Source organism: Camelus bactrianus, chromosome 12 (genome assembly GCF_048773025.1).
Source record: "Camelus bactrianus isolate YW-2024 breed Bactrian camel chromosome 12, ASM4877302v1, whole genome shotgun sequence".
NCBI lineage: Eukaryota > Metazoa > Chordata > Mammalia > Artiodactyla > Camelidae > Camelus > Camelus bactrianus.
In genome coordinates, this window is record NC_133550.1 from 24,439,621 (window position 1) to 24,682,175 (window position 242,555).

The 242,555-nt window shown below is 35.6% G+C and overlaps 1 protein-coding gene and 2 non-coding genes across 8 annotated transcripts; 1 reads left to right on the forward strand and 2 right to left on the reverse strand.

Annotated features, from left to right (window-relative positions):
- The first annotated feature begins 10,903 nt into the window (after positions 1 to 10,903).
- On the forward strand, positions 10,904 to 206,557 carry CPNE8 (copine 8). 6 transcript variants are annotated; one of them, XM_045507043.2, is made up of 20 exons: positions 10,904 to 11,393; positions 49,938 to 49,978; positions 51,255 to 51,301; positions 66,496 to 66,599; positions 71,713 to 71,752; positions 81,775 to 81,851; positions 95,899 to 95,962; positions 98,998 to 99,101; positions 108,319 to 108,423; positions 109,753 to 109,794; positions 135,289 to 135,364; positions 139,332 to 139,385; positions 140,402 to 140,463; positions 141,964 to 142,010; positions 148,492 to 148,673; positions 154,961 to 155,088; positions 165,882 to 165,984; positions 167,407 to 167,464; positions 172,668 to 172,741; positions 191,308 to 198,153. In XM_045507043.2, exons 1-20 carry the CDS (start codon positions 11,296 to 11,298, stop codon positions 191,377 to 191,379), a joined length of 1,578 nt encoding a protein of 525 aa, XP_045362999.2. In that variant the 5' UTR covers positions 10,904 to 11,295; the 3' UTR covers positions 191,380 to 198,153. The 6 variants fall into 6 exon arrangements, with proteins under 6 accessions (XP_045362999.2, XP_074231147.1, XP_074231146.1 ...); XM_074375045.1 differs by lacking the exon at positions 191,308 to 198,153 and adding an exon at positions 205,261 to 206,557 and having other exon boundaries at positions 10,905 to 11,393; XM_010970530.3 differs by lacking the exon at positions 191,308 to 198,153 and adding an exon at positions 180,623 to 182,488 and having other exon boundaries at positions 10,908 to 11,393.
- TRNAD-AUC (transfer RNA aspartic acid (anticodon AUC)) lies at positions 127,566 to 127,639 on the reverse strand. Its single transcript has one exon. It is a non-coding gene; the product is annotated as a tRNA-Asp (tRNA).
- Positions 135,487 to 135,559, reverse strand: TRNAS-AGA (transfer RNA serine (anticodon AGA)). Its single transcript has one exon. It is a non-coding gene; the product is annotated as a tRNA-Ser (tRNA).
- Positions 206,558 to 242,555: the final 35,998 nt, after the last annotated feature.

Below are 242,555 nucleotides of genomic sequence, written 5' to 3' on the forward strand. Positions count from 1 at the left end.
GCAATAAATTGCCTTGGTGAAATATAATTTCACACACTTGCAAATATTTCTGAATAATAGATTTCTGAATTGGTACTGCCAGGTCAAATAGTATATGCATTTATAAAACAGCTTTATTGAGGTATTATTGACATACAATAAAGTATACATAGTTAAAATGTTCAATTTGACAAGTTTTGACATTTATATACAACCATGAAGCCAGGACCACAATCAAGATTATGAACATATCCATCTCCTCCCCAAATTTCTTTGTGTCCCTTTGTACTCTCTCCCTCTTGCCTCTTCTTACCCCCAGCCCACCTCCTGGTTCCTAGGCAACCAGTGATCTGCTGTACTTCACTGTGGGCTAGTTTACATTTTCTAAAAGTTTGTATTAATAGAATCATACAGTATGCAATCTTTCGTTTTGGCTTCCTTCACCAAGCATAATTATTTTGAGACTCATTCACATTGTTGCCTGTATCAATAATTCATTGTTTCTATTGCATGCAGCACAGGCTAACAAGCAAATAACTTCCTCAGCCACAATGTGTACTAGAGCAAAAGAAAACATTCGGCCATTGAATGAAACTGTAAACAGAACAAAGTTTTTAAAAAAGCTGAACTCCAAAGCAGTATTAAAGTAAAAACTACTTTGGAAGAAAGAATTTCCATCCTATAAGCAATTTGCAATAAAACTTCAGGATCATAATAGTGACTCTACCGTAATTTTTTGTAATAAAATTTCTATTAACAGATATGGCAATGCAATAAAATTTCTTTGTTCAGGAAACAGTATTATAACTGAAACAGGACAATTATAAAATACTTGTGTCAGAACTGTATGTTTAATGGAATCATTGAAAATTACCCTTCCCAGAGCGAAAGTAAAGTCTTACAGGTATAGAGGAACCCCTCCATGGGATCTAAAATGGAAGACAAGTTGGGTTTGCTTATATTTTTCTTGTTGGCTAGGAAGTATTCCATTGAATGGATATACCATAATGTGCTTATTCATTCTTGTTTTGTTTCTGATTTTTGGCTGTTACAAATAAAGCTCCTAGGAATATTCACACATAAATCTTTGTATGGACACATGCTTTATTTATGTATCTTGGGAACATACCTAGTAGTAGAATGGCTGAGTCATGTGGTCACTGTATGTTTAACGTTTTTTTAAATAACTGGTCAAATTAAATGTTTTTATTTATTTGATATCTTATTAATATTGTTAAATTGAAATATGATTGATTCACAGAATTATATTAGTTTCAGCTATACAGCATAGTGATTCAGAATTATATAGATTATGCTCCTCTTAAAAATTATTGCAAGATAATGCTATATTTCCCTGTGCTCTGCAATATACCTTTTATGCTTATCTTATATTTAATAGTTTGTATCTCTTAATCCTGTTCCCCTATATTGTTCCTCCCCAATCTCCATCCACACTGGTATCTAGTAGTTTGTTTTCTGTATCTGTGAGTCTCTTTGTCTTGTTATATGTAATCTTTTTTTTTTTTTTAATTCCACATACAAGTGATAACATACAATACTGTCTTTCTCTGTCTGACATTTCACTAAGCATAATGCTCTCTAGGTCCATCCAAACTGTTGCAAATGGCAGAATTTCATTCTTATGGCTGAGTAATATTCGATTGTGTGTGTGTGTGTGTATCACTTTTTCTTTATCTGTTGATGGTGCTAAGGTTGCTTCCATATCTTGGCTGTTGTAAACAGTGCTGCTATGAACATTGAAGTGCATGTCTCTTTTGGAAACAGTGTTTTTATTTTCTTCAGCTACATACCCAGCACTGGAAATGCTGGATCATATGGGAGTTCTATTTTTAGCTTTTTGAGGAAACTTCTTATGTTCTCCATTGTGGCTGCACTAATTTACAATCCCACAAACAGTGTCCTAGGTACAAGATCCATTTGATTGATTATTCTTTCAAGGGATTTCTCTTGTTCTTTTCATTGGGAGTAGTTCTTCTGCTTCTCCATTGTACTCATACTTCTCTGGCACTGTGCATTATGGAGTATCAGTCATCTACTGTAGTCTTGGAGGGCTGTTTTGTTTTTGTTTTTAAGAGGATGCATTCCTGTGTAGACTGTGTGCCTCTAATAATTTTGTCATGAGGGCTGTTTTCAGTATGGATGGTTGCCACATCTTCCATGTGTGTTTGGTCTGATCCCTTTGATTGGGGTGTAGCCAGTGTTGTGATCAGAATCTGCTCTGGTTGTTGAGCAGGGCCTTTGTTTTGTTCTGTGGTTGTCACAGCCCTGACAGGGGGCCCAGTCTGTTCCCCTTTTGTTGGAATGGAGCCTTCCAGACCCACTTCTGAGTTTGGTGTGTGGTGGGGGGCGGTTGGAGTGCTTTAAGTGCTCTTTGTTGACTCTGCCCTTGTCCCTGCTTTAGCCGTGGGAGTGTCAGTATGCTGCTCTGGTGTCCCCTAGGTTCTCTGCCCTTAGAGCTACCAGTGCTGTTCTGCCAACTTCTGGGTGTCATACCTGGATCACGGTGCACTGTTGGGTCAGTGCTGTCCACAACACCAAACGCTGCTCCTACACAGGCGTTGCTGTGGGAACACCACTCATTTGTCCTAGAAACCTGCACCGGCAAGGCCCCCAGCCCTGCAGTGACCATGCAGTCATGCCACCAGATCAGCACAGCCCCCCAGCGCCGTCTCCATGCATGGTAGGCAGGCTCGCAGAGCTGCACCAGCCCTCCCCTGCTGTGTGCCAGAGCTCTGCTCCTTGCTCGTTTGTCTTAGAGGCGCAGATCCACAAAGGCACCCGTGGAGCAAAACGGTCCCCTCTACCTGGGGCTGTAAACAAATCTCAGTCCCGCCTGTGAAGTTGCGGAGCCCCTGGGTAATGATTCAGGTTTCAGTGCCACCTCCACCTGGGAGCGACACACCAGTGAATACGGTGACTATGGCCAAGGCCCACCTGTCTTCTCCTGAGAAAGTGCCAGCGATCCTGCAGTGGGCCTGCAGAGGCAAAGCCGATGGCCCAGCAGCATTGTGTTCCCCCAGCCCCTCAATGTGTGTGTGTATGTGTGTGTGGGTATCACGTTGTTTTTTCTTTTTTTGGGGAGTGGGGAGCCCCAGGCTATTCTGTTCTGTATACACTCCCAGCCATGACACACAGCACACTCCAGTCCCCTGAGGCTGCCTCTGTCCAGTCGTCCTCAACTCTCCAGCAGGCTGGGGCAGCAAGTCCCGACCCACCCTGGCTGGCTTGTGTCTAGGGCTGGGATCGCAGGGACCCTTTGTTCCTGTTTCTGTTAGTTCTGTTGGCCAGTGGCTGCTGTGCACAGACCAAGCGTCAGAAGTTCCCCCTTGGTCCCCACTGACCTCTCCGTTGGATGGGGGAGTCCCAGCATAAGAGCACTATTTCTCCTTTTCTGCTCCCTCCCCGCTGGACAAGTCCTGCACTAATTTCTGTTTGCTTCTTCCTCTTCCCCTTTTCCTTCTCCTTCTTTTCTCCTACCAAATTTATGAGGAATTTTGTCTTTTGAAGAAGGCGATGTTCTGTCAGAGTTCAGCAGGTGTTCTGAGTGAATGGGTGGGTCCCTGGATGTCTCTCTCGGTGTATTCATGGGAGAGGGTGAGCTAAGAGCATCCTTCTTCTCTGCCATCTTGGCTGCTCCCCTTCTACTTGATTGCTTTCTAAAAGATAAAATAACTTTCAGAGTGTAACACTTACACACTGAGTTTGTAAAATGTATTTGAAACTTTCATACCGTAAAATAGTGTTTTAAAAGGAAGTTTCAAACTCTTCATTAGAAAACTATTGCTGAGTTAAATGTGGGACTTTAAGATTCAAATCTCCTAATTCACCTAGGTAATTTTTAATGACATGGACTGACCAGAACAGCATTTGAAAAGACACTGGGACGTGATGCAAATAAGCTGATTTGACTTAAGTGGCCTAATATTTTACTTTACTTTACAGTCTGTATTTGCAAAACAAGACCATCTAACACAAAAACTTGACTGCTGACAATTAAATGTGTAGGTCTCAGCAGAACTATTTCCTACTATGAATCTCTTTAACAGCATCAATGCTGTTTGGGAAATGTATCTCTGGGGGTTTGGTGCCTCAATATCAACAGGGAAAAACAGGAAGATGTTATGTTCAACTTAAAGATAATTGTTCCTTGGACAGCTCTTGGTAGATGAATTTTAACTAAGGAAAAACCTAATAAATGCCATAAATTATCTTTTATTAGAGCAGAAACTAAACTACAACACATTTTCATAGAATAAATAACTCAAGTCCTTTTTTTAAAATCAAAATTATCACTCTCAGTGCCTATGCAAACTTTTCCTGAACATATAAAAATTAAAACCCCAAATTTATTTCTATTAACCTTACAACATTCTAAGAGTCTCACTTGAGAAACACAATGATTTAATTATTTGAACTTGAATAGAAAATATTCCATCTACTGTGACAAATCATGGTAAATTTAACAGCAATTATCAAACTATGAAAAAGAATTTTGTGAATTACAAAATTCACTTAAATCTCTTGGGCAGTTAGGGAACGTTCCTACAAAAATTTTAGCATTTTCTCATTAAAATAACTATTTTAAAATATATCAAAAGGCTGGGTTTTCCCCAAAATGTTAATTTCACTATTATCAAATACTCAAGATTCTTAATTTTTCTCTGTGTCTCTCCAGTTTCCAACAAAACTTTAATTTTTTTTGCATGGTTACACATTCTAATTGTCCAAGCAGGAGAGAAACCAGAGTAGTCTCTGACCACATACTAATTACTGTTTATCTGCCCTCCTCTAGGGGAGATCTAAATCAGGTTTGAAAATTAGGCATTAGTTCTTTACACATTATGGCCATGAAATGCCAGAGGGGGTTCTTCCTGTGTGAGGTCCTCAGCAAAGCAACTGTTTACTTGATACCTATTTTTTGCACTGATGACTTCTGGAGTGGAGTGGACTTCAAGCTCAAGGCATTAAAGTGGGGACAGAGGAGCATTTCAGCAGAAGAATCTGAAAAATAGACCTGGAATCATAACTGAAAATCTTTAGGGGATCCTGTAATATTGGTTACTGCCCCAGAAAGGGAACGAGACAAGCCCACAGCCAGAACAAAACAAGCTGGTCTCTGGAGCATCTGTTGCAATGATCCTGTTGGCTTCTTTCTCCTTGAAAGCCTCTTCTGCCTTGTCCTTAGTGTCTTTATCTTGGTTTTTTTCTCTCCTGTTTGTTCAAGTGCTTCTTCCTGACCCATTTCCTTGGTGGGGCCCTTCTTTGTCTTGTTTTCTCCAGGGTGGATACTCATCCAACTTGATTTTTATTTTCATTCCTTTCTTCTTTTTCCCTGGAAGTGTTGACCCAAATGCTTGACCTCAACTGTAACTCTATACTATTGACTCCAACCTCAACAGTCCTGTTACCTCACCTAGCTCCAAATGTCTGAGTGCTCAGCTCTCACCTGAACTCAGAGTCTCAAAGCAAATTTCACCATTTTCGACAGATGCTAGCCACACAGCACCTGACTGACATCAGTCAGTATGCTGGGCACAGGGGGTAATTAGTGCAGAAGATAGATGGTCCTTATGTTCTTGAAACTCGAAGTCTAGTGGGGGCAATGGGCATTAAGAAATTTGTGACACAATAATTACTCTAATTATGATAGTCAGAGGTAAGAGGTACTATGACCTAGTCTCTCTCTCTTTTTTTTTTTTTTTTGCATTTAAGAAGTCTCCTGTGGAAGCAACATATTTTACACTTCATAATCTTTTAATAAGAAAAATGTTTTCTTTCCTATATTCTTTCAATATTTAGAGAATTCTTCAGGCCTGTCCTTTCTGATTCATTCATGAAAATGGATTTCTTCCAGCAGTCTTGAACAATCAAACTCTCTGAATGATCAGATTTAGTGAAAATCTACTTGAAGAAACTTTAGTTACATTTTGGGGCTGAAAACATTTATGAAAAGTAAGACCTACCCTGTGTTTAGTAACCATGAAAATATGTTCTTGTAAAATCTTAATTCAGATACCTTTAAAAGACATTTCAAAGATTTCAAGGAAAGTAGAGTTTATTCTCTGAAAGTTCTTAACGTTCACTAATTGTCACTGGATAATATATTCAGATGAACATCCATAACTCTGGAAGATATGTAAACTGCCATTTTTCCTTGTTAGGTAAAAGAATCTTAGAATTTCATCTTTGTCTCTTTTCTATGCATAAAGTAAGTTGTCCTGTCAGATTAGTTATTTAAAAGCAATGCAAACATATTTATTGGACACATCCATAAGGAAGTGACATTTTTGACAGGGCATGAGGGATGAACAGGAGTTTGGCTAGGTAAGGATGGAGTTAAGATGTGTGTGTGTGTGCATATAGATATGTTTCAAACTTTAAGGAGGACAGGTGCATAGTAGGTTAGAATGGATTAGGGACGGCCATGTGATTGAATTAATGTGAAGGTGGATACCCTTTAGTCCTATGACCTATATAAGTAATTTAAAATTATTACTCGGCAGACAGGTGGCTCTTCTTGGAATGCCACTTTGGGTAGCTTATATGAGAAAATAGAGCTAGAGAGCTTAAACCATCATCACCAAATAATTATCATCACCATAAGCATTATCGCTGCTCTCATTTTAAGGGCTAAGCGTTAAATAAGTTATATACATTATCTTTAACTTTTACCAACTGTGTATCATAGATGATTACTTTAAAAATAAGAATACTGAGGTTCAGAGATATTTCAGAAGGCTTTGTCAAGAAGTGACATCTAACTTGGGACCTGAAGAATAAGTGTTAGCTAGGGAAAGACACACAGAGGAATATTCCAGGCAAAGAGAATGGTGGGAGGGATTCTTCCAGGAATTTGACAAGACCAGATTAATGTTTTATAAAGTGCATTCTAGCTGCATAATGGGGAGCAGGTTGGAGAAGGGCATGACTGGAAACAGGGAGATAAGGTAGGAGAATGTTGCTTTATCCCAGGTGAAAGATGATAGTCAGTTGAACTAATGGTAGTGGTAGAAGGGAAGTGAAACTGGAATAGATTTCAGAGATATTTAGGAAGTAAAACAGACTGTCAGCATCGTCCAATAGAATGCTACCTAGGGGGAAGGAAACGTTCCATAGTATGTACCATCCAATAGGGTAGCCGTGAGTTTTCTATGTATTGTGCAGACATATTAGCAGAGAATTTAAATACCCTTGAAGAGTTTTGTCATTGAAAGCTAATACTTCAGTATGATGAACTTACAAGTATTGAACTTGAAAAAAAATCAGCAAAATGGAAAAACATGAGTGTTATCGTTATGCATTCATTTTCCTAGGGCTGCTGTAACAAATTGCTACAAACTGGGTGCCTTAAAAAAACAAAAGAAATGATTCTCTCTGAGTTTTCGAATTGAGGTAGTTGATAGGTCCATACTCTCCCCCAAGGGCTCTAGAGACGAATCCTCCTTTTTTCTCTAGCTTCTGGTGGCTGCCAGCAAACTCTGGTGTCCCTTGGTCTGTGGCAGTGTAATTCCAATCTCTGTCTCTGTCTTCACATGGCTTTCTTCCCTGCCTGCATGTGTCTCCAAATTTCATTTTCCTTTGAGGACATCAGTCCACTGCTGATAGACATTAAAGAAGACCTAAATACATGGAAAGATATATAATGTTCATGTAGCAGAAGACTAATTTTGGTAAGATGTCAACCCTTTTCTAATTGGTCTATAGAATCAATGCAATCACAATCCAAATCTCAGTAAGATTTTTTTTGTAGATATTGTCCAGCTGATGTCTAAAATTTTTATGGAAATGTGAAGAATTAAAAACGAGAAAACAATTTTTAAAATTTCAAAGTTGGAGAAGTTACATTATCTGATTTCAAGAGTTATTACAAAGCTGTAGGTATCAAGACTCTGTGGTATTGGTTTAAAGAAAAACAAAAAGGCCAGTGGAGTTGGATAGAATCCAAACATGAATATATATTCATTATATCCATAATGAATGGTGAATTCATTTTTAACAAAAGTGCAAAGATAAAGTCAATGGAGAACTTTTTTAACAAATGATGCTAGAAAAACTTGATATAATGTGCAAAAAGATAACTTTGATTAAAAAATAAAACTCAAAATCAATCCTAAATGTAAAACCTGAAACTATAAAACTTCTAGAAGAAAACATAGGAGATGATTTTTGTGACCTTGGATTAGGCAAGATTTCTTTGATTCAACACCAACATTGTGATCATTAAATAGATAAAGCTGAATAACTGGATTCATCAAAATTAGAAACTTTTGCTCCTCAATAGACAGTTAAAATGAAAACACAAGAAATTACTTTGTAAATTGTATATGATAAAGAACTTGTATACAGAATATATGAAGAACTCTCAAAACTCAGGAATAATAAAGTAACAACCCAATAAAAATGAGCAAAATATCTGAACAGATACTTCACCAAAGAAAGATATACAGATAACAAATAAGCACATGAAAATATTCTCAGTGTAATTGGTCATTAACCCATAATGATACCCACAATGACATTATTAGTCATTAACCCACCCCTATACTACACCTATTAGACTGGCTAAAATTTAAGAGGCGAACAATAACAAGCATTAGTAGAAGGTGAAGCAACTGGAAGTCATATCATGCTGTGGAAGTGGAAAAGAGTAAAACTATTTTGGAAAACAAATCTTATAGTTTCTTAAAAAGTTAAACATTCACATTTCATATGACCTAGCGATTTCGCTCCTAGGTACTTACCTAAAGGTAATGAAAGCATATGCCCACATAAAGACTTATATATGAATGTCCGTAGCAGATTTTTTTTTCTCATTTTATTCTCTTCTTTTAATTGTGTGTATATGTATATGTATGTGTATATATACACACACACGTATGTGTGTATGTGTGTGTATGTGTGTATATATATATATACATATATATATAAAACCTGCATGGTTAAACAAAGTTTTTAATGCAAACCAAAAAAGCATCACTTCTAGTTATAATAGAATTTTCAATAATGCATAAAAACATACAGAAGAAAATGAAAATCACCTGTTTTCCCACCACCCAGAGATAACATTAGAATTAGAATGTATTTCCTTCCAGTAATTTTTTTCTATGCACATAGCTGTGGTTTCTGGGTGTCTATCTTTCTAATGTTTTTTCTTTTATTCTTAAACATAGCAGCTTTATTTGTAATCGCCCAAACCTGGAAACAACTTAAATGTCCACCACTGTGTAAATGGATATATCATTTGTGGCATATCTATAAAAGGAATACTAATCAGGGATGAAAAGAATTGATTCACTCACCAACATGGATGAATCTCAAAAGAATTTTGCTCAGTGGAAAAAACACACAAAAATAGTACATGAATGATTCCATACAACATATACACACACACATGTATATTTATAGAAAATATAAACTTATCTACAGTTGGTATAAAGATCAGTGGTTGTCTGGAGGGTTGTTTCTGGTGGTGAAAGGAGGGGCTATAAAAGACATGAGAAAACGTTCAGGGTGATGGAATGGGTCATTACTTTGTGGGGATGGCTCCCCCCCACATATATGCATCAAAATTTATCAACTGATTAAATATGTGCAGTTACTTATATACCAATTATAGCTCAATAAAGTGAAAAAATTAAGACCACCTTTACTGGTGCTATGGGTGGAGTATTATTTTAAAGTTCTCAACTTTTATTTCTTCAGTAGTTTTCTGTAAGAACATGGTTGGCTTAAAAAATATACTTGGGTCTCTTCCTCCAAAACTAATTTTGGGCAGCATAATAGAAATGTCTGGACATTTCCAAATAATAATAAACTACAGTTTAATCTTTGATAGGAAAAGGAAAAGCGAAACAGAGAACCTCTGGACTTAAGGGGTGACAAGTGGTGGGCGGGGAGATAAGAAAGGAAACCAAGAATGGAACACAGGAAGGAAATCTGGCAGCGGGAAGCCTCAATCGTCGTCAGCTGTAACTGATTTTCTAGGCAGGTGGCTCCAAGTATATTGTTACTGTTACAACGTAGGGCAGGTTCTCAGTCACCAAAACGGTTTCTCCCTGAGTTAATCTTGCGATGTGGCAACTCAGTGCTTGGCGCGTTAAAGGAGGGTGAATACTCAACACTGCTCCCAGCACCCCAACTCCTGCTTTGCGATGCTCCGCAGCCGGTTCTCTGTCTCCCCCTGGCGGCGAGCGCCCGGGGACCCGCAGGCGCTCGGGTGAGGCAGGAGGGAAGGTGCTGGTAATAAAGCTGGCGCAGAGGAGAGTGGCGAGTTACCTCCCATGGCTTGCGCAGCTTCTGCATCCTGATACATGTCTAGCTGCCCCAGAATCCGGTTTCCCAAACGTGGCGCTCACTCCGGCTCCGTTCTGCCTTTGTCCGTCCAGGTTCATTCAGGTTTTTGCCCGGTGGGAGTCGAAGTGAGGAAGCTGCGTTATTCGGTTGTAACTTCCAGATTTTAAAGCGTACTTTCCATGCAATTGGAAACGAGGGGGCGCAGAAGAGCCCGGACGATAGGATTGTCACCACGAGACCCCCATGTTCCGAAGAACTGCGGGAAGAGGGAAACCAGATGGCTCCCTTAAATACCAAATAATATTTTCCCTTCACTCTAAGCCCACCCTGCTCTCGCCTTTACTTTACCACTGCTTACAAAAGATTGGAGATCGTCTTCAAGTCCGTCCCCAACCCTTAAGTGGCCGAGGGTGGACAGTCCAGAAGCGACGACCCGGCTCGTCTGCCTGAGGGCATAGTGGGAGGGAGCTCCGTGGACTCTGAGGGTGAGGTGAGGATCGGCGCGGGATGGGAAGGGCTGGACTTACGAGGCGGGACTTAGGAAAAGGTGTGGGTGTGTAGAGGCGGAGAGAAAACACAAACCTCTTGTAAAGCCGGCCAGGGCTTGCTCTCCTAGACGGCTGGGGTCTGGGTCTGATGCTGCCCGCCCCGCCAGCCTGCCCGCTGGCTCCGCGGAGCCTGACGCCCAGAGCCAGGAAAGGATCACGGAGTGTCCCCAGCTGGGGCCGCTGTCTTCAAGGAGGGGGCAGGGAAGCCGGGAGCCCCACGCACCACTTCCCCGGCAGCTTCTGCTTCAGCGCGCCTGGCTCGCCGTTCCCTCGCTGCTCTGCGGGGAGGGCCGCCTCTCCTCTCCCTCCCCCTTCCCGTTGGCTGCCTCCGCCTCCTTCGTCTGCCTCCACCCTCAAACCCTAACCCCGTCTTTCGGGGGCTGGGCTCGGAGCCCTCAGTCTGCCGGAGCTCTGGATTTGAGCGCCTAACAAGTCCAGGACGCCTACCCCCAGGATGGACAGCCGCTACACCAGCACTGCGGGCCTCGGGGATTTAAACCAGCTGAGTGCGGCCATCCCAGCCACCCGGGTGGAGGTGTCCGTGTCCTGCAGGTGAGGACGCAGCCCTTCCCCTCCCTCTTCCTGCCTCCCCATCTCCTCGGTTGGTGGCGCTTGGCAAGACGCTCGCTCGGGGGTACCCCTAGGCTTTGCGCGGGTGAGAAGTTGCACGATGAGTGGGAAACAGCCCAACTGTGTCTCGAGTCACCCCCAGGTCGAATAACAGAGCGGAGAGCGGGAACTGGAAGCGAGTGGTGGGTGGGCTACGGGACTGAGACTATTTTTTTCTGGGGAATACTGTAAAAGTTGGCTGGGCTGTGTGACTCAGCGGCGGGAACCCCGGCCGCCGCCCACTTTACAAGCCCTTTTTCACGTCCCAAACCCGAGCTGTATGGTTGGGTGATGACGGGAATCGAAGGGGACAGCGTTGCCAAAAGCGCTCGTGATCGCTGCGCGCAGTGGCCCAGGACTCGCTCTGCTAGGCGTGTGCAAACCTGCGGTCTGCACCTCTGGCTCCAAACAGGGCAGCTTCCTCCCCACCCACTTCCTGGAGCTGTCCGGCTTGCTTCCCCCACCCCCTCCTCCGGGCTTTTTGCCTTTGGCCTGGTAGGTGGAGTTTACGGCTGCAGCTTTACCTAAAATCTGGGAAGTCAGGAATTTCCGCCTGCAAGTGGATACACTGAGCGCCTATAACAGCCGACACTCTCTGCTCAGGGACTATGCATTTCAAACTCCTTTGCCTGCCGTTCTTTGGGTCAGTTACCCTTTAAATCGGCATAATTGCTATCGCACAAGATTTTTGAGAAGATGGGTGGACAAAATTGAAAAGGGCAACAGAAGAGAGAGTGAACTCGCGAATTTTAATATTAACTCGAGCCCATCCCGTTGTTTGCATACTTTGATCTTTCTCAGTGGAAATTTCTTACCTCTCCACATTTCACTTGTTTTTAATGGTCTTAGATACTCCGCTTCCTTTTCTTAGCAAAACTTGCCTTGAAGGAATCTAATAAACGTGGGTAGTCTTCGATGTAAATAAGCCCGAAGCTTAAAATGCTATCAACCCGAGGGTATTTAATTTTTCATTGTCACAAGACAAAGCCTAAAAGCCGAGGGAATGTTTTTTTTTGTTTGGTGGAAATTCAAGGATTTCACCCCCCTCCCCGCCCCGCAAAGAGGTCTTAGGGGATAGACTTTAACTCTGAAACTATATCCCATGATTGCTTCCTCTTAAGGTTGACCGCAGACTGTAAGATCATTCATGCTGATAGTGATAGCTAACATTAAGCTAACATTATTTTGGTTGCTGCTTTGCGTGTTGCCTGAGATTTCTTTCTGTCAATTGAACAAGTGAAGTTGTATGGAAAATTCCTTTTAGACATTCATTTCTAGGCCTTTTCCTTTTCTCTGAAGTTGGCTTTGGATGCTAGAGGGATATATATATATTCAGATAATGCATAGCTCGAAGCCCTACATTCACAGCATTTTCTAGAGTTCTTATCCTCTGCTAAACATCCTGCAAGTCTGAATGGCATGTGGCCTGTAGGTGGAATAAATATAAATGTAAATTAAATCTCAGTTTCTCATAAGCTGTTTAGGGATGATGGGGAAATTATACCTTAACTGGTCTTTCTGCCAGTAGGGTCCACATTTAACCACTCTTTTTTTCCCTCCTTGATTCTCTTTGCTGTGGGCCTGCTGAGAGTCCTGAAGTCAGTTGGCTTTGAGCCGGTTAGTTGGTTTCAGCTTGCTACCTCAGAACCTGGAGATCCGCTTTTTCTAGCCTTGTTAAATACCATTGATTTGGTATCTTGTTTTTAACGTTCAATTTTTCAAATTAAAAAAAAATTCTGAAAGAGAACCCAAGTACTTACAGTACTATATTGTTGATAATTGAATCTTGTAATGATAGATGTTGGTGCTTTTGGGCTTTGGCGTAAGAGACCTGGTTATAGATTCTGACTTTGTGACTTACTTATATTGTTACCTTGGAGCAAATCTTTACTTAATCTAAGTTTTCTGATATCTAAAATGAAGATAATTATGATATTTATCTTATATAGGGTGTTATCAGAGTTGAATAAGATCTGAAAAGTGCTAACACAATGTATGACACAAATGGTGTTAGAAGTGTTACCTATTATGATATTGGAAATGTATTTATTGATTAAATGTATTATGTATGATTCAGCTGTGGAATTCTGTAAATAGTCCTTCTCTTCTGAACTTCAGTAAATTGGTAATTGGTTAAAGAAGCCAGGGATAGAGGCAGCCTCGGAATACCTGTTCCCTTTTTCCTCCTTCTCTGGTTGTATAAAGAGCATATTTTCTAGGTTGTTTGTGGAGATTTCACTGAGCAACAAGGCACGGTTGTAGGCTCCTTGGTCTTACTATGGGCAAGCTGAGCAAGGAATTGCCTTGCTTTTGTGTGTGTGTGTGTGGGGGGTAGTTAGGTTTATTTATTTATTTTTAGAGGAGGTACTGGAAATTGAACCCAGGACCTTGTGTATGCTAAGCCTGTGCTCTACCACTTGAGCTACACCCTCCTCCCTACCTTGCTTCTTTATTTGGAAGACCCCTGATAATTTGCTGATAATCTCCTTTCCTTGTGCCCCATCGAAGACTTTTTAAAAGCCTTATGACATTTTCATCTTCATTTTGAGGGAGGTGAGAAAATCAGCAATTAAAGCTTGATGCTAAATGTAATTCATGGAAATTGTTCAGCTTATTCAAAGAAGGAAGTGTTTGAGCGTCTTTTATATGTTTAGCACCATGCTGTACTCCATGAGAAATGCAAGAGTTGTCTGAAGATGTAAAATCTGGTTAGGAGATAAATATAATATATAACATGTGATAATGTAGGACTTAATCCAAAGATGAGTTTCATGCATAAGAAGGGAAGAGATCAGTGTGAAACAGAATACTTGGAATATACTACAAAGAGGAGATGGAGCTTGAGGGGAGACAAGACAGATTACGATAGTTTGTATTAGAGAAAGGCCAGTATACATGGAGTTTTTGTAGGGCTACAAACTTGGTGTGTTAGAGTGACAAGTACACTTTTCTGGCTATATTTACGTAGAGACAGGCTCCTACTCTTTGATTTACTTTCTACTCATTATTTAGCTCTTGTGATGTTCTTATTATATTAATTAACAGATTTTGAAGTTATTGGGTTACCTAATTAAAACGTCTTCCATTGAAATGATACAGCTTAGAAGAAAAATGCATTTATAGCATTCCCATTTTATGTTGAAAACAGATTAATATAGAATGAGGTAAAACCAATGGGAAAAATAATATACAGTAATCATCCATTTTCCCCGGTTGGTTGCATTGTTTCTCACACACTGTTTTGAGGGTTTTTGTCATTTTCTCTGATTGAGAAATCAGCTTATCAAGTATAAAAGCAGGGAGAGCATTCTATATTCCTAGACTTTGTAGGTTAGCTATCACAGATGAGTCTTTTCAAAGCAATAATCTTATAATGGTTTTACAACTAATTTTAAAATCTAACCTAAATGTCCATCGACAGATGACTGGACAAAGAAGTTGTGGTATATTTATACAGGGGAATATTACTCGGCCATTTGCAGCAACATGGATGGCACTGGGGAATGTCATTCTTAGTGAAGTAAGCCAGAAAGAGAAAGACAAATACTATATGATATCACTCATATGTGGAATCTAAAAAATCTAAAAAAAAGACATATATAAAATAGATAAATAAGTTTATACTGTATAGCACAGGGAACTATATTCAGTATCTTGTAATAGCTTATGGTGAAAAAGAATATGAAAATGAATATATGTGTATTCATGTATGACTGAAGCATTGTGCTGTACACCAGAAACTGACACAACATTTCTACCTCAATAAAAAAAAAAAAACTATTGTGAAAGGAAGAATATGAAGTAGAGAAGTATTGAGTGCCTACTTTGTGCTAGGAATTCTTTTTTTTTTTTTTTTTTGTATTGTAAACCATTTATTAATTACTTTAGTATTATCACTGCTTCCCACATTAGAGAGAATTATTAGAAATCAGTACATTTATACAACACTTTATAGCGTCTAAACTACTTCCAGGTAGTATCTAATTTTTTTTTAATTGAAGTATAGTCAGTTACAGTGTGTAAGTCTCTGGTGTCCAGCACAACGTCCCAGTCATAGACTGTTGGTGGGAATGTAGTTTGGTGCAGCCATTATGGAAAACAGTATTGAGATGCCTCCAAAAACTAAAAATAGACTTACCTTATGATCCAACAATCCCACTCTTGTGCTGGGAATTCTAAAACACACTTCCTGGCCTGGCCATAACTCTCTGGCTTAATTCCCTACCGCTCCCTCACCTGAACTCTGTGACTGAACGTAGCAACACGTATATGCTTACTAGATGCCAACATTGGTGCCAGATAAATGCAGCTACAGAACGCTAATGAGAGGGGCAGCCCCAGAGCAGGTGCTGCAGTCCTCTTAGGCCAGACTCCCTTTGCCTGTGTGGCTGTGCACATGCTGCTCTCTCTGCCCTTTATGTCCCTTCCTCCTTCCCCTGCCCTTGATTAACCTGTGCTCCTTCTTCAAGCTCAAATCAAACATCATCTTCTCTCAAGTTGGATTTTGCTGTATTCTCAAAGCAGCTGGTAGAAACTAGTATCATAGTTATAATTCTTGTTCTATGTATTCTCCTTAAGGACAAGTTTTGTCCCTGTCATGTCCAGGCCTTTGAGCTTGGCATGGAATATGTAATCAATAAATGCTGGTTGCTGTCATTCTCTGAATGAATCATTGGGCACTGGGAGAGGGGTTTGCCCATTAAAATACAGATTCCTAGGCCCCACACCAGATCTATTGAATGAGAGTCTCTGAGACAGAGGCCCAGGAACCTGCACTTTGAACAAGTTTACCATGTGCTGTTTATATACACTAAAATTAAAAAAAAAAGTATGGGTGGAATGAACAAATCTATAAATAAATCCATTCTGAACCCATCATCATGGGTAGTAGACATAAGTTTCTCTCCGCTTTGGACAGTGCCTTTAGTAACCCTTTCTCAACTTGTACCATCCCCCCCTCCAGCATGCTGGCTCTGCTGACACCGGCTGGCTTCTGACACACCTCATATTACACAAGGCTTATGAATTGTCTTGGAAATTTTGTGCCAGGTTTTATTCATTTATTTATTTATTTATTTTACCATTTACCTATACACTAAATTTTTTTTTAATTTTAATTTAAAAAAATTTTTATTATGTTTTTATTGAGGTATAGTCAGTTTACAATGTTGTGTCAATTTCTGGTGTACAGAAAAAATTTTAATCTACTAATTTGACGAGTAAATGCCTCAGTAAGGTGTTATGAAGATACTTTTCAGTGGCACGCTGGAGCTGGCTTACATGGGATTGGGGTGGGAATTTGTGTGCCAGTGGTTAAATAAAGTGATTATTAAAAACTAAGTGATAGACACTAAGGTGACTGATTTCTCAAATATGTGTAAGCACATTTGACTGCCCTTTATAATTGGATTACTGCATTCTATTCATTCTTTGTAGTTGGCTTTATGCCTTTGATAACTATGTAAGTTTAAAAAACTAAAGCTCTAATCTATTCTTAGAAACAATAATCAGTACATATATGTAAATGAAAAAATGTGCAGTATACTGTATATATGTATTTACATGCAATATAATGTGTATGTGCAAAAAAAGTCTTTTTCATATATGTATCTGGCACATAGAAGTCACCTGGCAAATGTTAATTTCCTTCCTTACTTTGTATTATATGTTCAGCTCCTGGTAAAGGAAACGTAGTTGTGTCTCATTTTACACTATAGACATGACCCTTAAACATATAAGTTGAAATTTTATGAACTGAGTATCTCAACTGGGTTATTAGGATCTGATATTTAATGGTATTTGTTAACAAGTTATAACCTTATCATTTCTACATTGTGTAAATCTGACTTGTTTTAAGTAAGAAAAAAATAAGTTATATAAACTGAAAATCAAATAAATTATATTCAAAATGAAGTTAAGACATACTCAAAAGTTATTACTTCCTAATTATTTTAGGAACTGCATTTTACTATTATTTGGACTCTTTACTATCATCTGTACTTTATTTTTTTAATCTGTGTGGTGATAAAATATTGTGCAGTCATGTGCTCATCTCATCTCATCTCAGTACCTGTTCAGTGACATCACATTGGTAGCTTGAAATTGGCCTTGGTCAGAATATTTATACCACAGGAAGCGGCAAACACTGCAGATCAGGGTTTGATTTATTGTTTTGTTGTTGTCCACATTTAAGACAACTACAGAATTTACAATAAAAGTATTATATATTTATCATTTAGAAATTGTGTGCTCAGCACCACAAGTTTTCTATCAGTAAGATTTATAGTAAATTACGTACACATGACACACACATGCCTTCAACGTTTTAGGGGAAAACCGTTGTTAAACATACCTGCCCATTACTGTTTACAGGCCTTTTGTGAAAGATGAAGCATATGCAGAGGAATATTATTGCTGCTGTTAGATTGTCACTATTAGAAATGGCTGTATCTCTGATTTTACTTCCTTATTGTAATAAGTGGGGTTATGTAATCTTATAATCCATGACAGGTTTTAGCAGCCTGAAGTGTACTGTGAATGAAACAATAAGATGATTAAAACTTTGTGCACTTTTTACTTTCTTCTCTTTTCCACGTGGTCCTCTCCACATCTTTTTTTTCCTCTTACGTTGAAGACTTTTTTGTTTGTTTCTTCATCCATTAGTGGCATATACTTGGCAAGTTTACATGTTACAGTTCCAGCTCTTTTATTGATGAATTGACCACTGGGGAAAGCAGATTCAGATTCCAGTAGACAGACTCTGATTGGCTTAGTGGGGAGTGGCCCGGTTTGAAACAGATACCTAGGCTGTTCTGAATCTGTCTGTGGTGAAAGAGAATCAAAAGTGTTGAAGCAGTTGGCGGCTCCCCCCTAGTCCACATGGGTTTATTTCTTTGACACACTATCCTTCTTTAGTTGGTCGAAATGTTTGATGTTAGTCTGTAATTAGGTTTTCAAGTGATGCTGATAAACTACAAAGTTACTTTAAGCCAGGGAAATTAGAATGCCTGTTTAGAGGCCTGCTAATGTGGCCTATGACAAGTCAACCCAGGGGCAAGTTATGGCACGGACCTATCGGCCTGTATATACTTCTGGCTCTCCAGTTCCTGAGGTCCTGTGGTTCAAAACTGTCATCACCATACAGTGCTTTTCTGGATTTGTCTTAACCCCAGCGTTTCAGAGAAATGTGTTGCAGGGGCATTTTGGGACAATGATTTTGAAGTCTCAGCATGGAAGTTGCCCAGGTATATCTTAGCAGAGAAAAGCTTTACTTATGTTACTGGTTCTATCAATGGTTTTGTCTGTCCTGCGTATTTTATTTTATTTTATTTTATTTAGCATTTGGGGCGTTCAGAACAGCCCCGGGATGTGGAGAATGTGTGTCTGGAAGCAATTCACAAAGCAGGGCCCCATGGGAGAAGGTGCTAACAGCTGTGATCTTTTAGGTGTGATGTTTGTGGTGTAACAGTCAGAAGCCTGTATTCCTTATTTGAGTTTGCTCAAGGCAGAGAAGGAAAACAATTTCTCTCAAAGGAGTTCTATTCAGTTGTTAGCCTGTTTTATAATAGTAACACTTGCTTTTTAGAGCCAGTTTTGTTTAGCCTTGAAGAGCGTGGGTGTGGAACTAGACCAGCTTTACCACTCACTAGTTGTGAAACCTTGGAAAGTCACTTAATCTCTTTGTTCCTCAATTTCCTCATTTGTAGAGTGGGGATAATAATAACCCCTACCTCTATGTTTGTTTTGAAGGTTACATAAGGCAGTGCACTATGAGTTAAAACACTGCTTGTTGTATTAATTATGCACTCAGTAATTACAAATGGATATAAACACAAAATAGAAATCACCCACTATTTCATCAAACTATAAGCATCTGGTTCGTTTCTCTTTGTTGAGAAACAGAGATAGTGAATAATATTCTCTGAACTGAGAAGGAACTTCGAGATGGAAAAACGAGGCAGGCAACTCCATAAAGTGCAACTAATGAAGTTTATTGTGAGTAACGTACATATAGGCAGGAAGGATCGGACAGACGGAGGGTCCAGAGGGATTTGCACATTGCTGAAAGGGGTGCAGGAGGACTTAAAGGGGCCAATATTAAAAACAGAATCTGACTACCCAGCAGGTCCACACGGGCTGGAGCTGGGGTCACTCCCCAGCCCCCACCTTCGGGGACGTCTCATTACTATTAACCATCTGCTTCAGCAAAAGGCACTCTTACAGCTTTTCTATCAGGTGAGGGCAAGGGTGACAGTAACAGGGAACTCAGATGGCCTGGACTTTCCTTTGTGAGTTAGGCTGAGACTCAGTCACTTGGAAAGGTCTCCCAGCCTAAGATGGAGCTAGCGAAATGGAGCCAGAGCGGTTATGGACGTCAGCCAGGCAATGTCCCAGCAAAGGAGCACATTAGTGGAGGGAGGTGGCACTAATCCTCGAAGGAGAAGGCCAAGGGTGGTAAGTCTTTTAAAGGTACCAACAAAGGCAAATCTTCATCCAGAAACTACACCGTAGCAGCTTGGTCTCCATGTGCCAGGATGGAGCTTTGGCACTTTTGGGCCCTTTACATCAGAACTGAATAGGGAGATACATGTGCAGGCTTCAGCAGGGGCCCTTAACAGAAACTCTGCTTCAGTCCTCCGTCTAATTTCTATGGGGGAGATCACCTTGACTGTGGCTCGACCTTCACTTAGAAAGGTTGAAGAAGTAGTGTGCCAGGGCCTAGCCCTCCCCTCTACGGTGTAAGAATGCCAAGCCACCTGGGAGGGGGACATACCATTTAGACCTCTAGTTTAAGACAGCCCGCCCAGTGGGAGGTTCTGTGGCACTGCTGGGACAAGACCAACATCCCACTGGATGGGTTTCAGTCCTCCTTCTAAGACCTGTACCTTTCAGGCCCTAGTTGGCAGAGCGGGCCCAGTTGGTCTCTTATTAGCAGATGTGTGGCCTTGTTACCGAGTCCAAACTCATTCTGCTTGCCACACGGCAGGCCAATAAATCAGAAGATGAGGTGTCGGGCAAGGAATAGCAACTTTATTCAGAAAGCTGGCAGACCGAGAGGGTGGCAGACTAATGTCTTGGAGAACCATCTCACCCAAGTCAGAATTCAGGCTCCTTTTATACTAAAAAGGGGAAGGGGTGTGGTTGGTGGTTGCAAACTTCTTGGTGTAGGATTTCTTTGTTCTTGGAATCCTTTGTTCTTGCAGCTGCCCACCTGGGTCAGGTCATGGTGCCTCTGTAAAACCTCCCACAAAACAAACGTTATTTTCTATTCTGCAGCTTATCTTTATAGGAGTGTGAAAGTGTTAACATCCTTAAAGGCCAGAGCCTTGAGAATAGGCTCTCTTGTCTATTTCAGGCTAAAGGCAACATTCTTTTACAAAAGGTGCAGAACTAGCAAGACTAAGCCTAGAAAACAGGCACAGGGTTAAAGCCAAAGGAACAGATCCAATATGGGGTCAGATTTGTTCTTTTCTGTTATAGCCTGCTGTGCCTACAGAGTTTAATAGCTGGACGGCCCCTAATAGTCATAGAGAATATCCCCTTAAAGACGGGTCTGGAGAAAGCTTCTTCAATGTCTCTTTCAGTACCCTGTTTATTCTTTCTACTAACCCTGCAGTTGTTGGGTTATACAGCAGATGAAGGTCCATAAAATCTCATGGGCTCCAGCCCATTCTTGTAGGTCATGTCTGGTGGAATGGGTCCCTGGGTTGCCATCTGTGGGAATGGGGATCCAGTACATACTTTCCAACTTGATCAAACTCCTAATAGTGGCTGCTTGATTTGCACTTTTCCTGGGAAAGGCTTGTATCAGTCAGATCTCTCTGTCCACACAGGTCAGCGCACACTTGTGTCCTGCTGATAAGGGCAGGGGGCTGATAAAGTCCCCTTGCTATCTGGCCACTGGGCTAGTGGCTCATCCGATGTGACCGGGAGTATGTCTCAGGGGTCGTTGCCACAGGTTTCACTGGGGGCAGTCTCTTATCAACTGCCTGCCAGTCACTGTGTTTAATGGGGAGGTACGACATCTTGGCTGTCTCCCAGGTAGTTTTGGGGCCAGTGTCCTGATTTTCAGTGAAGCCACTCTGCCACATGTAGGGAGTCTGTACCCCTTCCAGGACAGCTTCTTCCTTGGCTAGGGCATCTGCTTTGTGGTTCCCCAGCAGCGTAGCTGGAGAACATACAGAGATGCTCCATACCTCGATGGCAGCATGGGGTTGTGTGTGCGCATCCCCAACGTCCCTCCGCAGCTCAGCTCCCCACAGTGGCTGTCCCAAGATACTCCAGCTTTCCTGATGCAGCTGTGGCATCCACATGGTCGGTCCTTTCCATGGTCAGCCCAGCTGTCTGTGGCTGTGGAGAGGGGCATAGATTCCCGAGTGAACACAATCTATTCCACCTTGAGTTCAGCCCATTGACTGCTGCGCTTCGTGCCTTCTTCAAACCAAATGACATTAGAATCCAGGCGAACCAAGCACACCAAGTCAGGGCATTGCCTTGACTCTGTGATTGGTGAACCATGTCTCGGGGAAGGGGGTGGGGTCCTGCTTCCCTCTTTGACTTGGCTGAGAAGGGGAGTGACAGGTGGTGTCTGAGGGGCCATGTCTGGATCCACATAAGACACTGGCCCAAGGAAAGCATGTCATTCCTCGGATGGGAGGCTTGAATTGCACACATTACCTTGTTGCAGCTGTGCGTGCCACTTTGCAGGGTGCTTATCACTTGGGCACAGGCGCTTTGAGGAGTGTGTCTTTTATCTGTCCACTTACTGGGAGGGAAGTTCGAACAGACACTTGTAAGTCCATGGTGAGGCTTTCTGTTCGCTGCTGGGCCAGCTAGACTACAAGGAGCTGTTCTTAACAGGATAATACCATACTTGGGGTCCCTTCCACAACTGAGACCAAAATCCTAGGGGAATGCATTTCCCTCCCTGCCTTTGCCACAAGCCCCCAGCCAAAAGCTTCCAGGTACGAGCTAACATCCAATTCACAGGCAGCTTCTGGTTTAAGTATCCCCAGGGCCTCAACCTGTCTTGCTACAATTTGGGGCTTCTTGGAGGCTTCCTGATGGGGGCTGTCCCAATCACATTTCTGTCCCTTTTTATCCAGAGAGTATAGGGGCCATGTTATTTGTGCCAAATGAGGTATGAAAGGGTGACAGCAGCTTAGTAACCCCAGAAAGGATTGTGATTCCTTGATCAAATCTGGAGTGGGCAAGGTTTGGATTTTTTCAGTAACCACGGCTGGCATAACTTTTGTCTTACCCGCCCAGATAACTCCCAGGAACGTCACTGACTGCTTAGGACCCTGGATCTTGTCAGTGTTCCCCCCCCCCCACCCTCAGTCATGTAAGTGTGTTTGTAAAGAGGCAGCAGCTTGGGAGAGCAGGGACAGGTCATCACAGGTTAACACAATGTCAGCCATCAGTCTAATGAATAATTGCAACTCAGGGTGGGACTTTTGCCAGATTTCTAGGTCCTGAGTGACCAAACTATGACAAACGGCTAGACTGTCAATAACCCTGAGACCAGATCTGAAAGGCCCATTGCCTCCCATCCCAGGTGAAGGCAAACTGATCTTGAGAATAACACCCAAAGGAATGCTTAAAAAAAAAAAAAAAAAAAGGGCATGAAACAAGTGGAGCACAGAGTGGAAAGGTTTCAGTGCAGAGGAGAGATATTCCAAAATAGTAGCAATATTGGGGGCCCTCCACATGGATGGGAGGAACCACCTTATTCAGTTCTCTTTAGTCAACAGTCCTGTGAGGCTCTTTACAGGCAGGTCTAGCGACTCTCACCTTGTCCAGTTCTTTAACGGTAGCAGTGATTTTTTCACAGCCTCCAGGCAGTTTGTGCTGTTTGAAATTAACAACCTGGCAGGATAAATGGACAGGAGTTCACGTTACATGGCCCACCTACAAGGGGTTTCATCACAACTTCCCAGTAGTGGTGGTCAAATCTAGGTCTCGTGAAACATAAACCCCTGGTATATACTCTGGTATGGGGTAAATAAATATATGAGGAACAGGTGGGGGCACACAGCCAGTTTAAAAGTATAAGCTGGTTTGTCTCACTCGAATAGTTCGGCCCCCATACCTGTACATAGCCCATGTTTGTTCCTCAGATTTAGAGGGGTTGTCAAGCAGAAAGGGACACTCAGCTCTGGTACCTACCAGTGCTAAGACTGTTTATTTATGTGGGATCTATGAATTGTCAGTTCCACAAGGGGCCTCTGGGCACCTCCCACATTACTCAGCAGAGGGCAATATTGGCCCAACCCCTAGTTGTTCTGTGGAAGGGGGGGGATCCACCCCTGGGATTCTACTTCTAGCAGTGGGACCCTGGGACATGTTGTCACAGGTTTACGGTCAGTGGACAGAGTGGACTGTTTGGCTTTCGTTAGCCCTTTCCACAAAGATAACAGCCCTGAGTTAGGCTGTTTAACAATGTCTTCCTTTGGGGTTCCTGCCAATGCTAAATGCTGCCAAAGCTGTTTGCATGACAGCTGGATAGGTCCTGTCCCTGATTTTTCTCCACCCTGTGTTTGATTTTCCTTTGTCTCTCTCTCTCTCTGTTTTTGTCTACCTATTTTCTCAGTGGCAGACCCTGTTTCACTGAGATCTGCTGTGATGGCAGCTACCAGAGCTATTGCGTTACTGACCACAGGTGCCAGGACAGATACTAAGGTGACACACTGTAAGATGCAGTCCTTCATAACCGGGGTAGGTAGTCCTTCATCTGGCCCCTAAAGATCTCTGCATGTATAGCATATCTCATTCCCAATTCTCTAATGAGGTCTTGCGATTCTTCACGGAGCAGCAGTGTACTGGAGGAGATGGGCATCTCCCATTAGGTCAGCTTCACCTGAGCCCTAATCCAAGTAACCAGTCCAGCCACCCGTCCTCTATTTTCTCCCGGTGTATGCCAGCGGCATGTGACCTTTGGCTCAGGGCTGGCTGTGCTCTCACTGAGGCTATTTGGACATCTCTAGGCCATCTTCCAAAATTTATTTCAAAGAGTTACTGTTCAGATGAGCATTCTTATTTCCAAACACTTGAGTGCATCTATGATTCTTTTTTCCTGGGAATAGTTTTATAGAGCTGAATTTATTGATAAGCTATCTTCTCAAGGGGATTTTCACAGCTTGTTTTGGTTATCCCCCCCCAATTCCTCTTTAAATAAACAGAATCAAGTTCTCAACTTCTGGCTGCACCTTTCTAAATACTTCCATTCCCACGAGAAAGATGCATTTAAAGATTAATGAGAATTTGGGGCAGTAGAGTATAGCAGCAAGAAAATGAAATTAGGAGTCAGACAGATGTCTTTAAATCCCCCCTTTTTACCCCTTTTTGCAATGTTATTTTGGGTAACTTATTTCAACTTTCGGAATCTCATTTTCTAATCAGTAAATGACTTAAAAAACAAATGTATAGGATTATTGGGGGAGTAAATGAAGTCAAGTCTATAGAGTGCCCAGCACCATGCTGGTCATAAGAAAAGCACTCAGTAAGTGTTGGTCATCACAGTTTCTCATCAGTATATTGCCGTGTGGGCAAACAAGCAGTGTAGTGGAAAGGACCTCTGTACTTTAATTACAGGCAATTTGGGAAGTCACAGAAATGTGAATTGGAAAGTGACGGTCACAAAGCGGCATGGTAAAGACCATACATTATAGTCCAGGTGCAGCACCTAAGTACCTAAAAATACCTATAGGAGAGAGGAAGTAAACAATGGTCAGAAGGGTGTAGATTGGGAAATGCACACTCAGTTTCTACAGATTTTTCGCCCCACAGCCCCCCACCTCAAAGTGCACAATCAGACATGTGGACCTAATAGATTTGTCAGATAGGAGGGGGCGTTTAACAACCAAGTTTTAGAATGGAAGCGCATTCTTGCATCTGACTAATAAAATCAATGAGCTGACATTTATTTAGATAGCTCTTTTGCGTCAGACGTGTGATAAAACAGACATCCAAGGAGATGACAACACAGGCTAAAGGTGGGTAAGCATTCATTGCCAATAATAAAATGAGATGTATTTAAAAGCTGCCTTGCCCCAAAGGCCATTGTTCACTGCCTGACATATAATGCCGTGATAGTTTCAAGCTAGCGACAACTATTAATGCCTCTTCAGCCAGGGACATTGGCTATCAGGCATTCTTTTTCAAATCATGATGCCTTTCATTGAGTGTTTTCTGTAAAGAGCAATACTCCAAATATTCTGAGGGAATTATCAGAAAATTTCCTGAAACTCTGAAGGAACAAAATATCATTGAATAGTCCCTGGGAAATACTTCTATTTACTAGACAGCAAAGCTATTCAGGTATAAGCTGTATTAATGAGGCCAAGAAACATGAAAGCTTTGGACATTTGCTATATATTATATTTATATTAATATCAAAATCTAAATCTGTGTGAGACAACGTGTAAAGCACTTAACATGTGCTAATTTACTCAGTCCTCACAATAATTACGTAAAACAGGGAATGTTATGTCTTGTTTTACGTGGGAGGAGGTTGAATTTTAGAGAGAGGTTAAGTAATTTGGCCTAAGTTGCACATCTGGTGGGGGAGGCTGAGATCCTGCTCCAGGTATGTTTAATTCTTAAGTGTATGTCTGACCACTAGCCATATTCTGTTACTCTTTTGTAAGTTATTTTAGACTCTAAGGGTGGAGCTCTTTCCTATCGGTATCTACGAGTTGGTGACTGAAGAGAAATTACAAAGCTAGGAGATACATACTATTAGAATAGGTGACTGTCAATGCTATCACAAAGGGCAATATGGACTCTTTTTTAAATCACCAATTGGTGAGACTGTGGGCAGAACAATTCAGATGAGTGGCATGAACTTTGACAATTGGATGTTTATTTGCCAAGTAATGATTCTTACTTTTTTTTTTTTCCACTGCTGAGATACCTAATTAAGCTATGGGAAGTAAGTCATGAGAGGACTGTTTAACCTAGAAATCAACGGGCAGGGTGAGATGAAAACTAAATGCTGGAGAAAGGTGATGGACTGGACAAATGAAAAAAATAGAGGAAAATTAATTGAATTGACTATGTGACATTTATATTTACCACTGGAGTTGAGAATATACCTCAGGCCCTATCATTTCAATCCACTGCTTTCTTAATAATGTGGAAGTCACTTTTTAACTTGCTAGTTTTTCAATAATAAATTCCAGGGTTTCCTTTCACAATAAGTATGTTCTTCAGAATTTCACGTAAATATAATGATTACTTAAACATTGAAAATGTTACCACAATATTGTGACTGAGTTATGTCATGAGTTTATAAAGTCAGTATTTTTTACTTTGCTAATTAGCTGTTCTCTGTGTGTGTGCATATATATATGTGTGTGTGTATGTATGTATATATAATAAATGTATACTATGTATAAGTAACAAGTAATGTATTCGTTTATTAAGAATGACCTTGAATGTTAGAGAGTGTAACGAACCAGATGTGATTCTGATTGCCATAACTGGTTGAAACCAACATATTTCTCAGCCTTAGTTAGCATAGTCTTGGAAGAATAGTGGAATAGTTTAGAATCATTTTGAGAAATGTGTTTCCTACTGCCTGCACAGCCTTATTATTGCCTCTTCTCAATGTGTATAACTCTGTGGGCATTCTTACAAACTTTTTTTTTTAAATCTAAACTGTAAAGGGAATATCATATTATTTGTGGTTTTCTAGGTAATTGAAAGCTCAATCATTCTTCTTTAATGTCTTCAGTAGGTTTTCATGTTTCCCAGCTATAAAGCAAATAATTTAAGAGAGAGAGAGAGCTAATAGAGAAAAAGTGAGTAAAACTGAGCAATACCTGAGGACTGTATCAGAATAATAACTTTATTTTCTAAGCTCATCTCAGTTACCTACTGTTTTGGACATAGCTTATTTTTCTCATTTATCTTGATATCTCAACTTTCAAATGAATTCTGGCAGCAGAAATATTAAGAAAGGTGACTGCAATTGATTTTTATGCCAGTGGTTTCATCCAAAGCCATTTTGTAGGCATTGGGAAAAGGAGGATTAATCAATAGTAAGTATTAGTGAATGCTTCTCTCAATTGGTAATTTAAGTTAGCGGATTTAAAAATATACTTGGAGTGAAGTTTGAAATATACAAGCTAAAAGATGATTGATTTCAACTCAAGATTTGTCTTATATAATTTAAGTTAAATGGTTTCAGTTTCTTTGTTTCGCTGAAGTCATATTGTCATTTGAATGTCATTCATATGACTTGTTTCCTCATGGAATATATCGGCAAGTGTAGTGGAAACCCCGAGCTTTCATTCTGCTTCTGACACTGGCTCTGTGACCTTTGACAATCCCATCACTACTGTGGGTATTAGTTCCTATGGAAGGTTGAATCCTTGGTCCGGCTGATCTGGGATGTCACTTGGAGCCTGATAACTCTATGACACTAGAAGCAGGACCTTGAAATAAAATGTAAACATGCTCTGATTTAAGGGAATCTTGTGGTCATCAATGCCCATTTGAAAACCTAGGCTCTAATTTTAGTGTTTGAGTTTTTAGAGGAATATTAAGGTAGACTTAGAATGATGCCACCGGCTTCCTACTTCAGAGTCCTCATTTAACTTAATATTCTCCCGAAGGGATTTCAAATTCTGCTGTTGCTGTTCCCGTTTTTCCTCTCAACAGGGGTCTCCATAGCTAGCTTTCCTCATCCTGAAAATGAACGTGTTTGATATTAACAGATGTCTCTACATTTCTTGCAATTTACTTTTGTAATACGTTACCCCCCCCCCCCCCATTTATATTTCTATGGCAAATATAGGGCTTAGAGTGCAGAGGGCAAATGGGTTAAATCTTGTGTTAACTGATGAGTTGTTGCTAAGTGCTGCCTGCGGGAAGTAGTACCTGGAAGTATATTTAGGGAACATCTGAGCTTTGTGAGTAAGGGTGCAATAGTTGACGTTTGAAATAAAGTAAACCAGTACTGTGTGGTTTGTAAACTGTTACTTTTTTATTGTAACCCTTGACTTAACTGACTGATCAGTCACTGAGACTTGTCTGTTCAGCTCTCCAGAGTATTTGTCCCTTCCCTTTCCATTCCTGCGGCCACCCTTCTTGTTCAGGAAGTTGTCACTTTCCCCTAGACTATTCAGGTATTTTCTGAATTATTCTCTGTGACTCAAGAATTCATATTTTTGGTCTATTCTTCTCATGTTGTGTAGTTAGCTTCCTAAACAAGGGTTGAATTGTGTGATTTTTTTTTTTTCATTTTGCAGAAACTTTCAGTGTTTCCCTTTTGCTTACAAAATGGAATTGAAGCCCCTTAACGTGGTGTTCAGGATCTTTCCTGATCCTGGGTACATGACCCCTTCCAGTCATGTCTCAGACGTGGACTGTCGCCAGTGTGGAGTACTTGCTAATCTCCAAATCTCCTGTGTGTGCTCTCACTTCCCACCATTGGTGGTACTACCCTTCAGGCTGAAACACATCAATTTCTGTGCCTAACTTTAGTTGTCAAGATATGACTGACAGCAACTCATGTTTTACTAAATTCCCACAAATGGAATTAATTGTTCCTTCCTTTGAGTTCCCACACCACATTTCTTTTTTTTTCTTTAAATTTTATCTTTATTTATTTTGGGGTGGGGTGGTAAATTAGGTTTATTTATTCACTTTTAGAGGAGGTACTGGGGATTGAACCCAGGACACTATGCATGTTAAGCATGTGCTCTACTTGAGCTATACCCTCCCCCCACACCACATTTCTTATACTTTTATTTCATTCTGACTTATAATTGTTTAGGTTATTGCTTGTCTGTCTCCCCTACCAACTTTAAGAGTGCGTATTTCTTTTATCGTTGATTTTCACGAAACCTGTGTGCTTTACATATAGCAGGTTTTCAATAAATGTTTGTTGCCTGATGGACAGATTGGAAGAGTGAGTTTGGATACCCAGGATTTTTGTATGTCTACACTCTTAAAAATACTCATTTATATATACACGAGAGCATTCAAATGACTCATTTTACCAGTACAATTTAGTAAAAATGTAATTAATCTTAGTTTATATGAAACATCCTATAAAGTTTTAAAGAAATGAAAAATAAATAATTTCAAATGAACTTACTTTGTCTCTAAGCAGAGCAAAGCTAGCTTTAGAAGGAGACAGTAATTTCTAAATAAGGATTTGCTTATTTAAATTGGGATAAGAACATGCAGTAAAGAGAAAAGTAGTAGAATTCATATGTATGATATTCTATATAACACATCTAAGTAGGAAAGTAAATGAGCATGTCTTTGACCAAGGAAGATTTTGTCCAGAGGAAAAATGTTTCGAATAAATGACTTGGTGAACTGATAAAATGCAACAAGCTGTGGTGATTTCATTTGGGTATACTGCAGGGTAAGAACAGCTGTTTGGTGGCCTGGCCTCTTCAAGACTCAATAGATTTCCGTCAATTTTAATTTTCTGCCACAAAGTGGCAAAACAATCTTTTGAAAAGTCTAAAATCAGCTTAAAAAAGTATTGAGAATGGGGAGACGGAAGAGGAAACAACATTTTCTATGGGAAAAGGAAACAAACAAACAAAAAAACTCCAAGAACTTGTTTTCATGTGCACAAGTCAAAAAATGAGCATGTTTACTTAAGTCAAGTCGCTATCCATCAGTCACATCATTTCTTACACTTAATCTGGTTATAAACTTTTGTTGGATTTCCCAAGTGCTTCTAACATAGCTGAAGTATCCAAGTGCTCAGTTGATTATATTTAACCTAAAATGTTAGATCCTGCCTGATTACATCAAATCTTTCCAGAGACACTGACCTCAATAGTGGCTCTGACTATAAATTAGAAAAAAACTCCAAATTATAAAGGCACTTTGTTTCAATGAGAGCAATAAGTGGATGAAATAGTTTAACACATGGTGCTGATGCTGGTGATAATGATGATTGATGAACATTTCGGCACACATATAAAATGCTGTGGTTTAAAAAAATTGAATTATTATGTGGTTGGATCAGTTTCTTTTTACAGTCATGGTTTAAACTCACTATTCGAATAGAGGGCTATAATCATTAGAATTACTTCAGAGATTTTTAAAATTATGTATGGCCACTCCTGAGAATTCCAGTTTCTTACCCTACAGGGGAATAAGCCCTCCCCACCATTTTCTCTTTGTCCCCACTGCCCTGGGCAATTACTGCCAGGTAAGCCTCAAGCCCTGACATCCTGCCTCTTCTGCGTCTGCATTGTCTCTTTCACACAGCTGACCCCCCTACTTCGGACCCTGCAGAAGCCATAGCACAACTTCCTTGACTCCTCCAACCTCACATCTTGCATTGGCCAACTCCTCCCTGCCATGAATCCTGTACACTGGGGCTGCTAGAAGCCTGTTCAACGTGAGCAAATACCATCATACTGTTCTCTCCTGCATCAAACCCGTTCACTGCTGGTGTAGTAAGTCCATCTAGATCTTCCAAACACTGACTTCGTTTCCCAGCCAAACTTCTTCCTCTCATGGCCTACCACCCTCTTGCTCCCCACTGGCCTCTCTAAAATCTCCCCTAAACTCGAAACCATTTCAGATCACTTGCATTTCCTAAGACAGCCGTGATGCTCACACCTTGGTTCTTTTGGGAGTAGTTCTGCCTCACTTTGCTAATTTCATTTTATAGACTCAACTGATAATTAACCATCGCTCTCACTGTGGAGACTTTTCCTGATCCTTCAGACAGATCTGACTGTCCCTCCTGTTCTGTGATCAATAATGAATGTATTATATACACTTCACATTTCACTGCACATGTTTGTTTACAAATCTGTCCCCTTAATGAAATAGAAATAACAAGAGCCAGGAGCCCATGTGTTCATATCGCAGTCTCCAACAAAAAAAAAAAAAAAAAATTCTTTTTCTGTCACTTAGGAACTTAGTCCTTGTTGAATAAACATTTGAAAGAGTATCAGATAATGATTAAATTATAAATTTCTATTGGACAGGAGCTGTGTCTTAGTCACCTTTTGCTTTGTATCTAGTACAATGTTTTGTATACAGAAAGTGCTGGATAATTAGTTATCTGATGTAAAGTAGGAAGGAAAGTAGAGAATCCCAGATGAATGGGGACCATGGACTAGAAGGTATAAATGCAGGAAAGAGTGTATCATTTGATTAAAAAACAAATCAATTGTATGAAGCCTGGACGAAGGTGGCATGGCTGAATAATCACCTGTGCCTAGTCCACTTAGTTAATTTTTAGGAATGGTAGAACCACATGTAGCATGGGTTCGTAGTTGCTAGTGAGCTTTTCTTTTCTTTTGTCTTTTTTTAGACCTACATAACTCTTTTTGAGTGGGGGTAAATTCCTTGTCTAATCATCTGTGACAGGGTAACAAGTGCATATTAGAGAAGAAATTTCAGTCTCCCTATCTTAGCTGGCCATTTATGCTTACAGATTTCCTTTCCAGATTAATTCCTTCTTCTGTTGAAATTCTGTTGTGGATTCTGGAAAGCTTGGATTGCTCTTAAGGACGTTTGATTTGTTCAGTGATCTGTGATCCCAAGGAATTACAAAAGACACTGTTTAAAACCTAGAGGACGAAACAAAACAAAATTCTGCCAACCTAGTCCTACCTTTATAAGCATATTATTTTTCATATTGGAATTAGCCAGTGTATTGATTGATAAATCTTAGAGCTGACTAAAGACAGATTTGCACATCGATAAAGATTTTCTTTTGACATGGTAAGCCTGAAGATACATTACTTTTTCCCCCACATAGAAACAATATATTGCTTAACAACTAATAGGCAAAGAAACAAAGAGCTAAAAAAAAAACCTAGTCATGTGACCAACATATTTTGGGAGTGGTGCTTGAAAGGCAGCAACATCTCAGCTGATGTTGGGCAGAGTACTGCTAGTCTTAAGCTTTCTGCTTGGCGGTGATTTGTGGACCTGTCACAGTCATCAGCTCTTAGGTTTTGGACAGCTGGTTATCACCTACAAACATTCTTCATGCATTGACTCCGGGAAAAGTAATAAACTCTGAAAGACTACTAATCTAGCTCATTGTTTAAAATATGTACAAGCTTATTGCCTAGCTAGCTGTTGGCAAGTGAACTAAAAGTGGCTACTGCTTTTACAGTAAGTAGGAGGAAGGACTGACAAAAATGACAATGCACGATCTCAAGTGTTGTCATGTAATTAGGGAAATGGTGTAATGTGTCAAGGGGCAGAGCACAAGTTTAGAGATGGAAAGATCTGTATTTAAACAGCAGCTCCATATGGTACCAACCATGAGAGTTCAGATAAATTAATCTCTCCATGTTTGGTTTATAAGTGAGGATGGACGTTCCCTGTCACTTAGCAAGAACTCTTATTTTTGTAGTGGCATTCAGCAGAAATAGTTGGAAAACAGTGGGGCTCATCATGAGGGCAGTCAATACTCTCAAAAAACAAATCTTTAATTTTTAGAAAAGTGCTCATGCTCATTATAAAAACCTAATAGCACTGAAAAAAACAAAGACCATCCTAATCACCCCAAATTCCTCCCAGTGATAGATCATACCAACTGATAACCCCTCTGTGCATTTGTGTGTGTATATATTTATGTGTGTATATATGACATGTATCCATTAATATCCATGCTATGATCATTTAGACAAGATGGAAGTCCAGGATTTTCTTGGGATTTTCCACTCAAAATATTAATTCTTGAACCTTACTTTCTCTCTGCAAGCCTTGTGCCCCCAGCTCGGAGAGCACGAACTCAGGCGCACCTCTCCAAGTGAATAAACTCAGCTGCCATCCCAGTAAACCTTTCTGACTTTCTCTGCTGCCTCCACAGAGCCCGCACTGCTGTTGTGAAAATGTTGATGTTGACATGCCCCTGGGAAGTTGCAGTAATACCCTTTAAAAAAAAAAATGAAGTACAGTTGATATACAATATTGTGTTAGTTTCAGGTGTAGAGCATGGTGATTCAGGTTTTTTTTTTTTTTGCAGGTTATATTCCAATTATAGGTTATTACAAGATACTAGATACAGTTCCTTGTGCTAAACAGTAAACTCTTGTTGCTTACCTGCTTTATATATAGTAGTTTATATTTCTTAATCCCATACTCCTAATTTGTACCCCCCATCCTGTTTGATAACCATATGTTTGTTTTCTATGTCTGTGAGTTTGTTTCTGTTTTGTATAGAGGTTTATTTGTATTATTTTTTAGATTCCACATATAAATGGTATCATATATTATTTGCCTTTCTCTGTCTGACTTTACTAAGCATAATATTCTCTAAGTCTATCTATGTTGCTGCAAATGGCAATATTTCATTCTTTTTTATGGCTGAGTAATATTTATATTTATATACATGTATGTGTGTGTGTGTGTGTATATGTATATGTATATATGCATATATGCATATATATAGTACATCTCCATAAGTCAATTGTCTGTTCGTGGGCACTTAGATTGCTTCCATGTCTTTGCTATTGTAAATAATAGTGCTATGAACATTGGGGTGCATGTATCCTTTTGATTTAGAGTTTTTAATTTTTCCAGCTATATATCCAGGAGTGGAATTGCTGGATCATATGGCAGTTCTATTTTTACTTTTTTAAGGAATCACCATACTGTTTTCCACAGTAGCTACACCAATTTACATTCCCACCAAGAGTACGGGAGGGTTCACTTTTCTCCACATCTTAGCCTCGTGAGAGATTTGTCAGTTTTTTTTTTTCTTAATCTTTTCAAAAAACCAGTTCTTGGTTTTATTGATCTTTTCTGTTGTTTTTTGATCTTTATTATATTTGTTTCTTCTCTGATCTTTATTATTTCCTTCTTCTGACTTTGTGCTTTGTTCTTCTCTTTCTAATTCTTTCAGGTGGTAGGTTAGGTTGCTCATTTGAGATTTTTCTTGTTTCTTGAAGAAGGCCTGCATTGCTGTGAACTTTCCTCTCAGAACTGCTTTTGCTACATTCCACAAATTTTTTTTATAAAGTAATGTTTTCATTTCATTTGTCTCAAGGTATTTTCTGATTTCATCATTGACCCATTGGTTTTTTAGTAGCAGGTTGTTTAGTCTCCATATGTTTTGTTTTTTTCTGGTTTTTCTTTCTGTAGTTAATTTTTAGTTTCGTATCATTGTGGTCAGGAAAGATGTTTGATATAATTTCTGTCCTTTTAAATATGATGAGGATTGTTTTGTGACCCAGTATGTGGTCTATCCTGGAGAATGTTTCATGCACACTTGGCAAGAATGTGTATTCTGCTTCTTTTCAATGTAGTGTCCTGTAGATGTCATTAAGTCTGACTGTTCTATTGTGTCATTAAGGACCTCTGTTACCTTACTGATTTTCTATCTGGATGATCTGTCCACCGATGTCAGTGGTGAGTTAAAGTCTCCTACTATTACTGTATTATTGTTGATTTCTCCCTTTATATATCTGTTAATATTTGCTTTTTATATGTAGGTGCTCCTGTACTGGGTGCATCTATGTGATTGAGTGTCATTTTCTTTTCTTATATTGATCTCTTTGTCATTATACAATGTCCTTCCTTGTCTTTCTTTAAAGATGGTCTTTATTTCAAAGTCTATTTTGTTTGATATGAATATTGCTACCTCTTCTTTCTTGCCATTTCCATTTCCATGAAATATCTTTATCCATTCCCCTCACTTTTATTTTGTGTGTTTTCTTTCACCCATCCCCTCACTTTTATTCTGTGTGTTCCTTTCACCCTGAAGTGAGTTTCTTTTAAGTAGCAGCATATTGTAGGTTCTTTTAAATTTCAATCCAGTAATCCACTCTGTTTTTTGATTGGAGCATTTAGTCCACTGACACTTAAAGTAATTACGGATAGGTATATACTTATTGCCATTTTTATTCCTTGTTTCCCAGTTATCTTTTAGTTCTTTGCTCATTTCCTCTTCTTTCTGTTTTCCCATTGTGGTTTCATGATTTTTTCTTTTATAATATGGTTAAGTTCCTTTCTTTTTGGTTTTTGTGAATCTATTACAGGTTTTGGATTTGTGGTTACCGTGAGGTTCATGTATCTTTTCTTACAATTATATGTACTTGCTTTAAACTAATAATCATTTAGGTTGAGACACATTTCAAAAGACCTATATTTTTCACTCCTCTTTTCTACATTTTATGTTTTTGATGTTGTATTTTACACCTCCATGCTTATTCCTTTACTGTTTATTGTAGGTATGGTTGCTTTTACAATTTTTATTTTGTTTTGTTTTTTCATCTATATACTGGCTCATATAAGTGTTGTTCAGTCCTTATTATATATTTGCCTTTCCTATTCAGATTTTCCCTTTCTTATAGATTCTAGATTTCTTCTAAGGTAGGTTTAGTATTGCTGAATTTTTTTAGTTTTTGCTTGTCTGAGAAATTCTTTATCTCTCCTTCTTTTCTAAAAGATAATCTTACTGGTAGAGTATCCTAGGTTGCAGAATTTTCCCTTTCAGAACTTTGGCTGTATAATGCCACTCCCTTCTGACCTGCAAATTTTCTGCAGAGAAATTAGCCTTATGGGGGTCTCTTGTATATGATTGCTTTTCTCTTGCTGCCTTCAGAATTCTCTGTCTTTAACTTTTTTCATTCTATTTATGATACGTCTTGGTGTGGGTCTGTTTGGGTTGATCTTGTTTGGGACCCTCTGTGGTTCCTGGACATGGATATCTGTTTCCTTCTTTGGGTTTGGGAAGTTTTCAGCCATAATTTCTTCAAATACATTTTTGATCCCCTTCTCTTTCTCTTCTCCTTCTGGAACCCCTATTATGCATAGTTTGGCACATTTTATTATTATCTCATAGATCACATATGTTGCTTTTGATTTTCTTCATTTGTCTTTCTACTTGCTTTTCTGATTGGGTGATTCCCAGTATTCTGTGTTCCAGATTACTTATACATTTCTTCTGTGCCAATTGGCTATTCATTGCTTCTAGGTTACCTTTTATCTCAGAAATTAAAGTATCTATTTTTGGTTGGGTCATCTTTATAGTTTCTAGTTCCTTGTTACTATGATCTTTATTTATATTGATAATCTTTTTTTTTTTAAGTTCAGTTAGTAGCATTTTTATTGCCAACTTTTTGACTTCATTTTCTGGTAGATGGGTTATCTGTGTTTCATTATTTATTTTTTCAAGGGTTTTATTTTGCTGTTTCAATTGACAGTAGTTCCTCTCCTTTTCATTTTATTTAACTTTCTCTGTCTCTGAATTTAGGAGAAGCAGTTATCTATTGTGATCTTGAAAGGGTGTTTTTATGTGGGAGCATCCCTGTGTAGACTGCGTGTGTCCAGTGTCTTTGGTGTGTTGGTTGGTTTTGATATGGATGCTAGCCACATCTTTCCTGGCCACTGGCACCTCTACAGGGGCTATGGTTCGTTTTGGAGGAGCTAGAGTCAGTGTAAAAGGTATGAGGTGGGATTTCCTTTCTGCTTCCTGGCTGTTGCTGCCCTGTCAGGGGTGGGGTCTGCTCTGCAGTTGTTGCAGTAGAAGCCCTGAGGGTCAGGCTGATCAGGCTTCTTGAGTGGCATTGGAGTAGGTGGGTCTAGAGCATTCGCTAGTCTGGGCTTGGGGGTCAGGACATTGTGGCTGCAGGAATTGAGGTGGCTGCACTGCTACCAGAGGTCTGGGCTGCCTTTGTGGCAGTCTTCCCCTAGGACTTACCTGCCACATATCCAGTGTGAAGCTGTGGCATGGAATGGGTGGGACTAGAGTGCTCTCTTGGCTAGAAGAAGAATCATGGTGTGAGGGTCATGGTATCTCAATAAATGCTGACAATGGCCACTGCTGCTGCACCTGGACCACATCTTAGCCCCCCTGGGCTGTCTCTGTACAGCTAGACTGAGTCTTTTCCTAGGGCACGGCTGGCCCAGATCTCATGCCAACCTGTAGTGAGGAGTGAGAAAGGCTGGGGTGTTCACCCCACTCTGACTGGGGAGTGTGGGTAAGTCAGCAGCCACCAGTGTTTACTCTCTGCCCTGATTGTTGTCCAGCTGCATAGGTACAGTCCTTGTGGGTAGAGTCTAGGCTTTTCCAGCTCTTATGTCTCTCTAAATGGTTCTCCCGGCAACCAAGGGGGCTTGTCTCCTCCCCGTAGGACCCCAGGACTGGGACAAGCAATTTGTGGCTTGACCCAATCACTCCCCAGGGTGAGGGTCCACTGCGTGGACCTTTTCTTCCTTTCAGATTCCTCTCAGGGCCAGAGGTCCTGACTTTATGCTTCTTTCCCCTCCTACCTGGTTACATGGAAATCTTCCTTGCCACTTTGGTTGCATAGGAGTTCGTGTGTCAGTTACCAGTTAGATTTCCATGTAAATTGTTCCGCATGTGGATGTATTTTTGATGTACTCATTGAGGGGAGTGAGCTTCACTTCTTATTCCTCCATCTTGATCTGACCAGTAATGTCCTTTTGCTGCAGGGACTGGCATGTGGTTTTGCTGTCTGTTGTCCCTGTAGCCTTGCTTATTGCTGTGTGGTTCTGGTCTCTGCTGATTTACCAGGTCTTCATGGTTCTGCCTTTGTTTTCATTCTTCCGCAAGGGTCAGTTATGTTCCTGACTCAGGGTTCCATAAACATCCCTGTATTTTCATTATAAATTTCCTTCTTTTGTGTCACTTAAAACTAAATGGACCCTAATTAATTCAGCTAGTATTTATCTATGTCACAGGAGAACAGTTTTTTAAAATTTTATTTGTATGTCATTGCTTACCATTGGGGATGAACTTCTTTAATATGTTCAATGACTATTTCTTCTCTTGTAAAATGCCTACTCATTTATGTAGCTTATTTTTCCTTTGGAGTGTTCATATTTTTTCTCATTAATTTAGAGAATGCTTTGTATATTTATAGCTTTAATGTTTTAGCTATCATTTATTGTATATGTAACGAATGTGTTTTAACTTTTATTATTGTATCATTCTTATATAGAAGTTTAAAGCAAATTCATTATCAAATAAGTTAATTTTTTTTCCTCTGGGCTTTGTGTAAAACTTAGAAAGTAGCTTTTATGCCAAGATTTTAAAAGTAGTATCTTACATTTTCTTCTTTTTTTAAAAATTGATTCTGATTGATGTTATATTTTCTATCATTTACTTTAAGATATTTCAGCAGAGACAGTGTCATTTAGATGTGTGTGTTAGATCATAGAATAAAATCTGATGTATCTTAATCAGGACCACATATTTAGGATGTGATGTATTAGTATTTGAAATCTAACCAGGAGCCCATACTTCAGAAGTGCCTACTCTGAACTGTTCTATGATTTTTATCCTTGATCAGCATCCTTGATCAGAGGATTTTGTAATTACTGTGGATGTCAGAAATGACTTTATTTTTTAAATCTAGTGATGCATATGGTTATCAGATAGGTGGATTGACCTCTTCAAACCATTACATGATTATAATAAAATAGATAGACCATTATAAGTACTTGAGAGGATATGGAGAAGTTGGAATCCTCATACATTCTTCACGGGAATGTAAAATGGTGCATGAGCTTTGAAAAACAGTTTGAAAGTTTCTGCAAATGTTAACAGTAGAGTTGCTCTATGGGCCAGAAATTTCACTCCTAGGTATTTGACTCCTCATTCAAGAGAACTGAAATCATGTGTTTACACTAAAACCTGTGTGGAAATGCGTAAGGCAGCATTATTGATAATAACCAAAGAAATGGAAAGAACTCAAATATATGTCATTCAATGAACAAAATGGGGTATATCCATTTTTTTTGGATATTATTTGGCCATAAAAATGAATAAAGTACTGATACTTGCTATGACACAGATGAACCTTAAAGACATTATGCTAAGTGAAAGATATTAGTCACAAAAGGCCATAGTTGTATAATTCCATTTATATGAAATATCCAGAATAGGCAGATGCATAAAGACAGGAAGTACATTAGTCTTTACCAAAGGCTGGAGGAGGTACAATATGGAGTGACTACTATTAATGAGTGGAGTTTTTTTTCCCCAGGGTGTGGTGGTAGTGAAACTTCTAAAACTGGATAGTGGTGATAGTTGCATAACTCTTCAAATATACTATAAAACACTGAATTGGGCACTTTAAAAGGGTGAATTTTCTGGTATGGGAATTATATCTGAGTAAAGCTGTTATAAAAATATGTGCAGATTGGCTAGAAATAGAAACATTGTTTAAGTGAACAGAGCATTCACCTGTCCCTAGAGAATCTTGTGATCATACCACTTGGACTAGTGCTCTAGGCTTAAGGGTCCCTTGGATCATGAGCACAGAATGTTTCAGAGGATTCTCTACCATTGGCCAGAAGGTTAGATGAATCTTACCAACACAATATTGTCACATCTGCCTTAAGGTGCTGTTCTGAATGCCTGAAAGCACAGAGAGCTGGAACTTGATTAAACTTGTAGAGTGTATTGCATGGCTGTTTTGAGTCTCACTTGCTAATGAATGCGTCTTTGGCAGAATTTGGTCTGAGACTTGCTTTCATGGTCACAGCACTTGACCATGAAAGGGTAAAGTGATGTTGAGAGTTGCATAGCTCTCACATACTTGACCAAACAGATTAACTATGATAACGTCCTAATTGGATAGGACAATTATTAGCAATTGATACCCAGGAAAATTTCTGCCCTTTAGTATTCATTATATGTAATACATGGTGATTATAGTATTCATCATGCCACTAATCACTTTACTGAATTATCTTGTTAATTTTGAAAGATTTCATTAATTAATTCTCTTATTTTTTTCCTAGGTACAAAATTAAATCTTCTGCACATAATGATAATTAAATTTTTCTCTTTCTAATACTATGTCTCATTTTCATTTTATAACATTCCCTGGAGCTTTCAGTGATGATGAGTGATACCATTATTTGCCATTCATTTCATTTTATTCTCAGTAACCGATACAAAAACCGGAAGTCAAAAATCAAAATAATAATTCAATCAAAAGTTCACAAAAATGCATCTCAAGCATTTAGCATTTCTATGACTTTGTCCATTTTATTCAACCTCTCTGAATTTTACTCTCTCATTTGGAAAATGAATTCTGATAATAATTGCTACTTCATAGGATAATGATGAGGGTTAAATGAAAAGATTTAAAGTGCTCAGTACAGTGTCTGGCACCTGAATCAGGAAATTAATAGTAAGCAAGGCATTTATGATATAGGTTTGGTTTGGGTATAATGGAGCAGAGGGAAAGAATAATCACTTCTACCTTCCTAGGGGACAGCGATGAAGAAAGGCTGAAAGAGGAGGTCGTATTTCCCAGCAGGAATGAGGTTTGTGAGGAAATTTCAGGGAAAAACAGTAGTACTGAAACGAGGCAATATTAGTGCAAGGGACTGCAAAAAATTTGAAATGTCTAGAGCAGAGTCTTTGAAATGGAATATGGATAGAGGTGCAGCTGGAGATAAAGCCGGGGTCTGAATGTGGCAGGTATTTAGTGCTCTGTAAAGGACTTTGGAGTTTCTGTAGGTAATGGGTTTTATGCAAGAGAGCTACTTGGCCAGGTTTTATTGTAGAGAACTGCCTCTCGAAGGCATCTTGGTGGATGAACTAGGAGGCAGGAAGACCAGTTAAGAGCTCTAAGATCCAGGAAGAAGTTGGGACTTGGAAGCAGAAGCCAAGGTAGGGGGAGCATCAGCAGAGATGAGGGAGAGGAAGGATGATTGAAGCCTTGCTTGGAAGAGTGGGGGTTTGAACCTTGTTGCTGCATTAGTTTCCTGTGGCTGTTGTAACAAATTAGCACAATCTTGTTGGCTTAAAAGGACAGACATTTATTCTCACAGTCCTGGCGGCTAGATGGGTAAAAGCAGTGTCACTTGGCCGAAACCAAGATGTTGGCAGGGCTGCTTTTACTCTAGGGGCTCTAGTGGAGAAGCCATTCCTCGCCCTTTTCCAGCTTCTCATGGCTCCTGGCATGCCCTGGCTTGTGGCTGCATCACTTGGGTCTTCCATGCCAGAATCTATAAATCTCCCTCTGCTCTATTCACATGCTCTCTCCTGTTTATGTCAAATGTCCCTTTGCTACCTTCTTACAAGGATATAAGCTTGCGTTTGGAGCCCACTCAGATAATGCAGGATAAACTCATCTCAAGACCCATCATTCAGTCACATCTACACAGAGCTGTTTTCCCCCAGATAAAGTCATGTTATAGGATCCAGAGATTAGGACCTAATATGTTTGGGGCAGGGGGCGGTCATTTTTTGGCCTTCCATGGTTGCCACTTAACTGAAATAGGAGATCAAGCTTGGGGAGAATACAATGAGATTAGTTTTGTACCTGAGTTTTAGGTTTTTAAGAAGACTCATACTCTGTTTTCAGTCTATTTTATCCTTCCCATTTTTAACATAAACATTATGTTTCTCTTCTTTAGCTGAAATCAGGAATTGGGTTTTGTAAAACCTACTCTTTTCCCTAAAAGCTTGTTAACACCCTGAGTTAACCTTATGTTACTTTCAGTGGATTCTTCTAATTTACCTTGGCTCAGGCAAACAGAGCTCTGATATGTTAAGATTGGGAAAAGGCCCTGGTTTCCTTTTAAATAACTTTCAAGAATGCCAATAGTAGGTGAATGTAAGAGAAACAAAAGCTTTAATTATTAATCATCTTCCCCTCAAATTTCTTCTAGTATCTAAACCAAATTCATATCATGCAAAGGTTGAAATTGTATTTTTATCACTGACCTTTTCAGCTCAACAGTACTAGTAAATAAATACTTTAAAATAACTAATTACAGGAAAAACTGAAAAATAACTTAAAGTTCATTTTATTTCTAGCTTTCGTGGAATAATGTGTATCACACACGACAAAATTTTACTTGTATACTCAGACTATGAAAGGTTGCTGTTGAGCTGAAATTTTAGTCTATTTGTACAACTTCAAATCTGAAAGTCTCTTCTTACTGTCTTGAAAGCTGATAATCTTGTTAAGTACTTTCCAGTGATCCTATCCTTCAAAATTACTTGGTGTCTTAGATTCTAGCTAACTTTGGCTTTTTAGTAGGTTTCAGTTTCAAAATAACGTGATTTCTTTCATTTCTAAAGTTTTACTTTTTCTGTGCACAGTGTTTCCCCTTTGCCATAGAAATTGTAGGTTTGGGAAAAACATTTTTTCTTAAATTTGCATGCTAGATTTCCAGCTATAATATTTGCTCAATGAATGAAAATAATGATACATGAGTCAGAGATAATTAAATATTGCATTCAAGTCACTTCCAAAGATTGGATACATTTCCTTTCAGAGGCACAAAAAAAGTTTTGATTTCCTTGTCTTAAAAAAAAATCTCTGAAAACCATTTTGTGTGTTATAGGCATTTAAATATACTTATATTATGGCTTTGTAGGACAATGTCCTTTACGCAATAGTTATTAGGTAATTCAATTCCTTAAGACAATATAATTCCCAAGATAAGGGCCCAGTGGCAAGGGGCATGTTTACAATTCCAGTAAAGCAGTCTCTCTCAGGTTTTTTCAACTAATGGGTTACTTATTAGGGCAAAAGGTCCAACATGCCACCTTCCTCTTCTGCTCTTTTTTTTCTATAATAAAACACGTCATCATACATAAAGTGAAAAACCTAATGCTTTTGTTGGATGCAAAAACCGTTCATTTAGTCAGCTGAACGTTGAATCTTTTCCTATGTGCATCCTATGTTCTGTGGCTGCCGAAGCCATATTTAGTAAAGACCTTGCAGGTGGTCAGTGATCCTGAGACCATAATGGATAACAGGTAAATAAAAGGCCTCTAATGATCTCCTAAATTTTAATTAAACCCAGAGTCATTCTGTTTATAGATACAGAACAATTTTCAGAGGAAGGTTGTATTTATGCCGAAATGTGGTTCTCTGTCCACACGTGGAAAATTTATGCTAGATTGTGTTTGTCAAATGATAAAGCCTTGTTTGGCTCTATTTATAGGCTGTATTTTTGTTCCTATGGAAAATTAAACAGAACAATTTTTGTTTGGCTCTACTTATAAGCTATGTTTTTGTTCTTACTAAAAATTAAATAGAATAATTCCACTCAGGCACAGAAGCAGAGCGTCTTTCCATCTAAGAGTGTATCTGAGTTCTGCTGGCCACAAGTAGCAGTGCTTTTTGGAACTCACTTCATACCTTCAATTTGAAGACTTACTCCCTCTAACAAGTATATTGTCTTTTTTTTTTAGTCTAAAAAGTCACAAATAGTAAAATTGGCTTTGTTCTGAAACTATTAACTTTAAAATTCATAATATGTATCAAGTTATTTTCTTTTTCGATTTGCATTTGTGTTAGGATAATGATATTTGCTTCCCCTTTAAAGGATTTTAAAAATTCAGTATTTACTATAGTATCAGTGAATATTATTCGGTGATTTCGTTTACTGAGTAGGAAAGCGTTAGCAGCAGGCCTGTAACTTGTAGGTTAACTCCCTTGCAAACCACTTTTACCTTAATAGATCATTAGCTCATGTTATTATGCTCATTCGTGCATGTGAAGAATTAGAAGTTTTAATTTTCCACTAATAAAATTTCGTTATATAAATTAGCAGAAAAGGATACTTAAGCTTTTTGAAAATAAGATATTTATTTCAAGATATACATTTGTTTAGACTATTTTAATTATATAGACATATCTATAAATTATTTTTTTCTAGTATATTTAAAAAATAATTCAGTTAGCTAACTATTATATCTGATTCCTTGGTTTTGGTTTTTTTTTTGTTTTGTTTTGTTTTGTTTTAAGTTGTAGCTGAATTAATTTGACTATTTTTAGGTGACTGTTCCTTCTCCTAATAAACAGTTATTTTATATATCATCCAATATTACTATTTAGTTGTTTCTGTGAGCTTGTCTCTTAGGAAAATTCAGGCTTCTTGAAATTAGGGAACATGTCTAATTAGTTAGTGTTTAGTGCTTAGTCAGGGCTTGGGCATGGAGTATTTGCATGAAAAATACCTGCAGAATTGCACTGAAGTTCCAAGGGAATTGCCATTTCCCAGTTAGAGAAAGACAAGCCTGAGATGTCATGTTAAGAAGCTATCTGGCTGTTTCATGTGGGCCTTGGAATGCCAATTGAGAATAAAAACTGTAATGGTCAATAAAACTGTTATATTCATCTTGGCCACTCAGCACAGTTCTGTGCTAATAGCTATATGAGAAGCTACCTTAAAATTGGAAAGTAACTTGTTGAGCATAAAATCAGAGTCAGCAGGGTTGTCAGGTGAGCTAACTGACTATTGTCATCAACAGAAGGTAGCTTGACTCATTTGTCTCTGTTTTAAGGGACTAATATCAATGAAGATTATTATTCAATTGATTGATTGGTTATTATTATTATTGAATAATAATCCTCATTGATAAATGAAGGGGGAGTCAGGGAAGCTTTTCTCTTGGATGAACTTGGAAAGCTGCTACTAAATTCTTGCTTATCTACTCCCATTTAGGCTTCATGCAGAATATGCCTCTTTCGTTAACCTAGTATTTCTTCTTCATACAGATAAGAGCTTAACTTATTGGGTCTCAGCTTCAGTTATGTTATTTTAATTATACTTTTAAGTCCAGACATTTTAACTGGAATTTGAGATGAGTTACTAGAACAACTCATGCAAGTCATAGATTAATTTTTTTTTATTTAGGTATAGTGAGTTTACAATGTTATGTCAATTTATGGTGTACAGTGCAATTCTTCAGTCATACATGAATATACATATATTCATTTTCATATTCTTTTTCACCATAAGCTACTACGAGATATTGAATATATTTCCCTGTGCTATAGTGTAAACTTGTTTAACTATTTTATATATACCAGTTGGTATCTGCAAATCTTGAACTCCCAGTTTATCCATTCCCATCCTCCTCCCCTGGCAACCAGAGTCTGGTCTGTATTCTATGTCTGTGAGTCTGTTTCTGTTTTATATATAAGTTCATTTGTCTTTTTTTTTTTTTTTTTTTAAGATTCCACATATGAGTAATATCACATGGTATTTTTCTTTCTCTTTCTGGCTTACTTCACTTAGAATGACATTCTCCAGGGCCATCCACGTTGCTGTAAATGGCATTATTTTATCATTTTTAATGACTGAGTAGTATTCCATTGTATAAATATACCACAACTTCTTTATCCTGTCAACACAGATTAAATTTTTGATTAGGTTATTTCTTCAGGTTAGTTTTCTAACTCATACACTATTTTTCTATCATTTCTTTTCAGGTATTTGCTCTCTTCCTTGTTTTAGTTATATCAAGATATACAGAATAGAAAGGCATGGTCAGGATTTTTAACTTAGCATTCAAGCTCAACATCACATTGTAAAATTGTAGGCATAATGATAGGCATCCTAACTCAATGTAGGCATCCTAACTCAAGCAAATGACAACCCCATGGAGGGAAGAGTAGCTGTCCTATATAAAAACCAATGAGGCGTGGTGTGTGTGTGTTAATTTTTTTTAAGTGCCTCATATAGATAACAAAGATTTTTCTATGACTGTTACCCAACTCAAGTTTGGCTGCTCACCACTCAGAGATCAATATTTGAGAGAGACAAATGTTGGTAGAAAGGAAAGTTGCTTTTAATCAGAATGCCAGTAATCTGATGGAGATGGTGGACTTGGTGTCTGCAAAAACCAACTCTGAAGATTCAGTTCAGCCATGAATGTTTTCAAGGGAAAAGGAGAAGTCATTTCAGTTAATTGTGAGCTAGGAGTCAGAGTCATCACCCTCTCCCCTTGTGTGGAGGCATGTCGTGTAGGCTTGTTAACTTACTGTGACTTTTTAGATGCTATCTTATTCACAAAGTTTGTTCATGAGATTACTGAAGGGGAGGCTAGGGAAGAGATCTGGTTATCTGTTAATTACTTATTCCTAATTTCTACTTCTTTGATCTAGGGAAGAACCAACATGTTGAGCAAGATATTGTGGGATCAACAGACTCACAGACAAAGAAAACAAACTTATGGTTACCAATGAGGGGAAGGGGGTGGGAAGGGATAAATTGGGAGTTCGATATTTGCAGACACTAACTAATATATAAAAAATAAACAACAAATTTATACTGTATAGCACAGGGAACTATATTAAATATCTTGTAGTAATTTATGGTGAAAGAGAATATGAAAATGAATATATGTGTGTTCTTATATGACTGAAGTATTGTGCTGTACACCAGAAATTGACAAAACATTACAAACTGACCATACTTCAATAAAATATATATATATTCAAGGGAAAAGGAGAAGTCATTTCAGTTAATTGTGAGCTAGGAGTCAGAGTCATCACCCTCTCCCCTTGTGTGGAGGCATGTTGTGTAGGCTTGTTAACTTACTGTGACAACTTATATATATTTAAAAAAAGATTTGAAAGTTGTGCTAGGGCCTGAGATGAGTGTAACCTAGGGGTGCCTGGTTTAAGGTTAGTGACAAGACAAAAAGGATCTCCTACAGAGATCTCTTTCCTGCAAAAAGCTGCTTATGTGACTAAGTACAGTTATGTTTGGCCTCCCATCCTGGTTCTCTTGGTACATTGCATACACAGCATCTCTCTTCATAGTCTCTGAACAGGAATTTATTCTATGTTATCCTCTAGTGGCTCAACCAGTAAGTATAATAGGATGCCTTCCCCATTTCCCACAGCGATAGGAAAACAAGTTGTTTCTCCTGGGCGTCTCAGACAATGTAGCATTTTAAGGAACTCAGATTCAGAAGGCTGACTGCATTGAATTATTCTGTCCTGGGCTATATGCTCTTATTCATTTACTCAATTTCTCTGAGCCTCAGCTTAGTTTCTTTCTTTTTCTTTCTTTTTTTTTTTGTAAAACAGCCTTTGCAGTAATATCTTTCATTTAACTTAATGAGAAAGTGCTTTGTTTCTAATGGGATGTTAAGAAAGTAAACATCTTGCATTCCTATCATCTTCCAAACTTTATGATGCATTTTGATAATCACTGGTTTTTTGCAGTGTATCACTTAAGAATATTGCCTTTTCAAAACTTTTAAAATCATATATCTTTGAGTAAAGTAGTCTTTTGGGAATTAAATCTAGTCTGAGAGAGTCTATTCTATTTTATTCATATGATCAAAGAATAGCTGAAATTCATTGTGAAGCAGTAATGAGAAAGTGAAATTGCAAATTTCAGGGACTGAATTATGAAGAGTTTATGGAGTTTTTTCTCATCATATAAAGGATCTAAGCTCTTCTGTTTGTTTTTGACCTTAACACTGTATTATGGACCATAATGGCTAGCAGAAATGATGTGGCCAGTAAAGTTTATGATTAAGAATATTCATCTTTGTTGTTGATAGAAATCTGTTATTTTATATTTGTGGTTAAAGATTGGAGGGTTTTTTAAGATACAGAAGGCACCAAAATCACATTATATTCTTTTAAATGTGTATAACATAGTTTTTGAGTCTCAAGCACTGTATAATTTCTTCCACTGTCATCTCTCCTTGATTTTTATGAACTCTGAAAGAAAGAGCTGAATTACATTTTTTTAAAGATACTTTATAAGCAAAACTAGACACATAGAAAGGATTGGAGAATTTCCATTTAAGTGGAGAGCTACCTTTATAAATATATATTACAGTAATTTCTCAAATGGAAATGTTTTAAATTACTGTTTGCCAATCATTGCTGGAGTTGCAGTGTCTGGTTAGGGGACAGAAGGATTATTTTAATTTGATTTCTGACTAGTGATCTTTGAAGCCAGCTCAATGCCAAATATATTAACATGTGTGATATTTCCTTTTCTTTCTAGAAATATTTGGAGACATAGTCTCTCTTTTTTTTTTTTTTTTTTTTTTTTACCTGTGTTGTTCGGTTGACTGTGTGTTTTTTTTCTTTGCTGAAATCCCCTCCCAGGGTCAGGTAGCCACAGGCTCTTCCCATTGTTTTTTTTTTTTCTCTTCATTGTTTCTCCTTTTCTTGGGCTGGAGCCCTCCTCCTTGCCTGCCTGCCTGCCCCGGCTTCCCAACCCCATGACCTCACAGTTGACTATGCTTTTATTTTCTCAGTGTTTAGTGATTCCATGGAAGCAGTCATTTTTTGAGAATCTGAAATACAAAAGGCTATCAGGTTGATATAAAAAAAGGCCTTTCAGATACCAAGCATGGAACAGATAAAAGCACATGACTGGTTGTACTGGTAGGAGAATAGGACTGGTTAAACATGAGATTTTATTTTAAGTATTAAACATAAAAATGTAATTTAACTATTATAAATTATTACCAGTTAATGGAGGATGGAAATGAAGCACACATTTAACTTTTGGAACTTTCAGGCTGTCATTCCAGATAGCCAAAGTTTTCAAACAAGGAAATAACTTCAAATTGTCACTTTTTAGAAAAAGAAAGTTTTAGATAGAAATTTTTCTAATTAATTGACTGCCTTATTAATCAGAACATACTGAACTTAACTTTTCTTTGATTACTCAGGGTTCCTGTTATGAGCATAAAGTACAGGACTGTGTTAGTATCTTTGAAAGTAACAGGACACCCCAACATTAGGGGAATCCAGACTTTCACACTTTCTGATTTTCCATTTTTATTATCTTGTAGATGTGGAAATACCTGTAAACAAGAAAAAAATAATGCTAACAATGGTCTTTTTAATCTTTTCCACTTTTGAAAAAAAAAAAAACTTTCAAAAAGGATCTGTACTTTCATCTTAGATTCCCAAACCACAATAACAACATAAAACTCTTTTCAGGGTTGATGTCACACACGTGCCAAGAGATGGTACTTTGCTGTTGCCTTCTAATTGTATGGATTGATTTGATCATGTGCTCTGAATCCCAAACAATTTTGGATTAGTAACAATTGACAGTTCAATTCAGGAAACATTTCTGAGCGTCTATATACTAATTAATGAAGGGATGAAAAGAAACTTAAAACAGTTAATTCTCTCAAAGAGATTTTAATCTTGTAATGTGGAAAGTCTTGTTATCTGTCCATTCTTTATCCCTCTGCTTCTGGACCTCCAGTGATGTTCAGTTTGAATAAGTACAAGCAGATCTTTAGCAAAATTTTATTTAGTCGTGTACATATATAATACATGAACATGTTACATATATGTAATACAGCAGACCCTTGAACAAAATGGGTTTGAACTGCACACGTCCACTTACACTGTCTTTTCTCAAGTTAGGAAAGTTTTCAGCTATTATGTCTTCAAATATGTTCTCAGCCTCTTTCTCCTTCTGGGACCCATTTAATGTGAATTATTAGTGTCTTTGATGTTGTCCCAGAGGTCTTTTAAACTGTCCTCATTTCTTTTTAAAACCGTAAATACTACAGCACTACAAGATCTGTGTCTAGTTGGATCCACTGGATGTAGAACTGAGGATATGAAGGACACGAGTATGTAAAGAGCCAACTATAAAGTTATACGTGGATTTTCAACTGAGGAGGATCAGTGTCCAACTCCACATTGTTCAAGGGTCAACTGTATATATGCACATTTATATACTTTATATATTTATATAAATATTCTACTGTTACATTCGTCTAACATTTTCTCTTTTATTCGACAGAAATCTCCTTGACAGAGACACGTTTTCTAAATCGGATCCAAGTAAGTATCTATTACTTGCTTTTTGAAACAGTTTCCCTATTTTACTCACTTGATTCTGCAAAAAAAAATTGTATGAATATCAGAGTTCCTAATTTAAGAGTTTGTTTTAAAGCCTAGAAAGCAAGAAGGGGTATGGTCTCAGGCCCTGCGTTCTCATTCATCTACCTGGGCAGTACTCTGGCTAATGGGAGAGAATTGCTCAGCATTTTGAGAATGAGATGAAAAGGCAGATGACTGCAATGTAGGACAGTTCACTTTGAAATTAAAACCTCACTGTATAGCCATATGGTAAAAATTTTATTTGAGAGATACCTGTAATGAGCCATAGTTTTAAGTGATCCTGTCACAGAGTAATAATGTTCCTTCGTTATGAATAAATGCAGGATATAAAGGCATGCACAACTAAGTGAAATATACAACATCTCGAATGACCTGAATTTTTTGATTCCTAATTACATATTGAAAATTGGAGATGACTTGTAAAATGAAAGGCAGTTTAAATTAGAAAATGGCAGAATTAATGTATAAATCAAGTAATGAGTCCAAATCTTGTAATATTTAGAAATTGATATCTGGAGGCTCTTCGTATCTACAAATGTGTGAACCTTTGTAGTTTAATTACAGGAGAAAGTTTTCGTAAGATGACAGAAAAATTCTTGAGGTAGTCAGTGGAGAAAAGGCATTACAATTTGTGGATATTAAAAATTCCTATGGCTCATTTGACAAATGGCTGGGGTATTTTTCATCCCTTAATCTTTACCCCAAATTCTTAATCTCTCTTTTTGCAACTTACTTTCGTGGTTGACAGGAATTCTTACTTATTTACAAATATTGAGGGTAGGAGTTACAGTTAGTAAGTGTACAGTATGATTTGCTCCAGATTGTCCTTTCTGTGATGGCTTTGTGTTGTAGGTGTCCTAGGAAGAGCTTGACTTACGGCTAGTAGCATACTGAAATATTTCAAACTGTTTAAATATAGTTAAAAATTATCTATATCTGTAGTGTAATGTAGATAAAGGCATTAGCAAATAATCATATTTTTTTGTGCCAAACTGTATATATGTTAAATTCTAAAGACCTGATACAGTTTTTTGCTTCTTTAAAAGAATTTTTAATCATGTCATGATTTATTAACAATGTTCTTGCCAGAGTAAGGTTAGGAATTAGGAATTAATTTTAATGTAGCTTTTGGACACCTGAAAAAATAAATTCTATACATTTATATCTGATGTTTGTAAAAAATGTTCAGATATATTTTTTGTTTCATCTTTTGTAGTTTGTGTCTTATATGTACAAGGAGTTGGAAATAAAGAATGGAGAGAGGTAAGTATTGAAATTTTTAAAAATACCACTGTGCTGGAAGACATGGTATAAGTTACAATGTGCTCAAGATGATACTTCCCTGTTTTCAGTTACTTTAAGTCTTCTTCAATCTGAAGATTGAATTTCTTTTTCATTTTATTTCATTTCAATTTGATGAAAGCAATCTTTGTGTTTTGTTTTTAATAATCCTCAGTGTTTGGCTCATTTATGATCTTTCTATGGAATTATCTAGCCTTGAAATTTGCATTTTCCTAAGTCTTACATAAATTTAATGTGTTCCAATTCTGACATAATTGAAGTCTGGATTTAGTCTCACTTTTTGAGGTCAACCGATGATTCTATAAAATACTGCTTTAAAGGGTTTTAAGAAGTGTGATGCTTGATATCAGTTATCACCTGCTTTTGACAGTAATGTTACTTGAGAATAAAGTAGAAACCCAGTTTCCTAATACAAATAATATGGTTGAATGGAGTAAAATCATGGAGGCAGAATTATAATTTTTCATGGTAAATTATTTTATTTATTTATATTGCAATATAGTTGATGTACAATATTATATGTTACAAGTGTGCAGTATACTGAGTCATGAGTTTTAAAGGTGATTCTCCTTTTATAGTTATTATAAGGTAGAGGCTGTATTACCTGTGTTGTATAATACATCCTTGAAGCTTATTTTATACATAATAGTTTGTACCTCTTACCTCCGTACCCCTATGTTGCCCCTCCCCCCACTCCCCTCTGATAACCACTAGTTTGTTCTCTGTATCTGCGAGTCTATTTCTTTTATGTTATATTCTCTAGTTTGTTGTATTTTTTAGACTCTACATATAAATGATATCATACAGTATTTTTCTTCTCTGTCTGACTTATTTCACTTAGCATAACCCCCTCCAAGTCCATCCACGGTGTTAACTCTCTTCTAACTGTTTGGTAGAATTCACCTGTGGAAGTATCTAGTCCTGGACTTTTGTTTATTGGGAGTATTTTAATTACTGATTCAATTTTATTACTGGTAAATTGTTTGTTCATATTTTCTCTTTCTATCTGGTTCAGTTTGGGGAGATTGTATGTTTCTAAGAATGTGTCCATTTCCTCTAGGTTTCCATTTTATTGGCATATAGTTATTTGTAATAGTCTCTTCCGATCCTTTTATTTCTGTGGTGTCAGTTGTAACATCTCCTATTTCATTTCTGATTTTACTGATTTGGGCCCTCTCCCTTTTTTCTTGATGAGTCTGGCTAAATGTTTAATGATTTTGGTTCTCTTTTCAAAGAACCAGTTTCATTGATTTTTTTTTCTTTTTCTTTTTCTTTCTTTCTTTCTTTCTTTTTTTTTTTTAGTCTCTATTTCATTTCTTCTTTTCTGCTCTTTATGATTTCTTTCCTTCTACTAATTTTGGGTTTTGTTTGTTCTTTATCCAGTTGCTTTAGGCGTTAGGTTAAGTTGTTTTTTTGAATTTTTTCTTGAATCCTGAGTTATGCTTGTATTACTATAAACTTCCCTCTTGAAATTGTTTTTGCTGCATCCCATGTGTTTTAGATCATCATGTTTTCATTTTCATTTATCTCTAGGTATTTTTTGATTTCCTCTTTGATTGCTTAAGTGATCCATTAATTGTTTAGTAGCATATTGTTTAGGCACCTTGTATTTGTGTTTTTTGCAGTTTTTTTTCTTCTGGTTTATTTCTAGTCTCATAGTGTGGACTAGATGTGGATGGCATGCCCTTTATATGTCAGTTTAGTCCATCTGGTCTAATGTGTCATTTAAGGCCAATGTTTCTTTATTAATTTTCCATCTGGATGATCTGTCCCTTGATGTAAGTGGGGTGTTAAAATCCCCCTACTATTATTGTGTTACTGTTGATTTTTCCTTTTATGTCTGTTAATATTTGCTTAATGTATTTAAGTGTGCCTATGTTGAGTGCATATATATTTACAATTATATCTTGGATTGATCCCTTGATCATTATGTGGTGTCCTTGTGACCGTCATTGCTTTACAGTCTGTTTTATCTGATATAAATGTTGCTAATTCCACACTTTCTTTTGATTTCCATTTGAATGGCTTTCTTTTTGCATCCCCTCACTTTAGTCTGTGTGTGTCTTTAGATCTGAAATGAGTCTCTTATAGGTGGTGTATATACAGGTCTTGTTTTTGTATCCATTTGGCCACTATATGTCTTTTGTTTGGAGCATTTAGTCCATTTACATTTAAGGTAGTTATTGATATGTATATTCTTATTGCTATTTTGTTGATTGGTTTATTTTTGTAGGTCTTTTTTTTCTTTTCTTCTTCTTTTGTTCTGTTTTCTTGTGATTTAATGACTATGTTTGGCATCATATTTGGGTTCCTTTTTATTTTGTGTGTATTAGTATGTTTTTGGTTTGTGATTACCATGAGGTTTTTATACAGATATGTATACATATATATATGTGTATATATATATGTAAATGCTTGTTTTAAGTTGCTGATGTCTTAATTTCAAATGCATTTTAAATGCCTTGCATTTATACTCTCTTCCCTTCATGATTACTGTTTTTGATACCACATTTTACATCTAATTGTTTTCTGTATCACTTCACTGCTTATTGTAACTATGGATGATTTTACTACTTTCATCTGTTAACCTTTCTACTAGCTTTGTGTGTGGATGATTTCCCACCTTTGCTGTGTGTTTGCCTTTATCCATGAGATTTTTCATTTCATAATTTTTATGTTTCTTGTTTTGGCTCTTTTTTTGCCTAGAGAAGTTCCTTTACTATTTCTCATAAAGCTGGTTTGGTGATGCTGAATCTGTAAAGCTTTCAATGTCTCCATCAAGTCAAAACAAGAGCCTTTCTGGGTAGGGTAATCTTGGTTATAGGTTTTTCCCTTTCATCACTTTAAATGTATCAAGCCACTCCCTTCTGGCCTCAGTTTCTACTGAAAAATCAGCTGATAGCGTTATGGGAGTTCTCTTGTATGTTATTTGTTGCTTTTCCATCCTTCTTTTAATATTTATCTCTAATTTTTGTCATACTAGTTACAATGTGTTTTGATGTGTTCCTCTTTGGGTTAATCTTGAATGACATTCTCTGTGCTTCCTGTACTTAGATGACTGTGTCTTTTCTCAGGTTAGGGAAGTTTTCAGCTATTATGTCTTGAAATATGTTCTCAGCCTCCTTATCCTTCTGGGACCCATTTAATGTGAATATTAGTGTCTGATGTTGTCCCAGAGGTCTTTTAAACTGTCCTCATTTTTAAAATTCTTTTGATTGTTCTTTATATTTTCTAACTCTTTGTTTAAAAGTTCTAACTTTTTGCTCTGTGCATCCATTTTTCTCCTAAATTCTTTGATCATCTTTAACATCACTAGCCTGAAATATTTTTTGAATAGATTGCCTATCTGTATTTCGCTTAGTCCTTTTTCTGGGGTTTTATCTTGTTCCATCATCTGGAGCATGTTCTTCTGTCTCCTCATTTTGCCTAAGGTGTATTTTTATGTGTCTTGTAGGTTAGTTATGTTTTAGGACCTTGGAGAAGTGGCCTTCTGTAACAGATGTCCTGTGTGTCCAGCAGCACATTCCCCCCTTGTCACCCAAGCTGTACGCTCTAGGGGTTCCCCCAAAGAGGGCTGAGTGGGTCCTTTTGTTGTGATCCACTTATGTGGGCAGTCCGGTAGTCTAGGTTGGCTTTTGGTTCAGTTGGTTGCAATGCCTTGCCTTGTGTGGAGTCTACTGGCTGTTGGTTGGTGGGACTGAAAAACCCCAGGGGCCCTGGCTTAGTGGTGGCTCACAGGTGGGTGGAGTCAGGGTTCAGAAGACTCCAGCTGTTGCTGGTGTTTGTGATGCCAGGGCCTGGAGTTAGTTGCCAGACTCCTGGCTGGTAGAGGCAGGTCTGGTTGCAGGGCCCAGGGCTCCCATAGGTTGGGAGTCCTGGTTCCTGACACGTTTGAGTACAGGGTCTATGTTGTCTTGAAGCTTCGTGGGCCTGCAGTTTGGGCAAAGGCCAGGCCCACCTGCTCTCATGGTGGCGTCTAGCCTGCTTGGGGCAAGCTGGGTTCGCAGGCTGTGAGATTGTGGTTTACCTGCATCTGGTGTCTGCCCCCTGGTGGGTGAGGCTGGTCTAGCGGCTAGGGCAGGCTTCCTGAAGGGCAGAGCCCAGGCCCAGGGGGTGCTGGGACTGTTGCATGCCCACTGGTGGGTGGAGGGTATCCTGGGCCCTGTGGTGGGCAGGGCCATGTCTCAAGCCCAGTGTGTGCTCCGGAGTTCCTTAAGTAGCCTGTCTGTGGATGGGTGGTGCTGTGTCCCCGCCCAGTTAATTGCTTGGCCTGAGGCTTCCCAGCAGTGGTGCCTGTAGGCGTTGGGGTATGCCCAGCTATTAGTGCTAATGAGCTAGATGGAGGCTTTCATGACGGTGCCCACCGGCAGCAGTTTCCTTGTGGTAGAAGGGCCCATATAAGAATGGCTGCCATCAGAGTCTTTGTCCCCAGAGTGATCTGCAGTTGGCTCATGCCTCTCTGAGTTACTCTCCAAGACCGGTAAGTAGTTCTTGCCCACACTTCTGTCAAATTACTGCTTTTGCCCTGTCTTCCAGACCATGTTAGATTTTTTTGTGCACCCTTTAAGAGTGGAGTCTCTATTTCCCCCAGTGCTTTGAGACTTCCCCCAAATTAAGCCCTGCTGGTCTTCAAAGCCAAATGCTCTGAGGGCCCATCTTCCTGGTGCAGGACCCCCAGGCTTGGGAGCCTGATGTGGGGTTCAGAACTCTCATTCATGTGGGACAACCTGTGCAATGTAATTATTCTCCAGTTTGTGGGTCACCCATCCTGGGGTATGGGATGTGACTGTATCGTGAGTCCAACCCCTTCTACCCAACTTATTGTGGTTCCTTCTTCATGTATTTCGTTGTAGAAGATCTTTTCTGGTAGGTTCTGGTCTTTTTCATCGATAGCTGCTCTGTAAATAGTTGTGATTTTAGTGTGCTCCTGAGAGGAGGTGAGCTCAGGGCCTTTCCACTCTGCCACCTTGCTGATCTTCTCCAGAATTATTATTTTATTTAACTTATTTTCTAGAATATTTCCACATTCAGATGGAAGGGTGATCACTGGAGGGGACGGGAACATATGAAAATAAAAGGCATTTCTCTCTGCTTGTAGTTGCTGGCTATTCCAGGAAGTTAGTGCATTGTTTTAATGAGGTTACAGATTCTGGCAAGATTTCCCTGGTGAGATGTGTGCTATTTGTTGCCACAGATTAGTCTGCAGCCACCCTTTGTACCAAGGTGTCTAAACTGTGAAAGGGAAGGTGAGAATAATAAGATCATTATAATTTATTCTCAAACCTGGGAGAATAAACCAATTCAAAAATTGTACTGATAATGGGTCGGTGGGCTACTGAGCACCAGTTTCTCATAGCTAATTGCTTCTTTACATTTCCATATGGTTATTCAATATTTATCTCAAATTCTAGATTTCCAAATGTAAATCCATCATCTTTACTCTGTGCCTGCTTCTTCTTTGCTCCACATTTAGCTAATAACATCAACAGCCAAAACATCAAACTGCAATCTTTTCAGTGATCCTGGATTTTTTTCTCCCAAAGCTTTCTTACTGAATTTGTTGTTCAGTGCTATGACTTTTTGTTCATAAAATAAACTTAGATGAGCCACTCTTTTATTCAGACCTATTATATCCTTTGTCTTTCTTGTTACAACATTCTCCAATCTCAGTCCTTGCCCCACTCTCACATGTTACTCTAATTATTCCTTTGATTATTTTCCTAAGAGACGTGCTGACTCCTGTTACTCACTTTAGGTGACCTTTCTCGAAGGCCTGGGACAGTCCAGTGGAACTGTTGATGGACGACAGGCATCAGGCCAGATGGAGATGAGCCTTTACCAGGAGTGCTCAGAAAATAATATTACTTGAGGGACTAAGAAAGGAACTGAGATAAATATACATAAGGTACAGGACCTGGCATCTCAGCCAATACAGATCCCTAACGATGAGGCTTTCCTACTGCCTAACCAATGAGATATGCATTTCTTTTTTTAATTTACAAAGTCTTTCCTAATAATCATGACTACTGTTTGAAGCTCTTTGGAATATTGACTAATTTAGTTTGCACAACAGCCTTCAGAGGTAGATGCCATTATAATCCTTATTTTATATATGAGGAAACTAAAGCACAGAAAACCTAAGTGACTTGAACAAAATTACCCAGTTGTAAATAACAGAATGGGGATTTTCACCCAGGACATGTGGCTCCACGGTCCCTGATTTGCAGAATCCTTATCTGATCCTAACCATCACATTCTGGTTTTATTAATGGAAAGGAATTCTATAAGTTGATCTTTGGGGCTTTATTCATATTTTCTTAAGCTTGGCTTTGAATGAAAAACAAATAGGAGGTGTACTATTTAGAGAAAATGGCATAATAACATAAATCAGGAAACAGTATTTTACTTATTTATTTTTTTCTCTTTGAAGGGGTAGAATGTATAAGTAAGAGGGAATAATACATCAGATGGGTATAAAAGCAAAGTAGAAATTGAGAAATAGGACAGAGAATTATATGGAGTGGTCAGGGAAAAGATTGATGAAGATGCGGAGATACCAGTTAAGAAGCAGTTTCAATATATAGTATTTCAAAAGAGTTTAAAGTGTTAAGAACTAGAGAATGGTCTGGAAGAATAGAAAGGAAGTGCCAGATGCAAGAGACAGCATTTTGCTGGTAATTTCCACTGTATTTAGCATTTAATTGAACTAGGTGGATAAGGAAAGGGGTGAAAAAAATGAAATGCACTATACGTATATTATTAAATCCCCACAAAACCATTTGAGAAAAGTCAGTTTTTAAATTTTGAGAGCCAGTTTGATACAGTGGTTAAGGGAGTTCGCTTGACCTCTTAGTGACTGTTTCCTCATCTGAAATGTTGGGAATTAGGCCGATGATTCTAGCTCACACAGCTGTTGTGAGGATTACATTTTAACCATGACTACATGTGACTGGTGCATAGAAAGCACTATCTGATGAAGGCTACATTGGTAGTCTAAGGAATCAAAATGCTTTGTAAGGATAATGGAACTAGTAAGTGGCAGGTAAGTAAATCCCTGCATTATAATATTCTGTAAAATTCATTGCACAAGCCCAGCAGTTGATGAGAAAATGACCTATGAGATTTACTTGGCCTCAGACCTAATATGCGGTGTTACATACCTGCTAAAAAGCTAGTGCAATCTGTGGATGCATTGATGGATGTGCAGTGCTTAACCTCAAGGAAGATAATGCTATTATGTTGGGCTACATGAAGTTGTCATTTTTTGTAGGTCAAAAATGGTTGAGTTTGGCAATTCATGTGATACAATCAAATACTCCTCTATTTTGCTCTGGTGGGAGCAAATCTAGATTATTACTTTTCAGTTCTACATTTGAGACCATTGAAATGCCAAGTATATACTTGACAGCTACCATCTTGAAGAAAGAGATGGACACCATGCCATAGGAATGAAGGGATGTTTAACTTGAAAAATGCAAAGACTCTGAATAGTCATAATAATTGTCTTCAAATTCTTAAAAGTATTTTGATTTAGAAATAGGGGTATAGTTACTTGATGTTGAAACAAAAAAGGAGGAAGCAAAAAGTTTGGCTCAAACGTTGAAGAGACAAACAGGCATTATTTAGTTCACAGTGAGGGAGACTTTTGTAACATTTTAACATTTCAAGTATCCTGCAGTAGAATGGAATGGGTTTCCTAGAACAGTATCCTGGAATTAGAACTGTAGCGGATGTCCTGTATTCAAACAGGGGCTGGACTGAGTCATCAGGAAAAAAAAGTTAGACTTGGTTAGCATTAATTACTTGCAAGTCTGTGATTTTATGATGCTATGGAGTTCATAAAAGTGTTTCGCACATTTTATCAGTTTGTCCCATTATCTTTTAAGTATTGAACATTATTTTACAAAATAATAGTAAGGACCTCTCTGATAATTACTCTTAGGGTATTTGGAATTAGATAAGTAAAACAACTTTATAGATACTTTATTAATAATTTTAGATATATTCATCCATTTATCATTTTGACCTAAGTTCATTGGGTGCCTATCATGCAGCTACAGTGGTGGAAAAAGTTTAAAATAGACAGTATTTTTACCTCAAGAGGATATAATTTAATTGAAGAGTTTTACCAGCAACTTCAGTGTGTCTATACAATTCATTTACTGATTTAGGTATCAATACTATGTCAATAATATTGTGTTTGTATTTGAATTTAAATGTATTCTGGAAACGTATATATTAACTAACCACATGATTTTATGTTCTGGGATGAATTACTTTTAGATAGTAAGGTGGAATAAAAAAGAAAAATGAGCTTAAAATATATTGAAACAAACACTCCAAATAAAGTGATAGAAAAATTATTTAAAATTAATCTGTAGTTGAAGTCTGCAAGTTTACAATTATATCTGACACTATTAGAATTACTTGCATATCTTCAATAAAATCTGTCTAAAGATTGTGAATTATCAAAGTAATTTTAAAACTAAAATGATGTTTCAGTGCATAATAATTTTGGAGCTAGAAATGATACTTGGGTGCCAGGAACTATGAAAATATGGAAAGCCTCTTAGTGGCAAATGGAAATAGCAAAGTCATATCCCTAAGGATGCACACTCACTTGACTTTGAGAGGTACTGAAAATGTTGCAGTTAACTCCTTTGAGTTAAATTTTAGTTATCTATATAGATCATCTATTTTGTGAGTTACTTTTAAACGTTCAAATTATTGAATTGGTTCTGGATTCCATCTGTCAGTATGTAATGAAAGGAAGCTGAAGTTGTTTATACCCCATAGTGATTGCGCTTTGGAGGCAAATCTACTGCCAAATGCTGATTAATACAGTTTGACATTGTCTCTGTCCTGCACCATTCCATTGACATGGAGCTGTTTTAATATTTATTCATATCTATACTGAATAATATATGTATAATATATAAACACACACACATTCAGAAAGGATGAGAAAATCTTTCATAGCTCAGTTTAAATGTTAGTTTTACCTACTGGTAAAAGGTCTTTTCTTTTCTTTTCTTTATTAATATTATTTTTTAATTTTGCTAAAGGCCAGTTTTTGGGGGGGAGTATTTAGGTTTATTCATTGATTTATTCTGAGAGGAGGTACTGGGGATTGAACCCAGGACCTCATGAAGGCTAAGCATGTGCTCTACCACTTGAGCTATACCCTCCCCCCCAAAAGGTCTTTTCTAGCCCTCCCAACTAGAATTTCCTCTTTGCACCTTTGAAACCCCATAACTTGTGTATCTTTCTTATGGTCCTTGTCACTTTCTACTTTATATCATTAAACAATCAAAGACTTTTATTGTGAACTTATTTTCTTTTATTTGTTAACTTCACTTCTTAATTCAGGGCTCCTTAAAGTTCCAGATCCTAGGCTACAGCATTTAGCATAGGGCTTTTGTTCTTAGAAGGTGCTCAAGTACTTGTTGTTAAGAGGATAAATTTGAGGATACCTTCAAATAGGGTACACACTTAATGACTGTTGTTTCAGAATTTATGAATTGCAAGAATCCTTTTAAATAGTTTAGTACAAAGACCATTTTTCTTATGAGAACATTTATGGGGCATGCTAACTAGTTGTGAGAGTCCAATCCTTATTCTGCTGCTTTTTATTGTAACTTTTACTACATATTTTGGAATTTGAATTATAGCATCCATTGACAACATGCTATTTGCCTCTTAAAACTTAGGGTATACACATTTCATTCTCTCTTTTTGTTCTATAGAAATTTTGGAGTGAAACATCTAATGTTATTGATACAGGAGAAAGGAAACTCCCCACGGTCTTTAGGCAATCATTGTTGCTAAACCACTGACAGCTCTGTATGGCTGTTGACACTGTCTTCAATATTGGATACATGCTGCAGAGCAACTAGACGTTTTTTTGGGTTTTTTTTCTCTTTTTATTTTTTAGGGGGGTTTGGTTTTATTTTCTCTTTTATAAAAGAGATTTTAATTACAGTATACTGTGGAACATTCAGTCTATAGAGATTACATTCCTCTAGGAGACATTTGAAGAGTTTTAACTATATGTATCATGACTTTCCCACTATGATAGATTGAGGGGAGTGTAACAGAAGACAGTTAATGAGAAATTATATAGCATGTGGTTGAAAGAACTTCGTAAAACCAGTATTCTCTATGGAAGGAATAGTCAGTCTTAGGGCATTATTGTTTTGGCAACAATATATTATGCATCTTTAAGGAAAATATTCTGTTACATTCATTTGGATTCCCAGCATCAGCCATACCAGTTTTAGAAACAGAACTGTAGATTGGCCTTGAAATTTTTCTTTTTAGTAAAGGGCGTAAAATAGTTTTACAAATATTTCTGACCATAGATACTTACAAGCTTTGACTTAATGTAATTTGCCTATGTTTATAAGGCTAAGTTGAAGTCTGTTAGCTCTATCGAGATTTTATGACCAATGGAACAAGAAGCATACTTTCAACACAACTTTTCTGATTGTTAGCTGAAAAAAAAAAGAATAATTTTGATCTCTTCAACTATTTTTTCCTGTTCTGCTCTTATTTTATTCATTTTTAAAAATTTTCCAGCTTTATTGAGATGTAAGTGATGTTTAACAGTGTATAAGTTTAAAGTGTAAAACATAATGATTTGATATATGTGTGTGTTTCTAAAATGTGGCATCCTTACCCTGCTTACTGAATTAAGACTCAAGGACAGAGTTTTGGATCAGGTAGAAAAGGCAGCTTTATTTCTTTGCCAGGCAAAGGAGGTCGCAGTGGGCTAATGCCTCTAAGATGGTGAGCCTGCTGGGGAGAGAAGACAGGGGCTTTTATAGTAAAAGTTCAAGGGGGTGGAGCTAGTTTCCATACAGATTGCATACAGGGGAGCACTTTGTTGCAAAGTTGTTCTTGTTTTTGCAAGTGGAGTGGTCCCCTTCCCTCTGCTGGGTATGAAGTTCACCTCTGGCTTGGGACTCTCAACATTCTTGTACCTAGAACAAAGGATGCCTAGGGAGGGACTTCATGGAAAAGAGCTCCAGAGAAAAACTTGTGCAGTTTAAAGTCAGGTTGATAAATGCTTTTGACCTTTTAAGCAGGCTAAGGCCTGGGACCTCCTGCTGCAGGCTGAAGCCTGCAGCTTGAACAACAGGATACAAGGAAATTGCAAGGGGCCCAAAACAATAGCGGATATGTGAGGTTGGGGTGAGTTATGAACAACAAGATGCATGGAACACCCAACTGCTATTTTTGAGGTGTTGGGGTCCAGAGGAGGGCACTGGGGTCAAAAGCAGGGCACTAGGGGCAAAAACAGGGCACTGAGCATGGTCCCCTCATGCAGCACCAGGAGGGGGTTGGGTGGACAACCCAAGCCTCCCTCCTCTCCTGCTCAACCCTGGTCAGCCAGAGCATGAGAAAAACCCTTTAAACCATTATATAATTAAGCAGTTACAGTGTCCTGTGCCTTCTTGGATCTTATTGTATAGTAAGGGAGATACAAAACAGACAAAAGTGTAATTCCAAAATATAAGTTTTATGAAGGGGAAAAAACAGGTGCTATGAAGGAGTGTAGTTGTAGGGTTGGGAGGACCTACTTTAGATTAGATATTTAGAGCCAGGGGCTTAAAGAATAAAAAAGTCAGCCATGCAAGAGCGGTATTAAGAGCATTCCAGGAAGAAGAAATGGCAGGTAAAAGGGCCATAGAATGGGAAGGGTTTGATGTGTAAAGTGATCTAAAAGAAGACCAGCTGGCTGGGGCAAAGAGAAAGGGGGGATATTGGCCCATGATGAAGTTTAAGAGGTAGACAGGGGCCAGGTCTTGTAGACCAAAGAAAAGAGGTTTTATTCAAAGTACTATGGGGAGCCATTAATGATTTTTAGGGTGTTAACATTGCAGGACTGTGTTTACATTTTTCAAAAGATGACTCTGGATGTTACATGGAGGATGACTTGGAGGAGGAGCAAGAGTAAGCAGAGATGAGAGGTAGAAGGCTCTCGAGGTCGTCCATGAGAAAGATGAAAGGCTTGAATTAAGCTGGTGACAAGAGACAGGGAGAGAAGTGCACAGCTGTGAGATGTGTGTTGAAGTTGAAACTGACAGTTTATGAGCTGGTGATGAATAGGGCTGGTGGGTTAAAAAGGAGTTGCAAAGGATGACTCTCATTTATGGCCTAAGGAATGAAGTAGATGGTGGTATCATTTATTGACCAAGGGTAGACTTGGTAAGGACCAGGGTTGGAGTGGTGTTCGTGTTGTAAAATAAACATTTAAACTTTAGATGATAATTCTGATGTTCCTGTAAGATAACCATATACATATAAGTCAAAAAGATGGTTGTTTGCATGAGTCTCAGAGGATATCTGGGCTGACATAGCATTTGGAAGTTATCATCATGTAGATGGGGTTTAAAGCCAAATAATAGATTAAGTAACCTAATAGAAGAGTGAAGATGGACAGATGATGAGGGCCTGGAATTGTGTTGTGATGATGAGAGATGGTATGTCTGAGAATCTAGGAAGAAGAGAGAAACAGGGGAGTATGGTGTCAAAAAGCCAAAAACAACAGCGTCAGAAAGGAAGGCATAGACAGCTGTCAAATGCTGCTGAGCAGTGTGGTGTGATGAGGGCCAACAAGTGACTACCTGATTTAGCAATATGAAGGTTACCGGTGACATCATCAAAATCAATTTCAGCGCTGTGTGTCTGAAGGCATGTTATAATAGATGTTCATGATTTATAGATGAATCGCTAAAAGTTTTAGTGGCCACTTGTTAATCTTCACTTGAGATAACGGAGTATACTCAGCCACACGCACATACTGCTGACAAACCATTGTTCCCTAAGAAACATCTTGTGGCTATTTTAATGGCTCACAGGCCCTGGGGAATTTCTGGCTTGCAACTCAGTGGACCTTACCCTGGAGAATTTCACACCATCTTCTTCCCTCTGAGTGGCGTTTGGGTTAAAATCCACAAGAGTGATTGAGGTGCTGGGGAATCTGGGTACTGGCTGAGTTTCTCTTTGAGAGTGTTGTACATTTGCTAGTTTGATGCTCTCTGCTTTGGTCTAGAAACTATTTTCCCTCCAGGCTGTAGAAAGGCTGGGAGAGCTCAGGCTCTCCCTGGTTCAGATTTGTACTCCTTGACCGCTACACAGCTTTTTAGGGGGAGTGGGGTGTGGGTACTGCTAGACTGTGTTATTTGCTGCATGCTCTTATTCTCAGTTCCTTAAAATTAGGAATCATGGAAAGATCCATTGTTGAATCTTCTCAGAGCCTAATATGTTCTAGGCTGAAATACTGGAGAGTCCTATGTCGACTGAAAAAAATGCACAGCCTGAAAGCTGAGGATTATGTTTTATTCGTCAGTCTTTCTGAGGACTTCGAGTCCAGAAGGCAGCCTTTCAGATGGCTCTGAGGTACTGCTAGAAAGAGGTAAGGGAGGAGCCAGGGTATATAGAGATTTTTGCAACAAAGACCAAGTAAGTCAGAACATCAAAAGATTAGTTAATTTAAAAACCCCCAAATATCTCAAATTAATGAACTTAGCACTTTTCTATATATGGGAAGATACAAGAGTCTGGGCTTATTGAAATCATTCCTTTGATATGCACCTTAGCTGTCTAGGGCCAGTGTCCTATTCTTTCCCATCCTGAGTCCCCTCAGGGTGCACCTTTGGGGGTGACTGCAGTGGCCATGGGCAGCCCCTTTGTCTCCATGCTGAGTTCTCTCAGGGACAGCTATAGTGGCTTGAAGGCTGCAACATCCTTTGTTTACTGAGATGGCAGGCAGCATTTTTCATCCACACCTAGAAAGAATGAATGTAGATTTTGTAGCCAAAGTGACATAGTCTGGGACCCTCTACCTCAATTTCCTCACCTCCAAGTAGGACTAACATAATAGTACCTACCCTGTGGGATTATGGTGAGGATTTAAAGTAATGTGTGAAAAGCGCTTAGAACAAAGTAAAGTGCTCAGTAAATGGTGCCTGTAATTATCACTATTGTTTAAAGTAAATATTCAATATTTTTGAAATCTTGAATTAATTACCTGGCTTATGATCTGTCTGTGTGATACTGGTCCAAGATATAAAACGTTGTCCAATGCATAAGCTTCTGCAAACTAGTTCTTTTTGGGATAAATAGTAATAGCCATAGTAAATCTCTTGTCATCAATATTTTGTATCCTAGTTTTATTACAATTTATATAAGCTCATGACCTTCATTTTTTGGTGGATCAGTAGTTCACTTATTCCTGGTAAGAAGATAGTTTTCCCTTGAACTTTTAATAAAAGTTGGTTCTCTGATAAGACAGCAGGCATAATGCTCTTTCAGAACGAAAGGTTAAAATTCCCTCTTTAGAATTCTGTGTCAGTAGGAAGAATGTAAGCCAACTCCAAAAAGAGATACCAAGTTTATATTTCTGCTCTGTCTTTGGAAGCAGTGCCTTCTCATTGAAATGACTTCCTTCTCATTGAAAGGAAGGAATTTCTAGATGGGGAGTTTTGGTTTTTGGTTTCCACTTCCCCTCAAAATGGAGAAACATTTTTTCCTAAGCACAAGTGTAATATAGTAGCTAAGGAAACAGGCGAGAATCGTAGGTCTCGTTTTGGCTACCTAGATACTATTAGAATTAGAACAAAACAAAAACCAATGATTAAAGTGTATAATAGAGGATGAGAACGCTCTCCCCAGGGCATGGCTAATAAACTGTTCTGTGTAGAGGTCTGCTGGGTTCTGAACTGAATACGAACACACAATGCTAATAACCGAGTCCTCTGGTTGTAAGAGTATGTGTTGCTCGATCTAGTTGTAACACTAGGTTAGAAAGAATATTCGTGATAAATTTAAATTTAAGGTAGAAATAACGTCTTTTGATTGGAAAGGGATTTGGCTTTCCAGCGGGGAGAAGAGTGGAGGAAGTACTATGGTGGTTATATGAATTTTCAGAAGCTGCTTTTCTGGTAAATTTGAATGAACTCAGGGCTCATTTTCTGAATTCCCTGAGTGACAAAGAGGGATGATGTGCTCTCTGAAATTTTTTCTGAAGGGCTTTATTTTATCAAGTCATTTGGATATTTATTGCGTAGGTTTTCAAGGAACCGTGTTAATATACTAAGTATTACACTATGCAAGGCTTGATTCTAACCTCTCTCTCTTTTTCTCAACAGTTTGGAAGGACTGAAGTAATTGATAATACTTTAAATCCTGATTTTGTAAGAAAATTTATTCTGGACTACTTTTTTGAAGAAAGAGAGAATCTTCGTTTTGACTTGTAAGTTCCAGACAAATTTACATTTTAAAAAATGATTTTTGAAAGGCAATATTCATAACATAAGGCTGGGTCCTGAGATTGCAGTAGATACTAGATTTTATCAGCAGGAAACCAGATTAATTCTATTTAGAGTGTGGCCTGAGCACTGTCCCCAGCACTGCTTTCTTTGCATTTTGTAGGTTTTCTGATACCTGTTTATTGAAAATAGAAGCAAATAGTTTAACCATGTAGAAGTGCTGGGCAGTACATATGGACATTCTTTCCAACCATCCCCTGCCTCAGTGGGTTTCTTACAATTCTCGTGTATTCCAAGGTGATTCGCATATGTTCCCGTGGCTGACACTTCTCAGATCTTTAAGTTTCTCTCAGCTGCTTCTCTGTGTAGTACATGGATCTCTGTCTCACTGGCTCCCTTGATCTCTTCACATACTCATATTTCTAAGACTCAGAATGCTAAAGCTAGAATTTTTAAGATTCTTGTTATTTTGAGTTAGGCATATTAAAATATTATCATTAAATTCAGCTCCCTGTCCACAAAAAACTCTACAGAGGCAGTCTGCATATATTATTATTAATTGTTTAGTTTTTGTTCCGCAGAGGTAAACTGTGGTGATTGTTGAATTATCAAGACGCTAAATATATATATATGAATATATATGTATTTTCATGTATGACTGAAGAATTGTGCTGTCCACCAGAAATTGACACAGCATTGTAAACTGACTATAAGTCAATTAAAAAAAAATGAAACTTAATTTGAGAAAAGGAAAAAAAAAGTCTTATTTTAAATGGCTGAAAGCAATGAAGTGCGCCATGCTATAACAGTTTATAAATGTTTTTGAGAATAAAGGCTATTGGTATCTTATTTGAAAAAGCTATAATTTGCCTCCTAATATAAAAGCAAAAGTTCGCTACTGTTAATAGTCTTTCTCATTTTCCTCTAAAATGTGTGGAATAAAATAACCTGCAGTGTTTCTGTTTAAAAAAGGGGAATCTTATACCAGCCTTTTTCCTTCAAGAACTATAGGAGTTTTAAGTATTTATTATATTTATCAAACAAAATTTATTATGCTCCATTTGGTTTTTATTTCCTTGAAACCTCTTTCCAAATAATAAAAATGAGAAAGGGATACCTGGAGAAGATGATCAAGAAAAGTAATAAGTATATGCTCTTAGTTTATGTAGTATTTTTGATATCACTTGAAATAATTCCTTCTGACTTCCTGTTTATGTGAATATCTCATAAAACCTGTGAGAGCAGGCTTGTTTTCTTATTTTAACATTATGGTTTTTCTACCATATTAATCAAAATAAGTGTGGAAAATAGTGTAATTGGTCTCTAGTTATGAGTATCTATTTATCCATTATACCTAACTATGATTAGTTTTTAAATTTTGCCTTAGCAATGTGTTATTCCTAGGAAAAACGTTCGTTGTAGAAAATCTGGAAAATGAGGAAAGGATAAAGTAGAGCAATAAAATCACCTGTAACCCCAACCCACATCACTCAGAGAACTACTACTAATATTCGAACAGACTTACAATAACATGTCTCTGAGGGAACAGCAATGCTGAAGAATACAGTAGCCTAAATTGGCCAACAGATAGATGTAAATGGTGTTCAGGATTTTTTTTTTAATTTCATCTGTGTATTGATTTTTACGAAATTCTAAAAAAACAATGAAAAAAAGAAGCTTTGAAAATACAGTATCTAAATAATTGTAGAGAATGGAAAGTTTGAGAAATGGCTTTCAGGAGGTTTTTTTAATTTAACTTTCAATGCTGATGGAGAATTGTAATCAGAGAGAGAATGAATGTGTATTCCTGATTACTGGTAGCACTGGCCCCAGTTCCTGTACGTTCTGATTAATCCACAATTGCCGATATGGTGATATGCCTCAGATAGTTTTAAGATGACATTATCAGCTATGAGTCTTTAAATTCTCCTGCCTTTTGATTTGAGACAGGGTTTCTGTCATCATGCTATGTGTATATCATAGATAAGGTCATAAACTCTTGCATTTATTTATTTTGTTATAATTATCACACCTCTAATAATATTGGTATCTTATAAATCACTTTGTGGTCACAGTTGAGAAATTTATTAGAGACAAAACAGTTGTACAAAAACGTGCTTGGGCAAGAAGTGTAGGTGGCTGTATCACTATGTAGTATGTGCTGGAAAATAGGAGAAATCAGATGTAACTCTCTTTGCTCTTGTTTTTCCATTTAGACTAGGACTCCACGAAGGGAGTTACAATTCTAGATTTGACTTACCTAGCAAATTAATTTTCCTCCTTGATAAGTCAAATGGTGATAATTATCGAATGTAAAATGTCATTACAATCTATTTTTGAAGACTCTCAACACCTTGGGAGAAAATAACTTGTTTTATTTCTTCCAATAATTGTCCCAACGCTGTCAGTTCCAGTTTTTCCCATTGGCGAAGGGCTCCCTTAACAATACCACGTCTAACCCCATGGCTTCTCAGTCACTTGTATTTATTAGAACCATCTCACTTTTGTTGACAGTTATATACTATTCACTTTGAAACTTTAATCTCAAACTTAATCCTGACTCTTGACTTTCTCTCCCCTTAGCTGGAACTACTGACCCAGCTCCTTGCAGGAGAGAAGGGAGGTGCAAGAGCAGAAAGGAAAGGGGGGTTGGGAGGCAGATACTCGAGTCTCTTATCTTTTGGAAAACCTAGACCTTAGAGGCTACTGGCCTCAGGGGACACATGTCCCGCACACTGCCTGTCTTCCTCATTGTGCAGGAGGGACTAAATAGGACATTGTTCCTGGTTCCTCTGCTCTCGGAAGGCACTTCCTAGCACTGTCAGCTGACATTGTCTTCCACTGGCAGCCCTGGGGTGGACCTACAGGCAGGTTCTATAGCTGAGGGGGAACCAGATTCTGACCCCTCCTTCTCACAAGCACCCCAGATCTTGGAGCTCCCCTTCACCTGCCTTTGGGGAGTAGAAAGAACCTCGTCCTGCTCCTACAATAGGTAGGGAACAGCCTGTCACTTTGTGAGTAAGCTTTGTGGAGAAGGGTCTGACCCCAATGGGAGTGACTCGTTGGCAACTCTGAGCTAAGCTCGAGGAGAAACTTAGCATATTTTGTTTTCAGCTTTGGGCCTTAGTGGGAATTCCAGAAATAAAGGAAAAATTCCAGTCAACCTCTGTTACCTTCTATTAGAAAACATAATCCTTAGGAGCCACCCAGATCAGTTACTGCTAATTTAGTATTCTGTTAATAAGATTTCAGCCGCAGGATGGAGTGGCTTACAAAATTGCTGTTAGTAAATAGAGGCACAAATGCACCGTCCCAGGGGTAAATCACTGAACTTCTGCTTTGCCAATACACTATCTCTTACTTACGTGATGGTGCTCGTAAACACACACACACCCACACTCACACACACACCTCCCCCCCAGCAAATATATTTTAAATGCAGATGTAGTGTTTATGTTCTGGACCTGTGAGGGTGAGAACAAGAGTAGTCTTGATACTTCTAGAAAAGTTGGAATGAAAATTCCATTAAAAGAAAAATCATGGTGATTTTGAATGCATTATAATCCAGCATATTATCTAAAGCCTTCAGGAAGCTGTAAATTACCTGTTTTTAAGATAATAGCATAAAAAAAGTTTTGTTAAAAAAAAAGAAGTATCCAGGATGCCAGAATATGGATTGTTTTTTCCTGGGGGGAAAAAAAAGCTTTGTTAAAGACAATGAAATGGGACTGTATTTGATGATACTTAAACTCTTTGTGATGAAAACATAAACTCTTTTCTTTTTGCTTTTTTAACTGGACTATGATTATGCCATGTTATTTCTCCCCAGTCCACACCAAGCCCATTTCAGAAAACATTTGCCAGGACTGACACCTGTGAAGGAGCCAGCAGAGTTAATGTTTCACCTTTGATATTTCTACAGTTGCTAATTTTAATCTCTTGAAAAATTGTCTTGGATGAGAAAAAATTTCTTGAATAAGAAATATTTTTTGTATTAATATTTGTGGGCCTTCAGTAGATGTTGGCAATTTGCTGATTCAAAATTCTAGTTTGCAGCTATTGAGAGTGATCAGAATGCCCTGATGTGAAAGAGAGCACTTTGTAATTCTCTGAGGCAGGTTTTGCATCACACAGTTTCAAAGCCAGTTTGTGGTAAACATTCTTTGCTAGGGATTAAGTGCACCTCTCTGCCCAGCATCAGTGTACTCAGTGAACTCTGTTTCTTTGCTTTTTTTTTTTGGATTGAGGTGCTTTGTTTCTCTGTGAAAACATTCTTGTTATGTGAAAAGGAAGACTTTAATCAACCTTTAAAAAAAGGCAGTTAATTTTTGGGGGGAAGCTTTGCACAAGAAATGGGAAAAGAATGTGATTTGGTAGAAAGACTGAAACCAAGACAGATATCTTCCTATTCCAAGAATTCAGCAAATTGAGATTGTTTTGACTTAGCAATATTTCTGTTTCTAAAATTCTTTACAAGGGGCTAAAGTGATGGTGAGTGATGTTTTTGCAGGATTTCTCCAAGAAATTATTTATTTCTGGTACCAACTGGTCAAAAATAGGACATAAAATAGTCCTATATAAATTTCTCTTTCCGTAAAATACATGGTTTCCCCAAGTCCTATGATTGGGGAAAATAATGTGTCATTACTTTAGCCAAATTTCAAAGTGAGTAAGAGCATTTATGATATTAAATAAGAATTATAAAGCACACAAATGACAGCCTGTTATCAGCACTTTTTTTTTTTTAATGTTATTCAAAGGAGAGGAATTTTCAGTTTTTAGGAAATAGTATTAGGAATCTACTGATTCACAGAAAAGGGAAATTTAAATTTGTCTTATCAAGCAGAAGAACTGATGACTATGAAAATATTAGGACTAGAAGGTTGTAGGAAAAAAAAAAAAACCCAGGGATTGTGAATTTTGCCATTGGCATATAGGCAACAGATTATGAGAAATTTCTAAATTTGCTAAATTTTTCTCCTTATTCATATGATTTTGATTCATTTTTTATATTATGTGTATTTTAGAGGAAATGCTGACACTTTTTCTAGCTTTATTTTATGGAAATAATTTGAATTATATATTTTATTCTTCTAGATATGATGTTGATTCAAAGAGTTCCAACTTATCCAAACATGTAAGTTCATATTTTTACGTTTCTTTATGATGATTGCATAACATACATTATAATATCATGATCTGATTGATACTTATATTGATTTGTTATTATTAAAGTTATATGTCTACAAGTTATGTAATTGTTATAGAAAATAAATAACTTGTTTTAAAGAACTCTAGAATAACATTTGGAGGAGCTTATTCAAAGAAAGATACCTTCAGTATGTGAAATGGCTTAATCTTACTCATTTGTTATTTTGGGGTGTTTTGTTTTGTTTGAAGAAATGGTGTCAGTTCCCTATAATGTTTGAAGTTGGATCAGATTAAGCAAGATAAGATGGTGAGCCCATGTCTTTTTGGAAGTCTTTACTTCTGAGAGGATGAGAAGCAGGAGGGTATAGGCAGAGTGGTTTGCTGTTCTGCTGTCATTGTAGCTCATTTGTTCAACAATGTATTCTAAGTACCTTCTCATTCCAGGCAATGTGCCAGTTTCTGAGTGTACAGGATGAGCAACAGAGACACAGAGACCATCCATAAGTCACTTACTATTTCTTTATTGCCTTTTGGGTCTTGATCCTCCCATCTGCCTTTCCTTAAGAGCTTTACTCACCAGGCAACAACCATGACCTGGGGAAAGTTTCCAGTTCAGGAACAGCAGGGGTGTCAGAGCTAGGCAGATAAAGAGGCAGTGGAAGGAAGGGAGGGATGAGAGTGAGAGTTTCTTGGCTGAGCACTGGTGGTTCCATCAACTGTTTATTGTCCTGTGGGTTTGCGGTTATGCCAGATCTAATAGAAAGAGCTGGAAAAGAGCATTCTGAAAGGGGTTTAACTAGATTTCAAGTGAAACCTGAGTATGCAAATGTAGAGTTGGTAGCTGTGCCAGGGTTGAGGGGTCAGCTGGACTAATGTTCATGCCCAGAGGCTCAGGAGGATGAGACGTTCCACTTCTCCATTTTTGTCAGCTGTTAACTGGAATAGATGGGTATCTATCTATCTGTCTGTCTGTCTGTCTATCTATCTATCTATCTTCCTGTGTTGTTTGCCAACAAGGAATGACACAGTTCAGAGAAGAGAGAGAGAAGATGTAAAAGGTGATCCCAAGCTAAGAGACTGACTTGGGGAAACCAGATATTTATTTTTGTTATGAAGCATAGTGCAAAATCATTTAAAGAAAGATTCAAAGGACTGTCTGTCTGATTGACTTTTGCACAATCTGAAAACATTGCTGTAATAAGCTCATTCCTTCCCATAAGTAAAGTTCATTGCAGTTGCCATGCAACCTTTCTGCTCCTCGTGATAAAATTTATAGCACGTGGCTGGACGTTTAAAACTTATTTGCACATAGCTTTGGAAGTTTTCCAAGTTTCACTGGAAGACTCAGAAAAGGAACCACATTTTCTAGTCAAAATTAGCTAGATGCAAGGAAAGAAAATGCATTCACTGTTCTCACATGTAGGTGGTTTATTGAAGGAGTTTAGGAGCATCTCATAAATGTGACATGTAACTTATGGAAACTGCAGCTACAAAGACGCATGGTGGGTTGGACTGAGACATCCATTTTTTCTGTTTCTTTCCCCACCCTCACCCCCATAAGGCTACATATTCTTTGCACTATGGCTTTTTTTCTGAGCTTCTGTTCTCTCTGAAGACCAAGTTTCTCTGTTGATCTACCCTCATGTACTAGGGAAAATGACTGCCCTAACCCTGAATGGACGTAGACTTTCAGGTGCCCCACACTCTCTGAATATAATTTCTGTTTTTTTCAGTTTAAACTAGTCTTCAGAGGGCATAATAACTGGGAATTTAAGGACATTTTCATGGGATTGAATGCACTGAGGGTGAGTGTGAAGATGGTAACATGGTCCTTACCATCGTAGTTGCCTTGCGTTCAAGGCAGAGAATAGTATATGGGAAAGGAAGGTCCCTCAAACATGACTATATCTTCCTTCAATAATCAGTAATGACTAAATATTTTTATATAAGAGATTTGTCTTATAGAAGACATGATTGTACATATCTGTTCAAATATTTTTCTTCTGTAGAATAGCTTTTTTTCTATAAGTAAAGTTTCATGTCTCCCTCATGGTACAAATTCTTATCTTGACTCTGCTTTACCCTCATTATATCTCTTTTACTATCTTCTCATCACCATAATTCTTTACAGACCAGCCTGAGTCCTATCATAAATTTCCTTTTATTCCCCCTTGAATTTCTTTACTGTATTTTGGTTTTCATTTCTGTTTAACTCCGTTTCATTAAACTATTCTGACATAGGTTAGATCAAAATGTAGTAGCCTCTCTTTATTCTTTACCTTACTTGACCTCCCCATTATTTTGGACAAGATTGACGACTCTGTTCTTAACATACTTAACCTCCCCCTGACTTCTTCCCTGCTTCTTTGGTTACTTCTTGGTTTACTCATTACCTATTATTTTTTAGAGTGTCTTTCTCCTGCTGTTCCTTAACATCAGTGTTTCCTTATGGCTTTATTTTCAATTTCATCTCATCTCATTGTATAAGCTTTCTTTGGGGGAGAGAATCATTTTCATGTCTTACTCTGATGATTCCCGTGAGTCTCTCTCTCTATACACCTCAGCAAATACGTATTTCTAACTGCTTGTTAGAGGTTGCCTGTAGGTATTCTGCAGAAGCCTAAAATTCAAATACATTGAAAATGTGAAAATGTACTATCTTTTCCATCCCAATTCTGTCCCTCCCGCCTGTATTATCTTCTTGAGAATTATCGTCAACACAGCACACTTACTTAGAAAAATTTCATGCAATTTTCCTGGTCCTTGTTATGACAAAAACATTTCAAATTTCTGAAATGATTCCTTTAAAAAAGGTTAACGCTTAGTTCTTGAACAACTGAATAAAAATCAGTACTCAACAACACACATAATATTGGCTCATTTAACAGCATAACACAGGGGGTCTAGAGACCTTTAAAAAGGAACTGACAATCAAATTGTTTTTAATTTTAAACACATTAAATCCACTTCCATCAAAAACAGGGACTCAAGAGATTGTGTTTCACCTGGCATATTCCGCTCAAGGCCAGAGTGATGCCCTTGGAGAACAGTGATCGCCCCTACCCGGAGGAGGTCTTGGAAAGGTCCAACAGCCCTGCGTCAGTCACAGACAGTCACCCCTTTGGAACTCATGTTTCTTGTTCAGTTGTTACTTCTTTATGAATCTTACTCCATTTCCTTGCCTGAATGGAAACTGAGCACTAAGTCTCTCAAGTGAAATTGCTTAATATCTCCTTTCCTTTGTATTTCAGGGTCAGTCTTTGCTACCTTCTTTCTGTCTCACATACTACATCTAGTGAGTCACCAGATCCTGTTCATTTGAACAAAGAATTGTTTCTCTTCTGTCTTCTTCTTTGCTTTCTTACTGTTACTGCCTTAGTTCTCGTCACTTTTCTCCTGAAGAATTGCATAGCTTCCTGTAGTTTCTGTAGTTTTATCTCATCACCCATTTTATTGTATTCTCACCTTACTCTCTGTGTTATATTTCTGAAATAAGCAGCACAAATTAGTTCGTAAGTGCCCGAGCTTATAAGTCGTTGAAGCGTGTCAAAAGAAGGAGGAAATGTGTTTTTGAATGGTTACAAGAGTTACTAGAGAGAACTGCCTTGAATTTCTGTTAGAAATTAGCAACAAACAACAAAAGCCCTTTCTTATTTGAAAGCATCCTTAGTGCAGCTGTTAGGTAAAGGAGTATATAACTCATTCAACCCAAAAGGAATTCAGGAGGCATTTGAAAGATGAGAGAAACCGATAAACAAATTAGGTCTATTCCCTGAGGAGGCAATTCTTTAAAAGTGTGGCAGTCAGCCTGCCAATTCTATGAAGTGAAATGCACACTGGAACCTTTTAGGAAGTGCTGCCAAGTGCCTGGGCCTGCCCGTGGGATACAGGTGCCTACCTTTCGCAGAAGGGATTTGGTAGCAAGAGAGACTCCTTGAGTTAACAATAATCAAATCTTTTTTTTTCATTCTCATTTGTGACAATTTTGAAAGAACCCCTTTTCAGGGTTATTTTATTTAGTTTCTAGTAGTTAAGGATCTTGGGTCAAATTCTTAAATTTTGATACTATCAAGGAAAATGGAGATATAATATAGAACTGTACCTTGGATTTGGGGGTTGGTTGGTTTGTTTGTGTTGGTAGAGGGAGGTAATCAGGTTTTTTTGTTTTTTGTTTTTTTAATGATGGTACTGGGGATTGAACCTGTATATTCCAGGCACTGTTCTAGTGCTGAGAAATAGAGCAATGAAAAGACAAACGAGCCGTAACCTAAAACAGCTTATAATTTGGAGCTGGGGAGATGGAGTGTACAGATTTCTTCAATAAAATCAAAAGCAATAAATGATGAAGGTAACTTACTTCTTTGTAGCATTTATGTTAATAAGATTTTGATACTGAGAGAGGGTGACGGATGAAGAGAAGGTCATTAGCTAAAAGCTTGGGTGTCCCTCAACCAGGCAACAGGATACGTATGCTCCAGTCCTTATCCTGGGTGTACTTAGCAAAAAAAAGGAGGGCGCTATTAAAAAATCTAAGGGAAGAGCATTCCAGGCAAAAGGAGCAGTAATATACAGACCTCGAGTCAGGAGAGAATTCAGAATCTTAGTGTGACTGAAAGATAGCTACCGTATGTAGTGTTGTGAATGATGCGGAGAGAGGAAGGGAATCGTTTGGAAAGGTAGACAGGATTCAGATGATGTGGAGACTTGTAGGCCATGGTTAAAAAAAACTTGAATTTTTTGTGTGTGTGTGTATTTCACTGGAAGATGATGCAGTCTGACTTAAACTTTTAAATAACTGGCAGTGAAATGGATTATGGGGTTGGGAAGCAAGTCTGGAGTTCTGGAGACTGTTGGAGGCAGACACTGGGAGGACGTGACCACTGGGTGACCCCACGAGCTGGGTGGATCTGGGCCATCAGGGTCTCCTTATACCCCCACGCCTCCCGTCACTGAAATGTGTGTTCTGCCCACTGTTCCTGTGAGTGGAGCTGCTTCAAGGGCACAGGCTTAAGAGAGTAAGGAGACATTGAGACCATCTGGACTGATCACATGACTCAACCCTGCGAAGGCCTCTCTATATACTTTGAAGATTCTGGTGTGGGCTCTGAGATCTACTGATCTTAAGGCCACCCAAGACAAGCCTTGTATGTAGGTTCCCTTGTCTATTAAACCTGTCACCTACCAGTCTAGTGTGGTCTGTCTGCCTCTTTCTTCAGTCTTTCTTTGCCCTCTTTGTACAGGGAGCCAGTTTCAGGTTTCACCCAGGGAATTCCTGCAGTTGTGAACCAACAGAGACAAGTTATAAGTTTGTGGTAATTTAGCTGGGTAAACAATATTTGGTGGGTATGTGGCCCTTGAAGTGGTAGGAAGTGGTCAGATTTGGAATGTATTTTGGTGATCTAACCCCATTAGCTGATGAAGTGGATGACAGGTGTGAAGATACAGGCTGGAGCTGGGATGAGGCCTCAGTTATTGGTGAGTAACTGGATAAATGATGATACAGTTGACTGCCATGGAGTGTATTGGGGGGAGGGGATTGAGGTGGTGGGACTGAGGATAGAGAACTCAGTGGTCCAGGCAAGTTTATGCTGTTTCAGACCCTAGTACGCGTTCAACTAGAGATGTTGACTAGGCCATGTCTAGAGACTTGGGACTAGTCAGCCTATAAAGTTGGAACCCAATAAACAAATATAAATGGAGGAAAGAATAGGATAGGGCCTTGAGGGAGCAGCGTTTATAAATTTGATGGGAAAAGATTTAGGCAGAATTATCATTTTAAAAGGCTGATCAGGACATATCACTTTCCAGTTCAAATTAATTCTCCACACATAAGTGTGGCTTCCCTCCACACTTAAGATAGAATTCACAATCCATCATGGGCCCTTGGCTCCCTCCTCTCCTTCCATTCTCTCCCTTGCTCTTTCTACGCTAGCCCCACTGGCCCTCCTGCTTTTTCTTAAACACCCCAAGTATCTTCTTTCCTCAGGGACTTCATTCTCACTATTTCTCATACCTGGAATGCTTTCGTCCCAAGTACTCACGTGGGTCTCTCTCTCGTATTACTGAGATTTCTTCTTGATTGTCATCTACTTAGAGGCCTTGCCTGACTGCCCTGTGTATGAGAAGATCTCTCCAGGTGATCCTCTGATGCCTTTTCAATAATAACTTCCTTTTTCTATGTAGCCTGCTTATCTTTTAATGTAAGTTATCTATTAATCAGAAACATTATAGTTTTGATGCTCATTAGTCATTTTATAAAACAGAAAAGCCATTTAAAAACTATCTTTGTAGACCTTTTAGGATAAGGAAGACACCCTATTGAAGGCTTACAAAATTGTTTATGATGATACTAATGATAATCTACATGCACTGGTTGGCTGTGTAATAGGATAGAAATTACTTCATTCAGATAATTAGAGCATCTCTGGTACTGGAATCTAGTGGCAAGGGGGAAGTTTTGAGGATATAGTCATATTCTTTTAAGCCCAGGAAGGTAGGGAGGAGAAAGGAGGCACAGATTTATTAGACACTGTGTTCCAAGCATTTGTTCTAAGTGTTTTGCATACATTATAATACTTAGTCCTCCCTTAAGAGATTAAGACAGTCCTCTGAATATAACAATGAAGAGAAGAGAAATATGAATGTGTTTGCGTAGTAATCAGCTGGAAGCTGATAGCACAGCAGCGCTGCCTTGGATTTTGAGCTGAGTTATGCTAGTAATAAAACTAGGTTTAGATTGTTATGCGAATAATCCAAAACTCCTTCTAGATTGCTGATAAATTCTTTTTTTTTAATTGCCTGTGTGAAACATATTGTTATTAAAATGCTTTGTATTGCTATGCTCACCGTTTTTTCTTGTCTGCTCCACTGCTCAGTGCAAAGCCTTCCAGTTTTATTACCAGCGTAGTGGATTTAGAGTAATATTTGGACACTTAAAGAGTGGTGGGGGGGGAGGGTATAGCTGAAGCAGTAGAGTGCATGCTTAGCACGCACGAGGACCTGGGTTCAGTCCCCAGTACCTCCCTAAAAATAAACAAACCTAATTACCTCCTCCCACCCACCCCCCACCAAAATAAAACAATAAATAAAAATTTAAAAATAAATAAAATAGTGGTAAATGCATATTATTTACTAACAATATGATTTATAAAGATTGAAACATTTCAAAACTAAGTTCTATCTGTGTATTATTTAGATTATAAAATACTAATGAACATATTTAACAAATGTTTATTGAGCTCCTGGTCAGCTTTTGGAAAGCCCAATAGGTAATATGATTGAATAAATTGAAGCATTTCTCAAATGCCAGCCGCTCTAAACTGGATTTGGTCTATGTGTGTGTTAAGAGCTGTAGAAAGGTGCCTGGATTTATTACCGGAACGTCTTTTGTGACCTAATTATAATGACTCACTAACTGGAATACAGCAGTCGTACTGAAACAATACAACTATAATAAGAAACAATGCAACTATAATACAACTATAATAAGAAACAATGCAACTGTAATACAGCTATAATAAGAAACAATAAAGCAGTTTCTATTGTAGTTAGCTTTCGTTTCTATCTTTATCTAACTAGAGAATAATTATCTCAAAATATCCTCTAGAAGACACTAATTACATTACTAGTATTATGTAAAATGCATAGGAAATGTGGACTATTGACCCCAAAAATGGATTCAGTAGAGCTTTCCCACACAAGGAGCAGTTGAGATAATGTGTGTAGATGCACACCATGTCTTTTTGGTGCACATTTTATTGATTTTATTATTTTAATTTCCTTTTTGTTCAGCAGTAATTATATGTGTGTGTTCTCTGTTCATAAGTTTCTACTCTAATGTGGAATGCTCAGTATATATGTTTTGTTTCTTTGAGTCATTATGACAGTGAACAGCTTTTACTGAGACTTGTTACTCCATTGGCCAAATCCATTTAATATGCAGTCTGAGCATATACTTAGAAAAGAGTTCTAGAATTCCCATGTTTTACTGACTCAGAAGAGCAATGATATATTCCAAATATTTATTAAGCTCTGTGTGCTATGAAACTTAGAAAAACATGTTTTGTTTAAAAAAAAAAAATCCGTAAACATCTCTGTGAAGTCTGTTAGGACATTGGGAAAGACATGTTATTTTTAAGGATATTTGATTTAAAGATGTCAAGGCTTTACCTTAAGGACTTTTTACCTAGTTGAAAGCAAAATTTTAGATGATTTGCAGTTTTATGAGGATATTGCCATTCTGCCAGCCATCAAGTTCCAAATCTAGATTTATTTTCTGTGTCTCCATCTCTCAATTCCCCCTGCTGTCCCCACATGTGCAATACAGCTTGCACCAAATCCTGTCACTTTTCTGTCACTGTTCCCAACCATTTGCTACAACTTTAGCTTGGCTCTTAACACTTACCTTCTTATTAACTATTATAGCCTTCTGATGAATCTGGCATCCAGATTTTTCTCCACTCAGTCCAACCTGCGAATTGGTACCTGAGTAATCTTCTGAATTCACTGTTCTAATGGTATCTCTGAGTTGCCGAAAGGCTGCCAGTTGCTTCTGATTATCCTAAGGCAATTTTTTTTTTTTTTCCGGCTTGGCCAAGAGGTCCCTTCAGTCTTGGTTCTTCATCTCTGTTTCTGCCTTTTGTTTGAGTTCTGCTCCTTTCTCATTGCATTCTTGCCTGTAACTCTGATCTGTTCTCTAGCACTGAAATGTTCCAAATGCCTGGCTTTCCATCATCTGATTCCTACCTGGCTCTCAACGCTTACTTCCTTTGGAAAAAATACTCCTTTCACAGTCCTCGTCTACAGCAGTCTTTGTCCTCTCATGAGGCTTAGAGCAGCCTCCCCTGAATAACGTAGTTTTTACTTTTCTGGTTTGTTAGGCATTTACGAATGTTATTTAGTAACACTTAAAATAACATTTTGTTTGCTGTCATTCCTCTGCCTACCCTTTTTAGTGCTTCTCCTGGGCCAGTTCACGGTACAATTTAGGGAGATCGCCCACTTTCTTCTTTAGGACAGCTTGGAATATGATTCCACACAGGCTATTACTGGAGAATGTGCCTCTCCCCGAACCACCTCTATGTTTTCTTGACCCACATATCCAGATGGCGTCGGAACCCTTATTTTATTGACATGTGAAGTTGCACTGTGTTTATGATATTTAAATTCATAGGCAGTATTTCAACCTTGAATCCAAATATCTGGGTTAGTCCTGACTGCTCAAAACATGAAAGAAAGAACCTTCCAGATGATTAGTTTGTCTGTGTGTGAAGTTTGGTAGTCGTAGCAGACTTCTCATTTTGCAAGGTTATCCTGAGTCTTGAAAATGAGAATCACCTAGTGATGTGTTAATAACTTTATAATGTGTTATACTTAACCCATTTTTGGTCACTTAATATATGCTAATATTAGCTTATGTAATAATTCATTGAACCCTCAAAATAACTTTACAAGGGGGTTACTACATGTTAGAGATGAGGAAACTGGAGAGCTTAATAATGACCTCAGTCACAAGTGGTCAGTGGTGTTACTGTTACAGATGCCTGGCAGTGTGACTCTGGGACCGAATTGTAGCCATGATATTGCACTGCCTGTCTGGGAGTAGAATTGGTCGCGTTAGCCACCACGGCTCTGTGCTTTCATGATTTGCCTTCTCAACCAGAAGTGTAGTAGTTCAGAGACATCTCAAGTCAAGCCAATTGGGGATTCAAATCCTGGAACTTTTTTTTTTTCCATTTTCATTTCCATTTTTAAAAAGCTAAAGAAAATAAACGCAATGTCTATGAATACTCACAATAACAAGCCAGCTTAGTCATTAGAAGGATAAAAGGCTGTGTAAACTTAGGGGTCAATCACATGCTGAAATTAGTGCATTTTGAGCTTATTTTTTATTGGAAGTTAGAGAATTCAGTATTTCAGCAATGGAAACAATTCAAATATGGTGTCCAAAACACATAGTGTTAAGACAGTTTGGGAATGTATGAGCTTTATTCCTTTTATCTGTTTTAGGACTTCCTGGGACAAGTGCTTTGTACACTGGGGGAGATTGTTGGTTCACAGGGAAGTCGCCTGGAAAAGCCAATAGTGTAAGTACTTTTAAATTTAGACAATGAAATATTAACTCTTCATTTTCTATATTGGCAGTTTTGAATTGATGAATATGTAGTTGTAGACCAAAAGAATGTTGTAAAATCTTGAGTCTTTTCTTCCCCAAAATAATTTTGACATATTTGTAAAGGATAATTTATATTTCAGCCATCATATGCCATGCTGCAGAATGTTCACAAAATAAAGTGAGCAGATTTACACAAGGAAGTACACTGTTTTCCTTTTGGTTGTACTATTATTTCTTAGCTTTAGTACTTTTTACAGTAGAGATTTTACTCCTTTCGGCCAGGGACTATATATAGTACCACCTTTTATACCATATGTTTAATAAATGTATTTTTGGTGATTGAGATTTTAATAAATTTTACTACAAAATTGGTCTGGTAGAAGGCAAGAAGTATGTTACTGCTAAGAGAAGGTGCTCACTAAGAATTACATTTTCCATATTCACCTTCAATTATGGGGATCGTGTTTAATTTTCAGATCAATTGCGTGGGATGATCCTGCCTTCTCTAGTTCCATATAAGGCAGAAAACAAACTCAAGACATTTTCCCTAATTCTTTCCTCTCCTCGCCCCTCTTCTTTCCCACTCCCTAATTTTGATTTTTTGGATTCAAAAACTGTTTTTTTTTTAACTGTTTTTAAAAATTAAAAGATCTGGAAGAATATGAGCGAACCACACTGTCTAAGGGTTTGGAATGTTGTAAAGTCTCTGTCTTCACCAAGCTTTTAAGAATCTCAAATTCACAAAATAAGTAAGTCAAAACTCTGCAAATCTATTCACCTTTAACGTCAAACACTTGAAATGGCTAAAGCATCATTCTCCCATTCCCTGTACAAAATGAAACTTTATGCTTAGTCTATTCTTAAGCTAATAGGTCTATGAATTCTAACTTTTTTCATTTAAATTGGTTTTCTTACAAAATTCTGACTGTCATTTTGAAAACTTTTGCATACCAACTACCTTTTTAACATTCTCTTCATGTGATTTTTTTTTTTATGTTATTGTAGGGTTTGGAAGTTTATGGTTGAAATATATTTGTGTTCACTTTGATAAATCAGTGATAAGTAATCTATAGAGCAAATACAAATGTTTTAGTAAGTATACATAATTCTTACTGCATTGTCTTAGTCTAGTGACTCAGGCCCATAATCATTCTTAGAAGGTTACTCAAGCCCTCCCTTTTTTTATGCTGAAAAAAGAATCAATATTATGTATGCAATGCCACTTTTAAAGATGCCTTTATTATTCTTGGAGAGGAAACAAAGGCCTTTAAAATACAGCCTTTTTTAATTTCAGAGCCACAGGATAGAGATTTTTATGGAACTTTCATAACACTCATATTTTTAAATTGATAATTTTATTAAAAAATTTTTATCTGATGTTATTTTCTCCACAAAAGGAAATCATAACTGTTATTTCAGGAAAGTCTTAAATTACATAGACTTTCCCAGTGGAAAATCAGCATTACATTAGTCTTGAAACATGTTAAAGACTTGGTATTATATTGCCTGGAATATGTGGTAAAAGGAATGTAGTGTAAGATGTGGTCCTTATTCAGCTAATTCAACAAATCTTACTAGACAAGACCAACAGAAACAAATTCATGCTACAAGGTGAAGATTCCTGGAGTCATGATTGGCAGAATATGCTAATGTGGGGTGTCTCTGCTAGCAGTTGAGTCATAATCATTTTACATAATCAGAAAGGATGGAATGCTCTTTAGATTTTTATTTTTCTAAGCTCTTGCTGAGGCTAGGGTGGCACAAACGAGGCAAAGCCTTGGGAACTTTTTCAGATAACATGGAGCTATTGCAACTACATGCTTGGCTTCATCTATAGGATATTTTGTAATTCAGGCAAGTTTATTAAAAGTGTTGATATTACATCTATCTTCTTGAAAATGATATAATTCATTCAGTTTTTTAATGCATATGTAACTAAACTTTTTTCAGCCTTTGACTTCACTGGGCAATCTTACCAGGCAAATAAACATTAAGAAAAGGGTTTGAAGATGGGCTTATTATTTGAGCAGTGGGAGATTTTTTGATTTTTCTCAGTAAGTTTAGCTAGGCACAGGTTAGTACTAAATGGGTAATGAAATGTAGGGCTTGGGTATAGCAGAGATTGGCTCCAGAAGAAAGAAGCAAAGAACAAACTCAGAATTGCAAAATGTTGGTCTATTACATGAGTAAATTAAATTAGATTATTTGAGGTAAAGAGAGCAGAGGAAAGAGATGAGAGAGTTCTCAGGAGATTAATCAAAAATAGGACAGTAAAATTGAATGCATCTAGCTTGCTCGTAGAAGAGTATTTTGGATTTATTATCAAAGGATCAGGTAATATAATCATGTGCTCTCACCTGGGCAGTTACTCCAACCCAGGTGGACACTGGATTGGAAAGCAGTAACAACAACAAACATTTTATAGTCACTCACCCTCTTGCTTGAGAAAAAGACTGGCTTTTATTAAGATCTTTAGCCATGAGAGAGGCACATCTCTAGAGAAAGGGAAACATGGGCATTGAACTGGGTCCGCTGGGCCATGCTTTGAGAGAAGATGCAGCTTCTGTCCACATGGCATTTTACCTCTGTATCTCAACTTCAAGTGAAAAGCAATCTAAACCATTCATACTTTTTGCTTGAAAAAGCAAGGTTGGATTGACAAAGACAGTGAAATGTTGCTTGTGTGGATGCTGTATCTGCTCATAACATCGAAGTGGCCCTTCATAGCAGCTGGTCCCCTCCATGGATGCATTCAGATTCCACACTTATTCATAATGCTAGCCCCTGCTCAGTGGCATCTTTTTCCATGTACCTGATTTTTTTGAACCAATCTAATAGGCAGATGGTAGGGAGAGATGGGAAGGTTGGAAGATACAGTATTTCAGTGGAGGAGGGAATGGCTTTGGAAGAAAGGGTGGAGACAGGTTGGGTACTGGAGATGATGCAAGGTCAGGGAAGTGTTTTCTTCTCTGACGGGAAGTTTCATGACAAACACACATTCTAAAGGTTTCTTACTTATCACATAAAATAGAAAAATAGTGGAATATATGAAAGCCTGGCAGAAATGATAAGTACATACTGGGCAAATAGTATGTATTTAACATGCAGCTCTTACGTCTATTTTTCAGTCCCTTTTGCTTTCTCCCACCCCTCTCCTCCCTTGTGACTCTATCCTGGCCAGGATTTAGTTGTTTAGGGCAAAGATAATAGTGTGGGATGATCACTAAACATGATCATTTCGCAATGTCTGTTCTTCATGGGTGGAGATAGAAATAGAATCCGTACACTCTCCTGCAGCCATTACCTTTGGCAATCTTGTTAAACAGTTAGGCAGTTTTTTCTATCTAAATAGGTATAGGCTTTCAAATTGTAGCACAGGACAGAGACAGATAATCCAACCGCAATTAACAGAATTGACTCAAAGTGACTGTAAAAGTCTTTCTGTGTCCCAAATGTTGTATATCTTAAATAGCATTATCCAAGTGATCTAGTGCTTATTTATTAAATTTGTATTGGATACTTATTTTCCTGTTAGTGTCCCATTTATATTCTAAGTGATTCAAAATAGTCCCTTGGTTTTTTCTCTTTAAATGGCCCTAGTTTAAATGAATTTCAGTTAAGGTACTCAGTAGAATGTCTGCTAGCCTCTTCATTGCAGTTGTGTTATATATCCTCAGAGGTGGTCTTTTAAAAATAATGTTAACTGTAAAATTTGGAGATTTAAAGCAAATATCATTTCTTACTTCTTTTTAATTAGGCCTTTGAAAACTAAGTTATGTTTATTACAAAGGAAAAATGGTTTCTTGTACATAGCCTCATTCCCTGTTAAATAATCAGAATTTGAATTGAAACTCATCTTTAATTTTTTGTACTTGCAGTTACTGCTGTCAGTTTAAAAAAATAGATTTTCTCATTTTTATGAGAATACACGTATTTTATAATATTTTGTAGAAACTTGTGTGAAATTTTTGAAACTGATGTTCAAGAATTTTTAATTTACTTTTTAATAGCAGCTCGAGGGTTTCACAATTTCCAACAATCTTTTCTGTTGGATTCAAGTTTTGAGCAAACACATTTGCCATATTTTAATTCCATCCTACACTTTGGTCTTTTCCCTGAACCTTTCTAAAATAAGTCTTTTGCTACTTAATTTGCCTGCAACATTTACTGTGTCTTCCTATGACTCATCAGCTCCTCTCTTTAGGTCGTCCCGTTATTATTTAGCATTATACTCACTCAGCAGTGTGTTTTCTCATGCTGTGAGATTGTATCCAATTTTCTTCGTGATGTTCTGAGAGAGCATCGTCTATCTTTAGAGATCTCAGTGATGGGTTCAGCTAAGCCTTCCAAAATGCTAGAGTCAGCACCACTTTAAGAAAGATTGCGATCTCTCCTCTGGGAGGAAAGCATTTATTATGTTCATCATGTAATACACCTGTTTGTTCCTGTTACTCTCTTCTAGACTGGACAGGTTCCAAATAAAAAGATGGAGCAAGGAGGTAGGGACTGGTTGTGATTAGAAAGATCCTTACTCTGGGGAGGAGTGGAACCCTGGGATAATTGAACCAGCAGCTGTTTTGGCTGTGGGAAAAGGTTATGTTCTTTGTAGGCTGACTGTAGCAACTTGTGATCTAGGCACTAAGTAATGAGTAGAGGATAAAGGGAGGGATCCAAGAGGGACTAGTGAGTGTCCTGACAGGTGTGACGAGTACAGGGACAGGAACTCTGAAACGGGTGATAATTGGAAGACAGGTTTGTAGTTGTCTGATGGATACAGGAATCCCAACTCTGACATAAGGTTCATGGGTAAAGCCCAGTGGGTGGTAAAGTTCAACAAAAGAAGTGTTAGGAGAGGAATAAAGCATAAAGGAAGCTTGGGAATAATGCAGAAGATCCAAATAGAAGAATCGGGCTTAAAGCAGAACCTTAAAAGGTTGGCTTAAAGCAGAACCTTAAAAGGTTGGCTTAAAGATTTGACTCAAATGTGGCTTTATCCTGAAAGCTCTGCTAAGATGTGAGTGCATGTAAAGATAAAGAATCAGCATGGAAGGAAGAGAAGGAGAAAGGATAGGAGAATGGTTAGTCTTAACAGTGAGAAACATACAGATTTTACACTAAAGCAGTGCATGTCTTTAGTGTGCAACTTTTGCATGTAAAAATATAATCAAATTTGGCGGAAATTATGACCTTCAAAATCTTCTTGACTTTATTAAATTCCCTGAAAATTAGACTGACACTGTTATACTCTCAGGTTTATTTTATTAGAAAGAATATTGAGCTGGGAATCAGAATTTGATGTTTTAAGTCCCAACTCTGTTACTAATTTTCTATGTAATATTATAAAATTTGTACATCTATATACTATAACTGTGGATCCCATTTTTAATATGAAGAATTTAGCCTACAGATAAACAGATAGCCACTGTAATAGAGTTGATAATACATAGCCTTTGGGGGTAGTCAGACCTGATTTTCATAATTGATTAGGTATATAATTTGAGCAAATTACTTTAAGTTCCTGAGATCCAGTTTCCTCATCTGAAAGATGTAAATAATATACTTTAAGATTGTTGCAAGAAATAGCAATGCTTAATATAATACATTTGTCATGGAGAACACTGGAATTTAATAAACATTCGGTTATAATTATTAATATTTCCATTTTTCTTAAATATTCAGTATCTTTTAGGAAAGATTTCCTAAATCAAATCCCCTAATAATCTCCTCCCTCCCTCATGAAGTTTACCATCTATTCATTAAATGAAAAATCATATTCTATGAAAATTATAGTACAGATTTAGACCAGAAAATAGGCCATTTTTAGTATTTATGAATTTTATCACATTGCAGTGGGAAAATTCATGATTTTTATTCATAGAGGTTCATTCACTTTTCTGTGGAAAATAGTTGTGGGTAGTTAACAGAATTATCAGTAATTTAATTATTGATGAAATAATCTACTTTGGAGAAGACAAGTAGTTGGACTAAGATAATGAGAAATGGGCAGATTAAAAATACATTTTGAAAGCTGATTTTATAAAGATTGGTGATAAATCAATAGTCTTGGTTGAAGCAGAAGATTTCAAGAATGACTTTCAGATTTCTTGCACAGGTAACTAGGCAGATGGATGTACCATATTTTGAAAAGGAGATGATAATCCATTTTTGGGCTATGACTGATAAGTAAGCTCTAGGAGTAGATGGGTCATTTTGTCCTTGTGTTGTAGATGTTGGTGTTCACCTAGAGTGTAAACATCTGTTCTCAACAGAATATTAGCAAACTGAATCCAACAGCAATTTAAAAAGGATGGTTCAACATATGCAGATCAATCAATGTGATACACCACATCAACAAAAGAAAGGACAAAAATCACATGATCATCTCAATAGGTGTAGAAAAAGCATTTGATAAAATTCAACATCCATTCATGATAAAAATTCTAACCAAAGTGGGTATAGAGGGAATATATCTCAATATAGTAAAAGCTATTTATGACAAACCCACAACCAACATAATACTCAACCACGAAAAGTTGAAAGCCTTCTTGCTAAAATATGGAACAAAACAAGGATGCTTTATCTCACCAATTCTATGCAACATAGTATTGGAAGTCCTAGCCATAGAATTCAGACAAGAAAAAAAGAAAAGGAACCCGAATTGGAAGAGAAAAGGTAAAATGGTCACTATAGCAGATGACATGATACTGTATATAGAAAACCCTAAAGACTCCACACAAAAAACTACTAGACTTGATGAATGAATTCAGCAAGGTAGCTCAATACAAGATTAACATATAGAAATTTGTTGCATTTCTTTACACTAACAACGAAATATCAGAAAAGGAAAGTAAAAAAGTAAAGTCTCCTTTAAAATCTCAAAAAATACTTAGGAATGAACTTGACCAAGGAGGTGAAAAATATATACTCTGAGGACTATAAAACACTGATATAGAAAATTGAAGATGATTCAAAGAAATGGAAGGATATCCTGTGCTCTTGGATTGGAAGAATAAATATTCTTAGAACTGCCATACTACCAAAAGCAATCTACAGGTTTAATACAATCCCTATCAAATTATCCAGGGCATTTTTCAAAGAACTGTAACAAATAATCCTAAAATCTATACAGAATCGCAAAAGACCCAGAATTGCCAAAGCAATATTGAAGAAAAAGAATGAAGCTGGAGGAATAACCCTCCCAGACTTCAGGTGATTCTGCAGAGGTACAGTCATCAACACAGCATGGTGTTGGTGCAAACAAAACCATGGATCAATGGAACAGGATAGAAATCCCAGAAATAAACCCACAGATCTATGGTCAATTAATCTGTGACAAAGGAGGCAAGAATATACAATGGAGAAAAGACAGTCTCTTCAGCAAGTGCTGTTGGGAAAACTGGACAGCTGCATATAAATCAGTGAAGTTAAAACTCTCCCTCACATCATACACAAAAATAAAGTTAAAATGGCTTAAAGACTTAAATATAAGACAAGATACTATAAACCTCCTAGAAAAAAACAGACAAACATTCTCTGACATAAATCTTAGCAATGTTCTCCTAGTGCAGTCTACCAAGACAGTAGAAATAGAAGCAAAAATAAATGGGACCTACATAAACAAAATAACTGGGAGAAAATATTTGTAAATGATATAACTGATAAGGGCGTAATTTCCAGAATATACAAACAGCTCATTCAACTCATTAACTGAAAAACAAACAACCCAATCAAAAAATAAGCAGAAGACCTAAATAGACATTTCTTCTAAAAAGACATACACATGGTTAATAGGCCCATGAAAAGATGCTCAGTACTGCTAATTATCAGAGAAATGAAAATCAAAACTACAGTGAGGTATCACCTCACACCAGTCAGGCTGGACATTATTAAAGTCTACAAACAATAAATGATAGAGATGGTGTGGGGAAAAGGGAACCCTCCGACACTGCTGGTAGGAATGTAATTTGGTGCAACCATTATGGAAAACAGTATAGAGGTCCCTTTCAAAACTAAAAATAGAGTCATCATATGATTCAGCATTCTCACTCCAGTGGGAACTCTAATTCAGAACGATACTTGCATCTCAGTGTCCATAGCAGCACTATTTACAATAGGCAAGACATGGAAGCAACCTAAATGTCCGTTGACAGATGATTGGATAAAGATGTGGTGATGTGTGTGTGTGTGTGTGTGTGTGTGTGTGTGTGTATGTGTATACACACACACAATGGAATATTACTCAGACATAAAAGTAATGATATAATGCCATTTGCGGCAACATGGATGGACCTAGAGATGATCATACTAAGTGAAGTGAGTCAGACAGGGAAAGATAAATATCATATGATATCACTTATATGTGGAATCTAAAAAATAATTCAAATGGATGTAAGTAAAAAACAGAAACAGACTCACAGCATAGAAAACAAAGTTTACCAAAGTGGAAACGGGGGGAAGGATAAATTAGGAGTTTGGGATTAGCAGAAACAAACTACTATACATAAAACAGATCAACACCTGGGTCCTACTGTATAGCACAGGAACTATATTCAATATTTTGTAGTAACCCATAGTGAAAAAGAATATATAGATGCATGTATAACTGAATCACTAAGCTGTACACCAGAAACTAACACAACATTATGAATCAACAGTACTTAAGTTTTAAAAAATCATGAGTAGGTGCTGGGTTACTCAGCAGAACTGGTCCACCAAGTTAGCACTTCCACCACAATGAGGAAGATGGGGAATGGAATGAAGGAGCCACTGCCCTGACTGCAGGTTTGAGGACAACCACCTCAGCCAGGGGAAAGCAAACAGTGAGTGCCCTGCCTCTCAGCACTACAGCCCGTGCCAGAAGCGGGGGCCCTGCCACTGCTGCCACTGGAAAAACTAAGGCCTTTCCAGCTTTCCCGCAGAGGCACTGACTCCCCCTCACTCCACCTTGTTTAGGTGGGAGCCAGTTTAAATGTAGACCCCAAGCTGGAAGAAAGTCTGAGAACTGTGGTCTTCCATTTTCTTAAATCTAACATAGACAGAAACAAATTAGAGGGGGTTTGGAATCATGTCATCTGCCCTATTATCTGCTGTATGATGTAGTGGGCACTTGTCATTATTTTTGTGTCTCTGGCAGAATCCCCCAGAATACTGTCTACTCATCAGTTCTAAGATGTGTTTCACCAATCCTGGATCTCACCAATTCTAGGGATGCACACTGTCTTCTCACAGTTAAACATCACTGATATATGGTGCTTCTGACTCTGAAAGGCCTCTTAGATTCTCCCCCATTTAAGGGATGCCCAAGCAAAGGGAAAAGTAAGTGCTCAGTAAATTTTGGTTATAACAATTATAAACTTCGTCTAAAAAGGGGGGAAATTATTGGCAGCTGTAACATGTTTAAATTGGCTGAGCATTTCATTATAGTTAGAAACTAGACAAATAGATAACTCTTACTTCTGTACCATGATGCTCATATAGAGATATCTGTACGTGTTACTTCTGTAGTTTGCAAATACAAAATCCCAACTATCAGTATCTGCATGGTAGTTGGCAAATCAGATCCCCAACAACAAACGACAACCAATTCTGAGGCTGAAAACAGGATTTGAAATAAGGTATAGGCAATGCTTATGAAAAAATTACAAACAGCACCATGGTACAGTTGTTACCTGTTAATGATTTTAATTTAAATTTTTATAAAAGATGTCAGCTGGGAATTAAATAAATGTGGACATAATTAATATACAAAACTTTGTTATTACTGTTTAGCTAGCTATAAGGTTAGATGCATACATTTTTGAGATTATTAACTCTTCCTAATTAATTGTACCTTTTGTTATTACACAGTAATGATTTCTAGCAATCTTTTTAAATTTAAACTCCACGTGTGTGCTATTAATGGAGGTACACTGGTTTTCATTAAGGTTAGGTTTTTTTTTTTTCCTTACCCGTTAGTACATCTTTCCATTCTTTTCTTTTGAATTTTCTAAATTCTTAAATTTTAATCTCTAGTGTAAATAGCTATGTATGAATTCTTTTATATAAAATGACAATCTTTGCTTTTAATCAGTAGAATTTAGTTCATGAACATGTGCTTTTGTAACTATTCCTCTGGATTTATTTCCATCACTTATGAAGTGTTTCTCATCTACGGCACTCTTTTGTCCTTTAATTCCTTTTGAATTGGTCATGTTTTTAAAGCACCATGCCACAATCTTCCTTTTCTAACCTGTAAAGTCCTCAAAAATTGTAGTTTCCTAGGAATTTTAATATATATTTATTTAGCTTATTAAATTCTATTCATATTAAAGCATTGCTTATTTTCTTCCTGGATAATAAAAGAACATCAAAAGACCTTAAATTCTCACCCACCTAATCAGTGCTGTCATTATCATTTCTATTTGTTATTTTAGTTTTTAATATTACTATTATTGATTTATTATCAGTAATATTTATTATGATTTTAAGTCAATGTTTATTAAGATTTTTTTCATATTCACCACTTCCCTGATTGTTTCTTCTTTCGCCTCAGACTTAACATGTTTGATCATTCTCCTTTAGTTTGAAGTCCATCCTTTAGAAATTCCTTAAGCAAGGGTGCTTGGCTACAGATTCACTCAATTCTTTTCTTATTTCTATTTAAAAATAACTATCTCATACTTGTTCTTAAAAGAGATATACTGTACACAATCCTAGAGAGACAGTTATTTTCTTTCAAATCAATTGAAGATATTTTTTCCATTGTCTTTCAGCTTCCAGTGATTCTTCTGAATAGTCAGCTCTTAATTTAACATTCTTATCTTCATAGGTCATCTGTCTTTTCTGTCTGGTTCCTTTCAAGATACGCCCTTTCCTCTCAGGTGTTTTGACATGTCTCTAACACGTGTATAGGTATACATTTATCTTTATTTGTGCTGCTTGAAATTTATTGGACTTTTTGAATCTGGAAATTGATGTTTTTCAATAGTTCTAGAGGTTTCCCAGCCAGTTTCTCTTCAAATAGTGTGTCTCCTCTATTGATTCTTCTCATTCTGAACCTTCAATAAGATGTATATTAAAACTTTTACCCTTGCCTTCGTGTCTCTAAACCTCTTTATGATAGTTCCTGCATCTGCCTCTCTCTGCTGCATTATGGATAATTTCTTTACATCCTTCTTTTAGTTCATTAATTATTCTGCTGTGTCTAATCTGCTGTTAAATCCATCTACTGAGTTTTCTATTTCTCTGTTATTTCTAGAAGTTCTATATTTTTTTTTCCAAATACTCTTGATTATTTTTATTGTTCTTTGCTAGTTACTCGTATTTCCATTCTTCTCTTTACATTTTAGGTATATTATACATACTTACATTTTGTATGTTATGCATAATATTTTCAGTGTTCTAAGTCTGTGTTAAATTCTTCTGCCTCCTTCTTTCTGGAGACACTAAAACATAGTACTTTTTTTTTGTTTAGGGTTTTGTGATATTTCAAAATGAGCTTATATATATTTTTAACTTTTAATGTGAGGATATTTGAGATGTAGCTTGAAATTCTTCCAGAAAGGTTTTGCATTTACCTAGTAAATGTGATCACTTGAATTAAATTGAATTCTTGGTTTGAATTTTATAACTACCCAGGTAGTGAAAATTAAGGCAGGGAGTTTGGTTAAGGTCTGAATTATTAGAAGACACTTTATCTTTCATAAATCACCACATTCTAAGGCATGGATTTATTTTGTAGGCCTTTCCAAAGTGAATGTTTGTATCTAATTCATGCTACACTCAGAGACTATAGTCATTGTGATCCAAGCTTTATGCTGTGAATTGTTTATTTGTTGAATTCTTCACTTTGTGAGTCCCCCCTTACCTTTTTTTGTCTCTCATCTTTATGCCCTGAGGAGCCATAAAAACAATTCTACAATTAAACTCTCCAGAGTTTACCTCTGCTTGTCTTTCTGGCTTTCCAGCTTCAGTTTCTGATTGGTCTTTATTTTCTTGCCGGGTTATCAAAGTATTTATAAAGACTTTTCTGCAAATTTTATTCTGCGTTTTAAAGTATTTTCAGGTAGGTGTTCAGTCAGGGTGTTTTAATTTGCCATAATGCTGAAAGTATAACTTTGTGATTCACAAATAGAAAAAAGAAAAACAAGAACTGGATTAGGAAAACTAACTCATTAATGATGATGGGGGGATGCTAAAAACAAAGCATGTAATATTCTGAGAAAAAATGTTCAGGGATACATATATTCATTGTTATGAAGACTTAGAGAAAATGGTGCATATAAGCTTGCATGGATTATTGGAGATGAATCATATTCTTGAGGATAGCAATACTTGTTTGGCTCTAATTCCACAACTTTTAGTTCCCAGGAGAAACAGAAGAGTCTGAACTATAATTCGTGATAGGACAAAAGAAAGATGAAGTATACCTTTACAGTGTTAGGATTACTCTTTGGAGGATTCTTTTTTTTTTTTTTTTTTTTTTTTGACTCTTCCTGACTTCATTTTTATTGGTGATGTATGTATTTTGAAATACACAGTTCCATTTTTTTTTCTTGTATGTGTGTGTGTATATATATATATATTTATTGAAGTACAGTCAGTTCACAGTGTTCTGTCAGTTTCTGGTGTACAGCATAATGCTTCAGTCATACATGAATATACATATATTAGTTTTTGTATTTTATTTCACCATAAGTTACTACAAAATACTGAATATAGCTCCCTGTGCTATACAGTATGAACTTGTTGTTTATCTATTTTATGTATGTTAGTATCTGCAAATCTCGATCTCCCAAATTATCCATCCCCCTTCCCTCCCTAGTAACCATAAATTTGTTTTCTGTGTCTGTAAGTCTATTTCTGTTTTGTAAATAAGTTCATCTTTTTTTTCTTTTTTTTTTTTCTTTTTGGATTCCACATATAAGTGATATCATATGGTATTTTTCTTTCTCTTTCTGGCTTACTTTATTTAGAATGACATTCTCAGGCATTATTTTATTATTTTTATGGCTGAGTAGTATTCTGTTGTGTAAATAGACCACAACTTCTTTATCCAGTCATCTGTCAGTGGGCATTTAGATAGATTCTTATTGACTTATCTCTGTATCCTCTCATGTAAAATAGGGAACCATGGGCATATCTTGCATTTTCCTTAGTGCATTTTGTTCTTGGTGTCAGCTAGAAGATACATGAGCATATTATTTCATAGATGTGTAGAAAGAAAATTGGGTGGGAGTTTGCTTTGCTTAATTTTGCTTATGTATTATGTATCTTCCTTATATATTGAGTGCCTGTTATGTATAGATATTTAAATCTGTTGGTTTACAAGAGGTTTATATCATGAATTTTGCTGTTACAGAGTTTATAATCAGCTTGGAAAAAGAAGGTAAAAATATGTGATTGTAACCATTTGGGAATAATTAAATGCTAAGTCTATGGCACTGACTTTAAATTCAATAGAATTATAGAGAAGGCTAAATTTCATGTGAGGTTGACTGGGATGAGGTTTCCTGGAACAAGCAAAACTTCATCTGGGGATAGAGAAAGTTTGAGGCACAATAGGGAACAGTTTAACACACTATGTCAGGGTGTAGAAATAGGCACAAAGAAAAAATAAGCACAAATAAGTAACCATGTTGATGAAAGAAGAAAGAAATATTGAAAACCAAGATCAGGAATACGTTTTAATCACATAATAGAAATTTTAGAAGTCATGGGAGAAAGTTATATTAGTTATATTATACATATTACATTATATTATGTTAATTACATATGATAGACAATATAAAGCCATTGAAAATTCTTGGACAAAGGATTGACATGTTGAAAGTGATCAAAGTTTAATTTTATCAGTAAATATGGATCTATAGAATAAACTCAAGTTTGAAACTGGGAATATATTTTGTTAGAAAGAGCCCACCTATTAGTAGTATGCTTTTTGTTTGGTTATATACAAATAAAATATATAATATTAGCTTATATTATATAATATTAATATAGACTGTTATTGTATATAAGTATGTTTTTTGTTGTTTTAGAGGAATTCCAGGGAAGAAATGTGGTACAATCATACTTACAGCAGAGGAATTAAACTGTTGCAGGGTAAGTAAATATTTCTTTGGATTAAAAAGTATTTCCAATACTTCTTTGAAATGATATTTCTCAAAGTATACTTAAATTATTAATTCTTGAGTAATTTTAGCAAAAATAATTAAAACTGTATTATATAATTTTATAATCCATAAAATATCATATTAGAAACTTAGTATTTTAACCAGAGAGACTACATTCCATAGTCCAAACAGAATAATCAGTTATTTTAACAGTTTTTTAAATGAATGGAAACTATTAACTCAAAACCTAATGGTAATATCATTTTGGGGATATTAATGTCAGTAATTGTCAATTGTACCAATCAATTCAGTTCTTGCAAAAATTCTGAGGATTTTGTGCGTGATTCTGGAGGAATATTTCTAGTCACTTGACTGTAACCATTTTGTATAACATACTTCTGTATTTCTGATTGAATTAATTAAGAATTTATGTACGGTCTCATGTTGGTTTGAGAAGCCCACATTTGTAGAAGGAAGCAGCTACCACTCCAACCAAGAGCATAATAAGAGTACATATTCATTAATTTTAGAACATTGCTATTTATAGATGTGATTTGGTGATCTAATCGTCTTTCATACTTCTTGTCTCTGAATATGTATATGTATGTGATAATCTGTGATTTGTATAATGAAGGAGGAAAAACAGAAAGAAGTTTAAGGTCAATACCATATGTGTTCTTTGTGGTGACATTAATATGCTATTTTGCCAAAATCTTGACATTAAGATGATTTTGTATACATATGCTAATGAATACATTATTATTAGTTCTATTTTGAAATAGAACCAAAATATCAAGGGCATAGACTGAGTATTGGCAGGCAGCATCTTAAACATCGTCTGCTTTCAATTCTGTTGCTTTGTTTGGAAGAACAGGAAGATTCTAAAGCTGCCATGAGAATTAAGTGGAATTGTTACTTAGTGATATAGAGGCATTTTTGCCACTCTTCATGGTAATGAAGCTTTTAAAACATCTGGAATTATATTTTAATGTTACTTATTAATAATAATTATTATTTACATACTTCCCACACTTAGACATTATATATCTAATATTTTTAAATTGTTTGAACTTTGATCTAACTTCACTTATGTATCCTACATTCTGATTCGTAGCTACAGACATAGATAATCAGTGTGATTATTAAGATGTATACACCTTCAAATAATATAACTGTGCTAGTGTAATAGAAGAAACATGTATTCAAAGCAATGATCATGGTTACTTAAGAAGAGACAATGCATTTTAAATGTGCATTTTATCGCATTTTAAAAATAACAGGCATATTATCACTTAGAATTTGTAATGAAATAATTTTATTTCACATTTGACAATATACAAATTGACACTTATTTTCTTGAAAACACCTTGCCAATTGTCAACTTGAGCAGAAACTTTAGAATCAGGACACCTAAATTTCAGTATTATCTCTCTCACTATTCAGCTGAGTCAGGTTATGTTTTTAGAGCTTTGAATTCTGTGTTTGTAAACTGCTCAAAGTCTTTGTACAGGCATACCTCGTTTTACTGTGCTTCACATTATTGCACAATGCATATGATGCAGTTTTTACAAATTGAAGGTTTGTGGCAACTCTGTGGCAAGCAGGTCTATCAGCACCACTTTCCAACAACATTGCTCACTTCTGTTCACTGTGTCACATTTTGGTAATTTTTGCAAAATATCAAACGTTTTCATTATTATTACATTTCATTTCTTGAAATTTCCGGATTTCATTTCTGTATTTCCTGCCCTATTGTGAGTGTTCAACTGGTGGAAGTGATCATATCTATATGTTAAATAACAAAGTAGAATAACACTATACCAACGCTTTTGAAAACCAGAAATCTGGGGCTATGAACTTCTCTGAAGGCATCTCTCTATTCCCAGATTCTAGCCTAAGTATTGCTTGAAAAATATTTGCTAAGTAAGTATAGTAATGAATGTGAAAAAAAGATAGCATTATCTTTTGAATGGTGTTCTAGAATTACTAAAAGGAAATAAGGAGAATTTTATGGGGATGCTTAATAAGTATTGCTGAACTCTGCAAACTGAAGTGGTGAAAAAGAGTGCCTTTTTAGTCACTATTAACATTTTCTCCAAGTAATATTTAAAACTGTAACCTCTTGATTTAATCTGTATTACTTTGACCTCCCTCCTCTTTGCAAAATTGCTAGCATCTTCTTTCAGTTAAAAAACCAAACAAACCCAAAATCTTGATTTTCATTTTTAAATTATTCTATAGTTTTTACCCTTTAAAATGCTTATCATCATTGAATAGGGTTTAACTTCCTTGTTTTATGACACCTCCTCTTGTTTACCTTCAATCTAAACCATGTAGATTATGAGTAGTTGAGTATATAAATTGATAAAAAGGATTGGCTTGCCATAATAATTAACATCCAAATGAATGGTTTAAATTGCAGGTGAAAATGAACATCCTTTACGTTTTTTGAAGCCCAATATATTATAAATTATTTTATAATGTAGCTATTGAGAAATTGCAGTGCATTTGTGTTTAATTAAGAAGGAACATTTTTCCCTTTAGATAGTAAACTATTGTCAGTCCAGATATGTCTTTATTTAATCATCTAATACATCTCAACATCTAACACATGGTAGATTAGTAGTAGATGCCCAATAAATATTTCCTGAGGAAATTAAAAAAAAAAAAACACTTATCTTCTAGAAATGTGTACCTAAGTTACTAAAGATATGAATGGAGATCTTGTTTTATAATATTGGGTACCTAGATTTATCTAGCTTAATAGCACTTTTCTGGGGTGGAAAATGTTAAAGAATTTTAGTAAGTAATATTTCTGTGACTAGAACAAAAACTTCCAGGAGTCAATTTTTTAGTCTTAACAGTCCTTAAAAAAAGCAATTTTATGTTTTCTGGGATTCTCACACATTTGGTCATTTGCATTAAAATGGCAAATTTGTTTTCTTGTCAAATCTTGCTTGTGATCTGCAGTTTCTAGTTATTTATAACCCAGATTTTGAGCTGTTTTATTAATTTTGTTTGTAGGATGCTGTTCTGATGCAGTTTTGTGCAAACAAATTGGACAAGAAGGACTTCTTTGGAAAATCAGATCCTTTTCTTGTATTTTATCGAAGTAATGAAGATGGCAGGTAGATTTATCTCTTATGCATTTTAAGTCTATGATAAGTATGATATCACTTTTTTCTCAGAGAAGCTTAATTAAATTGATAAACAGTAGAATATAAAGATACTCAAAAATTGATTTCATTTTTTCATCTCAATAAGAATGTGTAACTTTATAAGCATTTTATATGTTTTGTTTGATACTTAAAATACTGATTTTCAGCTTCATAGAAACATTTGGATATTTGGATATTTTATCAGTTTTGATTAGGCTGGTTTCTATATGGTTTGCAAATGTATTATAGAGTAGAATTTTTAATTTTATTTTTTTATTGAAGTACAGTTGATGTACAATATTATATAAATTACAGGTGTACAAGATAGTGATTCACAGTTTTTAAAGGTTATACCCTATTTATAGTTATTATAAAATATTGGCTAAATTCCTTGCTTTGTACAGTATATCCTTGTAGCTTGTTTTATACATAACAGTTTGTACCTCTTAATCCCCTACCCCAATATTGCTCCTCCCCCTTCCCTCTCCCCACTGGTAACCACTAGTTTGTTCCTTACATCCATGAGTCTGTTTCTTTTTTGTTATATTCACTAGTTTGTTGTATTTTTTAGGTTCCACATATAAGTAATATCATACAATATTTGTCTTTCTCTATCTGATTTATTTCATGTAGCATAATACCCTCCAAGTCCATCCATGTTGTTGCAAATGGGAAAAATTCACTCTTTTTTATGGCTAAGTAGTATTCCCTTGTGTATAGTATAATTTAATACATATGACTCTACCACTAGATACATTTTATTATTGTTTTCTGTGATTCTTATTGGACTTTCAATATTCATGGAAAAGTTTAGTGGTTAAAAATATAAGCTAAAGGTCTGCTACCTAGATTTAAACCGTTACCCTGATACTTAATAACTATGGGACCATAGCCAAGTTTTTAAACTCATGAGACTAAGTTTCCTGATCTACAAAATGAGCTAATAATCATAGTTACCTCACAGGGCTGGTGAGAGTATTAAAGGAGTTACCAACAAAAAAACATTTAGAAGCTTGCCTAACACATAAGAAGAATTATGTTAGCTGATATTATTATTATTGTTGTTATATCTTATAGTATGTTTCCTTTTTAGTTTTCCTTAGGTATGCAAAATAAAATATTAGCTAAAGAGAAAATGTCACTTGGAGACTGAAAATTAGGGCAATAGAATAGATTGAAACTTAAGGGAATGGAATGTAAAAAAAAATAACCTGTCACTACTGCTACACTCATAAATGAAATTATACATGTTAATGTTATGTAGTAAGTATAAAATGGTGCATAAAGTAGAAAGTTTGCTATTTAAAGTGAATACACTGAGCAATATAAATTGATGCTTTACATATTGTATGATTTTTGTTGATGCAGCTACTAGTCAATTGTTGGTTATTTTTGTTATGGCATCGTGTTACTGGATTTTGCATACTTACTTTCTATTTCAGTGGTAAAACTGTTAGAGTAGCATTTGCATCTGAAGAGTAAATTTTTATCCATGTGAAAAATATTGGGCCGTGAAGAAAATAATTGTATTTGCCAGTCATTTCAAAGATCGAAAAAAAAAAAAACTAAAGAATAGTTCCAAAAAAATTTTTTCATTGAAGTATAGTTGCTTTACAATGTTTTGTTAGTTTCAGGTGTAGCAAGTGATTCAGTTTTTATATATATATAAAATATATATATAAAAAGTATATATATATATATATATATACTTTTTCAGATATTTTACATTATTGGTTATTATTACAATATATTGAATATAGTTCCTTGTGCAATATACAATAGGTCCTTGTTGTTTATCTATTTTATATAGATAGTAATGTGTATGGGTTAAGCCCAAACTCCTAATTTATTACTACCCCCTTTTCCCCTTTGGTAACCATAGTTTGTTTTCTATATCTGTGAGTCTATTACTGGTTTGTAAATAAGTTCATTTATACCATTTTTTTAGATTCTACATATAAGTGATATCATGATATTTGTTTTTCTCAGCGTGATTTACCTCACTTTATATTATAATCTCTGGGTTCATCCATGTTGCTGCAAATGGAATTATTTCATTCTGTTTTATGGCTAAGTAGTATTCTGTCGTATATATACACATACCACCACTTCTTTATCCAGTCATCTGTTGATGGACATTTAAGTTGCTGCCATGTCTTGGCTATTGTAAATAGTGTTCTGTGAACATTGGGGTGCACATTTCTTTTTGAATTGGAGTTTTCTCAGGGTATATGTGCAAGAGTGGGATTGCTAGATCATATGGTAACTCTATTTTTAGCTTTTTAAGGAACCTCCATATTGTTCTTCATGGTGGCTGCATCAATTTACATTCTCACCAACAGTGTATAAGGGCATGTGGGTTGATTTCTGGCCTTTCTATCCTGTGCCATTGACCTATGTGTCTGTTTTGTGTTAATTCCATACTGTTTTTATTACTGTAGCTCTGGACTATAGTCTGAAGTCAGGGAGCTTGATTCCTCCAGCTCTGTTCTTCTTTCTCAAGAGTGCTTTGGCTATTCCAGGTCTTTTGTGTTTCCATAAAAATATTAAAATTATTTGTCCAGTTCTGTGAAAAATGCCTTTGGTAATTTGATAGAAATTACATTGAATCTGTATATTGCCTTGTGTAGTGTGGCCATTTTAACAATAATGATTCTTCCAGTTCATGAATGTGGTGTATCTTTCCATCTGTTTGTGTTGAGTTCAGTTCCTTTATTAATGTCTTACAGTTTTCAGAGTACAAATCTTTTGCCTTCTTAGGTAGGTTTATTCTTAGGTATTTTTTTCTTTTTATGCAATAGTAAATGGGATTCTTCACTTCTCCTTTGATATTTCATTATTAGTGTATAGAAATGCAACAGATTTTTGTATATTAATCTTGTATCCTGCAATTTTACTGAATTCAGTGATTTGCTCTGTTAGCTTTCTGGTAGTGTCGTTGGGATTTTCTGTGTGTGGTATTATGTCATTTGCAAACAATGACTGCTTTACTTCTTTTCCAATTTGGATTCCTTTTATTTCTTTTCTTTTCTGATTGCTTTGGCTGGTACTTCCAAAACTATGTTGAATAAAAGAGGTAAGAGTGTGCATCCTTATCTTGTTCCTGATCTTTGAGGAAATGCTTTCTGCTTTATGCCATTGAGTATGATGTTAGCTGTAGGTTTGTCATACATGGCCTTTATTATGTTGAGGTACATTCCCTCTATGCCCAGTTTCTGGGATGTTTTTCTCATAAATGGATATTGAATTTTATGAAAAGCTTTTTCTGCATCTATTGAGATAATAATATGGTTTTTATTCTTTAATTTGTTAATGTAATGTTTCACATTGATTGATTTCCAGATATTGAAAAATCCTTGCATCCTGGGGATAAATCCCACTTGATGGTGGTATGTGATCCTTTTAATGTACCATTGGAGCTAGCATTTGTTGACGATTTTTTAATCTATATTTATCAGAGATAATGGCCTTTAATTTTCCTTTTTTTGTGACATCTTTGTTTGACTTTGGTGATATCTTTGTCTGGTTTTGGGTGATGGTGGTCCCATAGAATGACTCTGGAAGTGTTCCCACCTCTACTGTGTTTTGGAATAGTTTCAGAAGGATAGATATTAACTCTTCTTTAAATGTTTGGTAGAATTCGCCTATGAAGCCATCTGATCCTGGACTTCTGTTTGTTGTGAGGTGTTTTTTTTAATGATTTTTTAAATATCAGTACTGGTAATTGGTTTCTTCTGATTGTTCCTTCCTGGTTCAGTCTTGGGAGATTGTTTAAGAAGTTGTCAATTGGTGTATGATTGCTCATAGTAACCTCTTATGACTTTTTGTATTTCTGTGGTGTGGGTTGTAACTTCTCCTTTTTTGTTTCTAATTTTATTGATTTGGGCCCTCTCTTTTTTTTTTTTTTTTTTTTTTGATGAATCTGGCTAAATGTTTATCAATTTTGTTTATCTTTTCAAAGAACCAGATTTTAGTTTCATTGACCTTTTCTATTTCTTTTTATTCTCTATTTCATTTATCTCTACTCTTATCTTTATGATTTCTTTCCTCCTACTAACAAAAGCTTTGGGTTTTGTTCATTCTTCTTTCTATAATTGCTTATTTGAGATTTTCTTCTTGTTCCCTGAGGTAAGCCTGTATCACTGTAAATTTTATTGTTAGAACTGCTTTTACTGCATCCTGTATGTTTGGATTGTTGTATTTTCATTTTGATTTATCTCTACGTATTTTTGGATTACTCCTTTGAAATATTTTGTGATCCATTGGTTGTTTAGTAGCATATTGTTCAGCCTCCATGTGTTTGTGTTTTTTTCCATTTTTTTCTCATAGTTAATTTCTAATTTCATAGTGTTGTGGTTATAAAAGATGCTTGATATGACTTCAGATTTCTTAAATTTACCAAGGCTTTCTTTGTGACCTAGCATATAATTTATCCTAGAGAATATTCCATATGCAGTTGAAAAGAATGTGTGTGTTCTGCTGTTTTCAGATGGAATGCCCTATAAATAGCAATTAAGTTCATCTGATCTAATGTGTCATATAAGGCCAATGCTTCCTTACTGATTTTCTGTCTGGATGATCTTTCCATTGATGTCAGTGGGGTATTAAAGTCCCCTGCTATTAGTGTGTTACTGTCAATTTCTTCCTTTATGTCTGTTAACATTTCCCTTATATATTGAGGTGCTCCTATGTTGGATGCATATATATTTACAATTTCTATACCTTCTTCTTGGATTGATCTCTTGATCATTATGTAGTGTCCTTTGTCTCTTGTAACAGTCTTTATTTTAATGTCCATTTTGTCTGATACAAGTATTGCTACTCCAATTTTCTTTTGGTTTCCATTTTTGTGGAAACCTGTCCTATCCCCTCACTTTCAGTCTGTATGTGTCTCTAGATCTGAAGTGAGTCTCTTCTAGGCAGCAAATACATGTTTTGTTTTTGTATCCATTTGTTCAGTCTGTGCCTTTTGGTTGGAGCATTTAGTCCATTTACACTTAAAGTAATTATCAATATGTACTTATTGCTATTTTGTTAATGTTTCACATTTGTTTTCCTAGGGCAATTTTTCCCCCTTTCTTCTGTTCTCTTCTGTTGTGATTTGGTGACTATTGTTAAGGTTGGGTTCCTTTTTCTTTATATATCTATTATAGGTTTTTATTTTGCAATTACTGTGATGCTTTGGTATTGCAGCCTGTTGCTTTAAGTTGACAATCTATTCATTTCACATGCGTTCTGAATACCCTGCACTTATACTCTCTTCCTTCACAATTACTGTTTTTCATGTCGTATTTTATATTTAATTGTTTTATGTATCCCTTAACAGCTTATTGTTGATGCAGATGATTCTACTGCTTTTGTCTTTTAACTTTCCTACTACTTTGTGTGTGGATGATGTCCTACCTTTACTGTATGTTTACCTTTTCTGGTGAGCTTTTCCATTTTGTAATTTTCCTGTTTCTAGTTGTGGCCTTTTCTTTTCCCACTAGAGAAGTTCCTTTAGCATTTGTTGTAAAGCTTGTTTGATGGTGCTGAATTCTTTTAGCTTTTCCTTGTCTGTAAAACTTTAGATTTCTCCATGAAATCTGAATAAGAACCTTGCTGGGTAGAGTATTCTTGGTTGTAGCTTTTTCCCTTTCATCACTTTAAATATATCATGCCCCTCCCTTCTGGCTTGAAAAGGTTCTGCTGAAAAATCAGCTGATAGTCTTGAAGGAGTTCCAAAGAAACTTGCTATTTGTTATATGCTACTTGTTGCTTTTCCCTTGATTCTTTTAATATTTTCTCTTTATATTTAATTTTGTCATTTTAATTACAATGTGTCTAAGTGTGTTCCTCTTAGGGAGAGTTAATCTGGTATGGGACTCTGCTCTTCCTGGACTTGGGGGACTATTTCTTTTTCCAGCTTAGGGAAGTTTTCAGCTGTTACCTCTTCAAATATTTTCTCAGGCCCTTTCTCCTCAAAATTTAGTTAATTGTAAAGTTCTTACATCTCCTCTTGTCTGAATGACTTGTTTCCTGGATTTTCTATTCTTATTCTTACTAGTTTTCTTTACTTATAAAGATTAGTTGTACAATTAATAGAATTTCAGTCTCTTACATATTTAATGCTACTGGTGACAGATATATTAAAATTTTACTATGCTTATAAAAATAGTATTAACTTATTAATTAAATGAAATATAAATATTAAGTAACTAATCCAACAATCTCAAATCATTTAAAAACAACTATTGCTAAAATTTGGTGAATCTCATTTCAGAAAATTTTCCACTTGTACTTACACAGAGGAAATGGTTTATCAGCTAGATCCAAATATACATTTTAGGGCATATGTGTCAATGTGTTAATATACATACTTTTAATGAGTTTTGAATTAGTAAACGTTCTTTTACTCCTCACTTTTTATGTGTAAGTCTCTACTTTTAACTGCCAAGACTTTAGCTTTATTTTTAACGTGTATTTCACAATGGAGCTACTTAAAAATTTACTTATTGCCTGATGTGTTTGAGGCTTATATTATCAGAAAGAATACAACTTAATTTCTACTAGATGTGTTAATGAAAATCCATAATATATGATTATAAATTCATATTTTACTGCTTTCACATTTATTTAGTTACTTGACCTATATGCATAATTAGGTATTAATTTTCCTTTGGAACAGCTGTGTTTTAGTAATTAGCTTCATTTAAAGTATTTTATTATAGGTTATTTAGTAAATATTTTTCTTACAATACTATTTGTAATACATGTATACATGTACCCTTATATTTAATATTTATATAGCAATACTCCAAAATATTCAAAAGAGGTACATCAGACTCCTGTCAGAATTTTCAATAGTTACACTAGTGCTGGAATTACTAGTGAGATCTTACATTACAAATGAGAATGATCAGTAGAAGACAGATGACTACCTAACATAAGTAACTCACTAAGATGAGTCATCAGTTTCTTAAGAGAAGTTTCAGAGTGTTTAATTACTATGACTGATGATACTAGGAATATAACTGAAATTTGATTTAATTATAAGCAAAATGTCTTAAAAGTCAGTAAGTTGTTGGGCATGTTGGTTTGAAGATGGTTGTTTCATTGGTTGCTCTCTCTCTGTCTATGTGTCTATCCATCTAATCTATCCTCTAGCTACCTATCTGGATATCTGTCTATCTATTATTTACCATCTATCATCCATCTAGCTATCTGTATCTATCACCCTGCCAGAGATTGGTATATATTAGAATATGATACAAGAGAAGAAGAGAAAGCCCCCTTTTAAATCTTTAAGAATGTGTTGTATTATGAAGAGAGGCAGGTGCCTGTTTCTAATAACAATACACATACTTCTATCCCTCTGAATTTTTCTTATCCATTTTTGTGTGCTTCTGCTTTTTCTCATTTGATTCCCCCTGTTATTCTCCTGTCTACTTCTCTCTTATCTCCTTTACTTATCTTTCCTTTGTGTTAGATATTTTGATTAACCTTTTAGAGTCTTCTCTGTCCTCTATCTTTGCTTTAATGTCTTTGCCCCCAGTGGTTGCTAAATTGCTTCAGGTGAGTTAGCTTTGAGAGCATTTGATCACAGATATATGTATATACACACACATATCTCTTGAGCTTTGTCAATTTAGTAACATGAGTTTTTTTTTAATAGAGGCAAGGGTACTATCAGGAAAGTTATGGCACTAATGCCATAAATCTTAAAATGAATACTTCATCCCTTTATCTTATGTTTCTACCTGATCTTTTAATGGAGAGAGGCCCTTCTTGCCTGAGAAAAGGAAAATGGACTCAAAGTCCTTTCAAAATGAGAATATTTTCTTGTGAGGTTTTAGTTACAGTGTATTCACTATGGTTGCTATGTAATTTTCTCATGTTCATGACCGTTGGAAGGATCCCTGTATTTAGAACACTTCATGACTAAGGTTTTAGTGAAGGCTGAGTTTCAGTAATATTCTAACTAAGATCATTTAAGACATTGTATAGCTTATGAACTGCTGCGTAAATTTGCATTAGGCAAGAATGTTTCCAGGACCTGATTGATGCCTGGAGACTGAATGGTTTAGTGGAAACAATACCAGAATTTGAGTCAGAAAACAGACTTTCAGGCTTCATGGATTCTACCTCTCATTAGAGTTGCTACCTTCCTTCCCTCTAGGAATCCTTTAGACGTATAGAGTCAACAGTTTAGATAGAAGAAGAACCACATATTGAGTACCCTCACTATAAATTTATTATGTCTTAAATCTTAAATAGGTTCCTGGGGCTCCCCAGGAATCCTACTCCTTTTCCTTAATCCATCAACTTTCTCTCTCAGACATTTCAGCACATCTGCCCTTTTCCTTCTTTGCTGGTTATCTTATTTCTTATTTAATAGGAAAATGGAAGCAATTGAACTTTCTCAAGATTCCATCAGAGCATCTACCCCTGCGCTCTGCCTTCCCCAGTGTTCTGCAAAATGGCCATCTGTGCCCCCAAGGCCAACCCGTCCACTGCTTCCCTCCATCCCTTCCTTGTCCATCTACTTCAGAATATCCCTCTAGCCTTTATCCCCTTTCTCCCATGCATCACAAATTGTTTCCTGTCTACTGAATTTTATCCTTTAGCATACAACCTTGCTGTTCCTTCTTTCATCTTGAAAAAAAATTTAGAAGTAACAAAGAAACAAAACTTTCTCTTGACTGATCTTTTCCCTTTAAGCTATCCCCTATTTCTCTTTTTCCCTTATAGCTAAACTCCTCAAATATGTTGTTTATACATACTGCTTCAGTTTCTCTTTTCTGGCTTAAACCTGTTCCAACCAGATTTTTGCTCCTAGTGCTCCAAAAAAACTCTCCTCCTCAGGGCTCATGATGACTTCATCTTCTTAGTGACCCATGGATGCTTTTCACTGTAGCAGTACGTCACCCCAGTTGTTACAGGGCTTATTTACAAAGCCGCTTTAGGATTTACTGGATTCACAGAAGATCATTTTTAGTAAACACTACAAAATCTCATTGCTGTATGTTATGATGAGCTAATTTTTCAAGTTTCAAACTACAAATCTCTTTTTATTGATTGATGGAGCAGCAATGGAAGGACTGGCAACATTTATTCTGCACAAAAAAAAAAAACAGAGAAAAGTGACTACTAAAACAATATATTATAATTGAAGCATGAAAATAACTGAAAACTTTTTTTTAAACAGTTTCACAATTTGCCACAAAACAGAAGTTGTCAAAAACACTCTAAATCCTGTGTGGCAAGCATTCAAGATCTCAGTCAGAGCTTTATGTAATGGCGATTGTGACAGGTAAGATAATTGACAACTTTTTGGAGAGTTTTGAATATTCACTGTATATTTGGTATCCAGTAAATCTAAGTAGCATCTATTTTAAATAAGTTGGCTTATTTACCAATGTAAATGTGCATTTACAAAAGCATGGATGGTTTATTCAGAAATTTTTTGATAACTTTTTTTTAATCCACAATGATTTAGGAAGAGGGAAAATTTGACTAATTAATGTTTGGTTTAACTGATTTGATTTGTCAAGAATCAAAATGTGCAAAATGCTACAGGTCTATTGAATATTAGTTTGTTTTAACATATTATCCGAAAGTCATTCCAGGATTTTCAGTGCCTCAAGGTTTTTATTTGGTATTATCTTTATAGAGAGGAATAAGTAAATATACAAGAGATAATAAGATTATAACTACATGTATTAGCAATCCTGATATATTCCTGAGAATCCCATTTGACATTAATGTTATCATTGTTGCTGAATTATAAAAGTTCTGTAGATGCAGAACAGGGAGATTCTGGTGTTCTACAAGTAGGTAGGTGACGTGGTCCTGAAGATCTTCCCAAAATATACCTGAAGATTTCTTAATATCAAAGTTGTTTTCGTTCTTATGAAAGTTTATTGTAAGATTATAATATAATTTTACATAATAACCCCAAAGATATTTTATTTATTGTATTACTTGTATACTAGAAAAATGAGAGTTTATTCTATTAACTAATAAATAGAAAGAACTATTGATTATCAATATGTCATTAAATTTACTTTAAGATTTATTATGCTACTTGAGTGTCACTTTTTTATTTAATAATATAACTTTGTTTAGTTGGACTCATTCTTCAGAGAAAGTGGTTCTTATGATATAGTTCCTGGTTAGCGGCATCAGCATTACCTGGTGAGCCTGGTAGAAATTCAAGTTCTTGGGCCCCAACTGAGGCCTATTGAACCAGGAACTCTGGGCATGAAGGCCAACAACTCGTGTTTTGACAAGCCCTCCAAGTGATTCTGATCTATACTGAGTTTGAGAAATACTTCTCTATGACAATGGTTTTCAAGAGTGGAGGAGTAGCTCTGTACCTCCCCATTTAGGAGCTTTTCCCACATATTTTCCTACTCTGTTTAAAGAATTAAAACTCTGAATGATTTTATTAATCTATTTTAAGATATAAATAGAATTATGGTAATAAAATTAGCAAAATCGACTTTAAACTGTTTTGTAAAACCTGAAAGCATATGGTATTTTATCTAAGGAAATCTACAACTTATTTAAAAATTTTCAATCATATGTTGTTTTGATCTTGTAAGTAACTACTCTGTGTGTATGTTTTCCTCATGGACAGAACAATCAAAGTAGAGGTGTATGACTGGGATCGAGATGGGAGGTAAGACATTGTCTTTTCTTTTATTTTGGCTTTTCAAACTTAATACAGTTTAAGAAGCAAGCATACTGAAAGGACCACATTTTCAAATTTGTATTTTCAGATTTCATGTTTTTTGTCTTGATTTTCTGTGTTATTGAGGTGTTCACATAAGATTTTAAGAATGAGTAATTTTTTTCAACTTGCGGAATAAAATAGAGATCTTCCTTCTTTTGGATAACATAAGTAAAAGTTTTCAGCTTACACTTGATTTCTCTTTGTGTGCAACTTACAGATGTCTAGTTTATAGCTATAGAGTAGTGATTCTGAAATTTCTTTATCTCATAATTTCTCTGAAGATTCCTATAACCTTTCAACCCCAAATCATTCATGGGAACACACCTGAGCTCCCCTTCTCCAAAAACAGACAACATACCCCACAAACAAACCCAAAACCAAACTCTAGAATTATGTCTGGTGACTGCCAATACAAATAGTTGTTCAGAGCTCCAAAATCATGGGCCCCTCTGCACACCATAACATTTGTTAAAGAATAAAAGAGGGAGCCCACACTACTTTTTCTCTTTCTTCTTTAAGTATTTTCCCACTGTTTCTACTGTTTTAAATAGGATTGATATCAAAGTGTTTTTAAGTGATGTTAAGTCAGGGGACTCAGAAATGCTCAAATCTCACTCTTCTCTAGATAAACTGTTTCTTCAGGTGGTTCCTGAAGGGACTGAATCTACAGATGCCAAAAGAGAATGACAAGCAGGGAAGCAAAGGGCACTTGATTTGACCTGGCTAGTGTTCCACACTTCAGCCTAGAGCTCGCTGGAAAGTGGAGCTAAAGCTTGAAGTTGAAGCTCAAGATGTAAGCAAGGGCATTCCCGCTGCATTTTATATAAGCCAGCAGCCAAACCCGAAAAGATTCTAGAGAGTGTTTAGATAACTGAGCACTACTGTTAACACAAGAACAAATCTGACTAAGTCAGGAGACACCTCCTCTTATTTCTTCTGCTTACCTGGGTAGAAAAATGCCTAACTCGAGAGCCACACCAAAGCATGCATGTGACATTTGCCCGTACACTTACTTGCACACATGGTCTAATTGATGTCCTGGAATTTGGCCCTATCAGTATTATCTCCTTTTCAAAGATTGATAAGGACGATGAAGAGAGGGGTGGAGATACTAGCCTGCAGTTCTGCAATCACAAAGTAATTGACTTCGGTCTTCAAATTATATTCCAAACATGACTGTGCTAAAGCGTCTTAACACTGTTTGCTGTTTACTTTTTGAGACAATCCATGCTATAACACTGTTCTTTACATTTCTGCCACGTTAATTAATTAAGTGTCTTTTACAAGAATTCTGCATGCATTCTGTAGAAATGTCAGTAGAAAACCTATGCTTTCCCATAGGGCCTTATGCTCCATTGGTTCATTAAAGCTTCAACCACTGAGAAAATGAATTATGCCTGTCAGGATAAATAGAAAAAGAAAAAAAGCAAATCTAAGTTAAGTAAGGCTTTACGCCCTATAGCATATACATACTACTTTAAATTTTTATTGAGAATGGGCAAAAGTGGTAGCCTTTCCCTAGTAATTGAAGGAAACTGGGAAAATGGTTTTAATTTGACAATTTTGAAATGAGGGGCTTAAATTCATGTTTTATCTAATTCCATGCTAATTCAGTACTAAATTTGCAAAAGTTGTAGATGTTTTTCTTTGAAAGTGAGTCTTTATGACTCTCCTCTTGTCTCCAGTCTACTTCTAAGCCACAAAATTTTTGAATAGATCTGAGGATCATAATTACATTGGAATTTAATTAGCCTTTCTTTTGATGCTGGAGTTTTGAGTATTCCTATCCAGGTTATGATATATTTTAAAAATTAAAAATTTTCTTTGTTGTCATTGACATTTTTAAAATTGATTTTTAAGGTAACATTAGTTTATAACATACTAGTTTCATGTATATAATAATACACAAAATTAAGAAAACATTTATTTTGTTGTTTGCTTTTTATATTCAACATATAAGTGAAATAATTCAGATAGAAGACAGGATATGATTTATTGAATGTCAGGTATTCTCTAAGCATTTTTCATGTTGTTCCTCATTTAATTTTCACAATAAGAGATAGATACAATATTAATACCATCTTACAGATGAAGAAGCATAGGCAAAGAGGTAATATGCCTAAGGTCACACAATGAATAAATGGTGGAGCCGGGACCTGAACACTAGCATTATGCTTCCAACAGTAAACTCATAACTAGTGCACTATACTTCTGTAGAATTATAGTTGTAAATTCTGGCATGCAAATAAAAACCTTCAACCTGGACACAGAGTTTACTCATCTAAGATGAGTAATCACATCTTACTCTGTGATTCTTTGGTGATTGATAATGTGGTAGTTACGAATAATGCAAGAGCTATTTGAGAAACCTTTTAACGTAAGTATGTTAACACAGGCATAGCTCGTTTTATTGTGCTTTGCATGACTGCATTTCACAGATACTGTGTCTTTTATAAATGTCTCTGGCAACCCTATGGCGAGCAAGTCTGTAGGCACCATTTTTCCAACAGCATTGCTCACTTCTAGTTTCTGTGTCTCATTTTGGTAATTTTTGCAAAACATCAAACTTTTTCATTATTATTACATTTGTCATACAAATCTGTGATGTTGCTGTTGTTTTGCGGTGCCACAAAATTAATAAATGCATGTGTGCTAACTGTTGCAACCAGCTGTTCGTTCCCCCATCTCTCTCCCTCTCCTCAGGCCTCTTTAATCCCTGAGGCACAACAATATAGAAATTAGGTCAATTAATATCCCTACAGTGGCCTCTAAGTGTTTATGTGAGAGGAAGAGTCATACATCTCTCACTTTAAATCAAAAGCTAGAAATGATTAAGCTTAGTCGAAAGCCAAGACAAGATAGGCTGTGAAAGCTAGGCTTCTTGTGCCAAACAGTTGGCCAAGTTGTGAAGGCAAAGTTCTTGAAGGAAATGACAAGTGCTACTCCGGGGAATGCAACAAATGATGAAGCAAAACAGCCTTATTGCTGATACGGAGAAAATGGGAGTGGCCTGGTTAGAAGACCAAACCAGCCACGACATTCCCTTAAGCCAAAGGCTAATCCAGAGCAAGGCCCCAGCTATGTTAAATCTGTGGAGGCTGAGAGAGGTCAAGAAACTGCAGAAGCAAAAATTTGAAGCTAGCGGTTTGGTTCATGAGGTTTAAGGAGAGAAACTCTTGTCCATAACATAGAAGTACAGGTGAAGCAGCAAGTGCTGATAGAGAAGCTACAGCAAGTTATCCAGATGTTCTTGCAAGATAATTAATGAAGGTCCTCTAGAGGAAAAGCTTTCTTCATTGAGAATGATGTTGGCTGTGGTCTTGTCATATATGACCTTTATTATGTTGAAGTGTGTTTCCTATATACCAACTTTGGTGAGAGTTTTTATCATAAATGGATGTTGAATTTGTTACTAGCTTTTACTGACTCTAATTGAGATGATCACATAGTTTTCATTCTTCAGTTTCTTATTGTGGTGCGCCACATTGGTTGATTTGCAGATTATGAATCATCCTTGCATCCTTGGGATAAATCCTACTTGATTAAGATATATGATCCTTTTAATATATTTTGAATTCAGTTTGTTGATTTTTTTTGAAGATTTTTGCATCTCTGTTCATCACTGATACTGGCCTGTAATTTTCTTTTTTGTGGTATCTTGCTTGGTTTTGGTATCATGGCGATTCTGGCCACACGGAAGCATACCTTCCTCTTAAAGTTTTTGGAATAAATTGAGGAGGAATAAGGATTAATGCTTCTTTAAATGGTGGTAGAATTGATTTGTGAATCCATCTGGTCCTGGACTTTTGTTTGTTGGGAGTTTTTTAAATTACATATTCATTTTCACTACTGGTAATTAATCTGTTCTTTTTAAAAATTTCTTCTTGATTTAGTCTTAGGAGAGTGTACATTTCTAGGAATTTCTCTATTTCTTCTTGGTTGTCTATTTTATGTTAGGTTGTTCATTTTATTGGTGTGTAATTGTTTTTAGTATTCTCTTGTGATCTTTTGTATTTCTGTCAGTTAACTTTTCCTTTTTCATTTCTGATTTTATTTATTTAGGCCCTCTTTCTTTTCTTCTTGATGAGGCTGGCAAAACATTTTTTAATATGTTTATTGTTTCAAAGAACTAGCTTTTAATTTTTTGATCTATTCTCTTTTTTTAGTCTCTATTTCATATATTTCTGCTCTAATATTAATTATTTTCTCCTTCTACCCCCTTTAGGTTTTCTTTGTTCTTTTTTATAAGTTTCTTATGTGTAGGTTTTGATTCTTTATTTGAGATTTTCTTGTTTCCTGAGGTAGGCTTGTATCATTATGAACTTCCCACTTAGAATTGCTTTTGCTGCATCCCATAAATTTTGGATTGTTGTGCTTCCATTTTTATTTGTCTCTCGGCTTTTTTTATTTCCTTTCTGATTTTTTTCAGCGACCCATTGATTGCTTAGTAGCATATTGTTTAGCCTTCACATGTTTGTGTTTTTTGCAGTGTTTTTCTTGTCAATTTATAGTCTGATACTGTTGTGGTTATAGAATATGCTTGATATGATTTCACTCTTCTTAAATTTATAGAGCCTTGTTTTGTGGCCCAGCATGTGATCTCTAACTTTTGCATGCACTGCAAAACCAAAAAAAAATTGTGTGACTGACTTTATTGCTTTATTCACTTTACTGTGTTGGTCCGGCACCAAACTAACAACACTTTCAAGGTCTGCCTGTACCTTATCTTACATATCATCTGAAAAATGGATGAATCATTCCTAGATAAAAGTTTCGTGTAACCAGAAGTTTGGTAGTTCGGTAGAGATGAATGAGTATAGATTTTCAAAGAATGCTAACACGTCAAAAAGGCCAGTGAAATGTATAAAAGCACTGTCCCATATTTATGAATGAGAACTAGAGTGAGAGCAAAAGCAAGTGAAAGCGAGTGCCCATTTATGAAATGCAGTTCAAAGAATGATGCATTGGGGGCATTAACTTTGGGAACTTTTTTTCAATTAAAAATAATGCTTTACTCTTGGAGACGTGAATTTAGCAGCAAAGGAAATATTTAGATATGGGATTCTATAAGCTCATGTTGTCATTGGATCATTAATTGTTTGAGGGAAAAGTTAGCAGTGGTCGATATACCATCATTAACAGCATGTTCAAAAAAGCCTGAGGAGTTCAAACTCTGACAATAAAGGGGTGTAGTTGGGAGGGAAAAGATTGTGAGACAGAACTTTAAATATTCCTTGGAAATGAATTTATGATTAGTAGAATAACGAGAGGAGTGCATTGTAATTTTATAAGTGGTCAAATAACTTTTTAATGTTGGGGTAAAATGCACTTTCATTAATATAAAATGTATCTCTATATTTTAATATAAAATATTTAATGTAGCATTCTATATACTCCATATACACTAAAACAGCCTTTTTAATGTAAGCAAAATTATCGTTTTTATGAGTGACATATAAAAAGGAAGATTAAAATCATCATTAAATAATGTTGATAACCCTTTTGACTAAATATATGAAATTTGAAAGGCAATATAGTTTCCTATAAAAATGATGCTTAAAAGGTATAAAATAATCCAGAGTGTTACACAAGTTGATATTCTACCTTGTGGTTGTGGGTGGTATGTTAACATAATTGTTACTGTATTTTTACATTCATTTTTTTTTTATTTGGCATAATTTTCCAGTGTAGATGTTTACTTGAACTGGAATGGACATAACGTGATATTCACTGTATTATATGATCCACTGTAATTATCAGCAGAGATTGTTCTGTCCTTTGCTTGTCTTTCTGTCACCTTTAATATTTGTCATAAATCCTACACGTGTATCCTTATTTAATTGTATATCTAAATTGAGTGCTTTTGATTCCTATTTTTAGAGAAGAGTGTTTCCTTGGTGGATTTTATCCTTTTTGACACTTAGACTAGCTTCGTTCAGTAGAAATATGAGTCATATGTGTAATTTAAAATTTTCTAGTGGCAACATTAAAAAGTAAAAATAAACCAGTGAAATTGATGTAATAAAATAGTTTATTTACTCATATATGCAAAATGTTATCATTTTATTATGGAAGCAATATAAAAATTATTAAGGAGAAATTTTAAATTTTTTATACTATGTCTTTGAAATCTGGAATGTACTTTATGCTTATGACACATCTCTATCGAGACTGGCTACATTTCAAGGGCCCTGTAGCAACATCTGTTTGGCAGCTATCATATTGGAAAACACCATGTAGAGTTTAATGAAATTGTTGACCTGGAACAAACTGCCAGATATTTCTCCAGCAAAGATGCATTTTTTGGGGAATCAATGGAGAATTGCAATTTGGGATCTGTAACCAGGGCAAACAAACCACGTGCAAGTCCCTGCAGGGCAAGGGAAGGAGCTGCTTTTTATAGAGAGGGGGAAAAAAAGGAAGTTGGGAGGGCTGTAGTAAACAAAGAGTCTGTGGCTTTTCATTGTCTGAGTCCTTGCCAGGAAGGAAGAGGAGTCCTTCTTCTTCCTTTGGGTTCACCTATTGTTGCAGAGTGAGAGAGCGCCCTCTGATGGTCTCCTGACTCAATTTGATTGAGGTTTCTGTTAGTATACTATACAAAGACTATATAATATGCATATAAATAACTTTGTATCAGTGGGTTTTTTTAAAATCACTTTTATTTGTCTGCATTTAGTACAGGTTTAGAGTTGTCCCATTATAAAGTGAGGAAAAACCGATCAGACATCAGGATTATTTTGTCTATAAACTTAACCATAGGAAACCAATGACATAATCTGATGTTTCAGTCTAAAGAATATTTCAGTCAAAAATTCAAGTGAAAAATGCTTGACAGTGTTACATGCTTATACTTTGTTTTACTTGCTAAGGTACCTCAGACAATTGAGGTGACAATGATATTCACAGATTAAAAACTTCAAGAATTGGTGTGATCTTAGGTTAGAAATACTTTGAGACAAATGAAAACAAAAACGCAACAATCTAAAACCTCTGGGATGCAGCAAAGGCGGTTCTCAGAGGGAAGTTTATAGTGATACAAGCCTACTTCAGAAAACAAGAAAAATCTCAGGTAAACAACCTAACCTTACACCTAAGGTAGCTGGAGAAAGAAGAACAAACAAACCCCTAATTAGTAGAAGAAAAGAAATCATAAAGATTAGAGCAAAAATAAATGAAATAAAGACTGAAAAAAAATAGAAAAGATCAATGAACTAAAAGCTGGTTCTTTGAAAAGATAAACAAAATTGATAAGCCTTTAGTTAGACTCAGCAAAAAAAAAAAGGGAGAGGGCCCAAATTAACAAAATCAGAAATGAAAAAGAAGTTACAAGTGACACCACAGAAATACAAGGGATCATAAGAGGATGCTATGAGCAACTATATGCCAACAAAAACAACAACGCAGGAGAAATGGACAATTTCTTAGAAAGGTACAGTTTGCCAAGACTAAACCAAGAAGAAATAGACAATATGAATAGACCAATTACCAGTAATGAAATTGAATCAGCAATTAAAAACCTCCCAACAAACAAAAGTCCAGGACTAGATGGCTTCACAGCTGAATTCCACCAAACATTTAGAGAAAAGTCAACACCCATCCTACTCAAACTATTTCAAATATTTTCAGAGGAAAGAACACTTCCAAACTCATCTACAAGGCACTTCACCCTGATACCAAAACCAAAGATACCACAACAAAAGAAAATTACAGGCTAATATCACTGATGAACATAGATGAAAAAACCCTCAACAAATATTAGCAAAACAAATCCAACAATACAATAAAAGGATCATAGACCACAATCATGTGGGACTTATTCCAAGGATGCAAGGATTTTTCAATATTTGCAAGACAATCCATGTGATACATCACATGAACAAATTGAAAAATAAATACAATGTGATCATCTCAATAAATGCAGAAAAGATTTTGACATAATTCAGCCTTGATTTTTGATTAAAAACTCTCCCCAAAGTGGGCACAGAGTTAACAGACTCTGTATCCTTTGATTGGAGCGTTTAGTTCACTTACATTTAAAGTAATTATTGGTTGGTATGTACTTATTTCCATTTTGTTCATTGTTTTCTGGATGTTTTTGTTGTTCTTTTTTGCTTCTTCCTTTTTCTTTTGCTCTCTTTTGTTGTGATTTCATGACTATCTTTAATTTTATATTTGAATTTTTTTCTTTTGTATATATGCATTTATTACGTTTTTTGTTTGTGATCATATATTTATTTATGATTATTTTAAATTGATAATTTCTTAAGTTCAGATGCTTTCTAACAACTTCATTTTATTCCTCCCTGCCATGTTTAATATTTTTGAAGTCATACTTTACATCTTTTTATCTCTTCACTGCTTATTTTGGGTATAGCTGATTTCACTACTTTTATCCTTTAATCTTCCTACTAACTTTATAAATGCCTGATTTACTACCTTGACCATATGTGTGCCTTTACCAATGAGATTTTTTTCCCTTCCTAATTTTCATATTTCTAGTTGTGGTCTTTTCTTTTGAACTTAGGTAAGTTCCTTCAACATTCCTCATAAAACCAATTTAGTTCTACTGCACTCTTTTTTAGCTTTGCTTGCCTGTGGAACTCTTCATCTCTCCTTCAAATTTGAATGATATCCTTGCAAGGTGTATACTTGGTTGTAATTTTCTTCCTTTTATCACTTTAAATATACCATTCCACTCCCTTCCTGCCAAGTTTCTTCTAAAAAGTCGGTTGATAGTTTTTATGGAGTTCCCCTGTATGCTACTAGTCGCTTTTCTTTTGCTGCTTTTAAGAGTCTCTCCTTATCATCAGTTTTTGCCATTTTAATTACAATGTGTCTTGGTGTGGACCTCTTTGGGTTCATCTTGTTTGGGACTCTCTGTGCCTCTAGGTTCTGGATATCTGTTTACTTCTTTAAGTTAGGGAAGTTTTTGGCTATTGTTTCTTCAGTTCAGTTCTCTGCCTTTATCTCTCTCTTGTTCTCCTGGACCCTGTATATAATGTGAATGTTAGTGTACTTGATGGTGTTCCAATAATCCCTTAAATTGTTCTCATTTTTTTTTTTAAATCTTTTGTTTTCTTTTTTTCTGTTCAGCTTGGGTGATTTTCACTATTTATTCTTCCAGTTTGCTAATTTGTCCCTCTTTATCATCTAATCTACCACTGAATCCTTCTAGTGATTTTTTTTTTAATTTTAATTATTGAATTCTCCAACTCTGTTTGGTTCTTCATTATATTTTCCGATTCTTTATTAATCTTCTCACTGTGTTCATACTTTCTTCTCCCAAATTTTTGAGGGTCTTTATGATCATTACCTTGAACATTTTGGGGATACATTTCTTATTTCCAGTTCATTTATTTCTTTTTCTGAGGCTTTATCTTGTTCCTTCATTTGGAATATATTCTTCTATCTCTTCATTTTGCCTAATTCTCTTTGTTAATTTCTATGTTTAGGTAGGTTGGTTATGTTTCTCAATCTTGGAGAAGTGGCTTTTGTTGAAGTATGCCCAGTGGCATACTTAGCTCTGGTCACCAGGGATATATGCTCTAGGGGTGCCCCCTATGTGAGCAGTGTGGGCCCTTCTATTGTATCAGTGCCAGCTACTGTGGGAATTCTGGTAGGCAGGGCTGACTGCTGTCCTGGTTGGCTATCAGGCCCTGCCTTATGTCATGACTAGTAAATAACCTGTTGCTGGGTGGGGCTGGGTTCCAATATTGGTGGCTCTGTGGCCTGTGAGTTCCCAGGGCTTGTTCTAGCTGCTGGTGATGGGGGCTGGGTCCTGGTCCACTGGATGAGGGACCTCAGAAGGCCCATGGCTAGTTTGGGCCCACTAATTGGCGAGGCCCAGTCTCAGGGCATCTAGCTGCAAGGCCTTTGGAGGGGCTGGAGCTTGTGCCTGCCCACACTAATATGCAGGGCTGGGTTTGAGGCAGCTGCCTGCAAGGCCTAAAGGGCCCAAGGCTGATGCCAGTCCACTGGTAGGCTACTCCAGCTTCTGGTAGCCATATTTTCAAATAATCAATGCCTGCATTTCATTAATGTCTCCCTTATTGGCCAGTGCAGCTTTATATACTGTATCTGGAAAATGTACTTAAAATATGTAAGTAGAAAATATACACTAACCATCAGCAAGGTTATCTATGGATAGTGTGATTAAATACCTTTTTAATTTTTTTATGCATTTCTGTATTTTCAAAAAATTTACCATGAACTCTTAAGAAAAGATATCAACTGAAGGTCTAGAAATATCAACATTATAAAAAGTAAATTTGACATACCAACTCTACTTCTACAATGTTTCTAGATAGCTCAATTCCTAATCCAATCCATACCTGTTTATCTGTGGGGTTGAGAGGTGATTAAGTCAACAAGCAGAGAATTTACCTCTGAGACAGATGCACAATGGAGGATACATAACAAAGGAGTCTATCTAGAAAATCTTTGGCAGTAGCTACAAATATTAGTAATAGTAATTTGATTAGCTGTCAATAGAAAATGTGTCTTTTTTAATATATATTTTATTTTTATTCATTTTGTTTTGTTTTTTGTTATTTTGGTGGGGGGGAGGTAATATGGTTTGTTTATTTTTTTTTACAGGTGGTCCTGGGGATTGAACCCAGGACCTTGTGTATGCTAAGCATGTGCTCTACCACTTGAGCTATACCCTCCTCCCAATGTGATGTCTTTTTACTGAGTTAGAATCTAGTATTTTCTAAATTAAATCCAGGAAATCTGGTTGCTTCAGAGAATCTTGGGAAGATCAGATAAGTGGAATGCTTACATTCCAAGGGTGGATGCTTAGAGTTAAACGTAAATGAGCTGACAAAAGTTAGACTGGCTCCCAGATTACCCATTTGTTCCAAGTTTCCAATTCATCTTTATAGTAACTATATATTAAATTTTTTCTCACTGATTTAATGAATACATTTTGTCCTTTTATCTTACTAGTTCATGAGACAAAAATATCTAAAGCGTATTTAAAGTCAATCTGTAGGACTTCCCCTATGTAGGAGTCTAGATCTTGTTTTAAAGTTGAGCGATAACAAAGAGGAAACTTTTAATAGTACTTTATTCCTCATAAAACATGAAATAGTACCTGTTTTATTGCTGATCATTTTGACTCAAGTTCCTATGTATCTTAGGATCTCCAAGTATCCTTAGTGTTTGTCCTTAAAATAAAAAACTTCCTGTTTCTGTTATATTCAAAACATTGAAGAATGGCTTCTTTAAGGATTCTTTTGGCCAAAGAATGAGGAAAGAAAGCAGAGTTTTTAGTAGCATTTTGAGAGATTGACAGTTGTGTACAGAAGAGATTCAGTTATTCAACTCCGAAGCAACTCAGCAGTGTTTTTATCATTTTTGTTATTTTATGGTATACTGTGACCTATCTTACAGTTTATAATTTTGTAAAAATAAAATAATGTGAAAAAATACAGCTTATTTATATTATAGTATGTATCAGAAATATGTTGAGGTTTCCAAGGAAGAAAAGACAAAAAAAAGCCTCACCTCTTCTCTTCATTCATGGTAATCTTTTTTGACCATCAATTTACTGGATAAAATATTACATTGATTTATATATTTGTGACTTCAGGTAGTTTTAACAATCTATATCTTCAAAGATTTTTAATCCATATTTAAAAGGTCTTTCTTTTTGCTCATATTTAAGAATATTTTCCATATCTCTGTGATGACCTTAAATTACATATCCATTCTGTGAAACAGAAAAAACCTTGATCATTTTCTGTATTCAAGATCAAAACATATTGAAATTTTCTTATTGCCAGACACATTGTGGACCATTTATGACAGTGGTCTCAACTGAAAGCTTACATGAGAATCCCCTGGAGATCTTTTCTTAAAATATCACTTCCCCAGATTCTGTTTCAAGAAGCTTGGGGTGCAGCCTAAATGTTTGTTGTTTGAAAAAACTCTCCAGGTCATGCTGATGCAGATTTGGGTGGAAAAATCATTTTAGAAACTCACTCTGGAATAGGAAAATTAAAAAACCAAAACCAAAACCAAAAAAAACCCCTCAGGTTGTAAAACTGTTTCTTTTTTTTTTTTTCTGAAGTCAGAACAGAAGATCAATACTGTTAAACCAAACAAAAATTTCTGAGCATCTGTTAAGTGCCAGTCACTATACTAGTTACTGCAGGGGTATTAAAAAATCCATTAGCCCGTGAATTAAAGAAGAATGTGGTCCTTCAGAATGAATGGTACAATCCTGGGAGAAAAATACTAGACAGAGCGTGGCCATTCTGTTTCAGAGAAGGGTAAGTTTAGAGCTGGGTGAAAGTAGCCTAGATGTGTTCATGACCCAGTATAATACATGATTCATCTGAAAGGAGGGTAGGAATTTTAAAAGAAGGGATATTGTGAACCCAGTAAATGCAGTGTTCTATTTAGAACAACATTTCCATGAGAAACAACTAAATTACGTTTTGAATATGATTAGAGCATTGTAGTGTGTGCTTTTTCACATAGTTTTCCATTTGATCCTTGCAAGAATCCTCATAGTATCCATGACTACTAACCCAATTTTGTTGATAAATGTATTGAGGTTAAGTTTCTAGCCCAAGATTATGTACATGGTTTGTGAGCGTTTCAGTTCTCCACGTCAAGTGAGGCTAGAGATACTAGGGCCAGTCTTAAATAAGTGGAATCTTATGAGTTTGTAGCAGCTGAATAGTTTTAGTTGAAGACTGAAGTAAAACACAGTTCTTAAATTCTGAATGTAGTGACAAAGAATGCGTATTGTTGATGGAAATAGGGAGTTGCTAACTTGTCAGTTTGTGGAGGTAGAGGTGGATATGATGGACTTGGTTTTGGAACCAAGTGGTGAATTTAAAATTCTAATATTAGCTTTTGCTTAGTTTTGATGAAGAGACACCAAATGTAAGCCTATTTTGGTATTATCTGATTAGTTTCAGGATTATCTGATGGTCTCAATCAGATAATACTAAAACTCCTTTTGACCTCATGCCAGAGGAATGAAAGTATTTCAGATGACATCAGCGTAATTCTGCTGTGTTTCTTACACATGGCTCAGCTCTCTCTCCCTAACAGATTCAGATAGGTTTCACCCCGCCTAGGTTTCACCCCGCTTCTCTTTATCTCTCCCAGGAATGTGTTGCTAAAGATTTTGCCATTCATTATATTTCCTTTCTTCTTTCCCACCCTCAATTCCTCTCTTTAAAATTATGTATCACTCTGGAGATGCGTATCAGGCTATTGGAAATATGAGACTGGAGAATTAGATACTGGAATATAAATTAAAGGAGTAAGTTGGAGACTCTTCTACTTAAAAAAATTTATTTAAGACAAAACAAGTATATGTGATTGCTTCATGAGAGTTTTGGGAGAAATTACTGTGGAGCTGGACCATAAAGTTATTCCAGTTAAATGACACTTCTGGTTGTGAGTGATGTTAGTAATAATGCTTGTCCTTTATACAGTAGGTTGATTAGTGGTATGTGATGGTCACCCACTGTTTTCTCTGTGATTCTAAACACCAAGACACTTTGAGATTTTATGTTAACACATGTGCTGTGTAGCTCTGTAATATTTGTCAATCAACTGTGAGTGTTCCAAATACACATAAAACTAAGCTTAGCAATAAATAAGTCCTGGGAAAATGGTTTATTAAAATTTAGCAAGTGAGAAGTTCACAACAGACATGAATTTGCCAAATATATTTACTTTGTAATAATTTTAATATTCCATTGAAACTGGCTAGTCAGAAAGAGAGATAGGAGAGAGAGAGAGAGAGACAGAATTTGAATGGGAAAGAGTACTGTGGTGTGTTTTTTTGTTATATAAATTGCTGTTATAGAATAGTTTGATAATCCAATTTCATAATTATTCATTATAAAAGTGTTAAATTTAATTTAATATTCCAAGCAATTCTACACATTCCCTCTCAATTCTAAAAACAAGCAAACAAACAAAAAAACCCATGAGGAATACTATGATTGTTCTTTGCCCTTTGTAGAATGTGAAAATTAAGGCTCAGATTGTGGAAATGAATTGCCCATTTTATATGACTGTTAAGTAGTCATAGCTTTCAAAACAAACTACTCTTTATTCCTCTGACAACTGCCTTTCTAAGCGCCACTTTGATTTCCCATCATCTTAATAGAGGAAAAATGGAACATGGTATTCAGAAGTCCAGAATCTCTCCTTTGAAATACACGTTCTTTTAGCATTTGATGGTAACTATAGCAGACATAACCAGAGAGAGTTAAAACAAGACAAAAATAGTATTTTAGCCATTTACTCCTGTTATAGTCAAATCACATTTAAAAGGAAAATTTTATAGTCACTGATATGAAGGGAAATGAAGACACAATGTTGCCACTGCCGGTGAAAATTTAGCTTTGGTAAATATTCAAGTATATTTGAGAGCTTTGTATTATACATTTATTTTTAAAATGTTTTAACCAGACGATGGTGCTGAGCTCCCTAAATGATATTTTATATCCTAAAGTTTGCTTTGCTGCTCTCCTCTATCAAGCATTTGTACTCTGTTTTTGAATTTAAACACATGTTCAGTTATGATATTCTTATTTTCAACCTGCTTGGGTGCGTAGTTTTTGGTCTCATAATCTCTAATTTGCATCCTACATGCAAGTTGAAGATGCAAAATAAAAATTTCAAAATAGTTTTTATTTAAAATATACAGGTAATTATATATTTGTATTATCTAAGTAATTGCTTCAATTAATCGATTTCATTAGAAATGGACTGCACAACTTTCTTTTGTATGTACAGTATTTCATAATATTTAAAGTTATTTCTGCATTATAGTTTAAACCAGATATTTTAGTCCACATTAAGATTTATTGTTAATAAAAATTAGCAACATTTTAATATTATGCTAACACCACATAAAATTTACATCTTTGGCATTCCACTGAATTTGACACAATCAAAGAATATCTGTGAATAAGCTATTCTTTTGGATTTTTCTTATTTATTCTGTGTGTATATTTAAACTGATTATAAACGTAATTGTTTGGCATTAAGTTTCAGTTAGAGGGAGTACTCAGTAACCTATAATCTGACTAGCAAATAAGGTCCTTAAAAAGAACTAGACTGGTTTTGTATTACAATTTCTCCTATAATTAATATGTATTATATAATGTTTCTAAGGAAGTCAAAATAATCCAGATCGTGAATTTAAAGCTTTCAAGTTAACTATACATATATTTATAATACAAATGGCATGCACTAATTGCAATTGTATATGCTGTGTTAAGTGGTATTGTAGAATTATTAGCAACCTTTTCCATAAACCAAATCTTGAGATTGATAAACACTTGAAATAAAACTTTATAAACATATGAAAGTACATGAATATTTATGTTTTATGCTACTTAGGTTGCTTGGCTTACTAGTATTATTCTGTGATTATGACTCAGGAGCAGAGATACAATACTTGTTAATTTATATTTTTTTGGCCGCAACTTGTAATTTTATACATAGAACAGAATAAACATACAAACAAGAGAAGAATTTTCTAATGTGCTGTTTTCCCCGATGACTTACGTTTAAAGTGAATTCAAAAAATAAATAAATAAAAATAAAGTGAATTCACAATGGGAATGTTTATTTAGATCTACAGAAAGATAATTCTTATATTTAAATCTTCACACGTTAACAATGCCCATTTGAAGTTATTGCTCTCTAAACAGTACTTTGTTATTTTTCCTCAATGTATGGAATAAGATACTTAATATATAGAGTCGACCATATATGTACTTTAGATTAAATGCTAATATATTTGTATATATTAGAGCATAGTTTATAAACAAACAAGCCAATGGAACCTGTATATTATAAATTTATATTTTAACCTCACAAATTAATTTTAACATATATTGAAACTAGAACTGCATTTATGGGCATTTTCTAAGATAGTACCTTTCTTCCAAGAACCCAGAACAAATTCTGGTATTCTGTTCAGAACAACTGAAGTTAATCAACTCAACTTTTTTTTGAAGTGAACAAGAAAATGTATTCTGTGATTTTTGAGGGGTGAAAAAATTTTGCCAGGAAACCTAATGACTCACCCAGAGAGAACCCAAAGGTTTGAATCAGTAGACAAATATTATTTTTATTGGGTTGTATGGACGGATAGATATTTCTTTTACTTCCACTAGGAAATTCACAGATACTTAGGATGGGTTTTAAGGACAAACTTTCTACTATGCTTATTATTAAAGAAGAAGAACTTTTACAAATAGGTGCTCCCCATCTAAGCAGCCTCAATCCTAACTCACTCACTACTTTTAGTGTTGATTAATATCTTAGATATATGTATCTCTTGGAAACTTGGGTATTCTAAATTTTGCTTCATAGTCTCCTGGAGCCTCAATAGGTAAAATATATATTAATTTACTCAAGCTTCTAACAAAACAACTATTATGAAGTGTGTTATTTCCATATTTTAATACTTTGAAGATTTTTTCATTATTAAAACCATTATTATCAAAGTTATACCGATCAAAAACATGTAATTACTAAAGCCTCTCAAAATACCTAAAAAGTTTGTTTCTCCATAAGTAATGTAAGAATATAATATTCATTGAGAGGAGTGGAAAGAGTAATGACAGGTTTTCAAAAATGTCCTATAAATCATGAATGGTAGTAATTATTTTCTATTAATTCAAAATATTTTAATATAAAAATAAGCACACAACTCTCTATGGCTGAAATTCTTTCAAATCTGCACGTTATGAGCTACCACATAAAATCTATGTCAAGGATTATAGTAAACTCTTGTCAGCTTTAAATGTGAAATTTTGCCAAAGTGGGATGATTATCTTTTAAATTCATAACATGTACATTTTTTACTAACAATGCCTGATTTACATAGCACAAAGTAAAAATAAATTTTGTGAATTACTTGGTTTTATTTGAGATGAATAATCTAGGCAGTTTGTAAGACTTGACAGTTTGTATGACTTGATTTTCTTAATTGTTTATACATGTTAACTAAAAGCTACAAGATCAATAATTCATAGTTTTGTACTAAGTAAACACACTTTTTTTTTTTTAAGCTGGTAAGTCTATTAAATCTAAAACCTTGGCACTGATCAAAGCAAACTCTCCAAAATGCATTTTCCCCCATAGGTTTGAAAGAATTTCAATAGCGAATTTACTTGAATCTTTTCCTCTTTGTGACTTACCATTTGCAGTTGGTCCCTGTTGCCTTTTTTGGAGTCCCTCAGTCTGTCAGGAAGATAATGGACAGTATGGAGACTGGTGGCCAGAGAGAGCATGGAAATTGGTAGCCGGCTCCACAAGTAAGGATGGCAAGGGAACTAGAACACTTACGATGTCTGTGGGCAACTCTGGCAGGACTATAGGAAAAGGTGTCCCTGCACATAGAATGGAGAAGATATGCCAGAGGCAAAGAAGGGAATGTTCACCTTTGAGAAGATCCTAACCCTCTAACCCTATTAGTGGATTGTAGTGTGCATTTCAGGCTGGGAGTTGTATGTGTGTGTGTGTGTGTGCGTGTGTGTGTGTGTGTGCGTGCGCATGTGTGTGCATGAGATAGACAGAATTACTCCTGTCACACTTTTTCCCTTCTGTTTTCCTATTAAAATGTGCACCTTGGTTAGAGAGGTGTTAGGGTCCCCTGTGTTCCAGTCTTTTTTTTTGGTGGGGGAGGGGGGTGTAATTAGGCTTATTTACTTATTTATTTTTAGAGGAGGTACTGGGAATTGAACCCAGGACCTCATGCGTGATAAGCATGCACTCTACCGCTTGAGCTATACCCTCCCCTTCCCTATGTTCCTGTCTTAATCACTGTGAGAAAGCAAGACAAGTTAAGATGATGTTATTGTCTCTTAAAGACATACAATGTTAGTTAACGGTTACAGAGAATAAACAAAGCTAGCAATATAATAGCAAATCTAGCTAGATGAGCAGATAGAACTCAGGCAAATATGAGTGAATAAGCAATCTATAAATAAGTACTAATTTATGAGCACTATCCCAAAACTATACCAGTATATAAACAAACAATTTATAAAAGCATATGATGCATAGCTAAAATAAAAATTTTTTAAACTGTGAATTGAACGTTCTGGTGACTAGTGTATATGTGCTTTTTTTTAAAGTTTTGAATGAAAGTATCTGTTATTAATATGTTTGAAAGGAAGAGATTATTTTGAATTGCAATTATTTGGCTGTAAACCAATGACAAAGAAAGAACAAGAGACAAGAATAGAGATTTAATATCCTATTCCTTTTTAATTTTGATCCTTTGGCCAATATTAAATTTATTATTATCTTATGTTGATTCTATTTCTTCTTTTGTTTTGCTTTTTTTATTATAGTAGTACTGATTATTCTTATTAATTCTCATTAGTCTGAAAATAATAACACTCATTGATAATTTAAATTTTAGAAACAGGATACTGAATCACACAGACTTTCATTTCTAGAGATCAGTGTTCAGGCTAAAAATCAGAATTCAATCACTTTGAAATTATAGAGGAAAAGTATGTGGTATGAATAAACATAAATGTTTAAAAATCCAGAAGTTGGAGAAGATTTTAACTTTAGACACTACTTCATTAACTTTCTAATTCATGTAATCCTAGAAAAATATCCAAAGACTCTGTATAGCTAAGGAAACTCCATCCTACCTTATAATGGATTAAATTACATTTGTGAAACTATTGCTAGATCAAAGTTATTTTATATAAAGAATTTTTGGCCTTAGATATGATAGACTTTTTATTTGATTAGGCAAATTTTAATTTGAATGAGGAGATTTTGCTTGATAGTATTTTGGTGCATTAAGCTTATTAGAGGCAATAGAAAAGAAATTAATTGTTAATTATATTTAAAAAGCTAGACTTTATAGCTAAAATTTACGTTATGTCTAATAGATACACATGCAATTTAAATAATCTGACATCATAAATACACTTTTAAAATAAGTGTATGCCATGTATTTTTTTAATTGGAATAGCTGTTTAGGCATTCAGTTTTGGCTTAAATATGATAAATCATCATCTAGAATATTTCCTTTATTATAGTATGTATCATTTGCTATTTCTAAACCACGTTAAAAAGGTTGTCTTTATCTTAGAAAATGTAGTTTGTCAATCTTTGTGTAGATTAAAATATAAGTGAAAAGTTAAAGTATTAAGTAATAATAGGTGAAATATAGACTTACTGAAATGTATGATTATGTAGGTATAATATTCTATATTATATAGAATTTTATATATATTTATATTCAAAAAGAAAATAAGACTTAATATATATGGTATTTATATCTTTTAAAAATTCTGTCTGTATTAGAAATAGATCAAGGAACAGATACGAGTAGGACTGATCAAATTAGCCTATTTTGCCTGCTGAATTGTTCATATTTAAGAGTGATTGTATCTGTTTGCTTCTTGGAGGATCAGAAGTGTTGTAATCTACAGACGGAGCAAAGAAAGCACGACCCTTCTGAAATTACTTAAAATTTCAACAAAACTGGAGATAAATGATCACTTCTAATCGTATACATTTATATATATATGTATGTATAATAATTTCTACCAGTAAAAACATAAATTAAGACTTTATGAAGAAAAACTACTTCTGTGAGGATGTGCTTATAATCTGTGTTTACTGGGGCATTTATTTAAGAGTCATGATAGCTCTGTAGATTTAAATACAGACCAACTCATAATCTAGGAATATTTAGAAGCCATATTTCTGGACTTTTTAAAGGAAACTATGTTCTCCATCAGGATTTGAGGAAGTTAGAAGGAGAAAAAGACTTGATTTGTTGAAATTTAAAAATACAACTGCTTTCTTTAAGAATCAGTGAAGGCTGGCATAAATTAGTAAAAACATTCCTAGATGCTGAAAAGTTGTGTCCAAGTCAAAAACTTTGACTAGAAGAAAAATGGGGTGGGGGGGGAAGCAAAATCAGGACAGCTGGTATGTTGTTTTCTGTACTTATAAAGACTTTTTGTGGGGATCATGGGAGATCACAAGTACCTCGGTGTATTTTACTTGAATTATGAAATTAGTGCCTTGGTCTCAGTCACCTCTAGAAAAACACTGCTGCTCTTCTACAGATACAGGTTTAAACAGTAAAAATGTTTGCAACCTATCCATTGAATTAAGGTCACCATAACAACATTTCAATTACAAGCATTTATCATTTCTGCGACTGCTCATTTTCTTGCTGTTTTCAAAATCTTGCTCTGCTTGCTAGGACTGGAATGCATTAGACAAGATAGAGGAATGTGGAAATCATTAGGTTGAAATAAAGATGGAGGAGACAATATCTGGGGCTGTTGTTCCTATCGGAAAAATCATGCCAATTTTTGTGCTGATGTCTTTTCAGCATCCCAGTTACAGACATTATCTTTAATGTACAGTTTTGTTCACAGATCATCATTTGATACATCATTTAATGCACACCTGAAACATCACACTCTGGTATACTCCAAAGGAGTGGTATGCCTAATGAATTAAGCATTCTTACACCAGACTGGAACAAGCCACGGATGTATGTGTAACTCCAAAATATCAATTCATAAGCCTATCACATCTTCACAGGCCTTATTTTGCTTAAAGCTTCTTTAAAACTACATGGATGTCTAAAGTCATATTCCTAATAATCGGGGAAAAAATGTATTTTAGTAATGCCTTTTATAAGGAATTAAACACCTTTCACAGGAAGAATTCAAATGAATTATCTGGGTTTATTTTCGAAACAGTAAATAGGCACTGCCTCCAATTTTTAGGTGAAGACATAAGGACCTCAAAGTGACTGACTGACTTAAAACAGCGTGATGATAGAAAAAGTGGTGAGATAGACTCAGTACGTATTTGCCATTTGTACACAGGTGCAAAATTAGTGTCATGACTACAAGGAAAAGAAGCATCATCCATTGTGCCCAAGGCAGGGTGGCCTTTAGGAAGGTCATTGGAAGTGCCAAGAAAAGGCAATCGTCTCTCTCTCTTTTCTCTATGTCTTTGCTGTAATTAGGTGGGTGCATTTCTGTGGGAAAATAACAGCTGTCGGCACAACCCTCAGAGTTGTTTCAAGGAAATAGAGTAGCAACGGCTAATATATTTGGCACTTGTTCCATGCTTTTGGATTAAGTATAATTCGTATGAGGCAAAATTGTGAATATGACTGGCAAGGTAAAATTACAGCATGACTAGGATATTAATCTTTCGGTAATGCCCACTGGTTACCAGGCACTGAAGTAGGTGCTGAGAATACTGAGATGAATTGATCATTTTCCTTACCTTCAAGTATATTATAAAAGCTAAGATGGGAGATATATAAACAATAAATATTATACAGTGTAGGAAGTGTGATGATACAGTTGGGTTTTTTTGAAAGCAGAGGGGAAGGGCATACAGCAGGAAAGATTTCTTAGAGGAGAAAATAGCTGAACAGTAGATTAAAAGATCAGAGATACAGGAAAAGATGTCAAAAGTAGGGGAGGATGGACATGATTGTCAAGTAAGTAATATCCTACAGGTTTCAGATGTAAGTGTGAATATACATAATACCCATTTTCCACTATTAATAGAGGATAGAAATTATCATAATATTCAGATTTTATTCAAAAAGTTAGTCACTTTACTCAAGGTATTTTTGACCCAAATTACTACCTATAATATTAATAAACTTACTCTCAATATGTTTATTTCCTCTGATTTTAAATAGCATGTATCAATTATAAAAATTTGGGGGAAAAAATTAGAGCTGTAAACAGACACAGATCAGATCAACCATCCTGGAATAAATAAACTTTACTTTGTAAATGCAGTCAGAATGCTTGAAACTTATAACATAGAATAATTATTTTAATTACAATTAAACTTAAAGGAAATACCAAAACAGTATTATTGATTTACAAGGAAATTGTTGGTTGTGATTTATTATCAAGGTACTTTCCATCATATTTCTCTGTATAGTGAGAATTGTTTTAATATTATAGTACTGACAATCATGAACAGATAAAAATGTTAAAGTGAATTAATTTTCTTTTAATCTTAGTAGAATCTAGCAGTAGTTAATGATAGGGGAAAAAGATAATTATAAGGGTAAATCAGTGAAAACCACCTTCAATAATTTCTTTGAAGTCCTTGTCTGTAATTTAATATATAGTATTTGAAGAACAACAGGTTACAAAAGAAAACCACAAAAATTTCCATGCATTTCAAGGGATCGTAACAAAACTGATGTGAGGATTTATTCACTTGTCCACCCAGATTCTTCAGATGTATTCTTGAGACAAAGCACTTTTTATCTAGACTTGGCTATTTTATCGCTGTTACCACTCACTGCCTTATGTTTATGATCTTTTGACAAATCCTCACTTCTTTTTTTTGTTTGTTTTCTAGTAAACTTTCTTTCGTTTTTCAGTTTTATTAGGTAGAATTTTTACAGTTTCACTGCACAGACACATTATATTGCATGTAAGTACATATATACAGTACACTGCATTTTTTTAGTTTACATGTATGTACTGATTATTGTTTCTAAGAACAGATTAGAGCTTTAGCTTTTTAAACTTAGATAGTTATCAAAGGAATAAAGCCAACCACAAAATAAGAATCAACAGAATGCGGTAATCCAGTCATATGGGACAGTCAAATGTGCTTACACGTATTCAAGAAACCAGTCATCTTAGTTATAAATAATAAGTAGTTCATTTATGTCATTATTATTATTATTATTTTTAGACAAATCCTCACTTCTTGATGATTCATTTCTCTGGATTGGAATAGCTACAATGATGTGTTTTCTTTATCTCACAAAAATGTTATCTTGGAGCCTAAAATGTAATTTGTGACTCACTTAATACATTTTCTTCCCTGCCACCCAAGGATAACATTGCATTTGTATGACATGCAAACTGTTTTATTCAAAATAATCATCTTGAACAAGATTCAGAAGGAGGGATAAGTATTTATTCATTCTTTTACTTACGTATGTTTTGTCCTGTTCTGAAAAGGATCCAAGAAAGCTTATAGGAAAGCATATAATAAGACATAGCGAACTAAACTGTGTGAGGAAATTGAAGCACAGGGGAAATAAGAGTGAAATATCCTAAAAGTTTGCAGAGGACAACACATCGTGAAGACATACCCTGCTAGAGATGGGTCACAGATTTGGCTTAAGCTCCCAAATAACCAGCCTCAGAGGGCAATATCTCCATTTCATGATAAACAGGGTCTTTTCAGAATAGGAAATACAAATGAGCAGCACAGATTCCTAGCATGGAGACCAAAGAAATTGTACGCCGTTGTTAATCACTCAACTCTGTAGAGCAACAAATTCAACAAGAACAAAACAGAACTAAACTAACTGTCCAAGAATGGCTTCTTAGAAAGTTCCGCCATGACTTCAACACGGGCACGTTATTGTGCAGTTCAGTAAACCTGACCATTGCACTTCAGTCCAGATTTGTCACTCTGCTGGGCAGGCTTTATCCAGATGGATGTATCACATGTTCTTGAGATGTAATTGAGTAGTTACTCAGTTAAGTAATTGAAACCAGTAAATATTACTTTTCTAGACCACATTTTTGCTTAGTATCAAGTGGCAGGAATTTAGTGTTAAAAATAAGAGCTAAACATTGAATTAAAAAACTTTTTTTTTTTTAATTAACCAAACGGGTAGGATTTACACAGTCAGAAAACTGCCATGAGGGCTTAAATGATTGAGTCACTCCTAAGGCTTCCATATTAGGTCCCCGTCACTAGTTTGGTGCGCGCTCGTTACACACAAGGCTTGTCCACACTCACCAATATCAAAATTGTGTTTGATGGGCTTTCATAGAACGTTTTCTCGGTGACTTAATGATATCTGAAACATAAATAGCAATGCAGGATAGATTCTAGACAGAATCTTCATAACTCAAGAGTTTTTTAAATTTCTGTGAAAGATACTGTGGTTGTAAGCTTTTACTTCTCAAGATCAAAGAGAATTGTTTTACTTATTTAAAAAATAGGTAGCACAAAGTATTGTTTAGTCATTTTCCCTGTGTAACTTGAAAGAGTGAGTGCTGGGGTTTGGATTCACAAATACAACTGTATTTATCACAGTCTTCAGTTCTCTTTCCTTTTCCCATTTTCATGTGTGCGGATCTGCTTCTGAAAGTTAAATTTAGTAGAGGTCAAGGTGACCCTGGGGTAAATAGAGGAATGCTCTGTAAAGATTACTGTCATATGTGCACAAGGTCTTTAAGATAAGAGAGAACTGGGAGGCTGAATACCTAAAATGAGTTGTATCTTAATTTAAAAAAAATTATATTGCAAAAAACTCTACTAAAATTGATGGCAGCTAGTTTTTTCTTTGAAATCCCAGCTTTAGAAATCAGTAGTTTGGTTGGCTAGCCACCATTTGTTGCTTGTAACTGGTCATCAGGTCTGTGGAAGATGTATGGATTTTAGGGACTCACAGTTAAGCATAAACCCACCTGGAGCCTGGGGAAGATACCCATTTTTATTGTAATGAACACCTTGTACTTGCAAAGCAAATGGGCCAAACTGAAACTCTATGATACAAATAGCGATGACATTCTGTATGACTGTTATAGTACTTCAGCTCTTACAAGCTTTATCTTCCTCCCCTGATGTATCACATTTCACCATGGCACCAAATACCAGCATTTCATTTTTATTTCTCAGCAGTGTATGTGTACATCCTAGCGTTGGCCATTGAATTAGTGCAGAGTAGTGGAACACAAGTCCCCTCTAAACTGCTGAATGCATAACATGTGTTTTACAGTTGCATAAGTCAGCCTCAGTAATCAGTGATAAGAATTTCATAATGAAAATTATTTCTCAGTCCTTACCCTTCCCCACCTAAATTGAGAAGTTCTGCCTTCTGAGAAGACAGTGATGATTGCTTTAAGATGAAGAAATTCAGAATAACCATGTTTGGTATTAGCAATGTACTTTTAAATTATTATTATAAGGCTTGGTGACTATCATCCATAGGAATGTCTGGTACCCTTTTAAAAATAGTGTCCTATTACATTCTGGTCATAGGAAAACTTGAAGACTTTGATTTGTGATTATTGATATGGATAATAATAAGTTTTTGAGTGCCTTAAACTTTTATCCTAATTAATAATAATTTGGAAAGCATAGAAGATAAAATACTTTTGAGATATGAGTTATTAAAACTAATACATCTATTTGAAATATTAACATTTGTGGGATAACAATATTATTTGAATACTAACAAAATGTGGTTTTGAGTATACATAATTTTGGATTAAAGAACAATGAAATTATGTGTCATCTTAAATTATGTTATTATGTTCATAATAATATCAGGCATTTTTTTTCATGATTAAACTATACATTTCTGAAAAGTTTTAAAATATAATTAACAAATGTATGAAAGCTAATACTCTCTATTTTTCCCCTTAATTTTAGTCATGATTTCATTGGAGAATTTACAACAAGCTATAGGGAACTTTCTAGAGGGCAGTCACAATTCAACGTGTATGAGGTAAGAGGAATTTTATTATTTTCCTCTGAAATAAGTAAATTTATGTTTTTAATTTTTATTTGTTTATTGTTTTTGTTTGTTTCTTTTGGGGGAAGGTAATTAAGTTTATTTATTTATTTTAATGGAGGAACTGGGGATTGAACCCAGGACCTTGTGCATTCTAGGCACACACTCTACCCCTGAGCTATACCCTCCCCAATTTATGCTTTTAAAGTATAGATTTTTGCAAAGGATAATTGCCAAAAGTTAACTAAGTGCTAGTATATGTTAGAATCTTAAATTTATTGAGCAGATTGTTTTCTGAGATTAAATGATAGTATTTCTCTTCAAGTCACATGGTCTTTTGAATCTATTTTGAGTGATTTAAAAATTCTTGCTTATGAAATATTTTCTTACTTTAAAAATATTCAATGTGGATGCAAGTTTATTTTTTCTTGAGCTTCAGCGTTTATGTTTTGCCTCCCTACCAACCTCCTGCTCAATCCCTTTTTAATAAAAAGAGAAAAATATGCATTTTAGTTGTGTCAGCATGATGTTACATAACAAGCTGTTTTTTGCTTGGTGTGTTAGAGCATCTTAACTGTTGTTTAGATGAAGACTGAAGGGAATGAGAAAGTATAATTCAGTCACTAGAGAAATCCAAGTTACTAAAGCAAACACAGTAGTTATTTCTGCCTTAAAACTACCTTTGCCAGTTAACTACCAGGGATGTGTTAAGCATATGGTATGTTTTAGCACTGTTAATGCTTGAGCTATATCATCTGTACATTCTCTGTCATTTTTAAATTTGATGTACATTGATAGTCAAGGAGGATATCTCAGCATTTAGTCAATAATGACACTAACACTAAAATTGACCTCTTTTAAGAGTGGACGAATCTCCTTCTGTCAGTCACCTTCTTACTAGGCTAAAGCAGCTGTATTCTGTGCATTCATTTATTAATTTATAAATAAAATATTTATTCCATACATTGTATTAGTCTCTGGGGATATAGAGCTGAATGAAAAATTCACTGTCTAATGGGAGAGACAAACACATGAAATATATTTAAAGTATCTTGATAGGTGCTATATATAATAGTATACTTAGCAGACTACGAAATATTATTGGGAGGGTAGGGGCCAGCAAACTCATCCCAAGAAAGCTTCCCAGGGAAAGACAAAGTTAAGCATAATGGATCACTTTTTCTATCTGAGTCTTTTGAGGACAGAATATTAAAGCTCAGAACAGACAATGAAAGGAAGACAGGTTGCACTTATATAGATGCCTGTTTTCTCTCCACACTCTCAAGGCTGAGGAGGAATGAGACATGCATACTAGTCCTCCTTGTGCTTAGAACTAATTCACTGCCAAGTCACCACATAATCCTCCAGAGATCAATTATTTTGAGTTTCCTTAGCTCTTACAGTGTCTTCTCTATGGAGCTCTCTTATCCAACAATGCTTGCTTAATGAGATAATCAGTATTCCATTTGATGAGATGACAAAGAAACTTAGTAACAATTATTCCTTATTAAATACTCAGCCTGGATATTTGTGCCATAACTTCAAATATAAATGTGTTCTTATTATTCATATTCTCAATACAAGAGATCAGTCTGAAGAAAATCTGGGAGACCATTATGTATTATGTATAAGTAGTTTTAGAATTTCTGTGGACAGCAAGCTTTTGGTCCAATTCATTGGAAACGTCATTTTCCGCACACATGTAAGGGGTTCAGTTTTGTTGAGGCAGCCTTGGAAATTTTCAGCCATTATTCCTTCACATATTCTTTCTGCCCTTTTCTCTCTCCCATTTATTTTTGGTACTCTCAGTATTTATATGTTGTAATGCGGGATTATATACCACAGGTCTCTTAGGCTCTGTTCATTTTTTTTTCTTTATTTTTCTTTTTTGTTTCTTAAACTAGAAAATCTCAGTTGACCAATCTTCAAGATCACTGATTATTTCTTCTGCCAGCCCAAATGTTCTATTAAACCCCTCTAGCAAATTTTTCATTTGTTACTGTTCTTTTTAAGTTGGTAATTTCTATTTGGTTCTTTTTTTTTTAAATTTTGATCTGCTTATTGATTTTTCTATTTGGTAAGACATTGTTTCATACCTTATTTCTTTATACCTAGCCTCCTTAGTTCTTTAAACATAATTATAATAGATGATTTAAAGAATTTATTAAATAAATCCCATATCTACAAGTTCCCAAAGACAGTTACTATTGATTGCTTTTTTTCCCCCTATGTATTGGCCATGCTTTTGTCTTTTTATGCATGCTTTGTATTTTTGGTGGTTGTTGAATGCTGGAAATTTTTTAAAGTATAGTAACATGGGATAACAGATCCCCTGCTTTCCCGGGGTTTGTTGTTGCTGTGGGTAGTGACTTTCTTGGAGTAATTCTGGAAAGTCTGTTTTCTTTGCTGTGTGGGTCTGTGCTTGGTTAACTAGTGGTCAACACAAGATTTGATAAGAGATTTATGTACATTGGTACGCTTCTTATATGCTCCAGGTGTAAAATTCTACCCTGGCTTTTCCTTGCTGTTTAAATAAAGACTCAAAGTCAGCCACAGATGAAAGATATGAGGGCTTCCTCAAGGTCTTTCCTGGCCATGCACACAGTCCTGCACTTGGCCTTCTGGCTCTCCAGCAATATGCCTGATCTTTTCAAAGCCTCCTCCTGCTTTACAGACGGGTTTGGCAGGTAAAGCCCTTCTCCTGGCAATTCTGGGCTGATAGGACTTCCTCCAGAATTTTAGTTGTGCTGATTTGGGGCTAGTTTTGAGGCTGTTACTAGGTCTACAGTGGGGTCTGCAGTAGGTGGGCTTGTTACCAGAGGCTCAGGTGAGTGTGGATTACGTGGGTGGATGAGACTGGCTTCAGTAGAGTGGTCCTGGGCCAAGTTTCCTTTTCAGAGTGCACAACTGGGTCCTCAGTCAGTCAGCATATTACTAGGTTTGTGGTCGGGTGTGGCTCCCACTAGGTCCCTGTCTAATGGAAATTACTGCCATTATTAAGCAGTAAGTGGAGCCCTTAAGTATTCCCATATTTGGGTGATTTGCTCTGTTAGTGTATTTAATCTAATAAAAACTTATGTCTCTTGGGTATATTTTATTTATTAGAAAAACTCTAGTTTTTATACAAAGCAATCACTATTATTTGGGACCTTGACTATTAAAAGTCTCTCTCACATCAAGAAGATGCATATGATAGGGTAGTCAATGCATAAAGTGATTGAGAAGAATGTTACTGAAAAGAGACTTTTTTTTAAAGAAGATTATCACTAGTAACTTCTTTTTTTTTTTTCTAATTGAAGTATAATCAGTTTATAATGTATCCATTTCTGATGTACAGTACAATGCTTGTCATACATATACATACAATATATTTTTATATTTTTTCATTATAAGTTACTATAAGATATTAAATACAGTTCTCTGTGCTATACAGTATAAATTTACTATTTACCTATTTTATTTATAGTACCTGCAAATCTTGAACTCCCAATTTACCCCTTCCTACCCTCTTTGCCCCCTGGTAACCATAAGTTTGCTTTCAATGTCTGAGAGTCTGTTTCTGTTCTGTAAATAAGTTCATTTGTCTATTTTTTTTTTAGATTCCATATATGAGTGATATCATATGGTATTTTTCTTTCTCTTTCTGGCTTTACATAAAATGACAATCTCCAGGTCCATCCATTTTGCAGCAAATGGCATTATTTTACTATTTTTATGGCTGAGTGGTATTCCATTATATAAATATGCCACAGTTTATTTATCCAGTCATCTGTCGATGGACATTCAGGTTGTTTCCAGTTTTTGCAGAGAAGTTTTGGCTGGTTGACTACTTAGGAGTCATATTAAAGATATTTGTAAGTGAATGAATACATAAGAATTGAAGGCACCAGGTTGGACTACACATTTTTTAAATATTTGAGTATAAAACCTGATACTATAATTGTTTTATCTGCTTTTTAAGGTGATAAATCCCAAAAAGAAAGGGAAAAAGAAGAAGTACATTAATTCAGGAACAGTAAGTCAAATTTTATGTTATTCATTAAAGATTCAAATAAGTGAATAAAAATATATATTTTCTATCAATTAGAAGCAACTAAAAACTGAACTGTTTCACTTAGGATTTTTAATATGAAGGTATATATTTAAAAAAAAAATAACTTGCTGTGGGAATGGTTGAAATGGAGAATATCTTATAGGAGGTGGCGACCTAGCAGCCTACATACTGTCCTAGGGGTTGAATGGCCTTTGAGGGAAGATGAAGTTGTTACGAATTCTTCATTCAGTGAACAACCTAGAGAGAATCAAGCAGACCTGAAAAAGTTTAAGTTGTATTAAGAAATACTACATTCTTTATACATGTAACTAAGACTTGTTTTATGAGATGTGAAAGTATTTGTTTACAGTGCTTTAAAATTTACAAGTCTGTGGAAATGTTGGACTAAATCAGTACAGGAAAGTGCAAAGATGAAAGTTTATTTTAAAATTGTTAAAAATCGAAACCATCCCATTTCGATAAAAAATATACTGAGAATTTTAATCCTAAAATGTACGTCTCCTTGGTAGAAGCAAATACAAGTTCCGCCCAAGTTTTCCTTTAAAGGTTTTTACAAAGCAAGACATTACAATACTGGATGGCCTCATTACAATACCAGGACAAAACCACACATTTCTTTCTATGCAGTTTAGCTCACTGATTTTGATTTTTTAGTTGTAACCGTTTTCCAACTTTCTTTCAATTTCCTTTGTATCTAAAATTGGAAGTAACATAATGCCCTTGTAGATAATTTTTATGTTGTTCTTCAAAGGAAGTAAACTGGTCATGTAAGTCACTTTATTTTTTGATCCCTTTTCTTCTGATAATTTTAAATGTAAGAACAATGAGTCCTAGGAAATTTTAATAAGGAGGAATATTTTAATTGATTTTCAAAATGCTAGGCAATATGCTTTTTCTTCTGTTAGAAAAAAGTCTGTTTGGGATTGCCATTAGCACTAGCAGGTAATTCTGCCTTGTTATTCTTTTCTTTCTTTCAGGTCACCTTACTTTCTTTCTTAGTAGAAACAGAAGTTTCATTCCTTGACTATATTAAGGGAGGGTAAGTCATTCCCTGAAATTGTTTCATTACCTAAGTAATGGTTGAGAGGCAAGTTTGAATGTGTTTAGGCTTAAAATGACAAAGCAATGTGCTGATGGTGACTGTTCTTTTCAATCCCTCAGAGGGGTTTATTATCTCAAAATATTCTCCCAAATGTTTCACTGATTTCTTTTTCTAAAAGTTTTATGTGTTAAATGTGTTATGCTCCAAATTAGCCTATATTCTTAGCCTATAAACCTAATTTCTGCTCTAAGGAAGAAAATTACCATATAGCTATAAAGAGAATCTTTATTAGTTTTTATTAATGTAAAGCACAAAAGGTTGTTTATTCTTTAGGGGGAAAAAAGTGAACGTGTTTCAACACCTGGATAATATTAAGGATTTTTCAGGCTGAATTTTTAGAGAAAGAAGGAAATATTACTATAGTTTATAGTAAGAGAACTACAAGGAACCCAGTACTATAGTACCCATCACCACCATCACCATTATCATCATCACCACCATCATCATTATCACCACCACCACCATTTAAACAACAGCTCAAACTTTGAAGTGTTAAGTCAGTTGTACAGTGGGTCAAAAGTAATTTGTTATTAAAAATAGTCTAAAGTACATATGTTTTCAAATGATTTACTTTTTCAGTTAAAATTATTTTGTAAATTAGTCATGATAGCAGGTTATCCCAGTAATCACATCCTTGTCACTTATTTGTTTTTAATGCCTTCTTTGGTGAGAAAGAAGTGGAATTACATACAGAAAGAGTCAAAGGTGTATCCAAAAGAGTGAATTTTTAATGTGAATGCCACTTCTTTGGTTTCTATCAGGAAGAAAAGAAAAACAAATGCTAACCCAGTAAAACAATTTGAGGCAACTACCATGTGCTGAAAATTTTAAGTTTCTATAACCAATTTCATCTATATAAATATTTATCTATGTCTATAAATACACACATATACACAGTAATGCTCTGAGCACTAAGGGATAGATCAGTATCTAAAATACTTCTAAAATAGTTCTGAAGAAAGCAAAAGAAAATCCCGTGTTTTCAGGATTGTTGGAAAGAATTAGTTTAAAGAATGATATTATTAGACATGATTTTAGCTATGCCTTACTTTTGAGGGCATAAAAATTTCACATTGACTACAGAATAGTTCTGAAAGCAAATGAATACTAAATGTTCTCATTGGACACTGGCAAATAATTATTTGCAGTTTGATTTCTTTATTATGAGCCCCTCACTTAGCTATTTTGCTCTCAACTAGGAGCTGTTTTTATACCTGACACTTTATTTTGTATTTTACAGTGATATGATTGTAAATGTATTTTGCCAAGTTCTTAGCTTATAAAAATGCCTATTGATTTTACAGTGTGTGCTATAACATAGTTGCTAGTAATAACATTAAAAAGTTTACTGATGTAAAAAATAGAACACAAATGGAAATCAAACTCCTTTTTATGACATTATTCAATTATTAATGATTCTTATTTACTTAATTTTAGAACGCAAATCAATTTCACAGTGGCTATTGATTTTACAGCATCAAATGGTGAGTATTATGACTATCCCATAATAAAAATTATCAGCAGTTACATGAGAAAGTAAATATTTATTTTCGTGAGTTTAGGTATTTTTTTCTATATATACATTACATACATACTTTAGAAGTGTTTCATATAAAATTTACATAATTTTTTTTAATACTATGAAATAGTTCAGATACACAAGAGACTATAAGAAATACAACATTAAGTGCATAAATAGTGCCATTCAAATTTATTCAATATTGAAATATTAACACTTTTGTTTTATATATTTTAAAAAAGAAAATTTTAGATATATTAAGTTCATGGTCTACCTGCCCTATTGCTTCTACCTTCCCTTCTCCATACAGAACTATAATTCTGAAGTGTATGTAATTATAATCCTCATTTTATAGTACTTCTCTGTGTATTAATTTATATAAATGTATTTCAAGTACATGTACCTTTTGCAACTTGCTTTACTTTTATTTGTGTATTTTTAAGAATGACTCATGTTAACAAATTATTTAATTAACTCAGAGGGACTATCATATAACACCCCATGAATGGATATTCATAATTTGTATATCAAACATTTTAAGAAAAGACAGACAGTGGACTTTTAATTTTATTTTGAAGTGATTTGGTTTCAAACAGAACAATTATCAGTTATCAGTGAAATCACTTATTTATTATGTATCATAAGAACATGAATCTCATTATTTAATTTTATCATAAGTTTATATTTGTATCTAGGTTTTTTCAAATTGTTTATTGTGCTATGACTCTCAAATTATATTCCTTTCACTTCACATTTCTTTCTCATTCACTCATGTTTCACAAAATAATAGAATTTTTAGGTAAGAAGTCACCATAGAGATCACTTACCCCAACCATCATCCTCATACAAATAAGAAAACTCAGATCCAGAAAATTGTTTTACTAACTGATACATTTTGACTTGTTAGTACTAGAGTTAGAAATAGAGATGAGGAGACCAAACTACTTCAGCTTACCTTTGATTACACAATAAGTTTATTCTCCAACATTGTGGCTTCAAGTTGATGATTTTTACACGTGTATTTTATTCATTAAAATATGAAACATAGACACCTAAAATCCAACTGCATTAAAATACTAGCTTGTATTTACTGATGAGCATTGACATAACTAGAAGAGCTAGAATCTATTCAATAGAAAGACACAAACTACTGAGAAGAAAATGACTTAAGAAAATAGACAATCTGAATAGGCCTGTAATAACAAATTGAATTAGTAATTTAAAAACTATCCACAAACTTTATGTGTACCCAGACCCAGATAGCTTCACCGGTGAATTCTACTTAAAGAGGGATTAATACCAAGTCTTACAGAATCTTCCAAAAAAAAAAAAAAAAAAAAAATAGAAGTGGAAGGAATACTTCCCAACTCATTCTGAGAGGTATTACCCTGATCCAAAACCAGACAAAGACATCATAAGAAAAACTGAAAATCAATATACTTTCTTGGTATAACAATTCTTAACAAAATACTAGCAAACTGAATCCAGCAACATATAAAGAGAAATATACTCTGACCAATTAAAGTTTATCCCAGGAATGCAAGGTTGGCTTAATATTCAAAAATCAAGTAATGTAATACACCAATATCAATAGAAGAAAATGTAAAAACCACATGGCCATATCAACTGATATAGAAAAAAAATTGATAAAGTCCAACATACTTTTATAATAAAAACTCTTAAACTAGGAATAGAAATTGACTTACTAACCTTATGAAGAGAAAATATGAAAAACCTATAGCCAACATCATACTTAAGGATGAAAAGCTGGATGTGTTCCCTTTAAGGTGAGAACTAGAACAAGGATGTCTGTTCTTGCCACTTCTAGTTTACATTGTACTGGAGGCCAAGGCAATTAGGCAAGAAAAAAATGAATAAAAGACATTTAGATTGGAAAGGAAGTGGTAAAGCTATTTTTATTTACAGATGGCATACTCTTTTATGTAGAAAATCCTAAGGAATCCACTAAAAATCTATTAGAACTAATAAATGAGTTCAGCAAGATTGAAGGATGGAAGATAAAAATATAAAAACCAATTCTTTTTCTATACATTTCCAATGAACAATCTGGAAATGAAATTAGGAAAACAATTCCACACAATAGTATCAAAAGGAATATAGTACTTAGGAATAAATTTTAAAAAGTGAATGCAAAACTTATACCCTAAATTATATTCTGAAAAAAATTTTGAAAGAAATTAAAGATTTAAATAAGTGGGAAACATGTTGAGAAAATTCAACATTGTTAAGATGGCAATATTTTCCAAAGAGAATGACATACTCACTTTAATCTCTATCAAATCTGAAAAGCCTTTTTTTGAAGAAATGAATACCTGACCCAAAAATTTGTCTGGAATTTTAAAGGACACAGAAGAACCAAAGCAGATTTGAAAAAATGAACAAAGTAGGAAGATTCATACTCCTCATTTTCTGAACTTACTACAAAGCAACAGTAATCTAGACAGTGTGGGGCTGACATAGATAGATCAATGAAACAGAAGTGAGATTACAGAAATAAACCCATACATCTAAGGTTAACTGATTTTGAGAAGAGTAACAAGACAATTCAGGAGAGTCTATTCAAAAATGGTACTGGGACAACTGGATAGCCACATGCAAAAAAATGAGGTTAGATCCTTAGCTAACATCATATACAAAATTAATATAAAATACATCAAAAATTAAATGTAGAGGTTAAAATTATAGAAATATTAGAAGAAAACATAGGGATATGCCTTCATGACCATGGATTTGACTGTTGATTCTTAGATATGACACTAAACTAACACAAGCAACAAGAGCAAATAATAAGTAAATTGAACCACATCAAAATTCAATTTTTTTAGGCTACACAGAACACAGTTAACAAAGTGGAAAGACAAACCCCAGAATGGGGATAAAGTATTAGCAAACCAAATATCTCATAGGGGGCTTATATCTAGAATGTATAAAGAAATCTTATAATTCAAAAAATAAAAATAATCCAATTAAAATGATACTCCATTTATTCAAAAAAGATATACAAATGACCAATAAGCACAGGAAAAGGTACTTGACATACTTATATATCAGGAAACACAAATCCAAACCATAGTAAGATACTATTTCACCTACTAGGATGACTATAATCCAAAAGTCAGGTCACAAGTGTTGCCAAGCATATGGAGAAATTGGAACCCCCATATACTGCTGCTGAGAATGTAAAATGGTGCATCCACTTTGGAATACTCTTTGGCAGTCCTTAAAGTTGTTATAAACATAGTTACCATATGCCCAGCAATTCTGCTAGATACATATGCAAAAGAGATAAAAACATATGTCCACACAAAAATTTGTACATGAATGTTTATAGCAGCATAATAGCCAAATTTGGAAACACCCAAAATGTCCATCAACTGATAAGTGGATTTTTAAATGTGGTATATTCATACAATGGAGTACTATACAGCAGTAAACAGGAATGAAATATGAAGTTCAACATGTTACAACACAGATGAACCTTGAAATCACTGTGCTAAGTGAATGATAGTCACAGCACGTCACATATTATGTGATTCTATGTACATGAAATGTCCAAAATAGGCAAATTAATAGAAACAAAAAGTAGATTAGCCATTGTTTAGTGCTGGGCTGGATGGAGTAATAGGGAATGATAGTAAATAGGTACACTTTGTGAGGTGATGAAAATCTTCTAAAATTGACTACATTGATCATTGTACATATCTGTAAATATACTTAAAATCATTGAATTGTACATTTTAAATGGGTTAATTGTAAGTTGTATGAGTTATATCTCAATAAAACATATAAAAATGAGCCTAGTCACGTGTGTTTTTTTTTTTTTAATAAAGGCATAGCATACCTCTAAAACAAAATCAGGTATGTCTGATAGTATTCAGGGTTTAAAATACTACAAAATCCTTAAGCAAAGAATTCTAGCTAAGAGTAAGGCCTATAAAATCTAACAAGATTCATATTCTAGTTTGACCCATTATTACTGTGTGATTCGGGCAAGTTATTTAATCTGAAAAATGGGTGTAATAAAAGTACCTATGTTGTAGGTTTATTAAAAAGAGATTAAGTGAGATATGAAGTAAGTTCATGTTAGATTTCATGCTCTTATAATTATTGTTACTAGCTGACAACCCAATGTTATCAACCTACTACAAGTTCATTTTTCGTATGCATTGCTACTGATACAGATGTGGTACAAACATGGTCCCAGATTCAAAGAATTGCTGAATTTTGTGGTGCAGAACACAAGTGCATAAGAGTAGGAGAGAAAAGACAGTTAATAAGGGCTGGAATAAATAAAGAAGATTGTCTGCATGTGAGACCCAAGCTCGAGGAGGAGAAAGTGAATTTCAGGATAGAATCGCAAACTGAGAGGTAGGGATGGAAAGGAAGATATCAGTGGAATAGTGAAGAGGTTGGGCTGGATGAAGATGCTGGAAAGAGAACATCTCTGAACGGGTAGGATGAGGTCTGTTACGCATGATAGGCTAACATGTTTAGATATGCTGGGATATTAGTGGAATTTTTTTTAACTTTGTAAATTGTGGTTTTCTCAGAGAAATAGAATTAGTTGCATATTGCCACCATTGGGTAACAGATCTTCTTATATTTGAGAGTTGTGTCAAATAACCACTTGGCCAAGTAGTAGTATTGTTTAGCTCTGTCTCCAATGGGCTTTTGACCAAGAAGCCAAATCCTGACTTCAGAAAGAAGTGTCAAAAGAAAATTGCACCAGATAAGTTAAACAGCTAAGGAAAACTTCACTCAGGACTTTTGCAATAGAGATTAAAGCTATTGAGATAGAAAAGAGAAACTGAATTCAGTTCTTCCAAAACAAAAGGTGAAAGGGTTTTTAAGTGCTGTGGTGAACTAGTGGGAAAGGACTGAGGGATGCTGCAGGGGGAGCTGGCCTGTGTGAATTAGGCCGGCTATGTTAACTAATTCCCACTCAGGCTCCTACTGGCCCACAGAGACTAGGTTCTGTCTTTCTTGATGATTACATTTCAAAGGGATAGCTCCCAGGTCCCTGAGACAGACATGGCAGGCAGGATTATAGTAAAATTTGCATCTCAAAGGAGCAGAGAAGGAATTTGCAATTTCTCCTGACTATTGGGCCGATAGTCAGGAGAAACCTTTCTCAAAGTTAGTCCAGCTGAGGGGAACATTAAGGCCCATCTTGGTCAGAAGACACTTATTTTAGAAATTTTGTCATGTGGAAACAGCCCTTGAATGCTGGTAACCCTTTGGAAATACAAATGCATTTACACAATGAATTATTTTTAAACCAAAAATGTTCTGTGTACTATTATATGCATTATAAAACAAAGGGAGATCTTTCCTTCATTTTGTTACTCTTTGGATCTCAAGGCATTATTATTTTTTTCCCCCTATCAAAAAAAACCTATGCCTTGAGGCTTTCCTTCTTCAGGCAATATTTTAATGTAGATTGAGCTTTATGAGCTATTACAAGTCCCATTTAATTTCCATTTTCATTTAAAAAACTAAATGGACTTTCAGGCTGCCTTTGTGCTGATAATTAGGGCAAGTGAATGTGAATCTCAGTGTGTTTAAGTGGTAGCACATACATTAGTTTATCTCTCAAATTCATCTTTATTCAAATACAATATCCCACAACATAGCATATTGAAAATTCAGAACCTTGTGGATGACCCAGATAATAATAGTAGTAGTTAAACTTTATATTTCTATGGTGCTTTATAATTTTTAATCACTTCCTCATACATAATCTTATTTCGTCTTCCCAGTAAACACTGTGGTAGGATTTATTACAGGCTTTTATAGTTGTTGTCCTGGAAATGGCAAGACTTTGAGGCTTTGGGCTCCTAGCTTAATGTCTAGTTAGAAGCTGAATAATTTTTTTCAGATCTAGATATTTAATTAGCATGAATTTCAAAATCATTATGCTCTTACTTTTTTTAAAGTGATTAAATTAGGATATGGCTCAAATAATCAATTTATGTTTGTGAGACAACTTTAAGAAGGCTTCAGAATTATTGAAGCCCATTAAATCAGTTGGGGTCTCTGACTATAGGCATAAAGATTCAAGCTAAAGGCACCCAACTTTTTAAAAATAAAAGATTACAATAAAATAAGATTAACAAAAATACTCTTATGCTTCTTTTGAGGCTGAAACTCAAAAATAGCCTGTGGCATTGACAATGAAAAATCATTTCTGAAAAAATCTGCATATAGTTAGCATATATTTGAGAAACTTTCTACATGTCTGGTCTAATGTAATAAATATCACTATGTCAATCTCTATCCAAAAGAAACTATTTAACATACTATGAATGTAGGCAGAAAAACATAATTTTTAGTATTTCAATCTGAAATAGGTATCAAGAAAATTGTCCAAAAGTTTTATCTTTAGCCTGATCACTTATGTTTGAAATATTTTTTTCTGTCATCAGGCAACCCTGCCCAGCCAACTTCTCTCCACTACATGAATCCTTATCAGCTGAATGCCTATGGTATGGCACTGAAAGCAGTGGGAGAAATCGTTCAAGACTATGACAGTGATAAAATGTTCCCAGCTTTAGGTTTTGGTGCAAAACTGCCTCCAGATGGAAGGATATCTCATGAGTTTGCTTTGGTAAGAATACATGGCAAGGATTGATACTTTGGGGGAAAAAAAAAGTTGGATCTTTTTATTAGTTCACTGCTTGTGTTGTGATCACTCATGTAGCAAGTTCTTGGGACTATACATTCAGCTCAGTTTTGGTAAATGATTGGTTTAGGAGTGTGTGATTAATGGGAAAAAAAAGACAGTTAAACAGATTAGTAGTAAATATACCTGAAGTGCCTCTGATTTATAAATAGGGGCTCTATTCTGGTTATCTGTTTCTGCATACCAAACCTCCCTAAAACTTAGAGACATAAACCAATATATTCCACTGTATTCATGATTTGTGGGTCAAGAACTGGGCAGAATACAATGGTGGATGGTACGTTTCTTTAAGATGTATGGCGCCTCACCTTGGATGGCTTGATTGGCTGGAGATAGCTGGAGTTCTTCTACTGGAGCCATATATCTGGATTTCATTCTGGCTGTTGGTTAGACTCTTAAGTTCCTCTCCATGTCATATCTCCTGGAGCTAATATGTCTATTAAGGTGGCTCATTTGCTATATTTGATACCAAAGGATGGCTGAATCCTTAGGGTTGCCCAGCTGAATCCTAGCTGGATTGCCTAGACATCTTCCCTTCTTTCTACATGCAGCCTGTCCACATGGTTACCACGAGTTTCATCATGGTGCAGTGGTCCCAAGGTAGTCAGATTTCTTACACAGCAGCCACCTTCCCCAAAGCAAGTATTCTAAAAGGCTGGCGCAGAAACTACAGGGCTCTTTATGCCATAGCCTTGGAAGTCCCAGAAAGTTTTTTCTCCTACATTCTTTTGGTCAAGCAAGTTACTAAATTTAGCACAGTTTCAAGGTAGGGGAAATAACCTTCACCTCTCAGTGGGAGGGGTATCAAAGAATGCATAGCTCTCCTTAATTTACCATCTTCTAAAATGTCATTTCTTTTCAAATACAAAGGCTGGAATTAGTTTTTTCAAATGTGATGCAATAATTATGACTATAATTAATTATGGTTTCAGTATAACAGAGGAGATATGACTGGAATAAATATTTCTCAATTTAATGTTCAGTTACATAGATCTACTCCATACTATATGATTACAAATAAGCAATGTACTGCATTTTACCTTCAAAATAAACCTCATACAGATAGTGCTTATAGGCCCAATCAACCTTACTTTCACTTGCATTTTCTGATGAAAAATCAGGGTAGAAAAAAATGTTTGGGAAAATTTTAGCTTTTCCTAATAGAAATGTTTCCCTGCCCTACCCTATGTATTATAAAAGTAAACTCTTCCATGCCCAATATTTTTGCAGATCTATTTTGTTCTTATTCTTACTATAAATGTATGAGATTTTTTATAAGTTCTGCAAGAAAAATAGGTAAAAATAAACAATAATACAATCATTTATGAGTAATTACTGAGCATCAAGTGTGGTACTTCATACTCATTTCTTACATAATCCTCATAACATTCTCATGTGTTAGGTACATCATGACTTATATCATGACTGTCACATCACACTATTCTATCAAGAGCCACTCATATTAAATACAGCGAAAAGAGAACCCCCAAGAGTTGTATAACTTAGGTCAGAGTCATAGAAGCTAACCAGGTTTCCAGAGGACAGGACTTGGACCCAGATTAGTTTTATTTTAGAATCCATGCTCTTAACCACTACTAAACCACATTTTATAAAAGTACCTGTAATCCTACCTCTCAGATATGTGCTTTCTTAACACCATTATATATTTTATACACACACATACTTCCACAAGCTTTTATATGATTAAACTTCATCTTCCGTAAATATATTTTAAGAGCTTGTATTTTACCTTTTTTTTCCTACACTTATTCTTGTTTTTTATATTCCATCACCCACACAATTTCAGGAAAGGTTGCTGGAGGGTTTCTTTCTTCTATGAAATCGTCCACATGCTACAACCCCAAATGTCATATAAAATGAATATCTGTTGGGATTTTGTTGTGTCTTAGAGAATTAAATTCTCCCAGAAACTTATAAAACCATGAATATGACTCATGGCTTAAGTGCCTCAGGAAAAGGGTCATGAACTATTTTAATGCCTAAGAAAAGGAATCATTATGTTGAAATAAATGAGCTTTATTAATTTTCCTTCCATAGTTTCTTCTCACCTTTGTGTATGATTTTTTTTTCCTTTTTCTCTCCCTCTAATTCTCTCCTTTTCTGCTTTTCCTACCTCGACATTCACTCCCTGTAACTAAACCTGTATAAAGGAGACACTTTTTTATTATTTGCATCTTAAATGGTTCTTTGAACCCAACTCAAGTATTTACAGGATAGAGATCATACCCCTTTAAATTTGTGAAAAATCATTTCTAAAATTGTTGAAAACAACGATGATGTTGATGATGATGACAATGATGGTGATGCGTCAGCCTTACTGTTACCTACTAAATATATGACTATCATTTTTTTCAAAGCACTTCCGTTTTCTTGGATAAGTAAGGCAGGCAAAGGTTAAATAATAGGTCTTCAGGGAGATAGTATTCCATATGGTTTCTATGTTAACTTCACCCTAATTTACTGCAACACACACCTGGAGGTGCCAAAAATAGCAAGTAGACAAACTTCAGTCCCTGTCAATCTGCCAATTAGTGTACTATCCAATGTTAACAAACCCTCATCTTTCTAGGGTAAGAATCTGTGATACAGAGTCGCAGTCGTTAATCTGTTAATCACACCAAGTTCAAATAATCATCCATCTAGCAGGGGAGGGGAGGCCCTTTGTAAAGTTAACAATCTCTAGTTGGTGATTTTGGGGCTAGCACAAATCTTGAAACTGAGCTTTACTCAATCAAAAATGTGTAAGGTAAACCCCAGCTTTTAGTATGAAATACGTGTAAGAATAGATGTAGTGGAAAAAGAAAAGGGAATGGAAAAAGAAAGGAAAAATACCAGTATCACCACTTGAGCACTTCCTGTTGTGGAATGAATGTCATGTCTTACTGTGGTTCTTGATGACGCCTTCCAGTGTTATAACTAAAAATACAAAAGTGCAGGGCTTTAGAGAAAGTATTTCTAATGGGCTTGGGGCCAGTGACCCTTAAAAGGTCTTATGCATTGATCAATAGAGACAAATGCTACATATGTCCATGTGATTTCTCCTACCAAATATCTGTTTTTTTTTTTATCGAGGTATAGTCAGTTTACAATGTTGTGTCAATTTCTGGTGTACAGCACAATTCTTCAGTCATACATGAATATACATATATTCATTTTCATATTCTTTTTCACCATAAGCTACTACAAGATATTGAATATATTTCCTGGTGCTATACAATATATACTTGTTTATTTACCAAATATCTAAAAACACTTGCATACTCTTCACTTATTTTGGCATTTATAGAAATCTATACTTACATTTGTGTGTACACCTTTTCTTCCAACTAAATGCTAACAGTAGAATAACCAAAGGTCTTTAACACTGCATCCATAAAATAGAAGCTCAATAGATACTTGTTTATTGAATAAAAATAGAGAATTCTCTCAGCTTTTCCCTATGGTAAGGAATCTCTGGGCAGCAACAGATACATTTCAGAGAGTAAAGCTCCTTATAGCTCTCTTCATGTTGCCAGCATGTTGGCCCCACTGTAAAGTGTTATGGGCTATGGGGAGCAACAGAGACCATAAGCCTCTCTTCCAGAAGTGAATCTGAATCCCCAGTACAATCCCTTGGGGAGCCAAATGGAGGGGAAAATGGGTGAGAGCTGGACACTCCTCACTTAAGTCTGCGTGTGGGGTTATTTCTCATTTGGAATTCTGTTCTTTATACTTTCTGTGTGCTCTACAAATCAATTCATCACGAGTGGAAAAGGCTGTTAATTAAAAGGGAAATGTAAAGTAGGGTGTTGATTGCCCTCTTCATTAATAAACAAGATTGGATGCACTTACTTTCGAGAACATTGTGTTTTTACTTTTGTGTTAGATCCACGCATAAACTTATTTTAATTTGTCTTAACAAGCAAAAACTAATTCTCCACATAATTATTTTATGAAATGAGTTTTTAAAAAGATTTTTTTAATCTTTCTATCAAGATAACATGAAATGGTAGGGACAGTAGTGACCTTGTTATCATTTCAATTCCAGAGGGATAAAGGAAATACATAGTTTTAGAGAAGTATAAATCCCCCTCAGTCAGAATGTTAAAATGCTGATCAAAAAGTAACTCTAAACTATCGTGGTTTGTAATTGTTCCCTTAAGACAGATATGGAATACATTTTTATATGCCTAAAATCAATAATGAGTTTTAATTTTAATTAGCTTCATGCCTTGGTAAGAGAAAAGAACACTGTAAAATTTTATTTAAAAGGAAGGTTAAATAGGTCAGCTCAGATTAACATCAAAACCAACCATTTACTGCTTTCTGTTAAATATTAAACCTTTAGTTTTAATTTCAATCAATTCATGTGACCAATTTTATAAAGAATTATTTATGCTTTTAAAAATTTACATAAGGGTTCATTAATAAAAAAAAAGTTTGAAGAAAAAGACAAAATTAAAAGGGCAAAGGGGGCATCAATTCTTCTCTCACAAGTGACAAAACTGAAGTGGTTGGTAATACCAGAGTTAGTTTCCTAAGATCCTCAGTCTTTCAAAATGCTTAGGATGTCGCACAGTGGTGGTTGAGGTGGGGCTCTGGGGTTAGACTAGACTATGGTGGGTTCAAATACTGGCTCTGTTACTGGTGTTGCATGACTTTGGGCACAGTATTTAAGCTCTCAGTGCCTCAGTTTCTTCATCTGTCTAGTGAAGATAATGATAGCATTTGATCTACTTTTTTACAGTTGGTATAAAAATTATATAATGCATGTAAATATTTTAATATAAAGCTTAGTATATAGAATTCAACAAATTTAAGTCATAAATTATCAGTCACTTTTGATTATTCAGGTAAAAGCATACATGCTAAAATTACATCTAACTATGTTTAAGCATGTACTGACCCTAGTGTTTATATATCTCTACATATCTATAAATTTTTTATGTTTCCCCCTTCCAGAGGGGGAGCCTAATTCTGCTTCCCTTGAGTGTGGGCTACAGTGGGTGACTCATTTCTAACAAATATAGATTAAAGTAGAAGTCATACTGTGCAATATAAGCAGGTAGGGGCTTGCTCTTTCCCGGATCACTTATTCCAGGAAAGTTAGCAGCCATGTTGCAAGAACACTCAAGCAGCCCTGTGCAGAGGTCATGTTGGCCTGCTGCCAGCAGGCCATGTGAGTGAGCCTTCTTGGAAACAGGCTCTCTAGCTCTGGGTAGGTTTTCAGATGACTGCAGCCCAGGTCAGCTTCTTGATCTTAAGGTCTTGAGAGACCCTGAGCAAAAGCCACCTGGCTAAGCTGCTCCTGGATTCCTGACACCTAAAAACATTGTATGAAACAATAAATGCCTACTGTGTTAAGCCATAAATTGGGGGGGGGGGCCGTAATTTGCTACAGAGGAATAGATAACACTGCCTTATTTGTAGAATCTGGACGTGGAGCATTCAACCTAATAATAACAAGAGCATTCAAGGTATGAGAAGCCGGACTAGGTCTCCAGGTTTAAAGTTGCCCTTGTGGGTACTTGCCTGCGGAGTGGCAAGCTCCAATTCCCTTGAACAATATGTGTATGTTTCTTTGATTCTTTTCCTTCTACCTTGTCTGGATGCTTCTCACATCAAATTACATTTCCTCTAACTCCTTTAGGTGAGGTTATCAATTGTGGCCAAAAAATGTGCATGTGGTGATAATTTTACATTTTCATTTCTATAAAACAAAACTGAATTGATAAAATTTTTTTCTGATTTTAATACATCACTGCAGAAAATTTGGAAAGTATAGAATAGTTTAAACAATGAAATGAAAGTCAACAATTACATAACCACCCAGAGGTAGCCACTATTAATATTTTGTTTCCTTCTTTTTAGATTTTTATATGTTCATCTCTATATGTACAAAGACCCTGTGTAAAAATAAGACACTATTCATTGTAAAATGTTGTGATATTCAGGTTCTCAAGATTTTTAGAATTTTCTCCTGCCATTTTTTGCATAAGATTTATTTTTAATGATTGCACATGGCATCATATCACAACCAGTGTAATATTTTATTGTCTATTGCTGACTACTTAATTTATTATTATTTTTTGCTATTTGTTTTCTTCCAGGAAGATCTTTATGAGTCTCAACGTGTATCATTCTCTTTTTCAGTTCATCTTTATAGACACTCACTATTAATTTTTTACTTTCTTTTGCCTGTAACTTTGCAGAATGGGAACCCTCAAAACCCCTACTGTGATGGCATTGAGGGTGTGATGGAGGCTTATTATAGGAGTCTGAAATCTGTACAACTGTATGGGCCAACCAACTTTGCTCCTGTAATTAATCATGTAGCAAGGTAAGTGGAAGTAGATAAGTTATATATCCTGGTATACAGGACTACAGTGAAATCATAACATTATTGTTGGCATGACTCCACAAATGAAAGTTGTTTTCTTCTAATTTACCTCCAGTAAAGTGAGGGAGAAGATACACAGTAGAAAGTCTCCACTGAGCTACCCTGATACTTCAGTAAGAGCTTTATATGAAAATCTCAAGTGATGGAACACACTGGGTTATGTTAGGATCTGCATTTGTTCGACCAAGAAATACGTTTTTTTCATTGAAAAGGCATCCTTAAGAGCAATATTCTTCATGATCTCAACTGCATGTAAATCATTCATATCTAATCTCATACTCCATAGTAGCACAGAAATAATGAGACTGAATTCTATGAAGACAGCTGAAGCCTTTCAGTGATATATAGGGCACATTATTTTAACCTCTTTGAAATTAATATAGCAGCTAATTTTATAAATTCCCAGAGCTCTACCTATAAATAGTACATAGTATTGAGATCAGAACATAATTGCTTATGATTCAAGTACATGTTCTAGAAAAAAAAATTAATGTAAAAGTCTATATACACTTGCTTATCATTTTTTTCATGAATGCATAAGTAAATTAGACACCAGTTTTAAAATCCCTAAACAGTTTGTGTTAACCCAGTTGCAAATCGTATGAAATCCTGCTTTATTTTTAGATAGTCAAAAAAGTATAAGGCTCATTTTTTCTGAATATGTAGCCAAAACTTGAAAAAAAAAATACTGCATTTGGATCAGTTTATCAGTATTCAAAGGCAACATGAAACCTCAGTTCTTTACTTGAAGGTTCTGGTACTTCACCATCTCCCTGTTGGACATCATAAGTGTTCTACTTTTCATTATCTGGGACATAGACAAGATGCTAAAATACCCCTGCACCCAGAGCTGACCCCAGTGGACTCTCCCATGGAACTCCACCTCAGGTAGACAGTGATACATTGATGAAATCCTCTGAGTGTGACCCTTTAGCTCAGGTTTTTTCAAATATTTTCATCCACAATCTGTACTGAATTACGAATTTTATATCTCCACTCTGGACACACACAACTAAAAGATTATAAAATAATACTTATCCTTTTCTCATATTTTCTCTTATTTCTATCCTATTATTTTTCTATTACTTTTTTAAATGAAGATCTTGACCCACAAAATCGATTTCAAAATTCACTAGTGGGTCATTATCTGTCATTTGAAAAATCCATCCTAGCTCATTGTATTCGCCCATATAAGTAGTGTTAACCTGTGCTTTCTGTTCCTGGTTTTTTGGATGGCTGTCAAATAAAGGAGAATCAAAAATAATACTAATGCAAGATAAATTATACTTGACTCTTACTATCTCTTACACACTATTATACTCATCACTGTTTTTTAATAAAAAGATAAAAAAAAAGATAGAATTTATTTTTTGTAAACTGATGCTAGTTATTAAGTGTTCTCATCAGTGCTTACCAATTAATTTGATAGATTTTGTCCTGCTGTATCTCTCCGCTAAAAGTTAAACTTTTAGATATAAAATTTCTAGGTGCATTTCTGTATCACTTAAAACTACAGGCTCCACACTGTTATATGACCATTTTTTATGTTTTGTCCAGCATTTTAAAAATTCTTAAACGTAAGGTTAGTTGCCAACTAACACTTTCAGACTCTTGAAAATAATATGTGATCTAATAATCCTTTATTGTTATTTGTGATAAAAGAAAATAAGAAATACAGTAAGATATGACTTTGGGAGAATCATCTTTTCCTTCTAATACAATGTGAAGTTCCATGCATCTGTCTCTTACTATGAATCTATCTGAAAAGACCTTTCTCCTTTTTTCTAATTTTTGAGAGTTACATTTAATTTTACATTTAAGTTTTTATTAAGACAATTTCTGTCTGACCCAAAATTATCATCTAAAAAATTTGTCAACTGCAAGAGAAGCTACTTTTTTCAAGAACAAAAAGTTTTTGAACAAATAGTTTAAGACAACTGTTTGTTTCTAAATCAAGTGAGGTACCATTCCAGTGTGTATGGCTTTTATATAAAACACTTGCATTTTATCACTCTTCAACAGTGCTTCACCATGCCCATCATTAAGAGTTAAGTATTCAACAAATGTCTAATAAGCGAGTTCTGTATATGTTACATTTGTCATTAAAATAATTTTTTATAAAGTCAAAAGCAAATACACATCCATATTTTTATTCACTTGGTTTTTTCCTCTTAAAAAGGTGTGTTTGCTATATTGGTAAAAAGCATGGTTATTTGTAATAGTTTTCTCTGAGCATTTTGAAGACTGCTAATTCTTACTCTTTTTAAGAATAATCATTTTAAGCTCTTGCTCATTTTTAGAACTAAAATCCATTTAAGACTTTTGAAATAATATTAATGAGGTAACAGTATTGTGAAATAGTCCAGACCCAAGGCATCAAATTTGCAAATCTTGAAGTCTTTATGTGCTGATCTGAGGCTTTCCAACCCTCCACCTCTAATTTCCTGCCTTCCCAGGTCTCGTTTTCCTAGAGCTGTCCAAGGAACAGCAATTCAGATGATGTAAAAATTCTACTCAACAGCCATTGTAATGCTTTGTCACAAGTTTAAGTTCTAACACTCTAGCTTGGTATTCAAAAATTTCCATTACCACCCACCCATACAACCTCATTTCCCTCCAAATTCTCTAAAATGTACTGCACTTCAAGTCAGAGAAAACTGCTACTTCTGGGCTATGATGTCATTCTATGTATTCATTTATCAGGGCACTTAATAATTTGATCCTACTTTCTTGTTACATATAGATCTTTTCCACATTGAAGAAAATAAAATTTCACTATTTTTTTTCACTTGACTAAAATAATATTTATTATTTCCTAATATTATTCATTTGTTCTTTATGCCTAACCAGTTACTTGTTTTGAGGCTGGGCACATTTCAGTCTTTAAGAAGAATCTATCAATTTCTAACTTAGCTAAACTGTTATATTTTTTTTTCCATGACATTAAGAAATTTCCAAGATCCAGATAACCAGCTAAAATTAATTTTCATTTTTCAGGAAATAACATTTAATGTTTAGGAATTTCCATTAACTAATTTCCAAGTTAACCTAAAGAATGTGTTATGTTTTATCTCCTTCATCTGTATGATCAATAATAATAAAATCAAAACAATAAACATCACTGAACACTTCACCTTAGGCACTATGCTCAATGCAATTGTCATGGTGAATACTGTTTGCCACATCAGTACACTACCAAAAGTAGTTTGGATAACAGCTTAGTAATAAAAATTGCTATGTTTCTTTGTATTAAAATATTTAAATATATCCCATTTTGAGAAGATTCAATTCACTGTGTATATCAAAATTAAGCCACTTAAATAAAACATCTGTGAGTCAGTTTCTTATCTTTTCTTGTTGCCCTCTTTTCCTGTGAACCAATAATGAGCTGAAAGAATAGTCCACAACCATTTATGAACTTTATAAAAACCCCAGAAACTTACTTGAGAAAGACTCCAAAGAAATGTATTTAAACTCCAAAACCCTGACAAAGTTAACCTCTCCCTAAGATCTGTCACAATAACATTAAAATATAAATTATAGATTGCCTATATTTGAAGAAAAACAGAAGAAGCAAGCTTCTTTAATAGCTTTAAACAATAATTTGATTCTGCAAGTCTATATATTAGTGTTACTTCCTTGAAGAAAACTGGGATATGAGCAGCCTCTACTTTCTCCTTCATACATTTCTGTAGCATTTTAATTACTTTATCATAAATATATAATACTTTCAAAAATAAGCTAAATTAGAAGAAATGGTACTACAAAAGATTGTTTTGTTTAAAATTTAGATTTCCTTGCAAAGTGCAACAGTATGACAATATGCAGAGCAAATATCATAAAAATAATTATTTAAAAAGATTGATTTATGCTGCTAATGAGGACAAAGACTAAAATAGATTGAGTAGTTTTTGTGTAAAAAGTGGTTTATTTTCAAATTAGTGTGTCTAGTAGTAGTGAGAGCCACACAATAAACTCAAGATTTTTTCTAAAGCCTTAATTTTCTTCAAAGTCAAGACATAAAGCATTAATACAAGTACATATTTAACATAAATAAAAATGCAAAATTTCTATGAATTTTTAAGATAAAACAACAAACCTCAGAGTTTCTCTCTATATCTGCTTCAGACTCTACCTTTAACTTTCCCAACAGTATGAATATATTCTCCTCTTCTCTTAGGTATACTTTATGGTGAATCAAAAGAAAACCAAAATGTAAGTGGATTAAATTCACCAATCAAAAGACATAAAGTGGCTGAAGTGATAGAAAAAAAAAGAAAAACCCAATTATATGCTGTCTATGAGAGACTCAACTTAGATTTAAGGACATACATTGGATGAAAATGAAGCAATGGGGAAAAAAAGATATTCCATGAAAATGGTAACCAAAAGAGAGAAGCCAAGAGTGGCTATACTTACATCAGACAAAATAAACTTTAAGTTATAAATTGTCACAAGAGACAAAGAAGGTCATTATATAATAAAAGGGGCAATTTATGTGATATATATATATCACTATATAAAATAATATATACAATTCAGGCTGCCATTTGCAACAACATGGCTAAACCTGGAGATTTTTCTAGGTGAGATAAGCCAGACACAGAAGTTTAAAAACTACATGATCTCATGTATATGTAATTTTCTTAAAGCCAAAGCAGTAAGTTAGAACGGGTTAACAGGCGTGGAGAGGTAAGGGAAGTAGGGTGACACTGGTCACAGGGTACAAAGTTGCATTACATAGGATGAATCAGTTCAGAGATCTCATGTTATTTCATGATGACTATAGTAAATAATGTCCTGAATGCTGGAAATTTGCTAAAATAGAGTATATTTCAGGTCCACTGAGTATGCCCCCAAAATATGGTAACTATGTGAGGACATGATATGTTAATTAGCTTAACTGTAGTAATCATTTCACTGTGTGTGTGTGTGTGTATAAAATTATGTTGTACACCTTAAATAAATGCAATTTTATTAAAAAGAACAAATTTTTTAAAGGTTCAATCCAACAGGATGATATAATAATTATAAATACGTATAAACTCAGCATCAAAGCACCTAAATATATATATTTTTTAAATTGACATATTTGAAGGTAGAAATGGCAACACAACAGTATTAGAAGACTTCACTACTCCACTTTCAATAATGCATAGATCACCCAGGGAGAAAATGAAAAAGGAAACCACAACCTTGAACAGTGCTGTAGACGAAATGGAACCTAACTGACATATACAGAACATTACATTCAACAGCAGCAGAATACACATTCTTTTCAACCACACGTGGAACATTCTCTAGGACAGATCACACACGAAGTCCTAAAACAAGTCTCAACAAATGTAAGAATAAAGTCATTCCAAGTATCTTTTCTGACCACAATGGAAATAAACAAGTCAGAAATCAGTAGCAAAAGGAAATCACAAAACTCACAAATAAATGGAAATTAACTGACTCTTGAATGACATTGAGTCAAAAAGAAATCAAACAGGAAATTAGAAAATATCATGAGAAAAATGAAAATGAAAACACAATATACCAAAACTGATGGGATACAGTAAAAGCAGTGTTAAGAGGGAAATTTATAATTATAACACCACATTTTTAAAAAGAAGAAAAATCTCAAATGACTTAAGCTTACACCTCAAAAGAACAATACACTAAGGACAAGTTAGCAGAAGAAAGGAAATAATAATTAAAATTAAATGATAATTAGAGCAGAATAAATATAATAGAGACTAGAAACACAACAAAAATACTGGCAAAACTAAGAGTTGTGTTTTTTTGAAAAGATAAAATCTATTAATCTTTAGCTAGAATAAGGGGGAAAATGACTCAAAATTGGAAATGAAAGAAGAGACATTACAACTGATGTCACAAAAATAAAAAAAAATTATATCATAAGGGATTGTTATAAAAATTAGACTCCAACAAATCAGACAACTTAAGAGAAATGAATAAACTCCTAAAAACTTACAACCTACCAAGAATAAATCCAAGAAAAAGAAAGCTTGCACAGACCAGTAACTTATGAGATTGAATCAGTGATCAAAAAACTCCCAACAAAGAAAAACCCAGGACCAGATGGCTACATAGGTGAATTTTACCTATCATTTAAATAAGAATCAATACAACTCTTATTCAAACTCCTCCCAAAAAATAGAAGAGGGAACACTTCCAAACTCATTTCATGAGGCCAGTATCACCCTGTTACCAAACATAGACAGAGACACCACAAGAAGAGAAAACTACAGACCAATATCCCTAATGAACATGTACGTAAAAATCCTCAATAAATTATTAGCAGACAATTCAAGAACACATTAAAGAATCATAAACCATGACCAAGTAGGATTTATCCCTGGAATGTTGGGATAGTTCAATATATGCAAATCAATAAAACTGATACAGCACATTAACAGAGTGAAAGACAAAAATCACATAGTCATCTCCAGAGATACAGAAAAAGCACTTGACAGAATTCAACACCCTTTCTTGATAAAAACTATCAACAAATTAGGTACAGAAGGAACTTGCATCAACATAATAAAGGCTTTCTATGGAAGGCCCACAGCTAATATCATACTTAATGATAAAAAACAGAGCTTTAAGATCTAGAACAAGGATTCTCCAACTTCAATTCGACATACTACTGGAAGTCCTAGCCAGAGCAATTAGGCAAGAAATAGAAATGAAAGTCACCCAAATCATAAAGGAAGAAGTGATGACATGATCTTTAATGTAGAAAACTCCCAAGGCAAAAAAAAAAAAAAAAAAAAAAACCCACCCCAAAACAAAAATAAAAAGACCTTTTAGAGCTAATGAATTCAGTATGCAGGATATACAATCAACATAACAAAAATTTTTTGATTCTATACACTAACAACTAACTATAAGAAAGAGAAATTAAGAAAACAACTCTATTTTCAATAGCACCAAAAAGAATAAAATACTTAGGAATAAAGTTAAACAAGGAAGTGAAATGCTTTTACACTGAAATTATAAAATGTTGATGAAAGCAGAAACAACTGGAAAGGCAGTCTATGTTCATGGATTGTCATATTATTATAATAATATTATCATCAATATTGTTAAAGTGTCCATACTACCCAAAATGTTCTACAGATAGAGTAAAATCCGTATCAAAATCCCAAAAAGCACTTTTTGCAGAAATAGAGAAAATAATTCTAAAATTTATATGGAACCACGAAAGACTTCAAATAAAGCAGATCTTGAGCAGGAAGAAAGAACAAAGATGGAGGCATAACACTGCCTGATTTTAAAATATAATACAAAGCTACAATAATCAAAACAGCAAGCTACTGTCATTAAAATAGGCATATATATCAATGGCACAAAATAGAGAGTACAGAATAAAAAAAACACACATCTACGGTTACCTGATCTTTGAAAATGATACCAAGCATACACAATGGGGAAAGGATAATTTCTTCAGAAATTATATTGGGAAAACTGGATTATCTACATACAAAAGAATGAAATTGGACTCTTAACCTTACACTACTTATAAAAATTAACTTAGAAAGAATTAAAGACTTAAACCTAAATCTGAAACTGTAAAACTTCTAGAAGAAAACTTAGGAGAAAAGATTTTCTACATTGGTCTTGGCCATGATTTCTTGGGTATGGCACCAAAAACAACGAAAGCAAAAAAAAAAAAAAAATAGGCAACTGGGACTACATCAAGCTTAAAAGTTACTATACAGCAAAAACCGTCAACCAATGAAAAGGCAACCTATGGAACTTGAGAAAATATTTGTGAACTATATACCTGATAATGGGTTAATTTCCAGAATATATAAGGAACTCCTGCAACTCAATGGCAAAAAGCAAATAACCCAATTTTTAAAATGAGCAGACCACTTGCACAGACATTTCTTCAAAGAAAACACACAAATGGCCAGTGAGTATATGCAACGTTGCTCAGCACCGCTAATCATCAGGGAAATGCAAATTTATAACCACAATGAGCTGTCACTTCACACCTGTCAGGGTGGCTATAGTAAAAATTCAGAAGATAGCAAGTGTCGGTGAGGATGTGGAAGGATTGGAAACCTTGTGCACTGTTGGTGGGAATGTAACTTGGTATAGCTGTTATGAAAAGCAGTAAAGTGGTTCCTCAAAAATAAGCACTGAGTTACCAGCAGTCCCACTTCTGAGTATATACAGAAAAGAACTGAAATCAGAACTGGGAAGAGATGTCTGGAGCATTATTCACAACACCCAAGATAAGAAAACAAACAAGTATACACTGACAAATGTAATCTATAAAAATAAATATGATGTAGCATATACATACAATGAGATATTATTCAGCCTTAAAAAAAAAAGAAATTCTACCATTTGCAACAACATGGATGGACCTCGAGGATATTATGGAATTAAGTCAGTCATGGAAAGACATAATTCCTCTTAGATGAGGCATCTAAAGTACATAGTCAAACACAGAAGTTAGACAGTAGAATGGTGGTTACCAGGGAGTCGGGGAAAAGGGTATGTGGAGTAGTTGTTCAGTGCGTATAAAGTTACAGATACACAAGATGAGTCAATTCTGGACCTCTGCTGTACAACTTTGTGCCTCTAGTTAACAATGAGATAGTGTGCACTTAAAAATTGCTTGAGGGTAGATTTCATGATAAATGTTCTTTACAAGCACACACAGAAAAAGGGACACAAGGAAACTTTTGGAGATAACAGATATGTTTATTAACCTTGGTGGTTTTGATGATAACATGAGTGTATACATATGTCCAAACTCAGCAACTTGTATATATTAATTATGTGCAATGCATTTTTATATACCAATTATACCTCAGTAAAGCTTCAGGGAAAAAAAGGCATAGTAATAACAACTGAGCCTTTCTTCATAGGTAACAAGAACTGTTGAAAGAGAAATAAAAAGTAAACACCAAAAAATAAAAGGATCAGTTAAGCCACTTAAAGTGGTATTTTATAGGACTGCATAATTCTCAACTTTTCATATCACTTCTCACCATTAAGGGCATCATTTGGTAAGAAAAGTCATACTGTTGTACTCAAAGAAGCTTTTCTCACTATTATTTATAGCCTCCCTTTAATCACATGAAAGATAAAACCTCAATTTTGACGCAGTCAGTAAGAAATGCTTTTGTAAAATAATGGCATTTAAATTTTTTTTAAATGAATTCCTAAGGGAGGTTATCCTACTTCTTTTCTTAAGAAAAAAATTAAGTGCAAAATAGGAAAATAGGCTCATACCTGGTTTGGATTTTCCATTGCTTGTGTGACCATCAAATTAATATAAATTCCTTAATGTCCAAGATCACTTGTTCAATGTTGTGGGGGCATTTTTGACTGTATGTGGTGGAATGAGTTCCATGCTATTTTGAACTGGCTCTACAGTGTATGAACATGCCACTTACTGTATTCTCTTCATCAACCTACAAAATTTCCAGTCAGTTTTATTGACAGCATGAGCAATGATTAGTTTCTCTTGTGTATGGCAAAGTTGTAAATAGTTCTCTTCTTCATATAGTTATCAATTCTGTTCTACAAGAAATAAGTTTTGCCCTGACATACTATGCTACTGGTTTGTCCCCAAGCTGTTCAGACTTGGTTACTTAGAGCCCATCAGGTACGGGAGGGAACTTCATTGGTCATCAATCGAAATTTTCTTGAACCCAAGTTTTCTATGATTTACTCGATTTTTACAGAAAGCAGACCAAAGTCTTCTTGTTAACTATCTGTCTCCTAAGAGCACCATAATGCTTGCTCATTACTAGATATGACTGGCATGCCAGTTATGTACTAGAAGTCATAAAAAGTGATCCTATTGAGAATATAATCTAGGTAGCCAGCATGTAGAATGCGATAGAAAAACAGATAAATATAACATAGTTATAAAATTCCCCTCTAAATTTCTGAGTATTCTTTGGTGATAATTTTGCAATAGAGGATAGAAAACAAGTACTGGAACATGTTCTTATTACATCCCTAGTTTTTGTTTTTGTTTGCTATAATTTTTCTTCTCATCTTTCATCAGTTTAACATGTAGGAACTTGAACTATAGATAGGCCAGAATGTTTCTTCTGTTGTGTTTTTTTTTTTCAGGTGAAATTCACATGACATAAACCTAAACGTATTAAAATGTACGGTTCAGCGATATTCAGCGTGTTCACAATATTGTGCAACCATCACAGTATCTAGTTCCAAAACAAAAATCAATCCTTTATATGCTCTACTATACATATAATCTACCAGTTAGGTATATATATATTTAGTACCATACATGCAATTTTTTTAACAGTACAAAGCTGGCTTACCTTGATTTTAAACGTGAGAAAATACAGTTCAGATAGCTTACATAATTTATACTGAAGTATGTAATTTATCATACACATAATGTGTTGCTTAGTCAAGATGTTTATTCCAAAGCTCTGTCCATTCCTGTGTGCTAACATACCATCCAGCTCACCTCTTAGCAGTGAATGAATTTCTAAGGCAGCCAGGTGTTTCTGTGTGCCAGCGTGCAGTAACGTTGCTGTTACTCTAATCCGCTGTTTCAGAAAAATGTGTAGTTGAGAATTTGTATAATACAGTCTCCCAACATATGTTTAAATATTTTCTTATGATTAAAAAGTTTGTTGACCAAAGTTATGTTTTGCAACTATCATGTAGAGAGGAACTGTTTTGTTTTCTGTGGTATTTTTTACCTTTTTGCTGCCTTTCAGATATGCTGCTTCCGTAAAGGATGGCTCCCAGTATTTTGTGCTCCTGATTGTGACTGATGGGGTTATCTCGGACATGGCTCAAACTAAGGAGTCTATAGTTAATGTGAGTAGGAATCATTCCGTCTTCAGCTGGCTAAATGTATGCGTGGTGCTACTTAAGGGACCAGAGTCTACTTCAGTTGACTTAACAGTGAACTACAACACTCATGTCTTTGAAGCCGACTGTATTATTAGCCATATCCAGGAACTCACACACGTTTATGCCACTCCTCCATAAGGGCCAAGCTGAGGAGTGTAAATAAGTAGGTTGTAACAAAATTATTTCAAAAAATAAAAATAAATAAGATAATAGCATCACTTTCATGTGCATGAGTCTGTTTACCTCTATTAGTTTGATGTACTTAGATACAATCTTACAATTTGTACATAATATTTAATATTTACATTTCAGTTGCAGAACTGTGCTAATTTCTATTTTTATAGAACTAGATAGGGACTAGCATTCATTCAAAAAACATTCTTTTCATTATAATTCCTAATTATGTGTTATTTCTATGATTAATTGATTGTCTTTATTAGACTATACCCTATAAAAATCTATATTTACTAAACTATAATCCATAAAAATTAATCTATAATCTGTTTCCATTCACCTTTCTATATTTGGGTTTAGCAATGTTTGGTACAAGATAGATATTAGTAAAAATGGGTTACATGAATGAATTATCATACCTCATAATTATTAATAGCACAGGGAAAATATAATTAGCTGTTTGGTGTGAGAAAAAATAGCTAAATGTGGGGAAAAAATCAAGTGTTTATAGACATATACTTAAAACCAAACACAAAAAGGAAGAGAGGTAAAGGCTTACACATTTATTTCTTCATTGGTTTTTAACTAGACACACTTGGATTGAATTTGTCTTGATTTCCTTTATGTTCTGATCAGTGGAACTAGTGTGTTCTTTAAAATAGAAACTTAGTGATTTAGGTTTAAACTAACAGGACATATGCTGAGGAACAGTTATGCATAATTCAGTGACCTTCACAGCTGAAGATGTGGTTGCTATCCTGTCCCATCTGTCTGCTGGTGGGGCTCACATTCTTACTATAAAATTATTCAATCATACTAATGATAACTTTCTGTAATTATCATTGCATTCACTCATTTACTATGAGTGAGATAGAGTAGGGTACTACTTTTTCACAAATAATAGTACCTTTTCCCCCTTTTAGCAACTGAAAGATTTTTGAGAGGAGGGAGAACGTGAAAAAAAGAGACCAAAGGTACCCAGAGTCAGCTTAGGAAGATTTTGTCTGGGAAAAGAAAGTGAAAGCAGGTGCTCAGTACTTTTTTAAAACATTATCCAAAGCCATGTTATATTTTAAATATGTTCAAAACCATTTTAATGGGTATCTGCAGAAAAATATCAATAAAACAGGGTATATTATTTTCTTCTTAATTCTTAGTTCTTTTCTTAATTCAGTTTCTTAATTATGAACTAATTATGTATTCTCTTTGAAGGCTTCAAAACTTCCAATGTCAATAATTATAGTAGGTGTTGGACCAGCAGAATTTGATGGTGAGTAACAAAATTTCAATGGTATTTCTTGGAGTTTCTTTTAAAGCTGACTTATCCTATACTTAGGTTTCTGTCACTCTTTTTCGCATAGAAGAATGTGAGTGTGCATATATATGGATTTGTATACAATGCCCATGTACATATAGATATAAATGCAGATGTCTCATGTTGGAGTCTATTAAGGTGAGCAAATTAAAAGAATGTCTTCTGAGTAGGACATTATCTCTCTGGCATAGATTAATTCAACATGTACCTTTCCATTTCATTAGAGATGGTTTGTACCTCAAAATATTTCTTAACATTGAGTGATACATGGAGTTTTTGTTTCCAAGGCAAAACATACTCTGGGTTCACTAAAAACTTTTAAGGTTGAGCACTAAATTAATAAACCAGTAGGTTGCAAAATAGAAAAATTAACACAAGCATAATTTGTTACTTTAATAGATTTTCAAACCCTGGCTAGTTGATAGACATTGTCTTTATAAATATTTAAGTTCTGTCGTATGAAAGACCAAAGTAAAATGAAACTGCAACTGACCACATGAAATTTAATGAAACTTTATATAATTATGTTAAATTCATTTTGGGGGTCATTTTCTATTTGGACTCAAGCCTTCTTCAAATGGCAGAGTGACGGGTGTTTAGGTAACTAGTGAGCTGGGTAAACTTCTCTAAGGATAGTCTGTTCCTCATCACTTGATGAATTCCTTTGAAAAAAAAAGACCCTCTATGCTAGACAGCAGCTGCATGACCACGTAACAGTCACCTGGCTCAGGTGTTTTTACATTGATAATGACATATTTAGCTTGGCACTTTAGAAATGAGAATCATTTTAGAATACTTGAAACACCTTTTGGTATGTGAACGAAAAATACTGCAAACCATATCAGTAAACAAAGAATGCTGAAGCCATCAAGTCATCAGTGGCTGCCGCCACCCAAGTGAAGACAAGCCTGCAGCCCGGCCTCTGCAGCCACTCACAATGGTGCCCTCTGAGGGGACTCAAAATAAGAAAGGACAGGATACTGGCCCTAGATAGCGAGGTGCTTGTCAAAGGAATGAATTCAGTGGGCCCAAATGTTTGCTTCCTCCCGTACATAGAAAAGCACTGAATTCTTTAACTTGAGATGTCTGATTTTCTTTAGTTAACAAGTAATCTTTTATTGTTCCAACTACCAGGTCTTTGTTGTAAAGCTCCTATAGATCCTGGCTCCTCCCCTACCTTTTCGGAGCAGTCCCTCAAAGCCATCTGAGAGCCTGTCATCCCGGGTTGGAGTCCTCAGAATTGTTCACCAAATAAAATTTAACTCTCAACTTTTATGTTGTGCATTAATTTCAGTCAACAGGTATGCTACAGGTTAATTTAGGCACATAGGTGGCTAATTGTAGTATGATCATCACTAGGGTGATTCTTTTTCAAGCACCAGTGCCTTCTCCATCAGGACAGTACAGATCTCTGAGCCTCAGGTAAAACAACATAGTTAAGTTGCTGATCCTGGGGAGACTTTCCTTTGATTCAGTGCTTGGCTGGTCACCCTTTGCATCATTATAGTCTTTCAGTTTCTACAGCAAGAGTCATTTAGCCGTGACTGCTGCCGCTTCTGCTAATATTTGCTGTGTCTCTGGAAATACACATCTGTCTGCACTGTCCATCGGGCATGAGTCTGAGATACCTCTCTGGAGTCAGGAAAGCTAAGACGCATCTTTCTTGTTAACATTTTGTTTACTTGATCATCTGCATCGAGCAGGGATAGACTGTGATTCACAAACTTTACTGATCGCTAGGTTAGAATAACTCACGATTTCTTCTTGAGTTACTAATTTGCTTTTGCCTCTCAATTATGCACTTCTCATTAGGTTCATCCCAGGTCCCCCAGATGTCTGTGGCAGTTCACTGTCAGTCACTTGTTCCTCAAGAGCCCTTACACATAATGTGTGAATACGCAGCCACTGACCCTTCCTGGTGTGTATTTCTGGTCATATATTTCTATTCAGAGCAGTAGGCGCAGCTGTTTGGGTTCTACCTTCATACAACTGCTACACCTATTTATTTTCTTCAATTCTTTTATTCCCAGTGAATTGTTTATCAGTGTTTTGAGACATGATAATTCAATTCATCATTTCTCTCTCACTTCTTGAATTAACTTTAAAAAAATGCAGCAATCACTCAGAGATCAGAATGTGAGCTTTATTACTAGTAATGTGGAATTGGAGAATCTGAGTTAACCTGTGCACAGAATCAGACTTCTCACTGCTTTCCTCCCCCCACCCCTTGCAAGGATTAAATGACTTCACCTTTATTTCCAGGCCTCCTCTGTACAGGGGAGGAGCCTTGCCTATTAACTGTGCCACAGGGAGAAATTGCCTTCAAGGTCAGCTCCATCTCCCAATCTTAGGTATCCTGTGAATCACTCCTCTTTTCAAGTGGAAAAGTGAACGAAGACCATAGACAAAGAGGGAAATTACCTTCCCACAGAATTCTCTCCTAGGAATTAAAATGAAACTTTCCCTTGGAAAACCTGTGAAAGGGGAATGAGGGTCCTACAATACCTGCTTTCTGATTTCACCTTGATGGAAGAAAATTTCTGACTTACATTCCAGTACTGCTCTCCTAACAGAAAAGCCTTTTTCTCATCACTTCCAGATCTACCATAAATAAGTTTACATAGCACACATGTAAATTACTGAAATAAAACTTTCAGATTTTAATCAGTTAACCACATGAATCCAACTTCTATGTATTTTTAACCAGAAAGTCCGTGTGGGTAGAAATGCAATATTTTCCCATCCATTCTTTGAAGGGAGAGGAAATATGAATAAACTATTAGATTAGTGAGTATTTAAATGTCTTAGTTCTGTATTTTGATAAGAACAGTTTAGAACTTTCTGTATAATTTTCACTCATTGATTTTTTTCATTCCTCTTCATTAAGAAACAAGATTTCTCAAAGCAGGATTTCTTTATCCTTAAAAGACAAAAAGTCAAATTAAAGCAGCATCTGGTTACCTACTTTGATCCAAGTCAGGAAAAGGGGAGAAATAGGGAGGGGTTCTAACATTCTTTTGTCTCTCAAAGCTGGAAAAGTATGCAGGTCTGTCTCTTATGCATCTTTTTTTCCAGCTGTGGGTACTGGTGGGGACCTGGGGCTTACAATTTCAGGCTCCTTGAGGACCAGATGATCTGAAAACCTCAAGGGTGAACATTTCCCTTCCACCATTTACATGCCATTTCTTTTCTCCTTGCTCTCAAAAGTGTAGCCTCCAGTCTTGCTCCCTGCAGCTTTTTAACCCAAAGGACATGCTGGAAAATGCAAGACGTTTTGTAGGATCTCATTCTAATACATTATTACCTGAATAACTGTCATTTTCTTTATTTGGACTGAAACACTCACAAAGACCAGTGGAGATTGTAGAGGATTGTGGAAGCTGAGGGCCAGATTGTCATCTAATTTTTGTTTCCCATTTTAGAGAAAGTATAGGGTAATCATGATGAGTTATTAGCAGATTAGATACTAAAGGAGTTTCTGTGATTGCTGGCAAGTCACCATCAATGTACATTTATGTCTCAAAGTAATATGAAAATTTTGAAAGCAAAACTTGACCCCCAAAAAGGAATTACCTATTGAAAATATTTGAGCATTACAAATTCTCTTATTTAGATCCTTAATAAGTAGGAGAGAAAAAAATAGGTTTTTTGTGTTTTGAGTAAGTTAATTACCTTATTATTGATAACATGCACATTTAATAAGTAATGACATATATTGTATATCTAAGAAAAATATTGGATGGTGGCTCACTATAAATTATGTGTACTGACAGTGTTTCAGTCCAGACATTGATTCCTGAACATGTGTAGAAAACTAGAATTTAAAACATGGTCTTAAAAAAAAAAAAAAAGCTTATAGATACAGAGAACAGATTGGTGGTTGCCAAAGGCTTGCCAGGGTTGGAGGTGAAATGGGTGCAGGAAATCAAAAGGTATATGGGTTATAAAATAAGTAAGTCTTGGGGATGTCGTGTACAGTGTGGTGAGTATAGTTAATAATACCATATTGCATATTTGAAAGCTGCTTAGAAAATAGATCTTAAAAATTCCCATCACAAGAAAGAAAGATTTGTAACCATGTATGGTCAACTAGACTTACTGTGGTGATCTTTTCACAATATACATAAATGTCGAATCATTATGTTGTGTACCTAAAAATAATGTAATGTTATTTGTCAATTATACCTCAATAAAAAAATTAAAATAGAAAAAAAAAAAGCACAATGTTTTTAACCTAAATTCATTATCCAAGCACTAAAGAAAAAGGTGGAAAGGTGAGGATTGTATTCTGAATGACTAAGATTTTTTTGGAGGGTGAAAAAGCAAACCTAATTGCAAGTGGCTCTCTGGAGTCTAGTGAATGTCATTTGTATACAAAATGAATTATTAGTAATAGAATTACACTTTAAGTACAAATTAGCATTCCTCATGTAATTGGTAATTTAGTGAGTTCTCACTGGAAACATTAAACTCTAGAAAATGTTCTTAATTGCAGCATAACTTTACTCTATCACCAGCTGTCCCATTATATCACAGCATTCCCAAATACCAGTTGATCTATGTAATGTTGAAATTTTTAACCAACAACAAAAAAAAATGGTGTAGAAAAATTGTACTTCATCTGATCACTCACTATAAGGGCAGAGCAAATGCCTCTTTGTTTTAAAATTTATTTATAAATAGATTATAGATAATATATATGATTATCTAGCTTTGTTGTAGTTTCAAAGAGAATTAAGTTCAGATTGTTCATGGCAATTCTGTAATGACTAGGGCCAAGTTTCTTAAATTAGAGAGAAAAAATTAAAATTGAATGAATTAGCATCACTGGCTCAATCAGTCATGGATATATATATATATAACCCAGAGCTGAGAATCTTTAGAATGGGGAGATGTGCCTTAAGACTTCTACAGTGCATCAGCTCTCCTGTTATTTCAAGGGGCCACATGAGGTCTTAACTTGCTTTCTCCATTTGTAAAAATGTGCATTCAGTCAGGTTTTGTGGAGGAAATCACTGAGGAGATAAAAGGATCAACAAGCTTCCTGTCTTTACATATGACGTCTTGCTACTCAATACCTCTTGATTTACTTACTGCCTACATTGTTTTAGTATATGGCTAAAATGGACTGAATAAATGACCCTATTTTATTTTCAAGCAATGGTTGAATTGGATGGAGATGATGTAAGAGTTTCCTCCAGAGGAAAATATGCTGAAAGGGACATTGTGCAGGTAAGGAATTTAATGAAAATTATTTCCTTTGTTCGTTATGAAGAGGTCATGTCAGCGCTGATTTGTAAATGAACAACTTAAATGGAAATCAGGAGTCTCGGGTTCTGTTTCATGTAGTCAGCTGACTCTCTGTGAGATGCATGTTAAGTAACAGGGCCTAGAAGAAGCACCCAGTTACTCTCCCCTATGCTTCACGTTTGCCGTATGTAAAATAGAGATGTTAATAAATGTCTCTTCCCACTTGTTTGTTGCCAGAAAGTATCATTGAGATCTTTCGTAAAATTAGAAGCTAGAAACATAATGGACTTTTTAATGATGCTTATTCATTTATTATTTGGTCCTCAGTAAAGCTTCAATATATTTTAAGATAGCTGATACATATTCAGAGTAAGTAAACTTAGTAAAAACAAACCAAAAATGTAGATTCTTTTATATTTCTCCTGTGGATTATGGTTAGAAAAGTAGAGAAATAGAATTATACATAAATATATAAACTAAAATACATAAGTAACACTATTAATATAGTAACAGTATATATAATACAATAAAATGAACATAATAGATTGTATGTGTGTGTATATATGTATTTATATACACACAATTCATAATTCTGCTAGAATGCAGAAAAATACTTAACTAAACCCTACTATTCTGGGAATGAACAGAAAGGAAAAAAATCAGTAACCTATACAGGTAAAATTTATCACTGAAAGCGAGGAATTAAATCAACTAAATTTCTGCATACTTTAGAGTCGTCGTATCTTTTAGGATGGCAAAAGCAAAAAAAGGCTATGAAGTATACTTTCAAAGAGGAAAGGGAAGGTCTTGGTATTATTTGAGCTCATGATATAAAAAGTTTTGAAGGAGCAAACAATAGACTTACATATTATCTCCTAAAGAATAACCTGTATGTTCACCCATAATCCAGTCATTAAGAGAATCTAATTTGAAATCTGACAAAATTTGGTTCAAATCCTGAATTTTCCATTGTGATAACTGGGACAAGATTTCTCAATTTCAGTGTTCTGGCACTGTTGTAAGGATTAAATCAGATAACATATATAAAATACATTACTGAAATAGAACTCAGTAAAATACAACAAAAATAATGAAAATAAAGGGAGAGGGAAAATAATATAAAATGATCTGTAAGCATAATATAAAGATTAACTTGATAAAGCTAAAAAAGCATTGTTCATCATTCAACAAAATTAAATTTTAAAGGAGAAGCTTGTGTAACAATTTTTAAGAAGATAATTAAATATGATTTAAACTTTTAACCTAATGTTCTTGGTACAGTAAAAAGCACACACACATGAATAATTAGTTTAAAAGCAGCTGAGATAAGGAACATGGTGATGTGGTCATCTATTTAAGAATCCCATGGTGTTTTGTTTTTATAATTAGACACATGATTATTCACCTTAACCTAATTAGCATAATTATAGGTCCAAGTAATTACACTTTATCTAAAATTTCTCTGTAATGTCTGGTTCAGTTTCCAAAAGAATCAAATTACTGCAGGGTAGTATGAATTTGAAGTCCTTTAGAATGTGTTATGCTGCAATGAAGGCATTTTTGCAAAGTTAACAGAGGCAGCTTCATGCCTTACACTTTCATGTTAATGATGCTTTAGGGTAAACTCCTACTGCTTTCTCCCTTAGGAGGTAAAGATTGCTCACATCATCAAGTTTCCTTTTAGGAGGACTAATATGTTATGTTTGTGACAACCAACAGTTGATAGATATTTTATATATAAAATGAAAATTCTCGTGATCATGAAGGTATTTAGTCTCTAATTGGATGTGCTACATTGGACAGAATATTGAGATAGGATCCAGATCTGTTAAATTACAATGTTGTCACTCGGATCATGAACAAGTCAGTAAATCTCTGTGAGCCTTTCTTTCATTACCTCCTGACTCTCCATTATCTTTGCTCTTTCCATGATGTTGTGAGTCTCGAAGTAAGAGACATGAAAATACTTTTGTTACTTATCAGTATGATATACATATATACACATACACACACATATATATACATGTATAACAATATGTTTCCTTTCATTGAAAGTCAAAATCTTGAGGCCAGTCTACTACGATTAAGTGACACCGAGATCCCCAAAGATTTTGAAGACACCTGAGGATGTAACTAAACACTCAGGGGATTCTACTATGCAAAGTTGAACTGAAAGAGCCATGAGATTTTACCAATACTGAACAGGGAACTAAAATCTTCCCAGAGAAATCGCAGCCTTCTAAATGACAATGACATCTTGACTTAAATGTCTGTATTTAGTTAAGGATATCTGATGTACCCTTCTCTAATTTCATGGAAAATTTCCTCAATGGTGATTGGTCTTTTAAAAATAGTAAGCAAGGTAATCATTTACATATCACATTGTTTTCAAGGTGACTTTCTCTCACCTTGAATAAAATTTTTAAAACATTCCACCACCACAGTTGTCCTGGTTCTACCGTTCACTAAGACACTTTTAAATAAGTTATTTTTAAAAATAGAAATATTCTTGAATATTTATAACATTGGCATTGCAAGGGCCCGCCAAGAATAAAATTATCAGTCTTCCTACCACCAGAAAATATCTAAGCCGTTGTAATCAAAGCTGTAAACACTGCTGGCTAAAATATTACCAGAAAATAGGGTCTTTTTAGCTCTCTTACCTTTTCCCTATTTTTGGTTTCTTACATGTTGATAATCAAGTTAACACACAGCAAATTAAATCCTAAATGTCTTAAGTGGACAAAGAAAAGCCTAAGACTGTAAATAATAGTAAGTAGCTGAGTTTTAACAGAAAAGCGGGGAGTACTAGAGGGGTTTCATTATTAAGTCAAATCTTAAATGCCATCCAACTTCTTTGTATAATAATATATCATAATTTATTAACTCTGTCGTATGCTAGGCAGGCTGAGAGTTATAACATTACTTCACCTTGACTTTATGAGAAGGGTACTTTGATTGCCATATTTTATAAAAGAAAAAATGAACTTTAATTCCTCTTGTCCATAATCACATAGCTAGTAAGAAGTAGCATCATGATTTAATCTTAAAATGTCTTAGTCTAAAATTCTTAAAAAAAATTCTGTATATCTTTGATTCTAAAATCTAAACAGCATTTAAGAGTCTACATGGCCTAACTCCAATCTTCCTCTTAAGCTACACACACACACACACACACACACACACACACACACACACACACACTGTCTAGACAAACATAAGACCAGTAATTGTCTTTACATCACCCATTTCTGTAGCTCTTACTTTTATTTTCTTTTATTGCTTTTACTTGAAATACTCTTCCTCCTCACAGGCCTGATTAAAACCCTACATTTTGAAATTCCCACCGTACACAGCTTTCCACAAAGCCCTCTCTCTCTGCGCACTTGAACTAATTTCTCCTTTCTTTCACTTTATTAGCATATCCCTTTATAGCTTCCTAAAAGTACTGGCCACGTTTTGCCTTTTTGTCTTATAGTAGTTTATAAATAAGGACACTGAAGCCCAAGATGGAATGTTAAACAACTTGTGCAAAGTTCTTTAGGTCATAAATCAGTAAATCCAAATTACCAACAGGGTTCTGATTCCAACACCTGTGCTCTTCTGTTATAATGCAGGTGCCTCTCCTGAACTCTCCTAAAACGCCAAATTATAATTAAGGATCTATTCCCCTTTTCAGGATCCCATTTTTATAATTCAGGATCTATGTTCCTTTTCATATCACTGTTAGTGGTAAATGTATAAGAGATCCATTTGGGTTCAAATAATGTCCGTGATACTTATAACTATCTGTTCTTGGGGTAAGTTAATAAAACCTATCAAGTTTTGATTTTCTCTTCTGTTATGTTCACAATATGGATAACGTGCTGGTAAAAACTAAACGAGATATTGCACTGAATCACTTAACAGAAGGTCTCCCACCTACCAGTTGCTCAAAAAATGCATTAATATCAGTATCAGTTATTATTATTAGTTAGGATGTTGGCATAGTCCATTGGGAAGTCATTTTTATGTCATTGTGTAGCTGTACCTTGGCATGTGACACTGTAGTCAGTTTTATATGTGATTATATTTATTGCCTCAAGATTCAGTCTCATATGACCGTAGTATAAACAGTACACAGGATGAGATTCTGTGGCTGTTATTCTAAACCTTAAATGAGTTATTTTCTTAAATCAGTATATGTAAAGGCTTTCTATTGATTTGCCTCCATGTGCTCTAGATTGGCCATTGTGTATAATGCCAGTATCATTTCTTCTGGCTGCATACAGCTGCTGCCAGCCTATCATTTACTTTAAAATTATATTTAAATCATATTTTCCATTAAAAGGAGAATAATAACCTTGAAGGCTTAGAGTTGAAAATCTCTAACGGAGCTCTGCACAGTAGGAGGATTCACGTAGAATTGAGCAGAACAGCAACTAAAAGCTCATTTGCCCAAACTGATTCCAACTTGTTTCACAAACAGGCAACGCTAGTTGTTAGACCCGCCGTGTAGAACACTTTCCTAGTACTGGGTGGATGCCAAAAGAAAGACACAGAGTGTCAAGGATATGGTATATTTCTACTGAACAGAATGCATTTATTAGTATTCTTCACATGAATGTGATAAAACTAGCACAAAGGAAAAATTGGTTTATTTCTCTAACCTGAGCATTTTAAGGGTCCAATTTGTGGTAACAGTAAGTGATCAACATCCATGCACAAATATGTGGGTGCTGTTTTGAACAGGAGGTCCGCAGGTACAGGGATCAGAAATGATGTTGATGTGATTAACAGAGACCATAAACAGAGTTGTCTGGGAAGCTGAGTGGAAAACTGTGATTGCAGTTGGGTGTGAGCAATAGTCCTAGAAGGAAGAGGGGATATTTTATCATGAAAAGTGTAAGATTCGACCTTAATAAGAGGTGAAGGAAGCAAAGAGTCAGTCATCATTTTCATCTCTCACTTAGGGAATTATCTTGTTCTATGACTGAAGAGATAAATGTCCCTTTGGAAAAGGTTCAGATAATTTAGGTTAGTGAGCAGAAAGTTCTCAACATCTTTTTTTCTCCCCTCAACACACATGTGGGATGAGGCATCCTCCTGTTAATACCTCTTGCTACGACAGTGACTCTTAACACAGGGGAAAGTTTCTTAATACTCAAGGGGTGTATTAGAATCTGTGCCCTCATTTACCACATGTAAGTTAAATGAGATCTGTACTTCCCTCCCTGGCTGAAAACTAAGATTTCTTTCTTACCTATTATTTATGAACCCATTTTAAAGATGAGTAGGACTGTATGTATTGTGAGAACAGTGGTTATGAATCTTAGTTTTGACATTTCAGAGTCTCGTAACATTCTTAAAAATGAATTTTTCTTTATTTCAGTAAAAAAAATTTAGCACTTCTTATAGCATTTGCTGGAAATGTGGAAAAAACAGGTGTTTAAAAATAACAAAAAGGCCAGGAATTACAGTTTTAGGTTACAATACTGATATTGTACCTAAATTTAAAAGAAATTTTTAAATTATAGGAATATTTCTTGTATTTAAAGTTTGATATGAATGTAGACAAAAGATTAGTAAGAAAATAGTCTCATTGACATCTCATATATTAATACATAAACCAATGAACAGTAATAATCATAACTCATATATAGTATATATTGAGTCAAGCACTGTTTTAAGCAATTATATGTTAACTTACTTAACACAACAACCTAATGAAGTAGGTGTTATTATTTCCTCATTTTGTAGAAGAGGAAACTGAGGCAGAGTAGAAATAACTTGTGTAAGATCACACAGCTAATAAGCAGCAGAACCAGCGTTGGAACCTGGGAAGTCTAATTCTAGGGTTTGTGAAAATAGTGGGTAAAAAGATGACAGTTTAATTTCCATGGTCTAGGAGAAAAGTAAAGACCTAAATAAAAGTAAATATACAAGATACAGCAAGAGCTCCCCTTTCCCTAAAGAAGGATCAACTATTTATCAGAAGTGCCGTCATTCTCCTGAAATGTAGGTATTAGCTACAGATTTTTGAAAAACTTACCTTCTAAAAAATACTTTAAATGATAATTATGTATACACGAACCATACCAACATGACTAAATGTTTATTTTTGAAATACTGTCGTTTAAAATAAGAATGAAATAAGCTACAGCTGAAATCAGGTGCCTTTTTCTCATTAATCCTTAACTATGTTGATTCTTATTTTCTCATTTTTCTAATTATAGTTTCAGAGAGAAAATAAACCTAACTTTGTGTGCACCTCTTTGCTTTTTTGTTAAAAGCATCATCTTATCCAAGTTAGATAATATGACTTCACAAAGTTCATAGCCCCCCGTTTCTCTGCTCAGCTGAAGATGATATTCACTCTGTGACTTTTTTGTCACCCTTACTTAGCTACCTTTGGGGTAAGAGAAAGATTTGTCACCTTTCTCTGACACTTTTCTAAAAGCTGTGCTGAGTTTTCCTCCTGGTAGCAAGACAGGGTAAAATTATGATATGTGTCTGTCTATAGTGTGCCTTTTTTTTAAAAAAAGAAAGGAGTACTTTTCTGCTCTTTTTCTTAAAAGAGACTGCTTTCACTGCGTTAGTGGTATTACTCTTGTGAATTGCTTTCTTAACATTTGAACTTGCTTTATCTGTTCCAACCCGGCTGCTTTAGTCTGCTTCCTAATAACAGTTGTTTTCTGAAAGCACATCTTGAGTAATTGCTTAAATCAAAAGTAAATCTTTCGAAGTAAATTTAAAAGTTATGTTACAGTATAAGACGAGAGTGTGCTCACTGTTTTCCTGGAGAAAAAAAAATAATAATTCAAAGCTTTAAATATTATATTTGAAAACTGTTCAACTTCCTGAAATGTCTTCACTGTGCCTTTTCTCCAAGACCTAAAATACCTGTCTCCAAATTATCACAACATTTAACAGTTCCAATCATTCCCAAGTTGTTTTCAAGAATCATCATGTCTCCACGGGGAAATTGAACCTATGCCCTCAAAAGGCACACTGCTTATTAACTTCAGTAACCATTGTAAATGAGAATGGAATCAGGCAATCTGTTGTCAGAGCATTCCATATTGAGCTGATAAGGATTCTCACATGATTGCTTATATAAATATGGGGCAATCATTTTCATGTGATATAAAAATAAGAATGATGATATTTGATGATATTCCCATAAGAAGTATACCAAAATCCTATGCTCAGGTGTTTGGGGGTTTTGTTTGTTTGTTTCCTTTTCAAATAACAGACATTAAAAAAAAAAAAAAACTTTGAGGCAAGACTCAATGTACTGAATATTTCAAGTTACTACTAATGTGAACTGTGTAAATTTTATATCCATTTTCCATGTGATTTGGTGTTCTAGTAATGTAATTGGAAATACTTTACATGTTGTTTAGGACTCTCTAACAATGTAACACCATTTTTTTTTTTTGACCCTGCGTTGAGTAGTATTTCTGCATTGAAAGCTGAATTGCGTATGTATTAACTCCACTGGACAAGAAACTGAACCCTGGGGAGGATAATGCTCCGTCCAGTTAGGAATCAGCATAGGTATAGAACTCGGAACTGTGGAACACATGTCACAATATGATGGGTGTATCAGGCCCAGGAGACGGGAATCATTGTGGGGAAAAACATAGACAACAGTTACATCCCATTTTAGATAAAGTGTATACTAGAAAGATGTGGTCACTGTTAGAGCTATTTGTAATGGATCAAATCTCTTTAAAATGCATAGTAATTATTACGCATCTCACACTTACTCTGGGCTTCTCTGATTCTCCTACAACCAAACGTTTACATGTGTTAGTTTTCGTGTCTGTTAAATAGCACGCTAATGCCTGTTAAGTAATTTTCTTTTCTCCTCTGTTTCAGTTTGTGCCGTTCAGGGATTATATTGACAGAAGCGGAAACCACATACTAAGCATGGCTAGATTAGCTAAAGATGTCCTAGCTGAGATCCCTGAGCAATTTCTCTCCTACATGAGGGCCAGAGGAATCAAGCCATCCCCTGCACCTCCCCCGTACACACCACCTACCCATGTGTTGCAGACTCAAATATGACTGTGCCCTGAAATGCTAACACACCTACACTTCGGTTAAAACTGCTGAGTCCATGCTTTTGCTCCTGGTGCTCTGTAATGAACCAGGGAATGAGATGATTTTCTCAGTTTGGTTTTAGCAGTTAATATGCTTTCTTGGATCCAAAATTAATTATCTTCCTAGCCAAAACTGTAAATATGGTTGTTGCATGAGCAACATAAAAATTGTTCCAATGCTTGAAGCAAAATATGGATGTCCTCTCTGAATCTTTAAATGTTTTTGGACAGAAACAGCTAATTTCCAATGTATTGTTGGGAAAAAGCACAAACTTTTTTAACACAAATCTTGTCCTTGACTGCTTATGTGTATAGGAAAGCAGTCTCTCTGTATCAATGTTTACATGCTACTACTTTTAAAATTTCAATACTTTTATAACTGTTCTTAAGAACACAAGTTTTGAATATTGAATCCTTTGTCTTCTAAATCGCAATAGTTATAATCACAAGAGCAATATCTCTTTGAATGACTGTCTGGACAAATGCAATTGCAAGCAAGGGAAGGGAAGGATGCTTTCATATTTCTCAGTAAGTGAACTGTCTCATGAAGCTGCATCTGCTTAGTAATAAGTTCCTCTGTGCTGTTTGCTAAGTATGGGAACTTACACTTAGCAGATGTGTATCCTGGAAGAACACGCATTTTTCACGAAGTTTGGGTTCTAAATTTAGACTACAGTTTGTTTTTATCTTTTGTAATGCTAAGTAGAACTAATAAAAAGTCAAACATCGTGAACTGTAAATGCATAGAAAATACTTTGTGTGGAAAGTCGCAACTCTATATTACAGTATTATGTAGAAAGACTAAAACCCAGAATATTTAGCTATGAACCATGTAGCAGATGTTTTCAACTGTTTATTTCACTATACCTTGTCTAGATATTTTGATTCAAAGGGATACTGACTCTCTTGATTTGGAAACCTTTCCAAGTTGCCACACAGGGTGCACAAGCTGGAAGGCTTTTTTGTGAAATTCCCAGTTAAATATACACAACCTTGTGACTTAGTGCACAACACATTTGTGAAATAACTCACTCCTATATACTGATCTGCCTGTCCACAATTAATTGTAAAGAGTTTTTGCATGTGCGGTTTTTACAAGAACTACAGTTTTGTGACAAGAATTACAGTTGTGTCTAAATTAAAGCATTTCTTTAGAACAGATGGCCTTAAATTCTCAGAATTCCTGGAAATGATTGTGAATTGCCTTTAAATAATTTAAAATTATACTTCTTTTTTCTTTTGTGTCAACAATGTAACTGCTTTATAATATTTTTCCTTACTTATACCCTATTTATTACTTGGTTTATTTCTATTGTATGTTGTTCTCTTTGTCCCAGGTTGACTTAGGGTGACTTTTATAAGCATGAAACTATTTTACTGAAAGAAAAAATATATATATTCACATCTCTAACAGTATCAATGTTATATAGTTATGTAATCCTAAATTGTCCATTTTTAGGTACATATTAAAATCTTTGAAAGGATAACTCTTTGCTCTGTCAATTTTATATATGAATGACATGGGATCTGATAATTTCCTTTACTGGTCTTAAATATTCATGCCAGTATAGTTTATTAACCTACAATTTTTTAATTTACTTTCATTCATCAGTTCAAAAAAGAATAAATAAGATCAATATTCTTTCCTTTTTGTCAAATACCAATTATTTTTCTTTGACTTGATCAGATAAAATGAAGGTGTATTCTTTCTTATTCTTTCTAAATACTAGTGTGCCCAAACCTAGTGGGGACAGATGGTTAAGAAACAATCTTAGTTACAAACCTTATCCTTTGGCAGAGTATAATCATCAGAAATGTATACGATGTTAGTTCGTTCTGTATATCAGATTGGAGAATACCTAGTCTTGTCTCTTTGTTGTATAAATGAGGAAACCAAGACTGAACAGGCTAGGTGATTTACCCCAGAGTGTGTAACTAGAGTATAGCTCATTACCACTGTAAAAATAACTACTTAACTTTTGTGAGTTGCTGTTAGAGGATGTACAATGAGAAATCCCAGAGACGTATTCCATAAATGAAAGTGCATTCCAATAGTGGCACATACAGTCTAGATACCAGGGACATTCAGACAGTAGGTAATGAGCAATGAGAAAAGATACATATCGAGAGAAGAATGATAGCTGCAAGTCATCAAACCTGCTGCGGAAACTATGACCGGGCTCCCCAAGAACCTCAGAGGCTTTGGATGCTGCCCTCTCTCTCTGATCCCATTCCCTTCCTCTCTGACGGAAACCATGTTAACTCCAGGTTGAACCTTCAGCCTTCTATTCAAGCGTCTTCATCACCTGGTTTCACCCAGTTATATAATACCAATTTCCATTGCTTCCCAGATAAATACTAAAACTATCCAGGCTTTCCTCATCACTCTTTTTCAACCAATCTGAGTTCATCTGGAGTCTCAGACATAGTTTGCACTCTTCCCTTCCATCAGGCTCTGCCTTCCACCTAAAATATCCTTTCTATATTCTAGCTCAAGCCCCAACTTCTCCTAACCATGTTCTTTTAGAACTTCAACTAACAATAATCAGTACCTTCTATGAACCCAGTCTTTGCATTGCATTTTAACATATTCAACACCTCATATTATATATAAACTATTTTATTTTGTCTGGGGCATCTTGTCTCCCCAAAACCAGAGAATATGATTTAATGGCACCTGGAATAGGTAAATTTCCACAACTTCCCAGGTTACTGTAATGTGTAACTGTTGCAGATAAAGAATATCAGGTAACTCAATCACTGCTTTCAGAATTCTTCCAGCATATAAAACAGGGAGAAAAGAAAAGGTGGGTAACTGAATTCAGAGTGTTGTGGGGAGGGGAGGGGACAGCAGTCGAAGGAGCTTTGGACTCCGAGCTATTTTGTTCTTTGGGCTTAGTGAGAATAATTAGGGGGACTCATGTATTTTTTAAAATTATTATTACTGTGGCTTGTCATCAGCTTAGGACATAAAAAGGTTTCTCTCACAAGGATGAGGTTGATGTAGTTGTTTCTCAGAGGACCGCAACTGCCAAAGAAGAGCATACTGAAGAGCATGCCTTGTCCTTTCACCTTGCGTGTATTTTGACTATTTTAAGCCTTTGTGTTACTTATATCAGTAATTGACACAAAATGACAAGATACCTAATAAAAATTCACTTGGAGCTTAACTTATGTCATTAGCGCAAGTCAGATACACTTCCTCATAAAGAAACAGAGCTGAGGATCAAATTGGTTTCCTCTGAGTGCATGTGGTATCACTTAATAAACATCAAAAGAATGAAACTCTGCTTGTGAGAAGTGACACTTGTGCAGAGTGTTGCCCTCAGTGGGTCACAGGTAGCTTACAGGTGTATGCCTTGCAGATGGGCTGCAAGGTCTACCCCTTGGGATAGTTGGGGCTCCCATGCTTCAGCATCCTTACTGGCTAACCTCAAGACATTTTACAAGTATCTTTTTTTTTTTCCATTCTTGACATTAAAAGGCAAGAAAGTGTATCTTGACTTAAATAGGCAGAAAAGCCCTCCATTACAGAGATTATTACTCAATCTTTGCTTTGTAACAGGTTCTCTGATTATGTTCTACCTATATTCCCTAATACATTCATACTGCAATTAAATTCAAAGGATGTTTCACCTGTAACCCCATCATCAATCTATGGTGGAAGCAAGGCCCAGAAGAATTAGCTGCTAGGGTCCTCATGAAAATCTCAAATTTACCTTAATTGTGTACATCTCTTTACGTTGAGTACAGAATTTCTGAGAAAACCTTCCTGCCTTCTCAGTCACCTAAACAAACATTCTATCACTCTCAGAGTTGGATTTCTTAATCTAGGTATTGACGACCCACAAGACATCGAAATATAAAAATCAAAGGGATTCAAAGTTGTTCTTTTCCCTTAAAATAAACACAATTCTAAATAACTTCCCCTCCTCACCATTACTGTGACCCTCACCCCACCTTCTCACCAAAATATTCCTCTATTTGCTCTGCTGAAAATGATTTAACAATAAGCCAAGCCTTTCATTCTGCAAGATGTAGGGAGGTACTGAGAGGAGAGACATGAGACCTTTAAGAATTAATGAGCACATTTTATAAATCTACTGACCTAATTGTTTGTACCAAGAACTTTTTTTTTCCTGAAAAGCTTTATTTCATCAGTTCTTCAGGTGTGATTTTGACGCCGGAAGGCTTGGTACATCATGAGCATACAAATGCTGAGAAGGGCTTCCTTTGCACATATGAAAGGGGAAACAAGAATGAACAGAAAGAAGCCTGAGCTGTTTATCACTTTTCATAGATGATGTCTACACATGTGATTCTAACAACACTCACAACTCAGAGTTCAAGTTTCACAACCAGAGTAAGGAGGCACCAAGCAGAAGGATTTGCCCAATAGAAAGTAGGATAAATGCCCCATAATGAAATCATTTTTCGTTAAATTTCAGGTGACCTCCGCTAACTATTCTACCATATGGAAATACTTATTTGTAATTAAAATGTACTAACACAGTACGCGGAAGCCTCCTAATATAATAGTTGCACTAGGATTATTTCTTAAAGACATACTCGTTCTGATTCCCATCACAGACTTCTGAACAGTTTTAGAGGAAACACCTTCAAACGTCAGAAGGTAGGGTTTTGCTTGCTTTATACTTCATTCAGTCACCTCCAACCCCATCATCTACTATTGTTTTACTTCCTGGGCCTTGGAGATTCTCTGAGACCTAAAACTCTCATCTCTGAAATCTGGAGAAAGACGACTACTGAGCTCTTACCATGGAAAGAACAAAAGTAAACTGAGCTAAAGATTTGCTCTTTTCATTTTAAAGCAACAGTGGCCATAACATCATGATTTTCTCATCACACAAGTTATTCACTTAATTGAATTTCCATGACACAAGAATGATGGGCATTCCTAGTGTATTTAGCGAGGCTGATTTCATACAGATCAAATTTGCTATTAGTTAAAGTGTGGATCTCACTAACCTCACAAATTAAGAGGAAGGTGGAAGGAAGAAATATGATCAGGGTTGGCTTTAAAATAACTCCTCTTTCAGAGAGCTTCCTTGCCTTATAAAATAAGTTAATTAATAAAAGTTATGAGAATGGTTCAGTAATTTTGACAGAGAACTAGTTTGATAGTTCTTAAAATTTCCACAAGATGATTCTGACAAGAAACAAAAAAAAAATTTATCAAATCTTTTAAAAAATATTTAAGTCTGAATCTACCTACAATTGACAAAATTATTTCACTATCTTATTTCCTACAAAAGCAAAAGGCATACTTTATAATTTAGAAACGGGCAAATTTGGCATATGGCCCTTACATAACAATTCTGCACCCGAATATTTAAAAGAGAGTTGGGGAGCCCTGGGAAAACAAAGCAACAGTTACTTGAAACCCTTTTGGGTTCATCAAGAAAAACGTTTTAAATCCCTAACCCCCCCCCCCCAAAATCTTTATGGTCATAGTTTTCAAATCCTGAGTTAGGTCATCAAATGGCAGTCTGGAAAGGTAAAAAATTATAGGTACTCTTAATTTTTAAATTTATTTTCTGATGATACATGGTAGGTTTAAATCAATGATTTGAAATCCAGATCCCAAGGATTATATATGTGCTTGGCCTTTTGTATAAGCTGGTTATAAAGCTGCTGGACGCTTCACCAGAAGGAGCGTAACTCATTATCATGCCATATATTTGAGTCAAAAGATCTGAGGTTCTACCTCGGCTGTCTGATTTTAGAAAAAAATATTGCTTAAATATCTAATCCTAATTTTTATCATTAAAATAAAAGGGATGGTATTTCTAAGGGTCCTTAAAACACTGTTCTGTGGTCATCTCAACAAAATGTTACTTTAATTGGAACATACCCTGAAGCTTGACCCTTTAATAGCCTGATTGGAGGAGGTTATTGAATGAACTTGATGTACTGAGCTATCAAAGAGCCTTCTGAGAGATTAATCAACAAGTGAAAATTCTCAGCTAACCCTATTTTAAAAGGAAGGTTATGAGCTCAGCCACTACTCCAAGTCAATCAAATATTCTCAATATTCTTCTCTTTGCCTGAGAACACAGATGATGTGGGAAAGATGAGGAAAATAAGCCCAAGTCCCATGGCTCTGTGTCTTTGAGCTTATCTGTGCCCTAATGCCTGTGTCCCTGCTCTTACGCATCTCACTTACCATATTTTTAATTTGTTTGTTGTCTGTATTTCAGGTTTGTCCATGAATCGCATGACAGCAGAAAGCAGACAAGGCTTATTCACTCTTCTGTCTCTAACATACAACACAAGACCTCACTCTTAGTAGCTAATCAATTGAATTATTGAAAGTGAGTTCAATCAAAAGACTGATCACTAAGAATGGTCCATTAGTAACTTGGTATTTTAAGATAAGCCTGATTTTCAATGTATCTACACTGAGAGAGATCAGTAAGTTCTTTAAACAGCACCAAACCTCACTTGTTCCATATTTATTTATCCCTCCTCCAGAGCTATGAAAGGGAGTGAATAGCTATCAACAGCTTCTGTCTCTCCACCTGCATTCAGGGCTAGTTAGCAGTGAAATGATCAAAGGGCAGTTGGGCAGCAGGAGAGAAGAGGTTAAGGAAGCTCTGACACGATCTGACAGCCGCAGGTCCTGACTCATGATGGTCACAAGAGAAAGTGTGCTCCAGATGTCAGAGTCTTATTTCTGCTCTGAAATTTCCTTTGACCAAGCATGCCAAACAAAACAAAGTAAAACAAAATTAAAGATTCTACATTCTACCTTAAAAATTTAAAAGGCAAGAATTTATATTTTAGATATTGAAAAACTATACTGTATCCTGTATAGCTATACCGTGACTATACTATATAGCTAACCTTTGCATTATATGTATGCTTTGTGTATTTCCAAGTGGACTGTGCCTGTGGCGGGGGGGGGGGGTGAATATACACCTTCCTATTCATGTACCTGCATATGTGAGTAAGCAACAGTAAATGTGGAGACAGTAAACAAGGGCTTGTGGTACAGAAGAATGACAATGCTTTACAAGCAATTACTGCCTTTCCTGGTGCTAATTACCTACCCTGGAGGAAGTATTCCCAACCTGTACAGAATATGGACAAGAACATAGAAGGTTAGAACTTTGAAAATGCATTAATAATAGGACAAGGAGACTTGCAAATTCTATGCTAATACTTATAATTTTAATGTATTCTTGCATTCTCTGCTTAGCAGCATGGGAGAAGGATTCAATGAATACGGATTTGGCTGTGAGGAAGAGACATGGAGGACTACAGTTATTAGAATTCCATCTACTGGTTGTTAAGACTGAATTCCATTTAACTTTCTACTCAAAATCCTACCTGCATCCTCCATTAGATAATCTATTTCTTGTAACTATTTCCTAAACTGCAGTAATGACTTTGATTTGGCATTTAATTGCTTATACAGCACTATCTGACATGGGACCTCTGCCTACATCTGTCAAAATTCTGCTCACCCACAAGGCCTTGGCTCAAATTCTGCTTTTCAACATTGGTTTCCTGCATTTCCTAGATTGCTGGGAATCAATACCTCTTTTTCTCTCCAACCTGTACATGGGTGTCCTGCTCTGCCTCTTGGTGGGAGGGGAGGGGCTTTGTTTGCAATGGAGAGTCTTACTGCTGTAACACTGCTGAGGGGCAGTTGAAGTCTGAGGTTCATTAACGAGAAGCCTATCTGCTTAAAGATGTGAGTCATGTTCTTGAATATATCTTTTGTCATAAATAAAGGTAATGCTTTACCACCCATCCACTTTACTCCTTTGTCCTATTTCTCATTTCTTTAGAGAAGAATGGACTAATTTATCCAGCTTTTAAAAGACCCGAACCATCTCTCAATGAGTTCCCTGCCCGCAATGTTACCCAGTCTCCCACACGGCTCTGCACAGCCACTCCTGACTGGGATTCCTCCTATCTTGCAGGACAGAATCCACAAATCTTAGTTTCTGTTCTCCCCTAAAGCAGAGCCCAAGACAATGTCTGAGGTGTGTGTAATAATCTCCCAGAGTGGGAGTGAGGAACTTGAGAGATGGAAAGAGGCAAATCTATTACAAGGCTATGATATCAAAGTCAGTGGAGGCAACAGGGCTCCCTCCTGCCCCCTAAACTTCTGAAGCTCAAAAGGAAGGCTTCATCCACCCCAGGATTAACTAGGAGAAGTGTATCTGTGAGCCCCCATCTACTATTGGTTAGTCTGGCCTATGCCTCTGCACCGCTCACACATGCTTGAAGAATGGGCTACTCCAGCATCTGTGGCATTGGAGCCTTTCCAGGGTGAGAAGGTAAAGACATTCAGTACGTGCCCGAGGGAAGATATTGTCTGCAAAATGTAAGCTGAAGCCTGCGTCATCAGCCATGGCTGAAATCAGAAGTGAGGCTGAGAGAGTGGGTTGGGACTTGGGTTATCAGAGGCATATGAAACACAAGGCCTTCAAGACACACACTGAACTGAAATTGCCTATCCTTCCAGCCTCTTGTTCTGCCCACATAAAAAGCAACTTGGATTAAAGTGCATGCTGTTCTAAGAATGCATCATTCTATTTCATACTCCATGCTTTTCCACACTCCAATCCTTTTTCATTCTCAAGCCCACTCATCTTCCACAGCTCTGCTTGGGTATCTCTGCATAAGTTAATGTCTCCTTCCTTTTGTCAGAATAAAGGAAACCTCATTTAAAATGGTGTCAGGAAGCCCTGAAGGGGGCGCTCTCATGCACTACCACTCAGCTTTGCTTGCACATCTCAGTAGTGAAACAGCTTACCTAACACACTCTAGCAGGAGAAAGAGAGATTCTTCTCCTTGCCCAGCAACAGCCAGCCAGTGGGAAACTGCTTCTCATCCAGTCAGAGCCACCAACTACCCTGAACTCTTACTCTTTTCCAGTGAACTTTTGTAGAAAACATTCCCTCCCAACTTCCTCCTTTTTCTTCTATGAAAGCGCCTGTCCTTTGTTCTCTGGACTTCCCTATGGTTCATCATAATTTGCTTGTCCCAGATCATAATCCCTCCACTATCCCCAAATAAACTCATGTTGCTTGTTAAAAAAAAAAAAAAACTGCTATTTTATTTTTAAAGTTAACACTTTAGTACATTAAATATCATAATGTATATTTTAATGTAAATTTTAAGTTAAAGTGTAATATATTTAAAAGTACAAAATCGTAAGCACATTGCTTGATGAATTTTCACAAGATAAACACATTTATGTAGCCACCATGACGATAAAAAATATGTTACCAGAGGCCCTCTCTTTGCCCCATCACAAATCACAAACTGCACCTCAAAGTAACTACTGTCTTGACTTTTTTGGCTTTTATATAAATGGAATTACACAATTTGTACTCATTTGTCTTACTAGTTTCATCCAATATCTTGCTTGTGAGATTTATCCAAGTACTCGTGCATGGCAATTTTTTTTCAATTCTTTATAGTATTTCATTGTATTAATATATATCACAATTTGTTTTTCTTGACTGATAAGCACTGGAGTTATTTTAAGATTTGGAATATGATGAAAAAAGCTTTATGACTAATATTGTATGTGACTTTTGATACAGACATGCATCCATTTCTATTGCGCTCAAATCTCCGTCCTCTTACCTCTCCTACTTTCTTTTCAGGCTATAGAAAACAGTCAGTTTTAAATCCAACATTCAAATTGTAGAATCCTTGAATGAACTAGAAGTTGTTAAGTAACTGTGTGCTAAGCCAATAATTCATTATTTATTGAAATACTAAGGCTAATTGACTATTATGAATCATCATAATCCACAAATTCAAGTCAGTTTTATCTGTGCTTCAATACCTGGGTAATATAAATTTCTTTCAAGAGATTCCCCAGAGACATCCAGTTTGAAATATATAGATAAACAGAAAGCTGTTCATAAAAACACTCACATCAAAATTTGCCTTGTTTTCTTTGATTTTTAATTGTCTTAGTCAACTCCACTTTATCATACACGTCATACTTCCGGTTGGTTCATTGAAAGTGCAGGTTACTTACTTGCTATACACTAGAATTGTTCAGAACTGCCATCTTTCTAGGAATGACTTAGTAAGAGAGGCAGGGGCATATTCTGAAGCTGCTCTGTTCATGGTTTTGTTGTTTTTTTTTTCCCCCTTCTGAATGAGGCATAAAGCTGTGACTTTCTGAGTTAGAACAAAGTTGGTTCTTGACACTGTCAAAATCAAGGAAATAATTATCAGCTCTATAAACAGTACCATAAACATTGAATCCAGAAACCCAGAAATCACTTCCTTCTTTTCTCCCACATCTTGTCACTCAATCCATCCTGTATATTCCGTATTACTTACCTTGTAAGTCCACCAACTCTTTCATTTTCACTGCCCCACTCTATATGACTCCATCATTATCTCTGACTTGTATGACTACAACGGCATTTTAACTTGCTTCCTTCCCTTCTGTTTCAGTTGCTCCAAGCCTTTCTCCACACTGCAGCCTGGCATCTTCACCAACCTGAAGATACTGCTCTCCCTCCTTAAATCTACCAAGGGTTCCCTCCTACCCTTAGGAAAAAAATGCTGCATTTGTTATCATGGCCTGTGGGCTCCAGGTTACATCTCCAGCTTCACATCTTACCTACTGTCAGTCGTGGGAGGCTGGAGAGGGAATCCGAGGAGGTGAGCTGCCCAACTGGAAAAAGCCGTGAGAAGCCAACACGGAGCAAAACACCAACCACCTCATTGCAGCACAAGCGGGTGGTGAGCACGCTCAGGTGTACGCACTTGTCCTTTTAAAATGCTACTGGCGCATGCGTAGTGCTCATAATGCCGACTCATGCTACTGGCGCATGCGTAGTGCTCATAATGCCGACTCACGCTACTGGCGCATGCGTAGTGCTCATAATGCGTACGCATACTACTAGCGCATGCGTACATATACCTCTTACCAGGTGCAAGCTATTGTGAACTTCGGCTTGGCCCAGGACCTACTCACTTAAGGCTGCGGACACCTACCCTTTCCCTCTTCCCTAATTCCTTTTCAAACACAGGTACACACACACCACTCAACCTCTTAATTACCTGAATGGGCCGTGTTTCTGTTGCCTCTTCCATTGCCTTAGCTACTCTGTTTCAGATATCATTTGCGCTGAGAAAGTCTCTCTGGCCCTTCACACCCTGCCAAGTGTTCCCAGAGTACTGTAATATCCTCTTTTTTTTTTTTTTTTTTTTTTTTTTTTTATTACTAAGCTACAGAGCCTAGTCAGGACACTCAATAAGACATTATGGAATTTTTAAAAAATGAATAATACTATTCAAGGTTCAGAATCCACATAGGTTGGGTGGTCTGTCACAATGTGGCATACTTTATATAGTGCCCTGAATTTAGTGTAACAATTAAATTTATCTCCTCTATAGCCACGTGACACTGATTTTTTTCATCTGCACACGTAGAGGGCTTACTCATAAACTATTATGGGAGAAAAAATCAAAAGCCTCCACTAACATTTGGTATGAATTACTCATGAAAAATAATTCTGTTTGAAATATTTTTAGTTTGAAATTCAATTTTCTATGAGATTTTTCGTGTCTATCATGCAGTCTCTGCTTTGGAAGGGTTCCAAACACAATAATCTATCTAAATAATGCTCTGATTGCAGACGTCAATGTTGTGAAGTTCTGGGATGCCTTCAAAAGGTCCTGCATCATTTTAATAGTAAATTAAATAAAAATAACTAAAATAAATAAAAAGTTAAATTAAATAGAAATAAAAAGAATGAAAAGTGAAAGAAAGAAAGAGATCCAACAAAGGTGAAAAAAAATTTCCCGTAAAGGGACTGGTAGAGGATAATTTTTGATGTTCATCCCAGCATCACACCGGACTCTGTCTAATGCCAGAGTAGTTACTCAGAAAAGACTGAACTGAAGGCCCTATACATTCAAAAGTGCATGCTTTTTCTCAGGAACCACTGTTATAAAATATTCCTTGCTCTCGGTTGTTCATTAAATATATTTTCCCAGACAATTCTGCTTAATACTCCTAAAAACATCTTAATGAAATTTTATTCCTTTAATCTTGCCTGTATGGGACTGATAATATATTCTAAAAAGAGACATAAATAATATAAAATGACAACTGTACAGATATTAGTGTAAACAGCATTATGTGTGCTCTGCTTGCTCTGTTTTCTGTTTAACCTTGTTCAATGGGTTAAATAGGTAATGGAGCATTTTTTAAAACCTTATTGGATTGGTTGTTTCTTGCCCTCCCAGCTTCTATACCTTTTATCAAAGGCTGCCATTTATCCACCAAACAAGTATTTAATGAGAATCTACTATTTTTATGAAGCTGCTGAAGGTAATAGAGATTCAGCAATGAACAGAAAAAAAAATGAAAACATTTTTCTCCTGCTCTCATGGAACTTACCTCCTGGTGGGAATGCCAGAGAACAAGAATTAAGTTCATAAAACTACCCCCTGGCTTGATCCATCTTAAAACATCAATTACACATAATTATTATTGTTTGGATAATTATACTGTCAAAAATAAGGGAATAAACAAGATCATTTGGGTGGGAGAAGGAGAGAGCAAGTTTCAACTAACTTACCCAGATATATTCTTAACAAACACTTGGGAGTTATAGATTCTTAAGATAAAAGAGGTTTACAATTTTTTTGGTCAGTGTTGTAGAACATTATATTTGTATTAGTATTTTAACAAAAAAAACTGCATAATGTATTTTTCCTTTAAGTGAATATAATCCATCAAAATGTTTATCGCTCTCTCATGTTTCTGAGTATGAGATTTATGTCCATAAAGAGAAACAGTTTTTTTCAAACTAGTACTAATAACACATAAAACCTATGATGGCATACTCAGTGGTAAGTCATTTTTTTCTCCTTCATATTGGCCACTGCGTATATCTAAAGCAAGACTTAATTTCTATCAAAGTACTATCTTACTAAGCCTCTTTAGTGGATAAATAGGACATATATAACTCAGGTGAATGAGAACAATCTCTAAACTTTCAGGTTTTGATATTTTTATGTGTGGGAGGGGCAAAAATTGACAGGGAACAAGAGGACTCTCAACAAAACAGTATCTTACTGCTAAGAAAATGCTGTTTTCCTTCACTGTTGCAATAGGAGATAGTGTCTATCATCCACTCACCGGAGGGAACTATTGAAAATTCAGCAGCCCTTTTAGGTATCCATGATGATAATCAGAATCATTTGGTTCCACAGGCTATGAATGGACACAATAATAGTCTATATTACAATGGATTTAGAACTGCGCCCTTCCTCTGGGATGTCCATCTGAAATATGCAGCCTGGGAAAGGGATGGTGTATTCGAAGAGATACAAAGCTTTCCCAGTAGCACTCAGTTTTTGTCATTCATTCATCTGTGCATGCATTTACTCAACATGTATTTCTTGAGTGTTCATGTAAGGAAACATGTCAGTATAAGGAAACCTAACTTCCTTAAAATAATCAAATCCAGGGGTAGGGTATAGCTCAGTGGTAGAGTGTGTATTTAACATGCATGAGGTCTTGGGTTCAATCCCCAGTACCTCCATCAAATACTAATACTAAGAAATTAAAGCCCACATCTCCCCTAAAGTGAAGGAATGCTCCTACTTCTCTTTCACTTGCATATTGCTCCCTAACTCTTGCCACCGTTGCCACATTGACCTTAGGATTTCTTTACAGACTAAATGCCAGGCACTGTGACTGCATTAGTACAAAGATAAATCATGTATGACCCCTACCCTCAAGGAGTGTATATTCCTGTGGGAGATAGAAGAAAACTGATCATTTTAGAAAAGTGTGATATGCATTACAAGTGTGTATTTATGGGAAGATTAGTAGCACACAGAATATCTTTTAATTTAGCTGGGTCAATAGAGATGGAGGAAAACTGAGGCTACTTTTAAAAAATTGTGTAGAAAAGAGTTAAGCAAACAAGAAGGCCATGGGGATGGTAAAAAGAAATGAGGAAAGATGTGATCAGGAAAGAAAGTTGGGAAGTTATTTCAATACTCCAGACAAAAATTTGAATCCGACACTCACAATAGGAGAACAGGTAAAAATTCCAAGAACTGGTTATGATAATATTAATGAGCATAAAGAGCTAGTAGTTATTGAATCATTTATTAGGCACTTTTTGTACACTTACATGTATTATTTTACTTAATTCTCATAACCACCATATAAAGTAGGTATTATTATTTTTCTCATTTTACATATGAAGCACCAAGAGGTACCAAGAGACTAAATAATATTCCCAAGATTTTAAGCTAGTCAGTTATGGCAAGAAGAGTCCCAATTAGACACTGTGATGCTAGAATTCTTGGTCTTGACTGTTAGGCCTCAAAGGAATCCTTGCCAAAAACAATGGAAATTCCTGGGTCTTTCTGAAGGCATGGGGCTTGTGCAGTTTTTATAAGTCATCATCTGAAAATTAAAATTTTATCCAGAGAATTCGGTTAAAGTGTCAATAAAGACCAGGAGAAGGAAAAGGCAAAGTAGTTATCTGTCTACATCTTTGAAAATTACCGGATTTCTAACACCATTTTATCCAGCGTCAATAGCATTTGACTAAGAGTCATCTTTCCTCTCTGTCCTCACCTGGCTGAGTGACCAGGCTGTCGCTGAGGCTTGGATGTCTAATATATGAGATGAAAAGACTGAACTAAGTTATTTTCAAAGTCTTTTCCAGGTCTAACATTTTGTAGTTCTGACTGTCAGCAAAAGGGGTGCTACAAAGCAGTTATTAGTTTGGCTAAGGGGGCAGCAATCCTTGAATAAGACTGTCATCCAGAGTCCTTGCAAAGCCTTAGCAGTGATAATATGCCTGGCAAATGGAAGGTTGTACTGAGTACTGAGGGTGAATTCATCTGTTCTTGCCAAGAATTAATTTCCTGACTCTATGGTCACGCTCAGGCCATTGGATTAGTTTGCCTGGGCTGCATTTAACAATAAAGAAATGAAATTTGAAAAGTAGGGTCAGTCTCTACAAAAACACGCTACATTAATGCAACAGTATCAATGGCCAAGCAGTTCCAACACCAAAGAGAATGGTCAACCAGGGGTGAGAACTGAGGTAAAACATCTGGACTTCAGCATAGAGCAATGTCAGAAGAACTCGGTATGTTCTTTGAATTCAAGCCAGTCTTCAGAGTTTTTCAACTTCTTTTTTTTTTATTTACATAAAATCAAATAGTTCAGATAGATGTAAAGTGAACATTACATCCCTGCCTCCTATCTCCAGTTCCTCAAGTGGCACTCCCCTGGGCGTATCCACTATTTGCAGTTTCTTTCATATTGTTTCATAAAATCTATTTCTTTATAAGCATCTTGGATATTCTTTCCCTCTATATACACATATTTGATAATATTATACTTGTTTTCCCTGAAACTTGCCTTCATTAATGAATATACTGGACATTTTATCTATAGATAGACGTAAATATCATTCATTCATTCATTCATGTATTCATTCATTCATTTATGGCATCTTGTGAACCATAATTTGCCTGTACCATATTTTCTTGGCTGTTTGGCTATACCAGAATGTAATAATTACCGATTAATCAGCATTTAGATTTATTTCAGATTTTTATTACTGCAAACAATGTTTCAGTGAATTTATACATCCATGTTTGTGTATCTAGGATAAATTCTTGGATGTGAACTTGTGAAGCTATTATTAATTTGAAGTGTTCTTTATATACAGAGTAAAGTTGTGCTTTGTCTACACATGTTGCAGATAATTTTTCTAGATTAAAATATTTTCTTTATGGTAATTGGCTATTTATTTTCAATTAAAAAAAAAACTTATTCCTTTATAGATGAAGTTTTTTTTTTTCCCCTGTGGAAGGGATTTTATCCACTCAAAGATGATTGCCCTTTCTTTCTCTAGTACTGTATTTTTTAACATTAAAATACTGTAAAATGTATTTTGATATAATAGATGACAAGGGCAACCAGGCTTATTTATTAGCTGACTACTTGTCCCAACAACATTTCTTGAATACTTCTTCTTTTCCCATTGACATTTATAAACTTTTAATCTAATCTATCTGTCTTCTTTATATCAATACCAATATTCATTAATCGAAGTAACATTTTTATATGCTCATATCTTATATGATTTCACTCTCCCCTTATTCCATTTTCTCTTTCTCTTTTTAAAATTCAACTCCCTCACCCCTCAAAAAATCAGGTTAAAGATAGTAGAGTTTGATGATATCTATTATGAAAGACTAATTATTTTTTAAAGTTTAAGAGTCCTGAATGGTAGGTTGGATCTACAAGAAAATTCAAGTTTTATGTCTATATTTGCCTATTTTATGATATATGTCATTCATTATTTGTGAACTGAGGGCTTACATCAGAGCTTTTGTCTCCTGTACTTTGGAATGATTTCTGTCAGTAGATTACAGAAACAGAAGAAGTATCTTCTTTGGCCAGACTGCTTGCTGATACAAACCTCAGTTGGTACAGTGTGAACGCATATCTTTATCAAGCATCTGTTTCCATGGGCAATAGCACATCTGTGTAAAAGTTCAAATTGTTCATAGCTTTGTTGCTTAATAATTCCTAGTATTCCACACTTATAAGTCTGATTAATTTTCAAGAGCTTGTTATTTTAATTCTATGTCATGGTCACTATAACTAGTAGACTAGAAGTTTTGAATTTGAAATGTGATTTCTTTGTCTTTGATAGGTCATACAAAATGTTATATTTTCTATTTGCTTTAGTAACCTGAGTCTCTGGGAGCAAGTGAGAGGGAAACAGTGAATCTAAGCTTCTTAATTGATTTTTAAAATACTGTTACTTAGTTTCCATAACCTTTTGCTCTTTTTGGCTTTGTTATTATTTTACGAATACCCCTTGATTTTTTTCTACAAATGTAAGAAAAAGTTATATAATAAAATATTTTATAAGAAAAAAATTTATGAAAGAGAAACATTGGAAGTAATAAAAAATTTAGTTGAATAAATTAGGACACATACAGGTAATTAAATAGTCTTAAGTCAGTAAAAATGATACAAATGTCTATGTTAACTACTAAATGGGTAAGGGAATGGATATATGAGAAACTTGGTCTACAATCTTCTCCTGCTTTGTACTGCTTAAAAAAAAAAGCCTAGAAATATTATATTTCTACAAGAAAAATACTGAATTCCAAGAGAAAAATACATTAGTGAAATACACAGCCAAAGTCACAAGGAAAATAAAATAGAATTTTCTCATTGTTATAGATGAAAGGGAAGAGGTGTGCAAGCTGGAATAAAGTTGATAGATTGGAGTATTTTTGCTTATGGAAGAGGAACTGTGGTCTCAGCTTCAAATAAGGTGGTTCAGTGGAATTGAACCCTCTTCAAAGAAAAAAAAAATGGATGTCACTATTGGCTACAATGTGTGTGGAAATTGGATTAGGAAAAAACATATATCCAAGGAAACATCAGGAAACACACCAATTACCAGATCCATAAACGGAAAAAAACATAACATTGGAGAAATGAAAACCCCGATCCCAAATCACATGATGTGAATTCTATATGTTTACTACTTTTGAGGAAGGAAACCAGAGATTAATAAATTAACATTGGTCTCAGCAGAAGCTGTAGCACACAATTTATGAGACTCTCACAAAGAAAATCTACATTTGCTGAAGATGACATAAAATTAAATCATTCAAACTATACGTGAAATATAATTTTAACACATCAGCCTCAAATAACCAAAAGTAACTTTTTGTAGAAAACAAAGTTACAAATTAAATTTACATAATACTGGCTTTCAGACCAACCATATTCTAAATGTATTAGTCTCTTAAATCATGTAGAAAACCAAAAGTAGAGTTACAAAGCCAAGTTACAACAATGTTGGCCTTTATCATTGCCTAGGTAAATACCTGTACTGAGATCTTAATTTCTTCATGTGATTCTGAGCAGGTATCTCGTGTCCTTCCATCGCAGCCTGCAGGACTCCCTTCAGCATTTTTTTTTTTTTTTTTTTTTTTTTTGCAAGGCAGGTCTAGTGGTAAAACAAACAAACAAATTTTAAAAAAGGAAAACGCTCTTTCATCTTTTGTTTACCAGGGAATGACTTAATTACTCCCTCACTTTTAAGGAGCAATTATGCTGGTTGTAGGATTGTATTTACTATTGTGATGCTTATAAAAAGACTATGATAACTACAGATCTGCCAAAACAAAAACAAAGTATTATTATGAATAAATGATTCAACTGCATTCGAATTTTTGTTAGATTATAAGTTCTTTAACGAGCAGGATTTCAGAGACCCGTGTTTTGTAACTGCTGGGGTGAGTCAAGTCATATCCTCAGACCATATAATATGTACCGTGTTAGAGCTCATCAGCAGTGTGTTTCAAAGAGCTGAGCCACAGACTTTTTTATTGTTCCCTAAAATGAAGATTCTCAACATATTTACAAGTAAATTCTTGAAATCTCTGGTGGGTTGTTTATAAAGCTGACATCAATTTGTAAATCAAGCAAGGTCTAGAACTAGTCACAGTTCACTTCCCCCCAAACATTTCTCTAGTCTTTAACTCTGACTTGGTGGGATGCCCAACAAGTAGACGACTACAAGCCAGAGTAAGCACAATCAAAAGACAAACATTTTTTATTGTAAACCTCAGGCATTAATTTTTGGTGATTTTTCCTACCTGGAAACTTCTGTGAACCCAACACAAGCCTCTGTGAAGGGAATAAATCCTGCTGTGGTTAAGACCATTTAGCCAAGACACTTGTCAAAGGTCACAGCAGCATGCAGTGAGATTTATTTCTTTCTTACTTTGTAACAGAGGAAAGTAGATCTCAAAGTCCTCAAAGATGTTATTTTAAAGATTAATAAGCTACATTTTTAAACTTTAGACATTAATATAGTGCAGGAGACTATATTTAGAAACTTTCTCTGCTTATGTAATCTAACATACACACACATGCACACACAAATAAAGCATAAATTCAATGACATTTACCTCTAATGTGACAAATCTATGCTGCATAAATCACCAGAGGGAAAAATTCCAAATCTATGAATAACATAATAAGCTTTCATGTCCCCTTTCTCTCAGCCAGAACCTTCTTGTAAACAAAGAAGAGTTGAATGGTAATTCCTGTGAAAATAAGAAGCTCTATAATCTCTTCAATCGGATTGAAAATTGGAAGGATTGCATGATAGGGACAGGACATTATGACAAAAACCCCAAAGAAAATGTCTTAATATACTCCAGGAAACCACAGGGTTGTTTAATTATAATTTGTGGAAATGACTATAATACAAAAAACCATAATCATCTGTAGTATTCTTCTGTATCTTACAATGTAATAGAGCAATTATAAAAGTTATGCTCTTTATAGTCAAACAAAAATGAATTATTGAGTGTTAGGGAAAATCCAGTTATTTGTTGGGTACTAACCAGAGCTCAGCACTTGGTATACATTCCTTGTAATCCTCACAGACCTTTGTAATGTATCACAATTAGCATTTTACTGTAAGGAAACAACCGTGGTCTCTTCAATGTCATATAGCTAATGTCATGGTATATCAAGCCATGTTACATGCAGGAAACAGAAAACATGTTAAGTATTTCAAGCAGAAGGGAATTCACTAGAAAGAATAAATGTGCTTACAAAATGTTAGAAGGGTTGGCAAGATGCAAGACTGGGAGATTCCAAGAACTATTGTTTTCTAGATCATAACACTGTAGTTATGGTCTAGAGGTGAAAAGGTGTGATTGATACTTCTCCCACTACAGGTGACATCATAAATCCCTCACATTTTATAAGAAGATGTGGTATTTATATACAAAGGAATATTATTCAGCCATAAAAAGAGTAAACTATTGCCATTTGCAGCAATGTGGATGGATCTAGAGAATATTATGCTTAGTGAAATAAGTCAGACAGAAAGACAAATATTATATGATATCACATGTGGAATCTAAAAAATAATTCAAATGAATGTATGTATGAAGCAGAAATAGTCTCACAGACATTAAAAATTAACAAACTTATAGTTACCAAAAGAGAGAAGAGGGGAGGGACAAATTTGAGGTATGGGAATAACAGATACAAACTACTATACCCAAAATAGATAAGCAACAGGATTACTGTCTAGCACAGGGAATTATAACCCATTATCCTATAATAACCTATAATTGAATATAATCTGCAAAAAGCTGAATCTCTATGCTCTACCCCTGAAACTAACACAATATTGTATATCAACTATACTTCAATAAAGAAAAACAACCTAATTTTTAAAAAGTCAAAAAAATTTTTTTACCATTACTGGCTTGATCCTGTATAAATTTGTGAGAAAAAATGAGAGAAGGGAAATATGTGTATTATTAAATACATAAAACGGGAAATAAACTATGAATAATTCTTACAATCCTTGATTTTACAACTAAGCACTAAAGGATATCAAACTACAAAAAAATAAAATACCTAATGTGATTTAGATATGAGGCCACATTGGGCTTCTGAACAATGGCAATTCTATACCTTGAGGACACCGTGGGTCCTCCATGTCTTACACTCATATAGACCAGATACTAGGGAGGGAAGGTAAACTCCACAAGATTTATTTCTAGAAGAAGTTCCTGGATCTTAATATCAGTGCCCTGACCACATAGCATCAGAAATTGAGCCAAGTATATCCTCTGTGCCTGCTGACAAGTGCAAAGGAAAACAATGACAGGCAGAATTCTCTACATTCAGTTTTTCTCCAATTCCAAAGTTTCTCTTCTTTTAGGGAGGAGTAAATTGGAAAGGATGGTGGAAATTCTCTTTCCATTTAGTTCAAAGCGTGGAGGTTCCTACTTTAGAATACAAAATGAGGAACTAGGGCAGATAAGGAGAGAATGATTCTTGGACATCAACTAGAAAAGCAAAATTTCACATGTAAATTTTTAAGACAAATTATCTGCTATTATCAGTAGTGCCATTAATAATCAGCTGAAGGGAGATCGCAGAGTCTCTATGAATTGATAACTTTCTTATGAGAAAGAAAATACAAATTGTTACTTAGCTAGTGCTAAGACCACAGACTGAATGTTATATTGTTAATTAATTATAAAAGCAAGGTTGATAATTATATTCCATTGGAAATAACATTAAACTTTTAGAGTCCAGATTTCTATGCTTATTTTACAAATAAATTTGCAAAATATGTTATGGTTATTTAAAAAGCAATAGAAAAAGCCTCCTTTTCTTAACATTTCTTTGGGGTTTATATCCTTTGTATCTTTGAACCAATGTTTTAAAAGTCATTCTCAGTTTTTAAAAAGTCTTCAGTTTATCATAAACATTTCTAAACAAGTATACTAGCTGAAATCCTGCCTTTTGCAATATCTGGGTAAATAAACCCTTATCCTGGAAAAGCTTTTCTCCCACCCTGTTCCTCATGAGTCCAGGCTGGCGCAGTCTTGGATAGTTCACTTTTTACAGGTACTACTTGGGAAAAATCCATCCTCATTCTACTTGACATATATCCAAGGAAGCATTGCAGCTTTTGACCATCAGCTTTAACACCAATATTGATAATATCTGTGACACCCTGACCTCATGCTAAGATTAGTCGTGTTTATTCTTTTGATGCTTTTGATGTTCAGCCTTATTTACCTTGTGTAGTCAATATTAAACTTAAAAGATGAATATTCCATAGTTCATAGAATAGAAATAATTGTAAGTTGATTTGGGAGTAGAATAAAGTGTACAGTGCTAAGAACAGAAGATACATACTGAAAAGAAAAAGATGCGAGGCTGAAGGGACAGAGATTATATTATTGAGAATTTTAAGAACCAGGCATGATAGACCAAAGAGATATATAACATGAGTAACTGATCAAGGCAATAACAAAATGAGACTGTTAGAAGTGTTTAGGATAATCCATAGCAGGTGAAGAATTAAATCACTAACTACAGCTAGGAGAATGTTATAATCTGTAGATTATATATAGATATATATATAGATTATATATATATATCTAAGACCAAATCTTTGGTCTTAGAAATCCCTATTACTTACTTATTTCTCATTCTTAAAATACAGGTTAAAATACCCAATTTAATCCCCTTTAAAAATAATTTGACTTTGTATTTTCCCAACATCTTGAGAAAGTATAAGCCTCACACATGTGCGCGTCTTCAGTTTACAATGTATTTCACATCCGTTTTCTAACTTGAGGTAGACAGAAAAGATACCCCTTTGCTCAGTTTAAACCTAAGGTAACCCAGGCTCCAAGATTGCTATGGGGCGAATTCAGGGTAAGGAGTCAGCCTTCTCTTTTTTCATCTGTCACCTGACGGTATCTTCATGATAACAATCCTTTGGAAATAAAAATAAATTTGTCACACCTCCTCTTGGTTGTAACATGAGCTCCCTGCTTTCTGTAAACTGACTGCTGCACTTGAAATCTGAAATGCATTTTTATCAAGGTTAACAATGAATTTTGGTTGTTACTGAAATGTCTCCTTGCCCTTCTACTACTTGCATTCTGGTATTGATGGGATTTCTAACTTTTTTTTTTTTAATTAAAGCTAAACTACTGTTCATGACGCATTCTTGGGAAATCTGAGTCCCTGCTACTTTTCTCATATGAACTGAAGATGCAAAACAAAATCCAAGCTGTCTGTAAGCTAACACACAGATGGTTTCCTTGGTAACACATGTGAAAGATGGCAAAATCTTTCCAAATTCCATTCCTGCTTTCACAGTGCTTTTCAGACTGCTAATATGAGTGTGACAGCAAGCCGTTCTGTGTGACAGTAAATGCTTATAAGAGACAGAGTGAAGGTGAGGGCAAAACAATGTTTAACCAAAGGCAAGTAAGTAAAAGAAATCAACTCTCAACATTGAACATGAAGGGGGAAAAACATGAAGCCAAGAGACCCTATTTTGAGTTCTTAGAAATGTAATGAAAGAAACACTTAAATGACTATGACAACACATTTTTAAAAGTTATGCTGTTTTCAAAAAGAAAATCACTACCCAAATCTATATATTTATGCTCTATTATTTGTCAGATTAAAGAAGGACTCTGTTCTGGGGCTTACCCAGGAGTGAAATCACTCTTCAGAAGTTCATGAAATTTCACCCACCAGCTATGCATTTAAAAGCTCATAAGATGCTAATAATAGCTATCCTGCATCCTTAACATGTGTTAGGTATGTGCACAGGGTTTTATGTATGTTAGTTATTTCAATTAATATGAGTAGATGTCACAGTAATCTCAAGAGGGAGATGATCCATTTTTCAGACAGAATGACTGAGGGTTAAAGAGGCTAAGGAATTAGTCTAAAATCACCAGCCAGGATATGGTGGGGCCAGTATTTGAATCCAGGTGTCTGACTCCACAACCAGGAAGTAATATTATTGCCCCCAAACTGTGACTATGGTGATGCCAACCAAAGAGGAATATGGTGTCCATGAGGTGTATCTGTGTCATCTTTATCTGTTCATTTTTTTTCTGTGTATTCGCTAAGATCTTACAAATATTTGAACAAAGAAAACAAAACTTGATTTGTCATGTTTGTGGAGTCATAGCATCATAATTAAGCATGATCTTTGTAAGCTACAGAAGATGGTAGAATAAATACAATTCATCAAAATGAGAATGAAATAAATTATTGATGTATTTGAAAGAACAGAAGGACAGGACAGAGTACAACTCACCGTATTTATAACAGAAAAAATATTCAGCGAGGGGGGTGGACCACAAGCTGGAATGACTCTAGATTTAAGCAGGAGAGTTGCTACTTTGTCCTGATTTTGAGGACAGGAATAGAGATGGCCACCAACTTAATTAGTTCCCTTTTTCTAATTGTACATATGGGTAGTTTTCAAATAATCTAATGTAAGTGTTCCTGAAACACAGACACACATACATGCATGTATTCCATAAAGTCACATGTTAAAAATAACAGAACTTAAGAAAAAAATAGGATTGGGCTCGACTTCTCAAAACTTGTGCAATTGTAACCAGTAAGCTAACCAAAACAAAACTCTCTCAATGAAAATATTAAGTTAAAAGGACACTTATTAATAAGGACAGTTTTAAATTCCTAATACACACAAAAATACAAAGTAAATACAGCACTTCACTTGAAAAGTAAAATAAATGAAAAATTAAGTAACGCTGTAATAAAAAGAACAAATCTGACTCCAGAGTAGATCTGTTCCTTTGGCTTTAACCCTGTGCTCTGCTTTCCAGGCTTAGTCTTGTTAGTTCTGCACCTTTTGTAAAAGAATGTCACCTTTAGCTTGAAGTATACAGGAGAGCCTATTCTCAAGGCTCTGAGCTTTAAGGATATTTACACTTTCCAACTTATATAAAGATGACAAGTTGCAGAATGGAAAATAACATTTGTTTTGTTGGAAGTTTACAGGGACACCATGATCTGACCCACATGGACAGCTGCAAGAACAAAGAATTCCTACATCAAGAAGTTTGCAACAACCAACCACAGCCCCTTCCCTTTTTCAGTATAAAAGGAGCCTGGATTCTGACTTGAGTAGGATGGTTCTCCAAGACCTTAGTCTGCCATCCTCTTGGGCTGCCAGTTTTCCAAGTAGAGTCACTATTACTTGCCCCAACACTTCATCTCCCAATTTACTGGCCTGTTGTGTGGTGAGCAGAATGAGTATGGACTCAATAAGAAAGCTAGCATGATGGAAGGTTGTATAAGATAGGATTGTTGAGTTATGGAAATAAAGGTAAAAAACACAAAGACTGATATTATATTTTTTCAGTTTTCATTGGAATATTTCATAAATACTTAAAAGTAAATATAAATTTAAAACTAAATATAAATTAAAAGCTATTTTATTGGAAAATGTAGAAAATATATACACCTTTTATCAAAGATTTAATCAGAACACCTTTGCCATTATCTTTTTAGAGACGTTGCAAATTTATTCAAATCATACTTTATATATATATTTTTGAATAGTCTCTGTTTCTCTAAAACTTCTCTGATCTTTCTCATGAGTCACTCCTACCTAGTGGGTAGAAGTGTTCGACACACAAAAAATCAGTCAAACCAGGTTTAGAATTTAATCGAATCTAACGATTTAAATAAACTACCTGGTTTAAAACATTTTCTCTGAATGACTGTTCAGTCTGAGAGAGAGCCCCCTTATCCCCTTGCTCCTCTTTTAGATGGCACTGGACTGTGGAGGGTGAGACAGAGCAGCACCCTGTGGGGTCCTCTCTCACACAAATTATTTTCATCCCTCATTCCGTGTTTGCAGGAAATGGGCTCCATTGAGCCTTCTTGACCTTCTCAGAGTTCCAAAGGGCAGATTCAAACAGTTGCTAATCAGGGAAGGGACAGAATGCAGAGACAAAGGAGGAACAGTCAAGAAACAATAGCACAGCCTTGAGGCAGGGTCCTGGTTCCTCCTCAAGGGATAAACAGACAGTATTGTTGAGTTCTTCCGTAGGAACTAAGACCACCGCCCACGTGGAGGATGGCAACTTCAGGCTGAGAACAAGGTTTCCTGGAACACTGGCTGGTTACCTCACCAACAATCAGAAGAAAGTCACACAACCGGCAACCCTCACCGCAAATTTTTTAGCCTATAAATACTTTTCCCCTAAAACCATTGGAGAGTTTGGGTTTTTCAAGCATGAGCTGCACGTCCTCCTTGCTCAGCCCTGCAATAAACCTTTCTCTGCTCCAAACTCCGATGTTTGAGTTTGTTTGGCCTCACTGTGCATTGGGCACACAAACTTGTGTTCAGTAATAATCTCTGTTTCCTACCATAGCATCACAAATCACTTGGCTAGAAATTGGTTTGTTTTTTTTTTCTTTTTCTTCTCTTTCTGTTCAGGATTTCCGTCTATGCTATTTTGCTCTCCTTGTTGAGATGATAGCCATCCTCTCTCCCTTTTCTTAAATTGAAAAGAAAGAATAGGTCAAAGCCAGCTCACAGATAAGAAGAATATTATTTGAAATAATATATGTATATATATATAAAATATCATATTGCTGTTTCACATTTTTCCTTCATCTAAACTTCTGTTTTAAGAAAGGGGTGGGTTTACAGTTTAAAATTCTGATTTAGAGAAAAGTGAATAGAATTAAGACGTTTTGAGGAAGAGTGACTGAGAGTCAAAACTGTTAGAGCAGGCAGATAGCTAGATATGAGCAGAGAAAGGGGGACACAGACCAAATGGCAGGAATTGGGCAGAAAAGAGGGGCACAGGCCAAATGCAGAAGCCACACATCATGTAAGCAGCAGGGATCATTGGGCAGAGAAAGAAAAGCAGGAACCTCTGGGCTGATAAGTGGTCACACCTTTTGACATGATGAGCGGCCTGGAGGCCAACAAAGAAAGGTGAGAAAAGGCAGAAATTTCCAGTGTCTGAATGTAACTTTTTGCTCATTATGCCCTTATTCCAATAAAATTAGCCTTGCAGATTAGAAGTACCCATCATGCACTGATGCCATGACATCCTGACCCAGACTAACTGAGGACAAAAATCCCTCCTCCCTTCAGGAAAGTGGGGATGGGAAAAAAATCAGGGAATACGACCCCAAACCCTTCCCTCCCCAGTGAATATTCCTCCCATTCATTTTTACATTCTATATAACCAACTTGCCAAAGAAACTCGGGGCAGCCGCTCCCCTGCGCCTGCCCGCTCTCCCCTTGAGAGTGTACTGTCCATCCCTTAATAAATCCTCACTTTACTTTCTTAACCCTTGCATCTCATCTCAGAATTCTTTCTGGGACGGGACCAGAATCTGGACACTGGCTACATCTACCAGCAAGAAAAGGATGATATTGGGCCCACTGATGTCCTTCAAAGTCCAAAGACCCCCATTCCTGGGCTCTCAGATGTCTGACATTCTTTGCTGGGTATATATCCACTAGCAAACTGATAGCCCCAGGCAAAGCCTACCTCACCAGAGTCATAGACCCCCACTGCCCTTCATGGACCCTAAACCTCTTACCTCACCTATAACCCATCAGAGCCTTGTGCACAAGCCAGTCAGGCACCTTGTGACCCTGCCTTATAAAAGACCCCAACAACTGGCCCTCAGGGCTCACACAGGCACCCCCAATCTGTGTGGTCCACTGTTGCCTATGACAGTGCACCCCAATAAACTCCCTTCAATTCTTACATTTAACCTTTGGTAAATTTCTTTTACCAACCCATGTTACCAGCTGTCACACAACAGATGATTTTAGAAACATGAATTAAGCAGCAAGCATAGTAGCCTTTTAAAGATACAAATGAATGATTCAGACTAAGGTAGTCTGAACCCACAGTTTAGATTGCAGGGAGAAACACAAATGTGGTTAACACCAGGAAATACAGTCTCAAGAGTGTTTCCTAAGGAGTTGATGTCCAGAAAGAATCTCAGTGTGATGTAGGCCTGATGACAGTGAAAGATGTCGTAAAGAGAATGAATGATAAAAATTGTCTAATTGAAAGTCTATGGACTTTGGTTGATAATAATGTGTCTATGTTGGTTCACCAATTACACCAAAATACCACGCTGATGAGGGATGTTGAGGGTAGGAGAGAATATATGTGTGGGTGGGGAGGGCTATGGGCAAACTCTGTATTTTCTGCTCAATTCTGCTGTAAACCTGAAATTGCTCTAAAAAATAAAGTCTATTAATAAAGAAAAGTCCTCTGTAAAAATGTTGTAATAAAGAGAGAAATTTAATCCTCTGTATAAAATATTAAGTCATTATATTCATTCTAGCACTTATTAAAAGTGAATAAATGCTTAGGGTAGCCAATTTCAAGATGTATATTTCATTTGTAAGTGCTTAGGAAAAAAGTAAGAATGTTAAAGGAAAAGAAAAAATAAAGCTCAATTCTTGTTTTATAGTCAAGAGTTCTTTTCCTCTTCAGACAGGGACAGCATGATACATGGGGAAGATAACACAGTGTTAAGAGATGGCAGAGAGAAAGCAGGATCTCTTTGTTCTTATTTTCTTCTGCTTTATTTCTAGCAAAGAAATTAAAATAGACTGGAAAAAATATAATAGAATTTAAAAAACAGAACAACTACTGTAGGGAGGATGGTATAGCTCAAGTGGTAGAGTGCATGCCTAGCATGTACAAGGTACTGGGTTGAACCCCCAGTACCTCCTCTAAAAATAAATAAATAAACCTAATTACCTCCTCCCCTCCCCCCCAAAATCTGCCTGGATTGAAAATATATATATATATATATATATATATATATATATATATGAACAATTCTTCAATGCAAATGGTCAACAGGCACAGGAAAAATGCCCAATATCGCTAATTATCAGAGAAATGCAAATCAAAAAAAAAAAAAAAAAAGTGTAAAATAGACATTGAAATCCAAATTAGCTAAGGACCAAAAAGGAAACCTGCTCTCAAGGAATTCAAAGATCTGGTTTCAATACAAAATAAGCTAATTTGCTGGATGCATTTGCAAAACTGATTGTTCAAGAGTCATGACAGCAAGTTGAGAAATCACAAAGAATGAAAAAGGCAACAGAAAACTGTAAACAAAGAGGGAAACTCAATGCGAAAGCCTAGAAAATGTTTGCTATCCCTGCAACAAAGTCTTCATAAGGCAGATTATAAAGGCAAGAGCTTAGACCTCCAGTTTGAATCTGATGACAAAACACTAGCATTTTATCCTTCTCTTCCAGGAAATTATTCATAATTAAAAAAAAGAAATGTGAAACAAACAAAAAGTCTATATTTTTTGATCAACAAAGAAATCAACTAAAACTCCAGATTCACAAATAGCTGGTGAGGGGGTGCAGAATTTATCATTCCAAAGTGTGTCTCTTTAGTGTAAAGATGATCTTAAGCTGGTTATTTTTAAGAAATTGCAGACACAGGGGAAACTCTGAAAGCAGAGTAAAAGTTTTTTTTTTTTTCCCTATGAAATATTTACATTTATAAGGGAAATCTCCATTTGTAAGGGTGTCTCCCTTTCTGTACCAGGAAGAGGGTGACCAAAACTCTACTACATAACTACTATACATTTCTTTACTGTGCTTTTCTTGATAACCTCTTATAACTGGTCTTTCTGCCCCTACTTCCCAATATCTTTCTTTTGTCTTTAGCTGGGAAGGATATTTAAGGACATCTTTGAGAGTTACCCAGTTTTCCTGTGTATCTCCAATGTATATAGGAGGTTACATATGTTATTAAACTATTTGGTTTTCTCCTGTTAATCTTTTATGACAGGGAGGGTCTCAGCAAAGAACCTAGAAGGATAAGGAGAAAATTATTCCTCCTTCCCCACACTGGAAATCATGTCCAAAAGAATAGAAATAGAACAGGTGGGCACATGAAGAAAACCGTGGAGGAAACAGATCCCATTGGGATGGTTGACACTGGCTATAGATTTCAGAAAGGACTAACAAAAATACCCTTATAGAAACTGAGGCACATACTCTGAAATATAAAAGCCAATCCACAGAACATAACATCAAGAACAAGGGTAAGAGAGAGGAGTTTTTAAAGGGGGAAAAAAATCCATGACTACTATCCTCGCTGGCTATGAAGAAATATGCTTAACAATTCTCATGCAAACTATGGTCATGTGACATGGCTCATTACCCACATGAAACCTCCGAAAATAATTGAGGGGAAAAAGATTCCTTAAATAAATGAAATAAGAAAAGGCAGGGATGGAGCACAGAGCAGAATAGGAATATAAAATGGAAGTTGAAGAAGATTGTGGCAGTGGTTGCTCCTAATATCCCCCACCATGCAAGAGAAATCTAATCTCATCTACTTTTTTAGCAAAATAACCCTAATATAGAAAAATTAATCAGTCTATCTAAGAAAGAAGTGGAAAATTTTATTCAAGCCAAATCTGAGGATTAAAACCCAGGAAGAGTGTCTCAGAAAGCTCTGAGAACTGTTCTACTGGTTAGAAATCAAGGCACAATTTTACAAGTTTTTTGAGACAAAGGATTTTATACCAAATGGCATATTATTGACAGTTTACATAGTCCAGACCTAAGCCTCATCCTGTTGCCTTGAAGAAAGTAAAAAGCCCTCAGTTTCAGGAGAGAGGATAAATATGCAAAATTAATCATATTTCTACATACAATAAAACAGTCAAGACAAATATTCAAAAATTGAATTAACATACTGTTAGAATAACTTAAAAATATGGAATACTAAGAGATAAGTCTGACAAAAAATGTGAAAGACTTGTACACTGGAAATTACAAATATTCCTCAGAGAAATTAAAGAAAAGTAAGTAAATGGAGAGATATACCACAATCGAGGTGAAAAGACAGTGTCCCTTAAACCTCAGTATTCTCTAGATGATCTATAAATTCAATAATCACAGTACAAATATCAGATTTTTTTTCAGAAATTGACTAAATAATTCTAAAATGCATTTAGAATTGTAAATCACTGAGAATAACAAAATGAACCTTAAAAAAAAAAGAAGTAAGCTGGAAGACAAATTCTACTTGATTTCAAGGTGTATTATAAAATTGTAGCAAGCAAGACAGTGTATTTGTAGTCATGCTAGAAAACTATATCAATGGAACAGAATAGAACTTCCAGATACACAACCACACATATGGACAACTGATTTCTGGTAAACATGCAGAGGCAATTCAGTGGATAAAAGTTTGTCTTTTCAACAAAATGTGCTGGAAAAACTAGATATCAATAAACAAAACAAAAACAAAAGATTTTTACTTTACAACATATACCAAATTAACTCAAAATGATATATACCAAAGTCTACAGACTAAAAACTAACAATTACAGAGAAAACAGAAAAACTTTGGAAGGTTGGGTTAAACCATGGTTGTTTTAGATATGATATCAATTATATGATCCATGGAGGAAAAAACTGATGAATAAAACGTCATCAAAATGTTTTTTTTTTTTCTGTTGGAGGACATTGCTAAGAGAATAAAAAGAAAGCACACAGGTTCATGCCTGACTGAAGCACTGTGCTGTACACCAGAAATTAACACAACATTGTAAACTGACTATACTTCAATAAAAAATATATACTCACACAAAAAAAGAAAACACACAGTAAAATATAATATTTGCAAATTATATACCTGATAAAGATTTTGTATCAAGAATGCCAAAAGTGCTCTCCAAAATTCAATAATGGGGGGAGGGGGTAGCTCAAGCAGTACAGTGTGCGCTTAGCATGCACAAAGTCTTGAGTTCAATCCCCATTACCTCCATTTAAAAAGATAAAATAAAATAAAACCACTGTGTGATTCCAATTCAGAAAACCTTTTAAAAAAATCAGTAATAGAAAAATAAACAGTACAATAAAAGAATGAGCAAAATATTCAAACAAGTATGGGAGAAGATATACAGATGATAAACTCATTAAAAGATGCTCAATACCATTAACCTTTAGGGAAATATAAGTTAATCATCATAAGATATATACATATTAGAATGTCTAAAATTGAAGTCACTGACCACAGCAAGTATTGGCAAAAATGCAAAGTTGTTTCTGGTGCTAATTTAAAAGGATACAGCAACTTTGGAAAACAGCTTTTCAGCTTGTTAAAAGTTAAACATACACCTACCATATGTTCATTTCACTCCTAGAAATTTACATAAAACATGTGAAGGCATATGACCATAAAAAGATTTGTACATGAATGATTGTAGCAGCTTTATTTGTAATAGCCCCAAACTATAAACAACCTAACTGTCCATTCACAAATGAGTGTATAAATAATTGTGTTTTTACAATGGAATGCAATGTTTTCAGTATACACAATGGAACACTATTTTGCATTAAAAATGACTATGCTGTTGTTAAGGCAACTACATGGAGACAATTTAAAATAATTATGTTGAGTGAAAGAACGCAGACAAAAAGAATGTGCAAATTTTGTGACTCTATACAAAATTCTAGCAAATGCAAACCAATATGTGGTGGCAGAAAGCAGTTCAGAGATTGCCTAGAGGATGGGATGGAGGGAAAACTAGGAAAAGCCATGAGGAAAAGTGGCAGCAGCCAGTAAAATCCATATTGGAAGCCAACAGCGACTTCTGTATAAACAGCCTCATTGAAAGCACACTAATCTAATTTTACTCCATTCAAAAAAAAAGCCAAGACAGAAGGTTTTGGTTTTTTATAAAAAATACATTATAATCAGAGAACAGGAAAAGGGGAGACAGCAGGAAAAAAAAAAATAGAGAAACAGATGCGCAAATAGTAACTGACTAGCACATCTGAGAAAGCTGACTCCTTAAAATTCAACCTGCTTTATGCTGATAATTCCCTAAAGACTAAAAAATAGTTACCTCAGGCTCTACTGAAAGAGGATATAAATGGAGGGGTTAAATAAAGTGTATTAGTTAAAAATTTAAGAAACAGCTGAAAGGTCAGATCTCTTTCCTACCACCACACAACCAGGAGATTTCTCCCAATCCAGAAGAACACTGAATAGTTTCTTTCTGTTGAGGTAAAGGGTTTTTGCCTGTTGTTTGTTTTTGGACTCAGTTACACCAAGCACAACAGCAGTCTTGTTTTGAAACTAAAAATAGTGGGATTAGGAGAAAGTGTGCAGACTGGATTCTGACATCTGCCGGTACAACGGTAGCCGTGATTATTGCCTGTCATACAGAATGTCAGAAAAGCCATTTTTAGGGAATATGACCATTCCAATGGAAAAGACTTTAACACCAAGATTCCATAAATAAACAGGCCAGTCTAATCTTCCTACAGTGAAACATATAGTTGATAATAAGCCCAACCATTTATTACTCACAGCCCTCCAAACAGTATGTTCAGTCCCACATTCTTAAATATGAGCTTATAATCAGTAGTCGTCAGATTTTTGAGAAGGCAGTAATATGAAAGACATCAAAACAAGTAAGTAGTAACAAGCAATACAAAGACACAAGCAAACGAGAGATTTGAAAGAACTCATACATGTGAAAGAAACGAAAAAAAAAAAACAGTGAAAATCAACAGCATTAATCACTTTGGGGACATGATCTGGGGATTTAATGATTTCTTAAATTTTCAAACAATTTGCCTTATTATAGTCTTCATACTGCACATTTTCTGTTTTCACTTTTTAAGTAAACCAAGTGCTGCTGATTCCTAAGACCTGGGGGGAATTATTCAGTATAAATTGGATTGGATTTGCCTTTTATCAACCCTTATTATTAATCAGCTTTCTCAGATATTGTTACATCAATTACTATTTGTCCATTAGCTTTCTGGTTTCCATTTTATTCCTTTCTGCATTTTTTACTCTTCTTATATCCTCTCTTTTTGTTGTTGTTGCTTGAATTTAAAAATATAAATTCAGATAAATCTCAGCAATATTCTCCTAGGGCAGTCTACCCAAGCAATAGAAATAAAAGCAAAAATAAACAAACAGGACCTAGTTAAACTTACTAGCTTTTGCACAGCAAAGGAAACCATAAGGAAAACAAAAAAACAGCCTACAGAATGGGAGAAAATATTTGCAAAACATGAAACTGACAAGGGCTTAATCTCCAGAACATATAAACAGCTCATACTACTTAATAAGAAAAAACAAACAACCTGATCCAAAAATGGGGAGAAGACCTAAACAAGTAATTCTCCAATGAAGACATATGAAAGGCCAATAGGCACATGGAAAAATGCTTAATACTGCTAATTATCAGAGAAATGCAAATCAAAACTACAATGAGGTATCACCTCACACCAGTCAGACTAGTCACCATTTGAAAGTGCACAAATGATAAATACTGGAGAGGCTGTGGAGAAAAAGGAACCCTCCTACACTGTTGGTGGGAATGCAGTTTGGTGTAGCCATTATGGAAAACAGTTTGGAGATTCCTCAAAAAACTAAAAATAGACTTACCATATGATCCAGCAATCCCACTCCTGGGCATATATCCAGACGGAACCTTAATTCAAAAAGACACATGCACCCCAATGTTCACAGCAGCACTATTTACAATAACCAAGACATGGAAACAACTTAAATGTCCATCGATGGATACTGGATAAAGAAGTTGTGGTATATGTATATTTACACAATGGAATACTACTCAGCCATAAAAATAGAATAATGCCATTTGCAGCAATATGGGTGGATCTGGAGAATGTCATTCTAAGTGAAGTAAGCCAGAAAAGGAAAGAAAAATACCATATGATATCACTTATATGTGGATTCCTAAAAAAAAAAAAAAAAAAGAACTTATTTACAAAACAGAAACAGACTGACAGACATAGAAAACAAACTTATGGTTACCAGGGCGATGAAGTGGGTAGGAAGGGATAAACTGGGAGTTCGAGATTTGCAGATACTAGCTACTATATAAAGAATAGATAAACAAGTTTATAGTGTATAGCACAGGGAACTCTTGTAGTAACTTTGGGTGAAAAAATATGAAAATGAATATATGTACATTCCTATATGACTGAAGTATTGTGCTGTACACCAGAAACTGACACAACATTGTAAACTGGCTATATTTCAATTATATATATATATATATATATATATATATATATATATATAAAATAAAAAATACAAATTCAGAAAAAAAAATCTCAATAGAAGTAAATTACAGAATTATCTCAGGATGTCAAATATCTGAGCAATAGGGATTCCAGAAAGTGAGAGCAGAAGGAACCTAGGGTAAGATATCACCTATGAAGGAATTTAAGAAAAATTCATGAAATCTAAGGGCATGATTTTCCAGATATAAAAGGCTTATCAACACACATGATGAAAACAGACTCACACTAACATACATAACAGTAAAATTTCAGAATGCAGGAGACAAATAGATCATTCTACAAGCTTCCAAAGGTTGGGAGAGAGTAGTTAACATAAAAAGTAATTTAGGATTAGGATGATTTTGGAATTCTTAGTAGTAATAGTGGAAACTCATAGAAAAATGAATCATTGCTTTCTGGATTCAGGAAAAAAACCAAGGTTTTAAACAGCTAGAATTTTATAGCCAGACAAATCACTCATCAAGTGTGAACGCAGGAAAAAAAAAGCTATTTTCATCTTTTGCACATAATGCAACATTCCATTTAATATTACAAAAAATATCACTTCTCATAAAACTTTTTCAGGAAGCATGATCCATAAGTTTCTGTACCATGCAGGAATAAACTAAGAAGGAAAAAGACATGTCAAACAAGAGATCCACCACAAAAAAGGTGGTAAAGAAGTATAATCAAGAAAATGGTGAAACCAGAGATGATAGCTCTACCTCAGACTCAAAGAACAATCAAGATCAAATCAGTCAAGATTAGAGCTGCACTATGGTATTACTCAAGAGAAATGTTCCCAAGAGAAAAAAGGAACTGATAAGATTACCCCATGTCTTCTATTTTAGTGAGTCATGAATGGACAGCTAAGGATTACTAAACATTTGAGAAAAGTACAGAAATATAGACATGATAAACAAGTAGGAAAAGAAAGTCTCAGAAAGAGAACGCACTCATGAAACCAGCCATAATTTTATTTCTTTAAGAAAACTAGTAAGAGGAAGAATAAGGATTAAGACAAAGTATTTAGAAATTAAATAATGCACAACATGATGACTATAGTTAATACTGTTGTATATCTGAAAGTTGTCTAAGTGACTAGGTTCTAGAATTCTCTAAGGAAAAAAATATTCTTTATTAATTTATTTTTGTATCTGTATGAAGTGATGGGTATTAACTAAATTATTGTGGTAATTATTTCACAATATATATAAGTTAAGTCCTTATGCTGTACACCTTAAACTTATGCAGTGCTGTATGTCAATTATATCTCAATAATATTGGGAGAAAAAGTAAACAAAGAAAGAAAGCTTGAAAGAAATTTAGAAGAGGGGAACTTACTTTTTTTAAAAAAACCAAAAAAATTGATAAAACTTCTAAAGATTTTTCGTAGACAGTAGAGCCCCAAATACCAAGATATTTGCTACTTAAAAAAAAAAGATAATTAAGAAGTAATTTTAAGTAATCCAAAATCAGAATAACAAAGGTAAGAAAAATTATCAAGGAATAATACAAAAAAAATTTCTGTAACTAAAGGACATGAGTTTCTAGATGATAGAGGGGCCAATATAATAAAGTAAACACAAATACCTTCTACTCAGAATTCTGGCGGGTATAGAGAAGTTCTTAAAAACATTACAGACAGAATAACAAAACAAAAAATCAAAACAAATAAAAACCAACAAAGCAAAGGAATTATAATGACCTGAGAGTTTTCAACAGACAGTTTGTAAACCAACTGGGTCAGCTGTGAACATACACACACACATATACAAACACACACACATATACATTAATATAGGGTAGCTATCTATGCTATAGATAAGTCTTATATTGTCATAAATAACGTGCCAACCCAGTTGGGTGGGCCATGTGAAATATTTACATGACATAGTGATTTGTACACTGGATACTGAAATAACTAAAAGCTGTGAAATAACAATTTGGAAGACGGAGAAAGGAATGAAAGTATGGATAAGATGGAATAGTGCTGAATTCTCCTCAGATAGACTGTCAATAGATTGTGTCCAAAACTGAAAAAAAAAAAAAAAAAGAAATAGCTTATTTTGGAAAATTAATGTAAATATCCAGAGAAAAAGCTAGGAGTTGAAAATGGTTTCCTCTGGAGATGGGGCTCAAGAACAGAGAATAGAATAAAAGCTTTGTAATAATATTAATAAAACAAATTAAATTTATTTGAAAAGCAGTATTACAAGCATTATTCATAAAAACCGCAAAGTAGAAACAACACCCCCTGTCCATCAGCTAATGAATAAACAAAATGTGGTGTATCCATGGATATTATTAATGACAATTATTTTGTCATAAAGGCAGTATAGTATGAGTACATACTACAACATGGATGAACCTTGAAAATACTATGCTAAGTGAAAGAAGCTAGACACAAAAGACCATATGTGATTTCACTTATGTGAAATGTTTAGAATAAGTAAATTCATAGAGCTGGAAATAGATTAGTGGTTGCCAGGGGTTGAGTAGAGAGGAAAATGGAGAGTGACTGCCAATGGATATGGAGTTTTTTTCTTTGGAATGACAAAAATGTTCTGGAATGAGACAGTAGTGATGGCTGCACAAACTAATGAATATACTAAAGGTCACTGAAGTGTACACATTAAAACAGTGAATTGTATGGAATGTGACTTAGAGCTCTAAAAAAAAGAAATGGAATACAAAAAGAAGAGATAAAGACAAATGATAGCTCAAATTTTTGAAAAATGAATTATGTGTCAGGAAAGTAAAAGGAAAATTTCCTAGGACATGGGAAGAAAGAAGAGCATTACATATGGAAATAACATATACAAAGGCAGAGAGTTATGGAAAAATAGGACTTTCAGAAATAGAAGTGTACCAAGATTTACTCAGTGTTTGTGGATGATGGAAAGGAAAGACAAGCAGATGAAGTTAAGAGTTTCAGAGTGAAGATCTAAAAAAATATTTAGGATCTGATTGAGAAAGTCTTCTTAGATCATGAGAAAGTGGATTTTAATTTGTCAGGCATAGAGCATAAGGGACATAATGGTGAAAATGGCCCAGGGTAAGAAGAAAGGTTGGAACAACTTTAAAGCTTCAGTGACAAAATAAAGAGAATTTAGATGGCTGTGGAGGTAATGGCATGGCAGAGGACATATTAAAGAGAAGTATGCACTTATTATATGAGAGAGTAGTTAAAACTAAATTAATAAAATAGTGGTAGTATATCGTTTGAGAAGTGGGGGAAGTGTGAAAAAAAAGATTACTGAGGTTTCTAACTTAGAACATTGGGAAAACATTTAATAGATTATAGTAGGAATAGAAGGCTTAAGCAGGCCTGAAGATAAGTTTATTTTGTAGGATGTTAAATTTGAGCTGCTGCGGACTTGCCAGTGATTGCTCCTTCATATATTCACTGTACATTTTCCTTAGCAAGTTTCAGCTAAAATGAGGGAGGCTTTTACTCAAAATAAGAGTGAATAGTTGTAAATAAGACAGAAAGAAAGAATTTTCATTCCTGTGGAGTCTCAGGCACTTTATCACTTAGAGTGGTATTCTCCACATTTGTATTATAGTAAAATGCACTGAAGATTACAGGATGTCAGCTTTGAAAATCTCAAGTTCCATTTAAAGTTAGGTCACCATTTTAAAATGATCTCATTTCTCATCTGGTACTTTGTCACAATAAGCATTCTCCTTCTGCAAAGAAGCTGAGGTCCTGAAAATTCAAAAGACTTTCTCAGAGTTTTCCATTTAGTCAGGGAGAGAACCAAGCCTTGGTACAAGTTATTGTGTATGCTGGTTTTTCAATCTCCTAGACTAAATTTTTAAAAATCTTCGATAATATTAGTGATTTTTCTACTATTCTACTCTGTCTCTGTTTAAGGCAAAAGGCAAAATACATTTGGTAAAGAGCTATGTATGGAATGATAAAAAAATGTACATTAATGGCCAGCTCTGGTCATGTGTAACTATTGGCCTCAAACACTCTGAGCATCAGTTTTCTTTCAATAAAATGAAAATGTTACTCAATCAATATTGGCTAGAACTTTGAGATTCTTCTTTTTTTTTTTTTTAAGAGACTCACTTTATTTTTTTTAACATTTTTTATTGATTTATAATCATTTTACAATGTTGTGTCAAATTCCATTGTTCAGCACAATTTTTCAGTTATTCATGGACATATACACACTCATTGTCACATTTTTTTCTCTGTGAGTTATCATAACATTTTGTGTATATTTCCCTGTGCTATACAGTGTAGTCTATTCTACAATTTTGAAATCCCAGTCTATCCCTTCCCACCCTCCACCCCCCTGGTAACCACAAGTCTGTATTCTCTGTCTGAGTCTATTTCTGTCCTTTATTTACGCTTTGTTTTTGTTTGTTTGTTTGTTTTTGTTTTTGTTTTTTAGATTCCACATATGAGCGATCTCATATGGTATTTTTCTTTCTCTTTCTGGCTTACTTCACTTAGAATGACATTCTCCAGGAGCATCCATGTTGCTGCAAATGGCATTATGTTGTTGGTTTTTATGGCTGAGTAGTATTCCATTGTATAAATATACCACACCTTCTTTATCCAGTCACCTGTTGATGGACATTTAGGCTGTTTCCATGTTTTGGCTATTGTAAATAGTGCTGCTATGAACATTGGGGTGCAGGTGTCATCCTGAAGTAGATTTCCTTCTGGATACAAGCCCAGGAGTGGGATTCCTGGGTCATATGGTAAGTCTATTCCTAGTCTTTTGAGGAATCTCCACACCATTTTCCATAGTGGCTGCACCAAACTGCATTCCCACCAGCAGTGTAGGAGGGTTCCCCTTTCTCCACAGCCTCTCCAGCATTTGTCATTTGTGGATTTTTGAAGATTTTGAAGAAGAATTAAGATTCTTCTTAATAGAAGAATTAGAGATCCCTCTTTTTTCCCTAGTGGATGACTAGCAAGACAACAGGAATAAAACAAAATGAAACAAAATAAATAATTATCAACTCATATCAAACACATTTGTTAGTTTATTTTGTCTGACAAATGATTATTTTTATATGAAAGTATAGAAGTATGTGTATGTTGAAGACAGTCAAATCTCATCCCTTTCCCTCATTTTCCACCATCTTTACTGTTTGACTCTCTTTTTTACATTTATCCTCGAAGTTTTGGTCATGATGGTATCTTTTCCTTTAAGACAAATTTCTAGAAGCAAAGAGTTGGAGCATTTGGGCACATTTTTCACTTTTACAGGTTCATATTAAAAATTCTTCTAAATATTAGGGGACTTTTGTATTTAAAAAAGACTTCTGTATTTCTTGTTATATAGTCAAGAAGACGTTCTGAAGCCATATAGTGATCTATTTGCCTGCTGTGAAAGATATCTAAGCACTTTGGCGCTGTCTTTAATAGCAATAGTAACATCAATACCTGGAAAGTGACTTTTGGCTGGATCCTCATGTTCAACATTTATAACGCCATGATAACACAAGAAGCAAAACTATCATTATGGTATCTAATTTCTCAGTTGTAATATTTAGTATTTTCTTAGTACACAGGGCAAGTGAAACGTGAAATCGAAGTAGAACCATATACAAACTGAAACGGAGAAACTGCCTTAAACCAAAGCAGAAGCAGATGGAAGGGCCCCGGAGGAGCTTTGTCCTGAAGGGAAAAGTAAAATCTGCCATTTCCACTTACTATTGCAAAATTGAACACTAATTAGGATACACAATTTTTTGCAAAAGCTTTGAAACAAAAGTATCTATTTTTTTTTCCCAAAAAGTCTTTTTAGGGTATTCAATTTAAAAAATATTACTGAATTCACTTATGATCAAGTGGAAAGTATTTAGTGCCTCCAGACATGTTCATGGTTATTGTTTTGATTTCTATACATTTTTGTTGTATACTATGGGAGAGTAGACAGATATATAGAAAGAATATTTACCATATTTTCACATCTTTGGGGGTCAAGACTTCATAATTTATCTGCTATAGCTTCTGATCTGGTCTCTGTGTAATGTTTACACCCACCTCCTCCCAAGTATTTTTCCCTTTTACTAGAGTGATATTTTAAAAACAAAAAGCCTGTGATGGGCTTTTTCATGTCTCACTATTGCAAATCATCATAAATTCATTCAATCAACTAAGAATCATGAAATGTTTCCAGCTAATAAGATCCACTAGATAATATAGAAGATATAAAGATTAGTAGAATACAGTATTTTCTTTCAAAAGATACAATCTCTCTATTACTTAGCTTATTACAAGATAAAACAGCTACCAGTATCGACATGAATCTGTGCAGTGTATAGTACTTCGTTATTAACAATGCCTTCTTTGCATTATTCAATTTGAAGGTTGCAATCTCTGGAGTAGTCAGGACAAGAAGATGCATTTGTTCATTTATTCTTTCCGTACATATCACTGAGCACTCACAATGTGTCGGGAACATTGTAGGTTTTTGGGACAGATAAAAGACAGCAGCTGCATTCTGGAGTAGTTCAGAGATCAGCTGAGAGAAAGAAAAGGGGAGAGACAGCAGTGGTACACCATGACCAGGGCTCCATGGGGTGGGCAGAAACTTGTACCAACATGGAGGACCAACAGCTATTCCAGGCTCACCTGGCATTGAATCCAAGCTCTACTCCCCAGAAATCGTGTGACTTTGACCAGAATATGTAACTTCCTCAAGCCTCAGTTCCTCGTCTGTAAAATACATCTGTTTCATCTAGGTACTATGAGGACTAAATGATGTGCGAGTCAGTATCTAGATCATCCCATCCGTAGGAACATGTCAGTCTAGTTGCTCTTTCCCTAGCTCCACCTCTCTAAGCGTTTTGTCTCAGCTGTCAAAATATCAGACATTTTGCAAGATGAACAGCAGCATGCAGTGGGCTGGGGAAAGAGAAACTGCAGAAAGCAGAGTCAAAAGAGCCTTGGGAGCCCATCCATCACAAAGCCATGCTGCCTTAAAGTGAAAAGTGCGATTCTCTGTGAGATTCTGGCAACTCCCATGACTGAACATCTTGCTAATCTTAGCAAAGCAATAAATATGAATAAGCCTTGTTTATTTAATTGACTAAAGACAAATGAGGAGAAAACCTGAGACTGAAAAGAAATAAAAACCAAGAGCCCCTTCTTTTCAGTTGAAACCGTTGTTAATAAACATTTACGAAGACCCAGTTGCTCTCAAAAGTTCAGAACTGGTATGATTCAGTGTTGGCAGCTTGCTCAAAAAAAAAAAAAAATGTTCTTTAAGCTTGCAAAACCAGCAAACAATGAAAATAAGAAAGTTGAAGGAGGCAGCAATGAGGAGGGAAAGGGTTAATTTAAGTTGGCAGGGGGTAAAAACTTGACACTGCTGGAATTCCAATGAAATAAAAATTATCAGCAAGAAAGAATAAAATAATATTAAAGCAAAGTAATGTTTTAGATTTTTGCTGCTTGCTCAGCTTCTTAGAGAAAAAAATGGCTTTTTAAAAATTGGATTTGCAGAAATGAGTAGCAGAAAAAAGAATAAAGGTCTCTTTTAAGTGATCATATCCTTTTTCTTCAACTGTGTTCTAAATCCCTGGAGGAGAGTGATATCTATTGTCCTTCTCTGTTCTTCTGCTGGGCCTGGAATAGGCCTGACAGAGTAGGGGTTCAACAATAAGTTCTTGGCTGACAGCTATGAATAGGAGATAAATAAATCACAGGGCACCGAATATTAGTCTATTAGGAATTTACATTAACATTCCTTTTCCATAGAAAAGGAATAAAAGAGCAAGAAGCAGAATGAGCGTCATCTTATTACAGCATTTCATTTAGCCCAGAGAGTGGTCCCCAGTGAATGCTGAACAGATGTTTCCTGAGGGAGTTAATAAGAAAACAACAGCATGGAAGCAACTGGACATGTGATGCTGCATTTCTGCTGTCCTGATGAAAAGAAGCATCCTCCTCTCCCTTCAGCAGGTGTCCTGGCGGCAGCAGCAGCTGTAAAAAGAGAAGAAGTGTATGAGGATGCATTTTCTTAAAATAGGACCATGGATCTACAGATTACAATCTGTGACCTCCTGAAGGGGTAAGTCACTTGTTCTGTCTCAGTGGCTAGCACCCAGCTGGGCCCTTGACAGTAACCCATGGAGGTGATTGGGTTATTTATGGCAGTTTTCCTTTTCTTGTCTCTTGGTTCTTCTGGGAAGTCTTTCTGCTGGACTTGATGGACATGACTCATGTGGCCACCTGGAGACACTCTCCGGGATTGTTGGCTGGGTTGCTTGGTGTTTTTACACATGGACTCTCCAGTAGGATAGCCTGGACTTCTTTTCCTGGTCTGGTCATTGGAAGGGTTCCAGGACAGCCAATGTGAAAGTGACAAGGCCTCTTGAGGCGAGGCTTTAGAAATCAGATGACTTCACTTGGCCTCATTATATTGTGAATACAAGCTCAAAACTCCCATTTAGAGTCAGGATTTGTAGAAATATGCTTCATTTATTGATGAGAGCTTTCAATCTAACTTCTGTTATCCCATTACTTTCTATTCTCCCCAGCATCCACTCTGTCCGAGTCTCACTGCTCACTTTTTCATTGAGTCTCATAAAGATGAGAAACACTCTAGCCTAAGGTAGGTTTCCTCTGCATGGATGGGGTACGCATATGGTTAACTCCTTAATGTTCTTTAAGTCTTTACTGACAACTTCCCTATTCAATGAAGTGTATTATACCTTTTTAAACTGTCATCCTTTTCATTCTTTGAAAACTCTATCTACCTTTTTTTTTTTTACTTTTTTTTAAATTAAAGTATAGTCAGTTTACAAAGTTGTGCCAATTTCTGGTGTACAGCACAATGCTTCAGTCATACATGAAAATACATATATTCGTTTTCATATTCTTTTTCACTGTAAGCTACTACAAGATATCGAATATAGTTCCCTGTGCAATAAAGTATAAACTTGTTTATCTATTTTATATATACCAGTCAGTATCTGCAAATCTCAAACCCCCAATTTATCCCTTCCCACCTCCTTCCCCCTTGTAACCGTAAGTTTGTTTTCTATGTCTGTGAGTCTGTTCTGTTTTATAAATAAGTTCATTTGTCTCTCTTTTTTTTTTTAGATTCCACATATGAGTGATATAATATGGTATTTTTCTTTATCTTTCTGGCTTACTTCACTTAGAATGCCATTCTCCAGGGCCATCCATGTTGCTGCAAATGGCATTATTTCATTCTTTTTATGGCTGAGTAATATTCCATTGTGTATATATACACCATATCTTCTTTATCTATCTAAGTGTCTTTGGACATTTAGGTTACATCCATGTCTTGGCTGTTGTAAACCGTGTTGCTATAAACATTAGGGTGCATGTATCTTTTCACAGTATAGTTTTCTTGGGATATATGCCCAGGAGTGGGATTGCTGAATCCTATGGCAACTCCATTTTTGGAGTTTTTTAAGGAACCTCCATACTGTTTTCCATAGTGGCTGCACCAATTTACACCCTTACCAACAGTGTAAGAGGGTTTCCTTTTCTTTTAACACCCTCTCCAGCATTTGATATTTGTAGACTTTTTAATGATGGCCATTCTGACTGGTGTAAGGTGGTACCTCATTGTACTTTTGATTTGCATTTCTCTAATAATTAGTGATGTTGAGCATCTTTTTATGTGCCTGTTGTCCATCTGTATGTCTTCTTTGGAGGAATGTCTCTTTAGGTTTTCTGTCTATTTTTTGATTGGGTGGTTTGTTTTTTTGTTATTGAATTGTATGAACTATTTGTATATTTTGGACTTAACCCTTGTCAAACACATTGTTTGTGAATATTTTCTCCCATTCCATCAATGGTCTTTTCATTTTGTTTATGGTTCCCATTACTGTGCAAAAGCTTTTAAGTTTAATTAGGTCCCATTTGTTCATTTTTGCTTTTATTTCTATTGCCTTGAGAAACTGACCTAAGAAAATATTATTATGACTTATGTCAGAGAATGTTTTGTGTATGTTCTCTTCAAGGAGTTTTATGGTGTCATGTCTTTTATTTTAAGGCGATTTTGTGTTTATTTTTGTATATGGTGTGAGGGTGAGTTCTAACTCCAGTGATTTACATGTGGCTGTGCAGCTTTCCCAACATCCTTTGCTAGAGGGAATGTTTTTTCTCCATTGCATAGTCTTGCCTCCTTTATTGAAGATTAATTGACCTGATAAACAAATTCAGCAAGGTAGCAGTATACAAGACTAACATATAGAAACATGTTGCATTTCTTTACATTAACAATGAAAAATCAAAGAGGGAAAGTTAAAAAAAATCCCTTTTAAAACTCATCAAAAAAATTAAATACTTAGGAATAAATCTGACCAAGGAGATGAAAGACTTTTATGCAGAGAACTCTAAAACACTGATAAAGGAATTTGAAGGTGATTTAAAGAAATAGAAAGATATCCCATGCTCTTGGATTGGAAGAATTAATATTGTTAAAATGGTCATACTACCCAAAGCAATGTATAGATTTAATGTGGTCCCTATCAAATTATTCACAACATTTTTCACAGAACTTGAACAAATAATCTTAAAATTCATATGGAATCACAAAAGACCCAGGATGGTCAAAACAATCCTGAGGAAAAAGAACAAAGTTGTAAGCATAACCCTCCCAGACTTTAGACAATACTACAAAGCTATAATAATAAAAGCAGCATGGTATTGGCACAAAAACAGACATATTGTGACAAATTTGCTACTTCACTTCAATGTACAAAGGAGTACAATGTACTTCAACATACAATGTCTTATTTAAATGGTACCACCAAATATTTGTATGGGAAAAATATAAACCTTGACCTTTTTCTCACACCATATCAAAAATTAATTTGAAATTGATCATAGACATAAATGTAAATCATAAGACTTCTACAAACAACAACAGAAAAAAGAAGAATATCTTCCTGGAATTTACGTATACAGGTAATGTATCCAACAAAAGGATTTGTATCAAGAATATATAAAGAACTCTTTCAAATCAATAAGAATAAAAATAACAACACAATAAAAAAAGTAGGCAAGACACTTGAATAGGCACATGACAAAAGAAGATATCCAAATGGTCAAAAAGCATATGAGAACAATTTTATATCATTAGTCATTTGGTGGTACCAAAATTCATATTTCAACCACTTTGAGATGCCACTACATCCTCTAGAATTCATAAAATTAAAATAATTGACAAAAACAATATTCAAAAGGAAATTGGAACTCTCATATACATGGTGGGCATATAGGCAACAGAATAAATATGTCTTAAGTTCACCAAAAGTATACACAAGAATATTTATAGCAGCTTTATTCATAATATGCCTACAATTGAGAAATGGATAAATTGTGGTGTCAATGAAATATTACACACTGATGAAAAATTTAAATTACTATTGCTACACACAGCATGGATGAAAGAATCCAGATACAAGAGGAAATACTGAGTGATTCCCTTTAAGTTAAGTTCAAAATAGGCAAAATTAACTTATGACATCAGAGGTCAGAATAGTGATGAACGTTGGGTAACTATTCACTGGGAGGGGGCACAAAATATCCTTCTGGGACGCTATAACCCCCCACTGTGGGTAGTCCTACTGTTTTTCATCATCTCTCGTTAGTTTCCCTTAATTCCACTCACAATTTTGTAAGTAGTCTGTTGTTTCAGCTGTCACTAATCATTTTGAGGGAGTCAATGATTTCTGACATGGTTCTCACTGATAAAAGTTTGCCCTTTTCACCTTACCCTACTATTAAGCCTCTCTCAGTTGCCAATAAAGTCGTCTCCCTCCCCAACGTCTTACTTTGCCTGGTCGTTTGCTTGATATATATGAACTGTGTAGTGGCTTAGAATTGGGGTGTCTTCATTCCCATGTTCAGTCAGTGAGAGAGACAAGAGATATTTCTTTCCTCTTTGTAGATATTTCAAGGTCAGAGAGGTTTTGCTTAGATGTAGTCTAGAACACATTTTTCCCCCAAAGATCATTACTCCAAAAGTGGGCTATTATAAGTCTTACATTTGATATTTTTCACTTTTATGGGAATTTGTTGTTTTTCTCGTTGAAGTTCTAGGGAAATGCAATATAAATTATAGCCTAATATTGCAACATGGATCTTTGTTTTAATAAGCTATAAATAAGTACATTCTCTTTTTCTTCTTTATATTAAGCATTCCTATATGCAATATTAATACAGTCTTAGTCTCAGATTATTACATTTTAGATATTTCCTTAAGCTACTTTAGATAGTTTTGCACCTGGGTTGCAAATAAATAATCAATGTATTAATTATCTTAGTGGTATATATTGGACATAATATATAATTAAACTATATATCTATTATAAACTATTGACATAATCCCTGAACCTGTTTTTTTCTTGATTATTAGATCATTAATCACCATGAAGCAGATGATTCAAAGATTTGTTTGTGTAACAACTCAGCTATAAACCAATGCCTGCAATTTTATCCACCCGTGTGCCTTGTTATTGGAGGTCATGTTTGAAACAACTCTGGTTTTGTTTGTTGTTTGCTTTGTTTTCCTGCCCATAGAACTCATGAGCTTCACATATCCTGGTTCTGCTATTCTGGAGCATGAAAAATTGTCTTATCTTTTTTCCATACCACCAACGCTCCCCAAAGTGACTTTCTTGTATATCATATAATCTATATTTTGAGGTAGACCATACCATACAACCATGCTTTCTAAATGTATTGAAAATTCAACTACTCTTCCATGAATCTGAAGGAGAAAAATGACACAAAAACACTTTTGTTTACACAGTTCTATGAAACTTGGTTGTGGTTACTCTGTTTAACTTAATCTTCACTACTTTTTCCTTCCAATATTTTCTTCTCCTTCTTCTTCCTCTGGGAAGATTTTTGGCAGTTCAATTGCTAATTCTTTCCCTAACTAATTTACCTATCTTATTTTTCACTCCTGCAGGGATTTGATCGGTGCCAGCCAGCTCTCTCTGATGGAAAATTAATGTGCCTTAATGTGTTTCATCTCAAAGGAATAACTGTATTTTAACGAATAACTCTCATAGATAGTATGTCAGTGTAAAATAATTAATCCTATAAATGGAGGTCTCAAATTCTGTGGCAAATCAGCTAGAATATTATGCTTCAAAAGACATCCTTTCCCAGCACTCCTCAAATCTAATAGGTCGTTTGTACTCAGTTTACAAAGATATGAGCCTTCTCTTTTCTCAGATAAGTATGGCTATAAATGCCAAACATGTTTTGACTGGAATACCATCTAAGGCATGTTGGCATGATCAAGTACTTGTTACATATAAGGCATATGCTAAGTTTGATTTACTCACTCCTAGTAGATGACAGATACAAAATTTAGACCTAGAAAGCCCATTTCTGAACTTTCTGCCTGCAACACTTCTCAACATGGAAAAACGCTTTAGCTAGTTCCTTTCAATTTATACTTTTTTTTTGAAGGATTTTTTTTTTTTTTTTTAATTTAAGTAACTGCAAAAAGGAAACCAGAAGGGAGCCCAGGCTAAGACAAATAATGGCTACCTCCTCCCTGACAGAACAGAGAGAGAAGGTGACCCCTACACCTGCCAGTCAAAACAGGCCCCCTCCTTACTCTGCTGAGCATCCTAGGGGCAGGGCCCCAACTTCCCTGGGACTGGGGTAGTCGGTAACCCAGCCTGTTTTGCCCTAGGCCCCTTCCTCTAAGAGGAGGAGGGGACTGTGGAGGAGGAACGTGGGCAGAACAGAATGCAATGAGGATGAACATTTGGCGCTGGTAGCGGCAGCAATGACAGATATCTAAGAATTAACTATTGAACAAAAAACAACACAACTGTCTAGAGGTAGCCTGTGACCAGAGGAAAGATGGAACCAGAACCTTGGGGGGTGGGGAGGAGCAGAAGGGTGGGAGTGGGCAAGGCTAGCTCCTTGTTATTAGTGCCCCATGTAAGGGAAGGGGAAACTGAGGCCCAGAGTGGAAGCAGATGGGGAGGAGGCATGGCTCCAGCCCACCTTGAGTGGCTGCCACAGGGAACCCAGGCCCCTGGGCCTCCCCTGGATAAAGGTGGCTCTGCATCCATCACTGTAGTAGACTCTGGGGTGACAGCAAGGTGGGCTAGAGCCTGCTTAGGGGGCTTAGACCCCTCCCGCCTCCCTTCCTGCCTAGTGCAGGGACTAGGCAAGGTGGGAAAGAAAAATGGGTGTGAGCCACACCTGCTGCTGTTAGTACAGAGGGAGTGGGCCGTGTCAGAAGGAGATGGGGCTTGGGCCCCTTTTAAGGCTGGGGGAGACCTCCCAGGCCCCTTAATGGGAAGCCAGAGGGAAGAGTCAGGGATCAAAATGGACCCCCAGACCAAGAGCCCAGCCAGCAATGTCCCCACCGCTGAGGGAGTGGGGATCAGTAGTGCAGGGAGGGGTGAAGAGAGAAGTCCACTTTGTCCAGGGGGCAGGTGTGGCGCGTGGATGAGCGGGGTCGCTGGGAATTGAAATCAAAGGAAGCTGCTTCCCAGTCCGCCCCGGGGGCTCCCCAGCAGCTGGTGTGCGGTGTAGTGTGGGGGTGAGGGTGCAGGTGGATGGCGGGGATGCGTGGGCCTGGGGGAAGGGTGGGGGCCGTGGGTGCGGAGCGGAGCTGTCCAGTCCCAGAACAAAACTGGTCCTCAGCGACGGAGCCCGTGGCACAGAGGTGAGGTCACTGCTGCTCCTCTGAGGACTCCTCGGCGATGCCCACTTCTTTCTCCTTCTCAAGTTTTTTGGGTCTGCCTGTTGGTTTCCTCCCTGGAATTGTGGTGGTTTTCCGGGTCTTGGCAGCACCCTTGTTTTTGTTCCCCTTCGGTCGCCCCCGAGGTCTCTTAGGTGTTGGCACTTCGCTGGGCTCCTTCGGAGGCCGCTTGCGCTGCCTGCCCTACCCTCGCTTCTCAGCGCTGTCATTTTCCTGCTTGGAAAAAGCTAAGGGCTGGCTGGACTTTAAGCTCCACTCACTCATCTTTCCTGTCTCCAGGGCAGGTGGAGGAGCGACAGCTGGGACGCGCGAGCCGGGCCACTGGCCTGCGGTGCCCGCTCCCGGCTACCGGGAGCCCCGGTGCTGGATGCTGAGGCCCCGCCTGGCTCCCCCGCCCATGCTGGTAGCAAATGCGGATGTCTTCTTGGAGCCCCACCAGGGTCAGAAATAGCCCGGACTCGGAGTCCCAATTAAGGGAGCCCAATTTACACTTTTTAAATACTTTTGCAGGTATTTTTCTATCAAAAGCATTCTAATTGATTCAGGAAGTCAACATTCTGTCTATTCCTAGTCAACAAGTTAAGTTGATAGACAAGTTTAGAGGTAAATACAATTTCTGAAAATACACGTATATATCTAGCTATCTATCAGAAATTATTTCATTTACTACAACATTTTTCACAATGTAATTTTTAGGATGTATTTATTTTAATTTGTGATGCTCTTCTTATATATTTAGGTTATTGAAGCCAGATAGTCTTTGGGGGAGGGCTGGGGAGGGGTGTTCTACTGTCTATTTATATTATAGAACGAGTATAGAGTTTTTACATAATGATTATTCTTAAAGAATGGAATACACCATTTTCCAAGCCTTTGGTAGGTTATAAATGCTTATAATTCTGAATAAGCCAAGGAGTAAATTTACATTGTGTAAATTGTATAGTTGAAGACACTGTGCACTGTACCCTGAAACTAAGGGAACATAGAGCACAATTTGGACCAAAGGTGATTCTAAAGGACACACCAGCTTTAGAGCCTTTCACCACAGCGAGTTCTGCCTGACAGACTGAGTACTCTGCTGTAAGGAATACAAATAAAACTCTTAATTCATTCCAGATTAAGAAGAAGACTAATGACTTGTTTGTTCAAATTGATTGAACTTAATATAGCTAAGACATTTTAAAGCGTTAGAAAGCTACCTCTGTTTTTAAGAAATTATTGTGTATGGTATTTTTTTCTTTTTCCTTAAGGAGTAATAGCAAGGGAAATTACACTAGAGAGATGTAGAAAAATGAGTCGATTTCAGACAGAGAGGCGTCACTTTTTTCCTGCACCTGCTCTACAAGCTTCTGGGAACTTAACTACAGGAATTTACTGAAGTCATAAGCGCAGTACGATTTTTCACAAAAGCATCCATAAAGATGTACCTTAAAGAAGAACAGAGTTAACACGGCAGACTATTGAACATCTGAATTTGTGCTAAAGATTTCCCTTCGTGAATAAAATCTGTTGATTAGCAAACTGGCTATCTTGGTCAAGAAGGTTAATAGAACTGAGGGAGAGAATCAGGCATGTAGTTAACAGCCCAGAACAAATCCATCAAAAAGTCACAGAAAGCATATAACTTCATAGTCCCACATACCAAGTACATTTCTAAAGCAACAGCTGCTGATATCTGAGATTGTTACAAAAACCTGAATCCCGTCGAGAGATCAAGCGGCACTCAGAGGGTTGTAGAACTCAGGTTTATTACACTAGTGGGCTCAGAGGAGTTAACACTCCAAGCTCTGGACCCCGTCTATAGGTTTACACAGGCTTTTATGGGGTTTTAGGTTTCAATTAAGTTGGTGCCATATGCAAATGAGGTGTTAGAAATGGACCAATCAGGAGTGAGCTTTTGGGAAACAATGGAATTTTAGGGGTAAGTTTCATTTTCCTAGAAGCAAGCCGTTTTACAGAAGCACAAAAGAGGGAAGACCTGCCTGGGAGGTCTTGTTGGTCCCTTTGTGGGTTTTGCCCCTTTAAGATTACTCAAAATAAGAAATTTTGTATTTGAAAAGAAAATGTTCAACATGAAAGTAAATGAAACACATGAAATAGAAAATAAACAAAAATGACAGCTTTTTAGTAAATAACACAGAAATGCATTATAACATTGGAAATTGTTACCATTACTGTGATCTAAGATACCTGCTTGCTGAAATATGTATATAAACTATTTGAAAGAAATGAAAATTAAGAAATTGAAACAAAAAGAAGGTAGAAAATATATCATTGAGTATTTGCAGATTGCTCAAGACTTAGGTTTATTTAGCTGCTCAATCAAACATGTACATTAGCTAAATATTTTACTTTAAAGATAGAAGATTCTGTATGCTCTGGTGACTCTAGCTTACAAAAGTATATATAACAAAACAGAGCAGGTAATCAAACTGCAACATTAATATATCCCACAGACTGACAAACACAGATAGAGATTTTGGTTCATTGCAATTTCAGGCTTTGTAGTTGTAAATCTCATCACAGCCAATATTTTAAATAAATGAATTTTCTTCTGCAAAGATATTTATTTTTTCTATTTAAGGAGACTAAAGAAGTTAAATGCTCTTTCTTACTCAACAATGAATAGCCCATTACAAATCTAGAGATAAATTCTCTCAGCTCCCCACTACTAAACTTTCATGCATTTTCAAAGAGGGTCGTGTTTTAAAATTCTTTCCAGTGTGCATTTGAGTTTGACAAACCATTCCCACTTTTACATTTTTTGAGTCCTTCTTTTCCCAATACTCACCCCTGACGTTACTAAGAAAAATGGAGAAAGTTAGAGTGGGACAGAGACAAAAATGATTTGCCAACTCCACAGTTTATAAAAGATTGGGATTACAGAATAAGGATATAGAGCCAAAAAAAGTTCACGCTAGTAAAATTTTGAGTATGTTGCCGAAGGAGGATGTTTCTACCATGTAGACAAGTTTTCAAAGCTAAGGTATTTTCTTAAGTTTTTAATGCATATTTATGCATTACCAACCCTTGAAATCCGCCTCTCTCTTTTTAGATAATTTTTATAACTCAAAAGAAGCTAAAGCTTCTCTTTAACTTATACAGATTATGTCTTGATTTTAAACCTGCACTTCAATTGTCTGACTCAAAAAATAAATATGCTAACCACTTTATTATTTTGGCATGTTCATATTGTTGATTTCCAAGATGAGAATATAAAAAGGATTTTCAGTTCTATTATCCAGGCCTGGTTTGTCAGCCTTTCCATGTGATCAGACAAGCGACTGCATAAACAGATGGGTGTTGGGTTTTGTCAAAATAAAGTGGGAAGCTAGTTCCAGAGATAGAAATCCTCCTTGGGGAAATACTACTCCACTGACAGTAGTGTGGAATCCAAATTTGAGTGTGATAGCAGAGTGTTTGGCTGGCTTCAATTTGTAAGCGCTATTGAGGGATCAGTGTGATTTAACCAGTTAACCAGCGCTGAACACAAACACATGAAGAACTTAATAATGAAAGTGTGTATCTTACATTACATTAAAATTAGGAAGTCAATTTCTAAATGGAAAAAAAAAAGTCAATCAATCAACTTTGATATAAATGCCCTAGTAGCTAGGTAAGAAAATCATATGCAATCCTGCTTTTCCGTAGCTTGAAGAACATGGAACTTCAAATATATATGCTTAGTTAAAAGGTATAAAACATGTCTAACAGAGGGATCTGAGGAGAAAGAGCACTGGATAATTCCTTGCTTAACCCAAATCCACTCATATCCCTAGGGATTTTAGCTCTCTGTTTTTCCTGACCTGAAATCCCTAGTTTCATTCCTCTTCTCATTCAAATTTGTCCAGGTTTCTGATTTTCAATAAAAAATTCGAGTTAGCCCTAAAACATATCTCTCTAGCCCATCAGTGTTCTCTCATTCTTTAGAAACTCCTAACATTGCACCAAAAAGAGGACTTGGCACTTAAAAGGCATTGAATAAATACTTCCTGAATAAAAGATTAAAACATGTGCAGAACTTTACCAAGTGATCTTACACACCACTGTATTTATGACATTGAGAGAAATCCTACCTGATGTGGGTAGCACAAATCTCATTCTTTCCTTTTCATTCTCACTGAGGCTCAAATGGCTTACACCTTACCCTGATTATACTATAGAAAGCAAAGCCAGGATTGGAATATAGACTTTACAAACCTAGCGTAGTGCTCTCTCCTCTGCTACTTGTCCTTTCAAACTGGATTATTTCATACCTTAAGGTTGCATGCAGTAATGTATTCTTTCAAGAAGGTAGTGGGGGAAGGTATAGCTCAAGTGGTAGAGTGCATGCTTAGCATGCATGAGGTCCTGGGTTCAATCCTTATGAACCTCCTCCAAAATTAAATAAACCTAATCACCTTCCCCCCTGCCAAAGTTAAAAAAAATAATAATTAAATAATACAATAACAAATAAAGTATTAAAAAATAAATGAAGTATAAGAAGGTAGGTATTCTGAGAGTGATAATTTTACTGTAGGATTTTAGGGACAAATTAAATAATTTAAACCATTGCTTTTTATGAAGAAAATAGGTATATTAACAGAAAATTCAAAATTACTATAATTTCTAAAAAGGATACATGAAAGATTGAATCTGGACAAGCACAAAAAATAATTAAACAAGCAATTTTATGCAAAATGAAATTAGCATAATAAATCTTTCCTCACGAGGCAGAGGGGAATGTCCCATCTTGCTTGTCTGCTTCACTCCTATGTTTACAGGAAGGAAGCCTACCTTTTGACATAATTCACCTGTATATGGAATCTCAGTCAGTTTCCTTTTAAAAGAGAGGCCTATTTGGGAAATAGAGCTATATAAATACAGAAGGAAACTCCCCAAGCTATGTAAAGTCACCCCAAGCTATGGTCTTCTATTTATTAATGCAAAGCACCAAGCATGGCTGACTGGAGGGAAAACAAAAAGCTTGAAAGAGCAGGACTAAGTGAAAAAAAAAACAGATGACCTACAAGACTTATTAAAAAGATAATTTCCTATATTAAAATGTCTATACCAATAGAATAATCATTGTTCAGGTTTAAACCGTGTTTGATAAATAAAGATAAGGAAGTCTCCCAAAATACAGAGAAATAAGAAAAAGAAATAGAAATAATATGAAAATGTTAAGAGAATAAAGAGTTAATTCAGGAGGTCCAACAGCCATCTAATAATGGTTATAAAGAGAAGAATATGGAGGGAGTGGCCAGAATGGCAGAATAGGAAATCTTTATATTGATTGTTATTCCCTGTTCAGTGCAAGTTCTAGAAAATGACAAACAGTAATGTCTGCATCTTTCTTTTGTGCTCTTCTTGGGTAAATTCACTGACACTCAGCTGTCTGGGAATATCTGCCTCAAGGTTTTTTGACTACAATAACAGGTTTTTGAATAGAAAAAAGAATCAGAGAATAGCTGAATGTTGAGTCAGTCAGGAAATTCATATTTATCCCAAAATGTCCAAAATTGCAACTATTTCCACTTCATACCTGGACATGCTCATATTTCTTAACACTGGTTTTGCAAGTTCTGCATTAAAGCTTTTAAATAACATTTAATAATAATTTTAAATAATATTTTTGCTGATTAGAGTTGTGCCTCACTTTGGGAACATTTAATCAAAAATCCAAATTTAGTCAATACTTATGAAGTGTTTACCTACTCTACAAATTCATTATCCTTTGTTGTGAAAATTAAAAATAATATTAATATAACAGTAATGGTAAAGAATGTTTGAAAAATACAACTTCCTAATGAAATAGCTTCATCTGGGGAGAAGATTTATCTTTACATAATCACAGATGTATTTTTTTTTAGTTCCAATCATAGTATAGTATGATTTTGTAACCCACCTGCTCCTGTAATAATATAAAATAAATGTACTTCTAAGATGTTACATAATCTTCTTAATCATTCTTTTTAATACAACATAACCTCAAATCAAGCAAATATTTCATGAACTAATAATTTTCCAGTTAGATATTTCTGTTAACTTATTTTTCTCTAATATTAAAAACAATCTATACACACATTCATGCAAATACTTTTATTTTGGATGATTTTCTTTAGCATATTTATTTTTATAGTATAATTACTTAACAGTTATAAAAGCATTCATGGAATTAATAAATTATTTTTTAAAAGGTCATGACAATTTATATTCTTTGTAGCAATGCCCACATACCAATTTGCCTGCACCCTTGCCAATCTTGGATATCATTAAAATAGGCTTTAGTAACGTTAGGCATTAACTCATTAACTAAAGTTATGTAAATTAAGCATGTAACTTCATTTATATGCTTAATTGTGAGATATAATCATTTATTACTTTATTATTGTTGTTATTATTATTTCCTCTTATAAATTTGGTTTAGCTCACCAAGATGAACAGTTGGAGCTTTCATGTTTTATTTCTTAACAACTTACATAACCCTTTTATGTTATTCTTTGTTTACTGCAATATTTTCCCAATTTACAATATCTTAATGTTAGCAAGAAATTATTGATGTTAACAAACAAGCCATAAGTAGCTTCCTTGATCATGGCTCTACTTAATAACTATATATACACACAACTTTCCATATACCTAACAATTATAAAATGCAAAATAAACTATCTACTACATCATGTATTAAATGTATTTAACTCAGCAATCACAATTGTGATTATGATGACTAAAATGGATGGAACACTTACCAGGTGTAAATCTGTTTCATGTAATGAAATTCATTTAATTCTCACAACCCTCTGAGTTAGGTATTACTATGACTGACTATTACCGGGTCCAAACTCATTCTGCTCGCCGCACAATAGGCCAATACATGGGGAGATGAGGTGTTGGGGCAAGGAATAGTGACTTTATTCGGAAAGCTGGCAGACTGAGAAGATGGCAAACTAATGTCTTGGAGCACCATCCTACTCAAGTCAGAATTCAGGCTCCTTTTATACTAAAAAGGGAAGGGGGTGTGGTTGGCTGTTGCAAACTTCTTGGTGTAGGAATTCTTTGTTCTTGCAGCTGTCCACGTGGGTCAGGTCATGGTGCCCCTGTAGAACCTCCAACAAAACAAATGCTATTTTCTGTTCTGCAACGTGTTATCTTTATGTAAGTACAAAAGTATTAATATCCTTAAAGGTCAGAGCCTTGAGAATAGGCTCTCTTTTATTTTTCAGGCTAAAGGCGACATTCTTTTGCAAAAGATGTAGAGCTAGCAAGACTAAGCCTAGAAAATAGGGAACAGAGTTAGAGCCGAAGAAACAGATCTAATGTGGGTCAGATTTGTTCTTTTCTGTTATATGACTATGTCAGGTTTCATGGTTAGTAACTGAAAATAGGTCATTAGACTCTGGATGCAAAAGGACTTAAAGAATTAGACAGATAATACAAAACTCATTTCCTTTGGAAGAAAATGTTAAAAGGATTTTTACTATAGCTGGTCAATCTTTTGCGCATGGAGAAAAAAAGCACAACTTGAACTCCAGGAATCCTGTTTTTTTCTTGCGAGGGTGTTTTGGCTTTTTGAATAAGCACCAGCCCTCAGCTCCATTTCAGTGTTTTACACAGTAATAACTTCTCGAGCGTCTTCATTAACTGCCTTCATTTGTACTGCTGATGTGCAGCTAACAGAGAAGTTAAGTATACTCTAAATTAGACTATTAGAAAGACTGTGAGATCAGCCATTTACCATATAAAATGTTCTCGCTGGGGTTCTTTTATTTTTCCTGCTAATAAACAAAGTTTCCATGCAGAGACTGTTCTTACTTAACAAGAGTTAAAGAGCTAAGTTTAAAACAAGAGTTTTCTTTCTCTGGCTTATCTGGAATGGAAAGTACCGACCTCAAAAATGACTGCCATTGAGCACTGAAAGAAAAAGATTTGGATCTTTTGGTGTCATTGAAAGTGAATGTGAAATCCACATTTTTAACTAGGACTTTGGCAAACTTGTCAGATAAGCAACTTCTTTAAAAAAAAAAAAAATCTCTAAAGTACAAACTACTTTACATAGATAAAACGTTTAAAATCTCTCTTTTTTTAAGTAGCATTTGCCAAATATTATAATCTTAAATCCCATATTTATAAAGTATATTCTTTAGTTGAGACTGAAGTTCATGCTGTTTTGTTTCTTTCCTTTGGCTGAGAACATGTTGGATACTTCTGCCGTGAATGAAATTAGTTATTATTGATCAAATACTGTCAGCATGTGACAATACATGGCTTAATTGTACACGGCTGTGCTGTACATGGCTTCACTGAGGAGCTACAGTTCTTGCCCTGGATACTTTGAAAAGTACACAACACACCGTGATATACAAAATGATGACACACTTCGTACCAGATCCTGTTGATGTCTTTATCCTACTGTGTGGTATGAGATTGTCATTTAATGTGGTTCATGGCCATAGTTTCCTTGGCTGGATAATTGCTAGGTGGTGTTCTGGGGACATACGTTGTGTGGTGAGTAACAAAGAGTAAACTAAGACAGTGTCTGTGGGTCACATGGGAAGATACTGGGTCACAGGTGATATAATTTAGAGCATATGAGAAAAGCAATTTGCCAAAGTGGAAAAGAAACATCAAAGAAGAGCTGAAGAAAAGAAGACAGTTTTCTTACAGAAGGATGAAGCAAGAAAAAGTTAATTCAGAGGTTACTATTTACTTTTGAGCAAGCTAAAGGGAAAAATGCATAAGAGGTTTTGAAACGTTGACTTTGGCAGAATTTCTGATGGTGCTGATCAGGCACTGTGTCCTTAGTATATACTTTTTTTCCTAAGAAGCACTGAATATCTATATGTTTCTGACTTCCTCAAGTTCATTCACTTGCCTCACTCTCTACTTAATTAATTCCATCCATTATATAAAATATCTCCATTAAAGATTGCTAAACCTTTTACCCAATTCTTATCATTTTTAGTATTTTAATTGCTATGATGGATATGGAAAATTATTTTTAAAATTTAATTGTGATTTTTATCAAAATGATGTGTACTTAGTTAGAAAGTCAGACAGTACCAAAGGCCTGCAATGAAAATGAGAAATCTGTTTCACTCTGGCCCATCACTAATGACCACCCTCAGAGATGGTAAAGAATACTTTTCAAAAGTGGTAAAATCATGACTTTTACTCAGATATAAAATGAATGTATATCAAAGATTTTTATTTAACTAATTAATTAATGAGGAAGCCAGCATAAAGAAGCATCCCCAAGCCAGATAAATACATAGACCAGCAGAAATTCTTTGCATCACCTTATGTTTTCTATACTTACAGATTTGTATGATAGCTAAAAGAAGAAAACAAAACAAAACACAAACCCTATAGAATCTCATAACCCAAAGCAATATGTTCTAAACAATACAGAATTCTCTACTGAAATCACCTGATGATTTTGGGGGGCATTCCAAAGGTTTTCATAATTTGCCCTGCAGGGACTACCATTCCCTACTCTTGTAGCTGCCCTGATATCTACCTCCATATTTTAAAAAAGGACACTTAAACTGTTCTGTAACTGCTCAAGTTTAAATATTCGTTATTGACTTCTTTCTCTACTAAATGAGGATTTAACTCTTGTACATCACCCCTCACATATACTTTTATTTGCCTTTCACAATCATTCCATTAAAGATTTAACTCATCTTATTACATTTCTATTCAGTAGCACTTTGCGAGTACTGTTCATTGCTGAGTTATGTAGTGCAGTATAATTTCATTCCCTTTCTTGCACAATTTTTTTCAGTTTACCTGTAGATAATTGTTGCTGCAGCTTCTCCTCCATTCCCGCCCACCTCTCTCCTTTTCCTCCTTTTTCTTTTTCTTCTTCTCATTTGCTCAGCCTTCTTTGAATATCTGACTTAAATCTCCCCAAACCTTCCAATAGGCTATTACTCACATTTAATTCCTAACTTTCCAGATAATCTAAGGGTCCTGTCTATGTATTTGTCCTCCTCCTTCCTGCTCCTTCTCAGTCTACTTATTTCTTCTTATTCTTTTTTATTCTGAATCCATTCCTTCTGGAGGCTGCCTTCTTCCTGTCGAATTTTTTGATGGCTCTTTGGGCACCACTGTCATTCTGGGAATTCTCTTTGCAAAATACCTAGGAATTCCCTTTACCTATTTTTCTCTGCTTTGTAGTCCATTTCATGGGTCCCCTGACTTTCTCTATATTAATTTACACCTTTTATTTGATGATGTCCATCCTCCATTATCTGTCCAACAAAGGGTGAGTGAGAGGTAAATTTTTGAGAACTTGCACTGCTGAAGACTCTGATTAGTCCACCTCTACCCTTATATTTGATTGATAGTTTAGCTTAATATAAATGTCTAGGTTTTGAAGTCATTTTAAAAATAATTTCAAGACATTGCTCTAGTGTCTTCTAGATTTTACAGTGTGGTTGTCAGGACAACTGGTTCTATCCTTATTCCTTGTTCTTTTTATAACCTAATTTTTCTTGGAAGTTCTGAAAAATCGTTCATTTCTTTCAATATTTCACAATGCCATGCCTGGGAATAGGTCTTTTTCTCATTTGGTGTCTGAGTCCATGGTAAATTCTTCTATTCTGAGAATACATATCTTTCCGTTCTAGGAAATAATCTTGTGTTGTTCCCCTGATAATTTTTACCCCTCTGTGTTTATTTTTCTTACTCTTGGAAATTGCTGTTACTCAGATGTATGACCTCATGGATGATGCTCTGTTTCTTACCTTCTCTCTGCTAGTTTACATGTGTTCCTCAAATTTATTTGCCAAAATGTTATTGACTTTTAAAACTTTTGCTATAGTAATTTTAATTGAAGCACTCTTTTCGTGTTTTTGTTTTGACTTTTTTTGCTATGTCATCCTCCATTTCTTTTTACAAATGTAGTAGCATATCTACTGGTTAATATTAGTTATAATGTTGACTCTTTCTTCTGTTGTTTAATCCTTTCTTTTTAATTCTTTGACTGTGACTGTTATATTCTATGTCTTTATGTTAGAAGTTTTCCTCAAATGCCTGGCAGCCCGGGGCTGAATTTCATAGTTAGGACTAAGGGATGAAAATCTTGATGTGAAGCTCTGTGTGCATTGAATAAATTAATGCTGTTTAGATTCCTTGTGGTTAGAGATTATTTACTTTTTCTAGAAACTCCATCACCTAGCACAGTGCTTGGTAAATATTTGTCTCTGACGGGAAGAAAAAGAGTTCTTATTGGCAGAAAGAAAAAATAACAAAGAGGGGGAAAAAGCGAAAGACACGTGGGCTCAGATAGCTACCATGGTTTCTTTCTGGTTAGAAGAGAAACATGTTTTAAAACAAGCGGAAAATAAACTCAAAAAAAAAAAAAGAAAAAAGAATTTTGACTAAGCCTTGACAGCTATGAATCCTGAAGATCATACATACCAAGAAGAAAACTGTAAAGTGAAGAAAATGTTTCTAGCATCTTCACACTCCCTTTTCTTACATTGTGTGTTAAGTGCTGCCGCTGAGATTATTGCAGTTCAGGAATACCCATGTGCCTCTCCTCGCCTCCTCAAAACTTTATCTCATGAAAGAGATTAACCTTTGCATTTTAGCTTGTTCATTTCTTTTTATCAGGTTATAATTTAAAATTTAATTGTTCTTCTGGAACTAAAGGCTTAGCTTTTAGCTAAGAAATTGACAACGTTAGTGAACTAGTGAGATAAGCCTTTGGAGGAGTACGTGGTCCTCTCAGGTCTTCTATCATGTTGTGCTTACTGTCCCTGTGTGTGAGATTGATCATACACAGAGACATGGGCTTTCCAGTGAGATCGATGAAGCAGAATGGAGCCATTCTCGCCCATGCTGATAATGCACCACAGAGGATGTGGTCATTAAAAAAATAGTACTTTTCAAAATGTATTTAATCTTCTTCCCTCTCAACATTACTTATCTATAAATTTCTTCTTTGCAAAAAGCTCACTTCAGAAAATGAATTGAACAAAATTAACCCATGAAAGACTGGAAATGAGCTGACCCTTTAGCTCAATATTTAAAAAATACAAATACTGAACAGAATGGGTTATTTGAAAAGGAAGGTAGTAAATAAGATACTTCACCTATACAACAGAGCCAGAGAGAATAAAAGGAATTAGGTGTACTCTTACAGGGGAATAATTAGAAAAGTCAAACAAAATATGGCCAGAATATATTTGTTCCAAGGATGACAAGTGAAACTGTGTCCTGAAAAAATATGAACTTATTCTGAAGAACAATGCATTGAAGGAAGAAGTAATATTGCCTTGAAGATAAAATAAAACAAAACTTATTTACTCATTCTCCTCTTACGTTCGTGATTTGATATCACGACTTGAGACTATATAAAAGCTTGAGTGATTTTTCCATAACAGCCACTCCATCACCATGCTTCCAGACCTTTCCTTTGGCACCACGTGAAGGATAAGACGGGGAGAAGGGAATGGAGGAAGGGCTGTGGTAAGTTGAATAAGGAATCCTGAACTTGTTTGGTAACTCA

Bases quoted from the DNA above. Each gene is read 5' to 3' on its own strand.
- CPNE8 (XM_010970530.3), top strand. From the start codon at position 11,296: ATGGACAGCCGCTACACCAGCACTGCGGGCCTCGGGGATTTAAACCAG. The intron at 95,963-98,997 runs GTAAGTAAATAT...TTTTGTTTGTAG, and splicing joins AGGAATTAAACTGTTGCAGG to GATGCTGTTCTGATGCAGTT. The intron at 99,102-108,318 runs GTAGATTTATCT...TTTTTTAAACAG, and splicing joins CGAAGTAATGAAGATGGCAG to TTTCACAATTTGCCACAAAA.